Here is a 288,358-nt window from a genome sequence, read left to right as displayed (position 1 = left end):
AAGCTGGTTTCTGCTGTTGAAATATGTTGTTAAGGACATGATTCGGCAAAATATATGTCAAATTCAGTGTAATCCATTCAGAGGTTCAAAAGATATAGCCATTCGCTCAAAAAGTGCTTATCTCTCCGAGTTGAAGCGTTTTTGATTCGGCGTGGAAATAACTAATGAATTTCATCAAGCTGGTTTCTGCTGCTGAAATATGTTGATAAGGACATGATTCTGCACAATATATGTCAAATTCAGTGTTATCCAGCCACAGGTTCAAAAGAAAGAGCCATTCGTTCAAAAATGTGCTTATTTCTCCGAGTTGAAGTGTTTTTGATTCGGCGTGGAAATAACCAATGAATTTCATCAAGCTGGTTTCTTCTGTTGAAATATGTTGTTAAGGACATGAGTCTGCACAATATATGTCAAATTCAGTGTAATCCAGCCACAGGTTCAAAAGATATAGCCATTCGTTCAAAAAGTGCTTATCTCTCCAAGTTGAAGTGTTTTTGATCAGGAGTGGAAATAACTAATGAATTTTTCATCAAACTGGTTTCTGTTGTTGAAATATGTTGTTAAGGACATGATTCTGCAAAATATATGTACAATTCAGTGTAATCCAGCCACAGGTTCAAAGTTTAAAGCCATTCGTTCAAAAAAGTGCTTATCTCTCCGAGTTGAAGCGTTTTTGATTCGGAGTGGAAATAACTAATGAATTTCATCAAGCTGGTTTCTGCTGTTGAAATATGTTTTTAAGGACATGAGTCTGCACAATATATGTCAAATTCAGTGTAATCCAGAAACAGGTTCAAAAGATATGGCCATTCGTTCAAAAAATGCTTATCTCTCCGAGTTGAAGCGTTTTTGATGAGGAGTGGATATAACGAATGAATTTACTTCAAAGTGGTTTCTGCTGTTGAAATATGTTGTTTAGGACATGATTTTGCACAATATATGTCAAATTCAGTGTAATCCAGCCATAGGTTCAAAAGATATAGCCATTCGTTCAAAAATGTGCTTATCTCTCCGAGTTGAAGCGATTTTGAGTAGGAGTGGAAAAAACTAATGAATTTCTTCAAACTGGTTTTTGCTGTTGAAATATGTTGTTTAGGACATGATTCTGCACAATATGTTTCAAATTCAGTGTAATCCAGCAACAAGTTCAAAAGATATAGCCATTCGTTCAAAAAGTGCTTATGTCACTGGGTTGAAGCATAATTGATTCGGAGGGGAAATAACTAATGAATTTCATCAAGCTGGTTTCTGCTGTTGAAATATGTTGTTTAGGACATGATTCTGCACAATATATGTCAAATTCAGTGTAATCCAGCCACAAGTTCAAAAGATAGAGCCATTCGTTCAAAAGTGCTTATCTCACCGATTTAAAGCATTTTCTATTCGGAGTGGAAATAACTAATGAATTTCATCAAACTGGTTTCTGCTGTTGAAATATGTTGTTTAGGACATATTCTGCACAATATATGTAAAATCCAGTGTAATCCAGCCACAAGTTCAAAAGATATAGCCATTCGTTCAAAAAGTGCTTATGTCACTGGGTTGAAGCGTTTTTGATTCAGACTGGAAATAACTAATGAATTTCATCAAGCTGGTTTCTGCTGTTGAAATATCATGTTTAGGACATGATTCTGCACAATATATTACAAATTCAGTGTAATCCAGCCACAAGTTCAAAAGATATAGCCATTCGTTGAAAAAGTGCTTATCTCTCCGAGTTGAAGCGTTTTTGATTCGGAGTGGAAATAGCTAATGAATTTCATCAAACTGGTTTCTGCTGTTGAAATATCATATTTAGGACATTATTCTGCACAATATATTTCAAATTCAGTGTAATCCAGAAACAGGTTCAAAAGATAAAGCCATTCGTTCAAAAAAGTGCTTATCTCACCGAGTTGAAGCGTTTTTGATACAGAGTGGAAATAACTAATGAATTTCATCAAGCAGGTTTCTGCTGTTGAAATATGTTGTTTAGGACATATTCTGCACAATATATGTAAAATTCAGTGTAATCCAGCCAAAGGTTCAAAAGATATAGCCATTCGTTCAAAGAAGTTCTCATCTCTCCGAGTTGAAGCGTTTTTGATTCAGAGTGGAAATAACTAATGAATTTCATCAAACTGGTTTCTGCTTTTGCAATATCATGTTTAGGACATGATTCTGCAATATATATTTCAAATTCAGTGTAATCCAGAAACAGGTTCAAAAGATAAAGCCATTCGTTCAAAAGTGCTTATCTCTCCGAGTTGAAGCGTTTTGGATTCGGCGAGGAAATAACTAATGAATTTCATCAAGCTGGTTTCTGCTGTTGAAATATGTTGTTAAGGACATGATTCGGCAAAATATATGTCAAATTCAGTGTAATCCATTCAGAGGTTCAAAAGATATAGCCATTCGCTCAAAAAGTGCTTATCTCTCCGAGTTGAAGCGTTTTTGATTCGGCGTGGAAATAACTAATGAATTTCATCAAGCTGGTTTCTGCTGCTGAAATATGTTGATAAGGACATGATTCTGCACAATATATGTCAAATTCAGTGTTATCCAGCCACAGGTTCAAAGAAAGAGCCATTCGTTCAAAAATGTGCTTATTTCTCCGAGTTGAAGTGTTTTTGATTCGGCTGGAAATAACCAATGAATTTCATCAAGCTGGTTTCTTCTGTTGAAATATGTTGTTAAGGACATGAGTCTGCACAATATATGTCAAATTCAGTGTAATCCAGCCACAGGTTCAAAAGATATAGCCATTCGTTCAAAAAGTGCTTATCTCTCCAAGTTGAAGTGTTTTTGATCAGGAGTGGAAATAACTAATGAATTTTTCATCAAACTGGTTTCTGTTGTTGAAATATGTTGTTAGGGACATGATTCTGCAAAATATATGTACAATTCAGTGTAATCCAGCCACCGGTTCAAAGTTTAAAGCCATTCGTTCAAAAAAGTGCTTATCTCTCCGAGTTGAAGCGTTTTTTATTCGGAGTGGAAATAACTAATGAATTTCATCAAACTGGTTTCTGCTTTTGAAATGTCATGTTTAGGACATGATTCTGCAATATATATTTCAAATTCAGTGTAATCCAGAAACAGGTTCAAAAGATAAAGCCATTCGTTCAAAAAGTGCTTATCTCTCCGAGTTGAAGCGTTTTGGATTCGGCGAGGAATTAACTAATGAATTTCATCAAGCTGGTTTCTGCTGTATAAATATGTTGTTAAGGACATGATTCGGCAAAATATATGTCAAATTCAGTGTAATCCATTCAGAGGTTCAAAAGATATAGCCATTCGCTCAAAAAGTGCTTATCTCTCCGAGTTGAAGCGTTTTTGATTCGGCGTGGAAATAACTAATGAATTTCATCAAGCTGGTTTCTGCTGCTGAAATATGTTGATAAGGACATGAGTCTGCACAATATATGTCAAATTCAGTGTAATCCAGCCACAGGTTCAAAAGATATAGCCATTCGTTCAAAAAGTGCTTATCTCTCAAAGTTGAAGTGTTTTTGATCAGGAGTGGAAATAACTAATGAATTTTTCATCAAACTGGTTTCTGTTGTTGAAATATGTTGTTAAGGACATGATTCTGCAAAATATATGTACAATTCAGTGTAATCCAGCCACAGGTTCAAAGTTTAAAGCCATTCGTTCAAAAAAGTGCTTATCTCTCCGAGTTGAAGCGTTTTTGATTCGGAGTGGAAATAACTAATGAATTTCATCAAGCTGGTTTCTGCTGTTGAAATATGTTTTTAAGGACATGAGTCTGCACAATATATGTCAAATTCAGTGTAATCCAGAAACAGGTTCAAAAGATATGGCCATTCGTTCAAAAAGTGCTTATCTCTCCGAGTTGAAGCGTTTTTGATGAGGAGTGGATATAACGAATGAATTTTCTTCAAAGTGGTTTCTGCTGTTGAAATATGTTGTTTAGGACATGATTTTGCACAATATATGTCAAATTCAGTGTAATCCAGCCATAGGTTCAAAAGATATAGCCATTCGTTCAAAAATGTGCTTATCTCTCCGAGTTGAAGCGATTTTGAGTAGGAGTGGAAAAAACTAATGAATTTCTTCAAACTGGTTTTTGCTGTTGAAATATGTTGTTTAGGACATGATTCTGCACAATATGTTTCAAATTCAGTGTAATCCAGCAACAAGTTCAAAAGATATAGCCATTCGTTCAAAAAGTGCTTATGTCACTGGGTTGAAGCATAATTGATTCGGAGGGGAAATAACTAATGAATTTCATCAAGCTGGTTTCTGCTGTTGAAATATGTTGTTTAGGACATGATTCTGCACAATATATGTCAAATTCAGTGTAATCCAGCCACAAGTTCAAAAGATAGAGCCATTCGTTCAAAAGTGCTTATCTCACCGATTTAAAGCATTTTCTATTCGGAGTGGAAATAACTAATGAATTTCATGAGGCTGGTTTCTGCTGTTGAAATATGTTGTTTAGGACATATTCTGCACAATATATGTAAAATCCAGTGTAATCCAGCCACAAGTTCAAAAGATATAGCCATTCGTTCAAAAAGTGCTTATGTCACTGGGTTGAAGCGTTTTTGATTCAGACTGGAAATAACTAATGAATTTCATCAAGCTGGTTTCTGCTGTTGAAATATCATGTTTAGGACATGATTCTGCACAATATATTACAAATTCAGTGTAATCCAGCCACAAGTTCAAAAGATATAGCCATTCGTTGAAAAAGTGCTTATCTCTCCGAGTTGAAGCGTTTTTGATTCGGAGTGGAAATAGCTAATGAATTTCATCAAACTGGTTTCTGCTGTTGAAATATCATATTTAGGACATTATTCTGCACAATATATTTCAAATTCAGTGTAATCCAGAAACAGGTTCAAAAGATAAAGCCATTCGTTCAAAAAAGTGCTTATCTCACCGAGTTGAAGCGTTTTTGATACAGAGTGGAAATAACTAATGAATTTCATCAAGCAGGTTTCTGCTGTTGAAATATGTTGTTTAGGACATATTCTGCACAATATATGTAAAATTCAGTGTAATCCAGCCAAAGGTTCAAAAGATATAGCCATTCGTTCAAAGAAGTTCTCATCTCTCCGAGTTGAAGCGTTTTTGATTCAGAGTGGAAATAACTAATGAATTTCATCAAACTGGTTTCAGCTTTTGCAATATCATGTTTAGGACATGATTCTGCAATATATATTTCAAATTCAGTGTAATCCAGAAACAGGTTCAAAAGATAAAGCCATTCGTTCAAAAAGTGCTTATCTCTCCGAGTTGAAGCGTTTTGGATTCGGCGAGGAAATAACTAATGAATTTCATCAAGCTGGTTTCTGCTGTTGAAATATGTTGTTAAGGACATGATTCGGCAAAATATATGTCAAATTCAGTGTAATCCATTCAGAGGTTCAAAAGATATAGCCATTCGCTCAAAAAGTGCTTATCTCTCCGAGTTGAAGCGTTTTTGATTCGGCGTGGAAATAACTAATGAATTTCATCAAGCTGGTTTCTGCTGCTGAAATATGTTGATAAGGACATGATTCTGCACAATATATGTCAAATTCAGTGTTATCCAGCCACAGGTTCAAAGAAAGAGCCATTCGTTCAAAAATGTGCTTATTTCTCCGAGTTGAAGTGTTTTTGATTCGGCTGGAAATAACCAATGAATTTCATCAAGCTGGTTTCTTCTGTTGAAATATGTTGTTAAGGACATGAGTCTGCACAATATATGTCAAATTCAGTGTAATCCAGCCACAGGTTCAAAAGATATAGCCATTCGTTCAAAAAGTGCTTATCTCTCCAAGTTGAAGTGTTTTTGATCAGGAGTGGAAATAACTAATGAATTTTTCATCAAACTGGTTTCTGTTGTTGAAATATGTTGTTAGGGACATGATTCTGCAAAATATATGTACAATTCAGTGTAATCCAGCCACCGGTTCAAAGTTTAAAGCCATTCGTTCAAAAAAGTGCTTATCTCTCCGAGTTGAAGCGTTTTTTATTCGGAGTGGAAATAACTAATGAATTTCATCAAACTGGTTTCTGCTTTTGAAATGTCATGTTTAGGACATGATTCTGCAATATATATTTCAAATTCAGTGTAATCCAGAAACAGGTTCAAAAGATAAAGCCATTCGTTCAAAAAGTGCTTATCTCTCCGAGTTGAAGCGTTTTGGATTCGGCGAGGAATTAACTAATGAATTTCATCAAGCTGGTTTCTGCTGTATAAATATGTTGTTAAGGACATGATTCGGCAAAATATATGTCAAATTCAGTGTAATCCATTCAGAGGTTCAAAAGATATAGCCATTCGCTCAAAAAGTGCTTATCTCTCCGAGTTGAAGCGTTTTTGATTCGGCGTGGAAATAACTAATGAATTTCATCAAGCTGGTTTCTGCTGCTGAAATATGTTGATAAGGACATGAGTCTGCACAATATATGTCAAATTCAGTGTAATCCAGCCACAGGTTCAAAAGATATAGCCATTCGTTCAAAAAGTGCTTATCTCTCAAAGTTGAAGTGTTTTTGATCAGGAGTGGAAATAACTAATGAATTTTTCATCAAACTGGTTTCTGTTGTTGAAATATGTTGTTAAGGACATGATTCTGCAAAATATATGTACAATTCAGTGTAATCCAGCCACAGGTTCAAAGTTTAAAGCCATTCGTTCAAAAAAGTGCTTATCTCTCCGAGTTGAAGCGTTTTTGATTCGGAGTGGAAATAACTAATGAATTTCATCAAGCTGGTTTCTGCTGTTGAAATATGTTTTTAAGGACATGAGTCTGCACAATATATGTCAAATTCAGTGTAATCCAGAAACAGGTTCAAAAGATATGGCCATTCGTTCAAAAAGTGCTTATCTCTCCGAGTTGAAGCGTTTTTGATGAGGAGTGGATATAACGAATGAATTTTCTTCAAAGTGGTTTCTGCTGTTGAAATATGTTGTTTAGGACATGATTTTGCACAATATATGTCAAATTCAGTGTAATCCAGCCATAGGTTCAAAAGATATAGCCATTCGTTCAAAAATGTGCTTATCTCTCCGAGTTGAAGCGATTTTGAGTAGGAGTGGAAAAAACTAATGAATTTCTTCAAACTGGTTTTTGCTGTTGAAATATGTTGTTTAGGACATGATTCTGCACAATATGTTTCAAATTCAGTGTAATCCAGCAACAAGTTCAAAAGATATAGCCATTCGTTCAAAAAGTGCTTATGTCACTGGGTTGAAGCATAATTGATTCGGAGGGGAAATAACTAATGAATTTCATCAAGCTGGTTTCTGCTGTTGAAATATGTTGTTTAGGACATGATTCTGCACAATATATGTCAAATTCAGTGTAATCCAGCCACAAGTTCAAAAGATAGAGCCATTCGTTCAAAAGTGCTTATCTCACCGATTTAAAGCATTTTCTATTCGGAGTGGAAATAACTAATGAATTTCATGAGGCTGGTTTCTGCTGTTGAAATATGTTGTTTAGGACATATTCTGCACAATATATGTAAAATCCAGTGTAATCCAGCCACAAGTTCAAAAGATATAGCCATTCGTTCAAAAAGTGCTTATGTCACTGGGTTGAAGCGTTTTTGATTCAGACTGGAAATAACTAATGAATTTCATCAAGCTGGTTTCTGCTGTTGAAATATCATGTTTAGGACATGATTCTGCACAATATATTACAAATTCAGTGTAATCCAGCCACAAGTTCAAAAGATATAGCCATTCGTTGAAAAAGTGCTTATCTCTCCGAGTTGAAGCGTTTTTGATTCGGAGTGGAAATAGCTAATGAATTTCATCAAACTGGTTTCTGCTGTTGAAATATCATATTTAGGACATTATTCTGCACAATATATTTCAAATTCAGTGTAATCCAGAAACAGGTTCAAAAGATAAAGCCATTCGTTCAAAAAAGTGCTTATCTCACCGAGTTGAAGCGTTTTTGATACAGAGTGGAAATAACTAATGAATTTCATCAAGCAGGTTTCTGCTGTTGAAATATGTTGTTTAGGACATATTCTGCACAATATATGTAAAATTCAGTGTAATCCAGCCAAAGGTTCAAAAGATATAGCCATTCGTTCAAAGAAGTTCTCATCTCTCCGAGTTGAAGCGTTTTTGATTCAGAGTGGAAATAACTAATGAATTTCATCAAACTGGTTTCAGCTTTTGCAATATCATGTTTAGGACATGATTCTGCAATATATATTTCAAATTCAGTGTAATCCAGAAACAGGTTCAAAAGATAAAGCCATTCGTTCAAAAAGTGCTTATCTCTCCGAGTTGAAGCGTTTTGGATTCGGCGAGGAAATAACTAATGAATTTCATCAAGCTGGTTTCTGCTGTTGAAATATGTTGTTAAGGACATGATTCGGCAAAATATATGTCAAATTCAGTGTAATCCATTCAGAGGTTCAAAAGATATAGCCATTCGCTCAAAAAGTGCTTATCTCTCCGAGTTGAAGCGTTTTTGATTCGGCGTGGAAATAACTAATGAATTTCATCAAGCTGGTTTCTGCTGCTGAAATATGTTGATAAGGACATGATTCTGCACAATATATGTCAAATTCAGTGTTATCCAGCCACAGGTTCAAAGAAAGAGCCATTCGTTCAAAAATGTGCTTATTTCTCCGAGTTGAAGTGTTTTTGATTCGGCTGGAAATAACCAATGAATTTCATCAAGCTGGTTTCTTCTGTTGAAATATGTTGTTTAGGACATATTCTGCACAATATATGTAAAATTCAGTGTAATCCAGCCAAAGGTTCAAAAGATATAGCCATTCGTTCAAAGAAGTTCTCATCTCTCCGAGTTGAAGCGTTTTTGATTCAGAGTGGAAATAACTAATGAATTTCATCAAGCAGGTTTCTGCTGTTGAAATATGTTGTTTAGGACATATTCTGCACAATATATGTAAAATTCAGTGTAATCCAGCCAAAGGTTCAAAAGATATAGCCATTCGTTCAAAGAAGTTCTCATCTCTCCGAGTTGAAGCGTTTTTGATTCAGAGTGGAAATAACTAATGAATTTCATCAAACTGGTTTCAGCTTTTGCAATATCATGTTTAGGACATGATTCTGCAATATATATTTCAAATTCAGTGTAATCCAGAAACAGGTTCAAAAGATAAAGCCATTCGTTCAAAAAGTGCTTATCTCTCCGAGTTGAAGCGTTTTGGATTCGGCGAGGAAATAACTAATGAATTTCATCAAGCTGGTTTCTGCTGTTGAAATATGTTGTTAAGGACATGATTCGGCAAAATATATGTCAAATTCAGTGTAATCCATTCAGAGGTTCAAAAGATATAGCCATTCGCTCAAAAAGTGCTTATCTCTCCGAGTTGAAGCGTTTTTGATTCGGCGTGGAAATAACTAATGAATTTCATCAAGCTGGTTTCTGCTGCTGAAATATGTTGATAAGGACATGATTCTGCACAATATATGTCAAATTCAGTGTTATCCAGCCACAGGTTCAAAGAAAGAGCCATTCGTTCAAAAATGTGCTTATTTCTCCGAGTTGAAGTGTTTTTGATTCGGCTGGAAATAACCAATGAATTTCATCAAGCTGGTTTCTTCTGTTGAAATATGTTGTTAAGGACATGAGTCTGCACAATATATGTCAAATTCAGTGTAATCCAGCCACAGGTTCAAAAGATATAGCCATTCGTTCAAAAAGTGCTTATCTCTCCAAGTTGAAGTGTTTTTGATCAGGAGTGGAAATAACTAATGAATTTTTCATCAAACTGGTTTCTGTTGTTGAAATATGTTGTTAAGGACATGATTCTGCAAAATATATGTACAATTCAGTGTAATCCAGCCACAGGTTCAAAGTTTAAAGCCATTCGTTCAAAAAAGTGCTTATCTCTCCGAGTTGAAGCGTTTTTGATTCGGAGTGGAAATAACTAATGAATTTCATCAAACTGGTTTCTGCTTTTGAAATATCATGTTTAGGACATGATTCTGCAATATATATTTCAAATTCAGTGTAATCCAGAAACAGGTTCAAAAGATAAAGCCATTCGTTCAAAAAGTGCTTATCTCTCCGAGTTGAAGCGTTTTGGATTCGGCGAGGAATTAACTAATGAATTTCATCAAGCTGGTTTCTGCTGTTGAAATATGTTGTTAAGGACATGATTCGGCAAAATATATGTCAAATTCAGTGTAATCCATTCAGAGGTTCAAAAGATATAGCCATTCGCTCAAAAAGTGCTTATCTCTCCGAGTTGAAGCGTTTTTGATTCGGCGTGGAAATAACTAATGAATTTCATCAAGCTGGTTTCTGCTGCTGAAATATGTTGATAAGGACATGATTCTGCACAATATATGTCAAATTCATTGTTATCCAGCCACAGGTTCAAAAGAAAGAGCCATTCGTTCAAAAATGTGCTTATTTCTCCGAGTTGAAGTGTTTTTGATTCGGCTGGAAATAACCAATGAATTTCATCAAGCTGGTTTCTTCTGTTGAAATATGTTGTTAAGGACATGAGTCTGCACAATATATGTCAAATTCAGTGTAATCCAGCCACAGGTTCAAAAGATATAGCCATTCGTTCAAAAAGTGCTTATCTCTCCAAGTTGAAGTGTTTTTGATCAGGAGTGGAAATAACTAATGAATTTTTCATCAAACTGGTTTCTGTTGTTGAAATATGTTGTTAAGGACATGATTCTGCAAAATATATGTACAATTCAGTGTAATCCAGCCACAGGTTCAAAGTTTAAAGCCATTCGTTCAAAAAAGTGCTTATCTCTCCGAGTTGAAGCGTTTTTGATTCGGAGTGGAAATAACTAATGAATTTCATCAAGCTGGTTTCTGCTGTTGAAATATGTTGTTTAGGACATATTCTGCACAATATATGTAAAATTCAGTGTAATCCAGCCACAGGTTCAAAAGATAAAGCCATTCGTTCAAAAAAGTGCTTATCTCACCGACTTGAAGCGTTTTTGATACAGATTGGAAATAACTCATGAATTTCATGAAGCTGATTTCTGCTGTTGAAATATGTTGTTTAGGACATGATTCTGCACAATATATGTCAAATTCAGTGTAATCCAGCCAAAGGTTCAAAAGATATAGCCATTCGTTCAAAAAGTGCTTATCTCACCGAGTTCAAGCGTTTTTGATTCACAGTGGAAATAGCTAATGAATTTCATCAAACTGGTTTCTGCTGTTGAAATATGTTGTTTAGGACATGATTTTTCACAATATATGTCAAATTCAGTGTAATCCAGCCACAGGTTCAAAAGATAGAGCCATTCGTTCAAAAGTGCTTATCTCACCGAGTTAAAGCATTTTCTATTCGGATTGGAAATAACTAATGAATTTTATTCAAACTGGTTTCTGCTGTTGAAATATGTTGTTAAGGACATGATTCTGCAAAATATATGTACAATTCAGTGTAATCCAGCCACAGGTTCAAAGTTTAAAGCCATTCGTTCAAAAAAGTTCTTATCTCTCCGAGTTGAAGCGTTTTTGATTCGGAGTGGAAATAACTAATGAATTTCATCAAGCTGGTTTCTGCTGTTGAAATATGTTTATAAGGACATGAGTCTGCACAATATATGTCAAATTCAGTGTAATCCAGAAACAGGTTCAAAAGATATGGCCATTCGTTCAAAAAGTGCTTATCTCTCCGAGTTGAAGCGTTTTTGATGAGGAGTGGAAATAACGAATGAATTTTCTTCAAAGTGGTTTCTGCTGTTGAAATATGTTGATTAGGACATGATTTTGCACAATATATGTCAAATTCAGTGTAATCCAGAAACAGGTTCAAAAGACATGGCCATTCGTTCAAAAAGTGCTTATCTCTCCGAGTTGAAGCGTTTTTGATGAGGAGTGGAAATAACGAATGAATTTTCTTCAAAGTGGTTTCTGCTGTTGAAATATGTTGTTTAGGACATGATTTTGCACAATATATGTCAAATTCAGTGTAATCCAGCCACAGGTTCAAAAGATATAGCCATTCGTTCAAAAAGTGCTTATGTCACTGGGTTGAAGCATAATTGATTCGGAGGGGAAATAACTAATGAATTTCATCAAGCTGGTTTCTGCTGTTGAAATATGCTGTTTAGGACATGATTCTGCACAATATATGTCAAATTCAGTGTAATCCAGCCACAAGTTCAAAAGATAGAGCCATTCGTTCAAAAGTGCTTATCTCACCGATTTAAAGCATTTTCTATTCGGAGTGGAAATAACTAATGAATTTCATGAGGCTGGTTTCTGCTGTTGAAATATGTTGTTTAGGACATATTCTGCATGATATATGTAAAATCCAGTGTAATCCAGCCACAAGTTCAAAAGATATAGCCATTCGTTCAAAAAGTGCTTATGTCACTGGGTTGAAGCGTTTTTGATTCAGACTGGAAATAACTAATGAATTTCATCAAGCTGGTTTCTGCTGTTGAAATATCATGTTTAGGACATGATTCTGCACAATATATTACAAATTCAGTGTAATCCAGAAACAGGTTCAAAAGATAAAGCCATTCGTTCAAAAAAGTGCTTATCTCACCGAGTTGAAGCGTTTTTGATACAGAGTGGAAATAACTAATGAATTTCATCAAGCAGGTTTCTGCTGTTGAAACATGTTGTTTAGGACATATTCTGCACAATATATGTAAAATTCAGTGTAATCCAGCCACAGGTTCAAAAGATATAGCCATTCGTTCAAAGAAGTTCTTATCTCTCCGAGTTGAAGCGTTTTTGATTCAGAGTGGAAATAACTAATGAATTTCATCAAACTGGTTTCTGCTTTTGAAATATCATGTTTAGGACATGATTCTGCAATATATATTTCAAATTCAGTGTAATCCAGAAACAGGTTCAAAAGATAAAGCCATTCGTTCAAAAAGTGCTTATCTCTCCGAGTTGAAGCGTTTTGGATTCGGCGAGGAAATAACTAATGAATTTCATCAAGCTGGTTTCTGCTGTTGAAATATGTTGTTAAGGACATGATTCGGCAAAATATATGTCAAATTCAGTGTAATCCATTCAGAGGTTCAAAAGATATAGCCATTCGCTCAAAAAGTGCTTATCTCTCCGAGTTGAAGCGTTTTTGATTCGGCGTGGAAATAACTAATGAATTTCATCAAGCTGGTTTCTGCTGCTGAAATATGTTGATAAGGACATGATTCTGCACAATATATGTCAAATTCAGTGTTATCCAGCCACAGGTTCAAAAGAAAGAGCCATTCGTTCAAAAATGTGCTTATTTCTCCGAGTTGAAGTGTTTTTGATTCGGCGTGGAAATAACCAATGAATTTCATCAAGCTGGTTTCTTCTGTTGAAATATGTTGTTAAGGACATGAGTCTGCACAATATATGTCAAATTCAGTGTAATCCAGCCACAGGTTCAAAAGATATAGCCATTCGTTCAAAAAGTGCTTATCTCTCCAAGTTGAAGTGTTTTTGATCAGGAGTGGAAATAACTAATGAATTTTTCATCAAACTGGTTTCTGTTGTTGAAATATGTTGTTAAGGACATGATTCTGCAAAATATATGTACAATTCAGTGTAATCCAGCCACAGGTTCAAAGTTTAAAGCCATTCGTTCAAAAAAGTGCTTATCTCTCCGAGTTGAAGCGTTTTTGATTCGGAGTGGAAATAACTAATGAATTTCATCAAGCTGGTTTCTGCTGTTGAAATATGTTTTTAAGGACATGAGTCTGCACAATATATGTCAAATTCAGTGTAATCCAGAAACAGGTTCAAAAGATATGGCCATTCGTTCAAAAAATGCTTATCTCTCCGAGTTGAAGCGTTTTTGATGAGGAGTGGATATAACGAATGAATTTACTTCAAAGTGGTTTCTGCTGTTGAAATATGTTGTTTAGGACATGATTTTGCACAATATATGTCAAATTCAGTGTAATCCAGCCATAGGTTCAAAAGATATAGCCATTCGTTCAAAAATGTGCTTATCTCTCCGAGTTGAAGCGATTTTGAGTAGGAGTGGAAAAAACTAATGAATTTCTTCAAACTGGTTTTTGCTGTTGAAATATGTTGTTTAGGACATGATTCTGCACAATATGTTTCAAATTCAGTGTAATCCAGCAACAAGTTCAAAAGATATAGCCATTCGTTCAAAAAGTGCTTATGTCACTGGGTTGAAGCATAATTGATTCGGAGGGGAAATAACTAATGAATTTCATCAAGCTGGTTTCTGCTGTTGAAATATGTTGTTTAGGACATGATTCTGCACAATATATGTCAAATTCAGTGTAATCCAGCCACAAGTTCAAAAGATAGAGCCATTCGTTCAAAAGTGCTTATCTCACCGATTTAAAGCATTTTCTATTCGGAGTGGAAATAACTAATGAATTTCATCAAACTGGTTTCTGCTGTTGAAATATGTTGTTTAGGACATATTCTGCACAATATATGTAAAATCCAGTGTAATCCAGCCACAAGTTCAAAAGATATAGCCATTCGTTCAAAAAGTGCTTATCTCTCCGAGTTGAAGCGTTTTTGATTCGGAGTGGAAATAACTAATGAATTTCATCAAGCTGGTTTCTGCTGTTGAAATATGTTTATAAGGACATGAGTCTGCACAATATATGTCAAATTCAGTGTAATCCAGAAACAGGTTCAAAAGATATGGCCATTCGTTCAAAAAGTGCTTATCTCTCCGAGTTGAAGCGTTTTTGATGAGGAGTGGAAATAACGAATGAATTTTCTTCAAAGTGGTTTCTGCTGTTGAAATATGTTGATTAGGACATGATTTTGCACAATATATGTCAAATTCAGTGTAATCCAGAAACAGGTTCAAAAGATATGGCCATTCGTTCAAAAAGTGCTTATCTCTCCGAGTTGAAGCGTTTTTGATGAGGAGTGGAAATAACGAATGAATTTTCTTCAAAGTGGTTTCTGCTGTTGAAATATGTTGTTTAGGACATGATTTTGCACAATATATGTCAAATTCAGTGTAATCCAGCCACAGGTTCAAAAGATATAGCCATTCGTTCAAAAAGTGCTTATGTCACTGGGTTGAAGCATAATTGATTCGGAGGGGAAATAACTAATGAATTTCATCAAGCTGGTTTCTGCTGTTGAAATATGCTGTTTAGGACATGATTCTGCACAATATATGTCAAATTCAGTGTAATCCAGCCACAAGTTCAAAAGATAGAGCCATTCGTTCAAAAGTGCTTATCTCACCGATTTAAAGCATTTTCTATTCGGAGTGGAAATAACTAATGAATTTCATGAGGCTGGTTTCTGCTGTTGAAATATGTTGTTTAGGACATATTCTGCATGATATATGTAAAATCCAGTGTAATCCAGCCACAAGTTCAAAAGATATAGCCATTCGTTCAAAAAGTGCTTATGTCACTGGGTTGAAGCGTTTTTGATTCAGACTGGAAATAACTAATGAATTTCATCAAGCTGGTTTCTGCTGTTGAAATATCATGTTTAGGACATGATTCTGCACAATATATTACAAATTCAGTGTAATCCAGCAACAAGTTCAAAAGATATAGCCATTCGTTGAAAAAGTGCTTATCTCTCCGAGTTGAAGCGTTTTTGATTCGGAGTGGAAATAGCTAATGAATTTCATCAAACTGGTTTCTGCTGTTGAAATATCATATTTAGGACATTATTCTGCACAATATATTACAAATTCAGTGTAATCCAGAAACAGGTTCAAAAGATAAAGCCATTCGTTCAAAAAAGTGCTTATCTCACCGAGTTGAAGCGTTTTTGATACAGAGTGGAAATAACTAATGAATTTCATCAAGCAGGTTTCTGCTGTTGAAACATGTTGTTTAGGACATATTCTGCACAATATATGTAAAATTCAGTGTAATCCAGCCACAGGTTCAAAAGATATAGCCATTCGTTCAAAGAAGTTCTTATCTCTCCGAGTTGAAGCGTTTTTGATTCAGAGTGGAAATAACTAATGAATTTCATCAAACTGGTTTCTGCTTTTGAAATATCATGTTTAGGACATGATTCTGCAATATATATTTCAAATTCAGTGTAATCCAGAAACAGGTTCAAAAGATAAAGCCATTCGTTCAAAAAGTGCTTATCTCTCCGAGTTGAAGCGTTTTGGATTCGGCGAGGAAATAACTAATGAATTTCATCAAGCTGGTTTCTGCTGTTGAAATATGTTGTTAAGGACATGATTCGGCAAAATATATGTCAAATTCAGTGTAATCCATTCAGAGGTTCAAAAGATATAGCCATTCGCTCAAAAAGTGCTTATCTCTCCGAGTTGAAGCGTTTTTGATTCGGCGTGGAAATAACTAATGAATTTCATCAAGCTGGTTTCTGCTGCTGAAATATGTTGATAAGGACATGATTCTGCACAATATATGTCAAATTCAGTGTTATCCAGCCACAGGTTCAAAAGAAAGAGCCATTCGTTCAAAAATGTGCTTATTTCTCCGAGTTGAAGTGTTTTTGATTCGGCGTGGAAATAACCAATGAATTTCATCAAGCTGGTTTCTTCTGTTGAAATATGTTGTTAAGGACATGAGTCTGCACAATATATGTCAAATTCAGTGTAATCCAGCCACAGGTTCAAAAGATATAGCCATTCGTTCAAAAAGTGCTTATCTCTCCAAGTTGAAGTGTTTTTGATCAGGAGTGGAAATAACTAATGAATTTTTCATCAAACTGGTTTCTGTTGTTGAAATATGTTGTTAAGGACATGATTCTGCAAAATATATGTACAATTCAGTGTAATCCAGCCACAGGTTCAAAGTTTAAAGCCATTCGTTCAAAAAAGTGCTTATCTCTCCGAGTTGAAGCGTTTTTGATTCGGAGTGGAAATAACTAATGAATTTCATCAAGCTGGTTTCTGCTGTTGAAATATGTTTTTAAGGACATGAGTCTGCACAATATATGTCAAATTCAGTGTAATCCAGAAACAGGTTCAAAAGATATGGCCATTCGTTCAAAAAATGCTTATCTCTCCGAGTTGAAGCGTTTTTGATGAGGAGTGGATATAACGAATGAATTTACTTCAAAGTGGTTTCTGCTGTTGAAATATGTTGTTTAGGACATGATTTTGCACAATATATGTCAAATTCAGTGTAATCCAGCCATAGGTTCAAAAGATATAGCCATTCGTTCAAAAATGTGCTTATCTCTCCGAGTTGAAGCGATTTTGAGTAGGAGTGGAAAAAACTAATGAATTTCTTCAAACTGGTTTTTGCTGTTGAAATATGTTGTTTAGGACATGATTCTGCACAATATGTTTCAAATTCAGTGTAATCCAGCAACAAGTTCAAAAGATATAGCCATTCGTTCAAAAAGTGCTTATGTCACTGGGTTGAAGCATAATTGATTCGGAGGGGAAATAACTAATGAATTTCATCAAGCTGGTTTCTGCTGTTGAAATATGTTGTTTAGGACATGATTCTGCACAATATATGTCAAATTCAGTGTAATCCAGCCACAAGTTCAAAAGATAGAGCCATTCGTTCAAAAGTGCTTATCTCACCGATTTAAAGCATTTTCTATTCGGAGTGGAAATAACTAATGAATTTCATCAAACTGGTTTCTGCTGTTGAAATATGTTGTTTAGGACATATTCTGCACAATATATGTAAAATCCAGTGTAATCCAGCCACAAGTTCAAAAGATATAGCCATTCGTTCAAAAAGTGCTTATGTCACTGGGTTGAAGCGTTTTTGATTCAGACTGGAAATAACTAATGAATTTCATCAAGCTGGTTTCTGCTGTTGAAATATCATGTTTAGGACATGATTCTGCACAATATATTACAAATTCAGTGTAATCCAGCCACAAGTTCAAAAGATATAGCCATTCGTTGAAAAAGTGCTTATCTCTCCGAGTTGAAGCGTTTTTGATTCGGAGTGGAAATAGCTAATGAATTTCATCAAACTGGTTTCTGCTGTTGAAATATCATATTTAGGACATTATTCTGCACAATATATTTCAAATTCAGTGTAATCCAGAAACAGGTTCAAAAGATAAAGCCATTCGTTCAAAAAAGTGCTTATCTCACCGAGTTGAAGCGTTTTTGATACAGAGTGGAAATAACTAATGAATTTCATCAAGCAGGTTTCTGCTGTTGAAATATGTTGTTTAGGACATATTCTGCACAATATATGTAAAATTCAGTGTAATCCAGCCAAAGGTTCAAAAGATATAGCCATTCGTTCAAAGAAGTTCTCATCTCTCCGAGTTGAAGCGTTTTTGATTCAGAGTGGAAATAACTAATGAATTTCATCAAACTGGTTTCTGCTTTTGCAATATCATGTTTAGGACATGATTCTGCAATATATATTTCAAATTCAGTGTAATCCAGAAACAGGTTCAAAAGATAAAGCCATTCGTTCAAAAAGTGCTTATCTCTCCGAGTTGAAGCGTTTTGGATTCGGCGAGGAAATAACTAATGAATTTCATCAAGCTGGTTTCTGCTGTTGAAATATGTTGTTAAGGACATGATTCGGCAAAATATATGTCAAATTCAGTGTAATCCATTCAGAGGTTCAAAAGATATAGCCATTCGCTCAAAAAGTGCTTATCTCTCCGAGTTGAAGCGTTTTTGATTCGGCGTGGAAATAACTAATGAATTTCATCAAGCTGGTTTCTGCTGCTGAAATATGTTGATAAGGACATGATTCTGCACAATATATGTCAAATTCAGTGTTATCCAGCCACAGGTTCAAAGAAAGAGCCATTCGTTCAAAAATGTGCTTATTTCTCCGAGTTGAAGTGTTTTTGATTCGGCTGGAAATAACCAATGAATTTCATCAAGCTGGTTTCTTCTGTTGAAATATGTTGTTAAGGACATGAGTCTGCACAATATATGTCAAATTCAGTGTAATCCAGCCACAGGTTCAAAAGATATAGCCATTCGTTCAAAAAGTGCTTATCTCTCCAAGTTGAAGTGTTTTTGATCAGGAGTGGAAATAACTAATGAATTTTTCATCAAACTGGTTTCTGTTGTTGAAATATGTTGTTAGGGACATGATTCTGCAAAATATATGTACAATTCAGTGTAATCCAGCCACCGGTTCAAAGTTTAAAGCCATTCGTTCAAAAAAGTGCTTATCTCTCCGAGTTGAAGCGTTTTTTATTCGGAGTGGAAATAACTAATGAATTTCATCAAACTGGTTTCTGCTTTTGAAATATCATGTTTAGGACATGATTCTGCAATATATATTTCAAATTCAGTGTAATCCAGAAACAGGTTCAAAAGATAAAGCCATTCGTTCAAAAAGTGCTTATCTCTCCGAGTTGAAGCGTTTTGGATTCGGCGAGGAATTAACTAATGAATTTCATCAAGCTGGTTTCTGCTGTTGAAATATGTTGTTAAGGACATGATTCGGCAAAATATATGTCAAATTCAGTGTAATCCATTCAGAGGTTCAAAAGATATAGCCATTCGCTCAAAAAGTGCTTATCTCTCCGAGTTGAAGCGTTTTTGATTCGGCGTGGAAATAACTAATGAATTTCATCAAGCTGGTTTCTGCTGCTGAAATATGTTGATAAGGACATGAGTCTGCACAATATATGTCAAATTCAGTGTAATCCAGCCACAGGTTCAAAAGATATAGCCATTCGTTCAAAAAGTGCTTATCTCTCCAAGTTGAAGTGTTTTTGATCAGGAGTGGAAATAACTAATGAATTTTTCATCAAACTGGTTTCTGTTGTTGAAATATGTTGTTAAGGACATGATTCTGCAAAATATATGTACAATTCAGTGTAATCCAGCCACAGGTTCAAAGTTTAAAGCCATTCGTTCAAAAAAGTGCTTATCTCTCCGAGTTGAAGCGTTTTTGATTCGGAGTGGAAATAACTAATGAATTTCATCAAGCTGGTTTCTGCTGTTGAAATATGTTTTTAAGGACATGAGTCTGCACAATATATGTCAAATTCAGTGTAATCCAGAAACAGGTTCAAAAGATATGGCCATTCGTTCAAAAAGTGCTTATCTCTCCGAGTTGAAGCGTTTTTGATGAGGAGTGGATATAACGAATGAATTTTCTTCAAAGTGGTTTCTGCTGTTGAAATATGTTGTTTAGGACATGATTTTGCACAATATATGTCAAATTCAGTGTAATCCAGCCATAGGTTCAAAAGATATAGCCATTCGTTCAAAAATGTGCTTATCTCTCCGAGTTGAAGCGATTTTGAGTAGGAGTGGAAAAAACTAATGAATTTCTTCAAACTGGTTTTTGCTGTTGAAATATGTTGTTTAGGACATGATTCTGCACAATATGTTTCAAATTCAGTGTAATCCAGCAACAAGTTCAAAAGATATAGCCATTCGTTCAAAAAGTGCTTATGTCACTGGGTTGAAGCATAATTGATTCGGAGGGGAAATAACTAATGAATTTCATCAAGCTGGTTTCTGCTGTTGAAATATGTTGTTTAGGACATGATTCTGCACAATATATGTCAAATTCAGTGTAATCCAGCCAAAGGTTCAAAAGATATAGCCATTCGTTCAAAAAGTGCTTATCTCACCGAGTTCAAGCGTTTTTGATTCACAGTGGAAATAGCTAATGAATTTCATCAAACTGGTTTCTGCTGTTGAAATATGTTGTTTAGGACATGATTTTTCACAATATATGTCAAATTCAGTGTAATCCAGCCACAGGTTCAAAAGATAGAGCCATTCGTTCAAAAGTGCTTATCTCACCGAGTTAAAGCATTTTCTATTCGGATTGGAAATAACTAATGAATTTTATTCAAACTGGTTTCTGCTGTTGAAATATGTTGTTAAGGACATGATTCTGCAAAATATATGTACAATTCAGTGTAATCCAGCCACAGGTTCAAAGTTTAAAGCCATTCGTTCAAAAAAGTTCTTATCTCTCCGAGTTGAAGCGTTTTTGATTCGGAGTGGAAATAACTAATGAATTTCATCAAGCTGGTTTCTGCTGTTGAAATATGTTTATAAGGACATGAGTCTGCACAATATATGTCAAATTCAGTGTAATCCAGAAACAGGTTCAAAAGATATGGCCATTCGTTCAAAAAGTGCTTATCTCTCCGAGTTGAAGCGTTTTTGATGAGGAGTGGAAATAACGAATGAATTTTCTTCAAAGTGGTTTCTGCTGTTGAAATATGTTGATTAGGACATGATTTTGCACAATATATTTCAAATTCAGTGTAATCCAGAAACAGGTTCAAAAGATATGGCCATTCGTTCAAAAAGTGCTTATCTCTCCGAGTTGAAGCGTTTTTGATGAGGAGTGGAAATAACGAATGAATTTTCTTCAAAGTGGTTTCTGCTGTTGAAATATGTTGTTTAGGACATGATTTTGCACAATATATGTCAAATTCAGTGTAATCCAGCCACAGGTTCAAAAGATATAGCCATTCGTTCAAAAATGTGCTTATCTCTCCGAGTTGAAGCGATTTTGAGTAGGAGTGGAAAAAACTAATGAATTTCTTCAAACTGGTTTTTGCTGTTGAAATATGTTGTTTAGGACATGATTCTGCACAATATGTTTCAAATTCAGTGTAATCCAGCAACAAGTTCAAAAGATATAGCCATTCGTTCAAAAAGTGCTTATGTCACTGGGTTGAAGCATAATTGATTCGGAGGGGAAATAACTAATGAATTTCATCAAGCTGGTTTCTGCTGTTGAAATATGTTGTTTAGGACATGATTCTGCACAATATATTTCAAATTCAGTGTAATCCAGCCACAAGTTCAAAAGATAGAGCCATTCGTTCAAAAGTGCTTATCTCACCGAGTTAAAGCATTTTCTATTCGGAGTGGAAATAACTAATGAATTTCATGAGGCTGGTTTCTGCTGTTGAAATATGTTGTTTAGGACATATTCTGCACAATATATGTAAAATCCAGTGTAATCCAGCCACAAGTTCAAAAGATATAGCCATTCGTTCAAAAAGTGCTTATGTCACTGGGTTGAAGCGTTTTTGATTCAGAGTGGAAATAACTAATGAATTTCATCAAGCTGGTTTCTGCTGTTGAAATATCATGTTTAGGACATGATTCTGCACAATATATTACAAATTCAGTGTAATCCAGCCACAAGTTCAAAAGATATAGCCATTCGTTGAAAAAGTGCTTATCTCTCCGAGTTGAAGCGTTTTTGATTCGGAGTGAAAATAGCTAATGAATTTCATCAAACTGGTTTCTGCTGTTGAAATATCATATTTAGGACATTATTCTGCACAATATATTTCAAATTCAGTGTAATCCAGAAACAGGTTCAAAAGATAAAGCCATTCGTTCAAAAAAGTGCTTATCTCACCGAGTTGAAGCGTTTTTGATACAGAGTGGAAATAACTAATGAATTTCATCAAGCTGGTTTCTGCTGTTGAAATATCATGTTTAGGACATATTCTGCACAATATATGTAAAATTCAGTGTAATCCAGCCACAGGTTCAAAAGATAAAGCCATTCGTTCAAAAAAGTGCTTATCTCACCGAGTTGAAGCGTTTTTGATACAGAGTGGAAATAACTAATGAATTTCATCAAGCAGGTTTCTGCTGTTGAAATATGTTGTTTAGGACATGATTCTGCACAATATATGTCAAATTCAATGTAATCCAGCCAAAGGTTCAAAAGATATAGCCATTCGTTCAAAAAGTGCTTATCTCACCGAGTTCAAGCGTTTTTGATTCACAGTGGAAATAGCTAATGAATTTCATCAAACTGGTTTCTGCTGTTGAAATATGTTGTTTAGGACATGATTCTGCACAATATATTACAAATTCAGTGTAATCCAGCCACAAGTTCAAAAGATATAGCCATTCGTTGAAAAAGTGCTTATCTCTCCGAGTTGAAGCGTTTTTGATTCGGAGTGAAAATAGCTAATGAATTTCATCAAACTGGTTTCTGCTGTTGAAATATCATATTTAGGACATTATTCTGCACAATATATTTCAAATTCAGTGTAATCCAGAAACAGGTTCAAAAGATAAAGCCATTCGTTCAAAAAAGTGCTTATCTCACCGAGTTGAAGCGTTTTTGATACAGAGTGGAAATAACTAATGAATTTCATCAAGCTGGTTTCTGCTGTTGAAATATCATGTTTAGGACATATTCTGCACAATATATGTAAAATTCAGTGTAATCCAGCCACAGGTTCAAAAGATAAAGCCATTCGTTCAAAAAAGTGCTTATCTCACCGAGTTGAAGCGTTTTTGATACAGAGTGGAAATAACTAATGAATTTCATCAAGCAGGTTTCTGCTGTTGAAATATGTTGTTTAGGACATGATTCTGCACAATATATGTCAAATTCAATGTAATCCAGCCAAAGGTTCAAAAGATATAGCCATTCGTTCAAAAAGTGCTTATCTCACCGAGTTCAAGCGTTTTTGATTCACAGTGGAAATAGCTAATGAATTTCATCAAACTGGTTTCTGCTGTTGAAATATGTTGTTTAGGACATGATTTTTCACAATGTATGTCAAATTCAGTGTAATCCAGCCACAGGTTCAAAAGATAGAGCCATTCGTTCAAAAGTGCTTATCTCATCGAGTTAAAGCATTTTCTATTCGGATTGGAAATAACTAATGAATTTTATTCAAACTGGTTTCTGCTGTTGAAATATGTTGTTAAGGACATGATTCTGCAAAATATATGTACAATTCAGTGTAATCCAGCCACAGGTTCAAAGTTTAAAGCCATTCGTTCAAAAAAGTGCTTATCTCTCCGAGTTGAAGCGTTTTTGATTCGGAGTGGAAATAACTAATGAATTTCATCAAGCATGATTCTGCAAAATATATGTACAATTCAGTGTAATCCAGAAACAGGTTCAAAAGATATGGCCATTCGTTCAAAAAGTGCTTATCTCTCCGAGTTGAAGCGTTTTTGATGAGGAGTGGAAATAACGAATGAATTTTCTTCTAAGTGGTTTCTGCTGTTGAAATATGTTGTTTAGGACATGATTTTCCACAATATATGTCAAATTCAGTGTAATCCAGCCATCGGTTCAAAAGATATAGCCATTCGTTCAAAAATGTGCTTATCTCTCCGAGTTGAAGCGATTTTGAGTAGGAGTGGAAAAAACTAATGAATTTCTTCAAACTGGTTTTTGCTGTTGAAATATGTTGTTTAGGACATGATTCTGCACAATATGTTTCAAATTCAGTGTAATCCAGCAACAAGTTCAAAAGATATAGCCATTCGTTCAAAAAGTGCTTATGTCACTGGGTTGAAGCATAATTGATTCGGAGGGGAAATAACTAATTAATTTCATCAAGCTGGTTTCTGCTGTTGAAATATGTTGTTTAGGACATGATTCTGCACAATATATTTCAAATTCAGTGTAATCCAGCCACAAGTTCAAAAGATAGAGCCATTCGTTCAAAAGTGCTTATCTCACCGAGTTAAAGCATTTTCTATTCAGAGTGGAAATAACTAATGAATTTCATGAGGCTGGTTTCTGCTGTTGAAATATGTTGTTTAGGACATATTCTGCACAATATATGTAAAATTCAGTGTAATCCAGCCACAGGTTCAAAAGATATAGCCGTTCCTTCAAAAAGTGCTTATCTCACCGAGTTCAAGCGTTTTTGATTCGGAGTGGAAATAGGTAAAGAATTTCATGAAACTGGTTTCTGCTGTTGAAATATCATGTTTAGGACATGATTCTACACTATATATTTCAAATTCAGTGTAATCCAGCCACAAGTTCAAAAGATATAGCCATTCGTTGAAAAAGTGCTTATCTCTCCGAGTTGAAGCGTTTTTGATTCGGAGTGGAAATAGGTAATGAATTTCATCAAACTGGTTTCTGCTGTTGAAATATCATATTTAGGACATGATTCTGCACAATACATGTCAAATTCAGTGTAATCCAGAAACAGGTTCAAAAGATAAAGCCATTCGTTCAAAAAAGTGCTTATCTCACCGAGTTGAAGCGTTTTTGATACAGAGTGGAAATAACTAATGAATTTCATCAAGCGGGTTTCTGCTGTTGAAATATGTTGTTTAGGACTTGATTCTGCACAATATATGTCCAATTCAGTGTAATCCAGCCACAAGTTCAAAAGATAGAGCCATTCGTTCAAAAGTGCTTATCTCACCGAGTTAAAGCATTTTCTATTCGGAGTGGAAATAACTAATGAATTTCATGAGGCTGGTTTCTGCTGTTGAAATATGTTGTTTAGGACATATTCTGCATAATATATGTAAAATTCAGTGTAATCCAGCCACAGGTTCAAAAGATATAGCCATTCGTTCAAAAAGTGCTTATCTCACCGAGTTCAAGCGTTTTTGATTTGGAGTGGAAATAGGTAAAGAATTTCATGAAACTGGTTTCTGCTGTTGAAATATCATGTTTAGGACATGATTCTGCACTATATATTTCAAATTCAGTGTAATCCAGCCACAAGTTCAAAAGATATAGCCATTCGTTGAAAAAGTGCTTATCTCTCCGAGTTGAAGCGTTTTTGATTCGGAGTGGAAATAGCTAATGAATTTCATCAAACTGGTTTCTGCTGTTGAAATATCATATTTAGGACATGATTCTGCACAATACATGTCAAATTCAGTGTAATCCAGAAACAGGTTCAAAAGATAAAGCCATTCGTTCAAAAAAGTGCTTATCTCACCGAGTTGAAGCGTTTTTGATACAGAGTGGAAATAACTAATGAATTTCATCAAGCAGGTTTCTGCTGTTGAAATATGTTGTTTACGACTTGATTCTGCACAATATATGTCAAATTCTGTGTAATCCAGAAACAGGTTCAAAAGATAAAGCCATTCGTTCAAAAAAGTGCTTATCTCACCGACTTGAAGCGTTTTTGATACAGATTGGAAATAACTCATGAGTTTCATGAAGCTGATTTCTGCTGTTGAAATATGTTGTTTAGGACATGATTCTGCACAATATATGTCAAATTCAGTGTAATCCAGCCAAAGGTTCAAAAGATATAGCCATTCGTTCAAAAAGTGCTTATCTCACCGAGTTCAAGCGTTTTTGATTCAGAGTGGAAATAGCTAAGTAATTTAATCAAACTGGTTTCTGCTGTTGAAATATGTTGTTTAGGACATGATTTTTCACAATATATGTCAAATTCAGTGTAATCCAGCCACAGGTTCAAAAGATAGAGCCATTCGTTCAAAAGTGCTTATCTCACCGAGTTAAAGCATTTTCTATTCGGATTGGAAATAACTAATGAATTTTATTCAAACTGGTTTCTGCTGTTGAAATATGTTGTTTAGGACATGATTCTGCAAAATATATGTCAAATTCAGTGTAATTCTGTCAGAGGTTCAAAAGGTATAGCCATTCGCTCAAAAAGTGCTTATCTCTCCGGGTTGAAGCGTTTTTGATTCGGCGTGGAAATAACTAATGAATTTCATCAAGCTGGTTTCTGCTGTTGAAATATGTTGTTAAGGACATGATTCTGCAAAATATATGTCAAATTCAGTGTAATCCAGTCAGAGGTTCAAAAGATATAGCCATTCGTTCAAAAAGTGCTTATCTCTCCGAGTTGAAGCGTTTTTGATTTGGAGTGGAAATAACTAATGAATTTCTACAAGCTGGTTTCTGCTGTTGAAATATGTTTTTAAGGACATGAGTCTGCACAATATGTTTCAAATTCAGTGTAATCCAGAAACAGGTTCAAAAGATATGGCCATTCGTTCAAAAAGTGCTTATCTCTCCGAGTTGAAGCGTTTTTGATGAGGAGTGGATATAACGAATGAATTTTCTTCAAAGTGGTTTCTGCTGTTGAAATATGTTGTTTAGGACATGATTTTGCACAATATATGTCAAATTCAGTGTAATCCAGCCATAGGTTCAAAAGATATAGCCATTCGTTCAAAAATGTGCTTATCTCTCCGAGTTGAAGCGATTTTGAGTAGGAGTGGAAAAAACTAATGAATTTCTTCAAACTGGTTTTTGCTGTTGAAATATGTTGTTTAGGACATGATTCTGCACAATATGTTTCAAATTCAGTGTAATCCAGCAACAAGTTCAAAAGATATAGCCATTCGTTCAAAAAGTGCTTATGTCACTGGGTTGAAGCATAATTGATTCGGAGGGGAAATAACTAATGAATTTCATCAAGCTGGTTTCTGCTGTTGAAATATGTTGTTTAGGACATGATTCTGCACAATATATTTCAAATTCAGGGTAATCCAGCCACAAGTTCAAAAGATAGAGCCATTCGTTCAAAAGTGCTTATCTCACCGAGTTAAAGCATTTTCTATTCGGAGTGGAAATAACTAATGAATTTCATGAGGCTGGTTTCTGCTTTTGAAATATGTTGTTTAGGACATATTCTGAACAATATATGTAAAATCCAGTGTAATCCAGCCACAAGTTCAAAAGATATAGCCATTCGTTCAAAAAGTGCTTATCTAACCGAGTTGAAGCATTTTTGATACAGAGTGGAAATAACTAATGAATTTCATCAAGCAGGTTTCTGCTGTTGAAATATGTTGTTTAGGACATATTCTGCACAATATATGTAAAATTCAGTGTAATCCAGCCACAGGTTCAAAAGATATAGCCATTCGTTCAAAGAAGTTCTTATCTCTCCGAGTTGAAGCGTTTTTGATTCAGAGTGGAAATAACTAATGAATTTCATCAAACTGGTTTCTGCTTTTGAAATATCATGTTTAGGACATGATTCTGCAATATATATTTCAAATTCAGTGTAATCCAGAAACAGGTTCAAAAGATATAGCCATTCATTCAAAAAGTGCTTATGTCACTGGGTTGAAGCATAATTGATTCGGAGGGCAAATAACTAATGAATTTCATCAAGCTGGTTTCTGCTGTTGAAATATCATATTTAGGACATGATTCTGCACAATATATTTCAAATTCAGTGTAATCCAGCCACAAGTTCAAAAGATAGAGCCATTTGTTCAAAAGTGCTTATCTCACCGAGTTAAAGCATTTTCTATTCGGAGTGGAAATAACTAATGAATTTCATCAAGCAGGTTTCTGCTGTTGAAATATGTTGTTTAGGACATATTCTGCACAATATATGTAAAATCCAGTGTAATCCAGAAACAGGTTCAAAAGATAAAGCCATTCGTTCAAAAAAGTGCTCATCTCACCGAGTTGAAGCGTTTTTGATACAGAGTGGAAATAACTAATGAATTTCATCAAGCAGGTTTCTGCTGTTGAAATATGTTGTTTACGACTTGATTCCGCACAATATATGTCAAATTCTGTGTAATCCAGAAACAGGTTCAAAAGATAAAGCCATTCGTTCAAAAAAGTGCTTATCTCACCGACTTGAAGCGTTTTTGATACAGATTGGAAATAACTCATGAATTTCATGAAGCTGATTTCTGCTGTTGAAATATGTTGTTTAGGACATGATTCTGCACAATATATGTCAAATTCAGTGTAATCCAGCCAAAGGTTCAAAAGATATAGCCATGCGTTCAAAAAGTGCTTATCTCACCGAGTTCAAGCGTTTTTGATTCACAGTGGAAATAGCTAATGAATTTCATCAAACTGGTTTCTGCTGTTGAAGTATGTTGTTTAGGACATGATTTTTGACAATATATGTCAAATTCAGTGTAATCCAGCCACAGGTTCAAAAGATAGAGCCATTCGTTTAAAAGTGCTTATCTCACCGAGTTAAAGCATTTTCTATTCGGATTGGAAATAACTAATGAATTTTATTCAAACTGGTTTCTGCTGTTGAAATATGTTGTTAAGGACATGATTCTGCAAAATATATGTACAATTCAGTGTAATCCAGCCACAGGTTCAAAGTTTAAAGCCATTCGTTCAAAAAAGTGCTTATCTCTCCGAGTTGAAGCGTTTTTGATTCGGAGTTGAAATAACTAATGAATTTCATCAAGCTGGTTTCTGCTGTTGAAATATGTTTATAAGGACATGAGTCTGCACAATATATGTCAAATTCAGTGTAATCCAGAAACAGGTTCAAAAGATATGGCCATTCGTTCAAAAAGTGCTTATCTCTCCGAGTTGAAGCGTTTTTGATGAGGAGTGGAAATAACGAATGAATTTTCTTCAAAGTGGTTTCTCCTGTTGAAATATGTTGTTTAGGACATGATTTTCCACAATATATGTCAAATTCAGTGTAATCCAGCCATAGGTTCAAAAGATATAGCCATTCGTTCAAAAATGTGCTTATCTCTCCGAGTTGAAGCGATTTTGAGTAGGAGTGGAAAAAACTAATGAATTTCTTCAAACTGGTTTTTGCTGTTGAAATATGTTGTTTAGGACATGATTCTGCACAATATGTTTCAAATTCAGTGTAATCCAGCAACAAGTTCAAAAGATATAGCCATTCGTTCAAAAAGTGCTTATGTCACTGGGTTGAAGCATAATTGATTCGGAGGGGAAATAACTAATGAATTTCATCAAGCTGGTTTCTGCTGTTGAAATATGTTGTTTAGGACATGATTCTGCACAATATATTTCAAATTCAGTGTAATCCAGCCACAAGTTCAAAAGATAGAGCCATTCGTTCAAAAGTGCTTATCTCACCGAGTTAAAGCATTTTCTATTCGGAGTGGAAATAACTAATGAATTTCATGAGGCTGGTTTCTGCTGTTGAAATATGTTGTTTAGGACATATTCTGCATAATATATGTAAAATTCAGTGTAATCCAGCCACAAATTCAAAAGATATAGCCATTCGTTCAAAAAGTGCTTATCTCACCGAGTTCAAGCGTTTTTGATTTGGAATGGAAATAGGTAAAGAATTTCATGAAACTGGTTTCTGCTGTTGAAATATCATGTTTAGGACATGATTCTGCACTATATATTTCAAATTCAGTGTAATCCAGCCACAAGTTCAAAAGATATAGCCATTCGTTGAAAAAGTGCTTATCTCTCCGAGTTGAAGCGTTTTTGATTCGGAGTGGAAATAGCTAATGAATTTCATCAAACTGGTTTCTGCTGTTGAATTATCATATTTAGGACATGATTCTGCACAATACATGTCAAATTCAGTGTAATCCAGAAACAGGTTCAAAAGATAAAGCCATTCGTTCAAAAAAGTGCTTATCTCACCGAGTTGAAGCGTTTTTGATACAGGGTGGAAATAACTAATGAATTTCATCAAGCAGGTTTCTGCTGTTGAAATATGTTGTTTACGACTTGATTCTGCACAATATATGTCAAATTCTGTGTAATCCAGAAACAAGTTCAAAAGATAAAGCCATTCGTTCAAAAAAGTGCTTATCTCACCGACTTGAAGCGTTTTTGATACAGATTGGAAATAACTCATGAATTTCATGAAGCTGATTTCTGCTGTTGAAATATGTTGTTTAGGACATGATTCTGCACAATATATGTCAAATTCAGTGTAATCCAGCCAAAGGTTCAAAAGATATAGCCATTCGTTCAAAAAGTGCTTATCTCAACGAGTTCAAGCGTTTTTGATTCAGAGTGGAAATAGCTAAGTAATTTCATCAAACTGGTTTCTGCCGTTGAAATATGTTGTTTAGGACATGATTTTTCACAATATATGTCAAATTCAGTGTAATCCAGCCACAGGTTCAAAAGATAGAGCCATTCGTTCAAAAGTGCTTATCTCACCGAGTTAAAGCATTTTCTATTCGGATTGGAAATAACTAATGAATTTTATTCAAACTGGTTTCTGCTGTTGAAATATGTTGTTTAGGACATGATTCTGCAAAATATATGTCAAATTCAGTGTAATTCTGTCAGAGGTTCAAAAGGTATAGCCATTCGCTCAAAAAGTGCTTATCTCTCCGGGTTGAAGCGTTTTTGATTCGGCGTGGAAATAACTAATGAATTTCATCAAGCTGGTTTCTGCTGTTGAAATATGTTGTTAAGGACATGATTCTGCAAAATATATGTCAAATTCAGTGTAATCCAGTCAGAGGTTCAAAAGATATAGCCATTCGTTCAAAAAGTGCTTATCTCTCCGAGTTGAAGCGTTTTTGATTCGGCGTGGAAATAACGAATGAATTTCATCAAGCTGGTTTCTGCTGTTGAAATATGTTGTTTAGGACATGAGTCTGCACAATATATGTCAAATTCAGTGTAATCCAGCCACAGATTCAAAAGATATAGCCATTCGTTCAAAAAGTGCTTATCTCTCCGAGTTGAAGCGAATATGATTCGGCGTGGAAATAACTATTGAATTTCATCAAGCTGGTTTCTGCTGTTGAAATATGTTGTTAAGGACATGATTCTGCACAATATATGTCAAATTCAGTGTAATCCAGCCACAGGTTCAAAAGATATAGCCATTCGTTCAAAAATGTGCTTATCTCTCCGAGTTGAAGCGATTTTGAGTAGGAGTGGAAATAACTAATGAATTTCTTCAAACTGTTTTTTGCTGTTGACATATGTTGTTTAGGACATGATTCTGCACAATATATGTCAAATTCAGTGTAATCCAGTCACAGGTTCAAAAGATATAGCCATTCGTTCAAAAAAGTGCTGATCTCACCGAGTTGAAGCGATTTTGATACAGAGTGAAAATAACTAATGAATTTAATCAAGCTGGTTTCTGTTGTTGACATATCTTGTTCAGGACATGATTCTGCACAATATATGTCAAATTCAGTGTAATCCAGCCACAAGTTCAAAAGATATAGCCATTCGTTCAAAAAGTGCTTATGTCACTGGGTTGAAGCATAATTGATTCGGAGTGGAAATAACTAATGAATTTCATCAAGCTGGTTTTTGCTGTTGAAATATGTAATTAAGGACATGATTCTGCACAATATATTTCAAGTTCAGTGTAATCCAGCCACAAGTTCAAAAGATAGAGCCATTCGTTCAAAGAAGTGCTAATCTCACCGAGTTGAAGCGTTTTTGATACAGATTTGAAATAACTCGTGAATTTCATGAAGCTGGTTTCTGCTGTTTTAATATGTTGTTTAGGACTTGATTCTGCACAATATATGTCAAATTCTGTGTAATCCAGAAACAGGTTCAAAAGATATAGCCATTCGTTCAAAAAAGTGCTTATCTCACCGAGTTGAAGCGTTTTTGATACAGATTGGAAATAACTAATGAATTTCATCAAGCTGGTTTCTGCTGTTGAAATATGTTGTTAAGGACATGATTCTGCAAAATATATGTCAAATTCAGTGCAATTCTGTCAGAGGTTCAAAAGGTATAGCCATTCGCTCAAAAAGTGCTTATCTCTCCGAGTTGAAGCGTTTTTGATTCGGCGTGGAAATAACTAATGAATTTCATCAAGCTGGTTTCTGCTGTTGAAATATGTTGTTAAGGACATGATTTTGCAAAATATATGTCAAATTCAGTGTAATCCAGTCACAGGTTCAATAGATATAGCCATTCGTTCAAAAAGTGCTTATCTCTCCGAGTTGAAGCGTTTTTGATTCAGAGTGGAAAAAACTAATGAATTTCATCAAGCTGGTTTCTGCTGTTGAAATATGTTGTTAAGTACATGAGTGTGCACAATATATGTCAAATTCAGTGTAATCCAGCCACAGGTTCAAAAGATGTAGCCATTCGTTCAAAAAGTGCTTGTCTCTCCGAGTTGAAGCGATTTTGAGTAGGAGTGGAAATAAGTAATGAATTTCTTCAAACTGGTTTCTGCTGTTGAAATATGTTGTTTAGGACATGATTCTGCACAATATATGTCAAATTCAGTGTAATCCAGTCCCAGGTTCAAAAGATATAGCCATTCGTTCAAAAAAGTGCTGATCTCACCGAGTTGAAGCGTTTTTGATACAGAGTGAAAATAACTCATGAATTTGATCAAGCTGGTTTCTGTTGTTGTCAAATCTTGTTAAGGACATGATTCTGCACAATATGTTTCAAATTCAGCGTAATCCAGCCACAAGTTCAAAAGATATAGCCATTCGTTCAAAAAGTGCTTATGTCACTGGGTTGAAGCATAATTGATTCGGAGTGGAAATAACTAATGAATTTCATCAAGCTGGTTTTTGCTGTTGAAATATGTAATTTAGGACATGATTCTGCACAATATATTTCAAATTCAGTGTAATCCAGCCACCAGTTCAAAAGATAGAGCCATTCGTTCAAAGAAGTGCTAATCTCACCGAGTTGAAGCGTTTTTGATACAGATTTGAAATAACTCGTGAATTTCATGAAGCTGGTTTTTGCCGTTTTAATATGTTTTTTAGGACTTGATTCTGCACAATATAAGTCAAATTCAGTGTAATCCAGCCACAAATTCAAAAGATATAGCCATTCGTTCAAAAGTGCTTATCTCACCGAGTTAAAGCATTTTCTATTCGGATTGGAAATAACTAATGAATTTTCTTCAAACTGGTTTCTGCTGTTGAAATATGTTGTTTAGGACATGATTCTGCACAATATATGTCAAATTCGGTGTAATCCAGCCACAGGTTAAAAAGGATAAAGCCATTTGTTCAAAAATGTGCTCATCTCTCCGAATTGAAGCGTTTTTGATTCGGAGTGGAAATAGGTAAAGAATTTCGTGAAACTGGTTTCTGCCCTTGAAATATCATGTTTAGGACATGATTCTGCACAATATATTTCAAATTCAGTGTAATCCAGCCACAAGTTCAAAAGATATAGCCATTCGTTCAAAAAGTGCTTATCTCTCCGAGTTGAAGCGTTTTTTTATTCGGAGTGGAAATAACTCATGAATTTCATGAAGCTTGTATCTGCTTTTGAAATATGTTGATAAGGACATGATTCTGAACAATATATTTCAAATTCAGTGTAATCCAGCCACAGGTTCAAAAGATATAGCCATTCGTTCAAAAAGTGCTTATCTCTCCGAGTTGAAGCGTTTTTGATTCGGCGTGGAAATAACTAATGAATTTCATCAAGCTGGTTTCTTCTGTTGAAATATGTTGTTAAGGACATGATTCTTCAAAATATATGTCAAATTCAGTGTAATCCAGTCACAGGTTCAAAAGGTATAGGTTTTCGCTCAAAAAGTGCTTATCTCTCTGAGTTGAAGCGAATATGATTCGGCGTGGAAATAACTAATGAATTTCATCAAGCTGGTTTCTGCTGTTGAAATATGTTGTTAAGGACATGATTTTGCAAAATATATGTCAAATTCAGTGTTATCCAGTCACAGGTTCAAAAGATATAGCCATTCGTTCAAAAAGTGCTTATCTCTCCGAGTTGAAGCATTTTTAATTCGGCATGGAAATAACAAAAGAATATCATCAAGCTGGTTTCTGCTGTTGAAATATGTTGTTTAGGACATGGTTCTGCACAATATATGTCAAATTTAGTGTAATCCAGCCACAGGTTCAAAAGATATAGCCATTCGTTCAAAAAGTGCTTATCTCACCGAGTTCAAGCGTTTTTGATTTAGAGTGGAAATAGCTAGTGAATTTCATCAAACTGGTTTCTGCTGTTGAAATATGTTGTTTAGGACATGATTCTGCACAATATATGTCAAATTCAGTGTAATCCAGCCACAGGTTCAAAAGATATAGCTATTCGTTCAAAAGTGCTTATCTCACCGAGTTAAAGCATTTTCTATTCGGATTGGAAATAACTCATGAATTTTCTTCAAACTGGTTTCTGCTGTTGAAATATGTTGTTTAGGACATGATTCTGCACAATATATGTCAAATTCAGTGTAATCCAGCCACAGGTTCAAAAGATATAGCCATTCGTTCAAAAAAGTGCTTATCTCACCGAGTTGAAGCGTTTTTGATTCGGAGTGGAATTAACTAATGAATTTCATAAAGCTGGTTTCTGCTGTTGAAATATGTTGTTTAGGACATGATTCTGCACAATATAATTTAAATTCTGTGTAATCTAGCCACAAATTCAAAAGATATAGCCATTCGTTCAAAAAGTGCTTATCTCTCCGAGTTGAAGCGTTTTTGATTCGGAGTGGAAATAACTAATGAATTTCATCAAGCTGGTTTCTGCTGTTGAAATATGTTGTTTAGGACATGATTCTGCAAAATATATGTCAAATTCAGTGCAATTCTGTCAGAGGTTCAAAAGGTATAGCCATTCACTCAAAAAGTGCTTATCTCTCCGGGTTGAAGCGTTTTGATTCGGCGTAGAAATAACTAATGAATTTCATCAAGCTGGTTTCTGCTGTTGAAATATGTTGTTAAGGACATGATTCTGCAAAATATATGTCAAATTTAGTGTAATCCAGTCAGAGGTTCAAAAGATATAGCCATTCGTTCAAAAAGTGCTTATCTCTCCGAGTTGAAGCGTTTTTGATTCAGAGTGGAAATAACGAATGAATTTCATCAAGCTGGTTTCTGCTGTTGAAATATGTTGTTAAAGACATGACTCTGCACATTATATGTCAAATTCAGTGTAATCCAGTCACAGATTCAAAAGATATAGCCATTCGTTCAAAAAGTGCTTATCTCTCCGAGTTGAAGCGAATATGATTCGGCGTGGAAATAACTATTGAATTTCATCAAGCTGATTTCTGCTGTTGAAATATGTTGTTGAGGACATGAGTGTGCACAATATATGTATAATTCAGTGAAATCCAGAAACAGGTTCAAAAGATATAGCCATTCGTTCAAAAAGTGCTTATCTGTCCGAATAGAAGCGTTTTTGATTAGGAGTGGAAATAACGAATGAATTTTCTTCAAACTGGTTTCTGCTGTTGAAATATGTTGTTTAGGACATGATTCTGCACAATATATGTCAAATTCAGTGTAATCCAGTCACAGGTTCTAAAGATATAGCCATTCGTTAAAAAAAAGTGCTGATCTCACCGAGTTGAAGCGTTTTTGATACAGAGTGAAAATAGCTAATGAATTTTATCAAGCTGGTTTCTGTTGTTGACATATCTTGTTCAGGACATGATTCTGCACAATATGTTTCAAATTCAGTGTAAACCTGCCACAAGTTCAAAAGATAGAGCCATTCGTTCAAAAATGTGCTTATCTCTCCGAGTTGAAGAGTTTTTGATTCGGAGTGGAAATAACTCATGAATTTCATCAAGCTGGTTTCTGCTGTTGAAATATGTTGTTAAGGACATGATTCTGCCAAAATATATGTCAAATTCAGTGTAATTCTGTCAGAGGTTCAAAAGGTATAGCCATTCGCTCAAAAAGTGCTTATCTCTCCGAGTTGAAGCGTTTTTGATTCGGCGTGGAAATAACTAATGAATTTCATCAAGCTGGTTTCTGCTGTTGAAATATGTTGTTAAGGACATGATTCTGCAAAATATATGTCAAATTCAGTGTAATCCAGTCACAGGTTCAATAGATATAGCCATTCGTTCAAAAAGTGCTTATCTCTCCGAGTTGAAGCGTTTTTGATTCAGAGTGGAAAAAACTAATGAATTTCATCAAGCTGGTTTCTGCTGTTGAAATATGTTGTTAAGTACATGAGTGTAAACAATATATGTCAAATTCAGTGTAATCCAGCCACAGGTTCAAAAGATGTAGCCATTCGTTCAAAAAGTGCTTGTCTCTCCGAGTTGAAGCGATTTTGAGTAGGAGTGGAAATAAATAATGAATTTCTTCAAACTGGTTTCTGCTGTTGAAATATGTTGTTTAGGACATGATTCTGCACAAAATATGTCAAATTCAGTGTTATCCAGTCACAGGTTCAAAAGATATAGCCATGCGTTCAAAAAAGTGCTGATCTCACCGAGTTGAAGCGTTTTTGATACAGAGTGAAAATAACTCATGAATTTAATCAAGCTGGTTTCTGTTGTTGTCATATCTTGTTAAGGACATGATTCTGCACAATATGTTTCATATTCAGTGTAATCCAGCCACAAGTTCAAAAGATATAGCCATTCGTTCAAAAAGTGCTTATGTCACTGGGTTGAAGCATAATTGATTCGGAGTGGAAATAACTAATGAATTTCATCAAGCTGGTGTTTGCTGTTGAAATATGTAATTTAGGACATGATTCTGCACAATATATGTCAAATTCAGTGTAATCCAGCCACAAGTTCAAAAGATAGAGCCATTCGTTCAAAGAAGTGCTAATCTCACCGAGTTGAAGCGTTTTTGATACAGATTTGAAATAACTTGTGAATTTCATGAAGCTGGTTTCTGCTGTTTTAATATGTTGTTTAGGACATGATTCTGCACAATATATGTTAAATTCAGTGTAATCCAGCCACAAATTCAAAAGATATAGCCATTCGTTCAAAAAGTGCTTATCTCATCGAGTTCAAGCGTTTTTGATTCAGAGTGGAAATAACTAATGAATTTCATCAAACTGGTTTCTGCTGTTGAAATATGTTGTTTAGGACATGATTCTTCACAATATATGTCAAATTCAGTGTAATCCAGCCACAGGTTGAAAAGATATAGCCATTCGTTCAAAAGTGCTTATCTCACCGACTTGAAGCGTTTTTGATTCGGAGTGGAAATAACTAATGAATTTCATCAAGCTGGTTTCTGCTGTTGAAATATGTTGATAAGGACATGATTTTGAACAATATATGTCAAATTCAGTGTAATCCAGCCACAGTTTCAAAAGATATAGCCATTCGTTCAAAAAGTGCTTATCTCTCCGAGTTGAAGCGTTTTTGATTCGGCGTGGAAATAACTAATACATTTCATCAAGCTGGTTTCTTCTGTTGAAATATGTTGTTAAGGACATGAGTCTGCACAATATATGTCAAATTCAGTGTAATCCAGCCACAGTTTCAAAAGATATAGCCATTCGTTCAAAAAGTGCTTATCTCTCCAAGTTGAAGTGTTTTTGATTAGGAGTGGATATAACTCATGAATTTTATTCAAACTGGTTTCTGCTGTTGAAATATGTTGTTAAGGACATGAGTCAGCACAATATATGTCAAATTCAGTGTAATTCTGTCAGAGGTTCAAAAGGTATAGCCATTCGCTCAAAATGTGCTTATCTCTCCGAGTTGAAGCGTTTTTGATTCGGCGTGGAAATAACTAATGAATTTCATCAAGCTTTTTTCTGCTGTTGAAATATGATGTTAAGGACATGATCCTGCAAAATATATGTCAAATTCAGTGTAATCCAGTCAGAGGTTCAAAAGATATAGCCATTCGTTCAAAAAGTGCTTATCTCTCCGAGTTGAAGCGTTTTTGATTCAGAGTGGAAATAACTAATGAATTTCATCAAGCTGGTTTCTGCTGTTGAAATATGTTGTTAAAGACATGAGTCTGCACAATATATGTCAAATTCAGTGTAATCCAGCCACAGGTTCAAAAGATATAGCCATTCGTTCAAAAAGTGCTTATCTCTCCGAGTTGAAGCGTTTATGATTCGGCGTGGAAATAACTATTGAATTTCATCAAGCTGGTTTCTGCTGTTGAAATATGTTGTTAAGGACATGAGTCTGCACAATATATGTCAAATTCAGTGAAATCCAGAAACAGGTTCAAAAGATATAGCCAATCGTTCAAAAAATGCTTATCTCTCCGAGTTGAAGCGTTTTTTATCAGGAGTGGAAATAACGAATGAATTTTCTTCAAACTGGTTTCTGCTGTTGAAATATGTTGTTAAGGACATGATTCTGCACAATATATGTCAAATTCAGTGTAATCCAGTCACAGGTTCAAAAGATATAGCAATTCGTTCAAAAAAGTGCTTATCTCACCGAGTTGAAGCGTTTTTGATATAGAGTGAAAATAACTCATGAATTTAATCAAGCTGGTTTCTGTTGTTGACATATCTTCTTTAGGACATGATTTTGCACAATATGCTTCAAATTCAGTGTAATCCAGCCACAAGTTCAAAAGATATAGCCATTCGTTCAAAAAGTGCTTATGTCACTGGGTTGAAGCATAATTGATTCGGAGTGGAAATAACTAATGAATTTCATCAAGCTGGTTTCTGCTGTTGAAATATGTTGTTTAGGACATGATTCTGCACAATAAATTTCAAATTCAGTGTAATCAAGCCACAAGTTCAAAAGATAGAGCCATTTGTTCAAAGAAGTGCTAATCTCACCGAGTTGAAGCGTTTTCGATACAGATTGGAAATAACTCGTGAATTTCATGAAGCTGGTTTCTACTGTTATAATATGTTGTTTAGGACTTGATTCTGCACAATATAAGTCAAATTCAGTGTAATCCAGCCACAAATTCAAAAGATATAGCCATTCGTTCAAAAAAGTGCTTATCTCACCGAGTTGATGCGCTTTTGATACAGATTGGAAATAACTCATGAATTTAATGAAGCTGATTTCTGCTGTTGAAATATGTTGTTTAGGACATGATTCTGCACAATATATGTCAAATTCACTGTAATCCAGCCACAGGTTCAAAATATATAGCCATTCGTTCAAAAAGTGCTTATCTCTCCGAGTTGAAGCGTTTATGATTCGGCGTGGAAATAACTATTGAATTTCATTAAGCTGGTTTCTGCTGTTGAAATATGTTGTTAAGGACATGAGTCTGCACAATATATGTCAAATTCAGTGAAATCCAGAAACAGGTTCAAAAGATATAGCCAATCGTTCAAAAAATGCTTATCTCTCCGAGTTGAAGCGTTTTTTATCAGGAGTGGAAATAACGAATGAATTTTCTTCAAACTGGTTTCTGCTGTTGAAATATGTTGTTTAGGACATGATTCTCCACAGTATATGTTAAATTCAGTGTAATCCAGTCACAGGTTCAAAAGATATAGCAATTCGTTCAAAAAAGTGCTTATCTCACCGAGTTGAAGCGTTTTTGATATAGAGTGAAAATAACTCATGAATTTAATCAAGCTGGATTCTGTTGTTGACATATCTTGTTTAGGACATGATTTTGCACAATATGTTTCAAATTCAGTGAAATCCAGCCAGAAGTTCAAAAGATATAGCCATTCGTTCAAAAAGTGCTTATGTCACTGGGTTGAAGCATAAATGATTCGGAGTGGAAATAACTAATGAATTTCATCAAGCTGGTTTCTGCTGTTGAAATATGTTGTTTAGGACATGATTCTGCACAATAAATTTCAAATTCATTGTAATCAAGCCACAAGTTCAAAAGATAGAGCCATTCGTTCAAAGAAGTGCTAATCTCACCGAGTTGAAGCGTTTTCGATACAGATTGGAAATAACTCGTGAATTTCATGAAGCTGGTTTCTGCTGTTATAATATGTTGTTTAGGACTTGATTCTGCACAATATATGTCAAATTCAGTGTAATCCAGAAACAGGTTCAAAAGATGTAGCCATTCGTTCAAAAAAGTGCTTATCTCACCGAGTTGAAGCGCTTTTGATACAGATTGGAAATAACTCATGAATTTAATGAAGCTGATGTCTGCTGTTGAAATATGTTGTTTAGGACATGATTCTGCACAATATATGTCAAATTCACTGAAATCCAGCCACAGGTTCAAAATATATAGCCATTCGTTCAAAAGTGCTTATCTCAGCGAGTTGTAGCATTTTTGATTCGGAGTGGAAATAACTAATGAATTTCATCAAGCTGGTTTCTGCTGTTGAAATATGTTGTTTAGGATATGATTCTGCACGATATATGTCAAATTCAGTGTAATTCAGTCACAGGTTCCAAAGATATAGCCAATCGTTCAAAAAATGCTTATCTCTCCGAGTTGAAGCGTTTTTTATCAGGAGTGGAAATAACGAATGAATTTTCTTCAAACTGGTTTCTGCTGTTGAAATATGTTGTTTAGGACATGATTCTGCACAATATATGTCAAATTCAGTGTAATCCAGTCACAGGTTCAAAAGATATAGCAATTCGTTCAAAAAAGTGCTTATCTCACCGAGTTGAAGCGTTTTTGATACAGAGTGAAAATAACTCATGAATTTAATCAAGCTGGTTTCTGTTGTTGACATATCTTGTTTAGCACATGATTTTGCACAATATGTATCAAATTCAGTGTAATCCAGCCACAAGTTCAAAAGATATAGCCATTCGTTCAAAAAGTGCTTATGTCACTGGGTTGAAGCATAATTGATTCGGAGTGGAAATAACTAATGAATTTCATCAAGCTGGTTTCTGCTGTTGAAATATGTTGTTTAGGACATGATTCTGCACAATAAATTTCAAATTCAGTGTAATCAAGCCACAAGTTCAAAAGATAGAGCCATTCGTTCAAAGAAGTGCTAATCTCACCGAGTTGAAGCGTTTTCGATACAGATTGGAAATAACTCGTGAATTTCATGAAGCTGGTTTCTGCTGTTATAATATGTTGTGTAGGACTTGATTCTACACAATATATGTCAAATTCAGTGTAATCCAGAAACAGGTTCAAAAGATATAGCCATTCGTTCAAAAAGTGCTTATCTCTCCGAGTTGAAGCGTTTATGATTCGGCGTGGAAATAACTATTGAATTTCATCAAGCTGGTTTCTGCTGTTGAAATATGTTGTTAAGGACATGAGTCTGCACAATATATGTCAAATTCAGTGAAATCCAGAAACAGGTTCAAAAGATATAGCCAATCGTTCAAAAAATGCTTATCTCTCCGAGTTGAAGCGTTTTTTATCAGGGGTGGAAATAACGAATGAATTTTCTTCAAACTGGTTTCTGCTGTTGAAATATGTTGTTTAGGACATGATTCTGCACAATATATGTCAAATTCAGTGTAATCCAGTCACAGGTTCAAAAGATATAGCAATTCGTTCAAAAAAGTGCTTATCTCACCGAGTTGAAGCGCTTTTGATACAGATTGGAAATAACTCATGAATTTAATGAAGCTGATTTCTGCTGTTGAAATATGTTGTTTAGGACATGATTCTGCACAATATATGTCAAATTCACTGTAATCCAGCCACAGGTTCAAAATATATAGCCATTCGTTCAAAAGTGCTTATCTCTCCGAGTTGAAGCGTTTATGATTCGGCGTGGAAATAACTATTGAATTTCATCAAGCTGGTTTCTGCTGTTGAAATATGTTGTTAAGGACATGAGTCTGCACAATATATGTCAAATTCAGTGAAATCCAGAAACAGGTTCAAAAGATATAGCCAATCGTTCAAAAAATGCTTATCTCTCCGAGTTGAAGCGTTTTTTATCAGGAGTGGAAATAACGAATGAATTTTCTTCAAACTGGTTTCTGCTGTTGAAATATGTTGTTTAGGACATGATTCTGCACAATATATTTCAAATTCAGTGTAATCCAGTCACAGGTTCAAAAGATATAGCAATTCGTTCAAAAAAGTGCTTATCTCACCGAGTTGAAGCGCTTTTGATACAGATTGGAAATAACTCATGAATTTAATGAAGCTGATTTCTGCTGTTGAAATATGTTGTTTAGGACATGATTCTGCACAATATATGTCAAATTCACTGTAATCCAGCCACAGGTTCAAAATATATAGCCATTCGTTCAAAAGTGCTTATCTCAGCGAGTTGTAGCATTTTTGATTCGGAGTGGAAATAACTAATGAATTTCATCAAGCTGGTTTCTGCTGTTGAAATATGTTGTTTAGGATATGATTCTGCACGATATATGTCAAATTCAGTGTAATTCAGTCACAGGTTCAAAAGATATAGCCAATCGTTCAAAAAATGCTTATCTCTCCGAGTTGAAGCGTTTTTTATCAGGAGTGGAAATAACGAATGAATTTTCTTCAAACTGGTTTCTGCTGTTGAAATATGTTGTTTAGGACATGATTCTGCACAATATATGTCAAATTCAGTGTAATCCAGTCACAGGTTCAAAAGATATAGCAATTCGTTCAAAAAAGTGCTTATCTCACCGAGTTGAAGCGTTTTTGATACAGAGTGAAAATAACTCATGAATTTAATCAAGCTGGTTTCTGTTGTTGACATTTCTTGTTTAGGACATGATTTTGCACAATATGTTTCAAATTCAGTATAATCCAGCCACAAGTTCAAAAGATATAGCCATTCGTTCAAAAAGTGCTTATGTCACTGGGTTGAAGCATAATTGATTCGGAGTGGAAATAACTAATGAATTTCATCAAGCTGGTTTCTGCTGTTGAAATATGTTGTTTAGGACATGATTCTGCACAATAAATTTCAAATTCAGTGTAATCAAGCCACAAGATCAAAAGATAGAGCCATTCGTTCAAAGAAGTGCTAATCTCACCGAGTTGAAGCGTTTTTGATACAGATTGGAAATAACTTGTGAATTTCATGAAGCTGATTTCTGCTGTTTTAATATGTTGTTTAGGACTTGATTCTGCACAATATATGTCAAATTCAGTGTAATCCAGAAACAGGTTCAAAAGATATAGCCATTCGTTCAAAAAAGTGCTTATCTCACTGAGTTGAAGCGATTTTGAGTAGGAGTGGAAATAATTAATGAATTTCATTAAGCTGGTTTCTGCTGTTGAAATATGTTGTTTAGGACATGATTCTGCGCAATATATTTCAAATTCAGTGTAATCCAGCCACAAGTTCAAAAGATAGAGCCATTCGTTCAAAAGTGCTTATCTCACCGAGTTAAAGCATTTTCTATTCGGAGTGGAAATAACTAATGAATTTCATGAGGCTGGTTTCTGCTGTTTTAATATGTTGTTTAGGACTTGATTCTGCACAATATATGTCAAATTCAGTGTAATCCAGAAACAGGTTCAAAAGATAGAGCCATTCGTTCAAAAAAGTGCTAATCTCACCGAGTTGAAGCGTTTTTGATACAGATTGGAAATAACTCATGAATTTAATGAAGCTGATTTCTGCTGTTGAAATATGTTGTTTAGGACATGATTCTGCACAATATATTTCAAATTCAGTGTAATCCAGCCACAAATTCAAAAGATATAGCCATTCGTTCAAAAAGTGCTTATCTCACCGAGTTGAAGCATTTTTGATACAGATTGGAAATAACTCATGAATTTCATGAAACTGATTTCTGCTGTTGAAATATGTTGTTTAGGACATGATTCTGCACAATATATGTCAAATTCACTGTAATCCAGCCACAGGTTCAAAATATATAGCCATTCGTTCAAAAGTGCTTATCTCAGCGAGTTGTAGCATTTTTGATTCGGAGTGGAAATAACTCATGTATTTCATGAAGCTGGTTTCTGCTGTTGAAATATGTTGTTTAGGACATGATTCTGCACAATATATGTCAAATTCAGTGTAATCCAGCCACAGGTTCAAAAGATATAGCCATTCGTTCAAAAAGTGCCTATCTCTCCGAGTTGAAGCGTTTTTGATTCAGAGTGGAAATAACTAATGAATTTCATCAAGCTGGTTTCTGCTGTTGAAATATGTTGTTTAGGATATGATTCTGCACGATATATTTCAAATTCAGTGTAATCCAGCCACAGGTTCAAAAGATATAGCCATTCGTTCAAAAATGTGCTTATCTCTCCGAGTTGAAGCGATTTTGAGTAGGAGTGGAAATAATTAATGAATTTCTTCAAACTGGTTTCTGCTGTTGAAATATGTTGTTAAGAACATGATTCTGCACAATATGTTTCAAATTCAGTGTAATCCAGCCACAAGTTCAAAAGATATAGCCATTCGTTCAAAAAGTGCTTATGTCACTGGGTTGAAGCATAATTGATTCGGAGTGGAAATAACTCATGTATTTCATGAAGCTGGTTTCTGCTGTTGAAATATGTTGTTTAGGACATATTCTGCACAATATATGTAAAATTCAGTGTAATCCAGCCACAGGTTCAAAAGATATAGCCATTCGTTCAAAAGTGCTTATCTCACCGAGTTAAAGCATTTTCTATTCGGAGTGGATATAACTAATGAATTTCATGAGGCTGGTTTCTGCTGTTGAAATATGTTGTTTAGGACATGATTCTGCACAATATATTTCAAATTCAGTGTAATCCAGCCACAAGTCCAAAAGATGTAGCCATTCGTTGAAAAAGTGCTTATCTCTCCGAGTTGAAGCGTTTTTGATACAGATTGGAAATAACTCATGAATTTCATGAAGCAGATTTTTGCTGTAGAAATATGTTGTTTAGGACATGATTCTGCACAATATATTTCAAATTCAGTGTAATCCAGCCACAAATTCAAAAGATATAGCCATTCGTTCAAAAAGTGCTTATCTCACCGAGTTGAAGCATTTTTGATACAGATTGAAAATAACTCATGAATTTCATGAAGCTGATTTCTGCTGTTGAAATATGTTGTTTAGGACATGATTCTGCACAATATATGTCAAATTCACTGTAATCCAGCCACAGGTTCAAAATATATAGCCATTCGTTCAAAAGTGCTTATCTCAGCGAGTTGTAGCATTTTTGATTCGGAGTGGAAATAACTCATGTATTTCATGAAGCTGGTTTCTGCTGTTGAAATATGTTGTTTAGGACATGAGTCTGCACAATATATGTCAAATTCAGTGAAATCCAGAAACAGGTTCAAAAGATATAGCCAATCGTTCAAAAAATGCTTATCTCTCCGAGTTGAAGCGTTTTTTATCAGGAGTGGAAATAACGAATTAACTTTCTTCAAACTGGTTTCTGCTGTTGAAATATGTTGTTTAGGACATGATTCTGCACAATATATGTCAAATTCAGTGTAATCCAGTCACAGGTTCAAAAGATATAGCAATTCGTTCAAAAAAGTGCTTATCTCACCGAGTTGAAGCGTTTTTGATACAGAGTGAAAATAACTCGTGAATTTAATCAAGCTGGTTTCTGTTGTTGACATATCTTGTTTAGGACATGATTTTGCACAATATGTTTCAAATTGAGTGTAATCCAGCCACAAGTTCAAAAGATATAGCCATTCGTTCAAACAGTGCTTATGTCAATGGGTTGAAGCATAATTGATTCGGAGTGGAAATAACTAATGAATTTCATCAAGCTGGTTTCTGCTGTTGAAATATGTTGTTTAGGACATGATTCTGCACAATAAATTTCAAATTCAGTGTAATCAAGCCACAAGTTCAAAAGATAGAGCCATTCGTTCAAAGAAGTGCTAATCTCACCGAGTTGAAGCGTTTTTGATTCAGAGTGGAAATAACTAATGAATTTCATCAAGCTGGTTTCTGCTGTTGAAATATGTTGTTAAAGACATGAGTCTGCACAATATATGTCAAATTCAGTGTAATCCAGCCACAGGTTCAAAAGATATAGCCATTCGTTCAAAAAGTGCTTATCTCTCCGAGTTGAAGCGTTTATGATTCGGCGTGGAAATAACTATTGAATTTCATCAAGCTGGTTTCTGCTGTTGAAATATGTTGTTAAGGACATGAGTCTGCACAATATATGTCAAATTCAGTGAAATCCAGAAACAGGTTCAAAAGATATAGCCAGTCGTTCAAAAAATGCTTATCTCTCCGAGTTGAAGCGTTTTTTATCAGGAGTGGAAATAACGAATGAATTTTCTTCAAACTGGTTTCTGCTGTTGAAATATGTTGTTTAGGACATGATTCTGCACAATATATGTCAAATTCAGTGTAATCCAGTCACAGGTTCAAAAGATATAGCCATTCGTTCAAAAAAGTGCTTATCTCACCGAGTTGAAGCGTTTTTGATATAGAGTGAAAATAACTCATGAATTTAATCAAGCTGGTTTCTGTTGTTGACATATCTTGTTTAGGACATGATTTTGCACAATATGTTTCAAATTCAGAGTAATCCAGCCACAAGTTCAAAAGATATAGCCATTCGTTCAAAAAGTGCTTATGTCACTGGGTTGAAGCATAATTGATTCGGAGTGGAAATAACTAATGAATTTCATCAAGCTGGTTTCTGCTGTTGAAATATGTTGTTTAGGACATGATTCTGCACAATAAATTTCAAATTCAGTGTAATCAAGCCACAAGTTCAAAAGATAGAGCCATTCGTTCAAAGAAGTGCTAATCTCACCGAGTTGAAGCGTTTTCGATACAGATTGGAAATAACTCGTGAATTTCATGAAGCTGGTTTCTGCTGTTATAATATGTTGTTTAGGACTTGATTCTGCACAATATATGTCAAATTCAGTGTAATCCAGAAACAGGTTCAAAAGATATAGCCATTCGTTCAAAAAAGTGCTTATCTCACCGAGTTGAAGCGCTTTTGATACAGATTGGAAATAACTCATGAATTTAATGAAGCTGATTTCTGCTTTTGAAATATGTTGTTTAGGACATGATTCTGCACAATATATTACAAATTCAGTGTAATCCAGCCACAAATTCAAAAGATATAGCCATTCGTTCAAAAAGTGCTTATCTCACCGAGTTGAAGCATTTTTGATACAGATTGGAAATAACTCATGAATTTCATGATGCTGATTTCTGCTGTTGAAATATGTTGTTTAGGACATGATTCTGCACAATATATGTCAAATTCACTGTAATCCAGCCACAGGTTCAAAATATATAGCCATTCGTTCAAAAGTGCTTATCTCAGCGAGTTGTAGCATTTTTGATTCGGAGTGGAAATGACTAATGAATTTCATCAAGCTGGTTTCTGCTGTTGAAATATGTTGTTTAGGATATGATTCTGCACGATAAATTTCAAATTCATTGTAATCAAGCCACAAGTTCAAAAGATAGAGCCATTCGTTCAAAGAAGTGCTAATCTCACCGAGTTGAAGCGTTTTCGATACAGATTGGAAATAACTCGTGAATTTCATGAAGCTGGTTTCTGCTGTTATAATATGTTGTTTAGGACTTGATTCTGCACAATATATGTCAAATTCAGTGTAATCCAGAAACAGGTTCAAAAGATGTAGCCATTCGTTCAAAAAAGTGCTTATCTCACCGAGTTGAAGCGCTTTTGATACAGATTGGAAATAACTCATGAATTTAATGAAGCTGATGTCTGCTGTTGAAATATGTTGTTTAGGACATGATTCTGCACAATATATGTCAAATTCACTGAAATCCAGCCACAGGTTCAAAATATATAGCCATTCGTTCAAAAGTGCTTATCTCAGCGAGTTGTAGCATTTTTGATTCGGAGTGGAAATAACTAATGAATTTCATCAAGCTGGTTTCTGCTGTTGAAATATGTTGTTTAGGATATGATTCTGCACGATATATGTCAAATTCAGTGTAATTCAGTCACAGGTTCCAAAGGTATAGCCAATCGTTCAAAAAATGCTTATCTCTCCGAGTTGAAGCGTTTTTTATCAGGAGTGGAAATAACGAATGAATTTTCTTCAAACTGGTTTCTGCTGTTGAAATATGTTGTTTAGGACATGATTCTGCACAATATATGTCAAATTCAGTGTAATCCAGTCACAGGTTCAAAAGATATAGCAATTCGTTCAAAAAAGTGCTTATCTCACTGAGTTGAAGCGTTTTTGATACAGAGTGAAAATAACTCATGAATTTAATCAAGCTGGTTTCTGTTGTTGACATATCTTGTTTAGGACATGATTTTGCACAATATGTTTCAAATTCAGTGTAATCCAGCCACAAGTTCAAAAGATATAGCCATTCGTTCAAAAAGTGCTTATGTCACTGGGTTGAAGCATAATTGATTCGGAGTGGAAATAACTAATGAATTTCATCAAGCTGGTTTCTGCTGTTGAAATATGTTGTTTAGGACATGATTCTGCACAATAAATTTCAAATTCAGTGTAATCAAGCCACAGGTTCAAAAGATATAGCAATTCGTTCAAAAAAGTGCTTATCTCACCGAGTTGAAGCGCTTTTGATACAGATTGGAAATAACTCATGAATTTAATGAAGCTGATTTCTGCTGTTGAAATATGTTGTTTAGGACATGATTCTGCACAATATATGTCAAATTCACTGTAATCCACCCACAGGTTCAAAATATATAGCCATTCGTTCAAAAGTGCTTATCTCTCCGAGTTGAAGCGTTTATGATTCGGCGTGGAAATAACTATTGAATTTCATCAAGCTGGTTTCTGCTGTTGAAATATGTTGTTAAGGACATGAGTCTGCACAATATATGTCAAATTCAGTGAAATCCAGAAACAGGTTCAAAAGATATAGCCAATCGTTCAAAAAATGCTTATCTCTCCGAGTTGAAGCGTTTTTTATCAGGAGTGGAAATAACGAATGAATTTTCTTCAAACTGGTTTCTGCTGTTGAAATATGTTGTTTAGGACATGATTCTGCACAATATATGTCAAATTCAGTGTAATCCAGTCACAGGTTCAAAAGATATAGCAATTCGTTCAAAAAAGTGCTTATCTCACCGAGTTGAAGCGCTTTTGATACAGATTGGAAATAACTCATGAATTTAATGAAGCTGATTTCTGCTGTTGAAATATGTTGTTTAGGACATGATTCTGCACAATATATGTCAAATTCACTGTAATCCAGCCACAGGTTCAAAATATATAGCCATTCGTTCAAAAGTGCTTATCTCAGCGAGTTGTAGCATTTTTGATTCGGAGTGGAAATAACTAATGAATTTCATCAAGCTGGTTTCTGCTGTTGAAATATGTTGTTTAGGATATGATTCTGCACGATATATGTCAAATTCAGTGTAATTCAGTCACAGGTTCAAAAGATATAGCCAATCGTTCAAAAAATGCTTATCTCTCCGAGTTGAAGCGTTTTTTATCAGGAGTGGAAATAACGAATGAATTTTCTTCAAACTGGTTTCTGCTGTTGAAATATGTTGTTTAGGACATGATTCTGCACAATATATGTCAAATTCAGTGTAATCCAGTCACAGGTTCAAAAGATATAGCAATTCGTTCAAAAAAGTGCTTATCTCACCGAGTTGAAGCGTTTTTGATACAGAGTGAAAATAACTCATGAATTTAATCAAGCTGGTTTCTGTTGTTGACATATCTTGTTTAGGACATGATTTTGCACAATATGTTTCAAATTCAGTATAATCCAGCCACAAGTTCAAAAGATATAGCCATTCGTTCAAAAAGTGCTTATGTCACTGGGTTGAAGCATAATTGATTCGGAGTGGAAATAACTAATGAATTTCATCAAGCTGGTTTCTGCTGTTGAAATATGTTGTTTAGGACATGATTCTGCACAATAAATTTCAAATTCAGTGTAATCAAGCCACAAGATCAAAAGATAGAGCCATTCGTTCAAAGAAGTGCTAATCTCACCGAGTTGAAGCGTTTTTGATACAGATTGGAAATAACTCGTGAATTTCATGAAGCTGATTTCTGCTGTTTTAATATGTTGTTTAGGACTTGATTCTGCACAATATATGTCAAATTCAGTGTAATCCAGAAACAGGTTCAAAAGATATAGCCATTCGTTCAAAAAAGTGCTTATCTCACTGAGTTGAAGCGATTTTGAGTAGGAGTGGAAATAATTAATGAATTTCATTAAGCTGGTTTCTGCTGTTGAAATATGTTGTTTAGGACATGATTCTGCGCAATATATTTCAAATTCAGTGTAATCCAGCCACAAGTTCAAAAGATAGAGCCATTCGTTCAAAAGTGCTTATCTCACCGAGTTAAAGCATTTTCTATTCGGAGTGGAAATAACTAATGAATTTCATGAGGCTGGTTTCTGCTGTTTTAATATGTTGTTTAGGACTTGATTCTGCACAATATATGTCAAATTCAGTGTAATCCAGAAACAGGTTCAAAAGATAGAGCCATTCGTTCAAAAAAGTGCTAATCTCACCGAGTTGAAGCGTTTTTGATACAGATTGGAAATAACTCATGAATTTAATGAAGCTGATTTCTGCTGTTGAAATATGTTGTTTAGGACATGATTCTGCACAATATATTTCAAATTCAGTGTAATCCAGCCACAAATTCAAAAGATATAGCCATTCGTTCAAAAAGTGCTTATCTCACCGAGTTGAAGCATTTTTGATACAGATTGGAAATAACTCATGAATTTCATGAAACTGATTTCTGCTGTTGAAATATGTTGTTTAGGACATGATTCTGCACAATATATGTCAAATTCACTGTAATCCAGCCACAGGTTCAAAATATATAGCCATTCGTTCAAAAGTGCTTATCTCAGCGAGTTGTAGCATTTTTGATTCGGAGTGGAAATAACTCATGTATTTCATGAAGCTGGTTTCTGCTGTTGAAATATGTTGTTTAGGACATGATTCTGCACAATATATGTCAAATTCAGTGTAATCCAGCCACAGGTTCAAAAGATATAGCCATTCGTTCAAAAAGTGCCTATCTCTCCGAGTTGAAGCGTTTTTGATTCAGAGTGGAAATAACTAATGAATTTCATCAAGCTGGTTTCTGCTGTTGAAATATGTTGTTTAGGATATGATTCTGCACGATATATTTCAAATTCAGTGTAATCCAGCCACAGGTTCAAAAGATATAGCCATTCGTTCAAAAATGTGCTTATCTCTCCGAGTTGAAGCGATTTTGAGTAGGAGTGGAAATAATTAATGAATTTCTTCAAACTGGTTTCTGCTGTTGAAATATGTTGTTAAGAACATGATTCTGCACAATATGTTTCAAATTCAGTGTAATCCAGCCACAAGTTCAAAAGATATAGCCAGGTTCCAAAGGTATAGCCAATCGTTCAAAAAATGCTTATCTCTCCGAGTTGAAGCGTTTTTTATCAGGAGTGGAAATAACGAATGAATTTTCTTCAAACTGGTTTCTGCTGTTGAAATATGTTGTTTAGGACATGATTCTGCACAATATATGTCAAATTCAGTGTAATCCAGTCACAGGTTCAAAAGATATAGCAATTCGTTCAAAAAAGTGCTTATCTCACTGAGTTGAAGCGTTTTTGATACAGAGTGAAAATAACTCATGAATTTAATCAAGCTGGTTTCTGTTGTTGACATATCTTGTTTAGGACATGATTTTGCACAATATGTTTCAAATTCAGTGTAATCCAGCCACAAGTTCAAAAGATATAGCCATTCGTTCAAAAAGTGCTTATGTCACTGGGTTGAAGCATAATTGATTCGGAGTGGAAATAACTAATGAATTTCATCAAGCTGGTTTCTGCTGTTGAAATATGTTGTTTAGGACATGATTCTGCACAATAAATTTCAAATTCAGTGTAATCAAGCCACAAGTTCAAAAGATAGAGCCATTCGTTCAAAGAAGTGCTAATCTCACCGAGTTGAAGCGTTTTCGATACAGATTGGAAATAACGAATGAATTTTCTTCAAACTGGTTTCTGCTGTTATAATATGTTGTTTAGGACTTGATTCTGCACAATATATGTCAAATTCAGTGTAATCCAGTCACAGGTTCAAAAGATATAGCAATTCGTTCAAAAAAGTGCTTATCTCACCGAGTTGAAGCGCTTTTGATACAGATTGGAAATAACTCATGAATTTAATGAAGCTGATTTCTGCTGTTGAAATATGTTGTTTAGGACATGATTCTGCACAATATATGTCAAATTCACTGTAATCCAGCCACAGGTTCAAAATATATAGCCATTCGTTCAAAAGTGCTTATCTCTCCGAGTTGAAGCGTTTATGATTCGGCGTGGAAATAACTATTGAATTTCATCAAGCTGGTTTCTGCTGTTGAAATATGTTGTTAAGGACATGAGTCTGCACAATATATGTCAAATTCAGTGAAATCCAGAAACAGGTTCAAAAGATATAGCCAATCGTTCAAAAAATGCTTATCTCTCCGAGTTGAAGCGTTTTTTATCAGGAGTGGAAATAACGAATGAATTTTCTTCAAACTGGTTTCTGCTGTTGAAATATGTTGTTTAGGACATGATTCTGCACAATATATGTCAAATTCAGTGTAATCCAGTCACAGGTTCAAAAGATATAGCAATTCGTTCAAAAAAGTGCTTATCTCACCGAGTTGAAGCGCTTTTGATACAGATTGGAAATAACTCATGAATTTAATGAAGCTGATTTCTGCTGTTGAAATATGTTGTTTAGGACATGATTCTGCACAATATATGTCAAATTCACTGTAATCCAGCCACAGGTTCAAAATATATAGCCATTCGTTCAAAAGTGCTTATCTCAGCGAGTTGTAGCATTTTTGATTCGGAGTGGAAATAACTAATGAATTTCATCAAGCTGGTTTCTGCTGTTGAAATATGTTGTTTAGGATATGATTCTGCACGATATATGTCAAATTCAGTGTAATTCAGTCACAGGTTCAAAAGATATAGCCAATCGTTCAAAAAATGCTTATCTCTCCGAGTTGAAGCGTTTTTTATCAGGAGTGGAAATAACGAATGAATTTTCTTCAAACTGGTTTCTGCTGTTGAAATATGTTGTTTAGGACATGATTCTGCACAATATATGTCAAATTCAGTGTAATCCAGTCACAGGTTCAAAAGATATAGCAATTCGTTCAAAAAAGTGCTTATCTCACCGAGTTGAAGCGTTTTTGATACAGAGTGAAAATAACTCATGAATTTAATCAAGCTGGTTTCTGTTGTTGACATATCTTGTTTAGGACATGATTTTGCACAATATGTTTCAAATTCAGTATAATCCAGCCACAAGTTCAAAAGATATAGCCATTCGTTCAAAAAGTGCTTATGTCACTGGGTTGAAGCATAATTGATTCGGAGTGGAAATAACTAATGAATTTCATCAAGCTGGTTTCTGCTGTTGAAATATGTTGTTTAGGACATGATTCTGCACAATAAATTTCAAATTCAGTGTAATCAAGCCACAAGATCAAAAGATAGAGCCATTCGTTCAAAGAAGTGCTAATCTCACCGAGTTGAAGCGTTTTTGATACAGATTGGAAATAACTCGTGAATTTCATGAAGCTGATTTCTGCTGTTTTAATATGTTGTTTAGGACTTGATTCTGCACAATATATGTCAAATTCAGTGTAATCCAGAAACAGGTTCAAAAGATATAGCCATTCGTTCAAAAAAGTGCTTATCTCACTGAGTTGAAGCGATTTTGAGTAGGAGTGGAAATAATTAATGAATTTCATTAAGCTGGTTTCTGCTGTTGAAATATGTTGTTTAGGACATGATTCTGCGCAATATATTTCAAATTCAGTGTAATCCAGCCACAAGTTCAAAAGATAGAGCCATTCGTTCAAAAGTGCTTATCTCACCGAGTTAAAGCATTTTCTATTCGGAGTGGAAATAACTAATGAATTTCATGAGGCTGGTTTCTGCTGTTTTAATATGTTGTTTAGGACTTGATTCTGCACAATATATGTCAAATTCAGTGTAATCCAGAAACAGGTTCAAAAGATAGAGCCATTCGTTCAAAAAAGTGCTAATCTCACCGAGTTGAAGCGTTTTTGATACAGATTGGAAATAACTCATGAATTTAATGAAGCTGATTTCTGCTGTTGAAATATGTTGTTTAGGACATGATTCTGCACAATATATTTCAAATTCAGTGTAATCCAGCCACAAATTCAAAAGATATAGCCATTCGTTCAAAAAGTGCTTATCTCACCGAGTTGAAGCATTTTTGATACAGATTGGAAATAACTCATGAATTTCATGAAACTGATTTCTGCTGTTGAAATATGTTGTTTAGGACATGATTCTGCACAATATATGTCAAATTCACTGTAATCCAGCCACAGGTTCAAAATATATAGCCATTCGTTCAAAAGTGCTTATCTCAGCGAGTTGTAGCATTTTTGATTCGGAGTGGAAATAACTCATGTATTTCATGAAGCTGGTTTCTGCTGTTGAAATATGTTGTTTAGGACATGATTCTGCACAATATATGTCAAATTCAGTGTAATCCAGCCACAGGTTCAAAAGATATAGCCATTCGTTCAAAAAGTGCCTATCTCTCCGAGTTGAAGCGTTTTTGATTCAGAGTGGAAATAACTAATGAATTTCATCAAGCTGGTTTCTGCTGTTGAAATATGTTGTTTAGGATATGATTCTGCACGATATATTTCAAATTCAGTGTAATCCAGCCACAGGTTCAAAAGATATAGCCATTCGTTCAAAAATGTGCTTATCTCTCCGAGTTGAAGCGATTTTGAGTAGGAGTGGAAATAATTAATGAATTTCTTCAAACTGGTTTCTGCTGTTGAAATATGTTGTTAAGAACATGATTCTGCACAATATGTTTCAAATTCAGTGTAATCCAGCCACAAGTTCAAAAGATATAGCCATTCGTTCAAAAAGTGCTTATGTCACTGGGTTGAAGCATAATTGATTCGGAGTGGAAATAACTAATGAATTTCATGAGGCTGGTTTCTGCTGTTGAAATATGTTGTTTAGGACATATTCTGCACAATATATGTAAAATTCAGTGTAATCCAGCCACAGGTTCAAAAGATATAGCCATTCGTTCAAAAGTGCTTATCTCACCGAGTTAAAGCATTTTCTATTCGGAGTGGATTTAACTAATGAATTTCATGAGGCTGGTTTCTGCTGTTGAAATATGTTGTTTAGGACATATTCTGCACAATATATGTAAAATTCAGTGTAATCCAGCCACAGGTTCAAAAGATATAGCCGTTCGTTCAAAAAGTGCTTATCTCACCGAGTTCAAGCGTTTTTGATTCGGAGTGGAAATAGGTAAAGAATTTCATGAAACTGGTTTCTGCTGTATAAATATCATGTTTAGGACATGATTCTGCACAATATATTTCAAATTCAGTGTAATCCAGCCACAAGTCCAAAAGATGTAGCCATTCGTTGAAAAAGTGCTTATCTCTCCGAGTTGAAGCATTTTTGATTCGGAGTGGAAATAGGTAATGAATTTCATCAAACTGGTTTCTGCTGTTGAAATATGTTGTTTAGGACATGATTCTGCACAATATATTTCAAATTCATTGTAATCCAGAAACAGGTTCAAAAGATATAGCCATTCGTTCAAAAAAGTGCTTATCTCACCGAGTTGAAGCGCTTTTGATACAGATTGGAAATAACTCATGAATTTAATGAAGCTGATTTCTGCTGTTGAAATATGTTGTTTAGGACATGATTCTGCACAATATATTTCAAATTCAGTGTAATCCAGCCACAAATTCAAAAGATATAGCCATTCGTTCAAAAAGTGCTTATCTCACCGAGTTGAAGCATTTTTGATACAGATTGGAAATAACTCATGAATTTCATGAAGCTGATTTCTGCTGTTGAAATATGTTGTTTAGGACATGATTCTGCACAATATATGTCAAATTCACTGTAATCCAGCCACAGGTTCAAAATATATAGCCATTCGTTCAAAAGTGCTTATCTCAGCGAGTTGTAGCATTTTTGATTCGGAGTGGAAATGACTAATGAATTTCATCAAGCTGGTTTCTGCTGTTGAAATATGTTGTTTAGGATATGATTCTGCACGATATATGTCAAATTCAGTGTAATTCAGTCACAGGTTCAAAAGATATAGCCAATCGTTCAAAAAATGCTCATCTCTCCGAGTTGAACCGTTTTTTATCAGGAGTGGAAATAACGAATGAATTTTCTTCAAATTGGTTTCTGCTGTTGAAATATGTTGTTTAGGACATGATTCTGCACAATATATGTCAAATTCAGTGTAATCCAGTCACAGGTTCAACAGATATAGCAATTCGTTCAAAAAAGTGCTTATCTCACCGAGTTGAAGCGTTTTTGATACAGAGTGAAAATAACTCATGAATTTAATCAAGCTGGTTTCTGTTGTTGACATATCTTGTTTAGGACATGATTTTGCACAATATGTTTCAAATTGAGTGTAATCCAGCCACAAGTTCAAAAGATATAGCCATTCGTTCAAAAAGTGCTTATGTCACTGGGTTGAAGCATAATTGATTCGGAGTGGAAATAACTAATGAATTTCATCAAGCTGGTTTCTGCTGTTGAAATATGTTGTTTAGGACATGATTCTGCACAATAAATTTCAAATTCAGTGTAATCAAGCCACAAGATCAAAAGATAGAGCCATTTGTTCAAAGAAGTGCTAATCTCACCGAGTTGAAGCGTTTTTGATACAGATTGGAAATAACTTGTGAATTTCATGAAGCTGGTTTCTGCTGTTTTAATATGTTTTTTAGGACTTGATTCTGCACAATATATGTCAAATTCAGTGTAATCCAGAAACAGGTTCAAAAGATATAGCCATTCGTTCAAAAAAGTGCTTATCTCACTGAGTTGAAGCGTTTTTCATACAGATTGGAAATAACTCATGAATTTAATGAAGCTGATTTCTGCTGTTGAAATATGTTGTTTAGGACATGATTCTGCACAATATATGTCAAATTCAGTGTAATCCAGCCACAAATTCAAAAGATATAGCCATTCGTTCAAAAAGTGCTTATCTCACCGAGTTGAAGCATTTTTGATACAGATTGGAAATAACTCATGAATTTCATGAAGCTGATTTCTGCTGTTGAAATATGTTGTTTTGGACATGATTCTGCACAATATATGTCAAATTCACTGTAATCCAGCCACAGGTTCAAAATATGTAGCCATTCGTTCAAAAGTGCTTATCTCAGCGAGTTGTAGCATTTTTGATTCGGAGTGGAAATAACTCATGTATTTCATTAAGCTGGTTTCTGCTGTTGAAATATGTTTTTTAGGACATGATTCTGCACAATATATGTCAAATTCAGTGTAATCCAGCCACAGGTTCAAAAGATATAGCCAATCGTTCAAAAAGTGCCTATCTCTCCGAGTTGAAGCGTTTTTGATTCAGAGTGGAAATAACTAATGAATTTCATCAAGCTGGTTTCTGCTGTTGAAAAATGTTGTTTAAGATATGATTCTGCACGATATATTTCAAATTCAGTGTAATCCAGCCACAGGTTCAAAAGATATAGCCATTCGTTCAAAAATGTGCTTATCTCTCCGAGTTGAAGCGATTTTGAGTAGGAGTGGAAATAATTAATGAATTTCATTAAGCTGGTTTCTGCTGTTGAAATATGTTGTTTAGGACATGATTCTGCGCAATATATTTCAAATTCAGTGTAATCCAGCCACAAGTTCAAAAGATAGAGCCATTCGTTCAAAAGTGCTTATCTCACCGAGTTAAAGCATTTTCTATTCGGAGTGGAAATAACTAATGAATTTCATGAGGCTGGTTTCTGCTGTTTTAATATGTTGTTTAGGACTTGATTCTGCACAATATATATCAAATTCAGTGTAATCCAGAAACAGGTTCAAAAGATAGAGCCATTCGTTCAAAAAAGTGCTTATCTCACCGAGTTGAAGCGTTTTTGATACAGATTGGAAATAACTCATGAATTTAATGAAGCTGATTTCTGCTGTTGAAATATGTTGTTTAGGACATGATTCTGCACAATATATTTCAAATTCAGTGTAATCCAGCCACAAATTCAAAAGATATAGCCATTCGTTCAAAAAGTGCTTATCTCACCGAGTTGAAGCATTTTTGATACAGATTGGAAATAACTCATGAATTTCATGAAACTGATTTCTGCTGTTGAAATATGTTGTTTAGGACATGATTCTGCACAATATATGTCAATTTCACTGTAATCCAGCCACAGGTTCAAAATATATAGCCATTCGTTCAAAAGTGCTTATCTCAGCGAGTTGTAGCATTTTTGATTTGGAGTGGAAATAACTAATGAATTTCATCAAGCTGGTTTCTGCTGTTGAAATATGTTGTTTAGGATATGATTCTGCACGATATATTTCAAATTCAGTGTAATCCAGCCACAGGTTCAAAAGATATAGCCATTCGTTCAAAAATGTGCTTATCTCTCCGAGTTGAAGCGATTTTGAGTAGGAGTGGAAATAATTAATGAATTTCTTCAAACTGGTTTCTGCTGTTGAAATATGTTGTTAAGAACATGATTCTGCACAATATGTTTCAAATTCAGTGTAATCCAGCCACAAGTTCAAAATATATAGCCATTCGTTCAAAAAGTGCTTATGTCACTGGGTTGAAGCATAATTGATTCGGAGGGGAAATAACTAATGAATTTCATTAAGCTGGTTTCTTCTGTTGAAATATGTTGTTTAGGACATGATTCTGCGCAATATATTTCAAATTCAGTGTAATCCAGCCACAAGTTCAAAAGATAGAGCCATTCGTTCAAAAGTGCTTATCTCACCGAGTTAAAGCATTTTCTATTCGGAGTGGAAATAACTAATGAATTTCATGAGGCTGGTTTCTGCTGTTGAAATATGTTGTTTAGGACATATTCTGCACAATATATGTAAAATTCAGTGTAATCCAGCCACAGGTTCAAAAGATATAGCCATTCGTTCAAAAAGTGCTTATCTCACCGAGTTCAAGCGTTTTTGATTCGGAGTGGAAATAGGTAAAGAATTTCATGAAACTGGTTTCTGCTGTATGAATATCATGTTTAGGACATGATTCTGCACAATATATTTCAAATTCAGTGTAATCCAGCCACAAGTCCAAAAGATGTAGCCATTCGTTGAAAAAGTGCTTATCTCTCCGAGTTGAAGCGTTTTTAATTCGGCATGGAAATAACAAAAGAATATCATCAAGCTGGTTTCTGTTGTTGAAATATGTTGTTTAGGACAAGATTCTGCACAATACATGTCAAATTTAGTGTAATCCAGCCACAGGTTCAAAAGATATAGCCATTCGTTGAAAAAGTGCTTATCTCTCCGAGTTCAAGCATTTTTGATTCGGAGTGGAAATAGGTAATGAATTTCATCAAACTGGTTTCTGCTGTTGAAATATGTTGTTTAGGACATGATTCTGCACAATATATTTCAAATTCAGTGTAATCCAGAAACAGGTTCAAAAGATAAAGCCATTCGTTCAAAAAAGTGCTTATCTCACCGAGTTGAAGCGTTTTTGATACAGATTGGAAATAACTCATGAATTTCATGAAGCAGATTTTTGCTGTAGAAATATGTTGTTTAGGACATGATTCTGCACAATATATTTCAAATTCAGTGTAATCCAGCCACAAATTCAAAAGATATAGCCATTCGTTCAAAAAAGTGCTTATCTCACCGAGTTGAAGCGTTTTTGATACAGATTGGAAATAACTCATGAATTTCATGAAGCTGATTTCTGCTGTTGAAATATGTTGTTTAGGACATGATTCTGCACAATATATGTCAAATTCACTGTAATCCAGCCACAGGTTAAAAATATATAGCCATTCGTTCAAAAGTGCTTATCTCAGCGAGTTGTAGCATTTCTGATTCGGAGTGGAAATAACTCATGTATTTCATGAAGCTGGTTTCTGCTGTTGAAAAGTGTTGTTTAGGACATGACTCTGCACAATATATGTCAAATTCAGTGTAATCCAGCCACAGGTTCAAAAGATATAGCCATTCGTTCAAAAAGTGCTTATCTCTCCGAGTTGAAGCGTTTATGATTCGGCGTGGAAATAACTATTGAATTTCATCAAGCTGGTTTCTGCTGTTGAAATATGTTGTTAAGGACATGAGTCTGCACAATATATGTCAAATTCAGTGAAATCCAGAAACAGGTTCAAAAGATATAGCCAATCGTTCAAAAAATGCTCATCTCTCCGAGTTGAAGCGTTTTTTATCAGGAGTGGAAATAACGAATGAATTTTCTTCAAACTGGTTTCTGCTGTTGAAATATGTTGTTTAGGACATGATTCTGCACAATATATGTCAAATTCAGTGTAATCCAGTCACAGGTTCAAAAGATATAGCAATTCGTTCAAAAAAGTGCTTATCTCACCGAGTTGAAGCGTTTTTGATACAGAGTGAAAATAACTCATGAATTTAATCAAGCTGGTTTCTGTTGTTGACATATCTTGTTTAGGACATGATTCTGCACAATATATTTCAAATTCAGTGTAATCCAGCCACAAGTCCAAAAGATGTAGCCATTCGTTGAAAAAGTGCTTATCTCTCCGAGTTGAAGCGTTTTTAATTCGGCATGGAAATAACTAAAGAATATCATCAAGCTGGTTTCTGTTGTTGAAATATGTTGTTTAGGACAAGATTCTGCACAATATATGTCAAATTTAGTGTAATCCAGCCACAGGTTCAAAAGATATAGCCATTCGTTCAAAAAGTGCTTATCTCACCGAGTTCAAGCGTTTTTGATTCAGAGTGGAAATAGCTGGTGAATTTCATCAAACTGGTTTCTGCTGTTGAAATATGTTGTTTAGGACATGATTCTGCACAATATATGTCAAATTCAGTGTGATCCAGCCACAGGTTCAAAAGATATAGCCAGTCGTTCAAAAAGTGCTTATCTCACCGAGTTAAAGCATTTTCTATTCGGATTGGAAATAACTAATGAATTTTCTTCAAACTGGTTTCTGCTGTTGAAATATGTTGTTTAGGACATGATTCTGCACACTTTATGTCAAATTCAGTGTAATATAGCCACAGGTTCAAAAGATATAGCCATTCGTTCAAAAAAGTGCTTATCTCACCGAGTTGAAGATTTTTTTATTCGGATCGGAAATAACTAATGAATTTTCTTCAAACTGGTGTCTGCTGTTGAAATATGTTGTTTAGGACATGATTCTGCACAATATATGTCAAATTCAGTGTAATTCTGTCAGAGGTTAAAAAGGTATAGGCATTCGCTCAAAAACTGCTTATCTCTCCGAGTTGAAGCGTTTTTGATTCGGCGTGGAAATAACTAATGAATTTCATCAAGCTGGTTTCTGCTGTTGAAATATGTTGTTAAGGACATGATTCTGCAAAATATATGTCAATTTCAGTGTCATCCAGTCAGAGGTTCAAAAGATATAGCCATTCGTTCAAAAAGTGCTTATCTCTCTGAGTTGAAGCGTTTTTGATTCAGAGTGGAAATAACTAATGAATTTCATCAAGCTGGTTTCTGCTGTTGAAATATGTTGTTAAAGACATGAGTCTGCACAATATATGTCAAATTCAGTGTAATCCAGCCACAGGTTCAAAAGATATAGCCATTCGTTCAAAAAGTGCTTATCTCTCCGAGCTGAAGCGATTATGATTCGGCGTGGAAATAACTATTGAATTTCATCAAGCGGGTTTCTGCTGTTGAAATATGTTGGTAAGGGCATGAGTCTGCACAATATATATCAAATTCAGTGAAATCCAGAAACAGGTTCAAAAGATATAGCCATTCGTTCAAAAAGTTCTTATCTCACCGAGTTGAAGCGTTTTTTATTCAGAGTGGAAATAACTCATGAATTTCATCAAGTTGGTTTCTGCTGTTGAAATATATTTTTTAGGACATGATTCTGCACAATATGTGTCAAATTCAGTGTAATCTAGGCACAAGTTCAAAAGATTTAGCCATGTGTTCAAAAAGTACTTATCTCACCATGTTGAAGCGTTTTTGATTCAGAGTAGATAAAAACTAATGAATTTCATCAAGCTGGTTCCTGCTGTTGAAATATGTTGTTTAGGACATGATTCTGCACAATATATGTCAAATTCAGTGTAATCCAGTCACAGGTACAAAAGATATAGCCAATCGTTCAAAAAGTGCTTATCTCACCGAGTTGAGGCATTTTTGATGTGGAGTGGAAATAACTAATAAATTTCATCAACCTGGTTTTGCTGTTGAAATATGTTGTTTAGGAAATGTTTCTGCACAATATATGTCAAATTCAGTGTAATCCAGCCACAAGTTCAAAAGATATAGCCATTCGTTCAAAAAGTTCTTATCTCACCGAGTTGAAGCGTTTTTTATTTGGAGTGGAAATAACTCATGAATTTCATCAAGTTGGTTTCTGCTGTTGAAATACATTGTTTAGGACATGATTCTGCACAATATGTGTCAAATTCAGTGTAATCTAGGCACAAGTTCAAAAGATATAGCCATTCGTTCAAAAAGTGCTTATCTCACCGAGTTGAAGCGTTTTTGATTTGGAGTGGAAATAACTAATGAATTTCATCAAGCTGGTTTCTGCTTTTGAAATATGTTGTTTAGGACATGATTCTGCACAATATTTGTCAAATTCAGTGTAATCCAGCCACAAGTTCAAAAGATATAGCCATTCGTTCAAAAAGTGCTTATCTCACCCGGTTGAAGCGTTTTTTATTCAGAGTGGAAATAACTCATGAGTTTCATCAAGCTGGTTTCTGCTGTTGAAATATGTTTTTTAGGACATGATTCTGCACAATATGTGTCAAATTCAGTGTAATCCAGCCACAAGTTCAAAAGATATAGCCATTCATTCAAAAAGTGCTTATCTCACCGTGTTGAAGCGTTTTTGAATCAGAGTGGAAATAACTAATGAATTTCATCAAGCTGGTTCCTGTTGTTGAAATATGTTGTTGAGGACATGATTCTGCACAATATATATCAAATTTAGTGTAATCCAGTCACAGGTTCAAAAGATATAGCCATTCGTTCAACAAGTGCTTATCTCACCGAGTTGGTTCTTTTTCCAGGGAGTATAAATAACTAATGAAATTCATCAAACTGGTTTCTGGTGTTAAAATATGTTGTTTAGGAAATGATTCTGCACAATATATTTCAAATTCAGTGTAATGCAGCAACAAGTTCAAAAGATATAGCCATTTGTTCAAAAAGTGCTTATCTCACCGAGTTGAGGCATTTTTGATATGGAGTGGAAATAACTCATAAATTTCATCAACCTGGTTTCTGCTGTTGAAATATGTTGTTTTGGACATGATTCTGCACAATATATATCAAATTCAGTGTAATCCAGCCACAAGTTCAAAAGATATAGCCATTCGTTCAAAAAGTGCTTATCTCACCCGGTTGAAGCGTTTTTTATTCAGAGTGGAAATAACTCATGAGTTTCATCAAGCTGGTTTCTGCTGTTGAAATATGTTGTTTAGGACATGATTCTGCACAATATGTTTCAAATTAGGTGTAATCCAGCCACAAGTTCAAAAGATATAGCCATTCGTTCAAAAAGTGCTTATCTCACCGTGTTGAAGCGTTTTTGATTCAGAGTGGAAATAACTAATGAATTTCATCAAGCTGGTTTCTGCTGTTGAAATATATTGTTTAGGACATGATTCTGCACAATATTTGTCAAATTAGGTGTAATCCAGCCACAAGTTCAAAAGATATAGCCATTCGTTCAAAAAGTGCTTATCTCACCGTGTTGAAGCGTTTTTGATTCAGAGTGGAAATAACTAATGAATTTCATCAAGCTGGTTTCTGCTGTTGAAATATATTGTTTAGGACATGATTCTGCACAATATTTGTCAAATTCAGTGTAATCCAGCCAAAAGTTCAAAAGATATAGCCATTCGTTCAAAAAGTGCTTATCTCACCGGGTTGAAGCGTTTTTGACTTGGAGTGGAAATAACTCATGAGTTTCATCAAGCTGGTTTCTGCTGTTGAAATATGTTGTTTAGGACATGATTCTGCACAATATATTTCAAATTCAGTGTAATCCAGCCACAGGTTCAAAAGATATAGCCATTCGTTCAAAAAGTGCTTATCTCACCGAGTTGAAGCGTTTTTGATTTGGAGTGGAAATAACTAATGAATTTCATCAAGCTGGTTTCTGCTGTTGAAATATGTTGTTTAGGACATGATTCTGCACAATATTTTTCAAATTCAGTGTAATCCAGCAACAAGTTCAAAAGATATAGCCATTCGTTCAAAAAGTGCTTATCTCACCGGGTTGAAGCGTTTTTTATTCAGAGTGGAAATAACTCATGTGTTTCATCAAGCTGGTTTCTGCTGTTGAAATATGTTGTTTAGGACATGATTCTGCACAATATGTTTCAAATTCAGTGTAATCCAGCCACAAGTTCAAAAGATATAGCCATTCGTTCAAAAAGTGCTTATCTCACCGGGTTGAAGCGTTTTTTATTCAGAGTGGAAATAACTCATGAGTTTCATCAAGCTGGTTTCTGCTGTTGAAATATGTTGTTTAGGACATGATTCTACACAATATGTGTCAAATTCAGTGTAATCCAGCCACAAGTTCAAAAGATATAGCCATTCGTTCAAAAAGTGCTTATCTCACAGTGTTGAAGCGTTTTTGAATCAGAGTGGAAATAACTAATGAATTTCATCAAGCTGGTTCCTGCTGTTGAAATATGTTGTTTAGGACATGATTCTGCACAATATATTTCAAATTCAGTGTAATCCAGTCACAGGTTCAAAAGATATAGCCAGTCGTTCAAAAAGTGCTTATCTCACCGAGTTGAAGCGTTTTTGATTTGGAGTGGAAATAACTAATGAATTTCATCAAGCTGGTTTCTGCTGTTGAAATATGTTGTTTAGGACATGATTCTGCACAATATTTTTCAAATTCAGTGTAATCCAGCAACAAGTTCAAAAGATATAGCCATTCGTTCAAAAAGTGCTTATCTCACCGGGTTGAAGCGTTTTTTTATTCAGAGTGGAAATAACTCATGAGTTTCATCAAGCTGGTTTCTGCTGTTGAAATATGTTGTTTAGGACATGATTCTGCACAATATGTTTCAAATTCAGTGTAATCCAGCCACAAGTTCAAAAGATATAGCCATTCGTTCAAAAAGTGCTTATCTCACCGGGTTGAAGCGTTTTTTATTCAGAGTGGAAATAACTCATGAGTTTCATCAAGCTGGTTTCTGCTGTTGAAATATGTTGTTTAGGACATGATTCTACACAATATGTGTCAAATTCAGTGTAATCCAGCCACAAGTTCAAAAGATATAGCCATTCGTTCAAAAAGTGCTTATCTCACCGTGTTGAAGCGTTTTTGAATCAGAGTGGAAATAACTAATGAATTTCATCAAGCTGGTTCCTGCTGTTGAAATATGTTGTTTAGGACATGATTCTGCACAATATATTTCAAATTCAGTGTAATCCAGTCACAGGTTCAAAAGATATAGCCATTCGTTCAACAAGTGCTTATCTCACCGAGTTGTTTTTTTTGCAGGGAGTATAAATAACTAATGAAATTCATCAAACTGGTTTCTGCTGTTGAAATATGTTGTTTAGGAAATGATTCTGCACAATATATGTCAAATTCAGAGTAATCCAGCCACAAGTTCAAAAGATATAGCCATTTGTTCAAAAAGTGCTTATCTCACCGAGTTGAGGCATTTTTGATATGGAGTGGAAATAACTAATAAATTTCATCAACCTGGTTTCTGCTGTTGAAATATGTTGTTTTGGACATGATTCTGCACAATATATATCAAATTCAGTGTAATCCAGCCACAAGTTCAAAAGATATAGCCATTCGTTCAAAAAGTGCTTATCTCACCGGGTTGAAGCGTTTTTTATTCAGAGTGGAAATAACTCATGAGTTTCATCAAGCTGGTTTCTGCTGTTGAGATATGTTGTTTAGGACATGATTCTGCACAATATGTTTCAAATTCAGTGTAATCCAGGCACAAGTTCAAAAGATACAGCCATTCGTTCAAAAAGTGCTTATCTCACCGTGTTGAAGCGTTTTTGATTCAGAGTGGAAATAACTAATGAATTTCATCAAGCTGGTATCTGCTGTTGAAATATATTGTTTAGGACATGATTCTGCACAATATATGTCAAATTCAGTGTAATCCAGCCACAAGTTCAAAAGATATAGCCATTCGTTCAAAAAGTGCTTATCTCACCGGGTTGAAGCGTTTTTTTATTCAGAGTGGAAATAACTAATGAATTTCATCAAGCTGGTTCCTGCTGTTGAAATATGTTGTTTAGGACATGATTCTGCACAATATGTGTCAAATTCAGTGTAATCCAGTCACAGGTTCAAAAGATATAGCCATTCGTTCACAAAGTGCTTATCTCACCCGGTTGAAGCGTTTTTTATTCAGAGTGGAAATAACTCATGAGTTTCATCAAGCTGGTTTCTGCTGTTGAAATATGTTGTTTAGGACATGATTCTGCACAATATGTTTCAAATTCAGTGTAATCCAGCCACAAGTTCAAAAGATATAGCCATTCGTTCAAAAAGTGCTTATCTCACCGTGTTGAAGCGTTTTTGATTCAGAGTGGAAATAACTAATGAATTTCATCAAGCTGGTTTCTGCTGTTGAAATATATTGTTTAGGACATGATTCTGCACAATATGTGTCAAATTCAGTGTAATCCAGCCACAAGTTCAAAAGATATAGCCATTCGTTCAAAAAGTGCTTATCTCACTGGGTTGAAGCGTTTTTGACTTGGAGTGGAAATAACTCATGAGTTTCATCAAGCTGGTTTCTGCTGTTGAAATATGTTGTTTAGGACATGATTCTACACAATATATTTCAAATTCAGTGTAATCCAGTCACAGGTTCAAAAGATATAGCCAGTCGTTCAAAAAGTGCTTATCTCACCGAGTTGAAGCGTTTTTGATTTGGAGTGGAAATAACTAATGAATTTCATCAAGCTGGTTTCTGCTGTTGAAATATGTTGTTTAGGACATGATTCTACACAATATATTTCAAATTCAGTGTAATCCAGTCACAGGTTCAAAAGATATAGCCAGTCGTTCAAAAAGTGCTTATCTCACCGAGTTGAAGCGTTTTTGATTTGGAGTGGAAATAACTAATGAATTTCATCAAGCTGGTTTCTGCTGTTGAAATATGTTGTTTAGGACATGATTCTGCACAATATATGTCAAATTCAGTGTAATCCAGCCACAAGTTCAAAAGATATAGCCATTCGTTCAAAAAGTGCTTATCTCACCGGGTTGAAGCGTTTTTTATTCAGAGTGGAAATAACTAATGAATTTCATCAAGCTGGTTCCTGTTGTTGAAATATGTTGTTTAGGACATGATTCTGCACAATATATTTCAAATTCAGTGTAATCCAGTCACAGGTTCAAAAGATATAGCCATTCGTTCAAAAAGTGCTTATCTCACCGAGTTGAAGCGTTTTTGATTTGGAGTGGAAATAACTAATGAATTTCATCAAGCTGGTTTCTGCTGTTGAAATATGTTGTTTAGGACATGATTCTGCACAATATGTGTCAAATTCAGTGTAATCCAGCCACAAGTTCAAAAGATATAGCCATTCGTTCAAAAAGTGCTTATCTCACCGAGTTGAAGCGTTTTTGATTTGGAGTGGAAATAACTAATGAATTTCATCAAGCTGGTTTCTGCTGTTGAAATATGTTGTTTAGGACATGATTCTGCACAATATTTATCAAATTCAGTGTAATCCAGCCACAAGTTCAAAAGATATAGCCATTCGTTCAAAAAGTGCTTATCTCACCGGGTTGAAGCGTTTTTTATTCAGAGTGGAAATAACTCATGAGTTTCATCAAGCTGGTTTCTGCTGTTGAAATATGTTGTTTAGGACATGATTCTACACAATATGTGTCAAATTCAGTGTAATCCAGCCACAAGTTCAAAAGATATAGCCATTCGTTCAAAAAGTGCTTATCTCACCGTGTTGAAGCGTTTTTGAATCAGAGTGGAAATAACTAATGAATTTCATCAAGCTGGTTCCTGCTGTTGAAATATGTTGTTTAGGACATGATTCTGCACAATATATTTCAAATTCAGTGTAATCCAGTCACAGGTTCAAAAGATATAGCCATTCGTTCAACAAGTGCTTATCTCACCGACTTGTTTTTTTTGCAGGGAGTATAAATAACTAATGAAATTCATCAAACTGGTTTCTGCTGTTGAAATATGTTGTTTAGGAAATGATTCTGCACAATATATGTCAAATTCAGAGTAATCCAGCCACAAGTTCAAAAGATATAGCCATTTGTTCAAAAAGTGCTTTTCTCACCGAGTTGAGGCATTTTTGATATGGAGTGGAAATAACTAATAAATTTCATCAACCTGGTTTCTGCTGTTGAAATATGTTGTTTTGGACATGATTCTGCACAATATATATCAAATTCAGTGTAATCCAGCCACAAGTTCAAAAGATATAGCCATTCGTTCAAAAAGTGCTTATCTCACCGGGTTGAAGCGTTTTTTATTCAGAGTGGAAATAACTCATGAGTTTCATCAAGCTGGTTTCTGCTGTTGAGATATGTTGTTTAGGACATGATTCTGCACAATATGTGTCAAATTCAGTGTAATCCAGTCACAGGTTCAAAAGTTATAGCCATTCGTTCAAAAAGTGCTTATCTCACCGAGTTGAAGCGTTTTTGATTTGGAGTGGAAATAACTAATGAATTTCATCAACCTGGTTTCTGCTGTTGAAATATGTTGTTTAGGACATGATTCTGCACAATATGTGTCAAATTCAGTGTAATCCAGCCACAAGTTCAAAAGATATAGCCATTCGTTCAAAAAGTGCTTATCTCACCGAGTTGAAGCGTTTTTGACTTGGAGTGGAAATAACTAATGAATTTCATCAAGCTGGTTTCTGCTGTTGAAATGTGTTGTTTAGGACATGATTCTTCACAATATAAGTCAAAATCAGTGTAATCCAGTCACAGGTTCAAAAGATATAGCGATTCTTTCAAAAAGTGCTTATCTCACCGAGTTGAAGCGTTTTTGATTCGGAGTGGAAATAACGAAGCAAGGGCAGTGGATGACATGGGAGGGAGAAGTGGACGATCTCCTGGAAAGATCTGTGGGAGATGGAGGCCGGGCGAGCTTTACCATCAGGGCAGCCTATGATGTCCTGCCTTCTCCTGCAAATCTGAACCAGTGGTATGGCGAAGACCCTACATGCCCTCTATGCTCAAGCCCAGCAACACTGAAGCACATCCTATCTGTACATGTGCAATCCCATGCCTTATTTAGGAAAAGACTCCACCCATCCTGTTGGATGAAAATGTTGTGACAAGGTTTATGGAACCCTTTCTGGACAGAGGCAGGACTGTCACTATGGACAATTTTTTTACATCATTGTCTCTGACAAACAGGCTTCTACAGCGTAATACAACTCTGCTTGGCACAATTGACAAAATTCGGCGGGAGATTCCAGAGCAAGTGAAAAAAAACACAGAACGTGAAGAACTTTCAACAAAGGTGTTCACTTCTGGCAGTGCCTTGCTGACAGTTTATTTATTGAGAAAGGAGAAAAGTGTCTGTCTTCTCAGCACGATGCATCAGAAAGTTGTGATTCAAGAGGATTTGCGGAGGAAAACGAACGTGATCACAGACTACAACCGCTTGAAATGATGTGCTGGATCGAAAACTGCGGGCTTACACAGTGCGCACCGGAACATGGAGATGGCCCATTGCAGTGTTCTATAATATTCTGGACATGGCTGCTGTAAATTCACATGTACTGTATAAGAAATGTAAGGATCAAACGAGCCAAGGCGAACATTCCAGTTCAAGCTTGCAGGAGAACTGAGAAATACATGAAGGTTATAGAACAGGAAAAACAGATAAAGGACGCCCTACGTGAAATGAAAAGGGTTTCTGAAGGGAAAACGATAACATGCCAAGTACGTCAGCGTTGCAATAGAAATCGTAGTGCGGAGAAATGTGCCAGTTGCCACAAGTGCACCGGTAGGAAATGTAGGAAAGGTTCTTCATGTGTGTGTCTGAAATGCTAAAAAATGCTAAAGACAAATAAAGTTGTGGAATATGCTAAGAATTTGTTTTCAAGCCAATTTATTTGGAAGTTTTCAGTATGAAAAAAATGCCTTTCCTATTCACTCAAGTCCTTTGTTTGCTCTCATTACTTTTACCCCTCTTCTCTTTCGGGGGGAAGGTACTGATCGCATTTGCAACTTCAAAGACTTGATGATAACATTAACATTCCTTGGACGGGGAGGGTGGTCTGTAGGAGAGGTGGAAATTTCCCGGACTTCTAGTGTTTTATGAAAGCAACCAAAGAGAAAAATGCATCAGTCAAAGCTAGCTATATGGTTAGTGAGATGATTGCTTAATTCCTGATTTGTTTATTTATTTTTTCATCATATTTTGAGTAGAAAAAAAAAAAGAAGAAATTTGAGAACAGTGGAATGTTTTATCAGAGCTTTTCTTGTGGAAAACCTGATGCAGCCCAGCCTCACCCAGACCCTAGCTACAGCAGCCCCAGGTAAATTGAGTTTGAGACCCCTGATCTACATGGTTACAGATCTACCACTTCCTAAAGCAACAGTACGATTAAATTAAATGACAAATTAATTTAAAAACAATATGAAATGATATGTTAATACTATTCATTTCATTTAGACATGTGTGTATCACAAATAAGCCTTTTTAGAAATGGTGTAATTCTACTAAATATTTCTATTCATTCATTCCAATATTTATTAACCTAAGGCTATATTCAATTGGGTTACATGATTCTACAAACTATATTTTAATTCCATTAAATCCAGCCGCAAGTTTAATAAATATACATTGAGCTGCATTGTGCTTTTGTAGACCTAGAAAAAGTCTATGGCAGGGTGCCCAGAGAGGAACCCTGGTAGTGTATGAGGAAATCTGGAGTGCCAGAGAAGTATGTTAGACTGGTGCAGGCCATGAATGCTAGCTGTGAGACAGTGGTGCAGTATTCTGTTGGGGTAACACAGAAGTTAAAGGTGGAACCAGGAATCTGCTCTGAGGGCCGTCTTGTTTGCGTCGGTGGTGGACAGGGTGACAGGTGAGGTTAGACAGGAGTCTCCATGGACTATGATGTTTGCAGATAATATTATGGTCTGTAATGAGAGCAGAGAACAGGTTGAGGAAAATCTAGAGAGGTGGAGTTATGCACTGGAACAGAGAGGAATAAAAGTAGCCGCGCAAGACAGAGTATATGTGTGTGAATGACAGGAAGTCAAGTGGAACGGTGAGGCTCCAGGGAGTGGAGATCAGGAAGTTGGAGGATTTCAGGTACTCAGGGTCAACAGTCCAGAGCAACAGAGAGTGTGGAAAAGAGATAAAGGGACGGGTCCAAGCAGGTTGGAATGGGTGAAGAAAAGTATCAGGGGTATTATGCGATAGAAGACTATCAGCCAGAATGAAAGGAAATTTGGACAAGACGGTGGTGAGACCAGCGCTGCTGTATGGACGAGAAATAGTAACAATGACGAAAAGACAGAAGGCAGACCTAGGGGTTGCAGAGATGAAGATGCTAAGGTTCTCTTTGGGAGTGACCAGGATGGATAGGATCAGAAATTAGTCTATCAGAGGAAGAGCACATATTAGATGTTTTGGAGAAAGTCAGAGAAGTCAGACTGAGATGGTTCGGTCATGTGCAAAGTAGGGACAGTGAATATATTGATAAACGGCAGTTGGAATTGGAGCTGCCAGGCAGGACTCAAGGAAGACTAAAGACAAGAGTTATGAATGTATTGAGAGGGGATATGAAATTAGTTGGTGTGAGAGTAGAGGATACATAAAATAAGGATATCAGGATATAAGGATGCTGGATATCAGTGATTTTGACATATATTGTTTAGTCATGTCCAATTCAACATATTACAGCACAAGACACCAGCTTTTAAGCATTCCAAAGTTATTTAGAACTTCTTGGTGAGAAGGATATGAATGATTGATGGCGAACCATCACAATAAGAGCCTCGACTCGACCGTATATGACATAGAGAACCTCCCTACACTTCTTTTCTCCTTGACTTTGGGGGATGTGGATTTTGAACTGCAAAGCCGATAGTACAGTTTTTCCAACTGTCAACTGAGAGTGGATCCCATCACGGTCGTAAGAAGAGATTTCACTTGCTAAAGGATTGATTGAGTGGCCAGATTTTGGTAACTTTTGAACTGCATATTCACTTTATGTTTCATTTTATTTGGCATATTTTATTTGAAAATGTTGATCTGTGAATCTGATTGCTATTGCAATTGAGGGTGTTCATTTACTATTGGGTTAACTAAGATGCTTAATGTAACTCAATGGTTACTATAGTTGAAATAACCTATTAGGAAGATAATACTAACACTGAATTTCTTTACACTAAAATAGGCCTATGTTTATTTAAAGAAAGATAAGTAGTAAAACAATATAAGTTACTGCTTAAAATCTTAAAAGTAGGATACAAATAAGAACCTGTGATGGACTACAACTTAAACTGAATAAGTTTAAATCTATGGAAGAAAACGTATCCAGGAGTTTCCGCATCAGGCGTCTCTGACTCATCTCCAAACCCCCACAGCCCCAAATGTAAAAGTCATCGATCGCCTGCCTAGTCTCAGCGGATGATGACTCCGGGTTTGCTGGATTGCTTCCTCGGATGACCTGCGCCGAGGTTGTTATGCCTTAGGCTGGAGGTGACGTTCGACACTATTAGTCTTTACCAGTAGAATGAAGTCGAAAGGCTTCTGCACCCAGGCATAGTGTTTGCCCTGGTACAACAACCACAGCCACCCATTTTTAAGAAGGTCAAGACCAATGACACGCCAAAGCCAAACCAAAGTTTATGCTCTACACAGCTGGAAGCAACTGTCACTGGGAGGACGTTCCCACCCAATATCTTAGTGCGCTGACCCGTGGCAGTGATGTCACTGTGGTGGGTACGTTTCCAGCCCCCATGTCCAGGATCAGTAGTATCAGGAAGGATCCCAGGCCGGACCAGCGAGATGGTTGACCCTATGTCCACAAGAGCCCAGCACTGGATTCCATCAATGTCAGCCACATACAGTCCTTTGGCTTGGCTGATACAACCCAGATGCGGTACTGTCCTTAGGAGTCTTGGGTGGTAGTCCACCCATTATGCCACCCCTTAATAAGGGGTGCAGAACTTGGCTCCTTTGTGCTGGAGCGGGACAGTTGTGTTGCCACATGGTCTGGCGGGTTGCAACTTCATCCAAACTCATTTCACATTCCATCTGGCAGGTGGTTGGTCTACCTATCTCCCAATGCCTGTTCTACTCGTTTGGCTTCCCTTAGAGCAGAGGATGCCAACATAGTGACCGCGTGCACCAGGTTGCCCACAAGGACAGGCCTGTTCTAAAATTCGCTTAAATACGGCACTGACCAGTGAGCCGCATCTATTTATTTAATTTTTAAAACAAAAAAATATTTAGCAAAAAAATTGTTCTTACAGTAGGCCAAAATTCATTTATAATATAAATTAACTCTGACCTACTATGGTTCAAAGTTCAGTACTATGTGCATGCCCAAAACATGAGCATTTATGGAGCAGCAAAAACCGATGATTGACCCCCCAAAATGGCAGAAAAAAGAAAAAAAAAACTATAGTTTTCTCAATGAATAGGAGGAAAAGGCTCCACTGTGAAAGGAGCCTGCCTATGTCTCATTTGCGGGACAACTGTAGCAACAACAAAGCGACACAGCTTGGAGTGACAAAAGCTACCATGCTATCTCCCCACCGGGCAGCGCACTATGAGAAGAAAAAGCTTGCGACGTAAAGGCAGCTTTGAGCAAACAGCAATCTATTTCATGAGACCTATGAAAGGTTTGAAAAAAAGCAATCGCAGCCTCATTAAGAGCAACACAATTCCTGATTAAGAAAAGATGGCATTTTCAGATGGGGCGGTTGTCAAAGACGCAATGATGATAATTGTTAAAACTGTGCTTATAGACGAGAAGTACGGAACCAATGTTATTTCCAGTGTCTCCGATGTTCAACTGGGTGCATCTACAATGGTAAGAAGAATGTTGGCGGTGACCGTGAACTAGGCTGACCAGCTGGACTGTGATCTGGCAAGGTGCAGGTTGTTCATTATTCTGTGCGACGAGTCGGTGGACAGCAGCAGGACAGCGGAGCTGAGGGTCTTTATCAGGATGATGTTTTATGATTTCTCCACAAAAGAAGAACTTCTAACACTATTGCGCTTAAAGACAACTACCAGGGGAGTTGGCATCTATAACACTGTGAAGAAATTTTTGGTGAAGAAAAAGGTGCCGCTGGAAAAGCTGGTATCGGTGGTTACGGATGGTGCTTCTTCCATGATCAGCCAACACGCAGGATTCATCGCTCACTGTAAATGTGACACAGAGTTTCCAAACTTTCTGCATTACCACTGTATCATCCACCAGCAGTCCTTGTGTGCAAAAGTGATCGGCTTTGAACAAGTGATGACTCAGTTGTTAAGATCATAAACAGTTCCAAACAGTTTTGAAACAGTTCTGTTCCAAAGCCAAACAGCACAGAACATTCAAGGTACTATTGGGGGAGCTATCAGCCAAATATGGTGACCTGCTACTACATGCAGAACTCCGATGGCTCAGCAGGGATGAATTCTGCATTGTTTTTTTGTCACTTTTGGGTCAAATCAAAGAGTTTGTGCGTCCAGAGGGGAAGACACCTCGCTGCTGGCGGACACTGACTGGACACTTGACCTTGCATTTTTAACAGATATTACTGAGAAACTGAACAGTTTGAACTGTGAGTTGCAAGGCAAAGGTAAGACTGTTGCTGATATGATAAGTTCTTTAAATTCATTTAAAGCCTAAATGAGCATTTTCTCTGTGCATTTGAAGAGAAAGAAAGGTGCTGTCATTTCCTCTGTACAGATGGCACTGATAGACAATACTTCTGCATCTGAGGCTTTTGACAAAGTTACAGAAAAGTACTCTTAGGCTATAGAAAGACATGTACAAGCGTTCAAGAACAGGTTTTGTGACCTGTGTCAGCTTGAACCATGTTTCTAATCCTTTCATGAATGTGGACATATCAAGCATTGCTGAGAATATGAGTGCAACAACACCCTTGATGCTGGACAGATGGAGCTTGACATTGTAACATTGCAAAATGACCTCCACCTCAAAGCCTACCAGGGGACATCAAACTTTTGGGCCCTTGTTGACACAGAAAAGTACAGAGGTGTATGCACAGCAGCTCTGAAGGCTGCAAGCCTATTTGGTTCAACCTATCTTTGTAAATCAGCCTTTTCTGACATGAACTTCATCAAGAACAAACACAGAACACGCCTCACTGACGCACATTAAATTTTATTACATTACAGTCATTTGCCAGACGCTTTTATATGCAAAGCAACTTACAGAAAGTGCAATGCAGTCACCGAAGATCCAAAGTACCAGTAGTTGGAAATCAGAAGTGACCACTCAACCAAATAGCCATCTCAGAACCAAATACATACATACATTCATTTCATCTTTTTTTTTTTTTTTTTTGTCTGGGGGGATGGGGGCTAAGAATGATTAGTAGGGTAGTGCTTGGTAAGGAGGTATGATTTCAGCAAGCTACACACAAGAGTACAATACACTGGTACAATACACAATACAGTGCCTGACATTTCATGCCATGCAATATCAGTGCTGAAATTGGTTGAATCAGATGTGCTTCTACACAATATATGTCAAATTCACTGAAATCTAGCCACAGTATTAAAAGATATAGCCATTTGATCAAAAAGAGTTTATCTCACCATGTCAAAGCTTTCTGGCACAAGTTATAAATAGCTAATATCACCATTTAATCAAAACGTTTTTATCACACCATGTTGAAGCTCTTTTGCCCAAGTTTTAAATAACCTTGGAATTCTTTAAAGCTGGTGTCTGGTGCTGAAATATGTTGAACAGGATGTGATTCTACAGAATATATGTGTAACTCACTCAAATCCAGCTGCAGATTATAAGATATACCCATTTGTTCGAAATGTACTGATCTTACCATGCATAACTTTTTTTGGCCCAATTCTAAATAACTTTGTTGTTCTTTAAACCTGGTGTTTGATGCTGAAATATATTGAATAGGACATAATTCCACATAATATATGTCAAATTCAATAAAATTGAGCCACAGGTTTGAAAGATATATCCATTTGGTCAAGAAGTGTTTATTTCACTATGTTGAAGCCTTTAGGCAAAAGTTGGAAATAATTATGGAATTATTTAAAACTGGTGTCTGGTGCTGAAATAGGATGAATAGGACATGATTCTCCACAACATATATCAAATTCACTGAAATCCAGCAGCAGGTTTTATAAGATATAGTAATTTGATCAGAAAATGTTTTGCTTTGCAGTCATTTGGCAGACTCTTTCATCCAAAGCGACTCACAGTGGCGGTGCCGGGGATTGAACCCAGGATCTCATGCATGCGCTCTACCACTGAGCTGCAACACCTTTATGCTTATTTGAATTTACTATCGCGGGGGTAGATTCCTGTTTAAGGACGAAGGCCATTTGTGCTCACACGTCTGGCTGTCTTCATGTGAGTAGTCGAACATAGCTATGAATATAGAGAAAAAACTCTAACAGTGTTTAACTCACCAAGTTGAAACTTTTTGGCCGAAGTTGTAAATTAATTTGGAATTCTTTAAAGCTGCTGTCTGGTGCTGAATTATGTTGAATAGGATGTGATTCTACACAACATGTGTCAAATTCACTGAAATCCAGCAGAGGCTTTACAAGTTTTAGCCATTTGGTCAAAAACCTTTTATCTCACTATGTTTAGGCTGCTTCGCCCAAGTTGTAAATGACTTTGGAATTATATAAAGCTCTTGTCTGGTGCTGAATTATGTTGAAAAGGATATGAGTCTACACAAGATAGGTCAAATTCACTTAAATCCACTGGCAGGTTTAAAATATATAGTCATTTGATCAAAAAATGTTTATCTCACCCCATGTTGATGCTCTTTGGCACAATTTGTTAAGTACTTTGGGATGGTTAAAGTGGTGTCTGGTGCTGAAATATGTTGAATAGGGTGTTATTCTACACAGTATTTGTCCAATTCAAGAAATGTAGGCACAGGTTTAAAATATATTGCCACTGGATCAAAAAAATTTTATCTCACACTGTTGAAGCCCTTGCCACATGTTGTAAATAACTTAAATAAGATGCGCTTCTACACAATATAAATCAAAATTACTGAAATCCAGCTGTATGTTTAAAAGATATAGCTACTTTGTCAAAAAAATTTTAACTCACCAAGTTGAAACTTTTTGGCCGAAGTTGTAAATTAATTTGGAATTCTTTAAAGTTGGTGTCTGTGTATGCGCCTTCATGATGACAAGACAGGGAACGAATGTGATTGGTCACTCATTTGTTTGCATTTTAAAATTGTCTGCTCAACCAGTAGCCGCCATATTCTTAGTTTCTGAAAACGCAGAGTCGTAGTTACTTTACAGGGCAGTCAACATTATTCGATGAGCCGACCGATTACTCCTTCAAGGTTCAAACATTTAATGAATATGATAGGAACCGTAAATCCCGAGGTAAGCCTGGCTGAGCTAACACGTAACATTTGACTTGAGCGGGATTTCTAAACGGGCTTCCGTGATTTACCAGAGATTTGGCTTTTCATTTAGGATCTACTACTACATTACGGAATATTTTTCGATCGCTGTTTTTTCACATCTCGGAAAATATTATCAATCTTAAATAAAGTCAACCATTTATGAAAAACAACTTTGTTTTCTTAACGATTTTTCGGAAACAAGGCATTTTTCTTTTCCGTTCAACTTTTTCTGTCTGGGGTAGCATAAGTAAATCCATCTCTTCCATCTAATTCTATTATCTGTATCCTCTTCTCACACCAACTAACTTCATATCCTCTTTCACAACATCCATTGGTCTTTCTCTTTGCCTCCTTTCTGACAGTTCAGACCCCAGCATCCTTCTTTCAATATATCAAGTATCCCGGCTCTGTAAATAACCAAACCATCTCAGTTTGGCCTCTCACCTTCTCTTCAAAACTTCTAACATGTGCTATCCCTCATTCCTGTTCTCATCCATAACCCTAACTGTAACAAATGTCTTGTACACCTTAGACTGTCAATCTGGCTGATATTCTGTCACATTGTACCCCTTTCCACCCACTTGAACATGCTTTAACCAGTTTCTGCACTTCTTTTCCACTCTCTAATTCTCTGGACTGTTGACCCTAAGTACTCAAAATCCTCCACCGTCTTTATTTCGATCCCCTGCAGCCTCATCGCTCCGCTTGGGTTTCTCTCATTCACGCAAACATATTCTGTCTAGCTGCAACTAGCCTTCATTCTTCTCCTTTCCGGAGCATACTTATAGATTTTTCTCCGCCTTTTCCCTGCTCTTATTACAGATAACGACATCACAATTTTGTTTTCTTCTAGATGTTGAAATAGTTCATTTAAATCTCATTGATCTTTTATTTTCTGAGTAATTATTGCTCAGGTTGTGGACAAACCACAAGTGCATGGAATATTTAGTATTTTATTGAAAAGGATAATCTTGAATAAATGAATGATTAGTATATGAGTTATGTTGCTTCCCTGCCATTCAGCTGAAACCGCGATGAATCGGGCCTGGTTCACACACCAAGGCAGACAGGCTAAAGGTGTGGAACTAATTTAATATGCTGGGATGTTAATTCACAGGCTACGCCGTCTGGGAGGCCGATCAGAGAATTCAGAGTGCAGCCATCCAGTCGACAGTATGTCCATTGATCATCATTTAATATTCCCTCCATGCACTGAATATTGCTTTCACCATTTTCACTCATGAAGCTTTGTCTTAAGAGAAACTTCAAACTATGGAGCAGCAGCCCATCCTCCTGAACCTGGTGCCTCTTTGTATTCCACAGATTCTGAGGAGCAGGTAGATAACTCAGATCCTTACCAATTAGCATAATTATATAAGGAAATAAACCACAAGTGCACATTTGCTTAAGCGGGCCAGATGAAATTAATTAAAAACATTTTTTTCTCATGGAATAATCAGAGAAATGTTCTTAGTTTTTTAATCCTGCAAATTCTTAACATCTGATGTATAGGTAAGCCTCTGATTACCTCTCCCTGATTTTCTTAATGTTATTATGTGACCAATTCAGTTGACTTAGAAATATTTGTGAAAGGTGTTGGAGAGTAATTCTAATTCATGCTGGTCTAAGTTAAAACCTGTAAAGAGGAGACTGAGGTTATCATAAGAAATAACACAGACAAGCGACTATTCTTTTGTGCTCTGCAGAGGGGGAGACTCAGCGCGCTCTTTGGAGCCAAGATCCAGAGAATCCCACTGAGTTCCTCCTTGCTCGGCTTTTTATTGTGTGAAAGTGTTTTATTTACATATCAACATTCATTGGATAGTATAGTTCATGCATATGTTAAGTTGTCCAGGATGATATACAGGTGTGGGCAGGTTTCTGTCCAGAAGTGTTTATACTTGTTTAGATTTACGTTTACGGGGGGTAGGTTTTTATCTAAAGATGTTTACGACCATTTGAATCTTGGAGGGCCCAATTCTTGTTGGAGGACAAAGGTCTTTTGTGCTCTAGCATGTCTGGCTAACTTCATGTGAGTAGTAGAAATAACATAGTTATAGAAATAGAGAGAAAACTCTAACAAAAGGGGTAAACTCTAAATATGCATTCTTTTGGAAATTTACCAATTGTGAGTTTCAAAATCCTGAGCATATTTCCCCCAAAATGTTTCTCAGAAATTACTTGGAATGGAAAAAACAATGATTAAATGAAACATCCTGTGTTTACCATTTTTAAGCTTTCAACAAAAATACAAATAGTTTTGGTCAAGATAGAAACATCTGAATACAAATGGTTGTGTTTGTTCATGTGTGACATTTGAATGGTTCAGCCAAGATGTAAATGGAAGTGTTTTAACAATTTTTGTCAGGTTTGCAATGTAGTCACTGTGACACTGGGATTGTGAGGATATTAAGGTTTTCTATGTTGAGCAGTTTTTGCTGCTATGTGCTGACTCAAAGTAGGGAGAACAAGTATTTGATACACTGCTGATTTTTCAGCTTTTCCCACTTGTAAAGCATGTAGAGGTCTCTAATTTTTATTACCATATACTTTTCAACTTTGAGTGACAGAATCTTAACCAAAAATCTTGAAAAACGCATTGTATGATTTTTAAGTAATTGATTTGCTCTTTTCTTACATGACATAAGTATTTGATACATCAGAAAACTGAACTTAATATTTTGTATAAAAACCTTTGTTGGCAGTCAGAGAGCAGAGGTTTCCTGTAGTTCTAGTGATTCTAACCCACTCCTCAGTACAGATATTCTCCAGATCCTCAGGTTTTTAGGGCAGTCGCTGGGCAATATGGACTTTCAGCTCCCTCCAAAGATTTTCTTCTTGGGTTCAGGTCTAGAGACTGGCTAAGCCACTCCAGGACCATGAGATGCTTCTTACGGAACCAGTCCTTAGTTGCCCTGGCTGTGTGTTTCGGGTGGTTGTCATGCTTGAAGACCCAGCCACAACCAATCTTCAAGACACTTACTGAGGTAAGGAGATTTTTGACCAAGATCTTGCAAGACATGGCCCTGTCCATCCCCCCCTCAATACGGTGGAGTATTGTCCCCTTTGCAGAAAAGCATCCCCAAAGAATGGTGTTTCCATCTCCATGCTTCATGGTTGAGATAGTGTTCTTGGGGTTGCACTCATCCTTCTTCTTCATCCAAACACAGCGAGTGGAGTTTAGACCAAAAACATCTTCTTTTATCTCCACATGACCTTCTTCCTCCGGATCATCCAGATGGTCATTGGCAAAGATCAGATGGGCCTGTGCATGTGCTGGCTTGAGCAAGGGGACTGCGTTCGCTGCAGGATTTTAATCCATGACGGTTTAGTGTGTTACTATTGGTTTTCTTTGGGACTGCAGTCCCAGCTCTCTTCAGGTCATTGACCAGGCACAGACATGTAGTTCTTGGCTGATCCCTCACCTTCCTCATGATCATTGTTGCCCTGCAAGATAAGATCTTGCATGGAGCCCCAGACCGAGGGAAGTTGACCATCATCTTGAACTGCTTCCATTTTCTAATAATCGTGCCAACAGTTGTTGCCCTCTCACCAAGCTGCTTGCCTATTGTCTTGTAGGCCACCCCAGCCTTGTGCAGGTCTACAATTTTATCCCTGATGTCCTTACACAGCTCTCTGGTCTTGGCCATTGTGGAGAGGTTGGAGTTTGTTTGTTTGTTTGTTTGGGTGTGTGGACAGGTGTTTTTATACAGGTAACAAGTTCAAACTGGTGCAGTTAATATAGGTAATAAGTGGAGAACAGAAGGACTTCTTAAAGAAGAATAGGTCTGTGAAAGCCGCAATTCTTACTGGTTGGTAGGTGATCAGATACTTGTCATGCAATAAAAAGCAAAGTTTTAGATTCCATCCCACATAGCTCAAAAGTACCTATGATGAAAATTGCAGACCTCTACACGCTTTGCAAGTGGAAAAAGATGGAAAATCAGCAGTGCATCAAATACTTGTTCTCCCTACTGTACCCTCTCTTCTCAGGCTGCCAGTCTTTATGCTGGTCTGGATCGCTGTGCTGCTCTATTCAGCGGCCTCCTGCAAGGTGAGGCTGCAGATCAGATTGATAAGTTAACAACCACACTCCTTTTTCTGTTGTTCCATTGTCTTTCTCTGTTCTTCATCTTTAAGTAGTGTTGCAATGTAAATCAGAAGTTAATACTTCCCCATCGGAGCCTTTTGAGCTTGACACACTTCAACTTATGAAGATGTCCAGCAATTTCAAAATTGTCATCAAGAAGCCTGGGCTGCAAAAACTACAATAAGGAAAATCACAACACAAGTCTTTCCACAGGACACTAATGTGATTCAGAAATCTAAGTGCATAAAAATAAAAGAGAAACGTTTTGGTGTGTCTATGTACACTTTATCAGGTCCTGGTGGAGCTGTGAAAGGTGTAGCAAACCAGAGAACATCCATGTCGCAGGGGAGGAAAAGCTACAAGAAAATCCATTCAAAGACCGGTGGGTGTGCTGTTACAAAGTTGTGTACATAGTTTAATATTGAGTAGCTCTTAGCTTCATAAAGGCTGGTCATATCTTGGAACTTCCAATTTATCTTGATATACTTTCACACACTGCTTCTCGGTCTAATGCTGTGATCAGATTCGTAGAAAACATGTTCAATTTGTGTGATCCCTGCAGGGCAGAGCAGCTGTCAGGTGGTCAATGGCAGACCTGGTATCCAAACACAAAGAACCACGCATGTGGCCAAGGCTGCCCACTCTGGAGTGACACTACACCCCTCTCCCGAAAAAACCCACCTGCCTTTGTCACTCAAATACCCACAGTGCCTTCCAGCTTCTGTGCTTCTCTCTGTGTCACAGTCCAATTCTCTTGTCTCACCAACCTTTCTGGTCCAGCCCTCTTCTTTGACAGAACAGCCATCCTACCCTCACACCAACACAGATGTTTCTGTTGCTCTGCCCTCTCCCTTTCTATGCCTTTCTCCTCGCCATGAAAATGAAAGTGACCCTGTACCTGTTGAAGATCATAACACTGCGGTGGATACTCATCCCAGTTCAGAGAGGGTAGTCTGGGGTCAGACTGAAGCTTCTCAAGACACACACGGCTTGGGTCAAGATGCCAAGCTGAGGACGGTGCAGCATCTACAAGGAGAACTCAAGGATCTGACTGCAGAGAAAGGTAACCATTTGTGCGTCAATAAGAATTGATGTGGAACTATGAAACTACAGATGGAGTGGCCAGTACTATGGGATCAATGCAAGAAGGTCCCTGGCTCACATCCAGAGGCCAACTTGGTATCAAGTTTGCATGCCTCCCTGTGGCCATCAACCCTCCCAAAACATGCAGGAAGTTGAAGACTGAATTGTCTGTATGTCTCCCTGTGGTGACTATTTTTATGCACGAATCCTAACTTCTTTTGATTGTTACATTCGAAGCTTCAATTTTGGTGGCTTATTACAAAGTGGTATGTATCAAGGGGGGCCTACGATATCACAAAAGGAATAGTGATGTCAAAGGAAAAGCAGACTTTGTTAAGGCAGGTTAGGGTGGAACTGTGATGTCAGAATCGGGCTTTTCAGAAAATATTAATAGCCAGAGGAGCTGTGAACAGGCTCTCTGTGCATTTTTGCAATGAATTTCCTTTTTTTTTTTTTAGATTGGGTAATCTGAACAGGTATATGATGTAGTCAGACAGATGGTCTCATTGATTTAATTGATCAACCCTTTTATTTTAGTTTGCGTGTGTGTCTGTTGTAGGCAGGGTAACAAAGAGGCTTCTCAGTCATCAGACGCAAACTGTCTCTTCAGCACTGAGTGACACCAGTGTAAACGCAGCAGAGGAGAATGCAGGAGACTTTGAGTCGCTGAAGACCCAGAATACACACTTCCACAGGTAGAACATATATATATGTATATATATATTGTTTATTTTCTGGTTTTGATGGCATATTCATTTTTATGTTTTGGGAGATTTTCTGTACAAAAATACCTAAAAGTTTAGATCTGGATCAGTAACATCTCTGTGATTCAACCACTTTGGGGACAGTTGGGGTCAGGAGTTTCTGATATTTTTACTTTGGTGGTCTGGACCTAGAGATTGAGAGGGTGGGCTGGGGAGGACAAGAAGACCACACATCTGGTGGGGATTTGTTTATTGCAGGCGGGTGAAGGTTTTGAACCTGCAGTTAAAGGAGAGAGAGAAGGCAGAGAGACAACATAACATGGAGGCACTCTGCAACTCAGAGGGTAAGGTGTGTGTGTGCGCATGGGCACCCATTTATCACTTAATTTACTGCTGTTGTGTTTTTAAAAAGTATTTTTTTAAAGCGTAGTGGAAAAATTAGGTTGTCTGACTGTGGGGGGGATCTTTTCACTCTAAACCTTTGAAATATTTCTTGTCAGTGAATGGTTAGCACATGATGTATGTAACCATGCTTGTCCTCAGTGTTGACCCTTCAGGACGAGTTAGCCTCAGCCCAGTCCCATCTACAGGACCTTCAGGTGGACTTATTAGAACTACGAGATGCCCTGGAGTGTAACCAGAACCAGTTGAGGGACAGGGAGGCAGAGAATATTATCTTGAAGAAAGGTTTGATTTCACCCTTCTCTTTTCATGTCACATGATAATCCTATTAACACGTTTGCTGTTTTATTGGTGACGTGTCTTTGCAGAGCTTGAGGCCATGAGAGGAAGGGCGTGGCGGAGTGAGCTGGAGAGGAGTGAGCTGGTCTCTCTTGCTCAGCATAGAATGGACGAGATAGAAAGGTTACGCAGGTAGAAACTAAACCAGCTTTACTGATCAATATTTTAATCCCTTTTATATACTTCAATATTTTTATTCTGCCCTCCTTATTCAGATCTGTTTAAGTAACCTGCAATGTTTTTCTTTCAAAACCATAGTTCTGGTTTTACTCTGTCAGACTGATTTTCCTTTTTGATTATGTGGTTATTTTCTTATTTACCTATATCATATCTTCCATTAAAATAGCATTTGCTTTAGTTTGTCTTCTTCTAAAACATTTAATACTGCACATCTTTCTATAATTATTGACTTACTTTCCTTAAATGTTTTTTTTCTATTTTTATATAGGTATTGTGATGTACCTCACTGTATTAAAATGCTACATAGATTATATTTTAGTGACTGACTTATCTGCTGTGGTTTACCGTAAATGTTTTTCTCTCCTTATATTTACCATAACTTAAGTTTCGTGCAGGTTTAATCATACTTGCATGTTTGATGCCCAAATGTGATTGTGACTTTTTAAACATTGTACCAACATGTCCCAAATCAGTCAACTGAAACATTAATGGCTCAGGCTATGCATTTGTGTGAATGTATGAACCAGGGGTGCTCACACTTTTTTGGCTTGCGAGTTACCGTACTTTTCAAATGACCAAGTCAAATGATCTGCTGACAATAAAATATATAATATATATTACTATAAAATACTAACTACCTGTACAGTAGTTAATATTTTCTGTGACTTGTGGTCAACTTGTTTTGACGTTGTCAGGTCTCATGTACATGGTAAAGTTCATTTTGGAAGGCAGGGCTCTGCGATCCACAGCTTGATATTGATGTGTTGGTCTAAAGTTAGAAGACACTGACCCAGTACTGAGACTGATTTCTCTTTTTCGTTTGTGTCAGACTGGTTGAAAGGCAACACTCCTCCAGCAGCCACACAGTTGTTGGCAGCATTGTGACAGAAGCCCCTCTCAGAGACCAGCACAACCGGTCTGGGCAGGACCCCCCTGACAACCGCATTGCTCAGTACCTGCTGTCGCTGGACAAGCTCCAGCCCTGTCATATGGCTGTGGGGAGAGACACTCAGGAGCAGGAGACCTCATGTACTGGCCGGGGTCAGCAAAGCCATCAGCATCAGATCCTCACCCTCAGATTCACATCACAAATAGACCAGCCCCAGCAGCAGGGGAAGGACAATCAAAGGGTGTTCAACTCAACACTTTCCCAGTCAGACACAGAGTCAGTCTTCTCAGGCTCAACTTTTGACACCAGAGATGAGGCAGTGTTCCAAGAAGGCCTGGCAGCTCTGGATGCAAGTATTGCTAGCCTGCAGAAAACCATCAAACTGGATCTGGGGAGTTGATGTGTGTATTTTTGAAATGAGCTGCATGTGTTATCCCTCTGTTGGATCAGGCTGCTGTAATGGGTTTTGCACTTATTTGAAATCTAAAATGGTAAATGAAGGACAGATTTTAATTGTGATGTAGATTCATACAGTGAATATAATCACACTGTTGAGATTAATACAGAATGTGCTTCTGTTGGTCATGAGTTGATAATTAAAAAGAAAAGACCTTATATCAGTTACAATATCTTAAAGATTTGTACTTTTTTTGATAAGTCTTATAAATTGTGTCTAATATTCTGTTGTTTCCTTATGGCTCAGCTCTGGAAGTTATCTTTAAAGCTTTCTTATTGCTAATTATCAGTTTACTCTGAAATAATTACCTAAATTAACAATTTACTGAATTCTGATAATATTGTTCAGAATCTCTAGTGTTAAGCCACTGTTGATAGAATTCAGCTGTTTTACAATTGTCAAGAATAGATTTGATCAGTTACCCTTCCTCTTAATTCCTGTACAGCACTGAGTTACATAAAAGGATGTGTCAATATAAATTATGCATACACTAATACCTAAATGCTCTTCTAGCCTTGGACATTGCTTCAGTGAACTCTCAAAAAAGCATAACTGCACCTGTAGAAAGAGTGTGCGTGTGTGTGTGAACAGACTACCGTATAGATCTGCTGTTTAAAATATCTGAAGGCCTGTTAAGTCCTATGGAGTATGTAATTCATAATAAACATTTAAATCATGCTAGCAATTGTGTTAGGATCAAAAAGAGCTATTCTGTGGTGGATCCTTACAAATTGCTGTAATTTGAACATACCATTGAAGTGCAGAAACAATCAACCAAATAGTACCAAAACTGCAAAATGTTTAATAAGAAAGGAGGGGCCCCATTACAACAATACAGTACAATCAGGTGTCAAACGCCTGGTACGATGAATCAGATTTGGCACACAGTTCACATTCAGCTGAAAATAGTATTGATAAATCCCTCTTCTGTATTAACACAAATTACTAATCATTTCAAATTGAAAAAATTCCAAAAAAAAAAAAACCACAACCATGTGTTCCCTTTGGTAGATCAAGGCTACAAGGAGTGACAGTTTCTGGACGGCAAATGCTGAACATTCCGGAGCTTAAACACTCATGTGGACACAAACTTGAGAATATTAGAGATTTGATGGGGACAGGAATTTTTGGACAGATAATGTACAGAACCTTGAACAAAGTGATCTTGTGTGTCTACTTGTAAAAGAGAGAGGGTGACTGGAGATAGGCACCATTCAGGTTGGTGGACAAAGATTTCAAACCTTTGACCTCACTTTGGTTGAGAAATTATGTGGACATGTAGTAAATGAGCAGCTTGATATTTATTTCGGTTTAAGGTTGATTTAGACCTTAATACACAAATGTCTTTTTTCCTGCCTCAAATCTAGGCCATGGTACAAGAACCCACCTGTCCTTGACTATTAGTGATAGTTGAAGCTTGGTTTGCACTTTCTCAAGTTAGTATGCAAGGCAACTAGCCATGTGTATTTGTTACATAATTTTAGCCCAGGAGTATGAATTGAGGTAATGGTGATTTTGACTAACCAGATTGTCAATTACATTGAACATCAGTGCAAATGAGACTCCTTTGTAATTGCAAAATCAAGTGCAGGCTAATCAAAGCCAGCTCCATCTGCTGATGAAAATAAAAAAGATAAGGCTGTGAGCTTAGCAAGGCGCATGGGTGGACTCTTGCTTTAAACATTGTCAAACTTGACAAAAAGTGATGTGGTTGTCAGTTGTTGGGTAACACTCAGAAGGGGTGTTCTTCAGCAGCGATGATACAGATGAATGCTGCCTGCTTGGCTGCACCTCTGTAGGGAGCTGTTGTCGCTGAGATCCTCTGCAGTGTCCCCAAAGCCATGATAATGTCCATACTGCAAGAAGTCACTGCAGTCTGCTCCTGGCAGTCCCAGTAAGACTGGCCGGTGGGAAACACAACTGCTCGGACTCCCAGTGCGATGCAGGGAACCACACATATCTGCTGATGCATGGTGACTGGTAGGCAAGGTGGACTTACAGTCCAACTCTGCAGGAAGAGGCAGGTGCTCATCAATGGGTTTGACATCTTCAGGATGAAGAAAGGGGGTGTTTTGTATGCTGTCCCAATTGATATGGGCTCTTGTCATTGGTGAAACAAACAGGATGCATACATTCTGATGTCAAACAAGTTCATGTACTGTAGGTGTGAAATCGTGCAGGCACTTAAATTTAAATTTTCTTTGACCTGCTCCTGTTCAAGGTTGCCATAGTGAATCAATTTACTCCATCTAACCCTATCCTGGGTATCCTCTTCTCACACCAAATCACTTCATGTCCTGTTTCACAAAATCCAAAAATCCCTGGGCTTCCTCTCGGCCTCCTGCCTAGCAGTTCCATCCTCAGTAATATTCTTCCTAGATCTTCACCATCCCTCCTCTGTACATGTCTGAACTATCAGTCTTGCCTCTCTGACCTTCTCAAAAAATGTGTCCGCTGTCCCTCTGAACTCATTCTTGATCATATCCATTGACCCAAAGAGAATCTCAATATCTTCATCTCTGCTACCTCTAGCTCTGCTTTTCTAAACCAAAAAGCATTCCTGGTCTCACTGTCTTGTACACATTTACTTTCTTCCTGGCTGACACTTTTACCCACCCATTCCAATCTGTTTGAACATGTTTCTTCACCTTTTTTCCATACCAACTTCAGAAATGAATTACAATGTATGCCATTTAGTCTGTCAAAACTGAAATATTAAAATAAGTATATTCAGTTACTTTCATGTGTGATACTTGCACAATTGAATCAAAGGCATTTTAAAACAATACACCACAGTATTTAAGATATGCCTGATATTATTGAAAAGCTTTTACAATATCAAGGAACAAGACATTAAAAGATTACTTTGGAAGAATGCTCAACCCTCAACTGATTGATACATACCTTTCATACTTAGCCACATTTTTAGTGCGAACACAAGGCTTACAAGATTTTGTGCAGCAGTATATTGTGTACACATATTGTGTTTGAAGATATTATCCCTATATTACATTACATACAAGTTAAATTCTTTAAATGAAGTTCATTTATAACGTGGCTTTCTCTAATTTGGAGTGGATCTGTTGAGTTATTGTTTTTTCTTCATAGCACCCTCTAAAAGGTGGAGGATTCTAAAGGAAACCCTTCAAATATACAAAGATTTCTAATGAAACTTCAAGGATCAGTTCTTAATTATCTCTCAAAAGAGGAAGGGTTTCAAGTACAACCCCCAATGAGGTTCTTGGGGAACCCCTAAAACCCCAGAAGGATACAATGTGGACCTCTCATAGCGGGCTCCCGGTTGAATCCCTTGACATTGGTATCGAATTTGGAGCCTTTAAAATTGAGCAACTATAATAAGTGGTTCTAACAACTAAAAAGAATTCAGCAAGTAAAAGCTAAAGAGCACTAAATATTGTTCTAGACAGCAACTTTATTCAAAGAGTGAACAGCCGGGTGAGTGAACTCACCCACCCAGCCTCCAGTCTCACCCAAGTTGAGCTCCATATTCATGCTGTCCGGCTCCATTTCAGTGCTCTCCACCTGTTGCACAACATCTACAACAAACAAATACACAGGTTTTATTACTGTGTGGCTGGTTTGCCAGAGCATTGATGATCAGGTCAAATTTTAAACTCTTTGGTTGTTTGAATCTGTCTAATTGCCCAGTCCATCCTTAGCCTCCCCACAATCTAAATGTCCTCCTGTCCAGGGCCAGTTCTTCACTTGCTGCTCTCTCTCTTACTTCCCTTGGGCTTCTTCATATTGTTGTTTCAACAGCCAGGGCCAGTTCTTCACTTGCTACTCTCTCTTACCTCCCCTGGGCTTCTTCATGTGTCCATTTTCAACAGTCTTCAATAACCTCTTCCTGCTGGCTGCCTTGCCCTGCAGGCCCTGGCCATAGGGGTTTAGGGTTGAGCTGTTGAACTGTAGAGGGTGCTTCTGTGCATTGGAGATGAAGCTGGAGCAGTGGTGCGAGTTGTGAGCCCGAGCCAGGTCAGCTGCTGTCTGTCCAATGGAGTTCCTCAACCTGAGCAGCAAGAAGGAACTCATGAGCAGATGGCCTCCCGTCAGACATCACAAGTAACATTATGTGTGAGTGTGTCAGAAAGATAAGTAAGACATTAATAATTCACTGACTTGGGAACTTTGTCTAAGTCAAAAATGTTTCTTATTCTAAATTCAGACACCTCAAGAAAAAAATATTTCTAAGAAAAAATGTCGCTACTGATGTAGAGGATTAAAACCAGGCAAAAGGCATTTAAAAAAAGTAATTTTTTTGCTGTTTGTTAAAAGTAACAAAATGGGGAAGAGAATAATGTCAAAATAAACTGAAACTTAAATTAAAATGAACTTTTTAACAATTGATTTGAATCATGGTTAAAATAAATGAGCAATAACCTTAACCCTGGCTTAGAGCACCATCTAGCTGCCAAAATGTTACACCTTGGCAGCTTCAAGGAAAGTTCTTGGGATTACCTAATCCTTTATAAACTTGAAACTCAACATTTTGAGTTGGTCTTCTTTATTACAGACATTAAGATATGTATATAGACACATACACACAGATTTATATACACGTATTCATAAATATATACACACACACACATATATGTATACAGTTGGGCAAATAAGTTTTTAGTCCGCCACCAACTGTGCAAGCTCTCCAACTTAAAAAGATGAGAGGCCTGTAATTTTCATCATAGGTACACTTCAACTATGAGATAGAATCCAAAAAAAAATCCAGAAAATCACATGGTCTGACTTTTAAAGAATTTATTTGCAAAGAATGGTGTAAAATAAGAATTTGGTCAAGAACAAAAATTAATCTCGATACTTTGTTATATACCCCCCTCCCACCTCTTCCCGACAACTTCACAACCTTCTTCGAAAAGAAAGTAAATAACATTAGATCCTCTTTCTCTCACAATCCAACCAGCTCTACAGCCACCCTCCCCCTCTCTCTCTGCACCTATTGCACAAGTCACTACCCTACCCGCCTCCTCCAACCTGTCCTCTTCATCCCCTCCAAGGCCAATTGAGCCTACCCTACCCCACTTAGCCCCTCTCTCTCCACCCAAGGTCCTCAAACTCATAACATCCTGCCGCCCAACCACCTGCTCCCTCGACCTGGTCCCCTCCCCCTCCTTACAATCCATAGCACTAGACCTTCTCCCCCTCCTATCTCCCCTCATCAACACGTCCCTCCAGACAGGCTGCTTTCCATCTGCCTTTAAGTCTGCGAGGGTCACCCCTCGGCTCAAGAAAGCAGCACTTGACCCATCTGATGTCAAAAACTATAGACCTGTCTCCCTACTGCCCTTTCTCTCAAAAACTCTTGAGCGTGCAGTCTTTAACCTACTCTCTATCTACCTTCAGCAAAACAACCTCCAGGACCCTCTTCAGTCCGGGTTCAAAGTAGGTCACTCAACAGAGACGGCCCTCCTTGCGGTGTCACAACCACTGCAGGAAGCGAGAGCAGCCTCTCTCTCTCGTCTGTGCTCATACTCTTGACCTGTCAGTCACGTTCGACACCGTCAACCACCAGATCCTTGTCTCCACTGTCAAAGGTCTTGGTGTCACAGGCTCTGCACTCTCCTTGTTGGCATTCTACCAGACAGGTCGCTCCTACCAGGTGACATGGCAGGGGGCGGTGTCTGAACCACACAGACTGTCTTCCAGTGTTCCACAAGGTTCAGTTCTAGCCCCTCTCCTCTTCTCCGTGTACACAACATCGCTTGGTCCTGTCATTCACTCACATGGCTTGCCAATGACACACAGCTGATCCTGTCCTTCCTTCCATCAGACACACAGGTGGAAACACGAATTGCAGCTTGCCTGTCCGACATCTCAGATTGGATGGCAACTGACCACCTGAAGCTCAACCTGGACAAGACTGAGCTGCTCTGTCCCCCGGGGAAAGGTTGTCCGCACAGAGACCTGGCCATCACTATCGACACCACCGCGGTAAGGCCAACCAAAACTGCGAGAAACCGGTGTGTGGTCCTAAACAACCAACTGTCTTTCTCAGCGAACGTTGCAGCAGTCACAGGTTCCTGCAGATTCCTCCTCTACACCATCAAGAAGATCCGCAGATTCCTCACAGAGGATACAACGCAGATACCCATCCATGCTCTAGTCATCTATCGTTTGGACTACTGCAACTCCATCCTGGCCCAGCGGTGACCATCAGGCCTCTAGAGCTTATTCAGAAAACAGCAGCTCACCTGGTGTTAAACCGTCCCAAATTCTCCCACACAACTCCCCTTCTTATGTCCTTACACTGGCTCCCGATAGCCACTCCCATCAAGTTCAAGTCCCTGGTGCTTGCCTACCTGGCAGTGAATGCCTCCCTGGCTGCCGATTGAACCAGTCTTGGCTCTTCTCAGTCTTGACTCCTCAGTGGTGGAATGAACTCCCGAAAAAGGTCAGAACAGCGAGGTCGTTGCCCATCTTTCGCCGTGAGCTGAAAACATACCTCTTCACAACCACTACCGTACTAATTGCATTAACCCTCCCCCCACGCACACACACACACAAAAAAGGATGAAATGACTGTATGTATGTATATGGTGCTGAGATGGCTATTTGGTTGAGTGCTGACTTCTGACATCCGACAACTGGTACTTCGGATCTTTGGTGACTGAATTGCACTTCTTGTAAGACTCTTTGGATAAAAGCTTCTGCCAAATGACTGCAATGTAATGTAATACCCTTTGCTGGTAATGACAGAGGTCAAACGTTTTCTGTAAGTCTTCACAAGGTTTTCATAGCAGTGATGTTTTGGGGCTGTCGCTGGGCAACACAGATTTTAAACTCCCTCCAAAGATTTTATATGGGGTTGAGATCTGGAGACTGGCTAGGCCACTCCAGGCCCTTGAAATGCTTCTTATGAAGCCACTCCTTCATTGCTCCAGCAGTCTGTTTGGGATAATTGTCATTCTGAAAGACCAAGCCACATTTCATCTTCAATGTCCTTGCTGATGGAAAGAGGTTTTCACACAAAATCTCACGAAACCATTCTTTCCTTTACACAGATCAGTCATCGTGGTCCCTTTGCAGAAAAACAGCCCTAAAGCACGATGTTTCCACCCCCCATGCTTCACAGTAGGTATGGTGTTATTTGGATGCAACTCAACATTCCTTCCTTCTTCCTTCCTCCAAACACAAGTTGGGTTTTAACAAAAAGTTCAATTTTGGATTAATCTGACCATAGGACATTCTCCTAATCCTCTTCTGGATCAGCCAAATGCTCTCACAAGCTTCAGACAGGCCTTGAATGCACTGACTTTGGCAGGGGGACACTACAGAATTTGAGTACCTGGCAGCGTAGTGTTACTAATGGTAGCCTTTGTTAGTTTGGTCCCAGCTCTCTGTAGGTCATTCACTAGGTCCTCCCATGTGGTTCTGGGGATTTTTGCTCACCGTTTTATTGATCACTCTGACCCCATGGGGTGAGATCTTGCATGGCGCCCCAGATCGTGGGAGATTATCGGTGGTCTGGTATGTCTTCAATTTTCAAATAATTGCTCCCACAGTTGATTTCTTTACACCAAGCTGCTTACCTATTGCCGATTCAGTCTTCCCAGCCTGGTACAGGTCTACATATTTGTTTCTGGTGTCCTTTGAAGTCTCTTTGGTCTTTGCAATAGTGGAGTTTGGAGTGTGACAGTTTGAGCTTGTGGACAGGTGTCTTTTATTCTGATAACCAGTTCAAACAGGTGCCATTAATACAGAAAATGTGTGGAGGACTAAGGCGCCGCTTACAAATGAAGTTACAAGTCTGTGAGAGCAAGAAATCTTGCTTGTTTGCAGGTGACCAAATACTTATTTTCCACCATAATTTGCATATAAATTCTTAAAAGACAATGTGGTTTCTGGATTTTTTATGTATTTGCATTGTCTCTCATAGTTAAAGTGCCCCTATGATGAAAATTACATGCCTCTCTCATCTTTTTAAGTAGGAGAACTTGCACAGTTACTACATTGCTTATGTGTGTGTGTGTGTGTGTTCGTCTATTGCATAGTACTCCTAACACTTTTCTCCACCCATTCCAACCTGCTTGAACCCATCTTATAACGTCTTTCCCACTCTCCGTTGCTCTGGACTGTTGACCCCAAGTACCTGAAATCCTCCAACTTCTTTATCTCCACTCCCTGTAGTCTCACCGTTCCACCCGAGTTCCTCTCATTCACACACATATATTCTGTCTTGCTGCAGCTAACTTTCATTCTTCTCCTTTCCAGCACATACCTCCACCTCTCTAGATTTTCCTAAACCTGTTCTCTGCTCTCACTACAGATCACAATGTCATCAAACATCATGGTCCATGGAGATTCCTGTCAAACCTCATATGTCAGCCTGTCCATCACCACTGCAAACAGGAAGGGGCTCAGAGCTGATCCCTGATGGAGTCCCACCTCCCCCTTAAACTTCTCTGTTACTCCTACACAGTAACGTGCAGTCAGTAAAGGCAGGTGAGGCCGGGCCTCGCCTGTCCTCATGGAAAGAAAAAAATGCAAAATGACATGCAGTGACGTAGCAACCAGCTGAGCCCACTATTGATTGCGCAATGATTCTGCTAGCTGTGCTGGCATGCTATGCACTGAGACCGTATTGCTGTCTCTGTGGATGTCACTATTAAAAAAACACTTTTAATATATGAACTAAATTTACATAGTTTTGCTGATGTGTCGAATGTTTTTTGTCAACAACTGTAACGTGTTTCTCGTGTTTCTCGTAATCATAAAACAACTGCGAAGAGACATTAAGTGAGGCACGCAGTGACGGGGCCTCATGGTAGGGGGCACCGCTGATCCCAGAGATCCGTCTTACTACTCGGCTACAGAATAATAGAATTAGCAATAGCAATCTACAGTAAACAGTCAGCAGGTCAAGTGCAGCCATCAAGCTATTTTTGCGGATCTCAACGAGCTGTATAGCTCACAATTGGTGAGGGATGAATCTAAATCTCCTGGGCAGCTTCTTAACTTTTTGGCCCAGAACTGTTCCTAAGGCGACAAAGTTGCTCCGGCTGGTGGTCACCATTCCGGCTACGACAGCATCGGCGGAGCGGTCATTCTCTGCACCGAAAAGACTCAAAACATACAGTCGGAACAGGACCGATCAAGGACCACAGTCTTCACTGGTAGTGATTTCCATTGAGACAGAGTGACTTTTAAAACTGAAGAAAGAAACAGAAGACTTCTCCAAGCAAGTTAGCAATGCTTCAGAAGGAGCGGCGCATGACTTCATTCATAAGTAAAGGTAAGAGATAATAACGTTTTTTTTAAATGTGCCTTTTTTATATGCGACAATTTGTATATGTAAAGAATGCTGATATAATATTTTAAACAAAACACGTCAACTGCTGGGTTCATGTTTGTAAATCTGACTGTGATGACGTCAGTACCTCACCAGCCATGAACCCTCTGCACGTGACTGCCCCTAAAGCACACCGCACCACTGTCTCACAGCTAGCATACATGTCCTGTACCAGTCTAACATACTTCTCTGCCACTCCAGATTTCCTCATACAATACCAGAGCTCCTCTCTTAGCACCCTGTCATATGCTTTTTCTAGGTCTACAAAAACACAATGCAGCTCCCTCTGGCCTTCTCTGTACTTCTCTATTAGCATCCTCAAAGCAAATACTGCATCTGTCGTACTCTTTCTAGGCATGAAGCCATACTGCTGTCCACAAATGCTGACTTGTTCTCAGTCTACTTTCCACTACTCTTTCCCATAACTTAATTGTCTGGCTCATCAACTTTATCCCTCTATAGTTGCTGCAATTCTGCACATCACCCTTATTCTTCAAAATGGGTATCATCACACCTCTCCATTCCTCAGGCATAAGACTAAGAATAAGAACAACTTTATTTATCCCGAAGGAAATTGTTGTGCCCGAGTTACAAGAAAAATATAACTATAATAAATAATAGTAGGAAAATTGTATAAACAGTAAAAATTAAGAGAAAAGGGGAGAATAAAAAATACAAATAAACTATTAAGTATCTTGGGTAACAAGTGAAAACGTAAAAAGTACGAAAGAACGAAAGTATAACAATTTACAGTAAGTGGGTGAGGGTTTTTTTTTTTTGTTTGTTTTTTTTTTAAGGTTTTAAGATTTTAAGATTCCCTGCGGCTGAAGAGAGAGGAATTAAAAGTCTGATAGCCTCAAGTCGGAAAGACCTCCTGTGACAGAGCTCTGACAGGACATCAGTGTGGCATCCAGGGGGTGATGAACATTGTCCATGATGCTGAGGAGCTTCCTCAGCATCCTCCTCTCTGACAACAGACTCTTCTCACTCTCTAAGATCCTGTTGAATTATCCAGTCAGAGACTCTACCGCTGCCTCTCCTAGACACTTCCACACCTCCACAAGCATATCATTAGGACCAACTGCCTTTCCACTCTTCATCCTCTTCAATGCCTTCCACACTTCACTTTTACTAATCTCTTCTACTTTGTGGTCTACAGTAGTCACCTCACCCTTGTCTCTCTTTCATTTTCCACATTCATCAGCTCTTCAAAGTACTCTTTCCATCTTCCCATCACTCTTCTAGCATCTGTCAATACATTTCCCTCTCTATCCTTAATCACCCTGACCAGTTGTACATGCTTTCCACTTTTATCTCTGTTTCGCCAACCTGTATAGATCATTTTCTCCCTCCTCACTGTCCAACCGAGCATATATGTTATCGTACGCCTTTTGTTGTGCCTTTGCTACCTCTAACTTCACCTTACGTAGTATCTCCTGTCTGTCCTCTTCAGTCCTCTCAGTATCCCACTTCTTCTTTGCTAATCGCCTTCACTGTCTATACTCCTGCACTTCCTCATTCCACCACCAAGTCTCCTTATCTACTTTCCTTCCAGATGACACAAGTACTCTCCTACCTGTTTCCCTGATAAACTCTGGCTGTAGTTGTCCAATCACCTGGAAGCTCTCCCTGACCACCCAGAGCCTTCCTCAACTCCTCCCTGAAAAAATCATACAACATTCCTCCCTTTTCAGCTTCCGCCACTTTGTCCTCTTGATCTTCCTTGTCACCAGAGTTACCCTACAAACCAGCATGCTATGCTGTCTGGCTACACTCTCACCTACAACTACTTTGCAGTCACTGATCTCTTTCAGGTTACCTTGTCTATACAAGATGTAGTCTACCTTTGTGCTCCAACCTCCACTCTTTTAAGTTACCCTATGTTCCTGTCTTTTCTGGAAAATAGTGTTCACTACAGCCATTTCCATCTTTTTTGGAAAATCTACCACCATCTGTCGCTCTTCGTTCCTATCTTATATACCAAATCTGCCCATCACTGCCCATCACTCTACTGCCTGCACCAACATGCCCATTGAAGCCTTTACCAATTACCACTCTCTCATTTCTGGGGATATTCTGCAACATTTCATCTAGCTCATTCCAGAACTTCTCCTTCTCCTCAAACTCCCATCCCACCTGCGGGGCATAGCCACTAACAATAGTGAGCATCGCACCTTCAATTTCCAGTTTCAGACTCATAAGTCTATCTGCCATTCTTTTCACCTACAAAACATTCCTAACTAACTCCTCCTTCAAGATAACTCCTACTCCATTTCTTCTCTTGTCAGTACCATGAGAGTACAACTTAAAGCCTGCTCCTAAGCTTCTAGCCTTACTACCTTTCCACCTGGTCTCGTAGACACACACAATATATCCACTTTCCTTCTCTGCATTATGTCAGCCAAGGGGGTAGGCAAACTTTTTGTATCAGGGGCCGCATTGACCTTTGAAATTTGACAGATGGGCCGAGTAAGCACAAGATATGATACATATTAAAAAAGATTGCATTTGTTAACAGTACATATTAGACTTGTCTGACATTTGCTTTGAAAATGAAACCAGCTTGGTTTTGAAGGCTCTGACGTTTGCTTGCATTTAATGCACAAACCGTTTTTTCCCTTGTAGCTTCACGTCCAGCTCATGTGTGCCACTATGTCCACAGTAAAGGCTAAATCACAAAGCCAATCTGTGTCATTCAGCTCAGGAAAATTCTCAACTGTTTTCAAGTAGCTCTAAAGATGAAATGATCTCCTGTTTGAGCTCCCACATTCATTGATCCATTCATTCAATCATTCATATCAAGAATGAATTCTGTACCAATCTTTGGCAGGTCGGAATAAAAGGACCGACGGGCCGGATGTGTCCCTCAGAACGTAGTTTGCCCACGCCTGCTCTAGCTTTTCCTGTCATAGTCCAAATATTCAAAGTCCTACTCACAGTCCCAGACTCTTGCCTTTCCTCTTCTCTGCTTCTGAACATGCCTTCCTCCTCTCCTTCTTTGACACACATATATTATATATATATGTTATATTATATAATGATTGATGTCTATCTATCCATCATATATATATATATGATATGTATACATATATATGTATATACATATGTATATGTATAAACATCATATACACACACATATTTGCGCACAACACACACATACATATATGTATATGCATATACACAGATCTGTTGTGTAGGACTAAGTGTTGATTTCTCTCGATAATTACACACACACCATATATATATATACAGACACATATATATGTCTATACACATATAGACATATATATATATACACAGACACATATATATGTCTATACACGTATAGACATATATACATACGTATGTATATATACATATCTACATACATATATATGTACAGACATATATGTATACATACATATCTACATACATATACATGTATACGTACATACAGATATAAGTATATGTATATTGTATATGTATATATATATATATATATTTACATACACATGCATATTTTATACATACATATATGTATATACATGCATATATCTACATACATATACATATATACATACATATATGTATGTGTACATGTATATACATCATACATCATATACACGTATATGTATATATATATATACATATATACACATATATATATGTGTGTGTCCATATATATGTATTTATCAGTTTGTCAGTAGAGGCAGGTGAGGCCGGGCCTCATCTGGCATCATGGAAAGAAAAAAATGTAAAATGAAAAAATAAATTGAATGGTTCTATTTATTCAGTGATTTGTATCTTAAAGTTATTTTCCATCTAACTTCATCATTTTTAATCGTCTTCTTTCAAAATCGCTGAAAAAAAAAAAAAATCACATTTAGTGTTTAAATATGAAGAGTCGTGCGGATACACAGCAGCCAGCGGACCTCACTATGGATTGCTCAAAGATTCTGCTAACTGCGCTGCCATGCTATGCAGCTGAAATGGTATTGATGTCTCTGTGGATGTCACTATTAAAATTTTCAAACACTTTAAGCACTAATATATGAACTTAATTTCCATACTTAAGCTGATGTGTATAATTTTTTTCGTCAACAACTGTAACGTGTTTCTCGTGCCAAGCGATTGTAAAGCGGCAGCGAAGACACACTAAGTGAGGCACGCAGTGACAGGGCCTCATGGTAGGGGCCCCAGGTGATCCCAGGGATCCTTTTTACTACTCGGGTAAGGTAATGGCTAAGGTAAAAAATAACTCGATGCTAAGGTAAAGGAAAACCGCTCAGCGCCGCTCAGCAGTCCATGGACTTCATTTATAAGCAAAAGTAAGCGATAATAACGTTTCTTTTTAAACGTGCTTTTTCTATGCAACAGTTTGGATAAGTAAAGAATGCTGATATGATATTTTAAACAAACATGTGGTGAATAAGCTACTCCGTAGGGTTCATATGTTTGTAAATCTGACTGATGACGTCAGTGCCTCACCAGCCATGAACCTCACCCCACGTCACTGGTGTGTATATGTATATATATATATATAGTGTATATATAGTGTATATATATAATGTAAGCCTTGAAAACCATGCATGTGTGTGTGTGTGTATTATACACACACAAACATTGTATATATACAAAAAATATGTGTATATATGCACATGTGTATATATACACACATATATGTATACTCACACACACATATATATATACATATATGTGTGTGTGCACGCATACATCTGTAGAAGAAGATTATTAAGAAGATGAATGTTTAGTTTGTCAAGTCTTTTGAGAGCTACTGACTTCATATCTGTTGAACTGAATCATTGAGGTCTCTTTGACTTTTAACCTCTCAAGCAAAATTCATTTCTGGTCCCCTCCATCCGGCCTGTCTTGTTTATGAAGAAAACACACACACACACACACACACACACACATACCTGTATATAGTATATCTACACACATATATGAATACATATACATATACAAATACACACACACACACACATATATATATGAATTCATATATATATATATATATATATATACATACATATATATTTATACAAATACACACACACACACACACACACACACACACACATATATATATATATATACACACACACTTTGTACAAAATAATGTTAAACTTCAATTGTGTTGGCCATTTTTGATGAGGCAAAAATCACAATCACAAACTTGGATTGTTGGAGCACTACCTCACAAACCTGACCCTCCCAGCCATTTAAGTTAAGAACCAGTTGAAAGCATTTAATTTTATTCCACTACTGTCCAACTGTGATTCCCTCACACTTTGAATGATTATGCTGTGACTCATTGTCTAACTGGAATGAGGGGTGAGGGTCAGTCAACAGTGCATAAGCGTGATTCATCAGGGAGTTATCAGTCATCCGCAAGTGGAATGCAGGTTTAAACATGACAGTGACAATCAGTGGCTTAGCAGCTCTATCTTAGCAATGAAAACCAATCACTACATAAAATACCTTGTCACTTTGCCAGCTGCAGAACGAACACTCATTGCCACAACTGTAAGACGCTTGCTGATCCACGTGTGGCAGATTCAGACGTGCCTATTTGGATTGCTGCAGTTTTCTGGGATTACTTGGGAAAATCGTATTCAAACTCAATTGCTGCAATACATCAAAATGTGAAAGGGCTTTTTCTATGCCAGCACAAGTTTAAGTTTTCTTTGCATTGAAAATGATACAGATATTTACTTCAAAATTGTAACAGATGACCAATAAAAACTGTATAGAAGTAAAGGGTATGCACACCATTTTTACTGTCTTAAGGCTGAAAAGCTCAGTTCCAATTCACTGACAATGATTCCTTAGTTTGCTCCATTTCAGCTTATTTGAACACAAGACATCTAAATTTAACAATGCAGCCTTATCACAAAGCATTGTTGTTTTGGCCACATGATGGCAGCAGAGAATATTATTACTCAGAATCACGTAGGGCAATTCTCGCTCATACTTCAAATATGGAGACCAGAGGAGCTGGCATGCCACTGAGGAGTTTCTTATGGAAGTGACCATAAAACCATTCCACCCTGATTCTTGTATTTTTCTTTTACTTAAGGTGGTTTATACTACTTGGACTTCATTTGAGTTTCGTACCAGATTAATGGAGATAAACTTTCAGTAAGGAGATCATTAAAACATAAATATTTTTTCTGTAGTGTATCTTAGTCGGATGAGAACAGGAACTTTGGAATATCCTGTATTTATTTATAAAGTGGCCTGTACAAGCACCTAAAAACTTTGGGCTGAAAATGGAGAATTTATCCTTTTTATTCCTTCTCCAATCTCTGGTTTCTACGAGCCCTGAGAAGTACATTTTAATCCTTAGCAGCTAAACATCCCACCAAGCTCATCACACTTTACAGACACAAATGTCTTTTAGTCTCTCGAAATGTACCCCCAACACTTTTAGGGCCAGTGCAGTGGCATCCAAAGGAGAGGAGGGAGCAAACAGGCTGTAGAGCAGAGCGCCTTTACATCTCACTAATTCAACGAGACAGCCTGGATACTTGTTACAGTATATCAGGTTTTGGGAAAAATACATTTAACCTATGTAAAGTTTTATTGTTTGAATGTATTTTTGACATGTCAAAATAGACCTGTTAATTGCTGATGTGAAATATTTTATTTGATTGTAATTTTACTAACTTAATATTTTTCAATGTTCGTTAATTACTGTTTTCCTGGCTTGCACCATTTATGACTGACATCCTTTCTCATTGTTTTGAAAAGTGCAATACAAGTTAGTATAAATAATATCATTCTAGTAGAGTCTAATCAGACTGAGTTTGACCTTAGACAAAATACTTTTCAGATTTTAGCACCAAGATAGAAATTTTACTTGATTTTACTTTAAATTCATGTCCTGTTGTTAATTGTATGATCTGAACACACACACACGAAATCAATCTCATGCATCTGAGATTCCTTTTTTAAAGAAAACATGAATAAGCATGGACATAACTGGGTTTCTTCTAATCAAATAAAATCCCAAATGCAAATGTTTCTATTGTCACAACAAATTTATGTCAATTTATCTTGCAACCGAGCTACTCGTAAACACAGACACATGAGCTTTTCAGCCTCCTTATGCTTACCCTGCTTTAAAACACACAAATAAATTACTGTCAGGCTAAATAACAGTTTCAAAGGATTGCACAAGAAATACAGAAATATTGCTTTCCATCACCATGTTTGGAAGGGAGCAGGAAACGATACATCGGGGAATATTCCTTCGCATGTGACAAGCTGTCAAAAAGGCCTTGCGTTAAAAACGCTAATGATTTGTGCCAATATTTTCAAAAGAAAAATCAGAAACAATGTTTTTATTCCCTGAGAATAAGGCTTTAAAATGCAGCATGCAACTCAGGAACATCTGTCCTTGAAATACACATTTTTGATTATTAGAAAATGTATGGTTTGTTTAAATATGCCTCCCTCCTTACAAGGCCCTTTATGAATCACTAGAAATCCTGTATATATCTTTCCTGTTCTCTTTCAAACAGCTGATGACCGTGATATGTAAAAGAATACCGTCACAGCAGCAGAGATTCATGGTGTTCATATAGATGATAAAATTGATTGAACTTTATAGTGTTAGTAGAACTGAGCAATTCCATGTTGGATAATGAAACTGTGATTATCATTTGAACCAAAATAGTATATTAAGGCTGTTAATTGGGCAGAGTAATAAGCAGGGGGAAAAATCCAAGATTAAAGCCATTAGTTTGACACACAACAGTTGTATGTTCTCTGAGATATTAAAAGTGTAAGATGAAATGAGGTTGTGATTGAAATGAGGGATCTATGAAGGGGAGGAAACAAAAATAAAAATAAAAAAAATCGCATTTGGAGAGAATTTTTGAACCTCATGACATTACAAAACTTTGGATCTGCCTCACTAAACTGTAGAAGATCCAACTAGTGATGACCTGAGGTCCATCACAGTGTGTTTCCTTATGCACACAAGTGATTAGCTTATCCAAATAGGTCTCTATCCAAATTGGCCAATCAAATCTATCCAAATTGGCCTTTCCAAAAAAGTTCCTGGTCACTGGTATGTCCTTGTTGATCGACACCATTGAAAAGCATTTTCAATTTGATCTGAAGGTACAAACAACTGTTTTTTGTTTTTCTTTTATTGCCGTCAAATGTATTACTTATTTTGTTTTTCCCCACATTTTATTCCCCGTCTCCATTAACTGCTACCCCCACTTCAACACTCCATTATAGTAGCGACAGTGAACCAATTCAGCCAGAAAAATGTAATATGACGAAGAGATAAGAGCAGAATAACAGATTCTGGCATGTCAGACTGGCTCCTCGGACATCAAACTGCAGGATTCTTACCACGGCTCTGCACCTGCAAGCAGCAAGACCTGGATGCACTCCAGGCTACCAGACCTGGCAGCTTTGTGGAGAGGAGCCTCTCCAACGAAATCCTGCCGACACAATGTAAAACTGCATTATTCACGTAAAGCAATGGCTGTTACCAACCCTTCAACAGAGTATAGGCGAAGATGGAAACCACACAATTCACACATAGATATTAGACACAATTTTTGTGAAAAGCAGGTAAATCTTATTTGAATTACATTTAGATGGTCAATAGCAGTTACAATTTAGCAAGGTTTAGTGATAAGGGCTTTGTTAACAATAGCATTTACATATGAAAATACAACTTCTTACTTCAAATTAGGTGGAAAACCGATGCGTTTCACTAACTCATGAAGAAATCATGAAACATACACACCTTTGATCATTACCAGAATAGATTATCGCTGATAAGCCTTTGGTAGCTGGTGACTAACCTGCCGGTTGACCTCGGCTCCAGCCTGGGTCAGCCACACCACACAGTGAGGATGCCCTCCAAAAGCAGCAGTGTGAGTCGGGGTCTGCTTGAAGTGGCTGCTAACAGCATTCACATCACAACCCATTTGGACAAGGCGCATCACACACTCCAGCTGAATGCATGTAAAAACAGGTCAATAAGGGGATAGTACTTTGGTCAACAGGTGAAAAAAATTCAACTGATATACATACATATAAGAAATCACCTTTGTTTTGTTTTTTTCAATATCAACAATTGATATAATTTCATCCAACATCCAGGATCAATGTTTGGAGAAAAGCTTTAAAAAGTAATTTAATACATTTTCCTAATATAAAAGGGTACTCAATATGATGGAATCACACAAGGTATATAAATATCTCTTTGCAGATTTTTAACATTAACAGAAGTCACCAAAATACATTTCTATTTTCATCATCCAAACATTTACCTATAAATCTTATGTTGATATAAGTAAGCTAAAAACTATTTGCAGGTACCTAAAGAACCTACAATGTGCCAAAGAACAACTACAAGTTTTAATACTGGTAAAATAATTTTCCTTAGAAAATTTTGACAGATCACAATGTGAAATATATCTAAACTCTATGTCAATGTTACATTTTAAAGTTACAGTTCTTTGTGTATCAGGATAATGATCTTTCATGAATTGTTTATTTTAAATGTAGGTGTCATACACTTGACACACATAGAAGAAATAAAAATAATGAATAATGAAAAAAAAGTCTCAAATTATTACTTCTGTGTGGTACAGAAATGCGTAAATGAACTTAATCCGAATAGGTGAGGGTTCACTATTTTCTAGTGATGTGTCGTTCGCGAACGTAACGGCTTTTTGAAGTGAACGACGGGAGCCGGCTCCTGATTGGTGTGGAGCATGCGCCCTTCGAGTCTCTTTTTTTTCTCTTGAAGGCGCACGTGATTGGTCAATATGCGTGGTGTCCTCTCTGTGTCTGCACTTGGTGTTTCTAAATCCCAATCTTCAGTAGAGACTGCTGATCTTTTTCTTTTTGTTTTACACATTTTAATTTATATGTTTTGCGTGTTTTTCAGGAGTTCTGTGTTGTTTCAGTCTGAATTGGTTAAAAGTTGATGGGTCAATAGTTAAAAGCTCTTGTATTTCATAGTTTATTTATAGCACTGAAGAGTTGATATTTTTAATTTATTTTTAATGATTAATCATTTTATTTTGTTGTTCTGCCTTTTTTTCAGGGATTCTGTGTTGTTGTTTGTCTTTAAATTTGTTGAGTGTATAAAAAGCTAAAATTGTTTTGTATTTTATAATTTATTTTCTGTAGATCTGTAAATATTTTAACTTATGTTTCGTGTGTTTTTCAGGGATCCTGTGTTTCACTTTAAATTTGTTACGTATAAAAAAGCTAAAAGTTTATTCTTGTATTTCATAGTTTATTTGTTGTTGCACTAAAAAGTAAATATTTTTAATTCACATTTTATTGAGTCGTGTGTTTTTCAGGGATTCTGTGTCGCTTGACTTTAAAGTTGCTTAGTATAAAAAAGTTAAAAGTTTAAATTAGTCAAAAGTTCACTGTAAACTGAAAAAAATAAAGGCTCTTATAATATAGCAGTATAATACATTTTTTTATTAATTATTAATTCATTTTGTGCATAATGTTACATTATTATTGGTAATGTGTCGATAAAAGCAACAAAAAAATCTGAAGATCCGTTTGAGAGCCGAAAGAGTCGGCTCTTTTTAGTGAGCCGAGTCGTAAGAGCCGGTTCTCTAAAAAGAGCCGGAATTCCCATCACTACTATTTTCCGGGATGTTTTGGCGCTTGGATAGCCATTGGCTCATGACATCCAATCAAAACAACGCACACTGTTGATTTTTTTTCCGCCAAAAACTTTATTGTACATTTATTTCAGGACAGACAGTTTTTAAACCCAAGGGGGAAAAGGCGGGCGTTTCCGAGCTATCGGTATTGTTTTCTAATTATGATATAACATAGTATTAGTTTCTTATAGTTGCCTTTGAACCGTCCGACCACTATTACACCGTGTTTAAATACAGTGGTACTATTGACCGTATTTAAATTTAATCCTCCTTGTGCAGATTTACCGTGAGCTCACTCGATTAACCTAGCTAGGTCAGTAACTCAACCCTACCTGTCCGTGCTGAGCCGCCCAGTGTATGGGGGTCCATCCGTAGCAGGAGTCCTCCGCAGTCAAAGCACTATGGTCCGAAAGGTGCTGAAACAGTGAAACCAGAGCTCCAACATCTCCATCCCGACAGGCGCGGTGGATTGGGAAGCGGCTGACAAATACATCGTCGTTGGTGAAATCCGGTTCGACTGCTTTGGACATTTGTAACCATAAAAATAGTGGAATAAACTTGCTAGTCTCGGGTGTCCCCTGATCCCTCGGTGTGGTCTAAAACACCGTTTGAGCACAAAGGAAGAGGGGATTAGGTTTTTTTTCATCTCTTTACCCGGTTTTATTAAAAACCCGGGCTGGATTATCAGGATTTGTATTTCATATTAGGGTTGCGGCCAAATCCTGGCTGGGCTGTATTACTCTACCATTCGTGATATTTGTAAAAACACAAGCGAAAGGTATTGAACTGATGCTAATAGTATTATATCCCCCCGCAGGAATACTAGCGGCCATTCGTGAAGAGGACACCGCCAACGATTAACATGACAGCCTCACCTGGGGGGAAGTTGCTGGCTCTAAATCATGGATTGGAAGTTAATTCAACTTCATTAAACATTTGAAGTGTGATTCTCTCCGTTTCATTTACTAACTGGAAATTTGATTTTCATAAAGCTATCTTTCAAGCTTGGTAACTTTCTCAAGGAGCTTCAAACCCATTTTAATCTTCACCCATGCATAATATTTAAAAACAAACGAAGATTGTTTCATATTATTGAATGCCAGACTCTTATATTAAGCCTGTATTGTTATTGGTCTCCAAACAAGTCTTTTCTCTTCAAGGATGGTTTTGTTCGAGTGAGGAAACGAGAATTGGAGAAGTTAACTACAGAAGTTATGCAGCTTAGGGAGTTCTTGCCCAGAGTTCTGAATGATGAAGTGATCAAAATGCTGCGTATAGTGAAAGCGGCCCAGAGAAGTGAGTATTTTGGAATCTGACCATGAAGATGAGGTGTTGTGAGGTGTTTTGAGGTGTTGAGCAAATAGAAAAATAACATATAAAAGAATAACATATAAGGTCACCAGATTTACATGGTATGATGTTCTCTGTGACTCCACACAGCATTAAAAAACATGTTGTAAGATGGGCATGAAATAAATCCTTTGTAAGAATATTTTTGAGTAATCCTCATTAACAACTCAAGTAAGAACTTAAATCTTACACAAGAGATGAGGATTACTTAATCAATTCAAGTGTGTAACATTCTGCAAATTTGAAAATGCAAAACAAGGTGGCTTGAAACAAAGGCTTGTAGATATCAGGGAATCCTCAGTACCCTCAAAGCTAGTTTTCTGACTGAGAACTGCTCAGCCAACATAAGCACTTAAGGAGTTGCTGGCTTCACGCCTCTCCAATTTGCATGCTGTAGAGAACCCAACAGTTAATCTGAGCTGATACAGAACCAGATTTCTTCTGCTAATTCCGTTGTTGGTCACATCCTTCTTGAGGGGAGGATGATGACCAAATTGCAGAATGAAGAGAGGACAAGTAGACAGCAATCACTATCAACCAGGTGTTAACCTAAAAACCCAAATACTTTATTAACTGGAAACCATAAACAGAAACCAGGACGGCAAAAGCTGGCACGGAAAACAGACCAAAAAGGATCCGACAAACACAGACAGAAGTCATAAATAAAATAAAAACTCAGTTAATGACATAACAAGAGACAGGGAAAACGTAATGGTCGGTGGAAAGAGGACAGGCAGACTATAAAAGTAGGCATAGACACAGGATAGCAAAAGTCAGACAAAAAGAACACTGAAATACTCCATGAGGTCCATGACCAAAATCTCAAAAGTCCAGCGCATTAGTGCAGTCTTAAAGGGGCCATGACAAGCATCATAAGTTTCAAATCAAGACAGCAAAGTGTCAAGGAGGTCACAAGTCTGATAAAGGAGCCCTAATCTGCCCTTGACAAATGTAACTTCGTGACAGATGAGAGATTGAAATATTTACATTTCCAATAAAAATAATAATAAAAAATCAGTATTTCTAGCAGTCAGCACTAACATAATTTTGATACATTTTATTACTTATAAACATAATACCAATCACACATTTAGCTAAAAAAGATATGAATAGGACATGAAATGAAAATGATTAGAATCTTTCCTATAAACGTTTCATTGAGATTATATGGCATTAAGACCAAAGTTACAAGGGGATTCACACAAAAAAGCTGGGGGGATATTACTGTAAAGAGATGATAAGAATTATTTTTTTTCCATTTAGTATTTCAGGTTCAAACTGTACTTGTGTGTGTTTGTGTGCGCAGTAAAGGAGCGTCACATCAAAGAACAAGTACAGTTGCAACAGGATCGTGTTCATCTTCAATCCCGGCTGGATGCAGCTCAGACTGAGTGTCAGAAGGAGAGAGAGGTGAGAGAGCACCTCTCACTTTGCCAGGGATATAAAGTCATATAGTGTATGTGACATTTTATCATAAAGTATGATATATGTGTGTGTGTATATATATATATATATATATATATATATATATATATATATTTTTTTTTTTTTTATATATATATATATAAAGAATTGAAGAGGCTAATGAGATGGATGAGGAGTGGACAGGCAGTTGGTCCTGATGATATACCTGCAATTGTTTGGAAGTATCTAGGAGAGGTGAGAGAGGAGATTTTTAGTGGATTATTGAATGGGATCAGAGAGAGCGAGAGAATGCCTGAGGAATGGAGAGGTGTGCTGGAGGCGATATTTAACTATATAGGAATAAAGTTGACAAGGCATACAGATAAATAGAAAGCATATAACACAGTGCTAAGAGGAACTGTGGTACTGTATTAGGATGTCTGGAGTGGCAGAGATGTTACAGTGGTGCAGGACATGTATGACTGCTCTAAGACAGTAGTGAATTTCGCCATCCGTGTGACTGATCAGTTCACGGTCAAAGTGGAATTGCATAAGGGGTCAGCTCTGAGCCCCTTCATGCACTGCTGATGGACAGGCTTACAGATGTGGTTAGACAGGAATCTCTGTGGACAATGATGGTTGTAGATGATAATGTGTTATGCAGTTAGAGCAGGGAGCAGGTGGATGAAAATCTAGAGAGATGGCGGTATGTCTTGGAGAGGAGAGGAAGAATAAATGTGTGAACGGTAGGGAACTAACTGGAACAGTGAGGTTACAGGGAGTAGAAATGAAGAAGGTGGAGGTATTTAGGTTCTTAGGGTCAACAGTCCAGAGCAGGGGTCGGCAACCCGTAACACCCAAAGAGCCATTTGGACCTGGTTTCCACGGAAAAGAAAACACTGGGAGCCGCAATTAATTTTTGACGTCTAAAATTAAGGTACCACTGTATATATTGCTTTTTATCACCTTTACACTTTGTATAATAAGTGTGTAGTGTGTTCCTTCTGAAATTCACAAAGTATTGCAGAGAAAATTAAATTTTATTTATGTAATGAACTCATTTTGAGCTTTGGGCTTTCAGAGCGCTTAGCGGAGCCTTGACCTGAATTTTAAAAATAAATTAGGAAAAAAAACAATGTGTCAGTAAACAATAAAAAATAAATTTTTGCAAAATATCTTCATAAATATTTCTTTTACCTGGTTTATGGGACTTCTGCTCCTGAACTTCTGCGCACAGCATCTGCAAATCGGGACTTTACTGGCTGGCGGGTATACCGGCTTCCGCGAGGGTGACATTATTTTGAGCGGCGAAAAATAATAAATATAATTTTATTTAATATTTTAAGATCACAATAATCTTCCAACTTAGAACTAAAAGGTAAAAAAAGGAATTAACACAATGAAATATACTTCAATTAGATATTTATAATTTATGTGTAAAGATGAAAGAGCAGCATGCGGCTCCGGAGCCGCAGGTTGCCGACCCCTGGTCTAGAGCAATTAAAAGCATGGAAAATATATGAGGAAATAAGTTCAAGCAGTTTGGAACAGGTAGAGGTAGGGGCAATGTGCAATTAAAGCCTATCAGCCAGCATGACAGGTAAGGTGTACAAGACAGTGGTGAGACCAGAGATTTTTTTAGAGACAGCGGCATTGAGGAAAAGATAGGAAGCAGAGAGAAAGAGCTAGCAGAGAGAAAGATGTTGAGGTTCTCTTTAAGGATGAGGAGGATTGATGGCATCAGGTATAAGTTTGTTAGAGGAATAGCGCATGTTAGATGTGTTGGAGATAAAAAGACTCCAGACTGGTTTTTGTTTGACACCTACAGAGGAGAGATGGTGAATATATTGGTAGAAGGATATTGATGCGGGAACTGGCAAGCATTTTCCCAGTATTTGCTTAATTTTTGGCTGAAATTCAGGTGATTTCTTGTGAGATTATGGATACATAATTTCCTTCTTTTTTTATTGTTTTTGTAATTTCTTTTCTGTGATCATGGATTTGTTTGCCTGGGTTCCTGTAGGAGAAGCTGCTGTTGCGTCAGCAGCTTTGGCAGTGTGGATCTCAGCTACAGCTGCAGGCCAACTTCTGCTCCGGTCTGGGATCTGCTTCCTGCAGTTTGTTGTGGAGCTGCTCCTCCAGGGAGGAAACAGTCGCACAGTGGCTGTCAGATGTAAGAGATCATCATAACTCTGGCTGTGTGTTTACATGTGTCAAGCATAGCAGAGGTTCCGGGCACCTTTTACACTGGTTATGTATGTGTGTGTGTGTGTGTGTGTGTGAGTGTGTGTGTGTGTGTGTGTGTGTGTGTGTGTGTGTGTGTGTGTGTGTGTGTGTGTGTGTGTGAGTGTGAGTGTGAGTGTGTGTGTGTGTGTGTGTGTGTGTGTGTGTGTGTGTGTAAACACACCTACATGCCAGAGTTTCAAGCTCAGATGTTCTGCACGCTTGTGTAATGTTCATGTGGTTGTGATGTGGCAGGGGAAGCTGGTGGCCTTCATGACGGTTGCATCTCAGACTCTGGAGAGCTTCATGCAGTCTTTGGCGGAAGAGGAAAAAGGTCAAACTGAGGACCACAATTCCCAGGACCATCAGTTTGTGCTTGCACTGGTTGGGACCATCACCAGTGAGTTCACATGTTTTGGATTCATATTGATACACACGAGCTCACACACTCGTGTATGATTCATGTGGCTGCTGCTTTGTGCTGAATTTACTGTGATAGTTTTGTTTATTCATAATCCAAAATACATGGATTACTCCTGTGTATGCAATTACCACCTCAGTACACAGTGACTTATTGTTAAAATTTATAAAAGGGTCTTTTAATCATTATGAGAAGGGGACACAAACTGTAGATACTGTCAAGATTTGTCTTTAAACTGAAATGTGTTCCCTGTGCTGTTTTTGCCCCCTGTCAATCAGACATTGCAGCCATGACATGTGGGCGGGACTTCCTGTCCACCTTGGCACAAGATCTTCTGGACACTCAAATGAAGCTACTGGCATTGCTGAGGCCCGGAGCCTTCCCTAGGCTGAAAGTGTACAAGGAAATTTGAAGTCAAAATTAGATATAGGAACTAACTAATTTGATGTGGATATAAATATCTAAACAAATTCCTGGATCAGAAATACATATCTTATAAGATATTGATTGATATCAAAAGACTTTTGGGTCAATAAATTAAGACACTTAAAGGAAGAATGAAAAATATAAAAAGGCCAGCAAGTGCTAGTGTTGTTCTGATTACAAGTGTTTGACACAGGTTGGTGCTGATGGGTCTATACAACATCAGCCTCTGTGTGACTGGATTGAAGTACATCAGTGAGAACCCAGGACTGATGCCTCTCATCTGGACCCTGCTGGATGGTAAGAAGTAAACAACCAGCCATTCACCTTAACTATGTGGCGCTCATAATCCTCTAGGGTGGTGGGAATTTTTTTTTTTTTTTTTTGGTTTTTTATTTAGAGAAAAAAATAGCCAGTTTTATCCATATTTGTTCAAGACATGTAAGCTGAGGATCAACATGAGTGAAAATTTTGCATTAAATTCTCTCTAAAAAACATCACCATGAACATCACCATGAAACAAGGGCCATTTTTTTTCTCATGTGGCCACATTAGCAATTTTGGAGTCCAGGGCCAATTGGCTAAACTAATTTCAAACAATTTTTCTCTTTATAAAAGCAGTAAATGGCATCATTTTGACAAGTTGCAACTAGCACATGTTATGACTAAGCAATGACAAAGATAGTTTGCCTCACAAAAAATTTTTATTTATCCTCAAAGACGTTTCACCGCCCATCTGAGAGGCTTCTTCAATTTGAATGAGATCCGCTTTGATGGACGGTGAAATGTCTTCCTCAATTTCAGTCACATGGGCTCCAAATCACATTTTGAGTGTCATATATTGTTGGAAAGAGGAGATTTCATGCTTTAAAAACATTCTGGAAAACATGTCTTCCCCCTGAACCTTGAATTTGAGAATAAGCCCTCCAAAGATAGTATCCTTGTTCACTGCTAGTTGGTATCATGCCGTTTCATGCCTACATTTGCAGTCAAACCCCCTCATTAGCTGTTTTTCAGTCTTCTTTCTTGTTCAGTAAGAGAAATATTGTCTCTGTTGGGCGTTAAGAAGTGTTTCAAAGTTAGGTGGAACGATATCGAAGCTCTTGTCCAAAGCCAAGGAGAAAGAGTCTAAATTTGTTGCCTTGTGTTCAAGCACTTTATGATCTCCGAGGGTGATTTCGTGTTTTTAGCAATTTTTCAGGATATCATAAAGCTTGTCTTGGTTGCCGTATTCCATGGATGGATACATAGATGTGTTAAGTCTGGTAAAGTAGCTTTGTTGCTTTTGCAGCTGAGCTAGCAAATTTTATGAAGTCCTTGCCAGTTCAACGTCAGTTAGGTTTTCATATTTCTCCGCATGTTTCGTCTCTTAAAGCTAATTCAAAGTGTAATCCCTATACCCAGCGATCTGATAATCTCAAACTAAACACACGCCTTTACCTCTGAGGTCAGTAAATAGATATCTATTTAGAAACATTTTGTTGAAATGCCTGACTCAGCATCAGACATTCTTTATTTAGCCTGAGTGGACATTTTTGACAGCGAGGTTTGGTAGACTCTTATCTTTTAAACTGCACGGGCACATTTTGATTGGCATATTTGGTCATTAGGTCTGTGACTAATAAACAACTTTCAAAATAAAGTAATGTAATTTCAGTCCCGACATGAAGTAAAAATAGAAATTATATTTATTGTGCAAAGTGTACCTTACACCCTCAAGTGATGGTCAGCTCAAGGGTCGTATAATGCCCGGGTCTGCCATAAAAGTAACCATAAGATTATCTAAGTAAAGGGTATTTATGTCGTGCTCATGACTTGCAGCTCAAAATAAATCCCCCCCAAAAAATTGCGTTATACCAACCAACTACGTTATAATTAAGACATCTTACCAAGACTCCATGTTGCTTTTCTGACAATCCTAGGTTTACTTGAAACGTTATGGTACAGACCCCAAAATTAACTACATGGAAAAGAAAAAAGGAAACCATATATGTAGAATTTCTTTCAGTCACCAATCATCCACAGGAGAGCAATGTAACCTGAACAATATCAGAACATTTCTGAAAAAAGGGTGCCTTTTATGTGCCTGACAGACAGAAACTGGGAGGTGTGTCTACAATGTCTGCGTCTCGTGCAGTCGCTGTTGTTGGATGAGGAGGTTCTGGTCTTCCTGGGCCCGTCTCTGCTGGATCCAGATCTCCAGGCCAGAGTGGGCTGCCTCCGCACCAGCTTGCAGCCCGGCCTGAGAGAGGTTGCTCAGCAGACCCTGGATGATATGCAGACTCTTCAGCAGACACCATTGCATTTGAAATGAGCTACATTTATCAGTTTAATTAGGTAATGTGCGTGTGTGTGTGTGTGTGTGTGTGTGTGTTCAGGATCAGATATAAATATAGCAGCATCTGATTTGAAGATTGACTTAAATCTTTCATCACATTTTATCCCTGTTGTAGCACCAAGCATTAAAGTGCAAAGTGTGCGAATTAGAAAGAAATACATTTTATGAAATTATACCAGGTTTCTCTAAGCTTAATTAAAGTTGATGTTTGCACTTGTGTTTTTCCATCAAATTTTCCACACAGCAAGACAGTGAAACATACAATCTAATTGTAAAAAGGGCTCAGCACAAATGATAAAAATGTGATAGAAATTTCAAATGAACAGTATGTTAATTTATGGCAAACAAATACATAGTATGCGGTACTCTAGATTTAGAAATAGACATTGGCCTTTGTATGGTCATTTTTTTAATGTATTTATTTTTTGTTTGTTTCTTTGTTTTTCAATTTTGCAAGGTTGTAATAAAGGCACTATATTAGAATCACAACAGATATCAATAAACATGCAATCAGTTACATGAGAATGAGTGAAAGGGGAAAAAAAACATGCCTGTCAATCCCTGAGTCCGAAAACCTTGATTGCACAGGTTCACCGAGATCAGTCCGACTTTTTTAACCACTATCCAACACTAGTCAGTCTGAAAAGTCATTAAAATGCTGCATCCCAAATGGAGGGCAGGTGTGTGGAGTAGTATTGGAACTCTCTGGGAGGGTCAAGGAACCAGATTTATTCACAATACTTTGCAGATGTGATCATAGGAGTAACAAAATAGGTCCACGCTAGAGTTGCCTTTCTTTAGTTGTACATCTTTATTTTGTGTCTCTTTAGTATGAACTTCTCAGTGATGATCAGTGAACAAGGCCTAGGGCTAAAAGACAGGATATATTTAGGACACAAGAGTGTTGAAGAGTCAGTACAAGAGTGGGAACAGCGAGAGAATTTGGGATGAGACATCCTTCTCGCTTTGGACCAGCAAAATTAAGCTGGCCCTCATGTGTTAACCTTCAAACAAAGATACTAAGAGTGGTCTACAGAGGAGAGGTGGAGACACAGATATCCTCTAAGGGCTGAAGCGGCAAGAAGAGATTATGTTATCATCCCATTTGGTCGATTGAGATTGGTGGCGGCTGCCAGGCCTCTAAGAGGAGGCGGCGGCATTGGGCTTTTCATCACGGGTGACAGGGATGCTGCGCTCGGTGCGGCCTGACTCACTCCCCCCACTGACCTTTGGCCCGGTCAGAGTGAGAAGGCCATCAGCTGACAGGGTGCAGATGATAGCTGATTGGTCCACATTTGAGGGGAGGCGGTAGCGGCGGTGAAACTCACGGGAGATGTAGCCATGGTCATCCTAGGGAGCAAAGTTAAGACAAGTTTCTCTCAAATATCAGGCCCTGGCTCTCAAACTGAAGGGGCTCTGGACCCCCCACACCCTTCCAATGGTAACTAAGCTTTACCTGTTTACATAACGTATTTTCTCATGATTTTGAAATCAAACAAGTAAATTAGTTGAGTGACAATGTAAAAATATTTAAATGATAACTAAATAAAATATTGAAAAATATGCTTTTAACGATGTCTTTCGAAAATCAAACAAACAATGCTAATGAAAGAGAGAAATCAAATCCACTGTGAAGGAAAACCTGCTCCTAAAAATGAGTATTAACATGTAACCCGTAGTTCTGCTTAAAAATTTTAAATGCCCTCCTCAGGGTGATAATCAACACTTTATACTTTATACAAGAAAATAAAACATATGCACCTTTTCTCAAAAAGTCCCTTCATGTTAAAAAAAAAATGATATCAATGATATCAAAATCTACTTTTCACAAACAACTATGTGACTGTTCATGACATCAAAGAAAAAAAAATCCCAGGGTATTTTAGTAAGAATTTAAGTGTTAATGTTCAATGTAGTTTTAGTAACTTGTTAATATCCCTCTATCCACTGCTTTGGTCTAAAAGGGGTAAATGAAAACATTAGTCAGTTAACAGGAAAAAGATGAATAAACTTTATGTTTAGCTATCGGTGTATTATGATGTATTACTTTGGTAGATTTATGATTGGTGAAGCTGAATCCTGGACCTGGATGGTCCCGGCACTGAAGAGCTCACCTGTCTCTCCCCATGTTTTCCCTGGATTTCCACATAGTCATCAGTGACCTTCACACTGAGTTCGTCGGGGGAGAAGTGCTTGACATCCAGGTAGACTGTGAATTTGTCCCTGTCAGACCTCACCTGAGAATGCAAACAAGCCAAGCATCACAATGGTCAGATCTACTGACTTCACAGTAGAGTGGAGAGCGGTAGAAAGATTGGAGTAGGGGAGGAATATTCTGACACCAATCAACTCAAAGATCTGATTTCAATGGGGGATACAAATTAAAATTACACTTGTTACATCTATTCAGTGCTGCCATGGGTGAAATCTCTGGGACAGCCTTTACTTGCCAAATGAGTGTTTATTTTGGGTCTTGTTTTTGTAGATTTTACTATTCTGTATTCAGCTTTCAGTTTAGCTCTATGTAGTCTTCATTTGGCAGGTTGCTGGCCCCTTAGCAAGTTGATCTGGCTGTTTTCAAAATCACAAGAAAATAGCAGGAACGTTGTCAGCAGGTTGTGCTCAGGGTTGTGCCCCACCAACATAGGGGGAGAATCCCTGAGAATCAACATGAAAATGTCAAATTCTGAAATCAACAACTTCAAAATAAAACTCAACTGAGCCCAAAGGACAAGAAATTAACTAACTATCAAGAGGGAACAAGACTCTCCCTCAGAGTCTTTCTGCATATCCAGTTTTGGTCATGGTCACTCAGCCCCCCTAATGGCCTTCACTTGGATTTGGACTGATATTAACAGTGGACCTCAATGTATAATACCACACAGAAATGACCATTATTATAAAACTTGCTTTGTTCCTGTAGTTTTCATGGTTAAAGAGGAGGTCTGACTGCTCAAACAATGATCTTCAAATGTATGTCACAGTTTTCCTTCGTATAAGTGAAGTACTGGGACATGTTAGTTGAACATAAACTGTTAATAATTGTTGCAATGAGAACATTTTGCTTTCAGTAGTTGTCTTCATGTCTGTCTCGTTTTTGTGTTTTGTTGTTCAGGTTTAGGCTAAGTCCAGTACCACAGTGGAATCACAAAATTTGCTTTTGGATATAATTAGCCAATAGAGAAAACAAACAACAATCTAGAAATTTGTAAATTTAGAAGACTCTTTCTTTCAGAGTCATAAGGCAATTATTGCCTTATTTAGGCTACCATTTAAAATTGAAACTGAAACTTTTGACTGCTTATAACATGAAGAAATTAGTTACCTCTGACATGCCCGAGTTGGAAGAATCCAGAAAGCTGCGGAAGAGGGACTGTCTGTAGTAGGGGCTGATGGTGGAGGCAGTGTAGGGGTAGAGGTCATAATCAAACATGCCCTCTCCAAAAAACTGGTCGAAGAGCCGGGCGGGATAGACGGAGCCCAGGGCACGTCTGAACCAGGGGTGCTGAATGGCAATATCCATGGCAACTAAAGTGGCTTGGTTCAGGTGCTCAAAAGGACCTGCTAAACTGGGGGACGGGAGAGTCCTGCAGGTGAAGAGACGAGATAGCCAGATAGAGACCAGAGCGATGATGAAAGCAAGGAATTATGGTTTTCTGCTCCCTGGTCGCCTCCTCTTTTTATATCTGTGAGCCAGAAAGAGGGGCTTTAGCCAGGATTTCTCTGGAATGGCATTATCTCATGGTGGGGTAGGCCCAGTCAGCAGAATTTTTTGGTTGAGGATGAGGGGGGCACCCATTTGTAGCCAGACAGGTCCAGACTCTGGTGTAACTCAGTGCCGCTCACACAGCAGACGCCCGGAGCTGCCAAAACAAACCCTGCTTGATGTGGAGAAGGGAAGGGCCTAGACAATACTGTCAGGAAGCTGCACTCACAGGCCTTATAAAAGCATTACAATATGAATCGAACTTCCAAATGAAAATGTAATTTTTTCCCATCTAAAACTCATTTCTTTTTTTCCCATTTATATTGCAAGTGTTTTGAATTATATCTTTATCTGCTTTCAGACTTTTCAAGTCCACTTTTTCAGTAGGTTTTTGTCTTACTTGAAGTGAATTGTAATTGAATGAATACATTTCTAAAAAAGTATCCATGTTTGGCATCAAGCCACAGTTGAATCCAAAGTTCATTAAAATAATTTCAGTCAACGCTAACCCAGCAATTATTCTACGCTTTCAATATGTGATTATACATCAAAGTTTTAAATGTTTTTTTTTTTTTTTGTGGCTCATTTCCAGGGTTATCTATTATTTATTCATAAGTATTCCTATTTTCTTTAACCTTCACTGACAACTCCACTTTTTTCTGAAGAAATTTCTACTTATCTTAAAATTAACATTGTATTTTTCATCTCCTCGTCATTGTGGGTGTGTGTGCACATTACACTACAAATGTATTAATGATATTCTAATGCAGTTCAGACCGTCTAAAAACTCTTAACCATAATATCTTATTCATGCTAAAAATAACAATACTCTCTATGGAGTATCATTATATAGCAGGAAATCATACAGCATATACTATACACCAACGTCACCATAATGTCAGCCCAGTGCTTTGAAAACTAAGTGGGAAAATGGCACTAGCAACAAATGAACATCTGTATCTATTGGTTTTAACTGCGGGGAATTTGAATCGTGACTTAGAAGGCAACAACTGGAACTCATGATGAAGAGGATGACCGTTGGCTGATAAAGTCGACTCAGCCTTTTTTTGGACAAATCCATTGTACAGGCCTATTAGTTGCTTTACTTGGCACCAATGATTTTGCCACTGTTTTGGCGAGTGCAGCTTTGTCCTTGACATTCAAATTTCCATACTGGCATGTTATTGATAAAACAGATTCAATGCATGATTTGTAAATAGTCTCATAAAGGTTTTATCCCCATTGAATTTTGTCATTTCTGGGAGACATAAGGCCCGCTGTTGACCATTCTTACAGATATCCTTGTGTTGAAGTTAAAATTTAGCCTGTTAACAATTATGCTTCCCAGGTACATATAGGGGCCAACTGCTTCTATAAGTTGCCCCTTTATAGCAGTGATCTGGATAGGGGGAGGGTTGCGGCAGTAATCAATGACCATGTCCTTTGTTTTTGTGACACATTCAAGCGTAAGTGAGCACTGTCAAATCAGGCGATAAAATCATTTAGAACAGGACTATGCTCAGATTCTTTTCCATTTAAAAAACTGCCAATTACTGAATTATCTGCAAATTTTATATTATGTATGTCTGTGTGCTGGCCACAACAGTCATCTGTGTAAAGGATACGGAAAAGAGGACACAACCCTGTAGTGACCCTGTTGGGGACAGTATCTCATTTGAGAGTACCCCATTTACCGACACTCTCTGAGTTCTGTGTTAAAAAATCAGGATCTACCCCATTGAACTAGAATCTAAATTAAAATTTCTTAACAGCTTATCAACTAAAATGTGCGGATGAATAGTATTGAAGGTTGATGAAAAATCAAATTGGTGTGATGTTCCGATCAAGGCGCTTAAGTAGGTACAGATTAAGCACAGTGGCTGTGACCTTTACCCCTTGCCTGGCCCAATAAGCAAATTGTTTTGCTTCCAAGAGATTCTCTGATCTGATAAGGAGCCCCGTTTACTTAAATTTTTCAAAACATTTCATCAACAATGAGGTCAAACCAATTGCTCTCAAATCATTCAGAACCTGAGGGGAGCTGATTTTGGCCACTAGTACAATAGGAGAATTTGGGGAGATTTTGGGGACTCTCTTTTGGCTCAGGGAGAGCTTAAAATGTGGTAAAATATTGGACCAAGTTGTTCAGGGGACCCCTATGTTATCTGGCCTGGGGCTCTTCTTAACTTTTCAGTGTCTGAAGGTATCTACTACAGCAAAGGGCATTGGGGAAGTATCCCATAGGTAGTTTTGTTGCTCTAAAATGACATCCTTAAATGTGAGTGTGTCAAGGCTCATATAAAATTTGTTCAGCTTCTGTGCCACTTTTCTGTCACATGTGAGCCCTTCCAGCGCCAGTTTAGAATTCCTTGTTTCATTTGTGCTGAATAATGGTTTTCATGCTATTCCAAGCAAAGCCTAAAATATTGTTCTCCGGTTGGTCCTCCGACTTTTCTTTATAGCGCCACTTTGTTCTTGCAATTTCATGTTTAACTTCCTTTTGGATTTCCAAGCTCTGGAAGGTTCCCTGCTCTAAATGCCTGTCTTTTCCTGTATGGCAGTGCCCTGAGTGATTTCGTCACCTTTGGCTTACTATTTGGGTAAACCTTTATAGTTTTTTCAGGTACAACACTATCTGAGGCTGGAAGTAAGTAAGTCTTTGGACGGAAACATCTGACTTGGTTTCAATGAGGCTGGAATTGTAAAAATTCAGGAACATTTCTGTTGAGATGTTGGATGGCTAGAAGAAAAAATAGGGACCAATACAGGGACGGTTTACAGTTTGATCTGGTCCAGGGGGCTATTTGATCCCCCTAGTGGCTACAAATAATAAATAAATGGCTATAAATCCAGGCAAGGATTCATGTCACATCTACTGTTGGTTGTTCCAAAGACTCCTGCATACAAATATGAGATTAGATTTGAACACATCCCATTTGATGACTTTTTCTGTCCGCCAATGATCAATTAAATGATTGTTCCTCCCTAACTGTAAAGTTATCAGTAAATTTTGGCAGTGGACACCAAACATGACTGCATTACAGACACAGAACAAAGCATGTTTTCTTTAAACAATGAGAACTGGGTAAAGACAGACAATTCTTCCACTGCTAAAGTCAAAAATGTGCTTGCTTGTAATTTTTTTAAAAGTTAGCCGTGGCACTTTGAACTATGAAGCTCAAGGAAAGAAGTAGCTCTATTTGGAAACTGACCTCTGTGAGTGATGAGCTGCAGCCCTCAGTGGATTTTCTATTAGATTTTTGCTTATGAGGGACTTTAGGAAGCGTTACTTTTTGGTTATTCCATCCTCACTGGTGGAGAGAGCAACTTCCCAGGCCTGTTGTTTCACCACCGGTGGCTTCCAACAGCTGCATTAGTTTAATCCAGCAGGGCTTTGGCCGCAAGGTCAGGGGCTTAGCCACTCCCTGCACTCACAGGCCAAGAGCAACTGAGCCTGGATATGTCAGGAGAAGCAGGAGCAGGTTTAGGGGCAGTTGGTGGAGGTTGCCGGGGTTCAGGGTAAGCAAGCTGCCGCAGACCGGACATAGATGTGGTTAGACTGGCTGCAATTCAACAGAGTCAGCACTCTGGGTTTTCATCAATGGGTCAGACAATGGCTTTGTGTGCTGCATTTCCGCACTTCTGTAAGGCTGTTTTGGCTGGACACCTCTGGTTCTGGCACATGGAGTGTTCGCACACTTCATAGTGAGATCCAGCACTTCTTCTACAACATGGAGGAGGGAGGATCCTCAAGATCAGAAACCCCAAATCTTATCATCCCAGGACCTCAGATAATGACCTGAGACCCCAGCTGGTTTTGCAAGAAGATGAACCATTACTGCGCACACACACACACACACACACACACACACACACACACACACACACACACATTCAGTTCAGTGTTTTCGGAACAGAATTGCATGTGTGAATCAATATGAAATCACCCAAGAATGTGTGTGAAGCTAAAAAAATAGCAGTAAGAAATTCTGTAAAAATGAATGGAATATGCTAATTTTGGAAACATTCAAAATTATTTGCCATGATTGTTACAAATGTTAGTGCGTGTATGTGTTTATATGTGTGTTGGTGTTTCAACATCTTTTCAGACCAATCTCCAGGGAACATATTTTTGCCTCCTTTTTTTATTATTAATTTTTTTTTTGAATCATTTTTAATATTATCCGTATCGAGCCGTGTGAGCTAGGAATGCTGAGTTCTGCTGCCCCCCGCTGGAATTCTATCAAATTGCCTTCTTCACTTAACAAGCCCCAAAAAATATCAGAGGCGCAAATCCAAATCAACACAAAAACACTGAAATGCAAACATATTTGACACTTACAGATAAAAGATGAAATAATAAAGAAAGTAATTTTAGCTAGTATTTTTAGAAGAGTAAATCATTGCATCGTGTCAACATAGAACTTGGCACCAATTACTTATTTATTTAACTTACCTACGGTAAAATAATGAATAGATTAATTAATTATCAAACTGACTTAGCTAAAAAAATAATTTTGGAAGATTGTCAGCATAGGATAGGATAATTTGAATAAAAAAAAGTATATTATTTGAGGTTTTAGTTTTTGAAAACTGATCAGGCAACTGTAAGTAATGTCCAGCTATTGTAGCTCAATGGTCTCTCCTTGGACCTCTTTCACCACGTTCTGAATACAATACAATGTTTCTTTTTCTAGATTTACTTATAACACAGATCCGATCAGTTTCGATCAGAATGGCATCCAGCATCAACTTCCTGCACTCACCTACAAAGCGTGTCAAAAGATTAGCTCAGTTACATCATTATGTTGCAGGTCCTGCAGTTCCTACAGCTGCAGAGACTGTTCCAAAATCATCGCAGATTGAAAAAAAAAAAGACAAAGGAAAGTGAAATATGAATTGGGCTACAGCTTTAACCCTTGGTGGGCATGTTTATTTCCCCTCTACAACATTTCATATAATTACAACCGTCAGAAATCCACCTTAAATATTAATCTTGAGCATCATATTACCAATCATTGTTTAGTGATAAAACGAGATGTACATGCAACTGTTGCTTTATTCCAAGGACAGTCAATCATTTTGCTAATTATCGAGCAAATCAGTTTGATATAAGATTGTATTTCTAATACAAGGATGAGTCAGTTCTGGGGACTGAGTGGTTCCAGATGCCAAAACAAACGGTTTCATTCAGCCCAGTGAGAATAAGGCCAAGCTATGTATCCTTTACAAGAGCAATGAAATGTCATTACTCTGAAAGTCTGTGTAGTATTTTCATTCTCTGAAAACCTGCCTGTCGTGCTGTGAGGCTGAGGCGCTAATGACTGCGCCACCATGCTATCCTTAACCAACCTAAATTATGTAAATTAAAAAAACATACACACTGCAGACATACAGCACAACGTGTTCAGTATCAAAATCCAGTGTCTCCAATATAAATAGCTCCTCTGCTCTGACTAATCCATCCTTCCCGTGTGCCCTAGCTTCTGGAACAGCATCCCTTTCAGTGTGACATCTGATTTAGCAGTACCGGCTGAGACGAAACGTGGGTATATTCCCTGATGGTGCTTCTTTCCTCCATCCTTTTTTGAGGCTCCAGAACCATGGGATCAAACGCAAAAAGCTTTCATGCATAAGGCTATGTCTTCCCCTGGAAAGCAATGGTTCATTCCTGTGTTAAGGAAGAAGATGTGAGCAGGCCCGATTTGTTGGTGCAGGAGGGAAAATTGTGATTCTCAGGCCTCCTGATACATGTGTAAAATAAAAATAGCTTTACATTCGGAAACCTTTTGGAGGTAAGCCAGCAAGTTATTAACAGTGACAAATACAGTTTGCGGTATATAGAACAGGATTAATTTTTCTAATTTCTTGCTTTATATTTATTTATTTTTCTACATCTACAGTTTAAAGTGACAGTGGAGCTTCAACATTTAAAAACAAACCATTGTTTAATGCACAATGACATCAGAAAAATGTTAGACTTGAATTCTCAGCCCCAACTTTTTATTTGCGTCAAACACATCAAGTTCATTATCTTGTCTGGTGACGTCAGTCCAATGTGCTTGTTTCAGAGAGTTTGCAGGTGTCAGGTGTCAGGATTAACAATGTTTTTTTTTGTCTGGGTGAAGGAACAAAATGGAGGAAGTTGGATTCAGATGACTCCGTGAATCAGTCGCTCAAAATCAGGTTTGCTGAAGAATCATGAAATCCAAGAGCCCTCTAACCAGACTGGCAGTCACTCAAGTACAGGAAATACAAACTGTACTTGTCACATTCAGAAACAGGTTGAAGAACAAAAGTTCAATATTCCTTCTCACACACTCTCAACACATCCCCTGGAGGGAAATCTAGCTGACATTTTAAAAGTTCTAAAAAGCCTTTACCGAGGTTTACTGAAGAGGCCCGAGTGAGCCAGTCTAAAGCCACTGCCTCCCAAAGACCAGATCCTACTCAGAATGCATTGAGATTTCCATTTTGCTGCTCAAGTCACTGACGAATCACAAGCCAATGTAGTTTTCATATATGTATAAATCATACTGTGTTTTTATAGGTTTACCTCATTGCTTTGGTTAGTTTTATTTCAGTAAGCTGCTTCTTTCAATGGTTTATCAAATCCTATGGATATGATAGGAGAATTACCAGATTTTCACATCTTGCCGTCTCATGTCAGAGACAAAACCCTTGAAAATGCAGTTTAAAAAAAATCTGTGATTTGAATAAATGTAACCTTGCAGCCAAGTCTGTAAAACCACTGCCCTGCAATATATCCTTTCTCTGTCACAGTTTACAATGTTAATGTTTACAAAATTGATTTGCAAGGCAGGCGATGATTGATTATAAACATGGTTATTCACAAGTTTTTTTTGAATTCATGATAGTAATTGGGTGTGTCATTTCAAGTCTATTCCCATTCTGGAGCCACAAGATGGCCCCAAGTTCTGAAACCATTTGCTGATATTTTCACAAAAAATCCAATCTGAAGGGGTGACAATGTTTCAGTGTTCATGAATACAACAACTACTACTACTAATAATAATAATAATAAACAATAATATGTATATAGTTTATAAATAGAATATTTATAAATGTATTTATGTGTTTTTTTTTTTGTGAATGCTCTCTCGTTGTTATTCTTTTGCTGCTGGTCATTTATTTGGCAACTGCCCTTTCTCCCAAAAATCACGCAAAAGTGCCAGAAAACTCTGACGGGATAGTTACTTAGTTTCTGACATTTGTATGGAAATGGAGAAAAAAAAGAGGATGATCAGAAACATGTTTAAATTGTTGGATATAAGTGGAAAAACATGGAAATTTATATTGTCTTTTTTGTAGAATCATATAATGTATGTTCTATCAGATATTTTCAATGATTTAAATAGCCAGAGCCACAGTGTGAGAGGTCTAAAACAACAACAGCAGGACACACTTTGTTGCAGTGGTTTGATTCCAACAGAGGGCCCTCTTGTGTGTGGTTTGCATGTTCTCATGTAGGAGAAAACCAAGGAAAAGCCCGACAAACACAAAGAGAACCTTCAGGTAAAGGGCCCACAGTCAGAATTGAACCAGGTACCTTCTTGCTGTGAGGTGGAAGCACTAACCTCCGTTTAAACACTGCACCAACGTGGGGCCCTGAGTCATTCATTCATTACCTATTGCTTATCCTCTGCACTTACAGATACAGACAGCCTATCCCAGCTGTCATTGGGTGAATGGCGGGGCACACACACTGGACCGGTTGCCAGTCAATCGTAGGGCCACATATAGAGACAACCATTCACACATCTCGCTCTCCCTGTCTGTCTGTCTGTCTGTCTGTCTGTCTGTCTGTCTGTCTGTCTGTCTCTCTCTCTCTCTCTCTCTCTCCCCCTCTCTCTCTCTCCCTCTCTCTCTCTCTCTCTCCCTCTCTCATTCTCACGCGGGCAAGCACGGAAGCGCAACTCATTAACATATAAACCAGAAAATCTGAAAGCTCCGTGCGCGCAGCTGCAAGCAGTAAGAACAAAACAACCGGGAACCAACCCCGCCACACTGGGTGTCGTCAAGCCGGGACCGGGGCGAACGCAAGGATGATGAGAGACGCCGCTCCTCCGGTGGCGGAGCGGCCCAAGCTGGAGGATGTGGCCGAGGAGGAGGACGTGTTCGCCGGTGAGGAGAGGTGCCAGCGCCGGTCGGAGCCCGGGAGCCGCCAGGTTGGTGTGTGACCCGGGAGGTGGGGTCGACCTTCAGGTGGAGCCTCGAGAAAACCACAACTGTCTCTCGACAATGTGTGGAATCACAGTAAATACAAACTTTAAAATAAACATTTTTTTTTTGTTTCAAATAAACTATCCTTTCGTTTTTATCCAGTTTTCACCATCCGTTTTATAGGATTCCAGTGGTTTTCATTGTGCGTTTTCTTTAAAGTTTTCTGGTAAAAATGTCACAATTCATGGCTAATGTTCACTTTTAGTCCTTCTTTAAAGGCACCTTTGGGCTGAGTTAAAGTTCATTTAATTATTTTTCTATATTCAAGCTAATTTAGATAATTCTCTATTCATATCATTTTGTTCTTGCATCTTTCTAACAGTTCTTGCTGCAATCAAACTACACAACAAGTACTCAATTTATAACCACAGTCACACAAGGGTTTTATTGTTTTAACATGTTGCAACAGAAATCATATATTGCTAAACAATTAAGTAATTAAGGGTTGCTGTTACTTTTAGGAGATTCAAGATCAATTACCCTATAGCCTTTAAAAGATGCAAGAAAATTATGAGGAAATTACAACATAATGAATGTTTTTTTCATTGGATTTCTTTCACTAATTCCTCCCAACTGTAAAGTTTTTCCTGCACCAGTGTGTGTGTGTGATTGTCTATTTATGTTCCATTCACAGTCTGACACTGAATTTCTTGTCTCTTTCTGTCCTTCCGTCCATCTGTCCTTCAGGTCCCAGCGGGGATGGACAAAGAGAAGGAAGGTGGACTGTTGGCCTTTCAAATTGAAGCAGAGTTTGTTCAGCTTACTTTCAAGAAGCAGGTGTCATACAGGTAGGTCGGCAGAAGTGACTTGACCCCTCCCTCTCGCTCAGTCACGTGATAGTCTTTGATTTCAGGCCATAATGCATCAAAGGACATTGACAATTTATTTACTTTGAAAAATGAATAACATACAACTGAAGCTTTCGGCTCCTCCTGCTCTTCTGAACACATTTCATTTCAGTCACTTCATTTTCAAGCTTATGACCGCTGAAGGTCAAATACTAAAATGCCAGTCAACAATCTGAACGTCCTCTGATGTTGTATGCCACATAAGGCTATCTCCTCAGCGGTATGTGAGCAGATTTGTTTTCATCCCGGTCCTAAGTTACCTGTCTTTAGTGAGTTGTAAGATCAGCTCCTATAAGTATTCCCATGTAATCACAACAGTTGGCAGCAGGGGTTGTAAATTGACAGTCCTCAATCAATAAAGCACAGGAAAATACACAGCAAGAGAGTGTGGATTTGGCTTGACTGGCAAACAGTCCTGGGTGTATCCCACCTCTTGCCTGATGGCAGCTGGGATCCAGCGACCCTTAGAAGGCTAACTTTAGACAATTGATGGATGATGTTAAACTGTTGGCGCAGGAGGAATTATTTTCTCCCTTTTTATAATGGTAATCAAGAAACCTAGAGTTTTTTAAAAGTCAAATTTCAGAGTACAGTCGTTTATGGTGAGACGGTCTTTTATTAAACTGACACATCTTACTGACTTGACACACTACTTTCCTGTTTTATGGGCTGTTGCCTGGTCACAGCCCGAAAGAGTAATATTTCACCTCTGAAGATCTAGATTGTATTTGCACTCATTTCATCTAAGTGTCTGATGTTGCTGGCTGTAACCATGCAGTTTGTCCATCAGGCATTGAAACCTTGTGGCTGATAGTGCTCTGTTTCTGAACTCTTTACAGTGCTACCACCTCTACATAGAGTCAACATGAACAGTTCCCTGTTATTTCTCTGGGAAATATTGGCCATGTCCGTTTCCTTAGAAACCGTGGCTTTGTGATACTCTCTAATCTAATTGGAGTCCTTCCTTGTCCATAAACAGTTCTCCTTTAACAGCTGCTCCTGGCAAACACAGTGTGTTTGGCATGACCCTCCTGGGTTGGATGCGTCCCTTTTGTAAAGAGTCAGGTCAGAATTTGTTTCAGCATTGTGTGCTAGCTATGAACAAAGGCACAGAAGCTCTTTACCTTCTTGGTGCAGTTCAAAAATATAACCTGCTGCTTCTAATGTTAGAATGTCATTATTATTTTGCAATTTATGCTTGTGTGATGATGCTGCATTTTTACTGAAGCCCTGATGCTTCCTGTCTGGATGACATTGTGTAACAGATGGCAAAAATACTACAAACACTGATCAAAAACTGACATTGTAAAAAGAAAAAAAAATATATTACACTGATCCAAAGTAATCAGTGATACGGATAAGTGTTAATTTTTTGTATCCTTGTTGTCTTTGTTCTTTTAATTGTCTCTTATATTTATATTTATATTCATATTTGCTGTTATTGTTGCGCTTCTGTGACAAATGAATTTTCCCTACGGGGATCAAAAAAGTATTATTACCCTATTATTATCCTTATTAGGGGTTTCCAAAGGATTATATTGTGAAATTGTAACCTGCAAGACAGAACTTGGCTTTTTGGTTACCCTGTTCTACAGTAAAAGGGATTACTTAATACTTCAATGCAGCATAAATGTACTTATTGATTGAAGACCCATGTAAGTCATGTGTTTTATGACACAAATTTTCTGATTTGATGGCAGCACTTTCCCAGTTACACGAGCAAACTATTCAAACTCATATACAAATGAAAAGAAAATAACCTTTTTTTGGAAAGGAACCTTTTTTTGCACAAAACATGACATTATTGTCAAGTTGTTTTTACTTTTTGATATACTAAGATTTTTCATTTGTGTTCTACTTTGTCTTTCAACCTGCCCCCCCCCCCCCCCCCCCATCTATCTATTAATCTATTTTGTTTTATTTTTTTTTACTTCTTCTTTCTCCAAAACCTGGAGCTGGGAGAAAACCAGAACATAAATGAATATTTAGCTGGCACATGATTTTTTAACCTTATTATGATTTACCTAGCTTGATAGCCTGTATGTGTGGCCACCAGTATGAAGTATAATCTCAATATACACAGCAGCGCATAAAAAGTGATACAAATGGGACTGTTTGTATTCGAGCGGTGTGGTGGGTGGGCCTGGTCCAGCACAGCTGTCAGCTCTCCTGACTCAACCCGAGGAGTTATGTAAGGATCAGCTGACATCAGGGCTGTGATTGTGTGTTTGAGTATGGGGGGGTAATCTGTATGAGCCATGAAGTTTGAAAGAAATATTAGCTGGTCCAGATCATTTTTCAGATACAGTATAAAGAAGTACTTCTTATAGAAACTGGACTTGATTTTTTTCTCTAAGACGTTTCACCTCTCATCTGAGAGATTTTGACAAGAATTAACAATGACCTAGATGAATGAGAACCTCCACAGACATAAGCACCCTGACATTTAGTCTGTTTGCCTTGAAATAGACTGGAAATAAGAGGATGATCTATGGATCCTGGTGTGTGTAGCTTCTTTTTCATGTTACTTCATTAAGCCAGATCAGAATCTGCACAACAACACAGCAAATCACTATCTCTTCAACTTGTCGTTGTAGAATATATATTTTCAAAACTATAGAGGAACTTTTGAAATCTCTCAAGCTTTTGATTTGGGGCACATTCAAGGAAAAGTTCCTGAAGTCATGGAAAAATATTAGGAAATTACCAAAAAGTAAATATATTAAGGAATAACGATTTTAACCATAACTTAAATGTGCCCCTGACACTGAAAATTGTGACAAACAGTGACAAACCACCTGAACAAATCCTTAGTAGTTACTGGAAATCACTTTAGAATTTACTGTAAAGTACTGTAATGTAACATGAATAATGAACAAATTATGTAACGGAACCAGAGCATGGCAGAATACATCCGACATAGAAAAGATAAAAAAGCCCGAGGACAGAGACAGTGAGTTAATAGAATTACTGGAAAGGCAGCATGATTGCGGTGTTGGTTGTTTTCCTTCCCTGTTGATAACTGATTAAAATTGGTATTTCCTGGGAATAATGGGAATAACTTGAATGACATTTTGTTGATTCTCTATAATCATATCTAGGGCTGAGATGGATATGTGGCAAAAAATGGGCAAGGAACAGGGCTTTGCAATTATGGCTCTATAAATAGGTCAGAACACACACACACAGTCCATAGAGTGTCTAGACCTGCTCGCTGAGTGACTGAACGTGCTCAACCGACGAGGTGAACAGATGAGGCTGAACCAAACATTGCCTGGAGGGGGGGCCTTCAGACTCATAGAGCAGAAACACACACTCATACAGCCTTACTGATCTGTCCTATAATGACCAGATCTTCTTAGCAGGCACATATTTCTCATGTGCTGTTAAACCGGATGCGATTTGGACTCAGTAGTCCATATGAAATGTGGGTCCAAATCCGTGTCAGATCCGTGTCATTGTCTGGATCAGTGAAAACCTAAAACAGACACCTTTAACATTTAGTGTTTGACCCCCACCTCTTTTTTTTCATGAACAAGTTGCTATCAGGAGGGAGACTCCTGGTCGGGTTTTGAGCCTTTAGATTCCAAAGTTTAGAACCTCTCCTTCCAAGGTTTAGAAGCAGAGGAACAGTTTGCATAGGTTTGGGGGGGGGGGCACAAGTGCCAGATGGAAATCCAATGCTGCATTGGAGTCTCAAATTAGAACATAGGACAAAAACTTTATTATACATCTTCGGTGTTTTTATGAACTTTATATAACTTCCTTAAAAAAAATAGGTCTACTGTAGTTTTTTAGCAAGTCAGACACAGTTGGAAAGCCATAGAACAAAAAAACAATCTACGTGACAAGAATGATTTGGGGAATTATATAGAATTGAGACACTTTCCCAAGTTGGAAAAAAACGACTTGAAATTGTTAAAATAAATATGCCTTCAATGCTGAGTTTATTTGAACAATGAAAATGTTGTTAGTGACAGATGTGTTTTAAGAACAATTGTTTTAAATTTTCATTTAAATTGTACCTTTTTTTCGTTTTTAAATGAATTTAAATTAAAACTTATTTTCTGTTTTTATCATCCTTCCTATAAGGGGCTTTTTCAACAGGGAAACCATAAAAATAAAATGATTTCAGTTTTATTGACCAATGAGACAGAAGAGAGGTTGCATTCCAAAAAGATGAGTAACGAGTTCTGTCGCCTAATTTACTCCACAGTAACTGACATGATAACATGACTCTGGCTGTACAACCGGTTATTGTGTCGCGTTCTATGATAGCAATCATTCTAACAGCTGCTCCCGATGTCACTATGAGGCTCAGAGAGTTGAATTTTTTGCATATACTGTGATCCATCCATCTTCTACCGCTTATCCTGCACTCAGGGTCGCAGGGGATGCTGGAGCCTATCCCAGCTGTAATTGGACTGATTGCCAATCAAGCCAATTAGCCTACTGCATGTTCTTGGACGTGTGGAGGAAACCCACACAAACACAGGGAGAACATATGCCAATGAATATCAAGAGGACAAAGGCAGAGCAGAGGACAAAGTAGTGGAAGCTGAAGAGAGAATGTTGTATGGTTTTCAGGGAGGAGTTGAGAAGTCTCTGGATGTTTAGCAAGCGCTATTAGATGATTGGACAACTACAGCTAATGTCATCAGGGAAACAGGTAGGACAGTACTTGGTGTGTCCTTTGGACAGAAAGTAGAAAAGGAGACTTGGTGGGGGAATGAGGAAGTGCAGGAGTATATACAGAGAAAGCGTTAGCAAAGAACGAGTGGGTTACTCAGGGGACTTAAAAGAACAGACAGGAGTACAAGGAGATACAACGTAAGGTAAAGATAGAGGTAGCAAAGGCAAAATAAAGTGTGTACGATGACTTGTATGCTTGGTTGGACAGTAAGGAGGGAGGGAATGCTCTATACAGATTGGCGAAACAGAGAGATAGAGATGGAAAGCATGTATAACAGGCCTGGGTGATTAAGGATAGAGGGGGCAATATATTGACAGATGCTAGAAGAGTGATGGAAAGAGTACTTTGAAGAGCTGATGAATGTGGAAAATGAGAGAGGCAAGGGTAGAAGAGGTGACTATTGTAGACCACAAAGTAGCAGAAATTAGTAAAAATGAAGTGAGGAAGGCATTGAAGAGGATCAAGAGTGGAAAGGCAGTTGGTCCTGATGATGTACCTGTGGAGGTGTGAAAATGTCTAGGAAAGGCAGCGGTAGAGTTACTGACTAGATTATTCAACAGGATCTTGGAGAATGAGAAGATGCCTGAAGAACAGAGGCGAAGTGTGATTGTGCCCATTTTTAAGAATAAGGGGGATGTGCAGAATTGCAGCAACTTTGCAGGGATAAAGTGTCATGGGCCGCTGGGGGCGGACTCGGAATGGGAACCACACCACCACGGCTGAAATCAGGGTTGGAGGTCTTTTATTTACGTAGGCAGGGTGTCTCAGGCAGAGTTGCAGGCAGGGCCCCAGGCAGGGTCGGGTCTCACCAGGACAGGGCCTCAGGAAGGGTCCAAGGCAGAGTTACAGGAAAGGGCCCCACAATCCTTCAGCCCTGGGACCTCCAGTCGATCCATCCTTCCTTCGAGCTTTCTCAATCCTTCGCGAATTCCCCGGCCCCGAGCAGAGCATGCCGCTGCTCTTTATGGGGCCGGGCAATCAGCGGCAGCTGGCGCAGATTGCCAATTTGATCCAGCCGTGTCAGACCCTTACATAAAGTTAATGATCCATACAATGAAGTAATGGAGAGTATTGGAAACTAGACTGAGAGCAGAAGTCAGTATTTGTGAACAGCAATATGGCTTCATTCCTTGAAAGAGAACTACAGATGCAGTATTTGCTTTGAGAATGCTAATAGAGAAGTATAGAGAAGGCCAGAGGGAGCCATTGTGTTTTTGTAGACCTAGAAAAAGCATGACAGGTTGCCAAGAGAGGAATTCTGGTATTGTATGAGGAAGTCTTGAGTGGCAGAGAAGTATGTTAGACTGGTACAGGACATGTATGCTAGCTGTGAGACAGCGGTGCAGTGGGGTAACAGAGAAGCTCAAGGTGGAGGTGGGACTCCATGAGGGATCAGCTCTGAGCCTCCTTTTGTTTGCAGTGGTGATTGACAGGCTGATAGACGAGGTTAGACAGCAATCTCTATGGACCATGATGTTTGCAGATGACATTGTGATTTGTAGTTAGAGCAGAGAACAGGTTGAGGAAAATCTAGAGAGGCGCGGGAAAGGTGAGGAATTAAAGTTAGTTGCAGCAAGACAGAGAATATGTGTGTGAATGAGAGAAACCGGGTGGAACGGTGAGGCTATAGGGAGTGAAGATCAAGAAGTTGGTGGATTTCAGGTCCTCAGGGTCAACAGTCCAGAGCAATGGAGAGTGTGGAAAAGGAGAAGAAGGAGAAAAAATTCAACATTATATTTTATGGATATTAAACTTCATCATCTTCTAGTACCCCAGACACTTTTCTCCACCCATTACAACCTGCTTGAACCATCTTTTTATCTCTTTTCCACACTCTCCATTGCTCTGGACTTCTGACTCCAAGCACCTGAAATCCTCCAACTTCTTGATCTCCACTCCCTGTAGCCTCCATTCCACCCGCGTTTCTCTCATTCACAAACATATATATATATATATATATGTGTGTTCTTCAAGTGAAGAATTTCAAGTCCAGTTGCCATGACTAGAAGATTTTGACAAGAATTCACCATGACCTGGATGACTGAGAACCTTCACAGACATATACCTTAATTCTTGAATGTCACACAGGACGTAGCATATGTTTTTTCATTTCAATGTTTTTAGAATTTGATAGCTGGGGGTTGATGGATGGAGGTAGCTACTGCATTGCTAATACTGTCCAGACCCTGCCAGCATGTCATTCATCTGACCCTCGCTCAGCATACGTCATCACTCCTCCACAAAAGGAAAGGCTCTCAATATATAGATATAAATATGTTCTTTTAATGCAAAACCCTCATGGGCTTTCAAATACATATGCACATGAGATTACCCGTGGCTTGGAATCTTGTCATATATGCAGGCCTAAGCAGGTCTGAAAAAAAAAGCATTTACATACTCTCAGTTCATGTTCAATTTTAGAATCAGGTCACACGAGACAGAACTGAACTGGCTCCAACAGCTTAACTGTTGTCTTTTTTTTTTTTCTTTTCACCAGGGGAGTAACGTGATGCCTGTTTGGGATATTCCTTTTGCAGTTAATGACCCTGACAGGGAGGTTGCATTCCTGTAGTCTTCAGTATTTGTGGATGTAGAGGTGATCCATCAGTCTTAACTGTGTTCGAATCAGGACTGATCCACCACTGATCCAACTGTCAGAACAAAGATTGCACTTCATTGGTGGATCTGATGGGAAACCCTTCAGATCCCCCAAAACATCCACTGCAGAGGAGATGTCGGACGTTGTACAGCAAAACTAGTTAGTGACAGGCAGAAACTTGTAAAATCAATTTCTGTGTACAAATCTGGGTATGAGATAAGGGAGAGGATTTCACTCCCTGTAATTTCTAAAAAAACTCCACACTAATGCTGTGGGGATGCAACTTCTCAACTGAGGGAGTGGGAGGGAGAGAACAATGCGCTTCATGCCTGGAGCCAAAAAAGTTGTGTAACGTAGAGCTGCACTATGCCAGATGGTGGCAGAAACAAGAGGCAAAGACAGGAAAAAAATATCCAAGGTCCTAGAGACTTTATTTCTTTATTTGAAGACTCAGTTTAGATCCTGCTATCCATATTCACAAAATGCTTTCATTTGGGCCATACCTGTTATCGCTATTTGTAACAGCACTTCAGCATGCACTGTATGGTCAGTGGTTACTTGTGTGTGTGTGTGTGCGTGTTTGCGTGTGCGTGTGAACATTTTCTGCTAGACAGACACTTACAGTCTGTTCAATGCAGCTGTGAGTCAAAGTTGTAACAAAAGCCGTTTCTGTCATCAACAAAAACAAGACCCAACTTCATTACACTAATAAAACAGGTTTTGTATTAACTGTAGACTATATATTATGGGATGGCCATCTGAAGAAGAAAATGGATCTCGATGTTCACATGTTGGTCCACTAAGAACTGGACGTGAAAACACTGGTGGAAGGCCAGAATTTATGGTCAGCCCAAAGTTGTCAACAAGAAACAAAGTCAACACAACATCTGGTACAAAAAGAGCTGGAGGCACTTCACAAGAGAAGGGAATATCTTTCAAACAAAATATGATAGCATTTCCAAAAAATGCATTTTCCTCAGTTTGCATTACTTTTATTCAGTGCAATGGTTATGAGATACATTCTGTGATGCAGTTTCTTGGACACATCATCAGTGATAGTATCTGAGGTCACGGGGGTTTTTGGGTCTTTCAACTTCAGACCCCCTCACCCAGGCGACCTGGCTGGGAGTGATCAGTTCCCGACCTGTGTCCAAGAAGCGCTCATCCACACTTTGTCCCTCTGAATCCAGAGCCATCTGGATGCCTTCTCAGGGGCTTCTGACACTGAACAGATGGCTCTCCTTTTGCATGCCCCTGTGATGCCCAGGAGACTGTAGGCCCTGCAGAGAGACCTCCCTGCAAAGCCCCTTCCCCCGACCTCAGTGGGCAAGCATTGTGCATGCCACCCCCTGTTGTGGCAGTCTTCCACCAGCTCAGCATATTTCTCCCTCTTTCTTCTGCTGGCTTCCTCCATTCTCTCCTCCCAGGGCACAGTCAGCTTTAGCATGATGACCTGCTTGGAGGACTCTGAGTATAGGACGAAGTCTGGTCTTAGGCGGGTGTCTATGATGTTCTCAGGGAACCTCAGCTGTTTGCAGAGGTCCACCCTTAGCTGCCAGTCCTTTGCAGTTCCCAGAGGTCCTGTTTGGGTCTTTGGTTGAGAAGGAGGTTGTTCCCCGGCTCTGATGAATGTCACGCCCTGCCTCTGTGGCTGGAAGCACTTGCTGTGGTCAATGGCAGAGTGGATGGACTCAGCAATTGCCTTAAGCACCTGGTCATGGCGCCAATGATAGCGACCTTCTCCAAGTGCTTTCGGACAGCTGCTAAGGATGTGCTCCAGGGTTCCCCTTCCCTGGCACATTCTTGCCCCAAAGAAAGAGGTTTGATGGGCTGGGCAAGACATCATAGACCGACTGGATGAGGAATTTTATGCGGAGTGGTTCAGCCCTCCACAACGCCGTCCACTAGAACTTCCTGTCCATGGCTTCCTCCTATCTAGTCCATGCACCTTGCTGCCTTAGCCTGACCCACTGGTTCGCACGCTGGTCTTCGACACCAGCCCGCACCTCGAGTTGGACCTGGTCCCGCCTTTCCTTGCACTTGCGCTTACTGAGGTGCGTTGTTGGAATAGTTCCCAGGCCTGCCCGACCGGTTGCCACGGACCCCACAAGCTCCTTGTGGAACAACCGAGCTTCTGCCTGGTCCACCGCCTCTTGCGCCTTCCACCTTCTGTCTGTCCTCACCAGGTTACCGGCTTGAGCAACCTTTGGGTCCTTCGATTCCCTGTACTGGAGAACCTCCCTTGCCTTGGTGACCATGAACTCCTCAGTAAGGCTGTTGATTGGTAGGGTCAGCTTGTTTTTATTGCCATAGAGGGCAATGCTGCTGAGACTCCGGGGAAGCCCCAGCCAGGGTCGGAGGTGGCTGCTGACCCTCCGCTCAAACCCTTCCACGGTGGATATAGGAAATTTATAGACAAGCAAGGGCCATAATATCCTGGGCAGAATACCGTGCTGGTACATTGATGCCTTAAACTTCCCCGGGAGACCTGATTTGTCCACTGATGTTAGTCAGCCTTCCAGCTGATTGTTGGTAGCCCTGATAGAGGCTGTATCCTTCAGGGAGCAGTCAAAGATCTTGCCAAGGCTTTTCACTGGTTTCTCCGTGACTGATGGGATCTGGGAGCCTCCTAGGGAGAAGCGGAAGCGGTCGGTCACCCTCCCACCCTTCAGGACTAGAGACCTGGATTTCTCTGGCTTGAAGTGCATGTGTGCCCAGGTGGTGAGCTTCTCCAAGCCATTTAAGTACGGCCTGACGGTAACAACTGACGCAGTTGTTACCGTCAGGCCGTACTTAAATGCTCTGATGGGGGGTTGACGGATCCCGGACTTGGTTGTGGGCCCTCTGCACTCTGGCTCGGCGGACTTGACTAACTTGTTCATAGCCAAGGCAAAGAGTATCACTGAAATGGTACATCCAGTGATTATCCCTTTCTCTAGCCGGTGCCACTCTGATGTGACTGTTCCAGAGGAAAATCTACAGTGAAAGCTGTTATAGTAGTCCATGATTAAGGCCTTGATGTTACATGGGACATGGTGCCGTTCCAATGCCACTTCCACCAGCTTGTGGGGTATGGAGCCATATGCATTAGCTAGGTCAAGCCAAAGCACAGATAGGTTCCCTTTCCCCTCTCGAGCCTCCCTTATCAGCTCTGTCACTACTCCACTGTGTTCCAGGCATCCTGGTACTCCTGGGATCCCACATTTTTGCACAGAAGGGTTGATGTATTGGTTCTGGAGAAGATAGTCGGACAGTCGACAGGAAAGAATACTGAAAAATATCTTTCCCTCGACGTTGACCAGTGAGATGGTTCGAAACTGTTCAATGGTGGTAGACTTCTCTTCCTTTGGGATCCACGTCCCTTTTGCGGATCTCCATTGATGGGCAACCTCCTCCCTCCTCCCCTCCTTTTATTCAGTGGAATGCAATGTAGCCCAAAAGAGGCTTTCTCATTAGGTTGAAATTCTAATTGAAATTTGCAAAAAGATCATTTTATAATTGATTCTAATTGCTCAACAATGATACTACAGTTTATTTCCCCCGCATCAATTTAATAATTGATATATAAGGTCTGTATATATATCACAATAAATACAGTATATATACCAACTGCATATCTACTTGTTAAATATAAAAATTGAAATTGTGATTTTATTTTTTACTTTTTGCAGGAGACTGGCTCCTTTTTCTTTTCCCGTTAAACTTGTTCAGGATGAGAACGTGCATTTAATTAAGTTCAAAAAATGGCAATTTTCCCACATATTTATTATTAATCCCGTACACATGGCCTAGTACTAGGAGGGAGGATGACTTAAGTAGGCAGGAGTTTCCCTTGCAGATCCATTAAAGTGTCTTTTGCCATCATCCACGTAACTGCAACATTTGTCCCATGGCGCTGCAGTTTACTGTTGACTTTGCCCAGATAGCAGTCAACTCAGACAGATCCATGGGTGGTAGCTATCAGCAGGCCAGGTCATGTACAGGAATTGGGTTGATCAATGTGGCAGCTGACCTCACAACGCAGGACAGAGGATCTGATTAAAACTCATATTTTTGTTTTTGTGCATTTTCAAACTTTGCTGACGATTTGCATCCGGATCCACAGCCGACATTTTATCTGTAGCCAGGGGAGCAGATGGGCCCGCTGCCTACTTTGTGTAAGGACTGACTGTCTGTGCTGCGACGATGGGCAAACTGTCACTTAGCATATCGTGATTTTATCAGGAATATTAACGAGATTGTTGGGGGGAAATTAATCCTGCCACATGAGTGTGCTTGGCAGTGGCCCGGGAACATGAGGGCCTCTGCAGGGACAGAGCCAGCTGACAGATGGCAAGGATCTGTATGACTGATTAAGCCAGCTGAGACTCTGTGAACTGTGATAAGGGATGAGGAATTTGCTTAATTAAGTTCTTTAGATTATTGTAATTGTTGCCTTCAGACAGAGATTAAAAAAAATGCTGCCTAAAAATCAATGAAATTTCACCCTAAACTAGCAAGTAATTCACAAAAAAGAAGTTAATTGTCAAGAAAACATTAAAATTAGGAATAAGCAAGATAATGTATTTTTTTGGAACACCTACTTTATTAATGATCAACTGTCAATGTTAGCGGATATGAATTCTCAAGGTGACGATGTCAAAAGAAAGTGAGGAGTTAAAGCCAGGAATTAGACGGTTGTGAGCTGTCCTGGTGGAAGTGGGCCTCAAAGAAGACATACTAAGAATTTTTAAGAGATCATTTCATTTTATAATAAAAGTATGATTTGATAACCTTTTATGCTGATGTTTTAGGTTTAATGTGACAAAAACAAAAGTCACAGGACTTAGATCGACATATTATTCCATCCAGAGCGGTGGAGTGATTTTATTTCTTCAGCCCGTTTTCTTGTGCTGACTGGCAGTCGCTCTAGGGGATGGTTGTTTAGCGGCAAAGCGGTAATCTGTTATATCCCATCATCCATCAGAGCTGACTGAGGCTGGGGATGAAATTAACCGGTCCGATCAGCTCCATGTTGAATTTACTTTCAGCCTTCAACTGAATGTCTGATAGTTTTTGCCTACGTGACGTCGATCTGTTGACACTGCTGTGTTCACTTCTGTCATCATAGCTTTTTACTCAGCTGCTGATAAACCTCACCAACTCTCAGTTAATTTTGCTCAGAACAATCACTCAACAATCTCTCCTTATTTAAGCCATTCTTTGCTAAAAGCTTTTATGATTGATAGGTGTCTTTTTGAGAGCTATTATCACTAGTTGTTGGTTGACCCTAATCTAGGATTTACATTTTGGACCCTTTGTTTTGTCAGACTAAACCCACAGCATCACTCAAGTTTTTAAGGGATAAGATTATGCATCAAATAATTTTTACAATACTCAAAAATAAACACTTGATTACGTTTAATAACCCCTTGATCACAGTTTACTGAAGATTATTAATCCTGCCTTTCAGGCATGTTTGTAATTAACATGTAATTACTGGTACTCGTACATGTACTTAACTAAAAAAAAATAACAAACACTGGGTGATGATTTTTTATTTATATCTGATTGGGGTTGATTTTTTATTTATATCTTCCCACACATTTCTAAACCTATACAGGTTTTTGTAATTTGAATCTGTTTCAGGTTTTAATTTTAAAACGAATTGTGAAGTTATTTCTTTTATTGATATAATTTCATATAAATCTCGGCCCTGAATATAAACTGACTTTTGTATAGACTTTTATATTCACACTGAATTCATATCAGTCAGCTGGCAGCGGCTCCACCTGTCACATCTTTCTCCTGTGAACCTGCCCCCCACTGGGACACTGGTTTATTTTGGGGTCAGTCTAGGATTAATACCCGATTCCATAATCAGAGCCCTTGTTGGAAAGAGGCGCGGAAATGGGTCAGATGTGGGTGTTTGCAAGTTAAAAGGATCTCTCAGAATTGTATGTTGTGCTGCTGAGTGGCATTTTATTTGTCATGGAAATCTAGAGTGGGCGATGGATGAAAGGGAGCAGTGATAACACATATATGTGAGTGTTTGTGTGCACTGCGTTACCTTGGATGTACAGAGTCACTGAGGTGGCCTGTCAGATAGCACCAAAAACAGCGACAGGCCTCTGTTCATTCTTCCTCTGATTTCAAGGAAGGATGAAATAATACAGAGATTTTATTCCTGCACATAAATAGCAAGTCGACCATGAAATCATAACTGACATTATGGTTCTGAAAAGGGAGGAATTGTCCAGGGAGCTCTTGGTAGATTCAGATCTGGTCCTTGTAAAGTCAGAGAATTCTTAATTAAAGAAGCACATACTGCTATTGTTATTCTTCCAGGTATGTGCCAATTTTATCTTGAACATTTGATCAGCACATGTTGATAAGTCCCCATTCATAAAATACAGATTGAATTTCTGAAGTAAAATACTACCCGCCAGATTAATTCCAGTTTCTACCATAATCTAGAGATTTTATTTAGTTGAAGTAAATTATGCACTTACTGCATCCCTCGTACACGTCATGCCAAAAATTAACAACCGCTCCCGTGTGGCTTACAGTGGTTGCAAAAAAAAGCTGGAGAAGGAAAATATAATATGCGATACCCCATCTGATAAATAAATCATTAATAATATCAGAATACATATGTTAAAGTCCAACAATGATTCATAATATTTGGAAAACCCTAAACTACAAATTAAAACCCCACAGTAATGATTTCGTGCATTAATATTTTCAAATGCTGAATTTCAAATTAAGCAAAAATGGTTATCCGTGTTGATATGATTGAATAGGCAAGACTGACAACTCGACCCATTTTCCCTCGGGGACAAATTCTTTTTTTTATTCTGATTCTGAGACATGCATCTCTAGCATTAACCACTAGAGGGGGCAGTGAGCATGTGGGATTTAAGAAGAGGTTGTTTCTACTCGTTCGAAGACACATTAAAGTAATATGCTCCTCCAAAAAAGTCACCGAAAGCATGAGGTGGTTCCTTCAGTTGAAAATGACCTAGAGTTTAATGGATCTGGCCATTAAATTGTTTCTGTTATAAAGGTTTGTAATAGTCTTTCTTGCTAAGACACCATTTTTTTTCTTTGAAGGGTTTGGTTGTGTTGCGTTGTGAGACAGTTTTCAGGAAAAAGAAACTCTACAAAACAAGAATTGATTGTAAGTATGGTCTCTCAAGAAATGACAAAAATTGTGGAAGAGATTCAGATTTGAATCAGTTAGCAAAAGATCAGATTCCCCTTTGATGCGAGTAATAAATCTTTTGACAATAAGACACATTCCTGTTTAAATCCAGAAACTCACTTCAAAATAGTGGATCTGTTTGTGGTCTCAATTTTATTCAACAAATGCTGACTATCTTTTTTCAACTGCAAGAAAAAATCCCTGTGATTAACTATATCAAAAAGAGATTAGCTAAAGGTCAAAACATTTAACCACCTCATTCATATTTCTTAACAAACTCCTGGGGTAGTTCAGCTTCACACCCCTGAGGTCTTCATGGAGTTAGTCACCAAACAGATTATTTCAAGAAAAGTCATCGGCAAAATCCAAGTGTTCAGATACTTCAGACTCTCACAAAACTAGGACGATCAAGTCCAGATCAGGAAAACTGGTGGGAGTTTCTGTCAGGCATGTGATCAGGCAGCTAACAGGGAGGACAGGATTGTTGTCATTATCCACTTCCTGGTCTGCAGCCGGGCGAATAATCAGTGAGTTCAGTGTGTGTCTGTCTGTCTGTATGTATGTAAGTAGTATGTGTGTGTGTTCGCGCGCGTGTGTGTTTTTTAACTTAAGTGTGTTTGTTTGTATGCATGTCTGAGAATTTGCTTTGTGTGTGTGTGTAGATGTCAGCCCCGTAAGGAGTGTGATTAAATCCAACAACAGAAGAAGAGTGTAAAGTTTTTGAAGGTGGAGGAGCAGGAAGATGGAGGTGTGAACGTCGAACAGAAAGAGGAGTGCAAAGAGAGGAGTGATACGACTCCTGAGCAAGTGACGAATGGAGGAATCCTGGCGCGGATTAGCTCTCCCTCAGAACTTAATACTAATCTATCCCTCCACAGACACATACACTTTGTGTGTCTCGTAGAAAGACCTTTGGCATGTGGATTATTGACTGTAGCCCCTGCAGGGTGGCCATGTTTGGAGTCCCTGAGGGAGTTTTGAAGGCCTGGCAGTTTGTCAAGAAGGAATGGTTGTAACGCAGCGTGCACCTTGTAAAGTGTGTAAACTGTGATGAAGAGTTTTTTTTTTTTTTTACAATATTCTTGAACGATTATTGGGTGCAGACACTAAGATATCGATCAGTTTTCTAACTACCAGGGATAGCAAGTCTTTCCTATAAAGATATCTTTCAAACTTTTTTTAGGTTGTGAAAAGGTGCCATGTTTGAAACAATTTCAAAAACCAGTAAATCTGTGTCCAAAAATGGATTGCTTTAGTATATACTGATACATACTGACACATAGATAATTGCTAACTAAGCTATTTTTAAGGGGCATTTCCTGCTCATATTTGTCACAATTTTTATCTTTTGTAAACACAATGGTAAATTTCTACTGTTAAATCAGTTCTACGAGCTACAAATTGCAGTCAATGCTTTGGCACATTCTACTCGAAGGTAAGAGGAGCAAGCCATGAAGATTAAGCCATAACATTATCTAAGAACACAAAAGCCTGAATTTTTAAAGTTTTTGACAGTGTATCTATTTTATATACCTTTTCTACAAACTGAACTGCATTATTTTGGAGTGTCTCAACAGGCCCGATGTAAATTACGACCCACAAAGAAACTGCAGATGACTAGCGTCCCCAAACTCCTGGATTCTATAATAATCGATAATAATCGCTGACTTTCCGCGAGCCTGAACATGTTGCCGTCCAGCTCTCTGTTTACAGCTTACATTTCCCGCTATGAGAAATTGATGACTTGAAGCTTGTCAAACAACTGGGGGGAGGGGGGGTCAAAAGTCAGCTGCCTGTAGGACACAGGAATCACCCTGAGCGGTGTGGTGGAGATACAGCCTGGAGGACAAGAACATCTGAACCTTCCTTTGGGAATACCTGGAATATTGCTAAGAGGGTTTGTAGAAGTCAGTCCACTGTCTATGAAGGTTGCCTTAATATATTAAGACGACATACATCGAGGGGGCGGGGGCATGAGACCCAAGGACCCCAGCTCTTGGTCAATCATGGATCTGGACTGGGGAGGGGATTCTGACCACCTTGAAGTCTACGGGACTACTGCGGAGGAAGGGGAGGCTGAAAGAGAAGAGGACATGACGCCAAATGTCACAGATGGCGAGTTAAGCTCTGCATCCACCTCGTCGTCTTCCTCCCTCCCTCCGGACACTGCCTACTTCTCCCAGAACTGCGTTGAGGAAGACTCGCTGAGCGGCTGCTCCAAGTCTTTCACCGCACTCAAACTCTTCAGGAGGTAAGGTTGAGGCTGATGGTCCAACTGGTTCAACCAGGAAGTGCAGTGTGAACACAGGTGGAGTTTTCTTTGGCGTAGGTGGGCTCATGGAACCCCTAGTAACCACAGCTAGGGTTACATGTAGAGATGTGTCTTATTTGTAACAGTTTTTTACAAGACCATAAATATTTGCATAAAATAACACACAGAGTAATCTAGGGGTGTGATTGATTTTTTATTAGGACTAAATATTGACATTTCTCTAGCTTGGTATGCTTAGGGTTGACCAAGGGGCCTCTCACGCTGATAATTTCTGTAGGTAGTTGAAAGCAAAAAAAACACATGATATATAATAACTTTCTTCATTTGTCGCTTAAATTTGTAGTGTTCAAAGTTTGCCTAAGGCTAGCAAATCCCAATGTATTTCTTGTGAAATGAAAGACTGCACATAAACATCAACTGTCAGAATACTTGCTTCACACACTCAGTCTTCTATGATGTTATATAAATATGTAAATAACACTATATAATGAGATGATCTAATCAGAATTTTTGCGTAGCTCTTTGACTGAGGATGAACATATATTTAAAAAAATTTGTCCATACAGAATAACCCACAGAATAATCACACAGAATAACCCATTGTATTAATTCTATTATTTTATTAGCATCTTTGCAACTTGAATGGGAACCAACTGGAAAAATATATACAGAATATATAGATTGCGTTTGAAAATATGATGAATGATATGCAAAAATCGAAAAAGGCCTGATGCTGGCATGGGGGGTAACCTTGGGTATTCTCTTTGAGGGCTGTAGTATTTGATCTTGACCAGCAGGAGGAGGACTAGGCTAATAAAGAATTTCCAGTTGTTTCCCTTCTATAAACCATAACAGTTGAGGAAGTTTGTACCTTAAAAACTATGGACTTGGGAAAACCAGAGGAAATTACTTGTGTGCCTTTTTTTTATTTGTTACTCTTGCACTCGCAGATTAGTTCTTGTGGTCACAGATTAATCTTCATCCATAAGCAAAGTGTTAGAATAATTTGTTCATTGTTCATAATAACTTCAACTCCGACATACTGCACAGAGGTGTTCAGTGACTCCCTCTGCAATCCAGCAGATGCGATTGCAGTTGCAGCTGTTGCAGGAGCTCGATCTTCACCCAGACACACTGCTAAGCATGAGATCACATCTGATAAGATCTTCTCAAATATCAGGAAAACATACAACTGGGAAAAACAAACAAACCTTGCTCTTGAAAAAAAAAATTAGTTCACACATTCAGGGAGGAATTGGTGTTCCTTGTTGTGCTTTGTGAGCCACTGTAGGATTATGTTTGCTGTGCGTGTATGTGTAACCTTGCTAGTGGGTCACTTGTCATCATGTGACAAGGGGTACAGGATTCCCACGGCAACAAGGGCAGCAGTTGTCATGCCGACGGAAATGGCGATGACGGATTGGCCTCTGGCATGGCGAGACACAATCAAGACGAAGGATGATGGTGGAGCCCTGGCGGCTGATTTGTCTGGTGTCTGCTGGTGAAAACACATACGGAGTGACTGTTTGCTGTTGGTATGGTTACCATGACAATAAGGCTCACATTGAGTGATTGAGCATAACAGACTCCTAAACATTTGTAAATTAGAGAGCAGGTGTGCAGTGTCACGCCAGGGTTTAACTAGTAACCACTAGAAACCACTCCAACTGTTTTTTTAGAGAGCAAATGCAGATTTTTAATGGAAATATACAGATTTTATTCATCAAATAAAAACAAGTGTGATCTGTCAATCATATGTAACCTAGAAGTGAATGGATCAAAAATATGTGAATTTTGATCATGAAGACAATCTTTTTAAAGATTTGCACTTTTGGAGTGAAGAGAGGTGTAAAAATATTCAAGCTCTCAAACTATCAGTCTGCATAATGCTGGCATGGGTAGTGCTGCATGCAAGCAGCCAGCAAATCTGCTCTGAGATGAAATCACAAACAGATGTCCAGCAAAGATATTTAAAGCAACTCCATAGAAACTGAATAGGCCGGATGTTTGATACTGAAAGATAAAAATTTTCATTTGTTAAGGGTAAGATTGTACGTCTGTCAATTTTCAGTTTTTGCCATAATACATTAATTGTATGTGCTGCTGCGGCACTCCTGTTTTTTTATTTTGGCAACATGGTGTTTATTTTTTTTGACTCCAGAGTCCATATTGAAAAGTCTTGCCACATATGGATATGTGTGACTGTGCTTGCCACTGCTGGCCTTGTGTTCATGTGTGTTTGCTTGTACATTTAGATTGTCTGTGGGTTATATAAATGCAGCCCTTCTTTTATAAAGCTGATTAAACCTTTAAGGTGTCTAATTTATGGGGGAATTTAAATTTTGTAGCCATGACCTTCCACTGCATCCATAAAAATAACTACCTTTTCATGTATTATTAATTTTTACTCTACCATCTACTCAATGGTGTTTTGAGTCTGTTACAACTATTCAAAAGGAAAACCTGATGCTTAATTAGTCCTACTTCTCATTTCACAGTATAAGTACATTTCAAATTGTGTGCATAATCAGTATTTGGAGTTCAATGTGAGAAGGTATCCATCATACACATTCAGGTTGGAACTGTTTTTTTTCTTTCAATCATTTTGGCATAGTTTCATCCTGTGGACCAATGTGAAGACATATCCCAGTGATCCACCTGGCTCTGTTGTTCCCTCCTTCCCCTTGTCTATTTGATTGATTCCCAAATGACACATGAACATGCTACAGGAAGGAAATGTATCCTCTGTCCTCTGTGTATTTCATAATCTGTGTGAGCGTGTATGTATGTGTCCAGCATTTGTGCATGCATTCATGTGTGAGCATGTTTTGAGTGTTTTACACCAAGGAAGTACAAGTTTATTTTAGTCCTCTCTCACTCTCTCTCTCTCTCTCTCTCTCCCTCTCTCTCTCTCTTTCACTAACACTCACACACACACACACACCCTCGCTAATGTGGAAGGGAGGGAGGTACACGAAGGTTTAGTGTGAGCCTCGGCAGATAAACAGGCAAGAGATAGACATGGAAGAATGAATGGATAGTTTCCACCTCCTTCTCCAGGTTGGCATTTAATTTACTACTTATGTTTTAATAACAGTAATGTTTTCTAACATTGCTTGCAGGAAATGTTGTCAAGTGGTATTTTTCCTAAAACATTCTGAGAACACCTGGTGTTTTTACACATGGAGATGTGTGTAGTTTCGTCTACAAACTCTGTTCAGGTAAACTGAGTACAACTTTAGTGTCGCTGATGCAGTGCTGTGTCGTTCCTTGTCATCAGTCAACCCAAACACACCAAGGTAACGTTAGCTGCTATGTGAGGGCTTGGCCGTTACAATTAAAAAAGACAACGATTGAAAAAAGACAACCAGTTTTACATTTCTTTGTGTTGGTGTGACATGAAACCTCAAAAAGCAATATTTCCAAATGTGATAACAGGTAAAATTATAACCTGAAGGCACTTGAGAGGAAGTGGGGTTATTTGTGAGCCTGTCTTGGGGTTTAACAAAACACTTGATTTTTTTATTTTTATTTATTAATTTAATTTATTTATTGAATGGAAATGCCCAGAAACCTGGTTACTGAGCTTTCTGAGTATGTGCTTTGACAAGTCACATAGTCAGGGCAAAGCTGGTTTACCCTCGTCCAATTTTTTGAATTTTAACACAATTTCATTCATTCATTCATTCACTCACTCATCCATTATCCTGCTCACAGGGTCACTGGAACCTACCCCAGCTGTCATTGGGCGAGAGGCAGGGTAAAAAAACAACTAATAGATACTTTATCCAAGTTGGCAAAAAATAAAAATGGAGTATTAGATTCCATCTGTTACTACCTGTTAAACTCTAACATTTCTGTGTTGTTCTAAGTGCCTGGAATTATAATTTTTTGGATGATGGATGATGCTGAGACTTTCAGATGTTGGCATTTCCATCAAGTTTCTCTTGTTTGATACTTCAAAAATACAAATCAAAGTCCAGTGACGGAAACTACTGGTGTGTGTAAAGGACGGATATTTTTATTTGACAGGGAATCGACTTTGCTCAAACCTCTGCAAATCCAAAAACAAATTGAGCTTTTGAACATGACTGGAGAAATTTTACAGCCTATGTGACGAGTGAACATGATGGATCAATACTGGCCAAGGAGTCAGATCTTGTTCTGTGTCTGCTGGGGTCTTGGGAGAAGAAGGGTGGATTAATAGTAAATTAGACCCACATGAAAAAAAATATGAAAAATTCCACCAGCACTTTTGTTGGTGATCTCATCTTCCTAGAATTATTTTTCGAAGACGGGTCATAAAACTAATACGATGGGACCGCAACCAGCAGACTCCAGATTTTAGGTTAGCAATAATTATCTTTGATTTTTGCATTTCAAGTTTAGCTGGAAATTTAAACCAGATTTTAAATAGTGATAGTCACATTTTAATAGTGAAAGAAAGCCACACTTTGAATATATTAAGATACCTTACAGGGCTAGTATAACAGCCACTCTTGTCAGTGAATAAAGTAGTTGGAGTTAGACAATATGATGTTTTGAGTGCTGGGGTCACAAGTCTACTTCAACCAATTTTAAACATCTCAGATGGGGTGCCACTAAAGATACCAGAACATTACCACACATCGTGTTGTAAATTAGTTTCCATGTTTTTCCTAAATGCAGTAAGGATTGGCAGTAAAACCTGGAGAGAACAGTAGTGTGCTCTATGTTCCCAGTGTGAGACTTGGTTGCAGTGAACTGGTTCTCGCCTGCGTTAAAGGAAGAAAAGCGCACAGTTAAAAAAATACAGAAAACTTAGCGCATTTCCACAGTATCTTTGCACTGTGGACAAACTGACAGGTGAACAGGGGTCTATTGTGACTTTAGAGCTTTTCCATTGGGATGCAGAGTCAGTCTGAGAGTGTATTTGTATGTGCGCGTGTGAGTGAGTTGGGCTTGTCCTCCATATACGTCAAACCTTAATGACTCATTCCCACAGAGCTCTGTCAGTTGACCTTAAGTCCATTCATTCCTCATTTTCTGCCCATAATATGACTCCATTGTGAAGAGGGGGGGTTCAAGAAGTAACAAAGGCTTGCAAGCAAATACCCTTGTGTCACTGTCATTTAGAATCTATTTAATGGTTTTAATGAATAAGGCATCACCTTTTGGCACATGGAAGGAGAAATTCCACCGGAGAGTTTAAAATGTTTTTGGATATGTACCATGGTAGATTAAACTACTCATCAAATAGTTTCTCTTCTGTATTTCCAGATTTGCAGCAAAGTGCCCAAATTAATTTGTATTTATTTGTTCTGTGAGATTTTTAACCAATAGCCCAGGTACTTAAATGTTTTTCCGGCTATGGACTTCAGGGTATTCATTGAGCCCTGAACCAATGCAAACTATGCTGACAGAGACCTTTGTGGCCTCAGAGGGCCAAAACATTGAGCACCATCAGATAGAAAGGCACTTGTTTGTTTGTTTGTTAGCTTAGTTGCTGTTAGCATTGACAAATTATCCCAGTCATTCACAAAGCGTTGAAAAATGTTATTCAGTTCGATTGCTGTTCAAGAAATGCCAGTGATAATTGTGACTCGGCTGAACTATGCTGTATCTGTTTAGATTGTTCATGGCAAACAGCTGTCAATCACTGGCAAGGTGGCATATGGGCAGTAAGCCCAATCCGATGTCACTACAGGCTCAGCAGGGAGATCAAAAACAGCCGAGAGCAGAGGCAGGTAAAATCAGCCAAGTGATCTGAGTTAGTCAACAAATCTATCAATAAATCATCTGAGTACTTAAGTTCTGCTTTTTCTCTTTTGCACTCATATCACTGTTTTGTTGATTTGTCAAAGTATTTTTGATTTAAAAAAAATCTGCAGTCTTTACTGTTTATACAAATGTGTGAGATGAAGCAAGATTTTTAATCAGGACAAAGGCTTCTTGCAAGTTTCAAATTTTCAATTGTTTTCTGTCTTTTTTTTTTTTGATTATTCAGGCAGACAGCAAAGAGTAGTACTGATAGTGAGCAACTTGATAATTTGGGTCTCATTCAGGTACCAGGCAGTAAGAAGACTGAAAAAAGGCAAATTTCAAAAGGCCCTATCATTACTGTTTGCTCACTTAATAAAGTGTACTTTTATTTGACATCTTCCTCCACTGTTTGCCTGTAAACATAGCTGATGGGATTATCCTGAGAAAGGTTACTCAGGTGTGTGCATGTGTGTGTGGTGTGTGTGTATGTGTCACAAGTATGCTGTTTGGACTAAAACATGTGCTGTTTAGGATAAAAACATCTCTATTGGTAATCAGACCCTTTGCTGCTCTAATCTTATCCTGTTGATGGTCTAAGATGGATTATTCTGATAAAGTTAGTCACTAAATGGCTGCTGAAGAGGATCACGTTTTTCCTGATGTCAGTTGATGCCCCCCTATTTCCCCTTGACCTCAAATGATCTCTGTCTGTATTACATGACACTGCTATACAGGGTATTTATAAAGGGTTGTTACTGGAAGGCAAGTAATAGAGAGGGGACGGCCCAGAATAGAGTCTTCCTTTTTGTCTCCATAATGCATGAATACTGTCAGGAAATATAAACTTCCCCTCCTTAGTGACCCACTTAGTGACTCCCTCTCAGTCTGACCATGTCAAGTGATCATTCGATTTTATTAAATTTGTTGCGCACATGGATTTGCAAGGCCCTAAAAAGCCGAAAACAGTTTGTGATCAAAGCACATGTTGATGTACACATCTTGTGGCCGAAATGGACCAGCGAACAGTTTTATTTTACAAGCCTCTTCCTTATAACCACAGTCAAATATGGAGTCTAATGATTTAGAGACCTTCGACAATGAATATGAATGTGAAAAAGAATTTTAAGCCAGTAATGGTGTGTATTTGACCTGCATCTGAAGAGATCCACTAATGTTATATGATCGAGTGGTTAATTAAAAAATATTCACCCAAACTTTTTTAACTAAGAAATTCCACAGTTTTGATAAGAAATACTGAAGTACACATGCTGCTTTAAAGCACTCTGTCCATACTGTTGCTTCAGTTCATATTTCCTTCTATGGTCTTGTCCTCTGAGGTATAAACAACATCTGCCAGTTCCAGTTCTCTCGTTGTTTCTGCCTCTCTGTTTTCCGCCTCAATGATAAATAATTCCTCAACTTGACTGCTCCACTCAAGTCCTGACTTGATTGGCAATAATAGTCTTTTATAATAGCCTCACCAATTTTTTGAAATTCTTAACTTTATTTTTTTTTTTTGCTCAACCCTAAACATAGTTTTATTTTTATTCAATATTTTCCCTCTGCCATTTTTCTGACCATGTTTTAGCTAAAAAGTATTACATCAACTTTCAAATGAAATATTATGTTATCTGCAGAAGCTGTACTAGCTTTTTTATTTTTTCACAACTAATTCTGTGGTGACAAATTAAATTAAGGCCCCAAAACTGTGCCTTGTTGGATCCATCTTCAATATGTATACACTCAGATGTCCTTCAGTCAACAGAATCTAACTGATAAGAAGTGGAGGTGCAACTCTCAATACCATATATTTGTAAATTTTAATAAAATGTTTAATTTTATATATGTCCATAAGCTAGTGTTATTTTGACGATGTATTTGTCATCATCACAGACGTCACATCTATCTCTGCTAGATTTCATAGGAAAGAGATTACGCCAAAAAACAAAGAATTGAGAATTTAACCCCAATACCGCATCACTAATGATTGCAGAACAAAGAGTTATCCTTCAGCATCTTGAAAGAAACTTCCTTGATGTGCTGAGGAGAAGTTCATGGTTTGTTAACTAGGTCACAGCTCGGCCCATGTCAGAGGTTCCACAACATTCTTAGCTCAGATGTGTTGCCATGTCAGGAGGGCATCATGTCTTACATATCATTCAAATGCAATTCTTAAAATGGAAACTGAAGAAATAGGAAGTAACCTGACCAGAAAAAAATGGGCATTGAATTGTTTTCAAGTTCTCTGTGTGCTCATATGAGGAAGTCCATGTATTTTTTTCTTTCTTTTTTTTGGTAAATACTTTCCTCATTGAGAAAAATTATGTAATTGACATCGTCAATCAGAGCTCATTATTTTTCTTGGTGTAAATGTATTTTTGGGGATTGCCACTGCTTTTCATTTATATGCCAAATTAACAGGGGTGTTTTAATCTTGTTTCTTGCTCGAAAGGCCGTTCTTAATAGCGGTTAATGTTGACCAAATGTGGAGAGTAATGGCCAGGACAAATGTTAGTGTTGCTCTTTCTCACATGCATGACACGCTAGAAGTCTTTCTGTGTCACACACACACACACACACACACACACACACACACACACACACACACACACACACACACACACACACACACTGCTGCTGCAAAAGTTATAGATACCAGTTTTACTTTACTGGAGCTGAACCACAAAGAAGTCACCATCCGTTTTCCCCCGGCCCTATTTTTATTTATGCTTTTTGTTAGTGATGCTTTCACACTTTTGTCCTTTCTGGCATAAATTAACTTCTCTGGCGCCGAAGGTTTTCGTTCTGTCCTGAAAAACATGTTGCTGTGTAAAACAAATAAGGTCTGGCTTTGCCCCAGGGAGTGGGTTAGTTAAAGACATCTGATCTTATCAACTGTTAAAATTACCATCACACATGTACCAGCACATTGTTCAGACCATTCAGGTTTTGGGCCCCTGGACGGTACATTTGGCCCTCTTTTGTTTGAAGAGCGGGACCAGCTTTCAAAAAGTATGACATGGCCCCTGCAGTGCAATCTAATTCTCAGTATACCTCATTTTGTCTGTGTGTGTTTGTGTGTCTGTGTGTGTGTGTGTGTGTGTGAGAGAGTTTTTACCATGAAGGCTCTCAGAAGACTGTCCTATCTGATGCCATCAAAATGAACTAATGCTGTGTGAAATTGATGTTTGGTCTGCATGTGTCCTGTCTGTGCTTGATCAATGGTTTCTGCATAAAAATAGTCAAGGAGCTGTGGGAAAGTTTTGCATATTTCATTTCCTTAATACAAAGAATTTTGAGCTTGGGTGAGGTGTTTGCAGAATTTTATCTCAACATATAAAATATTACGGGCAGTTGGTAATATTTTCAGTCACACTGTGCCTCCACCTGCAGTGGAAAATAAGACAGCAAGGCTGGGAATCAAATAAATTGAAGGTTAAAATTGAATGTTTAAATTTGCTTTACACTCAAGCTTTAAAAACAGGCGTATACTTCTTTTGACTCACAGAAGGAGCAGCTTGACAACTATATAACAAATATTCATTGTTTGAACTTGGTGCTCGGGGCCCCTACAGCTCTGTTACAGCATCTTTTATTGAGAAAAACTGCTTTACCAGGTCAAATACCGAATTTTTCGGTCTATAAGTCGCAGTTTTTTTCATAGGTTGGCCGGGGGTGTGACTTATACTCTGGAGCAACTTATGTGTGAAATAATTGAACTCTCTTGCTCTGATGTGTGTCTGCGTGTGTGTCTTTAATATATCAGCGATCGTCACACACGCACACGCCAACCAATCAAAATTCCTCGGGGGCAGGTCATGGCAGAAGTGCGTTGTGAAAAAAGATGCTACCAGCGAGTTCTGTACCTATGAAAATTGATCATTTCAACATTCCCGGTAACTTATGAAAACATCTGAGAAGGGCTGAACAAAAATGGCACGGAAAAGAAATTTATTCTGCAGGTAACAATCCGGAAGTAGTGAAATATGCACCTGGAAACTGCAATCGAACATCAGAAAGAAAGTTTGAAGTTAATGAGAAACGTTTAAGGGACTGGCGAAAAGCGGAGGTTACTCTTACTGAAATGAAGAAAACTGAAAAAGGTAATCGTGGGCTAAAAGCTAGCTGGCCATGGCTAGAGGGACGAGTTCACACATGGGTGCTTGAACAACGTGCTGCCGGGAGAGGCTTGTCAATGGTACAGTTGCGTCTTCACACCCAGGAAGTTGCCAAGGAGATGAATATAAGTGACTCTGCGGGAGGACCTTCCTGGTGTTACCGCTTCATGCAACGTAATCGCCTCTCTGTCAGAGCAAGGACGCCATCCTGTTGCGATTCAGAAAGGCTGGAATTATTTGAACTGCAACTGACGATGACTCTGACGTATTTACGTACAGGTAGAAGAGGAAGCGGTGTATTGTCTACCTTCAGAGTTGGCGGAGTTGTTCAGAAGTGACAGTGAAGAAGAAGATTTCGTTGGATTTAGTGATTACGAGTGACACTGATTGTTTGGTTGTGGCATGTGCTATATGCTATAGTTATTTGAATGACTCTTACCGTAATATGTTACGTTAACATAGCCTAACAGGCGCGTTCTCAGTTCGTTGTTTATGCTTCATATAGGCTATACTAGGCTATACTTATTCAGGCTGTTGTTCTCTATTGTATTTTTATTTTAAATTGCCTTTCAAGATGAAATGTCTATTCTTGGTGTTGGATTTTATCAAATAAATTTCCCCACCAAAATGAACTTATACTCCAGTGCGACTTATATATGTTTTTTTTCATTCTTTATTATGCATTTTTGGCTGGTGCGACTTATGATCCGGAGCGAGGTATAGTCTGAAAAAAAATTTCAACTCAATTTTCATTCACACAATTTTTCAACTCAATGTCCACCTGGTGAATGAAAACCTATATATATTTAGGTTAGCATTCATTTAAATACATCATCAAGGAAAACAGTTTTTCTCCTCGAGAGCTGTTTGAGATGAAATGAGAAACGTTTAATAAGTATTTGTCTACACACTCCATCAGACCAAGCTCTGCAGGAGTTTGGTCCCAACCCAGGAGTGGAGCACCACACTCTGCAGCAAATACACAAGCGCTGCAGAGGAAGCTATGGCTTGTATATTTGCAAATGTAAATATTGAACGCACCAGAAGAGGTCTGGAAACTCTTACACACTCAAACACACCGTTCGACTCTCCATACAGTTACCATCAGGCACCAGGTTCGACTGAAAACACAGAAGACTGTTCAAGTCATCCTTTTTTTATTTTCCTGTACAAGGTTTAAAGTAGATTTAGCTCTACATCGGTCAAAACTGATGAAGCGAATAGTTAGAAGATGACAAATATTTTTAGAATAGTATATTAATTATGTATGTAATATTTTTATTCTTTTTTTAATACTTTTTCTGTCAAATGATAATGTAAATGGATTATCCCATGTAGGACACTGTGTATGTTGCATACTTGCAAACAAACATTGAAACCTTGAAACCATCGAAACCATTGGTAAATATAGTTGTGGTTCATAATTTTTCCCAACATGGATGAGTGCAGATATTTTTTGCAGAGTGCACCTTTAGTTCAGTTTGATAACCTTTAGTTTTTCTTTAAAAATTGAAAACCTCTCCATTATCATCATGCCCAAATCATTCACGTTGTGATTCCTGGACATTCATTTGAATAATTTTTCATTTTTTAACTTCTTTCCCACAACTGCTGTGTGTACAAATCTGATTTCCTTGGATACCCTCAATACAACAGCACCATATACTGCAAGGAATAAGATGTACAGTGTTTATGTTCCTTAAATGGCATATTTCGACTTTGAACCAGAGAGATACTTACTGAGACCAAGTTTGCTTTTTTCATGGCAGCAGTTGAACTTTAAGGAGGGCAGTTTAACTTTACAAAGACCACATTTACCGTACTAAAATTTCTCTGCAAATACCAGATTAGTCCTTAAAAATTACAATCTGATTGGATCCTTCCATCCTTGAAGAGCTAGGATATACAAAATCTCCCTGTTCATAAGTTACTGTAAAATTTGCATTTGCCATTTTGTGCAAAAAGCAAATTGATTATTTTAAAATCATACAATGTGTTTTTCTGGATTTTTGTTTTTGATTCCATCTCTCACAGTTGAAGAGTATCTATGATAAAAATTACAGACCTCTACATGCTTTGCAATTGGGAAAAGATGAAAAATCTGCAGTGTATCGAATACATGTTCTCCCCACTGTACATTTATTTATTTCCAGATGTATGGTACCCACTCATTTTGTCTGAGAGCTGCTGTCAGGCCTAACAATCAGTGGACATCAGAACATGAATGTATTTGCTTATACGCTTTTACAGTATGTTCTGTGCAAATAACAGGTGTCCTAGAATCTGTGCCAAATTAAGGTGACATTATCGGCCTACCTGACCCCTCTCAGGGAGGTCAAGGCAGATGTTTTTTGCAAACAGTTATATGACCCCCCCCCCCCCCGCCCTTGATAGTTTTATATTTATAACAGCCATTAAAATCGTTTTAGACAAATTCAAAAGCTAAAGCAAGGTGTGAGGACTAAGCCTGGCTTCAGTTCCCTGCCTCTTGTAAGCAGCCTGAACATTATGTTCATCCATACACTGAGGCTGTAATACGGATTTACATACATTATGACAGAGAATTACTGTCAGCCTGAAGCACTGGAACATCCCAGCTGGCCAGCAAGTGTCATGACAGAACAAGGGCTACATGTCAAGTATGATCCGCCCCCAGGCATTTGATGGTCGCTCTTTTTGATGTCAGAAAGTGTGAACCATAATTTTACAGTTTTATTAAGTAACAAATCCATTATTTGGCACACTTTACTCCTGATGAATCATAATAATTGAAATGTTGTCAGAAAAAAGCAAGAAATAAGAAAAAGGATAAACTTAAAAAAAATCAATCAGGGGCCTGTTGATATTTGCGAAGAAGAAATCCATAAAATATAGCACGAAATGATGTGTAATGGTATTAATCAGCCATACATGAACTGAAAATTAATCAAGACTTACTTGAGTATTACAAGAACTTAGGTTCTATTCTAACTTAGGTAGTATTAGGTTCTATTCCAATAGTGCTTGGATTTGCTGATATTATTATTATTCCTGAGTGTAGCTGCTAGAGGATTGGGCCCGAATCAGAGAACGCCACCACTTATCTGGTACATTTAGAACATGTGTGAGGTTACATTTCCATCAAATGACTGCCTTTAAAAAAAAAAAGGAAATTAGATAAGAAGACCATCAACAGCCATTCAGTCTTACTTCAGCCCTGGCTATGTGATTCATTACAGCCTCTGCCTCATCTTTATAAGGAGTAAGACTCAATGCAGATATTTCTGGAAAACCAGACATTATGCTTCCCTGTTTATTTATGTAGATTGAAATTATCTTTTTGTTTTTCACATCTTGAAGCAGCCATGACAAAGATTGTTATTACTGCATTGACATGCAAATTTGCTCTCAGGTAGGTAAAGTTTTATTACAGAGGCTTCTCATCGTCCATCTCCTCCCCCTCGATATGGTAGGGGATTATCAATGTAGAAAGCAGGTGTTACATAACTGCAACACACACACACACACACACACACACACACACACACACACACACACAAAAACAAACACACGGTTGTAATAGTTGTTTAGAAGCACAAAGGACAGTGAGCTGGTGGGAGGAAGGGATCAGGCTAAAGCAGTTTAAGGGACATGAAAAGAAGATTACTGACCAATATCAATATTTGAGCATTTATAAAAATCTGATAATTATATATTACAGTCTTTCATTTTTTCACTTAGAAGTCAAACATTTCTGATGCTATTCAGAATACAAATGGGGATTTTGATTTTTCATCAAATTAAAAAACTAAACTATTTTATTTTTTTTCATTTTTTTAGAAAATGAGCAAATAATCTTATTAGAACAATTCTGTATCTTTTTTTTCCAAAATACCAACATTAATATGTTAATTTTTTCATGATTACTTTTTTAGGCTCTCTAAAAATAGAGTGAAGTTATTTTAAATATCTCTGCTTGTTGTTCACTTTTTTCAAGTTGCATTAGATAAACCAAGACAGGAAAAAGAAAATCTTTAAAAAGTCCATGTAGGAACATGTCCATGTAGTCACAATTTTTGCATTTTTTTTTGCAAAAAGTAAAAATTAGCACTATGTTGATCAGATATGGAGTTTCAATTGAGGTCCATAACTACCTCATATCCAAGAACATGGCCATCACAAACCAGTGTTAGGTGATATCCAGTTGAAACTCAACAGTAGATGATCTCAGTAGTTTTGTGTTCATACCAACTGTAAAGCACATTCTTCTTCGAAGTCAATGTAATTACATTCTGTGTTTTGGGAGTTTGAATCCAGTTGCAGAGAAGGCTGAGAGAAATACCCAGAACCTCTGTGAACACAATATTAAAGTTCAATCAAACGCTATTGTTGTTTATAATTCTGCTTTCACCCTTTACTAGCAGCTGACATTTTTTGGGGGGCCTTAAATATCTACATGAATATCTACTTCTATAAAGTACAACATAAATGCACGTTTAAGTATTACCTAAAATCTAAGACCTCCTTAAATTTCTATAAAAGAAATAAACAACAGAAACATTAAGCTTTTCAATTTCCAATTTTGCTTCACACAGAAATGCATTATCTAAATTTTTTTGAACCATAGATTCTTGTTTTTTTCATCTAAGTCACTTTCAGACAGAATAGTACTAAGAACTATCGAGCTCGAATTACGTTCTCCTCGAGCGGAAACTTTTAGCTTTATCATTTGCACAAGCAGTCGGGGACCAGTGTAACACCTGAGTATTTATGGAACCTTAAAAAGACCCTGCCTCAGAATAAGAGAGAAAATTGTTCTCCGAAACTGAGGCCATGGTTGTCAGTTCCTATCCAAATGCATGAAAAAATGGCCTGTTTCCTGAAAAGGTTCTTGGAACTGGCAAGAGTTTCTACTGTACAAATGCGACGTTTTCTAGTGCTATATTTGAAACCACCCGGAGATACAAATAAATCCAGGTATGAGGTCAAGTTTAAGGTGAATTCAAAAGGACGTGCAGGGAACCCAATTAATGTCCTCATAAATGGACTCAAGGGCTGCTTTAGATTAAGATATCCAATAGCCAAATGTCCTGTTATGGGTGTTTAGCTGCTTGGGCTCAGATTATATTATTTGGTCTTAAATATTCATAGTTGCAAAGTCTTACTAGTCCCATCATTTATGGAGGAAGTACCCCCCCTCCCTGTGTGACAAGTCAGTTAAAACAGCCTCCCGCTTCTGCCTGATAGCGGTTTCGCAGCCCGAACATCTTGTGGCCTCTGACTAAGACTGCTAACAGCTGCAATCATGTGGTGTAGAATAGAGCAGGTTGTCAAGTGCTAGAAAGCCTGACATTTATGGAGATAGAGAAGCACATCTGTAGCGTTGGCGGGGGGATGAACCCAGCGGTTACAGAACTTCCTGTTCTGTGGTGGTGAAGCTACTCCCACATTTACTTGTGGAGCTCATTAGATTGCAAATGTTAAAGGCGTTTTGGAGTTATGCTCAGGTGTTCGGTCGTGAGTTGGTTGCGTTTCTGAATAAATCTTCCCGATTCCTGTAAACCAGACACATCTTGTAGATTTACTCTGTGAATATCGGACCATGGCCTCAACTCAGTTTTTTCAAGATGAGCAAGTTCAAATACTTGGTCACCTGATTAATGATAAATGGGAGGGCGACACAATGGCGTGGTGGTTAGCATCTCTGCCACTCAGTATGAAGGACTCTGGTCCTTGGGGCCTTTTTGTGTTTTTGTTCTCTCTGTGTTTGCGGGCGTTTCCTCCAGGTTTTCTGATTCCCTTCCACAGTCCAAAAGCATGCAGAAGGTTAATTGGAAAAATTTGTGAATGAGATGGTGAGTTGTTTTTCGTCTCTATCTGTTGCCCTGTAACTGACTCCCTGTTCAGAGTGTACCCTGCCTGTCGACCTGCCTGACAACTGGAATAGGCTCCAGCATCCCCACAACCCTAAGTAGGAGAAGTGGCTAAATGAATAATTAAAAATTGACAGCTTTGTTTTTTAAACTAGATAATTTCCCTTTTACGCCGTGTTTAGCCCTTCAACCTCACAGCTCGAAGGACCCTGGTTTGATTCCGACAAGGGGACCTTTCCATGTGGGGTTTGCATGTTCTCCCTGTGTCTGTGTGGTTTACCTCCAGGTTCTCCGGTTTCATCCCACAGTCCAAAACATTCAGAAGGTTAATTTGAAATAAAAAAAATTGTAAAATTGCCGTGAATGAGTGAGTAAGTGAATGTTTGTATTTGTGGCTCTGCGATTGACTGGCGACCAGTCTGGGGTGCACCCCGCCTCTTGCCCGATGACAGCTGGGATAGGCTCCAGCATCCCCCGTGACTCTGGGAGTAGGATAAGCGACAGACCATGGATGGATGGATAATTGCCCTTTTAAAAATGTGGCTAATGGTTTTTCATTTGTAAACAATTGATTTCACAAAACGGTAACATACTTTAGAAAAAGAGCCCATAATATGTCATAATATACACAAAATGGTAATGGCTTCATGGAGGAAACCCACGAAGGTGCATGCAAATGCCATACAGTTTCTGTGTTCTTCATGTGGCAGAATCTCTAACCACTATGCCTCTGTGCTGTCCGCCTTAATACTATATATTTTGAAATAATACTGGAGTAGTATTTGTATAGTACTCACATCATACATACAATGATTCAAAGTTCAATGAAAGCTTTGTGGTCGTGGACCAGTCCTTGGTTTAGTTATGCAATTTTAAATCTACATAAAGTTAATAGATTTTTTTTTCTGACAAGCATTTCATGAAGCTTGGGCTTTCAAATTATTCTCGTCACACTACATAAACCAGAACAGTGTTTGGGACCTATGATAACCCAAGCTTATTTTTTCTCAGTTTACAAGGATACGAGAAAAAAAATGAAAATCAATTTATATATAGGTATGGTTTATAAAACTGCTCAAGTTTAAAGGCTGAATAAAGCCATTTAAGAGACTTACTTGTAAGTATTTGAGTGATGAATGACGTTGTCTGTTGGCACAGTGGCCTCTTGTGTGTGTGTTCTATAGATGCTACAGCCTGGAGAGGGTGATGCAACATTTGTGTTATCATGACACATGATTGTGAATCACGACTGAACAAGTGAATGGATCAACAGCACTGCATCAGATGTTCATTGGTCTAATTAAATGAACAGGGAAAGAATTAGGACTGTAACAAGGGAAGGTTTTGGAATTAGAGAAAACAAACAATGGTTTCCAAGTCAACAATTTGGAATAAATAAAGTTGTTCTTATTCTTATTCATATTTATGTTGACTAAGATTTGCTAAAGTGTTTTATGAAGGCTGTTGAATTTACAGTAGCAACTGTTTGCCCCCTCAGCATTTCCAAAGGAGAAGTGGAGGAACCAATGGGAGATGGACCAATGAGGCTGGACCGCTGTACGGCTCTAACTATCTCAGAACAGACACTACTACTATGCTTTTGTGCATCACGCACATAATCAGTACTCTGATTTGAAAGAATGATGGATTTTTTCTTTCAGCGCCGTCTTCGGCGGCAGCAGCAGAAAAGAGCAAAATTTCCTGTTGAGGTCTGTCTGCCTGGACCTCCAGTTCAGGCCAGTAAAGCAAGGAGACGCTCCAGTGTCGGCCTACCCTCTGCCGCATTATTGCATAGGCGACGCTCATCTGTTGGCCTGACAACTGTGTGTGGTGACCATTGCAGGCGTCCTAGTGTGGGCATCATTGTTGCCAGTGGACAGCGGCGACAGTCCATTCTGGAGAAGGTTGGAACGAATTGTGGTGAACAAGCTGAGGAAAGGGGAGGGGAGAGAGGCGACAACAAGAGAGGAGGGAGGACCTTTCACTATAAACCTCACCATTCTCGCTTATCCTGTGGACACCGTAGTGTGGGGGTACGACACAGACGTCCTTCCAAAATAAAATCCATTGAATCTCACTTGCTAGGATCCTCCATGCTGCTTGCCAGTGTTGTCCAGTTTGGCCGAGGAGTCAAAGAGAAGCAGGAGGAGTCAGACGTCTCCTGCTCCGAGTCGGACGTTGAGGAAGACAGGGAAGATAAGGATGGAGGGGCCTGCCAAACACTTGTTCCTGAGAGCTTGAAAAGCCGGGCTTTGCTCCGCACCCCTCGCTGTCTAAGAAGAAACTCCTCCCACCTCCTCCCACTCGACTCCATCTATCAGACCAGTGAAACAGGTTATGGGGTTCATGGCCGATACAATCACAGGAGGTCAAGTCCAGTTCCTTGGACATTAAGTAGGTCCAGTACCAGCCTCACTCTGGGTCAGCTGGCCACAGCAGGTCTGCGGTTGGAGCCTGGCCCTTCAGGACTTGCTGTGCCCCCCTCCCCTGAGTCCACCCTCCATAAAAGCTGCTCCTCTCCACTTGGGGGGGCAAAGGGAAGCATATACTATGATCCTTATCTGGATACGTGGGAGAGCTTCTTGTCGTATGTAACACACACATATTCCAACAGAATAACTTGTTCGAGAACCAGGTTTACAACAACACAGATCTTACAACCCCTAACATTCCGCACAGAATTTAGCAAATTTCATGGTCATACATGTTAAACAATGTTTCCTTACAATGTTTCCTCATGTCATAGCAAGGTAGCGGAGATCTTATGGAAAAAAAACAAATACAACTTTGGGTTTCTCAAAACCCCTGAATGATGTGACTAGAGATCAACCAGCAACAGGGTTTGCTGATATTTGGCAAACATTCTAAGAACACTTATTCCAACTAGTTTTAGCATTAAATTTGTTGTACAAATTTTAAAATCTAGGATACATATTGAATAGTTGTCATTTTGAACTTTCCATATTATTGATTTTGTTCAATATCACCCACCCCAGCTATGAATCAATGCATATTAAGGACAAGACAAAGAAATTAATGATTTATCACTGCTAATTTCCCCATTTATCAAGCATCATTATTGCACTTCAATGGATTGGAAAGAGCTCTGCCACCATGGATTGAATAGTTCCTATAAATTTCAAATTTATTGTCAATAGTGCCATACGTTTACATACAGCGGATTTAAATAGTGTCACTGTAAGACCCACGGTGCAAAAGTACAATATAGTTTATATAATTTGTCACAGAAAATAATGAACAACAAGTTATGCTGAGGTAGATATGGTTACGTTTGATTTTTTAAAGTGGCGGGAGTGCTAAGGTGCAGTTGCAAAAAAAAAAAAGAAAGAAAAGTGATCGCAGTATGAAAGAGCTGTTACAGCAAAGGTTTTAAAGTGCGTTTTAATTAAGTGAATGAGTAAGTGAGTCCATGAAAGAGGTCTTACAGCAGGTACCTGATGACAGCACCTACCATTGACTACTATTGTAGTCCTTTTTAGTTATTTGAGCTTGCAAGATTGTCTGCATGGTTTAAGGCAACATTTTGATCCAACAATCTGGCCCCATAGTTATTTAGTAGGCTCCAACAGAAGTTTTACAGTTTAATCTGTCGTGCAAGCCTTGAATCAATAAATCCTTACGCTTTAGATTCTTTCAGTAGCTATTGTGTCATGCCATAGCAGTGTGCAGAACATTTGATACATCTCTCAACATTTATCTTTATTAAAAAAAACACAACACAAAACAATAAAAATAAAGTAGAAGGATGCTGGTTCTGTTGTTAACACATTGCCCTCAAGGACTGGTGGGGGAAGGGTATCTCTGTGTGGCATTTGCATGTTCTCATCGTGCTTGTGGGTATCCTCCGGGGTTTCCTGCACAGTAACAAATATATAAAATAGACTTTTTTGCTGCCTCTGTCTCAGACAAAACACAAACATAGAATCAGTTTTGCATGGATGAAATGCAGAGGACAAACAAAGTGACTTTGCGTCCGTCATCAGCAGACAGGGTTTCTCCAAGTTCTGGAGAGCAGGAATTAATTTTTGCCATGCGTGGAAACAAAAATGGCCTCTTGTTACTCAGATCATGAGCGATATTTCTCTGGCTGTCCTCTGCCTCCCTGTCGATGACCTTTGGCCTCTCTGTGAGTAAGAAACTTGTTTGGTCTCATATTCACACAGCTGCTGTCTTCTTGCAGTGTTTATGCAGTCCATGCCTCCAGTATTTCCCACAGCAGTCTCCTATTTTGTAGTGATATTGTTGTAGTAGAATGCTTCTACAGCAGTTTTTCCCTTATGACAGGAGAACAGTTTTTTTGCTACTGATTGTAAAATATAGGCAGGTACATACTCAGAACAGAACTTCAGATTTGTTTCTATGCCTCTTCTTTTGACCCCTTTGAACTGAAACAGAAGAAATTGATTTGCTGTCATCAGGGTAAATTTAAGTAACTTGTTTTCAGTTGGAGCACCTGGATGCCTCTGGATTTTGTGGAGTAGGGAATCCAATTGTCCAGTATTTTTGGCCCATATGGACCATACTTGAATATAGCCTTGCACATTTCACCTATTTGCCCCCCCCCAAAAAAAAAAAAAAAAAAAATAGAGCATCTAGTCACCAAACAAAACATCAAAAGTCTTGGATAATTCAAAGAACTTCCTTTTTAAATTAATTGAGGAACAAATGACCAAACAACTCAAGACACAGTTGGGTTATTGAGTGCCTGCTATCTCTCGTCTTTACTTCGGGTTTTTGGCATAAACAGCACTATGCTCTTTTGTATTACAATGTCAAGGTCAGTCAATATGCCAAACTTGAAATATCTTTACTTAGATCTCATTTAAATTCACAGTGGAACATTTATATTTGGGTTTGAAAAGAATCATAGCATTTTCTAATAAGGTGGTTACCTATGGTGACAGGGCAACTTCCTCTATTGAAGTGGTTCAGTTCTTTGCAAGAAATGCATTGTCTGACAGTTTTTATTGTGATTGGTAAACCTCAGTCCTCATATCATCAATTATTAGCAACAGCGTATTTGCTCACCAATTGGGGAACAACTAGTAACGAGGCTAGTTGTTAGAATGAATAACTACCATGCAGTGTTTTGCATATAGTAGTGTTCATTGACCAATACAAACCAATCATAATATTTTTTTAACCAACCTACTGTCAAATATATTTTAATTTGTTCACCAAATTTCATTTTTGAAATGTTACCACCTTGTTTTAGTCACTAACATTGCACTCAGATCTTTTTAGGTCGCTTGCATCTCTCTGCCATTAATAGTCACTTAGTTTGAATGAGGATCCCTTAGTATCCCATTTGGGGGATACTAAGTTCCTCAGTTCAAAATCCTAAAAAATCCTTGGTGTTGAGGTTTTGCTTTTATTAAAGCACATCAATGTGAAAGGCCTCCTTGGTCACCAGGACCCCCGGCCAAGTCCTGTTACTCTTATGATTTGCTGATTGGGATTGGAGGTTACAGATTATTGAGCTTTCCTTCAGACACATGCAATGCTTAGAGACATGTCATATCAAATTCATGACCAGTCGGGGACTCCATGCATGTGATTGTTAAGCTGGTCAGCTTATCAGTTGGCGAGCTGTTTGTCTACTCTGGTCTTTGATGCAGGATATCATCATGTCACATTGAATGTGAATTCACATGATATCCTGTTGTGGACGTTCACAGCGTGGGCTTTGTTTGGCACCACCCTGAGCTCTTGCTTAACATCCTCGTAAGGCAGAACATTTCAATATTACTCATATCATACATGCATGTTGTTTGTTCACAAGCATTTAAGGTCCGGTGGGGAAATAATGTTTTGCTTAGAGAGACTTTCTGGCATTTCCTTTCTGCTGTTCGCAGCTGGCTCTACTGTGTGTCCTGTTGAAGGAAATTACCAACTCTAATGCATGGTGACCCAAATATTGAGTGTCACTTGTTTTGGAGGAAGGTCAGATTGGCTGCTGCTGACCAGCTGGTGAAAATGGACATATTTCTGGTGCTTCTGACTCCAACACAATTGGAAAGGGGATTTCCTGTTTTTACAACATGTCTTTTGGAAGATATCAATACAGTACAAAGAAGAATGTGAATAGATAAACTGGTCTGAGATTACAATGCTGCTGGCTTTGAATGCATTCCCTAAATGTTGACCAGTGAGTACCAGAATGTGGCTCCTAAAGCAATGGTGATGCTCATTCATTATGATACACACAAACACACAGACACAGGAAGAAGTTCAGAGATCCTCTGAAAGAGTGATGAAGCGCATCCTTAAACAAGGTTTAAATAATTCCAACTCTTCTTCCTACCAGGAGCAAAATTATAGCTTCCTGGTTCGTTGCTAATTGGCATACTTGTGATATCGCTCACTGGCAGGCTAATGAGCATTGTGTTTTCTCGAGAACTCCTGGCCTTTATGTCATATATTGATTTGATAAGAAAAAGTTTGTTTTTGTGTCATCGGTTTTAGGCTCCATTAATCTCGATCGTCTGTATCGTGAACATTTTTTTATTGGGATCACTGCCATTACATGAACTGTATTTTGACAAATTGTTTCTGGGGGTGACTATTGGGTGATTTATCATCATATTAGATCAGAACTATCTTTTTTTTTAATCTAAATTTTGAATTTAGGTGGAGAAATAAATCCTATGTAAATGAAAAATGTGATTGTAGCAAACATCTCCCTGTGCCTTTTCAGGAAAGCCATAGCCAAGTCCGGCCTGCGCCATTTACCCAGTGAGCCCAGTACGTCCTACCAGGACAGACCAGGTCCAGAGGCAATCATCCGCAGCACAGTGGACTGGACTGTGAGTCTCTCTCTTTCACACTCATAAATTATCAGCGCAGTACCTTTCCTGCTGCAGCTCAGTGATATCTTGCGGTGAACAATCATGTGATGTGTGACCTTGCTACTTCATAATATTATGTTCTCGAGTTTAACTACAGATATAATAGACTGTTTGCGACACAGGTTTATCCAAGATGTCAACAGCAACTGGGCGAGTTTCACCATTCAGACCCTAGCCAATTGCACAGTGATTACTGAATCAACCCTGAACATCAGTCTGCTCAATTATGCACAGGAACATATGTTTTCCTTTTTAGAATGATGCCAAGCATCCTTTTTCAAATCATGGAACCACAATATTTCATCGCTTTTAAATTTCCCGCTTTACCAGAGAACCTCAAACACATTTTGTCTTTGTCTATTTTGGGTTGATGCTGTAGGATGGTGACAAAAAGCAGTCGCAGTCCATACTTAATTATTAATGAGCTACTTTATTATCCAAACAACTTTTTCACACCAGTTTATTTACTGCAACAAAAGCCCCACGCTCATCGGGCTGCAGTATTAAATCACATTGCTACAATGTGTAATATTGACAAATAGTTATAACACTATCAACCAGATGGATGGAATAATGATTCAAAGCAATCGTTAACATCACACATACATTATTATTATTAATCCAATATGTCCGTATTTCTGCTAATTTTATAATTTATTTGTACAGATGTTCAGTGCATTGCAAAGATGTACAGTTTTCACCGTACAATATACAGAATTATCCAGTTGCACAGCCGTTTGTGTACATGTAAAGTTTATTATAGAGTTGTGCAGTTTTATTCATAAATCCTGTATTTTGTTCTCTGACGCTAATGCAACCCAATGTTCCCCCCTTGGGGACAAATAAAAAGTGGTTCTGATTCTGATATTTATGCAACCAGATTTAGTTTCTAGTGAAATTAAAATGGAAAGTATGGAACAGCATTCTCTCAGAGAGAGCTGGACGACTAGATCCGGATGGCTGGAGACCAACAATTTGCGTCCATGCTGAACCAACTCTGATTTCTGGCCAGCACATCCTCGTGGTCTCAAAAAGTATGGCGTAAATAACATTTTCTTTTTTCCCGTGGAACATTTGAAGTACCAGTTCAATTGACCCCTGACACTTCATTCCTTTTTTATAATTTTATATTGCAAGGCATTTGTCTCAAAATAAGTGTGTAGATTTTCAAGCAACCTTGAACTTTGGCAGCATAAATCAAATCAGATCATCACTGAATCCTCGGGCTGGTTTATAGCTGTTGTCGTGAAGTGTCACCATGGCTTCTTTGAGGTTCTTGAGTGTCAACTTAGTGGGGAAAAACAAAACAATGCAGTACAGAACATTAAAAAGTACTTCTAGCTGTAAGTAGAAAAACACCTGTGAGTGTAAACAGACTAGTAAATTCACATGTTCAAATCAATTCTGTTTGCTGACCCTTGGATCGCAAGATCTTCTGAAGGCGATTTATATCTGTAAAATTGTTGGTGTTTGTGTGTGTCTCTGCAGGAGTCGGCTGTTTATGGAGATCATATCTGGTTTGATACAAATGTGTCAGGAGACTACTGCTATGTGGGAGAACAACACTGTATTGCTAGAGCACTGGTTCGTAACACGTAACACGCACATCAAATCCCATCACATGCAAATAAGTATAAGCAAATTAAACTCAAGTACTTTTTCAGTTGAGGCATCTTATCACCATAACACGTGACAGCTTATCTTGTTTTATTTCTCAGAAAATTCAAGTTGCGCTTATGAAATTATGAAAATTAGCTTTGACTTAAAGTGACTTAAAATAAAATTGTGATATGACAGAGGTGTAAATATCACCATGAAATGACATGAAAAGCTTGAAATAATTATCGTAAACTGTGCATCAAATTAGATCTGGCTAAAATTCAGCAAAAATGATTGCAAAATTATTGCTACCACTCTGTATGATCCACCATCTCCTGGTTGCACACTAACTTTAATGGTCATGCTTGGTAGGAGCAGCTGTGGTGTTGAGTGGTTGAGAAGATCAAACCTTGACAGTTTCAGGGAAGCTGTGCCACCCTTACTAGAAGTAATTTAAGCAGCAGAGGTGTATGAGTAGGAGGAGGATGAGGACATGGGAGTCACCATCAGTTTAATTGGAGCAAAGGGAACCAGACAATGATGAAACTCTTCCTCACGGAATAGGATGGAGAACAGCTGATTTTCTAATTTTCATAGATGTCAACAAATCATCTAAAAAGCTGGCTTGTCATCCCTGGAATGAATTCCAGATACCTTGTTTATTTCTACAGAAAATCTCAAAAAGTACTGACAGATTCCATAAAATCACAAAAAACAAAAGAACAAAATAAACCAAGTTTATGAGTCAAATGTTGAAAAACAGAACATAATCAAAAAATATTCCCCCTCTTGTTAATTAGAAGTTAAATTAAAATTCACCCATCATCCATTGCTGAAAACACATTTCATCCCAACTTGCTAGGATGCTCTGCTCTAAGAAAACATACCCTAAGACCTTTTGTTTTTCGGTCTTTTATTTATTTCCTTTTTTTTAACCATCCAGTTGCAGTCAAATATTGGATAATGCTCAAGCACACACATTCTATCAAATACTGTCAAGTCCTATCAACTGTGCAAATGCAGCCTACTATGTTTTAGCTCAGGACTGACCCCTAGTGGTCAGGCGCGTCATTTCAGCCGCACTCTGTCAGCTCCTTGTCAGTGAGCTTCCTTGTTGCATCTGCAGGAATTGCATTTTCACATTGAAAAAGGTCTGTTTAAAATTTATGTTTACAAAATTGATTATAGATATATGAATTTTTACTTATTTGGATACATTGGTGGTACATACTTCAAATCTACAGTTATTCAATGGAAACTGGGCTACTGTAGGTCAGAAGAAGGAGAGGAGGAGAGCGTGTTTGGAAGCAGAGAGAGGAGGGGAAAGGCAAGAGTCTGGGACTTAGAGTAGCGACTTTGAATATTGAGACTATGACAGGAAAAAGTAGAGTTGGTTGACATGATGCAGAGAAGGAAAGTGGGTATACTGTGTCCAGGGGACCAGGTGGAAAGGTAGTAAGGCTAGAAGCTTCGGAGCAGGCTTTAAGTTGCACTATCATGGTACTGACAAGAAGAGAAATGGAGTAGGAGCTATCTTGAAGGAGGAATTTGTGAGGAATGTTCTGTAGGTGAAAAGAAATTTCAGATAGACTTATGAATCTTAAACTGGAAATTGAAGGTGTAATGCTCAATTTTGTTAGTGGCTATGCCCTGAAGGTGGGATGTGAGTCTGTGAAAAGGAGAAGTTCGGGAATGAGCTCAATGACAGAGATCAGTGACTGCAAAGTAGTTGTAGGTGAAAGTGTAGCCAGACAGCATAGTTTGTAGGATGGTTTGTAGGATGGCTCTGGTGACAAGGAAGAATAATGGGGGTGTGCAGAATTGTGACAACTATAGAGGGATGAAGTTGATGAGCCATTCAATTAAGTTATGGGAAAGAGTAGTGGAAACTAGAATGAGAGCAAAAGTCAGCATTTGTGAACAGCAGTATGGCTTCATGCCTCGAAAGAGTACTACAGATGCATTATATGCTTTGAGAATGCTAACAGAGAAGTACAGAGAAGGCCAGAGGGAGCTTCATTGTGTTTTTTGTAGACCTAGAAAAAGCAAATGTTAAGGTGCAGAGAGAGGAACTCTGGTATTGTATGAAGAAATCTGGAGTGGCTGAGAAGTATGTTAGACTGGTGCAGGACATGTATGCTAGCTGTGAGACAGTGGTGCGGTGTGCTTTAGGGGTAACAGAAGTTGAAGGTGGACGTGGGACCCCACCAGGGATCAGCTCTAAGCCCCTTCTTGTTTGTCGTAGTGATGGACAGGCCGACAGATGAAGTTCGACAGGAATCTCCATGGACCATAATGTTTGCAGATGACATTGTGATCAGTAGTGAGAGCAGAGAACAGGCTTAGGAAAATCTAGCGAGGTGCAGGTATGTTCTGGAAATGAGGGGAATGAAAGTTAGTCGCAGCAAGACAGAGTATATGTGTGTGAATGAGAGGAACTCAGGTGGAAAGGTGAGGCTACAGGGAGTGGAAATCATTAAGTTAGAGGATTTAAGGTACATGGGGTCAACAGTCCAGCGCAATGGAGAGTGTGGAAAAGAGGTAAAGAGACGTGTCCAAGCAGGTCTGATGGGAGGAGAAAAGTGTCAGGGGTAGTATGTGATAGAAGACTATCGACCAGAATAAAATGAAAGGTGTACAAGACAGTGGTGAGACCAGCGATGCTTTATGGCCTAGAAATTGTTACAATTACAAAAAGACAGGAGGAAGAACTAGAGGTCGCAGGGATGAAGATGTTGAGGTTCTTTCTGGGAGTGACCAGGATGGATAGGATCAAGAATGAGTCTATCAGAAGAATTGCATATGTTAGATGTTTTGGAGAGAGGGTCAGAGAAGCCAGAGTGAGATGGTTTGGTCAGGTACAAAGGAGGAATAGAGAATATATTGGTAGACGGATGCTGGAATTGGAGCTGCTAGGCAAGAGGTCTCGAGGAAGACCAAAGAGAAGATTTATGGACGTAGTGAGAGAGGATATGAAGGTAGTTGATGTGTGAGAGTAGAATACAGAGAATAGGGTTAGACGGACCCCTGAAGGGAAAAGCCAAAAGGAGAAGAAGACGACGACTTTGGATCATACAAATTTAAGAGCAATTTGTGGCATAAAAATGCTGACTTTTATAATGAGTTTATGAAATTCACAGAACAGTTTTCTATTTTTCAATTGTAGATAGCTCCCAATCCAACTGTATTCAGATAATTAGAAGTCAAGCTGTTTCTCATAGCAAAGGAAAATTATGATTTGGGTTTTTTTGTGAGCCTTCTACTCAAACTGCTCCTATTGGCCTGCATATGGCCTGTAGGTTCACATTTAATTCTTTTCTCTTCACAGCAAAAGTCTGTCAGTCGAAGAAAGTGTGCTGCCTGCAAGATTGTGGCTCATATTGTCTGTATTGAACTACTAGAAAAGGTAATCACTCCCATGTATCTCAAGCCACTCTTATAATGCTCGCCGTGATGACCCTCTCCCCAAAAATGCGAGTCGGATGCCATATTTCAGGCACCTCATCTGAATGGTGTCTCAGAGGGAAACAATTAATGAGGACACTGAAACCATAATTTGTGTGGGACAAAAGGTGGTGGAGGCAAAAATAAAGAAGGATTAAAATGAAACCTTAAGGATGATTTTGATTTTAAAGGATTACATTTTGGGCTTAAATGCTGGTGTAGACAGAAAAAATATCATTAAAACACTGAAAAGGAACTTCATTTTCTGTCTTTCTGCTTTTCTACTAAAACCAAATTTGACTTTGTTGTGACACATTTAATAAAGCAAATATATTTTAAGAATTAAGCTGAAGCAATTTTCACCTTGTTGTTTGCATTTGATTTATAAAACTATCAGTCACCGTTAGCTGTGTATTAACATATAAGAATATGACAAGAATATTTCTGCTCAAAGATCCTGTAATAAATTTCCCAGTTATGACCACTAGAGGTCACAGTATGCCTGTCTGATCCAATCCAAATAGCAGTTTTGGTTTGAGTCCTCAGTGATATAATTCCCAAATGACCTGCTGTGTGATTTTGACGTGTCATAACTCTTGCAGTTTCCTAGCTCTAGCGCTGTTCTGCAGGAGGCCAAGCTGCCCCTTACCGAGTCCACCTTTAGAGTGAGATTCAATGCTTCCTCCTCTTTGCTCGTCACCTTTCTGAGAGCTGACTGTCCACTGCCGTCTCCTTGATCAACTCAGAATCAAAAGTGATTTGGTTTAAGAAAAGATCGAAACAGATCTTAGACTCCTCATGTGATACTGGGTGAAAAGAATAGATCTCTCTAAACCTATTTTATTAGCTTTATCTGCTGCAATATACCCGAATTCCATTCAAGGTTAATGATAAACACATAACCTGATGTGAAAAAAAACCGATAAAGTTTCCACTAAACTTCTGATTTTCATGTTGATCATACTTTAAAGAAGCACAAAATTTTTTCACAAGTTATTTACAGACTTTTCATGTGTACCTTTTGGCCGATTAACCGACTTTTCAAGATGTTTGTGTGTTTGCTGTGGGAGTGGGACATACATTTTGAAAAGTTTGATATAAAACTGACAGCAGATTGCTGTTCCGCTTCTGTGGAACACAAGAGACCTTGCAGACCTGGGTTCTAAAGAAGTTTGTGTCATATTCCAATCGGATGTGATTTAAATCTGGGGACTTGTTGAACCTTGGTTAACTGCGGTTGATAATCAAAAGTGCGGTGCTTGTGCCCTTGCTATTTCCTGAGTGGCACTGTTGTGAATCCGTTGGTCACTTAGGTTGAACAACAAATTTTCTTGCACTGATCGGTGCATTCTGACTTTATATGTGAATTGAAAGTATTTATGTATTGAAAAATTTGCCCAGAAGTGAAACAGAAAAGAAAAATGTAGCAGAACATGACGATTTCAGGGGTTGGAATGAGGGGCTAAAATCTAAAAACAAAATTTTAGGTGTATGACAAGTTTTGTGTATGATATTGATATCCAAAATTTCTTATGTTAAAGGTTGAAACACATCTGGGACAGATTTAGATATGAGTGACATCCACTTTATGTTCTGTTCTAGAGTTCCAGCCTTGATAATGCAGTTTTCTTCAGTTTGACTTAATTCATTTAATCCTGAAACACCAAGCAAGCTGTTCATGATTTAATTTTAATGGAGTCCCCTGCGGTTTCACAGATACTGTACTCGAAATACTTCCAGGTACTCACTTTATTTGTAATAGAAAAAAAAACGATTATTTATTGTTATTATTAATTGATTATTTAAAAATTAATTATTAAAAAAAATGTATTTCACTACTGTTTCAATCAGTCCCATGGTGTCTGCTCAGGAAGAGCAGGAGAAAAACTGGTGGAATGAATGAAGATTTTGTTTTATTTCTTCCATGGCAGTGCTTCTATTCAAATCAATGTGTATTTCATACTGTGTGGTTGGGAACTGATCAAGATCAATCTCAATTTTGAGGGGAAAAATAGAAATCTGATTAAACTTTCTTACCAGTAGGTTTAGCACATATCTCTCGTCATTTGTATGAAATTATATGACATATTGTGGGGACCTTCTCCCCTTGCACGCCCATCACTCGTTCCAGTGGGCATACTACAACAAGTTATTGAATAATTTAAGAGAAATCACTCAAAATATACCAGGAAATGACTAGACATGACTGTCTTCATTAATATTTTTCTTCCTTAACTATGTGTGCAGCAGACATACTCAAACCTCTGCTCCTCTTCCCCTCCAGATAAATTTCAGATGTAAACCATCCTTCAGGGAATCTTGTAACAGGAACCTCCGAGAAGTAAGCTCTCTAATCTTTTGATTTGCGTTTTTATGGATTGAACGTTTACATTTGGGTTCTTGTGATAATTGTTTGTTATTAGATTGTAAGTGCCTGGTAGATTGTATTTTTTGTTACATATTATTTTAAGAATACTAAAATTACTTTTTGGCCATCATATTACTTTTTAAGATATAACCCTTTGACGGTTTACATTATGCTTATTACCACTTGTAGCATCTGATATTATTCTAAAAAAACAACATCTGTCAGTACCTTAGTGTTACAAAATAAGTAATATGTATGCCAAGTAACTGCTTTGAGCTGCTTTTGATCCAGGTATTTACTATTTAAAAAATTGTCACATATGTGTCCAGCCCAACATGGTCCGACATCACTGGGTGCATCGGAGGAGGCAGGAGGGCAAATGTAAACAATGTGGGAAGGTAGGAAATTGTTAATTGGTTAATAAATCTTGTATTTTAACGGCCAACACACTAACTTTTGGTCAAAAGTTCTGAATTTCTGAAATTTAAAGGCTCTAGGTGAACCATAAATTGTCACAGTGTTCTTTTAATGTTTATTTCACCAACTATGAATGCCTCTATTCCATTTCTTAAACATTTCTAAGCACAAATGTATTTGACTTCTTTTTGTGCAGGGTTTTCAGCAGAAATTTGCCTTCCACAGTAAGGAGATTGTTGCCATCAGCTGCTCCTGGTGCAAACAGGCTGTGAGTCACAATGTTGATTCCTATGTAGACAAGTGTACATGAAAAATTTGTGCTGGTGACATAAGTTTGTGCCAGAAATAATAAAAAAAGGAAAAGACAAACAAACCAACAAAAAGGCAGTCAAGGTTCGGATATTAAGAATTAAATTAACAGTGTAAAAGAATATGAACAAAACAAAAAACTGAAAACAAAATTAAAACATCTTTTGTTTAACTATTACAAAACATCTAAAAATAGTTTCCTCCTGAGACTGGTTTTCCAAGACAGTTCAGTGTAACTACAAGGAACTTTCTTTAGTTTCATTTTCCAGAAATGGGTCATAATAATTAACTGAGCTAATGTGAGTGTGTTTTGCTGGTTTAGTACCACAACAGGGTTTCGTGTTTCATGCTGCAGCAGATTGAGGAGGCTTGTCCAATAGGAGCTCACGCAGCCCTCATAGTCCCTCCCACCTGGATCATTCGGGTCCGACGTTGTCAGGTAACGGTTGTTTTTTCCTGAATGCCAACCATACTTTGTGTATGTATGTTTTTCAGGTAAAAAGATTTCATTTTAAAATTTTGACAGTCTAGAGTCAGAATTAAACTTGAAATTTAAATTATTGAAACAAGCATTAGGTTCAATCTATGCTTCATCACTTCTAGCCCTGTTTGGGTCCCCTCCCTATTCATCCATTGAGGAGAAGCAGCTCTGCCCAGTGGCCACATTTCAGGGGCCTGACTATTCCTTTGCTGTTCTCTGATCAATGCGTTGACTCTCACTTGCACGGCTTGCACCACAACTGACTGGCTCGAGAGAAATTGTTTACCTGGAGTAAAAAAAAAAAAATCTTAAAGTTAGATTTTGCCAGAGCTGCAACGGCAGGGTGTTTCACTCTGAAGGTTGTAAAAAAAACAGCTCAAAGTGCAACAGTATGCCTTTTGAGTGAGCAGTATCACTCCTTGGCACATTGGAATGGTTGCTTTTTTTCCAAGGAACTCACAGAGATTTGATTGAGGTGTTTTTGAAGCCGTGGTTGTTGTGTTCTCACATTTCATATAGTTTGGCCATAGATAATGTTGTAAAGTTCATGAAAATTGGGCTACGTAAGAAGGCTAAAAGCCCTCATGTATTTGGCCAGTGATGGAAAGTGCCCGCCTGCCTGAATGACTTCCATTTTCACGCTTCAGGTCAACATTCATGCACTCGAAGGTAAACACTATAATCACGCTACATATTTGCAGGCCAATATTTGTATTAGTTCTGATTCTGCCAGTGGGATGAGGTTTTCTCTAGCAGGAGCAACATTTCGGCTGATGTGAAGAGCACTCAGGTTCTTGTTGGTTGGAAGTGGTTGGTCTTTTATGACTGCTTCGCTCCCTCCGAAATAAAGTGGCAACCTCCCTCTGCTTTCTCCCACAGTCATCAATGAAGTCTAGCAAGAAGAAGAAGAGAATCTCTTTCAAGAGAAAAAGCAGCAAGAAAGGGGCGGAGGTCTGTCATTAAATAATTTACTCTGGTCCCGCACATACACACACACACACACACACACACACAACCACACACACACACACACACACACACACACACACACACACACACACCTGATAGTGATTAGAAAAACACAAATCGCACCAGCACACATTTTTGTCCGATCTGTTATATAATTTTCCAATTGTTTTTAAACAATTTGTGTCCCACTTGTCTCTGGTTTCAGCTGTTCCTCACACTTATTCAGACCACTTTTTTTTATTTTATTTTATTCTTTTTATTATTTTTTTCCTTGCATATTTAATGGATATTTTTTAGAGCAGATTTTTGACCCATTAAAATTATTGCATTAATAAATGTGCATTCCAAGTAGACATTGTATTATTTTCAATTTAATCCAGCTAAATCACGCAAACAATTTAGCACGTCATTTCATTTTTTACCTTGTTTTTGGTTCCATAAATTTGATGGATTTTTTTTTTTCCAGTGATTTAATGTTATAATTACTTGTTACATTTCAGTCACACCACTACATAATTATGGAGTTTTAAAATAGTTACAGCCCCAATCAGTTCTTTCCATCTTTTTGTACACACAACATTTTTTCTATTCAGTGTCAGTGTAAAGTGAAACTTGAATCCTTTCCACTTGGGGGGCATTGAGCACCCAAACAAATGCCAGCGTGCCTGTCCTTTACACATCTGAGATGACCGAGGACCGTCTGAACACATTCCTGGCTGTCCTTGCAGGAAGGACGGCAGTGGAGGCCATTTCTAATCCGACCCATCCCGTCACCCCTGATGAAACCCCTGCTGGTGTTCGTCAACCCCAAGAGTGGTGGAAACCAGGTATTGTCATGGCCGTTGCCAGACTGTCTTGAGCACAGAGAAGTGGTCGCAGATTCTAGTCTCCTCAATGCGGTTCAATACAAATGATCAAGCTTGTGAAAACCCGCAGCAAAAGTAAATTCCGCTAGTTGGGGACGGTGGGCATTGCTAGTTGACACAAAAATCTATTTGTGTGTGTGATGAACAGACCCATCCCCTCAGTAGTTGCATGAAATGTGTTTGAATTTTAGAGCCGGGCTGCGATCAGATAGTTTGTGTGGAGAACCAAACCAATTACAAACACGTTGCTAACAGCCAATGTAAAAGAGGAAGTGCGACACAGGACATAGAGCCAGACGACCCCGGTGCCAGGAAGTATTGGGAATATTAAAACAATTATGGTTGAACAACAAAGGAGGGTGAGGGCGGATAAAGACTACACTAATGGAAGAAAGCGGATATATACGCATACAGCAGTAACATCCAGCTGTTTATCATCCATGTTTGTTTACCCTCTAAACCAGGGGTCCGGAACCTTTTGGACTGAGAGAGCCATAAAAGCCAAATATTACTAAATGTATTTCATTGAGAGACATACAGTATTTTTAAAGTACAATAAATTAAATATGTCTTACTTTTAATGTGACCTCTGGTGCTGCATGGATTTGTTTGAAGTGCCGCTTTTTATTTGACCGTTTCATTGATGCACTTTTATCATTGCATATTAGTCATACTGCAGATCCACATGTAATTTCCTCTGTCCACGCAGCCTGGAATGCACGGCAATCGTCGTCTTTTTTTTTCTTTTCGCCATCATTTCCGTTACAAGGGTTGAAGCGGATAAACTAGTTGGCTATCTGATAAAATTGATTTCTTTACCTTTACAATGACGCGGACATGCTCGGAAGCCATTGGTTCCTGACCCGACCAACGGGTGACCCGTGAAGTTTATCTTCAAAACTAATTTCTGTTTGCTTTAAAATGACACAGTATTATGAAAAAATATTATAAGTATTTTAAAATAAGTTCCAAACTGATTTTTTTTTTTTTCAACTCAAAATTGTCTGAGAGCCACATGCCGTCACCCGAAGAGCCATATACAGCTCGCGAGCCATAGTTTCCTGACCACTGCTCTAAACTGTCTCTTCTGTAAACATGGTCGCTCTTGCCAGACTTTGATGTGCTCAGGTGGCTTGACCAATCATGCAGTCTGTGATCCCTCAACAGGTGCAGACATTAAATGTCGGTTTCAACATTGGTAACAACTGTGAATATTGTGTGGTAGGTTCCCTTTAGAGTAGTCTGCTCCACCAGTTGGGGTTTATTTCGTAAAACTCTGGTGTTCCGTCTCTGTCTGACAGGGAACAAAGATCCTTCAGTCCTTCATGTGGTACCTAAATCCCAGACAGGTGTTTGACCTGAGCCAAGGGGCTCCACAGGAGGGGTAAGCACAAATAAACATCCAATGATAGTACTGTCACTTCCATTTGTCTGAATCGCCCTGTAACCAGTGGGACTCTTCCAGCTTGGAGCTATACCGCAAAGTCCATAACCTGAGGATTCTGGCATGCGGAGGTGATGGAACTGTGAGTTATATCAAGTATTGACATGATAGATTTTCAAAATAAAAGCTGAAGAGACTCTGATTGTCTTTTAAAAATGTTCAGTAGTTTGAGGGAAAAGTTTGGAGACCTTTTAAATCATCAAACATTTAATGGATGATGATGCTTGTAAAATTCTCTGGGTGCTAGCCCTCTCAAAACACACACACAAACACACACACACACACACACACACACACACACACACACACACACACACACACACACACATTTTTGTTTTTTCATACCAAAAATCTAATCCAGCATCCTCACGTGAGGTGATTGTATATAAATACTGAAAAGATGTAATTCTTGAGATAAATAGAATATCTGCGTAATTATTTTTTTAAATTTCAATTTGAAATATTTTTAGATATTGATTTTTTCCAACCTTATCACCGGTAAATTAGATACTCATTCCTAAATACATTTATTTAAAAAAAACAGAAGCACTTAAAAAATACAAACACTACAGTAACAAGAAGCATGGCTCGACTTAGAATTTTAAAATGAAATGGCAAGACAAGAAAGTGGCAGGGAAGTTGAAAGAAAATAAACAATAATCTAAATATCTGTTTTGTCGTAATTGTATCTTTAAAGCAAAGTTTCATCTGTGCTTTTGTGTATTAAGCCTGCAGAATAAGATGATTAATTTTGAAGATGTAACGTGTTCGTGTGTGTGTGTGTGTGTGTGTGTGTGTGTGTGTGTGTGTGTGTGTGTGAATCTAGGTGGGCTGGATCCTCTCTTGCCTTGATGAACTGGCTTTAAATCCTCAGCCTCCTGTTGCTGTGTTACCACTTGGAACAGGAAATGACCTTGCCAGGACTCTCAACTGGGGCGGGGTGTGTATTGACACACACGCACACGTATTCAAACATACTCATAAATAGTCTCCAGTCAGACAGTGGCTTGCCGATTTTGATGGAATTTCACACAAACATATTCCTGTTGATTTCTGATTATCTTAAGAACGGCCAATGTCTCAAACAATATATATATTTCAATAAACAATGTGTTTGTCTCTCTCTCCACGACAACACCAGGGCTACACAGATGAGCCGCTGTCTAAGATCTTGTCCCATGTCGAGGATGGGACGGTCGTGCAGCTTGACAGGTGGAATCTACAGGTTGAACCAAACCCCAGCGCAGGGGCCGAACTAGACGAGCAGCAAACTGATAAGGTTAGTGCACTTAGTCTTAACCTCTGCAAGATGCATTGCTGGTAAAGTCAGAGTAACTTCCGTCCCTTGTTTATCTGTGATCGGATGATTGTTAAATGAATAACTGGAAAAAGTTACAGCAACTCTTTATAAAAAGCTTTTTTCACAAAACCTATTCCGTAATAGGTTTCAGGACTGCTGTTTTGACCCTTTTATTAATGTTTTTACTTTTTTATCAAATCAATCAAATATAGAACAGTTATTATATGATTATAGTTGGATGGACCGATGAATTAACCTATCTGTTATTAAGTATAAAAATGCCCTGGTTGTTTCTGAGGTTAAAAATAATAATGGAAAGCACCAGACAGAGGTAATCAATGTCCGAGAGAGTGGAAGATAATTCCACTCAACTGGAGCTTGCGTTTGAATGACCTGCTTTTGACTTCCTGTGTTAAAGAAAGAAAGAGACGTCTGAAAGGACTCACCTGAACCATCATCACTTCTAAATAGGAACAATTAAGGGAAATGCTTGTGAATGAAATAGAGACTGCAAATCAAAAATGTTTTCTGGGCATTCTCAACCATTGCTGGCAGAGACAGGAACAAAATTGCATAAGCATTAATAAATAGTCATGTTTCCCTTCAAAAAAAAAACTAAAAATAAAATCGTTTTTAAATACAGTGACTTCTCAAGGATGACAAATTGTAGCCTATGTGCATGAAAAATAGTGGAAAAAAAGAAAAATGACAAGAAATGTGCATGAAATTACATGACCACAACAACTGCACAAAATTACCTAAAATGCAGTAGTAAATTACAAAAAAAAATGTAATGAATCCATGACATCAGGAGTAAACAGTAAGAGCTCTATAGCTGTTATTAAAACATTCAATATTTAAAGCTCTGATAATGAGGGTTGAGTCATTGTGATTTTCCAGATTGAAAAATTCCATGTTGATGTGAATGGTAAAGTTGGTATCCAGCCATAGAATTTATGTGTGTCTTCTCTCAGCTTCCGCTTGACGTGTTCAACAATTACTTCAGTCTTGGATTCGATGCGCATGTGACTCTGGAGTTCCACGAATCCAGAGGTATGTCATTTTGAATGATTAGAAGGGCACCCAAATCCACATCCAGTGTGTCACTCTAAATTTCTTGCTTTTCCCGAAGCTCCTCTGACTTTCCTTTCTCTGCTACTGTTTCAGAAGCCAACCCGGAGAAGTTCAACAGCCGCTTTCGGAACAAGATGTTCTATGCTGGGGTGAGTAGAAGTATAAACTCTTCTGGAAATTTCACTAGGTTTCTCTTTAATGACAGAGCAAGCTTGTCTTAATCTCTTTACAGAGTGCCCTGGTAATGTGTGTTGAGCTGAGCTTTAATCAGGAGTTCTCCTAAGGATCAGATAAAGCAAAGGAGGCAGATTAATTGAAGTTGAATTGCTCTTTTTGTTATTTCAAGACTTAACTTAAGGTTAACTGTAAGATTTTTCTTTTCATACTAACATTCAGATGAAAATTAAAACTTTTGTAAGAATTTGCCTGGACTGACAGAGGCTGCAACCAACAGTGGGTTTTACGATTCACCACTCTGACAGAAATGTGCTTATTGTGTGTGCGTGCGTGCGTTCATGCATGTGTGTGGATACAGACCGCCTTCTCCGATTTCCTGATGGGAAGTTCCAAAGACCTGTCAAAGCACATCAAAGTGGTGGTGAGTAGTTGTCAATCAAGCAAACAGTCATTCAGTCACACACACAGTTGAGTCACACTTTTGTGTGTGTGTGTGTGTGTGTGTGTGTGTGTGTGTGTGTGTGTGTGTGTGTGTGTCCAGTGTGACGGGACAGATTTAACATCAAAGGTACAGGATCTGAAGCTGCAGTGTCTGGTCTTCCTCAACATCCCCAGGTTGGTCAGCATCACTTCTGCTCCATACACAGCTGTACCCTCCTTTTTATTAATTAAATTTAATTTACAAAAAAGATTATCTCATTGTGATGTGGAATTTGTGTTTCCTGAACTGTGTGGTAGTGGTGTGTGCAATCAAAAAATGCATTTTATGATGATAAATACAAATTTTGATTCCATATTCCTCAGGGCTATTTCTATAGGTTATTAGAAATACAGTTTGTTTTTCAGTATACCTTTGACCCTTAGCTTCAAAATAAAATTTTGCTGAAATGAAGGCTGCTCTCTGTTGCTTTCCCCTCATCTTCTCCCTCTTAATTTGCCTTTGATTCTTGCGAAAAACTAACAATTTTGGAGCGCCGGAGAACTGCATCCGGGTCTGTTTTGCAAAGAGCTGTGTGATTTACCAGGGAGCCTTAGATGATTCTCATCTAGCAGCTTTTTAGCAGCTGATTATACATGTGTCTGTGTCTTGGTACTTCAGGTATTGTGCAGGCACGACACCTTGGGGGAATCCCAGCGAACACCATGACTTTGAGCCCCAGCGCCATGACGATGGCTATATCGAGGTCATCGGGTTCACCATGACGTCACTGGTGGGGGATTGAATAGATCAATATAAATATAGAAAACAAATTCATTTTAACAGGTAGTTAAAAATAACTTTTGCATGTATGTTTTAAATTGTTAGTACAAATAATTATGTAACTGAATGCTATTTTATCAAAACATGCATAAAACACAACTTCACTTGATAAATGAACTTCAGCTTAAGTCCAAGTTAAACTTTTAAATTTTGGCATCCTAGCATAGCAGTAGGCTTTGGCATCCTAGCATTAGGACATCAGCACATATCCAAATGCACTGCGGACAGCAAATTAGGAATTTCACTGTCCAGGGAAACAAGTTTCAACACTTTACATGTGACAATAAACTTTTTGAATCTTCAGTTTTATTTACTTTATTTACTTAGTTACTTACTTTTTAAATTTTTGCAGTCGTGTTTATCTTAGCCTGACAAATTTTGAAGGCCTAGAAGTGTATCTTTGTTTCAATTTCTCTTGAGTAAATATTTTTTGAAATCTCTAGTGGCATCCATCTCCTGCTGTGACCTCTTGGATGGAGGTGAAGCAAAGGGAGGTTGACCAATGTTTGTTTTGCGTGCAGGCCACTCTGCAGGTCGGGGGTCATGGTGAGAGGTTGAACCAGTGCAGAGAGGTGACTCTCACCACTACAAAACCTCTGCCAGTACAGGTACACACACACACACACACACACACACACACACACACACACACACACATACACACACTCAAATGCTGTCAGCGCTCCTGTGCCCCCTTTCTCTATAAAACACGAATGAACACAGTGGATGTGATCAAGTAAAGCGGTTTAATCAGATTCTGTGATTCCTCCCCGTTGCTTTACCTCACCAACCATCAGTGTTGTTGCTGTGCATTTTGAGGCTCTGCTGGCAACGTAAACCCAGGCATTTCTGTGAACATCCCATCATCCGGAGTCAGTTGAAATGATAGAGCTAATAGAAAGAAGCTGGAACACACAGGCACCTCTGGGACAAGGTTCAAGTTGACTTGTGCTGATACATCTCAAAAATGTCAGAATAACTATTTCCTAACATTGATTCATCCAGTTGGTTGGAAGGAAAGCGATTGAATTTCCTTCATTTTTGTTGGGATTTTTATCCCAACAACCAGCCATGGTGTGGGGGGAATCTCTGAACTCAATGGCGCTTTTTTTTGTGTCAGCTTTATGTGTTTCTCCCGGCCCCCACACAGATATGACCCTTTATCACTCTCAAACAGTGTTTTACTCATTTTACGCCTTTGGGATGTTCAAAGATCTGTAAATTTTTTAGCAAGTTGAAAGAGGGTTAGAAAGGGAAACAGAGTTGTCATCAGACTGAGTGACTGATGTCTGCATACAGATATTAATTAGTTCGGGCTTTTCTATCTTAAATTTAGGTACGTTGTATCTGGTTGATTGAATGTTTGAAAGTTTGATTGATTGCCCACCTGAATTCGCAGGTGGATGGCGAACCGTGCCGACTTGCTCCCTCCGTCATCCACATCAGCCTGAGGAACCAGGCCAATATGGTTCAGAAGACTAAACGACGGACGTCATTACCTCACCTCAACGAGTGAGTCACAGATGTAGGCCCCAGCAGGCGTCATTTTCATTTAGTGACAACACATTCCGGTTGGTTGACGTCTCATCTGAAATGATGTGTTGACAGTTGTGGGTCTGGTTTGTGTCTCAGCCAGCAGCCACTCCCGGAGAAGCTGAGGATCAGAGTCAGCAGGATCAGTATGACCGACTACGAGGCGCTGCATTATGACAAGGACAAACTACGGCAAGCATGTGAGCAAACCAACACACACATATACACAGAATGATGCTTGTTATCAAACTTTGATATTTCTTACATCCAAGTGGCATAATCAAGTATTTGCAGCTGGTAAAGAGGCTCTCACTCTTTCCAGGGCCTGATGTTAAAAGTAAAAAAAAAAAATCCAACAGAAACAAATGTCTGGTTTAGTCTTCATTTAGTGGGTTACAGCTGCTCCGACTTCTCTGGACACCTCTGCCCTTTTGTTTTTATCTGATTGCGGGTTTAAAACATCTGCTTATTCTTTTTTGAAATCGAATTCTTTCTCCCAGTTTAAAGAGCCAAGACACATTTTTTTCATTGATATATGAATTAATTATATTGGGTATCCATACAATCAATCATGAACTAATTGTACATTTCAAAAGACTTCTTCTTTTCCTTGTGGCTACTCCCTTCAAGGGTCACCTGAGAGAATCAGCCTCCTCTATCCAATATTATACCCTGTATCCTCTTCTCTCACCCCAGCAAGCTTCATGTCCTTCTTTAGTTCATCCATAATCTTCTCTTTGGTCTTCCTCTTGGCCTTCTGACTGTCGGTTCTAACCTCAGGATCCTTCTATCGATATATTCAATATACCTTCTCCATATATGAACGAACCACCTCAGTCTGGTTTCTCTGACCTTATCTCCAAAACATCTAACATGCTGTCCCTCTGACAGACTCATTCCTGATTCTATCTGTACTCTACACTTCTAAAAAGAACCTATATATCTTCATCTCTGCTACCTCCTGCTCTGCCTCTTGTCTTGTTTCTCCAATGCCACTGTCTCTAAACGCGACAGAATTGCTGCTGTCACCTCCATCTTCTCAACCCTTCCTTTCATTCTGGCTATCAACAATGACACTTTTCTCCACCCATTCCAACCTGCTAGAACATGTTTCTTCACCTCTTTTTCACCCTCTCCATTTGCACTGGACTAATGACCTCTAACTAAAACCTCCACATTCTTAATTTCCACTCCCTGTAGCCTCACTGCTCCACTTGGATCCCTCTCATTCACGCTCATATATTCTGTCTAGCTGCAGCTAGATCTCTAGATTTTTTCCACTTGCTCCCTGCACTCACCACGGATCACAATGTAATTTGCAAAGATCATGGATCCATGGAGATTCCTGTCTAACCTCATCTGCCAGCTTGTCTATCACAACTGCAAACGAGAAAGGGCACTGAAATATAAATATACAGATATTTTTTTGTGTATCATATCACTAACGTTTGAGAGATGAGATGAGATGAGATGAGAGATGAGAACAACTTTATTTTGTCCCGAAGGAAATTGTTGTGCCAGAGTTTCAAGTAAAAAACATAACAGTAATAGATAATAGTAGAAAGGAGGAAGAATAAGAAATACAATGAAATATGAATTGTCTTAACTGTTAACTGTAACTACAAAGATACCCCTATGTTTACAGCTGTTCATATTCTTGAATGTACTTGTAGGTTTTTGCTTATTAATCAATGCCATATCTCACATTGCTTGAATTACCATATCCTGAGAGACAAAAGTAAGGGGTAAAACTCACGAAAGGAATATAGTTATGTCTGATGGCAGTCGAACAGCAGCTTTCTGTATCTGCTGACCAAGTGTGTTGAACAGGGTCAAGTAGCTGGGGTTGGGGTGCTGCGTCTGCATTTACACACTGAAGTGGTTTACCAAAGTTCCTCGTGATTAGCTGCCTGTGTGGTGACCTGAAGGTCAACAGAATAATACCTAGTCACTCCGTGGTCCTCGCCTGTGGGTCCACTCTCCAATGGAAAATACCTGAACAACAGAGGAATGTGCAGTGGTGCGAATAGCCTGCAATACAAATGGAGACAAAGAGAAAATGCCACGTCTATCCGTCTATCACTCTGTCATTACAAAGAATCACACTTAACTGGCATCACAATAAACTCATGTGGACACAGAAATTCACACACACTCAGTGAGTTCAGCTCACTGCAATGATGACACAAGGTGGCGCTCACACAATACTATAGACAATCCATATTGCTGGAAAAGAAGGCTTGTTTCCTTTTGTCTCTGTGCTTTGCATGCCATGTGTATACACTGTACATCACCCTGGGACTCCAGTGTAATCCATAGTGCAAGTATATATCTGTACTCAAAAATATCTAATAATATCTAATAATATATATCTTCACCGTTTTTGATTTTTTTTTGGATGATGACAATGAATCCCTTAATTGTTCAATTGCACGCTTTGCTCTTCCTGTCTGAAGTTTTTTTTTTTTAATGATGCTAATCAATGGCTCATTCTTAACTGGTGGATGCCACACTCAGGGGGAGGTAAAAATAAGTTTCACGCCCTGCGGCACTGCAGTTAGATTGTCTCAGAGCCTTTTCTCCTGCAGGGGCTCTCTAATCCGTGCATGAGCATAGATGGAAATATTCACATTATTCAATCAGGATGAAGCCTGGACTGTTTTTGAATTAAAGCCAAAATAACAAGATTAGAAAGTGTATAAGTTAGGAGAAATCAAATGAAACCACTAAACACACACACACACACACACTTTTTTTACTCAAACTAATGCTGTTTGTATAAGTTTGTGATTAAAGCAGGATATTTCCAGGGCAGTAAATACTTAATTAATGGCCGCTGTCTCTGTAATTATGTGCCAGAGGCCTTCAGAGATATACATGAACCAATGAAGAATTTCACAACACCTACAACATTCAGATAAACAGAAGCTTTAACTCCCGCTAAAAAATATTAAGATAAAATTGGAAAAACAGTGCAGGGTTGCGCACTATTAGAGTAAAGTGCACAGTGGATCATGCGGAAACTCAATTATAATGTTCTACTGGGGTGTAAAATCTGTTGTTATTGTTCGCACTTCTTTTTTAATTGTCATACATTTGCCTTTCATGGGTCTAAGACTGCTCATTGACATGGTTGTTACTTTTTGTCTTCTGGTGAATATACCCTATAATTTATCAATAAATAAACCATCATTTTATTCTCCTATACATGTTCCAACATTTTACTCGCACTCGACTCAAAGAAAACAAGAAACTAAGACTTAATTCTACCGAATAAAAATCCAATTTGAGTATTACTTACAACTTTATCACTCGGCAGTGTTGTACAATGCTGGGTCATTTGGAAACTAAAGAATTCGATAAGTTTTACAATCTGATATGAAATCTGTTTACAAATGAAATAGGTGAAATTAGAAATGTCCAAAATATATTGGAGTAATGTAAACTATTGCATTTTAAAGATAGTTATGCATTTTTACAAATGTAGAATTTTACTTAAAAATTACTTTTAGCCAGTTGCAGCATGGGTTTCTACATGCTGGATCAGGACCCCTATATAAAAGACGACTGTTTTTTTTTTTTTTTTTTACGATTAGTTTTGTGTTTATGTGTCACATCTGTACAGTCCGAAAGCCTGCATCTTAAAAGTTACAGAACCCCTGACTCAACCCCACCTCGAGTGGCGTGGTGCAGGAAGTAGAGCACTTGCTCCTCCTAGTGTGTTGAAGTGTTGTTGAGCAAGACACTGATACCCTAACTGCTCCCCTGGGGCTGATGCACAGCAGCCTACTGCTCATGGTTCATCTATGATGGGTTAATTGAGAGCAAATTTTCCCATGTGGGATTAATAAAGGATAAATCATTATTATCTTATATCTTTTAAAAGTTTATGAATTGTACTCAAGTACTATTTAAGTAAAAAAAAAAAAAAAAAATTCGGCCAGAAGTATTACGAGAGTAATACCAGCCAGCAGGCCAGCCAGCAGTAGTGCCAGCAGGCCCCATGGGTTTCTGATGACAAGCTTGATGACATTCATCGGATAAAACAGAGGCCTCAGTGCCAGCAGCAGGACAAGAGGCAGATAGGCATGTAATTACAGTTTGAAAAAATAAGAAAATAATGAACAAAAGCACAGACCAAAAAAGACAACCAAATATTTGTTCTGTTCCATCTGCTTAAGTTGAGATTTGGGATAGAAAGGCTAGGGTAAGACTAATATAAGAAACTCTAAAATAAGAGAGGAGAGGAGCAGGGAAGAGAGGTGCTTTGAGAGTTCCTCTTAATCAGCACTCTTAATCAACACTTAATAGAAGAGGTTCAGATTTGTGGTGCATCTATTTTCTTTGAGATTAAGGGCATTTATCTGTGGTTCAGAAATCAGTTTGATTAATTCTGGTGCACCACCAATCCTGATTTTTTTTCGCAATTGGTAGAGTCTGCATGTTCTTCGTGTGCAGGCATCAGTTGAATGAGTTAGCATCACGATATGTAGCCATGGGATTGACAGGTCACCTCTCGCCCAGTGACTACTTGAATTGACTCAAGTACTCTGTATGAGTAAATGAATGACCACAAAGGATGTCCTGAACCAAGTTGGTTCTCGTGAATGCCATTGCTCTTCCAATTCAAATAAATCCTCGGATTGACATTAAACATGATCTTCACCGAAGAAGCGTTTCTATATGTTTAATGAAGGTTCTAAGTCATCCAGATCCATCGATGGTTAATATTTGTCAGATCCTGACATGTCTCAGCTTGGATTGGCCTGATTCTAGCAGTAATATATTGAATATTCTTTATGTTCTAGTAAATATGTAAAGGCCTGTTGGATGCGAGGTGAAACATCCTTAAGAGAGGAAATCAAGAACAGTTGTTACAACAAGGTTTTTGACAGGGATTAAGGGTTAATTATTCTTGGTTAACAAACACAAAAACGTAATGCCCTGTTCATAGAATGAGGCAATGTTGCACAACTTGGAATCAACTTTAGATTCCAAACCAAAAAGCATCAGTGTGTCAACAGACAATATTTAAAATGTCTAAAAAAGAAAATGTAATTTAAATAGATCAAATCTTTCGAGGGGCTTTTTCCAATTGCTTGATGATTAGAGAAACGTACGAAAACAAAACCGCAGCTTGCCACATAAAAAAAAAAAAAAAAATCCACCTCAGACATGGAGTCAGGTAACTTAACAATGTAAAAGGCTGGAGTGTTTGTTGCAGATGGAGGTGATGCAGGTTTGGAGCCAGTAGTCTCCTCCATGTGGAGGCAGCCTTAAACATCATAGGAACCAAAGGGGGGGATGAGGGGCATCTTATTGGCCTCATTCAGTGGCATGACAATCAACCCCCCCCCCCCCCCCCCCAAAAAAAAAAAACAAAACAAAAAAAAAAACGTCACAAAATGAACAAAGAGGGCTGGAACAGATGGTGTGAGCTCCTCAGATCCCTGATCTCAACATCATCAGTCAGTATGAGAGACAGAAACAGCTGAGAGCTGAAATCCACAGAGGGATCGAGACAACTGGATGCTCTGACAACCTGCATGGAAAAGGCTGCAAGGACAGCTTTCAGTGTTCTCTGAGATGAGCGGTCTCACCAAACTGATGTGACATATGCCCTGAATTTTTTTCCCCCCTCTTTACTATACATCTTATTCCCATTGACAACTGATAGTCTTTGTGATAAATTGGATTTATCATTTATTTACAGGAGATTTAGACATTTTTCAAACTAATTCCCAAGTTACGCTGCATTATGTGTGAATTTAAGTGCTGTACTATGGACTTTACTTCCTTTTGCTGCTTTTGCTCCCTCAGTCACTTTTCGCTTTAGACAGGTTTCCCGAAACCTGTCACGTGATCGTGCTTGGCTGAAAGGTAGAAAGTTAAGGAGTCTGACCGCTTAACATCTGTTGGAATTACTGATTTCTTTGACGGACACAGCAGTTGATAGCTTTAGGCTCAACTCGATCCAACATAACCATGCAGCTCAACTCCTAATGGATGGAGTAATACTGTATGTCTGTGTTCTATGACCCAACTCTTCGCAAAGACAAGAGATGAGAGATGACAACTTATCGTCCAATGTCTGACTCCATGTTAAACCTGTTAAATGAATGAATTTTAGACAAATGGATTTTTAATTCCAAAATATTACTTTTAGATACTTCACCAGGTCAAAGACCAGATAGTACTACTGACCTTGACACCTTGACTACCAACCAAGTAGAGTCAAGTCAATAAGTATTTGATATTTAATGTTTTTTTACTCCCACTGAGAAATCATGGCAGGGTCTGAGATTTTCATTGTTGGTGCATTTCGGCCCTGATGAGGTGGAGGTGTGGAAGTGTCTAGGAGAGGCAGCGGTAGAGTGTCTATTCAACAGGATCTTAGAGAGTGAGAAGATGCCTAAAGAATTGAGACAAAGTGTGATGGTGCCCATTTTTAAGAATTGGGGGGGGGGGGGGGGCAAGGCAGCTGATTCTGATGATATACCTGTGGAGGTGTGGAAGTGTCTAGGAGAGGCAGCGGTAGAGTTTCTGACTCGATTATTGGGATCTTAGAGAGTGAGAATATGCCTGAAAAATTGAGATGAAGTGTGATGGGGCCCATTTTTAAGAATACGGGTGATGTGCAGAATTGCGGCAACTATCCAGGGACAAAGTTGATGAGCCACACAATGAAGTTATGGGAAAGAGTAGTTGAAACTAGACTGAGAGCAGAAGTCAGCATTTGTGAACAGCAGTATGGCTTCATGCCTAGAAAGAGTACTACAGATGCAATATTTGCCTTGAGAATGCTCATAGAGAAGTACAGAGAAGGCCAGAGGGAGCTGCAATGTGTTTTTGTACACCTAGAAAAACCATATTACAGGGTGCCAAGAGAGGAACTCTGGTATTATATGAATAAATCTGGAGTGGCTGAGAAGTATGTTAGACTGGTGCAGGACATGTATGCTAGCTGTGAGACAGTGGTGCGGTGTGCTTTAGGGGTAACAGAGAAGTTGAAGGTGGAGGTGGGACTCCACCAGGGATCAGCTCTGAGCCCCTTCTTGTTTGGAGTGGTGATACCCAGGCTGACAGATGAAGTTAGACAAGAATCTCTATGGACCATAAAGTTTGCAGATGACACTGTGATCCGCAGTGAGAACAGAGAAGAGGTAGAGGAAAATCTGGAGAGGTGCAGGTATGTTCTGGAAAGGAGAGGAATGAGGTTTAGTCGCAGCAAGACCGAGTATATCTGTGAGGAACTCAGGTGGAACGGTGAGGCTACAGGGGGTGGAGATCAAGAAGTTGGAGGATTTCAGTTACTTGGGATCAACAGTCCAGAGCAGGGGTGGGCAAACTTTTTGACTCGAGGGCCACAATGAGTTCTAAAATTTGGGCCAGGGCCAGGAACAGATGGATGGAGTGTTACTATAAATTACATGCAGGATTTGACCTGTAACCTGTAACAAAGGATGAATATCCAATGTTCACTGAAGAAATTGTCTTCCAAATTTTATTTAATTTATGATTAATTTATTTACATTTTATTTGACTGAATGAAAAATGTGCCAATCTCCTCTTTCGGGTCCCACATGCGTTGAAACATTATGCCCAAACTTAACCAGCGGACACGAGAGTGGTAAATTAGTAAAGTCAGTAAAGTCCTGATGATCCGCATCAGTTTCCTCCAGGAACGCCATAAACTGACAATGCTGGAGTCCCCTTGCACCTATAAAGTTCAAAAGTTTTACGACTGGATTCACGACATGGTGAAGCTGCAACACAGGTTTACACAGTGATTCCTGATGGATGATACAATGAAGGAAAATAACATCTGCTCAGGGTTTTCCTCTTTTACTCTATCCTGGATTCTTTTCAGGAGCCCAATGTTTTTTCCTGTCAAATTTGGTGATCCGTCCGTCGTGACAATGGCAAGTTTACTCAAAGGTAGTTCACGTTTCTCAATGACAGCAGACACCTTGTCATATAAATCCTCCCCCCGCGTTGTTCCCTTCAGGGATTCCATGCTCAAAAACTCCTCCGTTATCTCAAAACTGTTATTGATCCCTTGGATAAAAATTCGGAGCTGCGCTGTGTCTTTTATATTGTTGCTTTCATCAAGCACAAGTGAATATAACTGAAAGGAGTCTTTTATTCATTTGGCTGGCTATATGTTCGTCAATAAGTTCCACACGGCAAGTCACAGTCCTTCGTGACAAATTGATCTTTTCAAACTGGCCTGGCCATATTGCACTCCTTAAAAACCACAAGAGTTTCTCTGCATATCAAGCATACAGCCTCTGATCGGACTTCTTTGAAAAAAATATTTTGTTGTCCATTCCGTATTAAATAGTAGGCACTCACTATCCACTTTTCTTTTGTTTGATACACTCATATTTACAGAAGGGCTCTTTGGGAAAAGCTCAACCAAGAAGAGGGCACCAAAAATGTGTGCCATCTGTTGGGGAAATGTGGGCATTAAGGGGGAAAAGTTAATGAATGAGTTTTGCCAGTATCGGTAATATAAATTTTATATTTAAATAAAACTGGGACATGTTTGGCGGGTCGGATTAAAAAGACCAACGGGCCGGATGTGGCCCGCGGGCTGCTGTTTGCCCATGTGTGATCCGGAGCAATGGAGAGTGCGGAAAAGAGGTGGAGAGATTGGTTCAAGCAGGTTGGAATGGGTGGAGAAAATTGTCAGGGGTACTATTTGATATAAGACTATCAGCCAGAATCAATGGAAAGGTGTACAAGACAGTGGTGAGACCAGCAATGCTATATGCTAGAAACAGCTACAATGACGAAAAGACAGGAGGCAGAGCTAGAGGTCGCAGAGATTAAGATGTTGAGGTTCTCTTTGGGAGTGACCAGGATGGACAGGATCAGGAATAAGTCTATCAGAAGAATTGCATATGTTAGATGTTTTGGAGAGAAGGTCAAAGAGGCCAGACTGGTGGTTCGGTCATGTACAAAGGAGGGATATGAATATATTGGTAGACGAATGCTGGAATTGGAGCTGCCAGACAAGAGGTCTCGAAGAAGACCAAAGAGAAGATTTATGGACATAGTGAGAGAGGATATGAAGGTAGTTGGTGTGAGAGAGGAGGATAAAGAGAATAGGGTTAGATGGAGAAAGTTGAAATGCTTTGGCAACCCCTGAATGGAAAAGCCAAAAGGAGAAGAAGAAAACATTGTATGATTTTTTTTAACAATTTATTTGTAAATTACAGGGTCAAATACGTATTGGATCCCTTGAGTCAAACAATTTTAATATTTGGTAGAGAAGCCTTTGTTAACAATTTCAGAGGTCAAACGGTTCCTGGAGGTTTTCACCAGGTTTGCACACACTGCAGGAGGGATTTTGGCCCACTCCTCCATACAGATCTTGATATGCTTCTTCGGAGCCACTCCTTGGTTTTCCTGGACGTGTGCTTTGGGTCATTGTCATGTTGGACAACCCAGCCACGACCCATCTTCCGTGCTCTGACTGAGGGAAGGTTTTTGTCCAGTATTTCACAATTCATGGCCCCATTCATCCTTTCCTTAATACAGCATAGTCGCCCTGGCCCCTGTGCTGAAACCACCCCCCACCCCCACCCCCCAAAGCATGATGCTTCCACCCCCATGCTTTATTGCAGCTATGGTATCATTAGCATGATACTCCTTCTTCTTCTTCTTCTTCCAAACATGGCAAATGGAGTTAAGACCAAAAAGTTCTACTTTGGTCTCATCTGAACACAAAACGTTCTCCAATGAGTCCTCTGGATCATCCAGATGGTCCCCTGCAAACTGTAGACAGGCCTTGACATGGGCAGACTTAAGCAGGGGAACCTTCCATGCGATGCATGATTTTTAACCATTGTGTGTCAGTGTATTACTGATGGCAGCCTTGGAAACAGTTGTTCCAGCCATTTTCAGGTCAATGACCACGTTCTCCCGTGTAGTTCTGGGCTGATTCTTCACCTTTGTTGGCATTATTGATACCCAATGAAGATTGATACCCCTCAGACTGTGGCCCCACGTTGGGCACTGTATCTCTTGACACTGACAGTTATAATTAGCCTCTTCTATTATCTGACAATGGCTCCAATAGTTGTTCTTTTTTCACCAAGCTGCTTTACAATTGCTCTGTAGCCCTTTCCAGATTTGTGAAGGTTAACAATGTTGTCTCTTCTGTCTTCTGACAGCCCTTTGGTTTTACTCATGTTGGCTGCTACACTTTTGCCAGATTGTGGGGTGCACAGGTGTCTTTAAGAACACTAACAACTTTAAATAGGTGCTACTCAATTGGAATGATGAGCAGAGTGGAGTTGTACTCTTTAAAAGCAGAGGAACAGGTCTTTGAGGGTCAGAAATCTGGCTGATAAGCAAGGGATCAAATACTTATTTGACCCTGTAATTTACAAAGAAATTGTAAAAAAAAGTCAAACAATGTGATTTCCGACTTTTTTTTTTGTCCCCAAGAATGGAAATGCACCAACAACAAAAATTTTAGACCCCTCCATGATTTCTAAGTAGGAGAATTGTAAAATCCCAGGGGGATCAAATACTTACTGACCCGATTGTATACTTTGGTTATCAGTATAATTTTGAACTTGAGGTTTAAAATGACTGAATTAATTCATCTGCTGCTTCCTCCTTTCGTAACACAGGTTGTTAAAGTTGCCCCCCCATCCACAAAAAAAGCAAAAAAATCTTAAAGTAAAATACACATCACTTGAAGTTACCTTGTTTACCTGGAGTGTTGCGTCAGAGCCTGAGGAGCCTGTCAGGCTCACATCGCTTTGTTGCTTCAATTAGCTCCTGGACGTTTGCGGCTGGTGAAAGCTGTTCTTGCCCATTTAAACTTTACACCAAATGACAGTGTTTTCTGTCATTTGCTGAGGGAAAAAATGCAAGTAAATGACAAACTGTCGGTTTATTAACATTTTCATCTCATCGCTGTGTTCTTTTCAGCCTCTTGTCTCAGCTTTGGGTTTCGCTTTCTTTTCTTCTTTGCTATAGCTGTTAAAACTGTCTCACTGTACTGCTCTTTTGGTCCTCTGCACCCTCAACACTTCCATATCTTTAATTACATTTATGTGAAGTCCCGGGTCTTCTGGAGCTCCAGCTTGATTGCCAGAATTAAATCTAGCTGTCCTCTCGGGCTCCTAGAGGCGTGAGGGTCTGTATTCTGTGAGTAGATATCAAAGTGCTGTTGGATAATTGTCTTGTTCCTCTGTATTACCAGCCATTCCTCTGGGACTCATCGTGGTTCCTGGTGACAGCGACTTAGAGACCTGCAGAGAACATATCCAGCGCTTGCAGGAGGTAAGAAGAAGATTTGGGGGGGGGGGGCTGCGGACAGGGGTCTGTGTCACTGAATGAGAAGAAAAAAGGGCAGTGACAGAATGAGTTTCAAGGGGAGGCAGGGGACTCCTCTGAAATATGGAGCACAGTTAATGAAGCTCTGTGTGTGTGTGTCCCCTAATGTCTGGCCCAATCTACTCTCCTTCGCCTCTGCCTCCACCTTCTCTAGGACTTCTGTTCTGACCTACCTCCCATCAGAGGCTTGGGATCTCAGGTTTGTAGCCCGATGCCTGAGCATGTAGTATGTTTTTTGTTGTTGTTTGTTTTGCTCAGAGGCACAAGGGAAACTAAGAGCAACATTCACACCGTTTGCGGCATCAATGACATTCAGAGCAAAGCACTTTCAGGCACTTTCTCGAAAGACACTTTCTCGAGTGTAAAGGGTTAAGGGTGACCACATGAGATCCCAGTTAAATGCTTGAAAATCCCTCAGCCTCTGTTGTATTATTTTTATTAATGACAAATATGACAATGGACTTCAGGGCTCAGTTTGCTCAGTTTTCACAAAAAAAAAAAACTGCAGACAAATTTTGTTCCATTTTGCTCATTAGCATCACTTTGGCACAGTCCTTCCCCTCTGCCCCCCCCCCCCCCCCCCCCACACACACACACACACACACACACACAAAAAGACTCCTGCATTTGGGAGATGGAAGATCCTAGGGCTTGCCCTATCCTATTTCTTAATTACTGCAATAGCCATATCCCACTGTTATTATTCCTGTCATTTTGCAACTCCCAGGCACAAAATGGTGATTGATCGCATGAGTTAAACATTAATTAAGTTTGGATATACCCAGTAAAGCAATTTCAAATTATACCATTGGCACATTACCTGTCATCAACATTCTCGTCTATGTATATTGGGACAGAGGAGATGAAATTATTTCGTGTAAGAGAAGAGGATGCAAAGAATAGGGTTAGATACAGTGAGTTGATTTACTGTGGCGAAGCCTTGAGGGAGCAGCCAAAAGGAAAAGAAGAAATGTACCCATGTGTGCTTGAGGTACTGCGACACCTCAAGGGCTGTAATGTAACTTCATTGTTTGATGGCACAAGTGGCCCTGCCTGTCGAAGAAGGAGCAGGGTTACAATTAGCACACACATAAGATAGTGTATTGAGTTTCACAATAAGTTTTGGAATGTAACCAGACACATCGAAAGGTCAGCCAACCGAAGCAGCAATTAAGAGAAATGGTTATGTAGACAGAAGCTGGCAATACCACCGTGCTTCCCTCATATGGGTTCAGGTTCGCTCACTTCCAAAGTCCAGCCATGTGAATGCAGAGGGGGGCATCGGGACCACATGTGTAATTTCGTAAGTGTGAGTGATTAACAGAAGGAAGGGGGAGGATGTCTGTGTTTCCACAGCAGAAAGGGAAGCCTGGGCCATTGGGCCATTTGGGACATTGTGATGGCGCAAAATGAAGCTGATGGGACATTGAGCACTTTGCACTTCAGGTTAAGGGAACATAAAGGACTGTAAGGCTGAGAAAAGCTAGCGGTTAATTGTAAAAACCGTCACTGAGGAGAGACACAGGAATGTGGGAACTTAAGACTCTAAATGAACTCAGTGATTGAGCTTTCGGGCTGATTTTCTACATTTTCACACACAAAACACAAACACACACACACCAAAATATAGCAGGTTCTGTCCTCGGGGCATCAGACAATGTGGTCATTTTTTTTTTTAATGCAAATAGAAATAGATACGGACATTGGGAGTCAGAAAGAAAGGAACATTTGAGTCATTTCATGTTGTAGGTCAACCTCTTTAGTTTTTAGTTATTCAAAAATACAAACAGAGAGACCGAAAATTAAGCTTAAGCGGAAAGCACTCTCACATTGGAAGGTTTTGGGTGATTCGGTTTTAAACCGTCACTTTCTTACACAACTGCGTGATATAAACCTGACACTACTTTTCGACACAATTTTAAATCACTAAATGCAGCAGTGAATCATATCATTGTGTATCATACCAGGTATATTTTTAGTATATTTATATATACATATATATTGAGATTTGTAGTTCATTTAAAATAATCTACAATCAGATTGTGCAAAAAAAAGGATTCCTAGGGAATGAAGTAATAATATAAACAAGCAATATATACATATATATATATTGGCTTCTTTTGAAATTCATTTGTCTTTTTTAACATTAATGGCTAAATTAAGCTATTTTTTTTCTTTTCATTCGACTTGTGTGAATCACAGAACTGATGACTAAATTGTAGAAATATTGTATGACTTAATTCTCGGCAAATTTCCTACCTGATCGCCGAGTCAATTGGACTTTCATTAGAAGTAAAGTTTAGAAATTCTGCCAGTACAGCATACTGGGGCCAGATGTTCAAGTTTCTTCAGATGCGGTTTCACAACCCCCTTCACCCGGCCAGGGTGAATTTACTTAACTGGGAAATTAGTGTATCTGTCACTGATATTGCTCTTGAAGGCAAACTATTAATTTTCCTCTCACTGCTGCTGTCAAGTCCTGCTGCATCTGCAAACTGAGGAGGGTGGGGGGGGGACAGGCTTCTGGCTTTTTTTGTCAGCTATTAAATATCATACCAGCTCTTGGTGCTCTTTAAATATGAATCTTTCATGTATGAATAGTCATTATGACCCCCCGCCCTAAAGTATGAAAGGCCAAAGAAATAAAATGTAGCAGCTGTGTTATAGTCTGCGCGTGACCTCAGACTGAGGCTGAGGGAAAAGTTTGTCTTTTACTTTACTCACTGCTCTACAGACACCAGTAACAAATCCTCCTGCGGTTATTCATCAGTGTCAGGCCAAGTATATGAATATATTAGAACGAGACGATCCACTGAAATATTTCAGCCCCTATGCCCTACGCATTGAAGGGCAGGCCTAATTAAAGCCAGCATTTCAAGATATGCGGTCATGCTGCTGTGCCATGTGTTTACACCTCTGACCATTAAATCTTACTTCTGAGTAAGGTCAGGTATCCACTCGTCCGTTCCCAGATTGCCGGATATTTCTTCCAGCCATTGTAAAATTTAAAGCTGTTTAAAGCTGCTGTGATGCATGAACTTTGAGATAAATCAATTTCTGCTGTTCCGACAGTAGCACAAGCTTTATGGTGTTAAAAGCTGGATTATGTCGGGCTGTGTACCTGTTCATTAATCCAACATGACTGGGAAGATAAATAAGGGGATGCAACTCTGTATATCTCTGTATCCCCCTTCTCCAAAATAGGACAGACAAGTCCAAAAAATGAAGGGCCAGTCTTTGTCTCGAGAGGACTTACTGATGGCAACTTTTATAATTTTCAGAAATCATCAGGTATTTAAAAGAATATTATAGAAGCAGCCTTTTTTCTCTTCAGCCAAAATTCAGTAATTCCCCCTATACAAATTTCATGAATTGCGTAACATGCTTAAATTACATTTCACACAGTTTCCTTAACTGTTTTGATTCACCAAAACAACATCTTCACACTTCCACCTTTGGTGGTAACAACCAAAAAAATATACATTCTATCAAAGAATCACACTAGGAGGGGTCTATTAATAAAATGAATAATAATAATAATAATAATAATAATAATAATAATAATAATAAATTAATCTGTTAATTTAAGCAAATAAACCTATTGCAATCTGGTCTGGTTGAAAAAAAACTGAAAACTCTTGAAATCCTCAATTTCCTCCTTTAAAGTACATAGTGTGGATAAATTGATATTATCAGTTTTTAACGGCTCAGTCTGTATGTTCTGGGGCGTTACCCTCTCGAAAGGCAAGTCTTGAGTCTCAAGCTTCTCCTAGACCGAAAACAGGTGGTATTGAATTCTGTTGCTTTGTCATAAGGGGGCTTCTTCGCTACGGGGTTCCAGCCGCTCATGACATTTTGCACAAAGCCTGTCTTATCAGCTTCCTCCGTCCCCCCTGCATGTGTTTGATGCTCCTGCCGCGTCAAACTCTACGCTGGTGTTTCTTTGCAAAGGTGTCACTTCCCCCGGTTTGAACGACTGCCTATAATTTGATAGGTGCTGTTTGAACTTCAAGACAAAACTAGGCCGTGCAAAAAGTACACAACTCAAAAACCCAGATGAAATCAGTTTCTATAAAAGTGGAATCTGTATGCTGGTTCTTTACTCTGTTTAATATTCTGGAAAAGCCATTTCTTGTTTGAGGAGGCCACCATTTAAAGCTGTCCTGTTTCTATACTTAATGACTATAAGTAAGTTTTGTTACATCTGAGTAGGAGAAATTAACTGCTCCCTAGGGCTTCTGCTCGCTCGTGTCTCTGTCGCCCCGTCTGCCAAGTGTGTAGTGATCTGTAATGAATAGGTTATAATGTGTGTGTGTGTATATATATATGTATATGTGTGTGTGTGTGTGCATGTGTCTGTGTACATATATACATATATATTATGTATATGTATATGTATATATAGATATACGTGTGTGTGTGTGTGTGTGTGTGTCTGTGTGTGTAAATACTTGTATATGTATATATATGCGCTGGAAAGGATAGGAATGAAGGTTAGTCGCAGCAAGACAGAGTATATGTGTGTGAATAGGAGGAACCCGGTTGGAACAGTGAGGCTACGGGTACTGGAGATCAAGAAATTGGAGAATTTCAGGGTCAACAGTCCTGAGCAACGGAGAGTGCGGAAAAGAGGTTAAGAGATTGGTTCAAGCGGTTGGAATGGTTGGCGTAAAGTGTCAGGGGTACTATGCAATAGAAGACTATCAGCCAGAATGAAAGGAAAGGTGTACAAGACAGTGGTGAGACCAGCAATGCTGTATGGCCTAGAAGCAGTTACACTCTCTTTGAGAGTGATCGGGATTGAGTCTATCAGAGGAATTGCACATGTCACATGTTCTGGAGAGAAGGTTAGAGAAGCCAGACTGAGATGGTTGGGTCATGTACAGAGGAAGGCTAGTGAATATACTGGTAGACGGATGCTGGAATTGGAGCTTCCAGTCAGGAGGTCTCGAGGAAGACCAAAGAGAAGATTTATGGACCTAGTGAGAGAAAATATGAAGGTAATTGGTGTGAGAGAGGAGGATACAGAGAATAGGGTTAGATGGAGAAGCTTGATTTGCTGAGGCAACCCCTGAAGGGGAAAAGCCGAAAAGAGCAGGTACATTTCCGCTATGAGACAGAACCCCAAAAATATCGGAAATCACAGTGTGTGATTTTTTTTTTAACAATTTATTAGCAAATTACTGGGTCAAATAAGTATTTGATCCCTTGAGTCAAACAATTTTAATAGCATTTGTTAACATGTTTTTTTTGTTTACTTTTGGATTTTGTGTTTGTGAATGAGAGGGACCCAAGTGGAACAGTGAGGTCTCAGGGTGAATAGAGATAAAGTTGGAGGATTTTAAGTACTTATAGTCAATGGTCCAGAGCTATGGAGAGTGTGGAAAAGAGGTGAAGAAACGTGTTCAAGCAGTTTGGAAGAAAGTATCAGGGTTATGTGCAACAATGGAATCACCCAGAATGAAAGGAAATGTGTACAAGAGAGTGTTGGACTGGTGATGCTGTATGGTTAAGGGACAGCGGCAGTGAGGAAAGATAGGATGAAAAACTGGTGGCAGTAGAAATAAAGATATTTGTTGTCTTCGGGAGTGACGAGGAAGGATAAGATCATCAGTGAGTCCATCGGAGGGACAGAACATGTTAGATGTTTTAGAGATAAGGTCAGAGAGGCCAGACTGAGATGGTTTGCTCATGGTTGCAACTGACAGACAGGACGAGAGGAAGAGGTTTATAGAAGTAGTGAAAGACGACTAGGGAAGTGAGCTTGTGTGAGAGAGAGGGATACTGAGAAAAGCTTATATGGAAGAAGTTGATTTGCTAAGGTAACTCCTGATGGAATCAGCTGAAAGAAGAATATATATATATATATATATCTGTTTTTGATAGAGCTGATAAGAGATGTCTCCTGTAGCCAAATGCACCAATTAGAAGTCAGAATCACGTAGGATTTTTGAAAGCTAAGAAAAGATCTGAATGAAAGAACAATAATCCGTTGTTGACAAAAGTAATTTCTCAAAAATGCACTCAAAAAACACTTATTTTAAAAGGAAAACCACTACTTGACTTTAGTTCCCTAACAGCAACAAGTTTTTTAGTTTTCGAGGCAAAAGTCTGGAGAAAGGGAACGACCCAATGATCTGACCCCAGTGTCAGCATTTTAACACCTGTGCTTCCAAGGTCCGCTCAGATGAACTGAGACGTGTAATAATATTAGTACATTCCTCTCACATTTGGGCCGCACACACACACACACACACACAAACGCAAACATGCAAACATACAAAGGAAGAGCTTGCCCTGACAAACACCTGGAGGTGACATGATGTAACGGTGGAGACAAAAATACAGTTTTGTTTCCACATACCGGTCAGATTCGTTTCCCGCAGTGTCTCAGGGGCAGATATACGCATGTCTCGGCCCGCTCACAGGAAGCTCACTTTGCCCCACCAGGCGATGAATATAAAAATATATGAACATTTCTGAAGGTGTAACAGAGTCTTTCGTGCTGCAAATCTCCGTCAAAGGGGACAGGTGAAGGCCAATTGGACAAATGTAGAGGGCTTCTGGGAGTTTTTTTTTCTGCATAAAACTCCCACTCTTCACTTGCAGACCTCTGTCAACACAGATTCACAACTAGAAGAAGCGCTATTGTGGTGAGGGGGAACACAAAGTGAATGCACGGAGCTTGCGGTTGTGATAAAATTATGCCTACAAATGGACGCGCTGGTACATCTGCCCCTCTCTGATAATGCATGATGCATGGACTGTTGCCTCTGGACATGCTTGTGTGTGTGTGAGTGTGAGTGTGTCTGTGTTTGACTGTGTGTGACTTGAGTGACGAGTAGCGGCTGGCTGTGTGTTTTTGTGGCCCTGTGTGGTTTTTGTTCAATCTGCTTAGATGGGAGTTTGTTGTCACCTGCTGAGTGCGTTCACAGCATCCGGAGGCTTCTGTGTTTACAAACAACAAACAATCCTTAAATCCCAATCTTTGATGAAACTCTGTTTTTCTTCATTTTTGGTGCAATTACATTGTTATAAGTTCATCTCTTTCAGGTCCAGCTCTGCAAAAAGGTGTGTGTGTGTGTGTGTGTGTGTGTGTGTGTGTGTGTGTGTGTGTGTGTGTGTGTGTGTGTGTGTGTATAAACACTTCACAGAACTCCTCCACAAAAAAGATACATTTTGTTAGTTAAACTCAAAGATATATTGCCTGATGTGAACAGATTTCTTTCTTTTATCTGTGAAATGTGAACTATAATAAACTGAGCTATAAATATACAAGCATTGAGAGAAAATGGCAATAGATAATTACATTCTTAGTATTTAGAGTTGTTTTTTTTTTTATTTAATTCCTTATGTTTTGCCAAAAGGCTTCTTTTTCTTCTTAAGTCATGAAAATGAAATAACGACATTTTCAATTCCATGGATTTGTGTGGAAATGCCTAATGGGACTCTGATTGAGCTCCATACTTTTCTCTTCAACTTAAATCGTCTTTTGCACATCACAACAGTTATGCTCATTACAATCAGTTTGAGTTAATTGCCTTCCTCAGGTGATTATTTTGAAGCAAATGCCGGGATAATATCCACATAATGACAGGTGCTATCCAAACAGCCGGCCGTGCAATAGTCATAACATAAGCGAAACAGTAACAGGGACAGTATTTTGTAGAATCTTTGGGGGAACTAAGAATGAGTACAACTGCAACACAGAGATTTAATATAACTTAGTGTTCAGTTGGCTTTTCAAAACAGGTCCTTGTATTTTGCAAAAGAACCGATCTGCTTGGAGTTTCTTCAAAGTTTGAAGGACACACACAGGTAGGAAAGCATGTACCCAGAAACAAGTTGACAGTCAGAACATCTGATGGCGGCATATGTGAGTGAGCACTGGAGAATCCATGTGTATCGGTCGGATTGGTTCCTGTCTCCGCAGAGCCACCGGAACCTGTTTCATTTAATTTGAAATTCAGTTTTGACGTTGCATGGGAGAAAAAGTCGGAGAACCTCCAGAGGCCTTGAAATATGACGCCACATCCCGACCGGTGAAAGTGGGTTAATGACAATACTCCTCTCCCACCCAAGCAAAAGAGATAGCACTGTAACTGCTTAACTGGAAGGAGATTCTTTGAAAAGTCTCTGCCGAACCCTACGGGAGATGAGGAAACAGTCTTGCCTCCGGAGAGCTGCTCCCCGTACATGTTTGTGTCCTTTCTATTTCTTATCTTTCTTTCATCTGGGTGGCCAGAGGGATTTTTCACTGCCGGGACACTGCACTGTCACGCTTCGTCAACCTGACTTGCGCGGCAGAAGGGAGGCTCTGCCTCCACAGCACACCGCCACAGAGCTGCCTGAACTGTGTGCGGAAAGCCAATTAGCTGACTCTCTTCTATCATCTGAAAACCAATTAGTTGATTCACTTCCATCATCTTAAAATGTCCGACCCTGTATAAAGAATGAAATTTCCATAGTGGAGAAAGCCATATGCATTTTTTTTTTTTTAATAAACAAACATGTTAAAATTGATGTTTGTTTTTGCTACCCAAAAAATATATTTGGGAGTAAAACTATCAAGATAATTGGGGTTGTGACTTCTTGCAATTGAATACCAATGATAAATCCAATTAATGTCTGCATATTTGTTACTTTGGCCCAACATGACCGTTATATGATACACATATGGCATTTGTTGCCCCGAAAGTGTCATATTGTGTCAACTGTGGCCATTTTCACTTTCCCCCCAATGACTCCACAAGGGCCCGCAAACCTTTCAGACACTGAGGCCATTGCTTTTCTCCCATTTACTGTTTCCATGGATACTAAAGATGCCTCTGTTGTATCTTGCCAGTCGCTGAAATCTGAGATTACGGTTGGTGCTCTGCCCGCCAGGATGTCTCATAACAACACCCTTCTCTTCACAATGATCTTTTCATCTTCCTCTTCCAGAGCAACGCAAACTCTGTAGATTTTATTTTTAACGACACCCTCCTGATTTTATATAGGTTAGATCAGTAGCAGTAGGAAGGCAGCCCGAGAGTTGTTGTGAGACTCTGCGTTGCATAGCAACTACAGTGATGTAACGCTTGTTTCACCGTTTGATCTGCTGCTCTCTGGTGACTGATGTTACTGACTGCCTGTTTGTGATTGAGCGGGAGAAACTGCAGCTCCCATTTGGTAGTGACCATATATAGGGATCATTTGATCATTGCAGTGTTCGCCACCATCCCTCAGGAGGGGGGTTGATGTGATCACCAACATAGCGACCAGCGTAATGCTGATGTTTTCATCATCCAGGCTCAAATCTGGGGGGGGGGCAGAATTTTGCGGGTCAGTGAGATGATCCAAGCGCTTTTGATTATCCAAAATGTCTTAGCAAATAAAAAAGCAGATCCCTGTGAAATGTTCTTGGTTCATCAGATCATATCTACAGGCATGGACTTGTGTATTCAAATATTTGGACTTCTTTGATCACTGTCTTATGTCCATTTATTTTTAGTGCAAATTAGCGAATGCAAGCATGCTAGTGATGCGCAGTGTGAGGACCTGTAATGTTGTTTCTAACCATGATATCAAAGGTTGTTTATACGCACACCAAGTTGAACTTGGGTTAACACTGAAAGAGATAATGCCGAGATCTTTTTTGGATGAAATCCAGTGACTTTGTGTCAATTTGGCACATCTTCTTTGCGTAGTATTTAGGACCTTGTCTCCCAAGCGTTGCCTTGGGGTTTGTCTAACAAATGTGACATTCTTTGGTTTTGAAATTATGGCTCAAAATTTTGTCCAAACACTAAATTAAAGCGACCTGCAAATCACGCTGGACTGTCTTCCAATAATCTTAGCTTTTTTTTGTAATGATGGAAAAAAAAAAAAAAAAACATCCTCCCTGCCCACCAGAGCTGTGAGATTTCTGACCAGGCAAACAGAACAAAAGCTCCCACGCGGCTCCGCTGACACATTCAGGTTGGTGAGGTTTGTCTTTGTGAAACCAAACAATGTGGCAACTAGCGCTCTTATTCAGAACAGAATAGACCAACAGCAGGTGGCGGCAAGGAAGGGGGCTCATAGAAAAGTATGAAAATGACATATCATAAAGGCAAGAATAATTTGAATGATATTTGACTTCTGCCTGCGTCTCAGGCTGTATATAAAGCTAGTAAATGAAAGCATCTAGTCTCGATTGTTGGCTGTCAGTTCTTGCAAATCCTCTCGCCATGTCCTTGCTGCTGTGTCATTGCATTGTTGCTCAATGGCTCTCCATGAATCCAAAATTTTATCTAATGGTGGTTTTTATTCCTGCAAAGAATTTCCCTCTCTGGCCAAGGACTCATGTGGTTAATAAACTGCACTAGTTTACTACAGTTTTGTAATTAAGTTTTGTCTAGACTATTGTAGATATTACGTCTTCTCTGTGTATCTTTAGTTCTTATCCAAAGCTCTCTAAATTGCATATCCTGCCTTCAATAATTACAGGCATTCTGTGGTTGCATTTTGACACTGGTTGTGTGTATTTTTGTGTTTGAAAGAGAAAAAAATCTTTCACATACTCATGAAACAGACTGGTAATTTGTGCCATTTCCAAACACTGGGACTAATATAGAATTGTCTTATTCTCCATAAATAAGACCCATTATAAAAAGCAAAATCCTTTGCTGAAACCTTTTCAATTTTTGTTTCATGAGCTCAGACTCGTATTTGCCATTTCTCAACACTAGGACAAATATAGAAATGGCACAAAATACCAGTCTGTCCATTTATCCTAGTGAACGGTCTTAGTTAGTTATCTTATAGAGAAAAAGGGCAACTAGTCATTTGACAAGGCAATAGAATGGAAATGGAAATGACATGGAAATGGCTGTAGTGATCAGTCTTTTCCAGAAAGACAGGAACATAGGGTAATTTGTAAGAGCGGCGGTAGGAGCATGCAGGTTGTCAACATCTTGTATAGAGGATGTTACCTGAAAGATATCAGTGACTGTAAAGTAGTTGTAAATGAGAGTGTAGCCAGACAGCATAGGATGTTGGTTTGTAGGATGACTGGTGACAAGGAAGATCAAGAGGACAAAGGCAGAGCAGAGGACAAAGTGGTGGAAGCTGAAAAGGGAGGAGTGTTGAATGGGTTTCAGGGAGGAGTTGAGAAAGGCTCTGGGTGGTCAGGGAAAGCTACCAGATGATTGGACAACCACAGCGAGTGTTATCAGGGAGACCGGTTGGAGAGTACTTGGTGTGTCATCTGGAAGGAAAGTAGATGAAGGAGACTTGGTGAGGGAGTGAGGAAGTGCAGGAGAATATCCAGAGAAAGCAGGATACTGAGAGGACTGAAGAGAACAGAAAGGAGTACAGGGAGATACAACATAAGGTAAAGATAGAGGTAGCAAAGGCAAAACAAAGGGCGAAGGATGACCTGTATGCTCAACTTGACAGTAAGGAGGGAGAGAATGATCCACACAGGTTGGCGGAACAGAGAGCTAAAACTGGAGAGGATGCACAACAGGTCCTGGTGATTAAGGATAGAGAGGGAAATGTATTGACAGATGCTAGAAGAGTGATGGGACAATGGAAAGAGTATTTTGAAGAGCTTATGAATGTAGAAAAGGAAAGAGAGACAAGGGTAGAAAAGGTGACTATTGTAGACAACAAAGTAACACAGATCAGTAAAAGTGAAGTGTGGAAGGCATTGAGGACAATGAAGAGTGAAAAGGCAGTTGGTCCTGATGATATCATCTATGGAGGTGTGAAAGTGTCTGGGAGAGGCAGCGGTAGAGTTTCTGACTAGATTATTTAACAGGATCTTAGAGAGTGAGAAGATGCCTGAAGAATGGAGATGAAGTGTGATGGTGCCCATTTTTAAGAATACGGGTGATGTGCAGAATTGCAGAAACTATAGAGGGATGAAGTTGATTAGCCATCAATGAAGTTATGGGAAAGAGTAGTGGGAACAAGAATGAGTTCAGAAGTCAGCATTTGTGAACAGCAGTATGGCTTCATGCCTCGAAAGAGTACTACAGATCCAGTAGATAGTAGAGAAGTACAGAGAAGGCCAGAGGGAGCTGCATTGTGCTCTTGTAGACCTAGAAAACCATTTGACAGGGTACCAAGTGAGGAACTCTGGTATTATATGAGGAAATCTGGAGTGGCTGACAAGATGTTAGATTGGTGCTGGACATGTATGCTAGCTGTGAGAGAGTGGTGCGGTGTTCTTTAGGGGTAACAGAGTGAACAGTTGAAGGTGGATGTGGGACTCCACCAGGGATCAGCTCTAAGCTCCCTTTTGTTTGCAGTGGAGATGGACAGGCTGACAGAAGAAGTTAGACAGGAATCTCCATGGACCATGATGTTTGCAGATGACATTGTGATCAGTAGTGAGAGTAGAGAACAGGCTGAGGAAAATCTAGAGAGGTGGAGGTTATTCTGGAATGGAGAGGAATGAAGGTTATTCGCTGCAAGACAGAGTATATGTGTGTGAATGAGAGGAACTCAGGTGGAATGGCGAGGCTACAGGGAATGGAGATCAAGAAGTTGGAGAATTTCAGGTACTTGGGGTCAACAGTCCAGAGCAACGGAGAGTGCGGAAAAGAGGTGAAAGGCGGGTTCAAGCAGGTTGGAATGGTTTGAGAACATTGTCAGGGGTACTATGCGATAGAAGACTATCAGCCAGAAACAAAGGAAAGGTGTACAAGACAGTGGCGAGACCAGTGATGCTATATGGCCTAGAAACAGTTACTATGATGCAAGACAGGAGGCAGAGCTAGAGGTCGAAGATGAGATGAAGATGTTGAGGTTCTCTTTGGGAGTGACCAGGATGGATAGGAACAGGAATGAGTCTATCAGTGGAGCTGCATATGTTAGATGTTTTGGAGAGAAGGTCAGAGAAGGCAGACTGGTGGTTCGGTCATGTACAAAGGAGGGTTATGAATATACTGGTAGACGGATGCTGGAATTGGAGCTGCCAGTCAGGAGGTCTTGTGGAAGACCAAAGAGAAGATTTATGGACGTATTGAGAGAGGATATGAAGGTAGTTGGTGTGAGAGAGGAGGATACAGAGAATGTGGTTAGATGGAGAGGGTTGATTCACTGTAGCGACCCCTGAAGGGAAAAGCCGAAAGAAGAAGAACTAATTTGAAAAGGTAGACGTATGACCTCCATTTTACGCCGCGTCTCCCTTCCGCCGATGCCTCGAGACGACAGATAAGCAGGACATCCCTTTAGTTGGACCACAAACACGCAACTCCAGGATCAGAATGAATATGAATGCTGGTCCGGGAGGCTGAGTTTTACTCAAGTTCTACAGAGACTGAGCGCAGCAACTTTGTGCATGAAGAGGAGTAGACAGGAGGAGAGGGAAGGCAAGGAGGAGAAGAGAGAAGTCAGACAAGTTCAGCGTCTTTGAGTTGTTGTTTGTAGGTTGGCTGTAAAAAGCCCGCAGGCGTTCCACTCCGCTGGCAACTGGTGTGGAACAGCGGCAGGATTAGATAAGTACTGAGAGGTGTTTACTTCAGGCAGCCTCTCTGTCAGACTGCATGAAAGGCTTGGAAGTAGAATAACTTCACTTTCTCTGGCTCGTCTCCCTCCTGTCACATCTATTGGAAGGTGACTCCGCTCAGCTGGGCTATCTTTGTTTGTCCGCCTTTGGAGTGGTAGGATTACTACGACTACCAGGGCTGTAGACGTAGATGACCAGGGAACCTTTTTTTTTTCCTTTTGAATAAAAAGCATGAAAACATGGCTTTCATGTGAACGAAGAAATCTGACCTTGGGTGAAAATTGTGTTTACATTTATTTAAAAAATTCAACTGTTTATCTCATTTTGTTTTTTTTTCATATATCTGATTAATGTTATTTGAGTCAATCATGAATCAGAATTTCATCCTATTTAATGGTTTTTCTCTTGTAACTTTACTGTTATTGAAACAGTTTTAAAAATGTTGAAAAATATTAAATATTATCCTGATTCATTCATCAATTTATTCATTCGCGCAGGTTTTATCAATCATTTGAAGCTTTTCACAATGCCATTTTCTAGTCAGTAAACGTTTCTGGCAGTGGCCTCTGGAGGGGAGTCTCCTCAAGCAATTCCAATGTTGCAATCGGATGTTTTCCAAAATGATAGTGCCACCTATCTCTAGAGTGAACTTTCCCCAACACATATGTTGTAATCCAGGGGTGGGCAAACTAAAGGCCCGTTGGTCTTTTTAATCCGGCCCCCCAAAGATTGGTACAGAATTCATACTTGATATGATTCATTGAATGATTGGATCAATAATCAGGAGATTATTTAATTCTTGGAGCTACTTGAGAACACTTTTCCTGAGCTGAATGCCACAGTTTGACTGTGATTTAGCCTCTACCTTGGACATCCTGACATACATGAATGAGCTGAACATGAAGCGATTATGGAAAAACCTATTTGTTCATGAAAAGCAAGCGAACGTCAGCCTTCAAAACCAAGCTGGTTTTATTTTAAAAGCAAATGTCAAACAAATGCTGGTTAATATGTACTGTTAATAAATTCATCAAATGCATGTATCATATCTTGTGCTGATTTTATAAAAGTATAAAATTGTACCAAACAATGAAGGTAGTGGCACACACATTATATTATCAATTGCAATTAATCAACAGAAAACTTCAAGAAAATATTTATCTTTTTCAGTTTCCATATTGTATTTTGCCTCCACTCTTTCAACCTGATAGACATTTGATTCCCTTGTCAGTATTTAACTTGTTAATTCATTTGAAACCTCTCAAAGAGACTGCAACAGAGACACTAGTCGACACCAACTCTATACAATCGAACTATAAAGTTCAGATTTAGTTTGTTTTTTCTAAATATATGTTATTCCTTAGTGGCAGATTTGGAATTTTGTTAACTGAGATAATGGGATTACATCATTAAAAAAAATGTATATATATATATCGAAATTGTATTTAAAAGTTTTGTGACTATGTGAAAGGTTCTGATATGACACGATAACATATTATATGATGTTTATCTTTGGATGTGAGTAGAGTCACAGTGTGTTGCCCAATCTTTGGGGAAAATCTGAGCTCTCTGTCTACTTTTACTTTTTGAGTTTGTGACCCCCGAGACTGTCTGTGAGGAGCTTTGCACCCTGATTTCTTTGAGATGCATAGGAAGACACACACAAATTCATATCTCTGCACTTCTTGAATCGAAGGTGTTGTTCTTGCTCGATTCCTTGCCAGGGTCAGGCCTAGGGGATAAAGGGGTGCTTCATTGGGCTCCCTTCCCTTGAGAGCACTTTAAACCATAGTTTCTACAAATACCATATAAATACGTTATATTTGTTTGTTTGCGAGCAAAAGGTCAGAGTTGCATTCAAAACGAGAGAGTGAGAGAGAGAGAGAGAGAGCGAGAGAGAGAGAGATTACTTCCAATGGGGAAGTTAAACTGTCATTGCATCCAGTTACATCAAAGAACAATAAAGTGTGTAAACACAAAAACTCTATGAGGAAAAATTAAAATACAAGAAAAGTACAATTAGCTTTCAAAATGTAAGCAGATGGGGATACAGAACACATTTAACATTTCAGCATTACAAAGAGATCATGACCTATGCAAATAAACAGATAACTAAAAATAATTGATAAGAAAAATGTAATTACAGACATAAAATAAGAAAAAGTTCAATCTCAGGCAAAATGCAATAAGAAAAACTGCATAGGGGTTGTATGAATTGTGTGTTGCTGAAACTGCTCTTTGGATTGTCCAGGAAATACAGCTGTCATCAAGTGCGCTGTAGATTTGATCTGATCCACTGAACAGCTTTCCTTTCAAGTACAATAATACATCCTTATACAGCTATTTAATTTGAATGAGTTGCCCCCTTCACTTGTGGATGAGAAATTACCTTGGACCCTGGCAAAACCCACAACGGATTGTTCCAGATGTCACATGAATTTTTTTTCCTTGCAGTTTAATTTTCTATACTTGAAAAATATGCTGCCTGTTTTTTTTTTGTTTTTTTTTGAGGGTAATTAATACAAAATAAAAAAATAGAAGTATTTTTACTTCTTTTTTATCTATACTTTTTTTTCTTATTTCTCTTTTCAAAAGACTCCTCTGTCTTGTCTGAAAGATGTACCATTATTTTGTTATATTTGGCCGTGAAATTTGCTCCTCAGAGTAGAACATAGCCGGAGGAAGATGAGTTGAGTTTTAGGCGTCTGCTGTGTTACTGAAACATTTAGCGACGTGGTGTTTGATTGAAGGATCAGACGGGACTGACAGTTGCTATGGGGGCCAAGGGGGGGTTACGGAGCGAAGCAAGGGTAAGACCATTTAGCTGTCTGTAAACATTGAGCAAGGTTTTAACCTCCCACTAACAGCGAGGCAGAGGAGGGAGGCAATACTCTCTGTAATGTGGTCTCTGGTTTTGATCCAGTTGAAAGCCACGCTGTGGCGTTCCTGGATAATTGGAGACAAACAGCATGCAGGACACCTTTTAGAAGCCTAAAAAGTTTCCTTCAAGACTTGCTTTTCAAATTTAAACTGCTCACATGTTCGGGTTGGTGAGACAAGGAGGACATTATCAAACAGTAGACCTCAACACAAGAGGAAACCGTGTTCACCAAACTTGCTTTGGATTTCACTCAATTGTAGATAAAAGACATGCTAAATAAACGTTTGAATCTTTAAATTGCATGATTATTCACTTCTTGATGTCAGGGTGTAACAGCTGCTGTTTTATGAAGGGATGTCTGTTATTTTTTTTGGCAGAAGGAGTAGAAGACCAAATGAATTAAGGCTCAGAATGAACAAGGGGTATGTCCAGACCCACATTAAGAAGCTCTTAATCCTGCTAATATCAATTAAATCTGTTTATAGTCCACCAAATGCCTTGTTCGATCAAGGCCTGTTTCTCCAACACTTCACATTTATAAAAATCTGCGTAATTATCGAATTGGAAGAGAATTTCCATCCGATTCTCGGCTCCCAGCAGAGGCTCCAAACACCCTCTACAACTAAAGAGGGAAAGTAAAGAGGGGCTGATTTATGTACCGTCTTCCAAATGTTGATTCTCTTAGGTTGTTTCAATCTGATGACCTCAGAAATTCTTAAAAGGGAAAAAATATCAAAGTGACTGGGAAAACTGTCTGGAGGCGCCTTCCTGCATCAAATAAACAACCTTGATGCTGTAGTAGCCACCCATCGAGCCATAGGTTCATAGAATAGAAAAATGAGCAACAATAGGAACGGAAACCTCTAAGAACTCTGTTCCAACAACTCCAGATTTCATTTGCTCATGGGGACGACCCCTCTCAAGGGGAACCTTTTAGTTTTGCATGCGACCTGTGTAACGCAAGTGTCTGCAATGCACACCTTAAGCGCCGCATTCAGAAACAAAACAGAAAAAAAGAGGAAGAAATGGAGGACAACATGGCGAACGTTGCCTCAGCAATTATATTTTATTCAATTAAATTTATTAAATTAAATTAAATTATATTTTCTGGGTTGTTATGTTGTCAATAAAACAGCCCCTCAGTTTTGTTCTTTGTTGCAGTTACCTGTGCATTCCTCACAACTCTGCTCTTGTGCATTCCCTGAACAGATGCATTTGGAGAAAATCAAGAAATTAAATTTGGGTTGAATAGTCATGCTTTTCCATCTAAAATAGATGATTCTTTGGGGAGTCACTGTTCTTTTTGAGACAGCGAATTGGCAATCGTGCATGGCTCCTTTCGATTCCTTTACCAATGCCAGTGTTTGAAGAGTGCCTTGTAAACCTGTTTTCAAAACTCCTATATAGATAAATTAGTTATTCATTCATTCATTATCTATACCAATTATCCTGCAGTCAGAATCTCACAGGGGCAGGAGCCCCGCTGCTATTGGCGAGAGCCGGTTTACTGTCATTCAAATATTACATAATGACATTACAACCATTCACACCTCATATAGCAATACAATATTCACTCTCATTCATGTAGACATTCAACCATTCACCTTGTTCTTGAACACGTGTCTGTGTTCATTGAGCACCTTGTAACCTTGTTTTGAAATGCCTATTTATTCATTCATTCTTTCATTCTTTCATTATCTATTCTACTTAACCTTGCACTCTTGGTCATGGGGCCATTGGACCTATCTCTACTGCCATTGGGCGAGAGGTGAGGTATACCCTGGATGGGTTGCCTGTCAATTATAGGGACAAATATATAGACATACAACCATTCATTCTCTTATGCATGTCATAAAGCAACAAAGCGTTAATCCTCATTCAAATAGAGTCCACGTGCCCATGATATTGTGAAATACTGGTCAATTGCAAAGGTAGTACGTCCTCATCCTTGGTCAATCAGTGCTATTGAGAGGAAGGTGAATGTGGAGCTGCATTTTTGTACTGTTCAAACAAACTACCACATAAACATCCCCCCGAAAAGCATGCTACAGTAAAATCTGGGTTGCCTACTGTTGACTCTTTCTATCTGAATCTCCTGTAGAGAAAGAAACAAAGACCAATAACAATGATGAATAGTCAATACATTTATTTCAGTGAAGTTGATCAGAGCCACTGCTTAATATTTTGACCTTTTCGGTTCTTGAACACATGTAGGTGTTTGTAGAACATATTGTAACCTTTTTTCAGAAACTTCTTGATTTATTTGTTCTTCCATCCATCTTCTTCTGCGTCTTGAGGGGGCTGGAACCTATCGAAGCTGCAATGGGGCGAGAGGCAGGGTACACCTGGACCGGTTACCAGCCATTCCCAGGACCACTTGTTGATTTACTTTTTTATAAATATTTCTTCTTTAGGTCCGATTTCATCATTTCCCAGTATATTACCCAATTAAACTTGTTTCAGCTTTGAACGGTAACTGTCAATGGTCTCACATACTTTGTTGTGTTCTTATTGACACCAAAGGATCATGTTTGTGCAGTAAAATTTACTGTGGGTCACAATTACGCATGGCTGTCAGCATGCTGGGCCAGATTAAGAACTTTGCAACAGCGGGCCATGGCACTCATGCTTACTTTGGTCTGTAGGGGGCGCCAGTTTCTACTCCATGTGAAAGTTGTCTGGTGGATATTGAGGAACAGTTGTACAGTCAGGGAGACTGGATCAACATTTTTGAGGGATTACCTGCATATATCCCCTTTGCTATATTATCTGACTGTCATGTTTCTTTTTCATCAGGAGGAAGGAACCAAGGCAAAGATCGTCTCCTCCCAGCGGTTGTCTCCAAAGTGGTGTTTCCTCGACTGTAAGTGTCACCGTTACCATCACCATGCAGACCACACACCCATACTCCTGCAGAGTGGTGAAATGGTTTGCACACTTCAGCTGTGAGTTTGCAAAAATCCAGGAAAGTGAATCTTCGGTCACAGAAAAAACATTGTCAATCAAACTTGTCATACGTGGTAAGCGAACACATCTTCCCAGTTGCCACGGTGTTTATACATTCACAGCAGACATCCCTTTGTTTTTTTTTGTTTTTTTTTTGAAAGCTGAAAAAGATTTCTTTGCTTCAGTTAGTCTAGAGGCTTGATCTCCGTCATGATCTGGTTCGTGTTATTAGTTGTGCAGATGGTTGTTGGGACAGACAACCCACACAGCTCGTTATATCCAGTCTTGTTAGCGCCAGATTTGTTCTCTCTGCCAGCCCACACTGCTGTGAGACCTGCATCTCCTGATACTGATACACACTCGCTATCAAACATATGGTGGCGCCATGTTGTCGCTGCTGCACTCAAACCGTGGCGTTGTCAAAAAAAAAAAAAAAAAACTATCACATAATTCACACAGCTGATACATGTAGCTTCATGAAAAACTTTGTGGCTTGTATGCTGGCAGCATTGATCGCCTAAATTAAAGAGGAAAAAAAAGAAGGAACGAGATAGATTTTCATTTGAAAAAGCTCAGTTTGGAAATCTGCTGGGTGCAATATGCCAACAGGTTCCTGCACTGCAGCCCCATCACAATAATTCCATCATGTTTACTGGGGACTGTCATGAATATTAATCTCATTCAACAGCAGCTTTACACAGATATGATGGGAGGAAAAAAAGAATGCAATAATATAAATGCACGAATGCAAACACAAATACACACAAACATGAACATGAGTATGTGCACATGCGCACACACACACACACACACCCTTATGTTTGGGTGGGATCCTCATGGAATTCAGCAGAGAACTGGAGCCATAAAAAGATACAATTGCAAGCTGAAAAACAGAGCATTTGAGGAGAACTGAGGGAATATTTCTCTCTCGTGTGCGTGTGTGTGTGCGTGTGTGTGTGTGTGTGTATTTCAGCCACATCATGAGCCTATGGATTATCTAGTCAATTAAAAAGTAATCATCACACAACAGTGCGGAAAGAGTTCAGTTTGTTGTTGAATATGTCCGTAGCAACATCCCAAAATACTGGAAATCTACAAGCTACGAGTTTCACTTCGCTCAGCAGGATGGCAACGGTGTGTGAGGAGGTCCGTAATCTGCCGGCTGTGAGATTCAAGTCATTGAATGTTTCGCTACATCTTGCGGTTGACGCACACAGAGACCAGTGCTGTTTTTTTTGCTATGATATAAGTTTCCTTGTGGTCTGACTGCTGTGCAGAGGGACAGCTTTCTATCAAAAAAGATTTAGACGTACATTTCCAGGTTTTACTTATGAGAGAGTCTTCAGCTGAAACTGAGAGGTAGCATTGTGCCTTGCAGACCTACAGTTAGGTCCAAATATTTGGACATTGATGCAAGTTTTGTTAATTTAGCTGTTTACAAAAACATATTCAGGATACAATCATTCAATATTGACTTAAGGTGCAGGCTCTCAGCTGTAATTCGAGAGTATTCACATTTAAATTGGAGCAATGGTTTAGGACTTACAGCTCTTTAATACCGTAATTTTCACAACTAAAAGGCACACATAAAATACTTCGATTTTCTTCAAAATGTGCGCGTCCTATAGTGCAGTGCACTCTGTGTGTGTTGTTGTTGTAAAGGCGGACGTAGTACAAAACACCATGAGAACGTTAAAGGGGGAAGTGTGGGCGTTGATTGTCTATAAAAGAACGGGTATGTGCGTTATGCAGAACATCCTTGTTTTAACAACCCTGAAAATGGTAAAGAGACACGCTTATGAAGCGCAGTTTAAACTGAAAGCCATCAGCTACGCGGAGGAACATGGAAATCAAGCAGCCGCAAAAGAGCGTTTCGACTAAAACAGTAACGTTAGCAGAAGAAATGAAAATTGAACATTTCCAAGGAGGTCCGTCTTTGTGCTTTCGTTTCATGACATGGTGCCATTTTTCCATGCGGACCAGGACTACGTTAGTGCAGTAACTTTCAACAGATTATACTGAAAAGCTGGCCATCTTCTGCTCCTACTCCAGCAAACACATCGCTGACAAAGACATCCAGCCCAGCCACATCCCTAGCATGGACAACTACCATGACAATGTTAAAGGGGGAAGTGTGGGTGCATATAAAACCCGCGCCCTAAAGTCAGGTGCGCCTTATGTGTGCGTTAAATACAGTAATGGCACACATAGTACAGCGCCTTATGGTCGTGAAAATACAGTACGTAGCCGCCTCTTACGAGGGACCCAAAGTAATTGGACAATTTACTGAGAAGGCTGCAAAAACAACATGGCTGCATGGCCTCTACCCTCGGTAACCTGTCATCAATTAAGCAGTTAAAAGGTCTGGATTGATTCCAGTTGTGGCGTTTACATTAAGAAGCTGTTGCTGTGAACACACATGTGGAGCTTTCATTGGAGGTGAAACAGACCATCCTGAGGCTGAAAAAGAGAAATCAGAGCGATAGCAGAAATGGTAGGAGTGGCAAAATCAACAGTTTGGTACATTCTGATAAAACTGAGCGCGGATGAGCTTGGGAACGCAAAAAGGCCTGGACATCCACGGAAGACAACAGTGGTGGATGATCACAGAATCATTTCCATGTTTAAGACAAACCCCTTCACAACATCTACTCTAGTGAAGAACACGCTCTAGGATGTCTCACCATAATGAGAAGACTACATGAGAGTAAATACAAAGGATTCACCACAACGTGCAAACCATTAGTCAGCCTCAAAAATAGAAAGGTCAGAATTGACTTTGCCAAAAAACACCTGAAGAAGTCAGCCCAGTACTGGAACAGCATTCTTTGGACAGATGAGACAGCAGTCTGGACAGCACACTAGATTTTTAAAGCAAAGAAGTGGAATATTCTGCAATGGCTTAGTCAATCACCAGATCTCAACCCACTTGAGCATACATTTCACTTGATCAAGACAAACTTAAGGCAGAAAGACCAACAAACAAGCAGCAACTGAAGCCCGCTGCAGTAAAGGCCTGGCATGCGGATCAAAGTTGAAATTAACTATGAAAATATAAAGATAGGAGGAAGAATATACATTTTGATAAGAAAGGTACTTATCTAAATAGAAAAATAAAACTGAGTTATTGTACATGCATATTGTCAATTGCATATTCCAGGACATCCTCATTTTCATTGATGTCCCACATCCCTAACCTCTCCTCTCAACTCCCCCTCCCACCTAGTGCAGGGTTGTGTAATTTGATGGTTTGGGAGACAAAGAAGTCTTTGAAATGGTTGGTTCTGCAGGAGCAGTCTATCACCGCTCTGGCTTCTCTGGGCTTTGATGACAGTGTGCAGAGGGTGGCTGACATCTTTTATGAAAGATCTCCCCTCTGCCACTGTCATCAGGGAGTTCAGCTTCATGCCGATTGCAGAGCCAGCTCACCAGCTCACATTGTCCAGCCTTTTGGAGTTCCCCTTCAAAATACTTCCACTCAGAACACACCCCAGCATATAAGAGAGCAAAGGCAACTACAGTCTGGTAGAACATCCACAGAAGTTTCCAGTAGATGTTGAAAGGCTGGAGCCTCTTTAGAAAGTACAGCTTCCTCTGGCCTCTCTTGTACAGACAGTCTGTCTTGCGTGCTCAGTCCAGCTCTTTGTCCAGCCACACCACAAGATACTTATATTTACCCATAATCTTGACCTTGTCCCCCCTAATTGATACTTGTCTTATGAATGTTCTGTACTTCCCAAAGTCTGAAACCAAGTCCTTAGTCTTTGAGGTGCTGACCTGGAGATTGTTTCTATCACTCCAGGCAGTATTTCAATTATTTTATCAGGCTCCTGAACTCGTCCTCTCTATTACCTGTACTACACCCATGATAGCTCTGTCATCAGCAAACATCTGGTTGTGTCTCAGCTCCGAGTTGTAGCGGAGTCCTAGAGAAGCGGGAGCCACAAGTGTCCCTTGTGGTACTTGTGTGCTCCTGACCAGCCTTTGGTGTGATGTCTTTCAGCCTGATGTGCTGTGGTCTGTCCTTGAGGTAGTTGTTGATTCAGGACACCAAGCATGGGTCCACCTCCTCAGTTTTTCCCGGATGATAAGATAGCAACATCACAGTTAAAATGTCAAAAATAAAAAAAACAAATATAAATATACATTTAGATAGAGAGATATTTGAAGACAGAAGATAGCAAGACATCCATGAATGAATAGATGGCAGGGAGAACATCAACAGCAACATCAGGGATAATAATGGACAACATTATGTAACAGTAAGGGTGAAAAACACAACCAGAACTAAACAACAATATCAATAGAGTGACAATAGCAGTGACAAGAAATAGAATGAATAAATACAAATAGGCCAGATGTGTGTGTGGCTGGTACCAACAAGAATAAGAAAGAAAACAAAGTTAGGGCATGCCATGTGAATGGGTGAGGTACTAATGTTGTGGAAGCAACACAGATTCACCTCAGGCTGGAGTTGTGTGCTGTCCAGACTACTGTTCTACAGTCTAATGTCCATGGGCACAAAGGAGCATCTGAAGTGTTAGGTTCTGTACCGGGTTGGGATGACCCGTTGGCTGGAGGAGCTGTCCAGGATAGCTTCCATTTTCTCCTTCATCCCCCCCCTGCCACTGATTGAAGATTGTTCGGGGTCAGTCCCACCACCAAGTGGGTTTTCCTCACTATCTTGTTGAGCCTATTGACCTCACCAGTCCTGGCAACACCCCGCGACCACACAATACCAAACAGAGTGCGCTGGCTACCATAGACTGCTAGAAGGTCTTGAGGAGCCCACTACAGACGACAAACGACCTCAGTCTCCTCAGGAAGAACAACCCACTCTAAACCGTACTGTAGAGTGCATCAGTGTTGTGTGACCTGTCCAATTTGTTGTTGATGTGGACCCCAAGGAACTTGTAGGAGTCCATTATCTCCACCTCTTCACCCTGGATGGTGATTGGTACCTGTCTCCACCGATTCTTTCAGATGTCCACAACTACCTCCTTGATCTTGAAGATGTTGAGTAGGATGTGGTTCTGGTTGCTCCACTCCACAAAACTCATAATCAGACATTGGTACTCCTCCTCATCATCATCGTTCATATATCCATCTATTGAACCATCATCGGAGAACTTTTGGAGATGGAAGGAACCGGAGTTGTACCGGCAGTCGGAGGTGAAAAGGATAGAGACAGGACACTACCTTGGTATACTCCTGGGCTGCACACCACGGCCTCTGAAACACAGCCATCTACCCTGGAGGTAGAGGAGGTTGGGTTGGACGCTGTTGAAGGCAGTGGAGAAGTCAAAGAAGGTGACTCTCACAGTGCTTCCTGTACCCTCCAGATGGGATAGGGCCCTATGAGTGAGGAAGATGATGGCATCCTCCACACTCATGTGCTACCAGTACGCAAACTGCAGAGGGTCCAGGGAAGCAGATAGCCAGCCTTTCAGGTGCTAGAGTACTATCCCCTCAAACGACTTTGTGACATGTGACGTGAGTGCCATCTGCCTGCAGTCATTGAGACCACTTGGATATCCCTTCTTGGGTACTGGGACAATACAGGAGGTCTTCCAGAGGTCTGGCACCTCCAGCAACCTACGGGAGAGGTTGAAGCGGTGCTGAAGGCCTTTGATGTCCTTGTTGATCCATGACTTGTTGTTATTGAAACAGCAGACCTTTTTTGATGGAACTATGTTGTCCTCAGAATTTGATGTAGCAATGACATCAAAGCACTTCTACATTGCCTCCTCTGTGGCTGTGGACCAGATCTTCACAGACCTGGTGCTGCCTGCCTGCTGCTTCACCACTGATGTGTAGGTAGTGTACAAGGTTATGGTCTTGAGTTGCCCAGAGGGAGGAGAGGGAAAGAATTGTATGCATCCCTCACATTGGCATACAGGAGGTCCAGGGCTTTTTTTCCCTCTCATTGTGCAGTCTACGTATTGAAGGTGGGGGGGAATGGGAGTGAGGGGGATGTGGTTGAAGTCCCCGCTGATCAGTATGAGAGCGCTTGGGTGGCACATCTGCAGGTCTATGATCTCCGGCGCTGCCGTCAACGGCACTGTCTGCGGCTGCAGACGCAGGAACGTAGAGCACAAGGATGGAGTATGAAAACTCGTGGGAGGTAGAAGTGTCAAAGTCCTACCATCATGAGCTCTGCATCGGGGGTGCACACAAAGACCTTCACGGTTATATGACTGGGGCTGCACCAGTTCTTGTTAATGAGACGGCAAGTCCTCCTCTCTTCTTGCCGCTCTGCCTCTCCTGGCCCCTGCATATCAGTATGAAGCCGGGCAGATCAACGGTGCTGTCTGGTATGTTCACCTGCAGCCAGGTGTCTGTGAAGCACAGCATGCTACATTCCCTGTAGACATGCTGGCTGTCGATGAGGGCTGTATTTCATAATTTTCCTCAGTACTGGCAGGGGGAACAGTGTAGCAAACAACGCAGTGCACCAGAGAAACAGTATATAGTCCCATCTGCGAAAGAGTTGTGGACAGGTGAATAAATAACTCAAAAAAAATAAATTGATTGAGTTAAAGATAATCAGAGCTGGAGTTAGAGATAATAGGATAATAGGAGCTGCTGCGACAGGCTGCCGTCTTCCAGCACCATCTGGACTCTGGGGACAGGATGGATTAAAGGCACTTGAAAAATCAAAAAAAAAGGATCCTCACTGCGCCCTTCCTCTCATTCAGGTGGAAGTGTCTCTGATGTAGGAGATGGAAGATGGCAACCTCCACATCTGTCCGAAATGCAAACCGTATAGGATCTTGGGCCTGCTGTACTTGGGGCCTGAGGAGGCTGAGAAAGACCTGCTCCAGTATCTTCATCAGCTTTGATCAGAAAAACAGAATATATGTGTGTGAATGAGAGGGACCCAAGTGAAACAATGAGTTGCTACAGGGACTGGAGGTAATGAAGTTTGAGGATTTTAAATACTTAGGGTCAGCAGTCCAGATGAAGAGATCAAGTTATTTAGTCTGAGATAAGAGGATAAAGAGACGAGGGTGAGAGGAGATTGTTTCGCTGTGAGGGATATAGCCAAAAGGAAAAGAAAATTGTATCATGCCAGCTTTTAACCTAGCCCTACTGTTATTCTTAGCATGAGATATTTATGCTGTGTCCCTCCCCACCATGATATAACCCTTTGTCTGAGCTGCACACTTGCTTTGTATCTCACTGTCCTTCCCTCTTGCTCTCTCTCTTTCTATCCCAAGTGGTTGAGACAGAAGGCCGCCCTCAATGAGGTTATCTGTTTCTGCCTGGTAAAGGACAGGTTTTCCTTGCCACTGTCACCAAGTGTTTGCTCATGGGGGAATGTTAGGTGTCTGTTAATTACTTTAAAGATTGTGCTCAAGACCTGCTCTACATGTAAGGTGTCATGAAACAGCTGTGTTGTTCTGTTATTCGGTACTATTTGAGTACTGTGAAATCTGCCTTTGAATGACAACGGAACAATCAGTATAATTTGGATACAAACTGCAAGACTGGCGCTAACACCAGCCTAGAAATGAGGAAAAAGAGGCACACTTTAAAATTCAAGAATTATCAGAACACTTTTAAAAAAGGAAAACTTCAAAAGTTAAAGCGAAATTTGATTTACACTTAACAGTTAGCACAAAATATTAAATATACTGCAGAGGAATCATTAGAATAGCAATTTATACAGAATAATTTATGAATAGAATCGGCCAAATAAAATGAAGGAAACTTTTCTACCGCACAAGATTAAAACGAATAGAAATAATATCTAGAAACCTTTAGGTTTCTAAATATCTAAATAATTGGCGAATTAACCAATTCTCATCTGACATTCCAACAGAAAATCCTTCCATCCTCTTTGCTTTTGATTAGAGACAGATCATCACTCAGCATCACTTTCTTTCTGGGATCGCAACGCTTTCGGCCTTAATTCTCTCCTCCCCATCATCTTCTATTTATCTTAAAGACTCTCATTCTTTTCTGTCCATCATCGCTTTCAGTCATCCATAAATTCTCTGTCTTTATCTTACTTTGGAAACACGCAGAGTGTTTAATCTTTGATCTTGTTATTTGGCTTCTCAGACACCGGCACTTTGATAACACAGTGAATTTTATTCGCTCAACAGCTAGATGAGCCTCCCCTGGGTCCAAAATCCTGGCTGACGCAACGCTGAACAACATGTTTGGTGACAAATCTTTGTCCTGCTGCCCTCTTCACGCTGATGCTTGTTGGTTCAGTTGAAATCTGTCTTACCCTCTTCCGCGATAGCAGTGAGGTTTGCGTAGAAGGCCTGCTGTGTGCTGTGTTGTGTGTTCATTCCCCAGCACAACTCGCTCCCATCATCACACCAACCTTCCTAAACAGTCCCACTCTGGGGATCAGCTTGTCTTTAATTACTGCGGCGGTAGAAAAAAAAGAAACGGTAATGATGAGAATGGCCGAGATCCGGGATCTTTGAATCACCTGCAGAGAACATTATGGATTTCTTAAATATAACCGTTTTTATTTCCATGCAGGTAACCTCTGGGTGATACATTCTGATTATCTTTTTCTCTTGTCCCTGCAGCAACCACTGCAGACCGTTTCTACAGGATAGACCGAGCCCAGGTCAGTACTTTGTCTACCTTCAGCACTCAGCCAATGGTTGGATTTCCTGATTTGTGTTTAATTTGTGTTTGAGTCTGAATTTTTTTTGTTTGTTTGTTTGTTTTTTGTGTGTCTTGGGCTCCAGGCCAGGGGAAGCAGATGTCCCCTGCTTTCTGAGTGTGAAGAGAATTTGGTTCACTGCCAGATGCTAAATTATTCCCATTACTAGGGCAGTGAGAGCTTAGTTGGCGTATTACTCTGACAAGTGGTTCACACCCCGGAACAGAGGCTTTATTGGAAATCCACTGAGGGCTGAGCTGTCCCTTCGACATTCATATGTCCTGATATTACACACTCTGTATGGCTCGTGTGTGACGGGTCATGGACGCAGAGGAGAAAAAATTTACAAAACAAACAAGATTAGGAAAAGTGTTCTTTCAACTGGGCTTTACAAATGGAACTTCATTCAATATCATACAGGGAAATTAAATGCTAAGTGTAACTCAAACACACATGGAAGCGAGAACGGAACTGACCGATTATGAATCCGACTCAGAATCCATATCTGAATATTATAACTGTCAGTGAATATGTATAAACCCCTGCTGCCAGCAGTTCTAGCCATCATGTTTATTGTGTTTATAATCTTTTGAGGGGTTTGAGCTCTCGTTTGTTTAGATGTGATACTTTGTGGTCATTTATCTATATTTTTGGATTTAAAACTGGTTCCCCCATAATACAACAGGTTTTTTTCTTTTGGCCAATCAGAGACTGGGTTTTCATGTATTGGCCTGTATCAGAAATTAGTGTTTTGAAAGGCTTCTTGCCAACAGTGTGGAAGTCTAGTAGGTGGTAGGTTAAACAACAATGAGCCTCTTTTTGACAAAACAGTCTTCCCTCCAAATGAACTTCCAGCATGGTGCTTTTATGACACACCGTCTGAAACAACGCACCCACACTGCCGTTTCAACAGCAAGCCGGTCTTCGGCTTGAAGTCCAGCCAAGTGCTTGAACCTGCCGCACGTTGGTTCACACATACAAATAGCTTTAATCTCCGTCAGGCTTAACTTGCAAGAATGTTTGGTTTTGCAGAAGCCGCGGCATGCTACAGAGTTGTTGTCCTGAGTGATAAGTCGTTGAACACGATTTTTATATAGTGGAGTAGAACAGATGGGTGTTGGGTTTTGTAAGAGTTGGAAAAAGCTGTTCGAGGTTTCATGTTTTTGTGAACATTGGTTGTTATTTGAACTTGACCATTTCACTAGTCTCTGTTGCTTTTCAGATGCATTGTCCCATTTCGCAGGTGTAACAGTCATTGTTCATTGTTTCATTAGGAGCATCTAAACTACGTGTCAGAAATCTCCCATGAAGAACTCTTCATCCTTGATCCCGAGCTGATTGTCATGTTGACAGTAGGAACCTCTCCAACTGCGATGCCTGACCTGGTGAATGCTGCATCCAGTCAGGTGGACCACAGGTAGGTGTGTCGCTGAACATTAACTCCAAACATTTTTATATCTAGACTGTACAACCCCAAGAAATGTCAGACTTTATGTATCCAGGCACGCCAGACCAAGACATCAAATATTTGCCAGCTAACTGTTAGCAGCACATTGACAAAAAAAATACACAAAATCTCTTTGTTTTACCTATTGCAACTGTTCCTGGATGGAACAGATTTTATCCATCATCATCACCCAATTACCCAGTTTGGTAATCTACACCTAGATATTGTCTTAATCCCCTCTTGTTTAGTGAAACTGAATGGCTTATCCCCATATTGTTTTTGGTGCAACCACTACAGAGGCAACAGGCGATAAACAATATTTGGCGGGATTATCTCTGTTATACTTTTGATCAAGTTTCCTATACTGCATGGTGCCACACCTTACTTTGGCTGCAGATGTTAGAGCTCTTGCTTGGTCTGAATTCAGTCCTTTTATTTTTCTCTGTATTTTTCTTTTTGTTTCAATCCCACACAAAATTATAAACAGACCCTTACAACACCAGTACAGGCCACCGCCCTATGCTCTTCTCCAGAGAAATTTCCTCTCATGCAGATGCAAAACAACATTGGCTGTCAGCAGTGCTACTGTGTTGATTCTGCATCTGTTCACCCAAATATTCTTGGCCTTCTCTTTACTGCATGGTGTCTTGGCTTCTATCTAATTTGAACATCACCCTGGAGGAGCACATTTGGGGAAAAATCCAAACAAAATCGTTCAGCTTGTTCAACCATTAGCTATCTATAGGTTTGAACAGCAAAGGAAGCCCTCTTAGTTTGTTACAGGTTGTAATATTGACCCTTTGCTCATGTTTACCTTCAGGGAAAGCGGCTCCAATCCAAGCTCCAGTGACGTGTTCGTCTTCCCCGTTGCTTCGTCAGCATCTTCGCAGCCACTGTCTGCCTCCAGGTGAACACTCAATCAACGCAGAAAATTGATCAATGACGCGTATTAATGCTTGAAATGATGTGATCACACTGGAATCACCGCAGTACGTTCACATGTGAGCCTTGACTTTTGAAACAAATATGGCATTGATGAGTTGCAGTACCGTTTTTGAAAAGTTTTTATTACATATCTGATGAATAAATCGGAGAGAGGCCTATTCAGTAGCAACAGTGTGTTTTGGTCTTGAAGGGGAACATCCGCGTGCAGAGTATCGTGGGTGCCGTGGGATGGGCTTGGCTCAGCCTGAATGGTGGAAGAATTTCTTCAAGACTGCTTCACAGTCGAGGTTGTCAAGCCTGCAGAACCTATTAGAGGGTAAATCCTCCATGAAGTAAACCTGCATAATTCAAAGCTCTGTTTGTTTGCACGCATGTGCATGTCTGTGTAGGTGTGTGCGCATGTAGACCAAAAAAAATCAATTTACATTTCCTTTATGAGAAATAGATAGGGATTTCGATACCGTATTAGCTTCAGATGTGTGTTCATGTGTGCATCTGTGGAAAACAATTTATTCTGCTTGCACTGCCTCCATATGAAATTCTTTTAACTTTATTTACACACACTTACAAGCGGTCAATTCAGTTCCCACCTGTAGGAACCTGTTAGCGCAGCTGTCTGATGATGCTGTTTACGGATGGAGTGAGAACCCGTGTAGAGCAAACACAAGCTCCAATTACATAAAAAAAGCCTGATAAATTTCATAGTTTATGAATAAATTCTTCATTCGAAGCCCAAACTGGCAGTGTGCTTGTACTCCCTGCATGCAGGTCTTGGCGGAGGACGTTTATAACTGAAACCTTGAATCTCATCAAGGTTTTCTTGATGCAGATGCTTAGCTCCCATCAAATGATAAACCCAGTGACGCACACCCTGAATCCAGTGTGACTGATCCGCCATGTTGCTAACCAAGTAACTAGCCAGTAAAGCTCATCCAGTCTTCTGGCCGACATACCCTGACATTTGCTTTCTTACAGAAGAAAAGAAAAACTGGATAGTTTCATTTTTTTGTCACTTAGTTCAACAAGAAAATATAAAAATACAACAGCAATCAACTGTGATATTGCCATTGGTGTGAGATAATATTTTATTGACTAGCCAGTGGGGGTTGGATTTTGCAACCGAAGCAGAAATAGACTGAAGAAAAAAGGTACCCTAAAGACATAACTAATTAAAAAAAGCAAAAAGGATGACGTTCTTTAAATGTATTTGCTTATTTGTCCACAAAACCTGATCAATTTTTCTGGATGTTTTTAAAGTGGTCTTTTCAGTTGAGCTCAAACATTTGGTTTTCTCAACATAATTCAGAGGTGTACAAGGTAAGTGAATACATAAAGCTATGATTATTAAAAGTCCATTTATTAACCTGTTATTACTTCACACCATCGTGGCTAGAGAGTCCAGAACTCAAATTAAATGATGGTCTTTCATTCAGTCTGATCAAAAAGGACTGCCTACAAGGGTATTAGACACTGTATTGATGATGCAGATTATTGTGACGCACATACTTTATCAGTACACACATTGAAAATTGTAGACATTGTTCAAAAACCATGCTGATAAAAATCTAATTTCCTCTTTTTGCATTTTTGAAGCCATTTATATAACGTTTGTGTGATGCTGATGATCCACGTGTTGTATAGTATCTGACACCACAGTGAAGTGGTGAGAGTACTTCGAGATGTCCTCCACATCTGATAAAATGAAGTAGTACTCAAAACTTAAAATTAGATTCTCAACAATAAAATCCCTAAAATGCCACCTCCTCAGTAACGGTTTTAGAATTTCACAATTATGCAAATACTACTTCTTCTTCTTCTTCTCCTTTCAGCTTTTCCCTTCAGGGGTCGCTACAGCAAATCAACCTTTTCCATCTAACCCTATTCTCTGTATCTTTCTCTCTCACACCAACTACCTTCATATCCTCTCCATAAATCTTCTCTTTGGTCTTCCTGAAAACTCCCCCCGGCAGCTCCAATTCCAGCATCCATCTACAAATATATTCACTATTTCTCCTCTGTACATGACTGAACCATCTCAGTCTAGCTTCTTTGACCTTCTCTCCAAAAATCTAACATGCGCTGTTCCTGATAGCCTCATTCCTGTTCCTATCCATCCTGGTCACTCCCAAAGACAACCTTAACATCTTCGTGTCTGTGACCTCTAGCTCTGCCTCCTGTCTCTTCGTCACTGTAACTGTTTCTAGGCCATACAGCATCGCTGGTTTCACCACTGTCTTGTACAGCATTCCTCTCATTCTGGCTGATAGTCTTATATCGCATAGTACCCCTGACACTTTTCTCCACCCATTCCAACCTGCTTGAACGCGTTTCTTCAGCTTTTTTGCACAGTCTCCGTTGCTCTCGACTGTTGACCCTAGGAACTCAAAATCTTCCACCTTCTTTTACTCAACTCCCTGTAGCCTCATCGTTTCACTTGAGTCCCTCTCATTCACACACACATATTCTGTTTTTCTGCAACTAACCTTCATTCCTCTCCTTTCCAGAGCATACTTCCACCACTCTGGATTTTCCTCAAACTGTTCCCTGCTCTCATGACAGATCATAATGTCATCAGGAAACATCATGATCCATAGAGATTCCTGTCTAACCTCATCTGTCAGCCTGTCCATCACCAGGGGCTCAGATCTGATCCCTGATGTAGTCCCACTTTCACCTTTAAGTTCTCTGTCACACCTACAGGACATCACAACTCGTCAGCAACTTGTCTCACAGCTCCTGCACCAGTCTAACATGCTTCCGCATATAAATCCATAGTTGATCTCTCGGCACCCAGTCATGCAAATTTTCCAGGTCTATAAAGACTGTCTCTGACCATCTCTTTACTCTACCAGCATTTTTAAAGCAAGTATAGCATCTCTTTACTCTTTGTAGGCTGAAACCTAACTGCTCGTCATGAAACCTGTTGAATAATCTAGTCAGAAACTCTACCGCTGCCTCTCCTAGACACTTCCACACCCCCCCAGCTCTATCTTTACCTTACGTTGTATCTCCATGTACTCCTGTCTGTTCTCTTTAGTCCTTTCAGTGTCCCTCTTCTTCGTTAACTGATTTCTCTGCAAAGGCTCCTGCACTTCCTCATTCCACCACCAAGTCTCCTTAACTACCTTCCTTTCAGATGACACACCAAGTACTCTCGTACCTGTCTCCCTGATAAGACTAGCTGTAGTTGTCAAATCATCTGGAAGCTCTCTCTGACCACCCAGAGCCCTTCTCAACTCCTCCTTAAAACCCATATGACACTCCTCCCTTTTCAGCTCCCACCACTTTGTCCTCTTCTCTGCCTTTGTCCTCTTGATCTTCCCTGTCATCAGAGTCAGCCTACAAACCAGCATCCTATGCTGTCTGGCTACACTGTCACCTACAACTATTTGCAGTCACTGATCTCTTTCAGGTTACCTCGTCCATACAAGATGTCTTCCTGCGTGCTCCTACCTCCGCTCTTATATGTTACCCTATGATCCTGTCTTTTATGGAAAAGAGTGTTCACTACAGGCATTCCCACTTTTTATGCGAAATCTACCATTTGTCCCTCTGCGTTTCTAACCTGTATACCAAATCTGCCCATCACTTCTTCAACCCCTCTCTTACTTGCACCAATATCCCCATTGAAGTCTGCAACAATTACCACTTTCTCATCTCTGGGGATGTTCTGCATCACTTCATCTAGGTCATTCCAGAACCTATCCTTTTCCTCAAACTCACATCCCACCTGTTGGCATAGCCAGTAACAACATTGAGCATCACACCTTCAATTTCCAGTTTCAGACTCATAAGTCTATCTGACATTTTTTTCACCTTCAGAACATTCCTAACAAACTCCCCCTTCAAGACAACTCCCACTCTATTTCTCTTCTTGTCAGTACCGCTATAATACAACTTAAAGCCTGCTCCTAAGCTTCTAGCCTTATTACCTTTCCACATGGTCAGTATATCCACTTTCCTTCTCTGGATCATGTCGACCAACTCTTTACCTTTTCCTGTCATAGTCCCAATATTCAAAGTCCCCACTCTCAGTCCCAGACTCTTGCCTTTTCACTTCTCTCTCTGCCTTCGACCACGCCTTTCTCCTCTTCTTTTATCTACAGTAGCCCGGTTTCCATTGGTTCCTTGTAGGTCATCGGTACCAATGGCGGTCGTTGTCAACCCAGGCCTTGACCGATCTGGTATTATCTGATTATTATGTTTGATTTGCATGATTAATTTTGGCAAAAGTTTTACACTGGATGCCCTTCCTGACGCAACCCTCTGCATTCATCCAGGCTTGGGACCGGCTCAGAGAAACACTGGCCCGTGTCCCCTCTAGGCTGGCTCAGGGAGACGCTGGCCAGTGCCTCCCTGTGGCTGCTTTCACAATTATGCAAATTATTGTCCTTAAAGTTGAACTGCCAGACACAATACGTCTCACACTGGAGTAAAAAAACTCCTTCCTCTGCACCTGTGAAGAGGAAGCGAGTGTCTCTGGTGTACTCAACCATCGGAAAAGATACTTTCATGTCAGATGATCTGTTGGATCGGAGGGATATTTCCTTTTTCATCAATGAATGTGAATTCAGCTTTCCAGTTTTGTGCCACTCGCATCCATCACTGAGCGACCGCAGGAATGAGAACAAACACATTTTTCACTGGTGTGACACTTTCATTACTGCTTTTTGTAGTCTTTTTTGTATGATACTGATCATCAGTAAATTGCAAGACTCTTCTTTGATTTCCACCCATAACCTCTACCAACCAAATGACGCTGAACTGGTTAAAACTTTCAATTTTTTCCTGATTATGCTTTTAATTACAAGTATTAATGATGTCACATTTCAGCTTGAATCGCTAAACAAAGAAGGTCGATATCCACGACGGAAAAAAAATGTGTGAAATCGTTACATGAATTAATACGAATGATATTTATCCGTACCGTGTCTCCTTTCCTGATCACATTATGCTATTTCTACAGTCATTAGCCTTCATCGTCATCTGCAACATTTTAATATCATTATTACTAGATTAAACATGCTTGCGTATCAATGTTAGTTAATTGATGCTGTCAAAGTACATGGCTGCTGGGGCAGACAGTTAGCATCATCTAATTCAGCTCATGCTGCCAAAACAAGAGTGATCAAATATATATTTTTCTTTTCTACCATCGGACAATGCGAGATGTGAACCTGTTATAAACAGAGGCAGTAAATAAATAAAGTAACAGGTACAATGTGAAAGAGGCGGAACAACACAACCTGCTGATTCCAACATCAGTTCCCTTAGGCTGTGTGTGTGTGTGTGTGTGTGTGTGTGTGTGTGTGTGTGTGTGTGTGTGTGTGTGTGTGTGTGTGGGTGCGTGCATGCGTGTGTGTGTTGGCGGTCTGATTTGCAATGTTGAGTGCACCGAGTGGGCGGATGAGGAGGAGAGATGAGTCCGAGAGGCAGGGGCCGAGTGAGGGAAATGGGTTTAGGAGAAAGATAGAGTCAGAAAAACACTGGTTGGAGAGAGAAATGGAATACATGTCAGAGCACTTGAGTCACACCAATTTATTGTACTTAGACTCACACACACACGCGGACACACACACACACGCACACATAGCCAGTGCAGCGGTTTGCCCACGCTAGGCCAGGGGTGAACATTATTCCTCCCACTATAATTACCTCTCTCTCTTCTGCCTCTCTTTCCCTCTGACAAACACACCCACAGACAAAACATTTTGTTTTCTATTTTTTTTTTTAAGTGTTTTTTTTTTTTTTTAACCCCCCCCCCCCCACCCCGGTTTGCTTGCACTCGTCTGTTAGCGCGTCAAGAGGTGAAAGCTCGGGAAATTAGCGTCGGAAGAAAATCTGTGTTCGCCGAATTTCTGGTGGCAACTTGACGGGGGGGTCCACGCTTCGCTCTCTTCACTCTCCAGCTGCGCTATTAGGCGGATTCCGACTGGAGATTATTCTTTCAACTGAGTAACCAGAGGTAACCAGGCGAAGGCCGTCTGCCAATGCAGTCGGAAGCTCCACACAACAATTTTATTTTTTTTTCAAAATTACAAAACATTTTCTTTGTCAAGTAAGATTTACGGAGGACTCAATGGTACTACCGTAGGATAGGCTCTCATGTACAATTCAGCCCTGGAATCCTCCTCATGGTAGAAACATGGCAACACCAGCTGATGAAGTATAAATAATCAGGTTGAATGTATGTGCTCCCATCTGTGTTTCCGCTCCTTTTCCCACAATGTAGTATGAGGGACACAAAGATGGTCTATTTTTTCCTCCACTACTGCGATTCAGTGCTGGATATGCAACAGTTCCGTGCATTCTCCACATTCACACTCTTTGATATGGTGTTCGAGGATGTGGGCGTCGAATTGAGTGGAGGTTTTGTAGTGAAAACGTCTAGCAGCGTGAAAATGGAACCAGGACAAATTATCCCCAAGCTTTACTGCTTTCGTATTCCCCCTCGCTGTCAATGAAAACTTTTAGAAACGCCAAGGACAGTTGCATCGCATTCACGAGCAGCCCCCTCCACCTAACTCTCCCCTCCCCAGCCCAGCAAATTGTGTTTGCCCCCTCACCCGTTTGCAGAGGTTTTGTGCCACTAATGACAGGGCCAGCGGTGTGGCTCCCGAGCATGTGGCTGCTGTAAGTGTGATGTAACCTCAACACAGTGGAGGGAAGGGAAGATGCAGTGCCTGACAAAAACAACATATCTCCGACTCTGCCCCTTTTTAAAAAGAAAGTCGGTTTCACCTCGTGATTTATAGTTTCTGCAAACTTCTGCTTTTAATTTACACTGCAAATCAATACGGCGTAAAGTTGGTGTTGTCCACCGCTTTGTGGGATAAACACTATTAACTTCTTAACTTTAACTCCGGGTGAATCTCTCGATTTGCAGAACTCACTTCTTGTCACACGCTTTCAAGAATGGGATTACTGTCGAGCTGATGAATCACAAAACAGAAATGATAAATGTATCAAACACACAAACACAAATATTTTTTGTGTGTTGAGCCTCTGGAGCCATTTTCCTTCATAATACCAAGTATGCCTCTGTAAATCTGCATTTGCTGCATTCACTGCATGTTTTTCTCTCCTCTTTCCGCTTACACAAAGGGCATCACAAAATCACACATAGACAATTTTTAAGGTCAGCGAAATGCCAAGCGTTCCAGCCTTTTTCATGAATCGCTTTGGGTTTTTGTCAAGGGCTTTCTCTCGTTTAAGCACTAAACCACAAATTTCGCTTTTTGTAACAGCAATGGTGGACTTCAAGTGTGTGCAGCTTTTTGGAAATTTCAGCAGATGGCAGATGGCGGTGCGCGATATCAGAGCAAGTTTACAAAATCGTGAGAAACATTTGAACCTGACCGTGGAAATGAATTATCAAAGCCAAAGTCAAATACTTTGAAAATTTGTAGACATCGTCTTTGGGTATGGCTTCACATTTTGACAAATAACCACCCGTCCCAGTTGGCACTCTGTGACAGTTGGCTCTCTGGACTTGTTAGTCTATCATCAAGAAAAAAAGAATAGAAAAAAAAGAAAACAATCAAAACTTTTCACTGATCTTCCATGGCTTCATCCTCACTGGGACGAAAGTATTCTAGAAACTTATATGACACCATCCAGAGTCGAATCAGAACATATTTCATAAAGTTTTACGCCTGATTGAAGTGGAATAGAACCCATTTCCTCTAATAAGCTTTTTTTTGTCTTTTATGAACTACTTTCTCTCAGCTCTGCCAAAGCAGATTGACTGTGGAGCCTTTTTTGCTCTGTGTGCAGCTAAACCGAGACCTCACATCTGTTTCCTATTCCTTTTTTTGAAATATTCAGGGTGCTACTAGCTTCCTTACATGTTGAAACTTTAACACATCGCACCTTCCCCTTGCTTTGCATTCAGCTTGCCCTTCAAAATGATTTCATTCCACCCTTGGTTTTCTGCTTTTATACACCGATGCCTTTATCTGGCTTGGGCCTCGTTATCGGAGCGTTCAAATCTGTCTAAATGTGGAGAAGTCAAACTTGCCTGTTTAGAGTTTTCAAAAAGCTGTTAAATGTAGTACAACTATTGGACGACTACACCAAAACAGAAAGGTCGTAAAGTTCGCTGGCAAATGTTCCCCAAGAGTTCATTGTGGCATATTTTCAATCTGTATTTTCCTCAGCAATGAAAGCATCAACTCTTGTGAGATTCCTGCTGCCCCCTGTTGATTTGTTAACACTGGTCTGTCCTCTGTGTTTTTTGCTTTAGCTCTCTGCGGAGGCAGCGGGTGAACAGTGACAGCTCTGCAGCTGAAGCTTTGACAATGATAACACCGTCGCCGCCAGTTGCACACAAACTGTGCAGGTTAATACAGATACCTACACACACTCACACACACGCAGCCAGTGGAGTTTTTCTATTGGTTTCAGAAAGAAAATCTCTGTATAAGACACGTCAATACTACATTTTCATAACTTGCTTTCAATAAGTCAAGTTATCTTACAACTTGCTTGTTGTCAAAATCTTCTTGGCGTGGCATCTGGACTTGGAGATGCTTCAACCCTCATTCTGTGAGGCTTCTTCAGTTCTGCAGATGAGGGTGAAACGTTTAAAGAGATGAAAAGAAGAAATTCATGTACAGTATCCAAAACAAGAAGAATCTAATAAATATTCACCATGACCTGGATGACTGAACCTTCAGAGACAATTTGCATGTTCATTGGTCCAGAGTCCAAATCAATACGAATCAAGTCAATTGATAGATGTTTTGCAAAAATCCAGGCATTTTACCTGGTAGATGAGAAATCATCATCTGCACACTGTACCTTAGTGCCATTTTCAAAAACTACCATGTTCTTGTCAAGAATGCAGCCTTAGGGGTTCTAGTGAGCAGTACTTGGAGTAGGTCACATTTTCCAGAGCTCTCGCAGAGCCATCAACATTAATGCCATAACTCAGCTACATTTATATGAAAACCAGCCCATTAGTTGTATAGCAGCAAAGCTAACCTTCCGGGGCCTACAAGAACAACGAGGCAACGTAGCCTCAAGCTGAAAAGCTTAGTGTATTCTTACCCATATGTAACAAAAATAGAAAGAACAGATAACGATTATGACTGGAGACTTTCGCATAACAAGTGATCTCCATTTTGTTATCGTATTCTTATTACGTTTCAGTCCCAGTTCATAGTGAAATCACATGGTGGGACACAAGGAGGAACAAACTTTTTCTCATAATTAACATAAGCTAATCTAATTTACTCCCCAAGCCGGATAAGTTGTGACACTTTATGGCTCCCACACTTATTGTTTTTTTACGCTCATTTCTCAAGTAAATATTATGAACAGAGATATAATTGTCTTTCAAAGTTAAGATTTGTGAACATACTATAAACTATGTGAACGTAAAGAGCTGTTCGATCTGATAGAAACTTAATAGGTTGGTTCTGCGGGAGTTACAATAATGACTATTTTCTTTTGATTTAAATTCTATTTATTTTTCTCAGCACAGTTAAGCACAATTAACTTTCGTCAAGGCTGTGCACTTTTGCTGCTTGTTTGGCAGCTAGGGACTAGGCCCCAACTACCATCAGTAATTCAGTAATGTTTGTTAATGATAGTCTTAGCTGGTTTTATGTTTCTCCTAATTTTGATCCCTCTGTTCCCTGGGGATCGCATGTAGAACAGTGAGATTATTTTCTTTTATCAGGTACATCTTTTTTTTTTTTGTTTGTCAAAGCTAAAAAACTCTGGTCAGTAATTGTCTTAGTTTATGCCACTCTGTCTGGTTACACTATCTGGTCCCATTCCCCAAAACCCTCAGAATAGGACATGATTCATATGGTGTATTTGCCCGAGGAAAACGAGAAATTAAAATCATGGGCAGATAGAGTCAGATAGAGTGTACTATTCCTCTCACCACTCAGAGAAAAAGAAAGATGTCTCCATACTTATACACAAGCATATAATTTTCACAAAAAACTTGTTGCATAAAGACACAGTGGTGAGATATATTTTAGTTAATGGATTCATTGATAGGGTTAAGATGTCTTTAATAAACGTATATGTGTACAATTAAGATGAGCCCGCTGATTGGGGAGATTTTAACTGCGTAATGTTCCAGCAAATGGATAGACAGCCGCCCTCTAAAGGCCCTCTTCCTAGAATGTGTGAAATGCTCAGATACCAAACTACAGAAGCATGCATAGTAGACATATGGAGAAGTACTGTACATTTCAAGTGAAAGGGATTTTACCTTTTACTCAAGAGGGTATGCATCAAATTTCTAGAATAGAGTACTTCTTTACTCCAAAGTTAGATTTATATAGTATAACTATATCACTATTTCTGATCATGCATCCGTATTATTTAAATGGGATATAGGACAAAGACCAACACCTAAACAATGGAGACTTAATACATCTAAATACAAAGTTAGTATTAAACAGGCAAATGATCAAGTTTGTAGATGTCTCTGTGATTGTGTCACTCTTTAATAAGAAAAGAAGGATGCCAATCATGGCCCGGTGGTCAGTGATTTTATTGACCGGTAAGAGTGCTCATTCCTAGATATCAACATTTCTAAAACTTGGGAAATTATCATTGATTTCTAGAAGAGTCCTCCACCGAGCTCTCCTGTTTTCATTCATGGCCAAGCAACATGCACCTTATGTGTTGCTGTGTCAGGTTGTTATAGTTTTTGATTCTCTGCTAGCTATAAAGCAAATCAACCCCCACGGAGATAGTTAAGTTTACTAAAGGCTACTTTGACATTCATGATAATGTTACTGTTTTTTGTCTCACAGGGCTGGATGCATCATTCGCTCCAACACCAGTGACGATGTGTTCAAACCAAGGCAAAGGTCAGAGCTCTAAATGTATACTCCAATCAGCCATTGACTGGAATGCTACTCTTTTCTTCATCTGTAGAATAAAGTTCTCTTTGGGTGTTAACAGTTAACGGAAGTTAACAGAAAACGCACAATGTGGTTTTGTGTGACCCTTTTGGTGCTACCTCATGTCACATGGTTCAGATGGAGGTAGTGAGGTAGAATCAGCAGGGCCACAGTTTTGAACCAAAGCACTGTGTTGGCTCGCTCAGGTCACAACAGGGTTTTCAGCGAGTAGCAAAAAAGGCACAGAAATATCTATCTTGTTTGTTTTGGGATTACATGTACAAGTGTGTACAGCAAGTATTCACCTGTGTCATCAAGAAAATAGCTTTTGTCTGCAATGAAACTTAAGACAGTGGAAAAACAAAATAAAACATAACAGAACAAAAAAATAGCTCTCTAGTCGATGGAAATCCCAGAAACAGCGGTCTCTAGGTACATTTGGATGCTGCTCCAGAGGCAGGTTTCACTGTGATTTCATGGCAATAAACAGATCAAAATGATGCAGAAATAATGAGTCTGCCTGAGGCGGAGAGCCGGCATCTCCAAAAAGTGCTTGTTTTCTGAAAGGAGTTCAGATGAGCTACAGAGAGTTCAATGCAGCGCCACACAACTTTGAATTATTCCGTGTTGGAGAACCCGCAGATCTTTATCTGCACATTCCAAATGTCCTCAGTGGTGTGTAAAGTATTATGTTAATGTTCAACAATCACTTTGTCTCCTGACTTCTCCCAGACTCTGTCTTGACGATGACTGTGTTTGCTACTTTCATCAGTGTTAATAAGAAACAGAAATTGATCTAGGTGAAGGGCCTGGTTGAGTGAGCTGCCAAACCTGTCTGTATCAGAACAGGTGAAAATTATTATTATGGGGATAAATTTCCACCACGGGAACTAATAAAGGATAAATTATTATTATTATTATTATTATTATTATTATTATTATTATTATTATTATTATTATCATTATTATTATTATTATAACTCTGTGTCTATGAAATCTGCTGGGATTGGTTTATTTTTAGTTACCATTTTTCACTTAGCATGCAAGAAACAAGAGAAAGAACACAAGGCAATACAATAATCATAATGGAGTGATCTCATGATGATATAAATAACATTAACATTCCCACTGATGTGAGCATGAAAGACCTTATATGCCCACTAGGTGCAACACAGTGCGACTCGTATGTATTGCTTTGGTTTTTATTTGGCAAGTTATTTTCTGATCTCTCTCTTCAGATTGGAAAAAGGTCAAAGAACAAGTGAATATGGAGCAGAGAAGGAGAGAGGTAACATGCTTGCATTCACACACACGCACACACCTTGCTCTTATACCTTTGATTCAAACATCATTAATATTTCACCAACCTAAGCCTTATGCATAGATGAGGAAAAAAATGTCAAAAGAAAATAAAAAATAAAAAAAAGAAAAGTGGCTTTTTTTTGTCTGAGTGAGTCTCCAGACAGCTCTTCTGCTTTCTTGACAGATATTCTCATAAAGTCTGTCTCCTGGCTCTTAATTTGCATACCAGGAGGGGAGGATTTCCTCCCTGTCAGCTACACTGTGGTTTAATTCTCTATGGAGACCTTGGGATCTGTTTTGGTTGTTTCTGGGTGATGAGTTTGCTGGCAGATCTGCATTTAATTCCATTTTGGTAAGAAACCGAGTGCAACCCACTCCCCTGCTTTGAGAGCCGGGGCCACTGTGGAAAAGAGTCGCATTCTGCAGCAGCTCATTCAGATTTCTCAAGACACATTAGCAGACAACTGCCTGAGAGCAGAAAACTCGAAACCACGTCACGTTAGGACATAATATCGAAAATGAACCATCACCACTTCTGGAGGAGCGCGCCAGTCTTTTCTCTACATATTGGACTACCTTCTGGAGGCAGATGTCTTTTGGGGCCTCAGTGGGATTTGAGTACATTGCAGTGGTGGTGCTTCTCAGTAACATTACATCAGGATTGCGCAATCCCTCCTTTTCATGTCATCACATCCTCTTTAATGCTCCCTCAAAAGCCTCAACTCTTCCTAAGTTGTAGAAGCCAATTACAAGGCAACAGACGCATATGTGTCAGAATCCAGAGACTTTCCATTCACACACCAAAAGTGCTCCTTGCAAGGAGCACTTCTGAAGTCCATCTCTCTTTCAGCCCTATGCCCGGTTTCCTGCCTGACGCAGCCTTAAATCGGATAATTAGAATACTTTTACTAGTCTGTTTCACATCAACCGGTTCAAACTGTTTACAGTAATATTCTAATTTCTTGAAAATGAAGTCTGCCGTTGTTATGTCTGTGATCCTCCATACACTAAAAGGTAGCTAGTTAACTAACCAGGAGCTGTGCATCAAATCAATAGAAATCAAGTGTGAAATGCAGACACTTATCACCTTACAAAATGTTTAAATCAAGCCGGACTTTCTCAACCAGAATCACATTAGACACCCCCCTGTTTCTCTTGACTGTGCAAAGTGTAAAAGTGCTCCAGTTCTTTAGTTAATATCAAATTGCCAACATGTAAATCCTTTTGGAGGATGCAGCATGGAAGGACCGGGCTTGCCAATATGACAGAATGCTGAGCCTATTTATTAATTTATTTATTTTACATTAATTAAATCTTCATTTAATCAGGCGGTTCTCACTGAGATTAAGATCTCTCTCCGAGAGAGGCTTCACGACAACAAACATCAATAATCAGACACGATGCAACAGCAGAATAAAACAAGGAATTAATTAAAAAAAAACAACCAACAAAACATCAGATGATAAAAGTTTGTTTGACTCAAGTTTGACGGATGTTTTTTAAGGTTGATTTTATTTATTTATTTTCAAAGTTGCTTAGTAACCACCGTGATAAGGATTAAGAAACCCTACCGCTGATTGCATACTGTATCTGTGTCACATGCTGTTTATTATATAACTGCAGTAATCGGGGTTGGGTCTGATGTGCAAATAAAGAATTAGTCGTGCTTTAGCATAAAGTGTCAGCAATAATCTATTGAAACAGGAGGTTCCTGAACAGGTCCAAAACTGTGACTAGATGTCAAATAAAATTGCCTCTCCACCCGAGTGTCACCTGTATGCGTTTCCGCAACACTGGGAGCCCGTCTGTATCGGGTTGGTTGTATCCATCAGGCCACGTTCCTTGGCGTGCGGCGTCCCCCTCTGGTGTAGGCGTCCCACCGGGATCTGGCCAGACAGCCCCAACCTTACAGGCTCCAATTAGCTCCCCGCGTTTCAGCAGTTTAGACGCCTTCTGTCTCCACACTCATGTTTTCTATTTTTGAGGCTGCACCTCCCTGAAGGTCAGGCAGGTTTGACTGCATCAAATTGAGGAGTTCACTGGAGCAAGTGACGTGTGTGTGTGAGTGTGAGCGTGCGTGCGTGCACACTCTTCTTTACTCTCTTCTTTTTCACTCCTCTTCCATCCCCTCATTCCCTTCCGTCCTCTCATCCTTTCATCTCTTTTCTGCTTGTCCTCTCTTGGCCCCTGCATCCAACTTCCTTCTCTTCCCTTCTCTTAACTCATTTCCCCCTCTTCTCTGCTTTCCCCCTCTTTTGTCTTAAGACTGCCTCTCATTTTCTCTGCTTAATTCCTCCCCTAGGCTAAATTTGCTTAATTCCTACATGCGGACTGTGTGTTGCGTTTCATGGAGTATGTTTTGCTTGTGTGTGTGTGTGTGTGTGTGTGTGTGTGTTTGTATGTGTTGTTCTTGATTTGTCTTGAAGCCACGAAAGCTCTTAGTGGTTTTTGATGTCTACACTCTCACTCTCTTTCTGTCCTTGTCTCTCTTTCTCTTTCCCTCTCTCTCTCTTGCTTGCTCGCTCTTTCTCTCTCTCACACTCTCTTTCTCTCTCACACACACGCGCACATGCACACACACAGTAAGCCTAACATAACTGGATTAGGACTCTGCTATTTAGAGAGAGGGGCGGTGAGAGAGCATGTATTGAGGTCAACCTAATAAACATTCATCTCATATCTCAGGCTTCTTCAGCCTACACAACTTGCGCTTCAACCGATGACACTGAAATACTGTGTTTGTATGTGCGTGCGTCTCTGTTTCTGAAAGTTTTTTTTTTTTTTTTACAAATAGGATATTCATGTAAATGATGCCATTGAAGGGCTTTGTCTAATTCCCCGGTCGAGGCGCGGTGTTGCGCTTCTGTCACCCTGCCGCTTGTCTGAAACACCCGGGGCGCTTGGTTCCACTCACATCTGCTGATTATATTCAAACACCAACACTTAGGAAACTTATTTGAAGGCTGAACATTTAAATCTACCTCTCGGGCACGGACGCCTTAATTAGTTGGTTGCCAATGAATGAGGCCGGAACAAGAAAATCGGGATAGAAGAAGGGCTGGGCAATCTGTGGGGTGCCGAGCAGAGCCTGTCAAACTATTAAACCAGAATTTGAATCGATGATTTATAAAATTTATATTTCAAAGGCAAGACATTTGATGCAACATCACTGTTCTGACCTCTCAACATCTATAACGAATATTAGGAGGAAAAATAAATCAGGTAAATCTGTGTGACATGTTTTTTTTTCCTAATAATTTCTTGCCTTTTAGTATAACAATGCCACTTTGATATCATTATTTTCAAATTGTCAGGTGATAGCGCCACACCTTTTATTCGCTTGCAGTTTTCTTTTGTGATTTATCGCTAAATTATTGGTAAAACTTCATGCTACCCTCTTGAAGCTGCCCAAACGGAGGAGAAGCTCAAAAAGCCGGGTATTCAAGACATGGGCCATTACAGCCAGCTGTCAGAATCCATGGTTCCAATATGGCCTGCCGGATGAATGATGGGCAGATGTTTGTTTTCCACACCTCTCAATCAAAATGAGAAGTTTTGTGTGCATAACTTGATTATTTTTAAGGCTCATGAATTAATTCCATCAGAAAAGCCTCATTCAAAAATAAAATGTCTAACAAGGTCAAGATCAAAAGGTTAAAAACAAAACAATTTTAAATTGAAAAGTATGTTCAGTCACAATCTGATCAAAAATCCTTAACTTTCCTTTCTTTCTCTCTTACCTTTTCCTGGCAGAGATGTTGATCCAGTGTGTGAGGAACAAAGACCTGAAGAAGGTAAGGAAATGCTTCAGTATTTCCCCAAAACATTGTTGACTCTTTATGTACATGGTTTTTCTTTGCTGCTTGAATAAGCAATGCTAAATTTACATGATGAAACACATCCACTAGTGAGCACAGACTGTTCACTAGTGGATTTTAGATGTGGGAGGAGAGTCAGTAAGATTTGCGGGTCCCCCCCCCCCCCCATACAATTCAGGGTGCACAATTTCAAAAGTTGCACCACATATTAGATCACAAGGAGCTGTTCAGTATGTGCCGGAAGACCAAACAGAAAATTGGATTTAGAAGAAGAAGAAAACAAATACTCAATTGAAACTATGCCTTTGCCCATAGCTGCAGGAGCTGCACTCCAAAGGATACAATCTCACAGCGTTGGACGAATCAGGCTGCAGTTTGCTACATCATGCCGTCAACACAGGAAGCAAGGAGATAGTCCGCTACATCCTTGACAATGGTAACTAGTATGGGTGTTTTATTAAGTGTTCGCAGCAGAGGCTATGACATTCTTTGAACTAGAATGAATTTACTTGATATCAAACAATGTTGTTATAGCACATTTAGCACGCAAAACTGAACCCAACCAAGGCAGGTTTCTGTCTCTTCTCCAGCAGATGCAATATTCCATCCATAATGATAATAAGACTGATAAATAGGATACATTGCAGTATAAATGAATCTTATTTGCTTCTTTTCCTTTCAGCTTTTCCCTCCAGGAGATCCCCAAAGCAAATCAACCTCCTCCATCTAGCCCTATTCTCTGTAACCTCATGTCCTCTTTCACTATGTCCATAAACCTTGTCTTTTGTCTTTTTCACGACCTCCTACCTGGCAGCTTCAACCTCATCAACCCTCCACCGATATATTCACAACCCTCCTCTGCACATGACCGAACCATCTCAGTCTGGCTTCTCTGGCCTTATCTCCAAAACATCGTACATAATCTGTCCCTCTGATAGACTCATTCCTCATCCTATCCATCCTCATCACTCCCAAAGAGAAACTAAACATTTTTATCTCTGCTACCTGCAGCTCTGCTTCATGTCTTTTCTTCAATGCCACGGTCTCCAAACCACACATCATCACTGGTTTCACAGCTGTCTTGTACACATTTCTTTACATTCTTGCTGATATTCTTCAATCACATAGTATCCCTGATACTTCTCTCCACCTGTTCTTGAACCAGTTTCTTCACCTCTTTTCTATACTCTTCATTGCTCTGGACTGTTGACCCTAAGAACTTAAAATCTTCCACCTATAACGCCACTCCCTCTAGCCCAGGGGTGTCAAACTCATTTTAGCTCAGAGGCAACACGGGGGAAAATCTATTCTAAGGTTGGCCGGATCAGTAAAATCATGACATATAAACTAGTGTTACGTACCTATTGTTCAATTCACTCCTCAAACCTGGTAGTTTTTGGCTCTGCGAGCCGGATTAAACCTGTTCACAGTCCTAATCCGGCCCACGCGCCTTGAGTTTGACACCCCTGCTCTAGCCTCACCGTTCCATTTGGGTCCTTCTCATTCACACATATATATTCTGTTTTGCTGCCACTAACCTTCAGTCCTCTCCTTTCCAGAGCATACCTCCACCTCTCTGGACTTTCCTCAACCTGTTCCCTACTATCACTACAGGTCACGATGTTGTCAGCAAACATCATGGTCCTCAAGATTCCTGTCTACTCTCATCTGTCAGCCTTGAACTTCTCTGTCAAACCAAAAGCACACCCCAGCTCTGTCTCACAGCTTGCATACATGTCCTGCACCAGCCTAACATATTCTCTGCCAGACTTCCTCATACAATACCATTGTTCACCTCTTGGCACCATGTTGTATGCTTTTTCTCGGTCTACAAAGGCACAATGCAGCTCCATCTAATCTTCTCTTTACTTTTCTACCAGTATTCTTAAAGCAAATGCTGCATTTGTAGTATCAGCAGGATAAAGGAATAACATGAGAAAAAAAAGAAAAAGAAGTGACATACAAAAAAAAATCTTGCCGGATTTGTCCAAGTTCAGTTAAAAACAGGAAGAAGTCGTCAACATTGTTGAAGGAAAAAAATATTTGGGTTGAGATGCCATTTCAACCAGCCTCATCTTGTACTTAAGTCATAATCATATTTAGTGAAGACATAGCATGCATGTGTTACCATCAAGTTCCTACTTTTAGTCAAATATAGTTAATTTTTCATTCAGATGCTACTTGATCAATTTATTTTTATGTAGTTTATCGATTACTTTGTTTATTTCTGGAAAATGTGTTTCTATTTTCCGAAAGGCACAATTATTTTCATATTCGATTTTTTTGTGTGTTTATCATCATCCTGTTTTTTTTTTATTTCTGATGTGCCTGTCATGAATCTCCCTCAGTGACTGGTTTTGCCGGTGTCTCTCTTTGCAGCACCCGGTGACCTGCTGGACGTCACTGAAAAACTAAGGTGAGCTCTGTTCATTTATTAACAGACTTCAAGTATTGGGATTTTAAAGGATTAATCTTTAGTTTTTGCTTTTCCGTCTGCGGCTTTGTCACAGCCACTTTTTTTCTCATTATTGCCTGTATTCCCTGCATCAGACCTGGCAATGTGAAAGGATCTAGGGCTTGTACGATCATCGGGCAGCATTTTCCCTCAGGTCTTATGACATTTGTCAACATGGATGTGAAATACTGCTCCCTTTGGTAGTTTTTCATGGACGAGAGGATTTCTCCATCTGTTGAAACACAGGTTTTGTCATTTATTATCCATGCCGCTTATCCCACACTCGGGGTTGCGGGCATGCTGGAGTCTATCCTGACTGTTATTCTGCAAGAGGTCACTAATCGATCGCGCGACAAATATAGAGACATATGACTCTTCACTCTCTCCTTCACATGCTATTTGGGTCTTCAGTGAACCTCCTGCATGTTTTTGGACTGTGGGAGGAAACTGATGAAAATGCCAACGCCATATAAAAAAGCCCCCCATTGGAATTGAGCTTGGGACCCTCTTGCTGTGAGGCATGAGTAAACACTGCTCCTATAGTGCCGCCAGGTAGTTCAAATTAAAAGCTGAAATTGTGTTTACGCTGCAGTCTCGATTGAGAAAGTTGCCCAACTAGCGTTTGTAGGCAAATACACACAGGAGCAGATTACATATAAGGGTAAGTAGATCTTCCTATCAATCACTTAGTCTGCTTCCATCTGTGTAGCACAGACTGGAATAGTATCATGATGCAGCACACAGAAATTGGATAATCTTATTGTTGAAGTAATGTCTAAATATAGGTTTTACTGCAATAATGTATTAAATGCGAGTGTTAATGGGGTCCATAACCAGACTATGAGGCAAAAACTGGAACAAAGGACATAGACTGTCAGGTTAAAACTGAAGGTCATCAGCACACAAGTTCATTCATTCATTAACTATACCGCTTCTCCATCACTCAGGGTGGAGGGAGTTCTCCAGCGTATCCCAGCTTTGACTCGGCGAGAGAGGGGGGTTCACCCACCCGCCAGTCGATTGGGGGGATACATAGACATACAACCATTGACTCTTTCATTCACACTTCTGGGGTGTTTAGTTATTCCAATGAACTTCCAGCATGTTTTTGGACTGTGGGAAGAACCCACACAGACAAAATGCCAAAATCACACAGAAAGGCTTGCTGTCAGAATCTAACCAGTGACCTTCTTACTGTGAGGCGGAAGTTCTAATCATAGTGCCGCTGATTTAAAAATGTGTACCGCAAAATGTTTTCATCACACCCCATATAATTCCAATTTACCGTTAAACCCAACGGTACTTCTGAGCCGGCAAGCATCAAAACCTTTTTTCTGGGCACTTGTGTAACTTTTGCCGCAACCCTGAAAGTTTTCTCCACCCAAGAAAAATGTGAATTACCTCGACTGGAATACAGTGATGGATGAAGTAAGGGAGAAATTTGCGGAACTTTGTGCTTTGACCGCAGCCCGTGCATTGATGTTTTCTTTTGGGCCCAGCATGGTCTCTGTGTGCTTCTGGGCAAGCTAGCACGTCTACATAATTTGAAAGAGAATAAACATAACCCTCCAAAACAACAGCAGTAGGACGCTCACCGCTCCCTGAAGATGTGAGCCGCTGTTCTCTGACTCTGCCTCTCCCTCTCCTCTCTGCACCTCCGACCACCAGCGGGGAAACAGTCCTCCATAGAGCTGCGTCTTTGTGTCACAGGACCATCTGTCACTATCTGGTGGAAGCAGGAGCTTCGTTGATGAAAACAGACTTGCAGGTAGGTTCTTGAGAAGAACGGCCCGGCTGTTTTAGAGCAATCTGAGTGAAATAGTTTTAAACAAGGGGAGGGGTAATTTTCAGATTAAGTGCAAAACGTTTCAAATCTCTTCAAACTTCCGTTTCTGTCCTTCGATTGCAAGTTTTCCTGGAAATATAGATATCTATTAAGAAAAAAAAAACACCCTCCAAGTATTGAAAGTCATTAGCGTGCTGCTACTGGGGTTCTCATGTAAACACCCCCGTTGCTGTCTGTAACACTCTTGAGGTATGCCACTCACCTCACTCATGAATTAATAAAAAGTGTGTCCTTGCGAAGCTCAGTATGAACTGAGTGAACGAAACAAGAAAGAACAATGACTGGCAATTATCTGTGACTCAATGGCGTATCCGCCAGGATCAGACCTGTAACTAAAGCTCCAGAGAGCGGGGCTTAAAGGATAATTAATAAAACATTTGAATGAATAAAACAAAACAAAAACACACACTCAAGTCCAGCATACTACAACTCTTTTGGCTGAAAAATGTGAATATTGTGATTAATTATTGAAATCCTCAATTCCGAGGGATTTAAAGGACCAATGTGTTGTACTCTGATGGACCTATCGGTGAGAGCAATTGAATCCAAAGGAACTTTTGGCAGTGCCCAGAACCTTTTTAGGAACTAGGCTGTTTCTGGGTGCAATCGGACAACGTAAGACCCAGAGACTTCAGTTCCTGGAACCCTTTTAGCCCCTTCTCTGAGGCATTTGGTCTTTTTATGCTCCTGTAAGAACTCATTTGACATTGGAGCTTGGTGACTGGTAGAACTCATAAACCATGGCCGTTAATTGCTTCCTGGGAAGCCCCATTTCTCAATGCGTTAGTTAGCATAGAGGTGCAGGGAGAAAACAAAAACATTTAACCCCATTTCATAGTCATGGTTGTTGGTCGTTGTCCTTACTGCCTCGCTGAGGGTTGTTCCTAGAACAGACATTTGAGTTGTTCTTAGAACGGCATTCTTAAACAGTATCTTTCCGAAAAGCGGTAAAAATCAAGAGCTGACCCATCGCTGACTTGGCCACGAAGGGCAGCCGAAGGTTCCCAAAGCAAGATCCGCAGCAGAAAATTCTAGGGCGGCACCCCCCAAGCTCTACTCAGCTGTCACAGCTCATAGCTGCAGGCTATCAGAGACATTAATTACAAGCCAAATAGACTTGAGCTTTACCTTAAACACAAAGTACTTTTCTATAGAAGTGGGCAAAACCCATTAGATAATGGACCTCCAAGATTTTTACCTGCTGGGCTTTTCCACCACGGCAGAATAGATGGAGAATCAAATAGAGGCAGCTCTCTCCCTGTTTTATCAGTCAGAACATGGAAAACTGTCTCAAAAAATTGTGCTTCAGTTTTCTCAGATTGAATATTTATCACAAACTACGACACTCTGGACTTCAACTGAAGATCCAGCGAACTAAACACCTTCACACTCAACCCTTGAGGTTTGGCTTTGGATGCAGAATTGAAATTCAGAGCGGATCTTTAACCAGTTGACTGGAGGATAATCTTGGAACAAAAAAGCCTCATCCAAGATACATCATGGGAATATTTCACTTCTCAATCATTCACAAAGTCTGGCTGTAAATTGGCTGCAAGTCAAGCGTGTTCCCAGTTTTTAATTTTTTTACATTTTTACTTTTAGTCGTTCGACGCTGCCTTACATGCGGCTTTGGTGCACCGCTGCTCATTGGCTCAAGTTCTCGATGAGGGGAAAAAAGGAATGAGCCCCTTCCTTTTGCGCACAGAACAGGCTCAAAACTGGCTGGACTCAGCAGTGACCTACATACAGGGAGAGAGAGAGAGAGAGATTATATGAGAGGCAAATAAACAGGGAGAGAGTGAGATGAATGGAAAGCGAGACAAATAACTCGAAAGAAGACTATGGTTTTTGGCATCGGCTACAAAGTACTGTGTTTTATCTCTCCATCCCTCTGCAGTCGCCACTTAGGGTGCCATTCCCCATTTGTCTGTTTCAATGGCTCATGCAAACAGAACCAGTTGTTTTGCACTGTCACTCATCTAGAAATAAGGCTCAAATCCCCCCCTCCCCCCGCCTCCGGCACACACACACCCTAACACATGCATGCTCAGTCTTTCAATCAGTCTGGACTCAACTAATCTTTTCAGAACTCTGAATGTTATTTAGCATAATAGCCCCTCCTCCACTGTCAACCCCTTAGAATGTGTCATCTTTGAGAGTGTGTGTGTTTGTGTATATATACACATCTGTCTGTCCTCTCAAGGACACCGGTTGTTTATTTGATAATGAATTCTATTGTTTCTCAGCCCACTCCCCCCTTCTTTTTTTTTTCCGAATCAGTCACAGACAGGCAGCACCGACAACAGAACTTTTCAATAATGCGAAATTGAAAAATTCATCAGCCTGGGCATCAGCCAGAGCGCAAACCCCACTATAGCTGTGTACTTTAGAAGAAAGGCCAATCGTTGACGTGAATGACTGTAACAAACGTCTGTCTGGCTGGCGTGGCACTTCTGTTGATGATGGACAGGCGCGATCATTGCTACCTCAAATCTCCTTTCCTTTGAGGAGGTTGGGGAAAATATTCAGATGTGGGCCCCAGAGTTGTTGCAAACATGCCTCTTGAGCTATTTGGCTCGGTCATCATCTAAACTACAAGTGGGAGATACTGATGGGCCAGATTGTTGCTAACCTGCCCCAGACTGATGTAAGAGAAATCCCTGATTACCAAGACATGATGTCCTATTTGTACCAGCTACATAAAAACTACAATAAATTTCTCAACTTATTTCCATTTCTATGAAATTATTATAAAAAGTTTCCACTCATAGGCCTCAATTGTTGTTTACATCACAACACTGTCTGGGTAGTGACGTCATGAAGTTGACCTGGACTCGGTCTTGTTCATTTTACTGTTCGTCGCAAAAATATGTCATAAGTTCAACCCTTTTCATTTGAAACCGAGAGAGACTTGAGCGAGGAGGATATGGCTGAAGACTGAACTCGAAATGAGCTTTGAAATTAAGACCAACAGAGATGTGAAGAGCCAAGAGTTTGCACAAGTCATAGTGTGCATGTGGTAGCTGCGTTGCTATGCTAACAGAGAGAGAGAACATATTTTGTTAAGAGCTCCACTTTTCATCAGCGGCTATTCACAGTAGATTTATGGCCCACAGTGCCAACTGACCAGGCAAATTGGCATCAGCTTCCTCCATGATCGTTCCCTGTGCCGGTCTTTCATCATCAGATACTACTTCTGCAGTTGTTGTTGCTGCAGGTTGTTGACATCCTGGAGGGAGAACATCCAGCGTTTCATGCCTGTGGCATTTCTTCAAGCGGGTTAACTTATTTCCCAAAGACCTTTTGTCCGCTTATGAAAGAATACTGTATGCACGGCGTTTGACTTTAGTCTATGTCAAAACTAGCAGCACCCGTGGGGTCTTTCAGAGGCTTAGCTCAGTTAAATTCATCCAGGGAGAAGCAGCAGACAAGGAAGTTGTGTGCTTCCACAAAAATGTTCCCACTCATTTCTTCTCTTCTTGTCCCTAGAAAACTGCGTTAACTAGCATCAGTCCATTTGTTTACTTTGGACTGGAAATTGCACCCCAAAGCAATACAGTGTTGCATTATTACTATATGTGCCATATATACTGAGCCAAAGTTTAGCGGAAAGCCAAAATTAATGCAAGCAATCTCGCTACATCATCAACCCAGCATGTATTGTGCTCATAAAACAATGGCGGCGCCCCTGGGTTAAAATGTGTTGTAAATTGTGATTTTTAAAGAAATAACAATTCATCATCCTTTTTTAACAACAAATTCTAATTTTTGTCAAACAATACGGCATATTTATGCCAGGGTTCCCATTAAGTTCCATGAAGCTAACCGTGAATGCTAAAGGTTGCTCTAACATGACCAGAACTTTTACAGTCATTAACTCATTATGTAACATCACTCCAACTCTGTCACTATTTATTTGTTTGTTTAATTTCTCATCAGGGTGATACGCCCAAGAACCGGGCAGAGAAGGCTCACGATGCCGAGCTGGCTGCCTATCTGGAAAACCGTCAGCATTACCAGATGATCCAGAGGGAGGACCAGGAAACAGCAGTTTAAAACTGCTGAACTTTTAAAACATTTTCAAACACAACAGCCTCTTTTCCCTCCACAGCAGTGAAAAAAAAAAAGCACCCCTCACACTTCCCTCGCTACGAGATGGACTGTAGACTGAGGACAAAGCTGTGCCAAATATGAACAGGGTGATGGTAAGAACATTGTTAGGATAAACAGTTTGGCCACATAAGTTATTTCAGCAACTTGTATCTAACAATACAGAACAGAAGAATGAATTCTTGCAGATGTTTGGTCTAAATGAAGTCATCCAGACAGCCGTGTGCTGTCTGGATGACCAAAGGTTTCTCCTTACACTGGGCTTCACAGGGAGAGGTCATAGATATGATCATCTTGGAAGCTCAACATTCTTAGATTAAATAAGATTGGATAATTAAATATCATTGTCAGTTTTAGTTTGTAAAGGAGGCACTTTAAAACAAAATCTCTGGGGAGGAAAGAGCATGTTCCATAAACACCAAGACAAATCCACTCAAAGTCAGAGACTTTGGAGTTAAATAAAGGATAGGTCAATGGTCAGAACCATTAGAACTCATCCTATGGGTGCCCAACACTATTATGTCTTGGAGCGCAATTTAATAGCTTTTGAAATTTCATTCTATGGACCAAATTTAGCTTGAAGGCACTGAAGGTCGGAATTCCCTCGAAGCCCTGCAAGGATTTAAGGTGATGAGCAATTTCAGCCTGTAGATCTCATAACACCTGTTTAAACCAAATATTGGTGACCAAAAGACCTGAATGTAACCATACAAAGAAAAGTAGGAGAAGGTGGTGATTGTTGTCTAGAAGAGACTTCTATTTATATGTTGGATGTCAAAAGACGAAACGTTATACAGTATCATTTTTGCAAAAGATGTGGTCAAGGGTGTGGCCCGGCTGCCAGAAAAATAAAAACCTCTGATGGACCAGGGAGTATTTCCTCTAATATTAAAACAAGTTTATAATTTTCAGACGAAGACTTGAACTTGGTTGGAAAAATAATAGGAATCTCTCAAAAAGCTCTTTTTTTTCAGATCCGTTTTTGAACTTAATCGATAAGGAAATGGCAGGGTGAAATGTCAGATATGTAGAATAGTGTGTGCGTGTGTGTTTATTGATTTGGTGTTTTATGACAGGAAAAGTAAAGTTAACGCTTTTGAGACTTGGCCGTAGAGAGCGTGTAATTTTTGGTGCGACTAATCGGCCGCGTGGAAGGAAAATACAATGTTGAAACCCTCTTAGGCTATGGGGCAATCCTAGCTTGTGCAACAGAATTTAAAAAACAGGCGAGTTTGGCCTCTTCCAGACTTCAGCTGTAAAAACATTTTTGGTGGGAATCTTTCAGCTGGGGACAATGCAAGGTAAAATTTGCTTCTTTTTCTTTAATTTAATGATAAGTGCAGACTACTGCCACCTCGTGGTGAAACAAATTAAATCCTTTATGATGCAGAGTTCATTCTTGTCCACTGTCAGCTGTAGTCTGTGCGTTGTGTTCAAATGCAATTTTTTTTTTTTTTGTGTGGCCCAGATACAGGTGATGTGAGGAGAGGCAACAGTCAGGCTTCGTTGATGCCAGTTGTTTGACATTGATTCGGTGTGTTTTTGCCCTTAATTTAACTTGGGCCGCCCTGAGAGTGCCTTCCCGAGGCATATCCAAACACCAGGAGCTAAAAAAAAAAGAAGCAGAGTGTAAAAACAGGCTTCATCCAGACATGCTGAGACACAGAGACACACCTGCCTCTTCTGTGCATGCTGGGAAAACTACCGGATTACACTCCTCCCTTTATGCAGCCAGGGACACACACAAATATATAAAAATAAATAGACGGGGGTAAACATGCGGCGCTTTAGAAGCACAAGGAGAACACACAAAAACAGCCAAATCTAATTCAGGAACCCAGTAGGATCATATCACTGGGAGCTGCCGGAACCTCCTGTTCCATGTAAACATCTTATTCTAAATACAAGCAAAACCAGGATTATGGTACAAACCTGGGTTGGGATGTAGCCCCCAGGGTCCATAAGCCCTACGACAAATCCCCCATTCATTTCACGCCAACAGCTTCTTGCAGTTCTTGCCGTGAGTCCCAGCTGCACCCCCTAAGTCCGATAAAGACCAAATATTTGACTAAATGTCCCCTTTTTGCATCGACAAGCAAGGTACTTTTCATTTCCCTGATGTGTTTCCTTTCTACATTCCTTATTAGCGAAGGTTTCCTTCAAACCCACAGGAAAATAAATCTACAGCATTCCAGTTTCCTTTCAATTCACCAGGCCGGTGATCTGGAATAAAGGACCACTGCAAATGATGCTCGGTCTGTTTTTGCAGCTAAACTTATGTCCGTATAGTCAAAAAGAAATAAGAAAAATTAAGTTGGCATAGTGAATTATTCAAATTTGGAATGATTCTTCTCGTGCAAACTGCTGCCAAATACTGAAAAACCAAAAAGATCGGACTCTAGCTACACTATTTTTCTTCTTCTTGTGATTGTGGATTTATTTTCTGCCGTGATGTCAGCAGGTGGAAATTCATTTTTTTTATTTTTCATTTGTGGCCAATCTTTCTTCTCTGATGCTTTCAGTAAATACACTGTAACAATTAAATAGTTATAATTGTTGTTTTTTTTTCTCCTTCGCTATTTCTGAACTTGTTTTTAAGTTGATTGATATTTGTAGATAAATGCAATGATAATAAAAGAGAAAACTCTTTTTTCCACCCTTTGGCTTTTTGTATTTGCATTGATATGAGATTATGCAAGTGTGACATTGTTGCATTTATTTATTTATTATTTTTCTGAAGCCGATGAACAGCTTCTGAATGCAGATAAACAAACTTCCCTTGCTGAACAGTTAATTTCAATAAAAGACACAGCATAGGAGGTGCAGTGTCAGAAAAACGAATAAACGAGGAGTTGATTTTCTTCTACGTAAGATATGGGTTTTAGCATTTGGCCCCCGAGGACTAATCATTGGACCGAATCCCAGCCATATGTACTTCTTTTAGGTACTTCTAACGGTACACTTACTTACCTTTCCTTCTGAAGAAATACTACTTTGCGAAAATGTGCTGCAAAGGTCAGGGCTTCAAACAGGGAGTTTGAAAATGGCATCAAAAGAAGTTCTGAAATAATAGCGAGGGGATTTAAAGGTGAAAAAAGTTAGGTTTTAATAAACATTTTAAATAAGCATTTAGAAAGGTCACTTCTTAAACACTAAACTTTAAATTTCAAGACAAGTTTGTCTGAAGATAAAATAAGAAGGGGACACAAACGAGTTCATATATTTAAAGGTAGGAAAGGCAGTCTTCGAGAGTACTAAGGGACGAACTGATGGTACTATAAAGATGTTACACAGGCTATTTTCCTCCTCTCCTCATCATCTCATAGCGAGAGTATACAGCTCAAAACTTTGTCCGAAAGTGTTCCAGTTCTCATCGGCGTTTCCTGTCAACTTCCACCCATCTGCCTGGCGAAGGGAATCCATGCAACACTGGACTGTCCTGGAAACCAAAGCACCACCCACCGTCCCTAGCGGTGTGGCGGTATAACAGCTGACAACCACTCTTATGAGTGCAATTCCCATGCCTTTTTTTGTCCCTACTTGTTCGCATACCTGTTCTCCCTCCAAGTAATCTTGTTTTAAACCAATGGTTCTTAACCTGGGTTCGATCGAACCCCAGGGGTTCGGTGGGTCAGTCTCAGGGGTTCGGCGGAGGTCAAGACACACATTGGTGATGACATCACTGGCGCAGGTGATCACGCTACATAGCTTGGTACGTCATGTGATTTCTTTCTTAATATTTTAATCCTTTCATACTAATTATGTTGGGCAAAACCACTGTTTTAAACCCTTATCTGTTTGGTGTGGAGTCCTGCACTGCGTGTTGGTCCAACCTTCCAATTATAACAGAGAATTTCAATCGGTCACCTGAGAACAGGTTGTAGTGTAGGAGGTAAATTGATCATTTCATCTTATACACTATTTCCACAACGTTGTCTCCTCAGCTCTGAAATCTGTACATCAGAAACTTTAGTTACTTTATATTGGCTTCAATTGTTTGAGTCTTTTAAAGGATGGAGATGACTAACTTTTATATTTACTTCCTCACTCTAATAGATCCATAAGTGGCAGTGGCATGCAGTCAGGGCTAAAAGAAATGAAATAGTGATAATATAAAATAAATATTGATATTTGTCCACTGACCCTTGTTATAAATGTATTTACTGCATCATTCCAATCAGTTTTAAAACGTCTTCAGAAAATATCACTGAATTTGTGCATTTCCCCAAAAATTTAGGGCATAAACCCAAGGTGCAGCAGAGGCAAGCTGAGCCTCACCTGTGAATGTGGAGTCTCTCAGAAAACTGGGCTGCATGGCGCCGATATGTTTTTTGAAAGATTTATTAAATACAACCTGACTTTCTGCAGCCTGTGTGATGTATTTAACACAAGTGTGACAGAATTATTCTTGCTATTTGGACAATAAACTGCAGAGAACAATCACAAGCTGAGTCAAACACTACTGTGTCGCACCTGAAGGGGAGGTAGGGAATTAACAGGGTGCTTGTGGCTGCTGTTTTTCTAAAAGCAATATAGGATAAAATAAAGGGAATAAGGAAGACTTTCATAACAAAGTAAGGATCTTTTTTGTGAAGAGGGACTGGCAATAAACAAAGGTAAGACCACAAATGGTCTTCAGTTTCATAAAAGAAAGAATTTGAAAAAGTTACCTCATTGAATTATTCTCTTGTTTTTGTTTTTTTTTTTTGCTTTCCTCTTGTTGAACAGCCTTTATCAAAATTGATTAAACACCAGAATTTTTGGGGGTGTTAAATACTGAAATTATATTGTTTAACTACCCTTAGTTTTATTTGTTTAGAAAAACTATGAAATGCACTTGGTAACTCCTGCATTTTACATGTGGATGAAGAGAGAAATAAATAAAATATAAAAAGACAGGGTCCAGGTATTTTTCATGTAAAATTTGGAGGATATTTAGGTGGTTCTAGTAAGTTCTGCTTCGATGCTGAATTTCTCCTCCTCTTGGATCAAACGGTCCCCGTGCACCTGCTGTTCTGGAGCTAAAACAGATGTGTTCTTTCCCCTCACCATTTTCCTGAATAAGTCATCAGTCTCTCTCGACTTGCCTCCTCTTTCCGTGCTTGGCACTCAGGGCTTGCCTGAATTCTCCCATGATACACCTGGACATCAGGAAGGAGGGCAACTCTGTCCAGCACCCTGCAACACTCTATGAACAAATATACAGAAAATAATACACAAGCTTTGGTTGATAAATAGCATTAACATGATGAGGTGCTTTGTAAATGCAAGTGAAGTGTATCAAGTAATGTGCAAAATCAAAATGGCGAAGTAAATTATCTTATTGGCGCCATATAAATAAAATCTGACTCGGCCTTTTCTGGTATAACTTGTTAGCTAATGCAGTGGAGTCTACTGCAGTACACGTAGTATGATGATGTGGTAGTCTCAGCTTCCAACCTTTGACAAGACATTGCTAGTGCACACAGATGCACACACACACACACACACAAAAATATACACCAATGTTCAAACCTTACTCTTCGTTATTTTGCTCTGAGAAAAGATTTTGAATTTTTCACTGTTCTGGTTGCAGTTTCGCCCTTTCTTAATATTGTGCCTTCGATTTTATTGGTTATTTCTTGTCAAGTGTTTCGTTATTTAATTGTGAATTTCGTGGCTTGTGTCTTGTCCTTGGCAGAAACAGTTAATTTATTCCTATGAATTAATTTATTAATGTACGTATTCATGTGACCGAATAAATTAAAAAAATGACCTTAAAATAGACATGTTCTTGCTAATTTTCTCAATTTGATGTCATCACGATATCATTTGATATCATTAGAATTGATTTAAGTTTGGATGCTCTTGTCTGTATGTTGCCCTTGAATGTCAAGAAAATGTCCTGCAAATGCGTTATTATTATTATTATTATTGTAAGCAAATGATGAGTGTATTTTGGCCTGAAGTTGGCGCCAGACTTACCTGTGTGCCATCTAATACACATTTGCCATGAGTCTCGTCTGGGAGTGGACTGGGGGTGAGGGAGGGCAGGGTTGCTCTCACATTTCTTTCATCAGTACGGAAACCAAGTGTAAGCTCACCAGGATTGTTAAAAAAGGTTGCTGTGGGAGCTGAATATGCATCGGATCAGGTATTGATCGCGATGGATTCGGCAGTGAGAAAGGCTGCCCAATTAGCAACAAGCCTTCCTTTTACTTGTTTACCATCCCCGGCTGCTTTCCGAGGAGGATTTACACAAATAAAGTGGAGTAGAACACAAAAGTGAGCTTTAAAAAAAAAAAAAAAAAAGAAAGAAAAAGCGTTTTACCTTTAAGGATTGTTGGGTTTTAATGAGCAGCTGCAGTTACACAACCATCGTTTTTACCTACGACCCAATTCAACAGAAATGTGATGAACACTTTGCTGGAGCCGCTGGCATCCAACGACAAACACAAAGGGTCTGAAGTGAATTAGATGACTTTTGTAGTTCAAAGTGATAATTATTTGTGAGTGAAAATGTGCTCAGGAAGCTGCTGTGCCAGCCACTTTCGTTACCATTCAAAGCAGGGATCGGGAACCTTCTGGAGAACGTTGGTCTTTGTTTATCCAGTGAGTCCTTATTGTTGACCAGAATATTCTTCCATAAAATACTCTGACTTTCATGGTATGGAAAAAAATTTGTTACCGTCGCTTATTCAACTCTGTTTTGTATAATATCTAAGCATCATCAAAATATATGTAAATTTCTTGCTAATCCTTCTAAATATTTAATTTCATGTATATCAAACTTTTTATTTTTGATATTTTGGTGTGTACATTTTTTTTTTATTTTAATTTTTTGAAGTAGAGTTTTCTACCCCAAACAAAAATGTCCAGCCAGCATTTTTAATGGAAAAAAAAGCTGGTCCCTCAGTGCCAGTGGAATATTCTTTTCGAGCCTCAGAAGGCTGTGTTTATGCAAAAGCATAACTGCTTTTTTTCAACAATTCTGGGATAATTTTATTCAGTTCAACTTAATAAGTCAATGTACGCTAGCAACACTTTTTCCTCAAACATAAAAGTTATCTCTTTTTTTTGTCAAGCAGAAAATGAACCTCATTTGTGAAAGCATTTTTTTTTAAGAATTGCAAGTTCTCTACTCCACTTTTAAAAAAGTAATAAATTAGTAATGGTAATTATTTGCTTATTCAGGATATGTATATCTCATGCAATTTCTAGGTCTGTGCGAGGAAGTATGTGGAAAACATGGCAACTCCACATATAAAGGCTCCCAGTCAGAATCAAACCAGGACCCCTCTTTGTGTGATTTGGAAGTGCTAATCACTGTCACTTTACTGCCCCTCTTTTGTACAATGATATTTTAAAAAATAAATTGTAAAAAAAATGTGGACAAAACTAAATGATAAAATGTTAATAAAGTAATTATACAAAATTATTTTGAAACCTGGAGCTCGTAGAACACTGAACCCAGTGGATTTTCAACAACTGTCACTTCATGAAAAACAATTTCTTTTGTTGTAGAAAAAAAAAAATCCTGCCTTTAAACACAATCCATTCATGAAGATTTTCTTGAATAACTGATTCTGTCTTTTATTTTCCCTGAACAAAAAGCCCACGAACATATTTGTAGAGGCTTCGCAAGCTTTTTTCCATTAACTTCCATTCCATTAACCAGGAATCACAGCCCAATTCACAGTGACAGGCGTTTTCTTCTACTTGAGGGCCCTTACATTGTGACACCAGTGTGAGAGCCTCCCAATGAAGCAGGGATGGTTGAGTAAACTGATCGATTGCTTATTGATAAATCGAACTTCACGTTGTCCATGGCTGTCATCTTCCCGGGAAGCACCTCTCGCTCCCCACAGGTCGGATTATTGATCTCTTCCATCTGCCGTCAGTGTCCTTAATGAGCCTTTGTTTTGTTTTCCTGGACAATTAACCCAGTATCACTTTTTCTGTCCTTCACCTGCATTTCTTTTTCTGGAGCTGCATTCCTGCAAGAAGCAGGACTTCCTGCTGAGTCAAGATGCTGTAAAAGCCCCGGAATGTCGGAACACTCTTTAAAAATTACTTCCACCTTCACCCGGGGGTGGGGGGTGGTGCCGGATTGGGTATCTGGGATTAGTCGCTGTGTATGTTGAACGTTTATTTAAAAGGCAGGCAACTTTTGCACCTCAGTCCCAATTATTATTGTTCTGGTTTATTCCTTTTTTTTTAGCCTTGACTTTTCAGAAAGGTCACATGTTGTCTTCGGATGGAGGCATTTTATATAGAAAGCCAAATATGTTGTGACGTAACAAGCATTTAGGTCACAACACATCAACTGCCTCAGAAAACAACGTCACTGCAGCTGACTAGCCCATAGCATAAGCAAATGTTTAGGATGTCATGTCCTCCAGGGGCCACCAGAATCAGGACAAAAAATTCACCTTCAATAGAATTATTATCACTAACTCTTAAAATGGAATAGCGTGCATTGATTCAAATGTAAAGAAATTAATGTTGCTGTTGCTGGCTCTCTGTGTTGGGAGGGGACTTTATTGATTTAAAGTGTATATTAATCACTGATTGATATAAAATCTTTTGGTATAAAATCTTGCCTAGGGCATCACATTGGGTAGAACCAGCCCTGAACATAGCAGTTAAAAAGGACTTAAAATGTCCTCTAGCCCCTCTGTATAGAAAGGTAGATGAGAAACTAAAGAGATGTAGGTTGTTGTTTTTTTTCCTGGGAGAGTGAGTTTATTATCTTGAGTATTTAATGCCCTGATAATGGGCGTAGTGAGAGATGATATGAAGTTGGTTGGTGTGAGAGAGGAGGATATAGAGAATAGGGTTAGATGGAGAAGATTGATTTGCTCTGGCGACCCCTGACGGGAAAAGCCGAAAGGAGAAGAAGAACAATATTCCAGGAATACAAAACATAACAAGCACAATGCGGCTTACATCTTAACAAACTCAGGGTTTCACTTCCTTCTCCGTAACTTTGCCTGAGTTTACCTGGCCTTCTCCATCTAGCGCACCGACTTATCTGACACTCCTCAAACGTTATCCTCTATTCTTTGAGTTATAGGTCAAGGATTTTCCAAACTCCAAAGTCCAATCCAGGCTTGATCTTTCTTATATTGGCGGACAAGTCTGCTCCCTCTTCAGGTGAAAGAAGGAACTTCAGGTGACAGAAGTGTGAAAACATGAAAATAACCCCACTTGGACTTGCTTGTCCAGCAGCAGGGACTTGATCTATATATTTTCTGCAATTGTTTGCTCTTCACGCCAAACTCCTAAATCTTCACATAGTCACCCTCCTATTGACTTCATGGTGCAAAATGATCAACTAGTTTTTCATTCTAAGGTCGGACAATTTTCCTTTTTTTTTAAACCACCTATAAACCTCATCCCTCCAAGAATACACAAGGAGGGCTGCTTTCAACAGCAAGGGACCGGCAAATTTGGTCAATCTGGGGAGGCAGCTGCATTTCCCGGACAACGTCGCGGCCACGACACTCCGTCCGGACATATTTTTGATGTCAACTCCCAGCAGGCAGGTGGTGCTCCTCGAGTTAACAGTTCCCTTGGAAGACAGAATGGAGGAAGCCTGGGAGAGGAAAAGAGCAAGATACTTGTGTCTGAGTGCCGGAGGAACGGTTGGAATGCCCGCTGTGAACCTATTGAGGTTGGCTGCAGGGGCTTTGCATGCAGATCCTTACATCATGCCCTTGGACTCTTAGGAATTTGTGGACTGCAGAGGTGAAGAGCCACCAAGAACATCTTTCAAGCAGCTGAGAAGGCTTCATGGTGGCTCTGGTTGAAAAGGGGGGAGGCGTGGCGTAGTGCACTACCTGGACAAAAGTCGGGGGACAGATCAACCCCGGCTGGGTCGCCTGAGTGAGGGTGTATGACTAAGACCCGAAACACCGAGTGATCTCAAGAGAGTCACTGATGATGTGTCCAGGTTGCACCACCAGGTGTATTTTAGGTCAAGTGACCTCTTAAAAATTAGCATCAATCCATTTCATCATCTCCGAGTCACTTCAGGTTCCTTAAACAGCATATAAGCCACTAATCTTATCTTTCATCCATCCATCCGTCTTTCCCTGCTTTTCCGGATTTGGGTCGTGGGGGCAGCAGCTGGGACAGCGAGGCCCAGAACTCCCTCTCCCCTGACACATGGTCCAGCTCCTCTGGGGGATTAAGTCATTCTTAGGCCAGCCTTGAGACATAGTCAATCCAGTGTGTCTTGGGTCTTCCTCGTGGTCTCCTCTCAGATGGACATGCCCGGAATACCTCCCCTGGGAGGCTTCCAGGAGGCATCCTGACCGGATGCTCAACCAACTCATCTGACTCCTCTCTATGCGGACGAGTAGCCGGATGACCAAACTTATCAACCTATCTCGAAGGTAGAGTCTGGCCACACTGCGGGGGAAACTCAATTCAGCAGCTTGTATCTGCAATCCCATTCTTTCAGTCACTACCCCACAGCTCATTACCATAGGTGGGGGTGAGAAAGTAGCTTGACCAGTAGATTGAGAGCTTCGCCTTTTGGCTCAGCTCCCTCTTCACCATGACAGAGCAATAAAGATTCAGCATTGCTGCAGATGCCGCACCAAATCGCCTGTCGATTTTCTGCTCCATCCTTCCCTCACTAGTGAACAAGACCCAGAGATACTTGAACTCCTCAACTTGGGACACAACCTCTTTGCCAACCCGGAGTGGGCATTCCACCCATTTCCGGTTGAGCACTGTGGTCTCAGATTAGGAAGTCCTGATCCCTCATCCCGGCCGCTTCACACTAGGCTGCGAACAGTTCCAGTGAGAGCTCGAGATCATGGCCTGATGAAGCCAACAGAACCACATCATCTGCTCAAAGCAGGGACTCAATCAAGGTTATGAACAGAATTGGTCACAAAGGGTAGCACTGGTGGAGTGCAACTGGGTCCAACTTACAACCAGCAGGGCGGACTAAGCTCTGATACCAATCATACAGGGACCGAACAGCCTGTATGACGGGGCTCTGTACCCCATACTCCTGGAGCGCCCCCCACAGGGTTGCCCGCGGGACACCGTCAAATGCCTTCTCCAGATCCACAAAACACATGTAGACCAGTTGGGCAAACTCCCAGAACTGGTCAACTGTTCCACAACCAAGATGAAAACCACAATGCTCCCCCTGGATCTGAGGTTCAAAGACCAAGCAGACCCTCTTCTCCAGCCCCGCAGAATAGACCTTACCAGAGAGGCTGAGGAGTGAGATCCCTTTTGGTCTGAGCACACCCTCCGATCCCATGTTTTCAAAAGGGGGATCACCACCCTGTCTACCAGTCCAGTGGCACTGTCCGCGACATGCAATGCGGCAGAGGCATATCAGCTGGGACAGCCCTACAGCATTAAGAGCCTTGAGGAACCCAGGGCGGACCTCATCCACCCCCGGAGGCCTGGAGACCTTTATGAGTGCTTCAGGAACTTCAGCCGAGGAAAAAGGTGTCCACTCCAATCCCCCAGCTCTGCCTCCTCATTGGGATTCCTGCCACCAATCAATAATGTCTCGAATTGGGGTCAGCAGTGCCCCGCTCCCAATGTACACAGTGTTGACGGAGCACCGCCCGGCACTGCCACTCCTGAGCCGTCGGATGGTGGACCAGAACCTCCTCAACACCCACCGGAAGTTGTTCTCCATGGTCTCCCCAGACTCCTCCCACGCCCAAGTTTTTGCCATGGCAACCACCGAAGCCGCATGCAGCTTGGCCCGCCGGTATCTGTCAGCTGCCTCCTGAGCTCCACAGGCCAGAGAGCCCCGGCATCCCTCACCACTGGAGTCCACCAGCGGGTTTGAGGGTTGCCTGCCCTGACAGGCACCGACTGTCAGTATCTCCTCTTGGCAGCCGAGAGGAGACACGGCTGGGTTCAATTCGTAATCGGCGCCAGCTGCAGCAGCGGCCGCTAATCAAGAGCCCTATAAAGGGCAGTGGCACGCTCTGCCTGGCGCCGGGGGATTGTCCCTGACCACTGCAGATCCCTGGCACAACTGGACCCCTACCCTGCGAGAGCCCCCCCTTTGGACCTTGACCCTGTCCGAGATCCTGCCTTGCCTTCACCCTGCCTGGGGCCCATCCTGGTGAGACCCAGCCTTGTGCAACTCTGTCTCGAGGCCAGGGACTTTCCAGCGACACCCTACCTGCCTGTCTATCAAATAAAGCGCTTCAACCCTGATTCCTGCCTCGAAGGTGTGGTCCCCTGCCCGAGTCCGCCCCTGCGCCTCGTGACACCGACTGCCTTATGTCTGCAGCTCCAGTCTGCTGCTTTGACAATGGAAGCACGGAACATGGCCCATCCGTACTCAATGTCCTCCACCTCCCTTGGGACATGCTTCTAGTTCTGCTGGAGATGGGAGTTGAAATTCCCTCTGACAGGGGACTCTGCTAGACATTCCCAACAGACCATCACGCTACGTTTGGGTCTGCCAGGTCTGACTGGCATCCTCCCCACCATTTGAGCCAGCTCACCACCAGATGGTGATCAGTTGACAGTTACACCCCTCTCTTCACCTGAGTGTCCAGGATATGTGGCCACAAGTCCATACGACCACTACGCTGTGACCACATGGTTGGTCAAAGAACTGTGGCCTAAGTTGTGTTGGTGCCAAGTGCACATATGGACACATTAATTCCTGAACATGGTGTTTGTTAGGGACAATCTGTGATGAGCACAGCAATCCAATAACAAAACAACGCTGGGGTTGAGGTCAGGGGGGCCATTCTTTCCATTCACGCCCTTCCAAGTTGCTCTATTGGTGCCCACGTGAGCGTTGAAGTTTCCCAGTTGAGAAAGTAGGAGCGCTCTCTAGCTGCCCCTCTAGGGATCCCAAGAAGGGTGGGTAAACTGAACTGTTGTTGGGTACATAACAGTCTTGTCCACAGGGTTGAACCCCAATGTGCAGACGTCGAGATGGGGGGATATCAATATGCCCACACCTGCCCAGTGCCTCATGGGGGGTGACTCCAGAATAATTGAAGAGTCCAGCCCCTCTTGAGAGGGCCGGTTCCAGATCCCACGCTATGCCTCGTGAATCCGACTATATCTAGTCAGGATCTCTCAGCCTCACACATCAGCTCGGGCTCCTTCCCCGCCATGTGTTGAGTTACAACGTTCCATGTTCCAAGAGCCAGCTTCTGTCAAGGTCCCCCCACTCCAGCTACCACCCTGCTCGTACTGCACTTGACCCCCTTAGCCCTTGCTGTGGGTGGTGAGCCCAGGGGAAAAGGGCCCCATGTCGTTCCTTCGGGTTGTGCCCGGCTGAGCCCCATGGGTGAAGGCCCAGCCACCCGGCATTTGCCACCGAGCCCCGTGCCCAGGCCTTGTTCTGGGGGGGCCCTGTTTGCATGCGTCCGGGCAAGAAAAAACTGTCTTCCTCATGGGAGGTCTTCTGAGCCACACTTTGTCTGGTCCCTCCCCTAGGACTTGTTTGCTTTAGGGGACCCTTCCAGGAACACAAAGCCCCAGACAACAAAGCTCGCAAGATCACTGGGATGTACAAACCCCTCCACCACGGTATGGTGGCAGCTCATGGTGGGGTCAGGGAGGTAATTTCATCTCATTGTATCAAATTTTGAGTTACAACATACGTTTATTCTGAATCATCATTTATCCTGGTAACCCCCCTACATGTGGAGCTTTGGCTTTTGTAGAGTTACAATTTCCTCACTGTGGGAGAAATGAAGGATTATCTTTCAAGGGTAATCAAATCCTAATAACCACCACAACACACCGTTCATCTGAACCTGAGGACGCGGGACCTTTCACGAGTCTATGCTGACTTCACCCTGATTGCCACGATTGACATTCTGTCAACCGTGGCGGGATTAGGAATTATGGCATCAGGTAAAGATCCTTATTCACATCATTGAAGAAGAACCCAAGGGAGGAACCACAAAGGCGGTGGTGGCAGAGGAGAAGCAGCATTGGGGCGGTGAAGGCTGCTGCGTTCATCCCGTTGAAATCTCTATCCATTTTCCCATTAGCAACCACCAGCTAATTTCTCCTGAATAATTAAAGGATGGGTTCTGAGGTTATTTTGGTGTCTTTGATCAGGGCTATGACATGCTGCCAACTGCCCTCACATATGTTTAAGAAGCCTAATCAGAATAGATTACCTTCCGTGCAATGGGATGTCTGAAGACTGCAATGCAGAGGAAAACAACTGACTGCCTCGTTCGGCCGGAATAACCAAAGGCAGGCAAATCCCGAGGTCCGCAGGTTTCAGACCGTCACTGTTTGTGACATGGCATGGAAATTTAAAAAATGTATGCAATTTGGAAAATTAAATCATGAAAGACGATCAATTTGGCATCCTTAAATATACCCTCCATTAGAACTAGGCAATTCAGGCAAACGCAAAGGGTGATGTGACCTCTCCCAAGCGAACCAGATATAACTCTTAAAGGGAGCCCCGCATTAGATGACTAATTGGCATAAATAGGCTTTACTGTTTGTCTCATACTGGAATATGTTGCTAAAATAGCACATATGATTTTTATATCTTTAAAAATTGAATCGCAATTTTAACACTTTAACCCAAAACTTTAACCCGACAATCTTCTTGTCGTGGCAACTGGAACTGAACAAATTTAAATCTTGTTGCCACGACAGATTTCAACAAGAATAAACCTTTTGAAAAAAATTCAGCGTGATTTGGATGACTGAGAACCGCCACAGGCATACGTGCTAGGCTGATGGGGTATTGAGGTTGCTTGTTTAACTTTGGTTTCACACTATAGTTAACTTTTGCTAAGTGCGGTATGGTGCTACATTGTGCTGCTTTTGGGTGCAATTTCCAGTCCAAGGGAAACGAAGGAAGTGGTGTGAGTCTACACAGAGAAGAAACAAGTGGGAAATTGCTTGTGGTCATACACAACTTTATAAGAATCTGCAGCGGTGTTCTTCTTGCTTCTATTTGGATGCATTTTATGCATTTAGCCAAACTAAGAGCTCATGGGCACTGCTAGTTTTAAACGGATTCTAAAGGCAAATGCTGTGCTCCAGTTTTCTTTCACAAGGAGAGAGAAAAAGTCTTCAAGTATTGAGTGAAGCTCACTCGGAGAAACACCACAGGCAAGAGGCGCTGGATGTTCTCCTGCTAGGATGTCAACAACCCAGTACAGCAGAAGTAGCATCTGATGACAATGTTCACATCAGGAAGCTGATGGCAAGTCACCCGGGCAGGCAACACAGGGGTCTATAAGTCTACAGTGAATAGCCAATGATAAAAAGTGAAACGCCTTACAACAGACGCTCTCTCTGTTAGCTTAACAACGCAGTTGCTGCACACACCAGTGACTTTTGCCGAATCTTACCTATTTGCGTTTCTGTTCGTCTTAATCTTAAAGCTCATTTTTACTTCTGTCTTCAGCATTCTCCTCACTTATGTGTCTTTCAGGTTCAAATGGGAAGGTTTCCTTGGATGATTTTTTCCACCGTGTTTTGAAATAAATGGGACTGAGCCCAGGTCACTACCCAGGTCACGACTGAGCTTGATGTCACTACCCAGACAGCATTGCGGAGTAAACAACACTGACGGCCTACAAGTGAAAAGTTTTTTATAAACTTTATAAACTAAGATATGTTGAGCAATTTTATTATTGTTTTTATATAGTTTGTACAAATATTGATCAAATAGGACAATAAAGTCTTGATAACCAGGGACCCCTTTAAAATGGAAAAACTCACATTGACTCAAATGTAAGGCAATGCCAGAATTAATATTACTACAAATGATAATATCAAATAAGTCTCCCCCCAGCCTTTTCTTTGTGGGGGAGGGGTGACTTATAATTTATAACTATCAGTATTATTTATTCACTCATTCACAGAATTTTTTGTTTGTGTTTAGGGTATGAGCATTTCATTTCAGATTTTTTGCACAGATCTGTAATTTGGTAAGCATGTACATTTGTTGACATTTTACCTTATGAACTAAAGATAATTGTAGAAACAATAGTATTTGATTTCTTTTGTCAATGTTTGTAAAAAATTGGCAAAGGAAGGAGAGAGGTGTATAAAATCTTGCCTGGGGTGCCACATTGGATAGGGCCAGCTCTGCCCTCTAATCAGTAGGATCGTTGGAGAACGGTCTCAATGGTTGGTTCCAAGAACCAATCAAAACAGATAGACTGCACACAATTTTTTAAAATGATTTCAAGAAAGGAAGTTTCTGAACAACAATTTTAAAAGTATAGAGCCAATCCTGTTTGGATCTGGAGCCAGGGCTTTGTGTGCAGCTCCCTTCACCAGTGAGCCTGATTGGGCAGGTGAATGATTTCAGTTGGGATGCCGGCACACCTGCGGCTCATCACGACTTGTCAAGCGGAGGATAAGGGGAGCCGGCTGCCAGCCCCTCAGTGCCAGATTGTTGGTTGTTCCTTGCTCCTTCCTTGTGTACGCATTCTACGTCTTGCCTCTCCTCACTGGTTCCTGAGACTCCAGTGCTACACCCCAAGAAACAACCTGGCCCCAGCACAGCTCTCATTCGTATTCCTTGTCAAATAAACCCCTCAAGACGCCCTACCTCCTGAGTGTCCTTGCATTTGGGTCAGGCACACCCTCCCTAAACATGACAGATCCACTTGATCTGGAAGAATCAATTGTTTCTTAAACCCATCTCAATAAATCGCGATTTCGACTTCGCTCCAATTTTATTATTTTTTATTTTCCTGACAATGAAAAAAATACATTGAATTAAAATGAAAAGTGGCGAGAGGAAGCTCTACTCCCCCACCACCACCACCACCACCACCAGTTTCGTTCGAATTGGAATTACGTCTTTTACCTTGGGCCGAGTGTACCGGCTACTTCCCTCTCGTCATGCTCTGAACACGGCAACGGATTAGTTGGAGATCTTTCGGGATCCCACCGCTGTCTGTCACATAAACACAAATCCGGCAAGTATTAAGAGACAGCTCTTCTCGGTCAATAACTTTCTTGCGAATACCCCCCTGTGTTCATCTTCATCTTGCATTCTGAGCTTAAAAAGCAAATCCCGGATCCTGGTGCTGAAGATTCTGGCTATATATCCACGCACCTTGTCTTTCCATCATGCTTATCAACAAATGTCAGGCAAAAATGCAGTCAAGGGCCTTTTTTTTTTCACTCAGCCACCATAGCTCACTGGTGCTGCTTGCAAGCAATTGCAGAGCCACAACAAACACAACATGCAACAATTTCATCTCCTCTGCAATCACACACAACTCCGCAGATTGTTTGCCGCAGGCCTGGACGCAGGGAAATACTTTGAGCCTGACATAGTTTCTTAACTGTTTGGGTGAAGAATGAAAGTTTTCAACACGAGGATGCCGAAGACTTCACCCACATTCCATGCTTGCCACGTTGGCAAGAGGCACTCATACAAGGATGTTAGATTTTTTTTCCCCAATGTTACCTGTTTCAGGCTCACTGGCCTGATTCACTTCCTTCACCTCCACCTCAACCTCTGTGGCTTGCTCCCAGACTCCAGTCAGTCAGAATAGGTAATAAGACTTAAGCCACCATCATGAGAAATACGGGCACTCTTCAGGGATGTCTCCCCAGCCCTATCCTCTAAAACCCTACTCACACATGACTTTGTCACCTCCCACAAAATTCAAAATTCAAGATTCAAAGCGTTTATTCTCATATGCACTGTGTAGAAACGAATTTCCCTATAAAGTGAAATTCCTACTTTGCTACAGGACAACATCATCCAGGAGTTTGCAGATGACACCACAGTGATAAGATGCATCATTGGTAGGGATGTAATGGCCTACAAGATGGAGTCAGCCAGTCTGGTGTCATGGTGAGAGGACAACAACCTTGCTCTTAACACGGACAAGACGGAGGAGATGAGGGTGAACACAAAGAAGAAGACCTCATCGACCCCTGTTCAGTCCGAGATCTTGGAGTTTAGAGTCCAATTATATAGTTAATGTCCCTTTTTTTTCATGATGAGAATGAGACAAAGATAAACAAGATAAATAAGATAAACATGGGTCTTTGATGACTAAAACATGCCAAGATGTTTGTGAATTTTCGTTGACACGCCGAGAATGGTTGTAAATGATAGTGGGTGGTCCATCAGATGCTCAAGATACAATTTCTGCTTCTTGTATGTGTAATCTGTCAACTTAAACTTAAAAAGTGTCTGCAATGCTGGTGCATCTGATGTCCGCTCGGTCACGCCCACCACCTGGCATTTTGTTGTACCCTTGCAGTCACTTGGCACAAATACAGCGGCAGCGTCGACAAAAGGGGCTTGGCAGTCAGAAAGGACAAGAAGATATATGGATGTGTTTGAAAAACAATCCTGCAGAAAAAAATCCTGAGTGATGGTGGCCACAAAGTAGTTGCAAAAATTCAACAAATCTTAATTGACACCAGAAGGCTCACCACAGTGGTATTTGTTCAAAAATAAGTTCTGTTAGCATTTCATATGCATTCAATGTTACTCTGCAATCGGCAATTTTATGGTAAGCTTACAGTAAGCTTTCCAAATACTCTTGGTACAGTTGTCACCTATCACCCAAGATCCTCTGCAACTTCTTCAGCCACATTGTTGGAAGCATCTTAACCAGCTGCATCACTGTATTGTACAGCAATGCCACTGCTCTGGACTGCAAACGCCTATGGCTAGTGGTGGAGACTACAGAGAAGATCACCAGAATCCCAGTGGCTTCTCTGCAGATCCTCTACCAGAATCCACAGGAGAGCTCCCTCCATTACCAAGGACCACACCCAACCCCAACATGGACATGTTTGCACTCCTATCCTCCGTCCAGAGCAACAATATTGTAAAATGTGGAACAACTAACTTAAGAACTTGTTGTACCCAACTGGCTCTGACTCCTGAACAACTGACTGGCTTCAATAACCATGTACCACTTCAGGACAATCTTGCACTTTACATCGAGCACAGTCACGGATGCACTCAACTGTTCATGTAACTTAATTGTTTATTTGAGATAAGGCCATTTACAAAAAATGGTCTTCCCAGATTTTGCTCAGGTCTTGGATCTGTGATAGGGGAAGTCTGGCTTGCACCAGACTTAGCTAGCCAAATAAGTCCAGCTGCAGCTTGTGTTAGATGGGATATCAAAAGCTACAAATCAGGTGAAAGTAATTTATTGCGAGCGTTTTGCTACACAATGTTGGCAGCAGCATTTGCTGCAGAAGCAGAGCACAGAGAAGGTCACTCCAAAAGCCCAAACTGAAGTTCTGATAATTTGATCTTCAAAACCGACACTCCCATTTCTTTTTTTTTTTTCAGCATCTATTTTTTTTTTTTTTTTGAGGGGAGTCGAGGAGTGTCATGCAGTATTGGGGATGGTAAAGGCAGTGCTTGAAGTTTGTTTTATTTGGAAGCCACCAGGCTTTTTTTTCTGATCAAAGATTGTGTACAAGGTTCCTCCTGGTGCCACTGCAGGAAGATCCAGAGGGACCCCATCGCTAGAATATCTGCTTCTGAGGTTTTTGAGGTCAAGTGGAATGTCTTCCGTTTAGCGCAGGTGTCCTAAAGGTGCGCTTGAAGTTGATCCATATGATTGGTTTCCCCTGGCTCCACTGATAAACCTAATTGAGTATCGTCGGTATAACAATTAATATGCATTAGTGTTCCATAATGACAACGCCTGAAGGAGTCATATTATCAAAGTGAATAAATTTGTTCTTGAACTGCATGATTAGTATATGAGAGCACAGAGAGTTCTTTTTAAAAGGTGCGTAAATGATCAACGATCAGGAAATAAGAATCAAAGGTACTGTTTCCGTGTATTTTAGAGTAAACTTTAAACTTTGATGGGAACCTTAAAATGAAAAGGGAACAAAAAAATCATGCTCACTTGAGTTCATGTTGGAAAAGAGAGTTGATGTTGTAAATGAGGCTGATACTCCTTTAATTTTTCAAAGGCGTTTGCTTGAAATTCACACTGATCTAAGCGGAAACACAGCTTACGTATTGAAGAGCTCCGGGGGTAGGGGGTAGCAAAAGTAGGGTAGGCAAGACAGCTTTTTCAGGTGCAGGAATTATCCCTTTCCAAACCAGTCGAGTGCACTTCAATAGATAAGATGTTCCAGCCTTGCAGTCCAAATACAATGCGTAACTAATGTTTAACAAGACTAGACTTTGTCTGATTCAATTACACGATCATTTCTGGCTTTCCTCCAAATCCTGAATCCACCGGTTCTCAGACATGACATGTCTATCAGATAGTGATTAAACCTAAAAATGTGATTAAATCCCCGCTGAAGTCAGATGTTGTGTCTTTTTACCGCTGAATGCTTGAGGTACCACAGGCATGTTTTCATCCTCATCAGTCAAACCGTACATTTTCTCAGAGTTGCTTCAGATCTGATTTTGAAACATCTGCAAAGCATGGTTTTGTAGTGTTTTTTTTACCTAACATGGTTGAAATGCGGAAACCTGATGCCTCATGTTTCGCACAGAGAATTGGGCCTTGTAGTTGCAGAGGAGTTATCTCCAGAGTGTCCAGAGTTTTAACTCGTGTTGAATTTGAAATATTTGCATTTTCATCCATTCTGAAATATTTGCATTTCCATTCATACTTTTAATGAGGAAGAAGCAGTATCTGTCTTTTAAAGAATGGCAATTATACTTGTTTTTCTCTCCAAAAATACTGGCAAATTCACATTCTGGTGTTTATTACTGCGTCATTGTATGCCCTGAGGCAGGAGGATTCCGTAGAATGACAATTAATTAAGAGCAAGAACAAGGTTGAGACTAGAAGATGAGGAGTGCATGTCAGATTCAAGCCACTCAAATGCCTGGCCTTTCTTCCCAAGTCGTTAGAATGACGTATCATTTGCAAGCATCCACGTGCTCTGATGCTCATTAACTGTCAGAGCAGCTGACCATGCATATTCGGATCCTTCGCTGAATGTGCGCCACAGCTGAGGAAACGCTTTACTGGGGTCAGTTTTGCAGAGCTTCTGTGATGTGTTTGAAACATTAGCCCCATTCTGCCAGCAGCGTGCCACTTGATCCCGTTTAAGCTGCTTTCATCTGTTCTTGCAAAGACGTACAAACTTAAAGGCCCTATATATTCTGCTTTTTTGTCTGGCCAGTCTGGTATCTGGCATTTAACTTAATGCAAGATGTTATTACCCCAGTGTGTGTGTGTGTGTGTTTGTTTGTGGTCAGAGAGCAAGACCTAGTAAAGCAATAAACTCCTTGAAGCAGACAAGTGACGACCCATCAGGACGGCAGCCTGGTTCCCACAGATCCGGCCCTTCTCCAGATCCCCTGCCTCTTTTGATCAATGAGCTTTCATTACACAGTAGGCACTTTATCAATCTTCTATCAGGGTGTCACCAACCAAATGTTACCCCGAGCCCTCTGTGGTCCAATCATGAGAAAAAAAACTACAAACTTCCCTATCGGCAAGAGATGTTGTGGTTTATTGAACACGCTGGATGAAACTGTCTGATCTCGGGCCTCCAAACAGAAGGAGGATAAGCGATAACCTGATCGACAAACTAGGAGCTAAACACACACAAGTGAGCTCACATGCACTCATAAATGGTATGGTGTGTATTTTATCTGCTCTGAGGTGTTATCTAGGTGACTTAAATCCTATTAGTTTTTCCTGCCACAAGGGTTTATTATGTTCCTGCGTGGTGTGTTTCAAGTTTTGTCGCTGTATCCATGATGAGAATGTTGAAGGCGTGGTTTTCATTGATGAAGCTGCAGACAGAAAATAAAATAGAAATCAAATAATATAAACACTGTTATTTACCAAATGAAACATTCTGTTTGATTTGATCATTTCGTATTGAACATACATTTTTATTCAGCCAGAGGAGTCTCTTAGTTTCCTGCATTTTATATGAAAACAAACATGTTAACCCGCTCCTGTTCCATGGAGCCATCTTCCAATTTCAAAGAGAGAGAGACGGCCTCTCTTTGTTTTAATAACAGACTTAAAGAACGTTCTGTTTGAGAAACCTATCACCAGTATAGCCCAGGCATGGGCAAACTACGGCTTGCAGGCCATATAAGGCCTGTTGGGCTTTTTAATTCGGACCACTGAACTGAATTTTTATTTTAATTAAACATAATTTATTGTGTTCCTCAATAGATGTTGCACTCATAGACATTGACCTTTGTTGTAGTGTGGCGTATTACTCTCAAAATCTCTTTTCATTTTGCCCTTTGAACACTTCTGTAAAAATGAACGGATCACAGAAAAGAAAGGTGGACAGTGAATGTTAAATAAGGGAAATATTTTTTCATCTAAGTCGATCAATGGCTGTATGCCTGATGTGCCAAAACACTGTTGGGGTTTTCAAAGACGCTAATTTAAAGATTCTGCAAAATTCTTTTCACCAACAAACTGCGATTCAGGAGTTGGGTAACAATGTAACAGGTGGGGTACAGACCCAATTGCAGCACCACAACTAAAAATAGCAGATTGCAGATGAAGCAGGGGAATCAGGAACAGGCAAGGCCGGTACCATGAAGACAGGCAAGAGAGTGGGGCGCCTTTCGAAGTCCAGCAAGACAGTGCAGAGACAGTTAGGGTCTGTTCTGGGAGGTCTCCCATGACAAACAAGTCAGCCTGTCCACTTGGAAGAGAAAGAAGACAAACTGACAACCAGGGAGACTGAAAGCAGAGTTTGTCTGCACTGATAGTCTGCCATGGGCAGCACGTGTGCCTTCAGGTTGACAAAGTTAGCAGACAAAGTGGGACCACTGAAAAAAGTAATGAGATACATTCATGAACACCAACCAAGCCCATCACTGATCCAAGTTAACTGACCAACGCCTTTGGATCCATCCTGAGAATTGCCACAAAGAAACAAACTCCAGACTGCTTCCCTAGCAAAATAGAAAGATCAACAAGACTGTTTGCATTGAAACCGAATGTCATTTTGTTATTATTATTATTATAAATAAAGAAGACGTGGGACACTGAGAGGACTGAAGAGAACAGACAGGAGTACAGGGAAATAGAACGTAAGGTAAAGACAGAAGTAGCAAAGGCAAAACAAAGGGCAAATGATGTCTTGTTTGTTCGGTTGGGCAGTAAGGATGGAGAGAATGATCTATACAGGTTGGTGAAACAGAAAGATAAAGAGGAAAAAGATGTACAACAGGTCCAAGTGATTAAGGATAGAGAGGAAAATGTGTAACCTGATGCTAGAAGAGTGATGGGAAGATGGAAAGAGCTGATGAATGAGGAAAATGAAAGCGAGGCAAGGGCAGAAGAGGTGACCACGAATTAGCAGAGATTCGTAAAAGTGAAGTGCGGAAGGCATTGAGGAGGATGAAGAGTGGAAAAGCAGTTGGTCCTGATGATACACCTGTGGAGGTGTGGAAGTGTCTAGGAGAGGCAGCAGTAGTGTTTCACATTACATTATTCAACAGGGTCTTAGAGAATTAGAAGATGCCTGAAGAATGGAGATGAAGTGTGATGGTACCCATTTTTAAGACTAAGGGGGGTGTGCAGAATTGTGGCAACTATAGAGGGATAAAGTTGATGAGCCATACAATGAAATTATGGGAAAGAGTAGTGGAAACTAGACTGAGAGCAGAAGTCAGCATTTGTGAGTAGCAGTATGGCTTCATGCCTACAAAGAGTACTACAGATGGAGTATTTGCTTTGAGAATGCTAAAGACAAGTACAGAGAAGGCCAGAGGGAGCTGCATTGTGTTTTTATAGACCTAGAAAAAGCATATGACAGGGTGTCAAGAGAGGAACTCTGGTATTATATGAGAAAATCTGGAGTGGCAGAGAAGTATGTTAGACTGATGCAGGACATGTATGCTAGCTATGAAACAGTGGTGCGGTGCATTGTAGGGGTAACAGAGAATTTGAAGGTGGGACTCTATTACAGATCGTCTCTGGGCGCCTTCTTTTGTGCAGTGGTGATTGACAAGCTGACAGCTGACATACATGGAGGCATGTTAGACTGGTGCAGAACATTTATACGAGATGTGAGACAGTGCTGTGATGTCCTGTAGGTGTGACAGAGAACTTAAGGGTGAAAGTGGGACTACATCAGGGATCAGATCTGAGCCACTGGTGATGGACAGGCTGACAGATGAGGTTAGACAGGAATCTCCATGGACCATGATATTTGCAGATGACATTGTGATCTGTAGTGGGAGCAGGGAACAGGTTGAGGAAAATCTAGAGAGGTGGAGGTATGCGCTGGAAAGGAGAGGATAGTGATTAGTCACGCAAGACAGAGTATATGTGTGTGAATGAGAGGAACCCAGGTGGAATGGTGAGGTTACAGGAAGTTGAGTAAAAGAAGGTGGAAGATTTTGAGTTCCTGGGGTCAACTGTCCAGAGTAACAGAGAGTGTAGAGAAGAGGTGAAGAGATAGGTTCAAGTAGAGAAACGTGTCAGGCGTTATATGTGATAGAAGACTATTAGCCAGAATGAAAGGAAAGGTGGACAAGACAGTGGTGAGACTATTGAGACCATGCTGTATAGCCTAGAAACAGTTACAATGACCGAAAGATTGGAGGTAGAGCTGAAGGTTGCAGAGATGAAGATGCTGAGGTTCTCTTTGGGACTAACGAGAATGGATAGGATCAGGAATGAGTCCATCAGAGGAACAGCACATGTTAGATGTTTTGGAGTGAAGGTCAGAGAAGCCAGACTGAGACAGTTGGTCACATACAGAGGAGGGATAGTGAATATATTGGTAGATGGATGCTGGAATTGGAGCTGCCAGGCAGGAGGTCTTAAGGAAGACCAAAGAGAAGATTTTTGGACATAGTGAGAGAGGATATGAAGGTAGTTGGTGTGAGAGAGGAGGATAAAGAGAATAGGGTTAGATGGAGAAAATTGATTCGCTGTGGAGACCCTGGAAGGGAAAAGCCGAAAGTAGAAGAAGATTATAGAATATCACTGGACAAGGATAAGCACGTTAAAAGGAGTAATAAACAATCAGTTATCTGAAATGCTATTGAGATACTGTGCTATCATTCAGGGGCGGTTTGTTCATAAGGGCAATCATAGGGGCAAAAAGGAGGGAATTTTTAAAATCCCACTCTACCACTGTTACAGCGGTTCTGACCATTGGAACTGCATCTGAGTTAAACGTTCCATCAACGTGCAGTGTTGTTCCTTCGGGAACCGCCCCTTTTTTGGGCTGATTAATAGCCAGATTGGAATTGCCCCAAGTTGAGAAAGACTTTTCTTTCAAAAAACAGGCACTTCAGTGCGTTCCTGATCGGTTCAGGGAGGGCTCGCACATACCTGTATGTGCTTCAAGGAAGGGCATAACTTCCTTTTACAGTCATCCCTCACCGTGATGCTGTTAATCTTTCGCTGCGATTTTATATAGCAGTAAAAATTGTGGATACGACCATGGATATACGGTATGAATGTATTTTTGAATACCTTTTATTTTAATTGTCTTTTATAGCAAAATAAGCTTTTTTTAGTATGGCGACCAATCAGAGCATGGTGTTCTGTCTCCTGGGCTCTGATTGGCTCAGTATTGGGAGCATCATTCACTGCATCTCCTCCACATAACATGCCTTCAGCATCTCGTTGTCCATTTCACATCGACATGCAATCGCTACTGGTAGCGTTACTCTGCAAGGTTGTATTTGTGTGACTTATATAGTATATGTTAATAAGAGTATAGTAAAGGTTAATAAGAGTTGTGGGAAGGGTCATAAAGCTTTGAAATGTATGGAAATGCTAAAGTAAAAAAATGGCTGATACTTCGTGGATTTTCCTTTACTGAAATCTGGTTATGGAATGTAATCTTCTTCTTCTTCTTCTTCTTCTTCTTTCGGCTTTTCCCGTTAGGGGTCGCCACAGCGAGTCAACTTTCTCCATCTAACCCTATTCTCTGTATCTTCCTCTCTCACACCAGCTACTTTCATATCCTCTCTCACTACGTCCATAAATCTTCTCTTTGGTCTTCCTCGAGACCTCTTGCCTGGCAGCTCCAATTCCAGCATCCGTCTACCAATATATTCACTATCTCTTCTCTGTACATGACCGAACCATCTCAGTCTGGCTTCTCTGACCTTCTCTCCAAAACATCGAACATGTGCCGTCCCTCTGATAGATTCATTCCTGATCCTATCCATCCTGGTCACTCCCAAAGAGAACCTCAACATCTTCATCTCTGCAACCTCTAGTTCTGCCTGCTGTCTTTTGGTCATTGTAACAGTTTCTAGTCCATACATCATCGCTGGTCTCACCACTGTCTTGTACACCTTTCCTTTTATTCTGGCCGATAGTCTTCTATCACATAGTACCCCTGACACTTTTCTCCACCCATTCCAACCTGCTTGGACCCGTCTCTTCACCTCTTTTCCGCACTCTCCGTTGCTCTGGACTGTTGACCCTAAGTACCTGAAATCCTCCAGCTTCTTGATCTCCATTCCCTGTAGCCTCACCGCTCCACCCGAGTTCCTCTCATTCACACACATATATTCTGTCTTGCTGCGACTAACTTTCATTCCTCTCCTTTCCAGAGCATACCTCCACCTCTCTAGATTTTCCTCTACCTGTTGTCTGCTCTCACTACAGATCACAATGTCATCCGCAAACATCATGGTCCATGGGGATTCCTGTCTAACCTCATCTGTCAGCCTATCCATCACCATTGCGAACAAGAAGGGGCTCAGTGCTGATCCCTGATGTAGTCCCACCTCCACCTTGAACTTCTCTGTTACCCCTACAGCACACCGTACCAGTGTCTCACAGCTAGCATACATGTCCTGCACCAGTCCAACATACTTCTCTGCCACTCCAGACTTCCTCATACAATACCAGAGCTCCTCTCTTGGCACCCTGTCATATGCTTTTTCTAGGTCTACAAAAACGCAGTGCAACTCCCTCTGGCCTTCTCTGTACTTTTCTATTAGCATTCTCAACGCAAATACTGCATCTGTAGTACTCTTCCTAGGCATGAAGCCATACTGCTGTTCACAAATGCTGACTTCTGCTCTCAGTCTAGTTTCCACTACTCTTTCCCATAACTTCATTGTATGGCTCATCAACTTTATCCCTCTGTAGTTGCCACAATTCTGCACATCCCCTTTATTCTTAAAAATAGGCACCATCACACTTTGTCTCCATTCTTCAGGCATCTTCTCACTCTCTAAGATCCTGTTGAATAATCTAGTCAGAAAATCTACCGCTGCCTCTCCTAGACACTTCCACACCTCCACAGGTATATCATCAGGACCAACTGCTTTTCCACTCTTCATCTTCTTCAATGCCTTCCTCACTTCACTTTTACTAATTTTTGCTACTTTGTGGTCTACAATAGTCACCTCTTCTACCCTTGCCTCTCTTTCATTTTCCACATTCATCAGTTCTTCAAAGTACTCTTTCCATCTTCCCATCACTCTTCTAGCATCTGTCAATACATTTCCCTCTCTGTCCTTTATCACCCGGACCTGTTGTACATCCTTTGCATCTTTATCTCTCTGTTTCGCCAACCTGTATAGATCATTCTCACCCTCCTTACTATCCAACCGAGCATACAAGTCATCATAAGCCCTTTGTTTTGCCTTTGCTACCTCTATCTTTACCTTTCTGTAATGCCTATGATAAACAAAGGATTACTAGGGATGTATCTAGATATAATTACCTTATAGCTGTTTTAGCTAGGTTCATTTTTGTGTTTATCTCACCACTGATTGGCTACAAGTTGTATTGCTTTGTCATTTTGACAAGACAAATGTAAATTGTGACAATTGTTTTGTAGCCTTTTAATTTACCAATTTAATGGACCACATTAGTCATCATTATTAATGTGGCCACCACTCCCGTTATTTCCTGACCAAGGGAAATAATCTTTCTGTATCATGACACCATAAATATGTAACTGTTAGTGCCAATGTTATTATTAGTTCCATTAGATCATTTGTGCCGGTCTCTCCCAACAGCTGTAACTTTCTATGTCTGTCCCCCTCGTTCACTCTTGTTCCTACCCAAACCGGTCGAGACAGAGGGCTGCCCGCATTGAACTTGGCTCAGTCCGAGGTTTCCGCCTGGGGAAATGGCTGCTTTTCCTTGCCGGTGTTGACAAATGCTTGCTCATGGTGGAAAGTTGGGTTTCTGCAAATCAGTATTAAAGAGTTCTGGTCCAGACAGAGGAGACATGTATTGATTGAGTTTCGCCTGATAGATGCAATGAGCGGCCATCGTTCTCCCCGCCGAAAACTTTAAACTTTAAAACCGTTGAATTCTGAAGGTATGTCACCAAGCATATAAGATGGAATACAAACCTGTAGCTTCTGATTGGACGCCGCATGGGGGCCGCAACTCGAGTCAGCTCTTCGGTTCTTCTGTGAGGTGTGTATAGACATTTGTGTAAGTCGCCTCTGTGTATGTGTGTGTGTGTGTGTGTGTGTGTGTGTGTGTGAGTGAGTACGGGGTGAATGGGCTAATGCAACCAGAATGAACTGGTTTGGGAGACAAAAGCAGGGGCTAGGGGTGATGCATGACTGAGAGATAGAGGCAGAGAGAAAAAACTTCTCCCCAACTCTTTCTGCAACTCCAGCCTGCCAAACAAGTAAGTTCTCTTTACAATTTCGACGTTACATCAACTTTTTATGACCTGCGATGACTTCAAAAAGACAGATTTGAGCAATCTGGGACAGCCCTTATGAATCCATTGAGGCAATAAAAGCCTGTTTATCTGCAGTGGTGTGTGTTTTGAATTTTGTGGAGCTCGCTACAAAAAAATCAAATTTATTTTAGAATCTCTACTGTACATTTTTCCCACACCTCCTATTTCATTTAGTTTTTGTATTACCTCTTTGAAACATTATGCTATTACTTCCCTTTTATGTAATTGTCCCATTTCCTGTGCTAGATCCCAGCACTTTGCCTCTGTCACAACTCTACAAGGCTGCAAACCTCTATGCAGTCTTTTTTTTGCTGCGTGTGTTTAAGAGTGCATTGCTTGTACTGAAAGAGAAAGTATGTAAAATTTGAGAGTGCATGTGAATGTGTATGTGTGTGTCTGTGTGTGTGTGTGTGTGCGTGTATGCAGACATCAGTTAAGCTATTGTGACATATTTTTATAGTTTGATAAAAAAGTTATGAATTCATATGTTGGCTCACTACTGATGCAAGTGGCTTTGCTGTTCCTGTGGACTCTTCCTGGTCCATTTCCGTTGAGTGTGTGTGTGTGTGTGTGTGTGTGTGTGTGTGTGTGTGTGTGTGTGTGTGTGTGTGTGTGTGTGTGTGTGTGTGTGTGTGAGGGGGCAGCAGGGGTATCTGATGGTTTAATGAGTTTATAGATGTGACTCTTAGCTTCAGGATGGATTGCGATAGCTCTGTGTGTGTGTGTGTGTGTGTGTGTGTGTGTGTGTGTGTGTGTGTGTATGTGTGTGTGTGTGTGCGAGGTCAAATGGGATGAAAGAATTACTTTTTCAGCTGACATGCCGAACAACACGGCAGGCTCTGAGCAGCCGCTCAGGTGAGAGACTCACACTTTCAGTGTGCCGTGACTGCAAAGCCATAACTTGAAGTTGGAACTTCAAGGCTTCACACAAAGAAGGAAAATTATAAATTAAAAAGAATCGACATTCAGCAAAATTGGAAATAAATTAATTTGACTTCCTCTCAAAAGGCTTTGAAAGCCCTCTGACAGCAGCTCTGTTCAAAAATGTAGAACATTCATTATTCATCAATTATTTTTTAAATTTAACTTTTTTTTCATGTTTTTCCAGATACGTTTCTCGGAAATGTGATTGCAGAGCAAAGTTAAGTTGTATGCATTTATAAAGATAAGGATAAGACTCAAAATGTTTGCAACCATTTCAGATAATCTGAGCACTATAGGGTTCATAATCGCCCCCCAGTACCCCTCCCACGTAAACAATGCAAATAGTGGCTGATTGTAAACCCCAACTTATTGCTGCCTACGTAAATATTTCTGAGCCAGTCAGCACTGTAAATGGATGACCAGAAACTCCCAGGTTGTGGGCAGAGCCTGTGTTGATCTCAGCAAAAAAACAGAAAGATACTGTTTTGATGAGCGTACATACAAGTCTATTCAAATTCAAATTCAGAAACACTTTATTTGTCCCCAAGGCACAATTAATAGGCACACAGCATAGCATAAACATACCAGGCACCTACCCTGTTTGAATACGATCTGTCTTTTTGAAATTGTAGTTTATAGTATTTTATAAAAAAAAAAAGACAACATTGTCAGTGATACACTGGGATGTTGGTCCATCATGGAAATAACCTAATTTGCCACTTGTAGTTTATAGTGGCAGATGATGATTAAATGAATGTTGTATATCACATTAAATATCCATACAAAAGCAACAGGACTGATAATTGAAATGGTAGTAACATTAGTATTGATAATAATAATAATAATCATCATCATCATCATAATAACAATAATAATAATAAAAATGTGTACAAGATAAGTAGCACAGAAAATGAATAATGAATGAATGAATGAATGAATGAATGAAATATTATTATTGTTGTTGCTGTTGTTGTTTTTGTGTTTGTTATTGCAATCATAATTATAATTAATTTTATATTGTGTTATCATTATTATTCGTTATCAGTGTGGGTGGTTGGGGTGTCTGATGAGCCAGTAGCAGTATATTTTTTGTTTGGGCTATAACCTTTTAGCTCCACAGAAGGGCGGTTCTTGATGAGAGGCTTTAAATCAAACCAGATATTAGACTACACTAATATAATGTGTTTAAAACAAGCACGAGATATTTGCAATTGTAAAATCAATAACTGCTCAACAAGGCAGAGGCTCTCTCGGGGCATGTGTGTGTGTGTGTGTGTGTGTGTGTGTGTGTGTGTGTGTGTGTGTGTGTGTGTGTGTGTGTGTGTGTGTGTGTGTGTGTGTGTGTGTGTGTGTGTGTGTGTGTGTGTGTGTGTGTGTGTGTGTGTGTGTGTGTGTGTGTGTGTTTACACTATGTCTTATGGCGGATGGACATTTCTCACATATCACTGAACTACCCGCCTCCCTTACAGTTACGAGGTCATAAAGGGACCAGTCATTTCCACTCAGCTACTTTTCAAAATCCCTAATTACAGAGCCAACAGCTGCAGACACACACACACACACACACACACACACACACACACACACACACACACACACACACACACACTCAAAACTTTATCCCCACCCTTCCTCAAACGGAATCATCTGGTAAGAATCCAAACTCAGAAGAATATATATTCTTTTTGCCACAGAAAGTCACTCTGTCAGCCTTTTTCAAAGTGTGCGTGTGTGTTGGGTGTGCATGTGCGTGTGTATGTGGGGAAGGTATTCCTAGTGCCATAGGGACATAAATCTGATTACTCAGTGGAGACTCACCTCTTTCCTGGGGAAAAAAAGGATGAATGTATTACACCTTAGGTGAAAGTGGTGTGTGTGTGTGTGTGTGTGTGTGTGTGTGTGTGTGTGTGTGTGTGTGTGTGTGTGTGTGTGTGTGTGTGTGTGTGTGTGTGTGTGTGTGTGTGTGTGTGTGTGTGTCCTGTCAGATTGGTCACATCTGCTGTGTGCCAGCTCTGCATAAGTTAAAATTAGGGGTGATTTGTTGTAATCCCACTTCTACAACTCCCCCCAAAAAAATGACAGCATAAAGGGAAAAGGAAAATCAGTCTCAAAACTCTCCGAAGAGGATGACAAATCTCACCAGTGACAATTGTCCCTGCATGCAAAAAAAGGCAGTCTGACTGCCATAGGTAGTAACTGTGGAAACCAGTGTGCACCATACAAACATTCTAAAGGTGCACTGAGTTAGTACAATGGCTGCATCTGAAATTGATAAGATAAGATAAGATAAGATAAGATAAACAGTATTGAAAGAAAATGTACATGGATATAGCTCTACAACCACACCTAAAACACATTAACACACTGCTTTACCTAATTTCCCTCTCACACATGAATAGTTTATTGCTATGATAAAAATACTGATATCTTTTAAACAATTGCAGCTGGTATTTGCCCAAACTAAATGCTTGTCCTGATCGATAATTTCAGCTGAGACCTGGTACAACCCTGCTCCACATCTGCGTAGATAAAACAGAAGCTCAAGGAGGAGAGAATTTTCACCTTTTGATGCTCATTTCACTACAAATAGCTTCTCCTGACCCAAAGAAAGCTCTCCTTTGTCTGCTTTTATGTACCCGAGAAATTCGGAATGCAGTTTCAGGCTGATTTTTCTGTTTTTTTTTTTATTTGTGTGTGTGGTGTGTGCATGTGTGTATGTACTGTGTCTTATGGCAGATGGACCTCTAGGCACTGACAGAGATAATCAGAGCAGAGAGAAGAAAGTCTCTCGAGGGAGTTTTCTGTTTGTTTACAAGCCTCTTTTATTTTGTAGATACAGTATTTTACAATCATCCACTGACACAAAAGCTGACAACATTCACATCCGTTTTTAGTAACTGTGTATATTAAATGATATTCATTTCTATCTATTTTGTTTACACTGGACCAGAGCTTTTTTTTTATATCATTTAATCTGTTTATAATCCAGAGGGGAGCTCAACCTGATCTGTACTGATATTCAAAAATATTACAAGCAGTTCATCAGCCTATCCGTATTAGCCTAAACCTAGATTGGCTCCTATCTCTCATAATGAACAGGATATAATTTGTGTCTTCATGGCTGTTTGGGCAATTGCGTTCGCACATGCTGCAAACTAAATCTCCAAACTCTGCTGCTTCAGTGAGATTGTCAGCGTAAACGGGCTCTGAAAAATCCACTTTCTGCTTGTTGCCAACTAGCGAGTGGCAAGCAGGTTGGCCCCCGTCTCATAGAAATACTTGATTCCGCATATCATTGCGACGGAACAACATCTGTTTCGTGTCAGCAACTCAGAAACAAAGCTGATGGAAAGCAATTGATGGTGGACACAGAAAATTCCTGCTTCATCAATAAATGGCCAGGTGGTTAATGGTGTTTTATAGCGTGGAAACTTCCTTTTCGTCTCAATTCATTGACATCGGCATCTTGAAATGACATTAACCACAGGAGAATAATTTTGTGGGATGTCAGAATGTTAAAAGATTGAGCAAGGGTTTCATTTGTTCGCTTGAGTATTGACTTCTATCTATGGCACCTGTGTTTTCCCTGCTGTTGTGTTTTAAAAAATGTGTATTTACTGTATTGATCACACTGGAAGTTAGGCGTAGGGTATCAACCTAACATGTTACCCTTGTTTTGGTGTTGTATATTGGACTAAAAACAAAGAAAAAGGACTCAAAAACCATCACGTATTGTGAGGCTATGTTTCAGGATAAATCCCTCAAGGAGATGGAAAGATTACAATTGGGGCTGTATCTGTGAAATGTGTTTCAGAGGACTTGAGGGGCTCCGGTCTCATCCAGACACAACAGCTGCTGACCCAACAATGGTACTGAATGGGGGAAATTCAAGTGCCCCTGATGGGAAAGGATCCTAATTGATTTACACTGTCATTGTTTCTGTGGTGTCACAGTGTAATCATCACACATTATGTGCCACCGACTCATAATGGCGTTAAGAGGTTGTGGTGGTTTCACATACTCTCTGTGACACGCTGGTCGCCTGACGGGTGTTAGCCAAGCCATTGGTGACTCAACTAATCCGCAAAAATACACTATGAAGCCATGAGAAAAACACCCCTCTCGCTGCATTGGTCTTCTTATAATTTAAGCTTTGAGTCATTTCAACTAACAATAATTTTGGGCATAGATTGGTTTTAAAGTCTGCCTTGAACGTGTACGGGTCCTCCATTTAAGCATGACCAAACCCCCCATTTATTCAAGTGTGACATGAACTGCTCAGAGTAATTTGGTTTCGATCAATTGCAATCATTCAGTTACTCAGCATTAATACATTTACGTGACTGCTTATATCAGGCCACTTTTATAAACATGCCCTCCACCAACCCATAGCCTAATGGTCCAGACCGATATGGCCTTTGAAATGAGATTGATTAACTGCGGTGGCGAATTAATGTGCACGTCAGGGGAACAATTGTAGTCTAAAGTAACATTGAGAAGGATACAAGGCATTTTAACTGCAATAAATCGGCCTGTTATTACCCGGGCAACCGAGAGATAAACATATTGGAGCCAAACCGCTTGTTTGTGTCAGAGAAAGACTCCAAAATCCTTAACCATGACACCATGAGGAGATCGGAGCTATCATGTTTCTGAGTTTTTATCTGTATCAGTGCTTGAGTGTGCATTCTAAGATTCCACTCACGACTCACTTGGTAATATTTTGGTTATTGAAAAGACTTGCTTATGTGCAAATAACAAGGAGTCAAAGTAAAGAAATTAATAGAGTGCTCAAATGTATAACAAAAACCTTGTATGGCATAAATATCATCAAACAAGCATACTAATCATGCTTCTTGGCAAACAAATAAAAATTGACACATTATTTACTTAACCACATTGTTTTCCTGAAGCATGCGTACTCTTTTGTATGATATACACATAAAACATGGTAAGGTGTAAGGGGTGTTACTTATGTAAGTTGTCGCTTTGCAGAACACCTGGTTCTTAAGGTTTTTATTGTGCCCACTGCAAAATCAAGATTCATTTGGTGTTTCTGGACTCCACCACATAATGCAGACAGGACCTCATAAAACTAAGGTTTCAGGAAGAAGGAATAAGCTCCACTTGGCTTAGAAAAAAGGAAAAGTTTTGCTGGCATACTCAAGCACAAATTCAATGTACACATTCTCCACCCAAATGCTGATCTCACCTACCCTGGGATACCACACAGGAAGTAATGTTTTTTTTTGGCCATACTCTGCATGCAAGGGACACATTTGAATGTTTGATTCAACAAAATTAGGTGATAAAAAATGTACGCAGCTTAGGTAAAAATTGATAGGAGACATTTATGCTTTTAATGATTTTGTCTGACTCACTGCTTTGTCCCAAATTCTGTATTCTCATTTAAGCCCTGAATGCCAGTTTCCCCTCTCAGGACTGTACCATCTTTACTCAGTCAGGGTCTCATTAGACCCTGAACTGCAGCCATCCTTGGACTTCAACTGCTCTCTGCACTACATTTTCATCAAACCGTTTTCACCGTGTACATCCTGGACGCATCCCATGTACGGCGGTAAATGCATTGCAGTACTGTTGCAAATGGTAATGTAAGTGAAGGGCTTCCTCAGGATACGCTGGCTGCATTGCAAGCCTGCCAAGTGTAAGCCAAAACTAGGTCAGCTTCAGCACCCGGAACCAATGGGCTCTCCTATAAGTTTTTCAAGAACTGTCCACAAGTGAAAGTGATCTTGCGGAAGCTCAAGAGGGTGATTTGAAAGAAGGGGTCCATCCCAGCCGAGTGGCAACAGGCACTCGGTGTATTTATTACTAAAGAGTTGGACTCCACCAGTTCAGAAGCATTGTGTTCCTGAACATGGAAGGGAAATTGTTCTTCTTAGTCCTTGCAAGGTACATTACCAACTTCTTGAACAACGGGTACAGTGACACAAGTTGCCAGAAGGCTGGGATTCCAGGGTTCCTGGGATGTATCGAACACTCATCCAAGATCCAGCAAGCCAAGAGTTCAAACATCCGTCAGTACCATCATAGCCAAGTACTTCAGTAACGTTTATATGTGCTTCGCCCTTGAAGGCTTTAACTGGCAACAACTGGAGGTTGGCATCGCAATGGGCTGCGCAATTTCACCAGTACTCTTTGTGGCTGCCTTTGAGATCATTCTTTGTGGAGCGCAACAAGTAGTTGGGGGAACTACCATCTGGGGACAGGCTTCCTGCGCTGATAAGCTATATGGATGACGTGACAAGCATTCCACAGACAGCACCATGTACAGCAAGACTCCTCAAGCACCTAGATGAGCAAGGATGATAATCAAGCCGGCTAAATCCCGGCGCCTTTCAATCAGGAGTGAGGAGTGTTCATGGCAGGTGGTGGCAAGATCTCCCTACTATCAGAGCCTATTAGAAGCCTAGGTAGAGAGTACACTGCTGACCTCTTTCACAGACAAATGGGCAGGCTGGTGGAAAAACAGCTCGCCCACGGCCTGGCAAGAATTGATGGTGCCAACTCCCTGGGAAACTCAAACTGTGGCGCTACTAGTTCACACTATTCCAGTGTGTGATGTGGCCACATAAAGTGTGTAAAATCCCATCTACCACAGTCACAAGGTTAGGCATTGCTGACACGTACATTAGGAAATGGTTCGGCCTCCCTTGCTGTTTCTCCAATGCAGGACTCTTCGGCAAGAATGCACTCCAGCTTCCACTGAAGTCAGTCGGCCTTGGGTACAAGCAAGAGAAGGGTTGCGTGGTGTTCAAGCTTAGGAGTCCAGGGACCACACAATAAAAGGCGCCACAGTAGCTGTCTGTCACGAGTCGCTGGGGCGGACTCGAGCAGGGAACCACACTTCAGAGCAGAGATGGGTTGAAAGCACTTTTATTGCGTTGAAATGGCAGGACGGGCTGCAGACGGGACTGCAGAGGCTGGGTCTCACAAGGACGGGATGCAGACGGGACTGCGGAGGCTGGGTCTCACCAGGACGGGTTGCAGACTGGACGGACCCCAGGCAGGGTGGCAGACTGGACGGGTTACGGGAGGGGACAGAGGTTACACCTGCCGACCAGGTCTGGTCGTAACGAGGGAGGGGACAGAGGTCACACCTGGGGTCCGGTCGTGGCAGGGCTCTGCAGTGATCTGAGAGCCACAATGGCAGGGATGGGGCCCGGTCGTGGCAAGGGTCTGCAAGCCACAATCTCCCAGCCCAGGCAGAGCGTGCCGCTGCCCTTTATAGGGATCTTGATTAGCGGCATCTGCTGCAGCTGGTGCCGATTACAATTGGGATCAGGTGTGAACCCTGACACCTGAACATGGTGCAAGTGGATGGCACCCTCCAGTGGCACTCTCACAGGGACACCCTAGATAGCGGCACAATCAACTGCTGAGGAAGCTGGCAGAGCAGCTGCTAACACCTCGAACAGCCAACCCACAAGTGTCTCCTTCGTACAACCAGGAGAGAACCAGCAGAAGCCACAAAGGGGTCTGTCAAGATCACTGGTGAGCCCTGGAAAGGCGTGGAAGATGCACGTTGACCTGGGTAGGCAGCTCGTCTTCCCAAGTGGGAAGTTGACTGTGCCCTGGGAAGAGGGTATACCGGCTGCACATGAGCTAAAGCGGCTCAAGTACACAGAGCTGGAAAAGGAGTGCAGGAAGGCAGGGTGGGTAGCATCCATTCACCTGGTGGAGGTTAGGTGCAGGGGCTTTGTAGGTTGGTCAGTGATCCAGCTACTACACACCACAGGGACAACAGGGGCAAGGCTGCGGCTAGCAGATGAGGCAGAGAAGGCAAGCTTCTGGTTGCGAGTATGGAGGAAGGATAGCAGATGGGGTCAAAACACCCCAGTAGGGTCAGATGCAGGGAGTGGTAGGGAGATGTTCCTGAGAAGCCACTTGCCCCGCCCCCACCTGGTGATACATCAGTGAAAGGTGGCTGCAACTGAGGTACCCGCATCTGATCCAAAGTGCAATGGAGGAGGTGCGACAGGCAGAAGGCCAAGCAGGAAATACCATCTTTAACCTGTGTAGGGTACAGTCACAACAAGCCCAAAATAACTACTCAATAAATCTAGTACACCGATGTATAAAAGTAAACTATTACAAAGTTCAGAGCGCCGTATTCTTTACTCACCCCTTTACATCAACTCCCGTGTTGCCAGCCAGGGAGTGAGGTGGTGCTATGGGCCACTTATTCCATAAGTGTGTCTGAAATTGCTGCGCCAAGGATCATGGAACTCTGACGGTTGAGCCAAAATCATGTCTCGCAGGGGATCCTTGTGTCATTTTACTTTATTCATCTTTGTGGATTCTTGCCGGAACCTACAGCTGCTGTGAACGTGCAATGGAGATCCAGGAGATTCAATATCCTCTCAACAAAGTAGAGCTGGCAACAGATATTGAATGGCATTGTTTTTGCGATTGTCTTTATGTCATCCAAATTACATGTTCAATAAATTACAAATAAAAAAAATTAACAAAAAAAAAAAGAAGAAAAATGGCATGAATTGCTTAAAGTACCCCAGGTACTGATCAGCCAGAAGAGATAGTAGGGAACTATTATTTGTGATAATATTAATTGGGTTTCGTTTTACTTTTGATCAAATGTGGGCTTTTCCTTTAGAATTAATAAAAATAACTAGTTCTGATATACATATTGAGGGTGATTTTTCTCCTGATCTTGTAGCGCATCCCCCAAAAGGCAGTTCTAAGGGTTTACTCTTTACTGCCTATTGGGGCAATTGGCTCAACAAAGGATGAGAGTCTATCTACATCATGTATATGGCTTGTATTTTTCTGGCTCCTTTTCAATAAAAAAGTTTGTCAGGTCACAAATCCATCAGTTTTCTGACAGAGGTTGACCTCCTCAAATATTGCTCGTGACCTGACGCGGTCTAACTTGTTTGCCATGCCTCCAGTGTATCTGGTGTTAAATTGCCAAAGCAAACGTTGACCGATGGGTTGTTGATATGTTTAAATTACAACTGCTGACAGACAACTGTTGAATGTACTTCAAACTACCTAAGCTGAAAGAAGTTCAATGAGCCTTAATGCTCTGCTAGAGCCACTAAATCACTTGTTGTGGTGACTGAGACCGACACTGTTTTGGTTGTCTATGTAAATTAAGCATTTGGACATCTATATTCCTGTATTTCCATTTCAGATTAAAGCGTTCTACCACAACTCCTTTGGCAATGTGTGTCGTCCTTCTGAAGGACTTTATTTCTATTCTCAGCTTCTTAATATGTCAATCATACCTTAACTTTTCTTCAGCAGCCATTTTCTTCTGTGGACGATTTGCATGTTTCTCCAACACTGACCAGTTACAAAAACTTTTGAATTTGTTGATTCTGTTTTGTGCACAGTGACACAATAGCCCCTTTCACACTGGAGCAAATTTTTACAGTTCCTGAAACCATGATAGGACCTAGGTTTTTCATTTGTGTGTTCAGACAACATAGAAACTAGGGCCCAGAGAACTCAGTTCCTAGAACCATTTTAGCGGCTACTATGAGACAGCTTCTTTTTATAGTTCCACAGGAACCCATATGAAATAGGTTCTTGGTGATTGGTAGCACTCACAAGCCATGCCCATTACTAGATACTTCTTGAACCATTTCTAAAAACTAATGTGGTCACTGGTCAGCTGTTTTCTTGCATCTTGCAACAATGGACCAATGAAGTGGTCAAAATAAGTACAGCTAATGTTTGGGTTTTTCCTGAGACTTAAACCCATTTGATTGTTCGTTGTTATTATTCCCGAGATGAAGAACATGAATTCTGAGGCAACTTCACTCTTGATGGTGTCCAGGCTGTCTTCC

At 39.5% G+C, this 288,358-nt stretch overlaps 6 protein-coding genes across 16 annotated transcripts in view; 4 read left to right on the top strand and 2 right to left on the bottom strand.

Annotated features, from left to right (window-relative positions):
* The first annotated feature begins 77,112 nt into the window (after nucleotides 1-77,112).
* Nucleotides 77,113-85,583, top strand: ccdc14 (coiled-coil domain containing 14). 4 transcript variants are annotated; one of them, XM_086147804.1, is made up of 12 exons: nucleotides 77,113-77,246; nucleotides 78,387-78,442; nucleotides 78,530-78,606; nucleotides 80,118-80,256; nucleotides 81,263-81,323; nucleotides 81,652-81,741; nucleotides 81,922-82,422; nucleotides 83,002-83,137; nucleotides 83,405-83,490; nucleotides 83,690-83,833; nucleotides 83,917-84,019; nucleotides 84,897-85,583. In XM_086147804.1, the coding sequence occupies exons 3-12, from the start codon at nucleotides 78,542-78,544 to the stop codon at nucleotides 85,354-85,356; spliced, it is 1,785 nt and encodes a 594-aa protein (XP_086003930.1). In that variant the 5' UTR covers nucleotides 77,113-77,246; nucleotides 78,387-78,442; nucleotides 78,530-78,541; the 3' UTR covers nucleotides 85,357-85,583. The 4 variants fall into 4 exon arrangements, with proteins under 4 accessions (XP_086003930.1, XP_086003932.1, XP_086003929.1 ...); XM_086147806.1 differs by lacking the exon at nucleotides 80,118-80,256 and having other exon boundaries at nucleotides 78,528-78,606; nucleotides 83,053-83,137; XM_086147803.1 differs by lacking the exon at nucleotides 80,118-80,256 and having other exon boundaries at nucleotides 78,528-78,606.
* A 612-nt stretch (nucleotides 85,584-86,195) lies between these two features.
* ankrd10a (ankyrin repeat domain 10a) lies at nucleotides 86,196-106,102 on the bottom strand. Its single transcript, XM_086147812.1, has 6 exons — nucleotides 105,738-106,102; nucleotides 103,570-103,722; nucleotides 103,109-103,200; nucleotides 89,229-89,443; nucleotides 88,905-88,970; nucleotides 86,196-87,421 (listed from the first exon to the last, which is right to left on the bottom strand). The coding sequence occupies exons 1-6, from the start codon at nucleotides 105,933-105,935 to the stop codon at nucleotides 87,162-87,164; spliced, it is 984 nt and encodes a 327-aa protein (XP_086003938.1). The 5' UTR covers nucleotides 105,936-106,102; the 3' UTR covers nucleotides 86,196-87,161.
* Nucleotides 105,516-114,202, top strand: hsf2bp (heat shock transcription factor 2 binding protein). 4 transcript variants are annotated; one of them, XM_086147810.1, is made up of 9 exons: nucleotides 105,516-105,550; nucleotides 106,223-106,346; nucleotides 106,566-106,701; nucleotides 108,062-108,165; nucleotides 110,183-110,332; nucleotides 110,638-110,782; nucleotides 111,082-111,199; nucleotides 111,423-111,526; nucleotides 113,320-114,202. In XM_086147810.1, exons 3-9 carry the CDS (start codon nucleotides 106,620-106,622, stop codon nucleotides 113,538-113,540), a joined length of 924 nt encoding a protein of 307 aa, XP_086003936.1. In that variant the 5' UTR covers nucleotides 105,516-105,550; nucleotides 106,223-106,346; nucleotides 106,566-106,619; the 3' UTR covers nucleotides 113,541-114,202. The 4 variants fall into 4 exon arrangements, with proteins under 4 accessions (XP_086003936.1, XP_086003935.1, XP_086003934.1 ...); XM_086147809.1 differs by having other exon boundaries at nucleotides 105,524-105,550; nucleotides 106,223-106,318; XM_086147808.1 differs by lacking the exon at nucleotides 105,516-105,550 and adding an exon at nucleotides 105,780-105,916 and having other exon boundaries at nucleotides 106,223-106,318.
* Nucleotides 114,203-114,351: 149 nt separating this feature from the next.
* On the bottom strand, nucleotides 114,352-117,222 carry cryaa (crystallin, alpha A). The gene is made up of 3 exons (XM_086147813.1): nucleotides 116,890-117,222; nucleotides 115,679-115,801; nucleotides 114,352-114,914 (listed from the first exon to the last, which is right to left on the bottom strand). The coding sequence occupies exons 1-3, from the start codon at nucleotides 117,085-117,087 to the stop codon at nucleotides 114,705-114,707; spliced, it is 531 nt and encodes a 176-aa protein (XP_086003939.1). The 5' UTR covers nucleotides 117,088-117,222; the 3' UTR covers nucleotides 114,352-114,704.
* A 7,751-nt stretch (nucleotides 117,223-124,973) lies between these two features.
* LOC147233206 (diacylglycerol kinase zeta-like) lies at nucleotides 124,974-251,681 on the top strand. 5 transcript variants are annotated; one of them, XM_086147802.1, is made up of 37 exons: nucleotides 124,974-125,459; nucleotides 126,202-126,302; nucleotides 165,540-165,648; nucleotides 167,179-167,274; nucleotides 170,618-170,695; nucleotides 173,018-173,074; nucleotides 173,431-173,499; nucleotides 173,715-173,786; nucleotides 174,150-174,266; nucleotides 175,188-175,259; nucleotides 176,006-176,104; nucleotides 177,445-177,527; nucleotides 177,609-177,669; nucleotides 178,414-178,527; nucleotides 178,729-178,866; nucleotides 179,862-179,940; nucleotides 180,055-180,110; nucleotides 180,497-180,559; nucleotides 180,680-180,753; nucleotides 181,238-181,349; nucleotides 181,921-182,007; nucleotides 182,799-182,911; nucleotides 183,032-183,132; nucleotides 194,157-194,236; nucleotides 194,445-194,489; nucleotides 213,448-213,514; nucleotides 222,150-222,190; nucleotides 223,504-223,646; nucleotides 224,497-224,583; nucleotides 232,867-232,962; nucleotides 235,403-235,459; nucleotides 236,731-236,780; nucleotides 240,548-240,588; nucleotides 240,928-241,048; nucleotides 242,992-243,028; nucleotides 244,736-244,835; nucleotides 248,853-251,681. In XM_086147802.1, exons 1-37 carry the CDS (start codon nucleotides 125,337-125,339, stop codon nucleotides 248,967-248,969), a joined length of 3,156 nt encoding a protein of 1,051 aa, XP_086003928.1. In that variant the 5' UTR covers nucleotides 124,974-125,336; the 3' UTR covers nucleotides 248,970-251,681. The 5 variants fall into 5 exon arrangements, with proteins under 5 accessions (XP_086003928.1, XP_086003926.1, XP_086003927.1 ...); XM_086147800.1 differs by lacking the exons at nucleotides 124,974-125,459; nucleotides 126,202-126,302 and adding an exon at nucleotides 141,364-143,088; XM_086147798.1 differs by lacking the exons at nucleotides 124,974-125,459; nucleotides 126,202-126,302 and adding an exon at nucleotides 160,370-161,408.
* Nucleotides 251,682-277,427: 25,746 nt separating this feature from the next.
* LOC147233205 (midkine-B-like) overlaps nucleotides 277,428-288,358 on the top strand; it is a 20,856-nt gene continuing 9,925 nt past the window's right edge. Inside the window, exon 1 of the mRNA XM_086147795.1 lies at nucleotides 277,428-277,544. The gene's annotated coding sequence lies outside the window, so the exon portion shown is untranslated. The remainder of the gene's footprint in view (nucleotides 277,545-288,358) is intronic.

The sequence above is a fragment of the Fistularia commersonii genome, chromosome 6 (genome assembly GCF_037954325.1).
Source record: "Fistularia commersonii isolate RoL2024-O1a breed Wild chromosome 6, RoL_Fcom_v1.0, whole genome shotgun sequence".
Classification (NCBI taxonomy): Eukaryota; Metazoa; Chordata; class Actinopteri; order Syngnathiformes; family Fistulariidae; genus Fistularia; species Fistularia commersonii.
This window is presented reverse-complemented; position numbering and strand designations above follow the sequence as displayed.

Excerpts from the sequence above, each read along its gene's own strand:
- ccdc14 (XM_086147804.1), top strand. The coding sequence starts at position 78,542 with ATGGAGCAGCAGCCCATCCTCCTGAACCTGGTGCCTCTTTGTATTCCA. Across the intron at positions 81,324-81,651 it reads ATTCAGCGGCCTCCTGCAAG|GTCCTGGTGGAGCTGTGAAA; the intron begins GTGAGGCTGCAG and ends ACACTTTATCAG. Across the intron at positions 83,138-83,404 it reads CAGAATACACACTTCCACAG|GCGGGTGAAGGTTTTGAACC; the intron begins GTAGAACATATA and ends TGTTTATTGCAG.
- ankrd10a (XM_086147812.1), bottom strand. The coding sequence starts at position 105,935 with ATGTCCAAAGCAGTCGAACCGGATTTCACCAACGACGATGTATTTGTC. Across the intron at positions 103,723-105,737 it reads GGGCGGCTCAGCACGGACAG|CTGGAGTGTGTGATGCGCCT; the intron begins GTAGGGTTGAGT and ends ACATGCATTCAG. Across the intron at positions 88,971-89,228 it reads CATGAAGAAGCCCAGGGGAG|ATGTTGTGCAACAGGTGGAG; the intron begins GTAAGAGAGAGT and ends TGTTTGTTGTAG.
- hsf2bp (XM_086147809.1), top strand. The coding sequence starts at position 106,268 with ATGACAGCCTCACCTGGGGGGAAGTTGCTGGCTCTAAATCATGGATTG. Across the intron at positions 106,319-106,565 it reads CTCTAAATCATGGATTGGAA|GATGGTTTTGTTCGAGTGAG; the intron begins GTTAATTCAACT and ends TTTCTCTTCAAG. Across the intron at positions 106,702-108,061 it reads AGTGAAAGCGGCCCAGAGAA|TAAAGGAGCGTCACATCAAA; the intron begins GTGAGTATTTTG and ends TTGTGTGCGCAG.
- cryaa (XM_086147813.1), bottom strand. The coding sequence starts at position 117,087 with ATGGATATTGCCATTCAGCACCCCTGGTTCAGACGTGCCCTGGGCTCC. Across the intron at positions 115,802-116,889 it reads CCAACTCGGGCATGTCAGAG|GTGAGGTCTGACAGGGACAA; the intron begins GTAACTAATTTC and ends TTGCATTCTCAG. Across the intron at positions 114,915-115,678 it reads GAAAACATGGGGAGAGACAG|GATGACCATGGCTACATCTC; the intron begins GTGAGCTCTTCA and ends TTTGCTCCCTAG.
- LOC147233206 (XM_086147798.1), top strand. The coding sequence starts at position 160,462 with ATGATGGATTTTTTCTTTCAGCGCCGTCTTCGGCGGCAGCAGCAGAAA. Across the intron at positions 182,008-182,798 it reads CAAAACCTCTGCCAGTACAG|GTGGATGGCGAACCGTGCCG; the intron begins GTACACACACAC and ends CTGAATTCGCAG. Across the intron at positions 194,490-213,447 it reads TCAGAGGCTTGGGATCTCAG|GAGGAAGGAACCAAGGCAAA; the intron begins GTTTGTAGCCCG and ends CTTTTTCATCAG.